Source organism: Labeo rohita, chromosome 11 (genome assembly GCF_022985175.1).
Source record: "Labeo rohita strain BAU-BD-2019 chromosome 11, IGBB_LRoh.1.0, whole genome shotgun sequence".
Lineage (NCBI taxonomy): Eukaryota > Metazoa > Chordata > Actinopteri > Cypriniformes > Cyprinidae > Labeo > Labeo rohita.
The window spans coordinates 23176457-23438810 of record NC_066879.1 but is presented as its reverse complement, the minus strand read 5'-3'; the positions used below and the strand labels follow the sequence as shown (position 1 = coordinate 23438810).

General features: G+C 36.4%; 1 protein-coding gene and 1 long non-coding RNA gene across 2 annotated transcripts; both read left to right on the top strand.

Moving 5' to 3' along the window:
• Positions 1-42588: 42588 nt before the first annotated feature.
• ephb2b (eph receptor B2b) lies at positions 42589-226650 on the top strand. The gene is given in 17 exon segments (XM_051122263.1): positions 42589-42765; positions 111083-111168; positions 122835-123519; positions 171541-171696; positions 174516-174851; positions 194423-194547; positions 197019-197181; positions 200299-200407; positions 200659-200723; positions 205054-205176; positions 205271-205518; positions 210920-211090; positions 211092-211136; positions 211230-211379; positions 214177-214370; positions 218082-218237; positions 219967-226650. Coding segments are annotated over 17 exon segments (2979 nt in total). The 5' UTR covers positions 42589-42707; the 3' UTR covers positions 220076-226650.
• A 3975-nt stretch (positions 226651-230625) lies between these two features.
• Positions 230626-239905, top strand: LOC127172842 (uncharacterized). The gene is made up of 3 exons (XR_007828686.1): positions 230626-230980; positions 233726-233808; positions 239712-239905. It is a non-coding gene; the product is annotated as an uncharacterized LOC127172842 (long non-coding RNA).
• Positions 239906-262354: the final 22449 nt, after the last annotated feature.

Sequence of the window (262354 nt, the reverse complement as noted above, 5' to 3'; positions counted from 1 at the left end):
GCGTTTGTGGTTGGCCAAACTAAACCAGGATTTCCAGAGCAAGAATCTTGACAACATTCACGTTTGTTCTATTAATTTCCGGTCAGGTAGGTGAAATATTAGGCTAATATCGTAATTAATACTGCTCGTACATATCTTACCACCTATTAACTTTAGTTTGTCAAAATATTTTGCCCTTTCCTGCTTACTAAGTCATTCTTAATATTATTTAGCAGCTTCCACATGTTTTAATCAATGGTTTAGACAGCATAAATTAGCAGAAAAACATATTCAGTAGTACATTAACCATGCAATCCATGCTGTTGTTTACATCCAAGTATCGCCAATATGGCCATGCATCCGGGTAACTGAGCAAACCATGACGTAAATGCAAACCCTTTATTGCTTGCATAGATAATACTGTACACTAAAAGAATAGTTCACCCAAAAATGACAATTCTGTCATGATTTACTCACCTCCATGTTGTTCCAAACCTGTAGGACTTTCTTTCTTTAGCAGAACTCATAATAAGATATACAGCATTTGTGCAGTATACTGTAAAAAGGAAAGCAGAATAAAACACTAAAATGTGGGAGAAAATATTTCTTTGCTAAATATACTTATTGTACTACAATCTTCCACCAGGGAATCTTACTTAGGACCAGAGAAATTAAAAAGGTGGTGACATTTTTAACGATTTAGAAGTGATTGTTTCAGAACCCTACGGGTGACAATTACTCAGACAAAACAAGATCTTGTGTGTGTGTAGAAGTCCAGTTGAAGTTTTGACGAATGTACCTGTTTGTGGTGAGTCATGCTGATTACAGCCCACAAAGGTTGTACACTGATGTCTGGAGATGAACTAATATTATTCAGACCCACGAGTGTAATTCGCCTGGTTACAATGAAGCTGAAAGCAAGTGACAGCACAAAACTCCAATTCATTCTGTAACCACTTTTCAAGCGTGCTTTCTTTGGTAGGAGAGCAGTTATTGAAAAATCTTTTACTATTTGCAATAAGCACTCTGCATCTATATGAAACCCCATAATGAATTCTTCTGTTGACTGTCCAGTGTTCTTCTTCTCAATTTGTGTGCACTACATGAAATGAATGCTTTCTTGTCTTTGTAAACAGAAAATAGTTTGGAGAAGGAAAATAATTACTTCCGAGAACTTGAAGGTGCATCCCAGCTTGCTATGATGAATTTTTTTTTTATATCACAAGAGAGCTTTTAACCACCCTCTTTCTACACACTTGAACTATAAGAAATCATTTAACAAGACATTCAAGTTCACCCAAGGATTTTCAAGAGCCACGCAATCACTTAAACCTGCTGTTATATTGACAGAGAGATCACCTAAACAGAGGCTTTGATGCATAGCATGATTCGAAGGCAATGTGGAATATAGAATGGAAAATGTATTTCCACATTAAATTGGGAAAAGCTATGTGTCATCAGCTATCAAGACAATAACCATGTGCTTTATCCAAGGGGTGTCATGTAGTTCTCCTGTATCCCACATGTCGTGACTGTTCAATTTAATCATGATTTTTATCCGCAAGTCACGTGGACGGTTTTACGCATTCCCATGATTGTCCTCATTGATTTAATCATCTTGCCAGGGGTGCATTGCTGAAAATAAATAAGAGAGTCCTGGTGAATGATTTGACCGCTCTGCTCTGGGCTTTATTTTCCTCTCCAGACTCATTTTATAGGTGGAAAAGAGGAAAACAGATTATAATGCATTCTGCATGTTTTGTGTGAGAACGGCAATCAATCTTTAAACACAATTACACAATGGCCAGCTGCAACGCATCATTTGCAACCAAATACATCCATTTGCAATTAACAGAAATAAATGATGTACCGATTGCATAGTTTTGTTAAAAGCAGGAAGACACATCCACATGGGCTTTAGTATTTTTGCACGCCTATTTGTGAGAGACGTATACTTTTCAAAGCAAATAATGAAATTTCCATATTTGCAGGTAATTGAGAGATGCAATTAAAGTATAAGCACAAGTTCATAGGCTTATCAATTCTGGAAAGCTCAGGAGATTGATGAAAAGCCTTTATACCGCAGTGTAAAGTAAAAGAACATGGTTGTTAACGACTGGAACTAAAGAGGCAACTGGGGGGACTGTCAGATTTAGAGCAGCAGTGAAGGAAAAGAAAAGGAAACAAACAAAAGCTTCTTTATAAATGAGAACAACAATGCAATATTTAAATCTCCCGTGAAATATAAAGGTATAAAATGAAGTACAGTTTGCATGTGCTTTGAAACATACTGAGGTTTATGAAACACATGGCTAAACACATAATGCGGTCAGGCGGAAGATTCAGGTTATCTCAAGTGAAGTTCAAAAACATTTTTAAAGGATAATATGTTATTGATGGACATTTTTCAGTCTCTCGAGTTTATATAAAGACTCGGCCTCAGACAGCACATTCGACGACCACCTACAGTCATTTCAATGACCACCTGATTCTGGCACAAAAACGGCTCTCCAAGCTGAATCTGGTTCATTGCAAGGTTTTTCTGTCCCCTAGCTCTTTAATGTCTTTTTCGTTTCCTTGTTACCAAGTTTTTTCTTTGGCACAGCCAGCCTTGGCTGGCACAATGGGAGCTTTAAGGTTTAAATAAGACATTAATGTATGATTTTCAGTAAAGCTGCTTTGAAATGACATGGATTGTGAAAAGCACTATACAAATATTGACTTAAACTGTCTTAGCTTGTTCTTTTTTTTGGCTTGCATACTGTTTACTGATTACCTGCTAATGTCATGAAAGTGAATTGACAGGTTGTTTCTGCAACAGGCTTTGAAAGTCTTTTCCAGCAGGTTTGTTTATTACAAGATGTGGTTTGTCATAAATGGCAGACAATTCTGCATACTGAAAATGAAACAAACTTTAAAACATTTGTAATATATATATACTACAAATGTCTTCTCAACAAATGTGTAAATTGGACTGCCATTTTAACAGATTTTAAGTTAAGTTTTAGCGGTTAAATAATTCTGATCAACCGACTCAACCCTGGTGGAAAAACCAGCATATGCTGGTAGCTATGTTTTGATGGTGGGATGCTGGTTAGGTATGTTTTGATGCTGGTTTAAGCTGGTCTTTAGCTGGTTTATGCTGGTCCTTTGCTGGTTTATGCTGGTCATGTTGCTGGTCAAGGACCAGCATAAACCAGCAAAGGACCAGCATAAACCAGCTAAGGACCAGCATAGACCAGCAAAGGACCAGCTTAAACCAGCATCAAAACATACCTAACCAGCACCCAGCATCAAAACATAGCTACCAGCATATGCTGGTTTTTTCACCAGGGTTGACGTACCTGGATGAGTGTCTTGCGATACTCAAAAGCTTTGTTTTAGGTACGTACCACGTAAAAAACATATTTATTTATTTAAATACAGGTCTGTATATATACTGTCTACAACTGATGCATATTACAGTTATACAGAGTTACAAAGAATAAGACATAACACAATTGGAGATCAGCACAAAAGAGTTTGGACCAGGATTATTAACCACTGGTTTAGGTCACATAAAAATGAACAAGAAGCAGTACATTTGTGCCAGGCCTTTTGCAAAAAGTTGTGATGAAATGTATCACCAGCAGATGGCGTACGAATATAGATATTGTATTGCAAAATGGGCTCTGAATGGAAAACCTGGTTGTGTGCTGCCCTCTAGAGGGAACATTCTGGATGATCCCTCAGTTGTACACAAGATGACATTTCCCATAGCCTTTTGAGCTTGCTTTGACACACCCCATTTTTTTCTGTAATGTAGCCCTTTTTTTCCAATTTTCACAAAATTGCTTTACTTAATGGGACTGCACCTGTGTGCAGTTGTGGTTTTATGTGATCCTAAAGAAAATACGCCTGCGTGTGGGAGTATCCCTATTTAATGTGTGCAAATCCAAGGAAACACAATAGTATAAAAGTGACAGAAAATAGGTTGCTGAAAGGAAAAGGCAAGGTTGTTGAAAAATATAGGTCAAGGTAAAGATTATTAGACAGCTCAAAGTAAAAGTAAGAATATATGGAATGAGTCCTAAAACTGGCTTTTCTCCAAAACAGGTTTGAAGAAACATACTAAAGGAGGCCAACACAAGCCTATGGGAACCCTAAAGGAACTGCAGTCCATAGAGGTGGGAAGGAAATGGACATGAACTTTTTTAAAATCTTCTTTTTTTATTTTTTTTGACTGATGACTTTAGATGCAATGTTACACTGTTTTCATAACTGTTTTTTTGTCAGTTGTTTGCATTATTTTATGATAGTTTTTTTTTCCCTCTCCATATACATTTTTTAAAAATATTTTTAATATATTTTTACCCCACGTTTTATCCTGCTTTTTGGACAGGTACCAAAAAACGTTACCCGTAACCTTGTGTACCTTTTTTCATTTTGCAGTATTTTACCCTGTCTTTTGTGCATTTCTATTGCATATGCACTACTTTTCAAAAGTTTGGGGTCAGCTGTTTAAAGTAATAATAATAATACTTTTATTCAGCAAGGATGCATTAAATTGATCAAAAACGAATGATAATAAAAAAAACTATAAAATATTTCTATTCATCAAAGAATTCCAAATCACAGTTTCCACAAAAACATTAAGCAGCATAACTGTTTTCAACATTGATGATTTAATAATAAATAAAGCAGCAAATCAGCATGTTAGAATGATTTCTGAAGGATCATGTGACACTGAAAACACGAGAAATAACACAAGAATAAATTCCATTTTCAAATATATTAAAATATAAAGTATTGTAAATAATAATAGTATTTAACAGTATTATTGTTTTTATTTAATATTTCTCTTTTGAATGGTGTACCTAAATTGTAAATCAGAGAAAAGAGTTGTAGGTTCAAGCTGTGTTATGGACAAGAATGAAGCATGATTGTGTTTTTAATGGTTTCTGAACTATAATATTTTCTCGATATTGAATACTGCACTTTAATCCGCAGTATAAAGCAGATGTCATGTGATGTTGATTAGATTACCTACTGTAATTAACAAATAGTCATTGTGTAAGCAGTCAGACAAAGACAAGGGTTAGAGACTGACTAAGACAGTTCATGCCCTGAAGTGACCAGGCAAGTCTAGACGTTAATCTAGTGTGGCATGTTTGATTTAAGAAGTCACCCAAAACGATTTTGTTGCAGTAAATACAAAAAAACAAAAAACAAAAAAAAAACCCAAACAAAAACAAAAAACTAATTGATGCCATATGTGATTTTTTTCTTTGAAATTGAGATTTATACATCATTTGAAAGCTGAATAAATAAGCTTCCATCTGAAATAAGCTTTCTATTTATGTATGGTTTGTTAGGATAGGACAATATTTGGCCGAGATATAAGCTATTTGAAAATCTGAAGTCTGAGGATGCAAAAAAATCAAAATATTGAGAAAATTGCCTTTAAATTTGTTTTTAGCAATGCATGTTACTAATCAGAAATTAAGTTTTGATATATTTACGGTAGGATAATTTTGACCCGTACATTGTATTGTTGGCTTTTGCTACAAATATACCCGTGCTACTTATGACTGGTTTTGTGGTCCAGGGTCACATATTATAATTCAAAAGTTGTGCAGTATATTTCAAGATTCTTATGTGATACTGTATGTTGCACCTATAGAGCACCTAATTGCAAATAAATGTATTTTGTTGTTTCAAATAATAAGCATTTCTGAAACGTTTTTGAGCATTTCTGGAGAGCAGTCTGGGTCGATGTGCCTTTTGACATCGCTGAGGGTGACCTATCCACCAGAGAATGCATGCAGAGTCAGCCTCTTCTCAAATGAGTGCTGTGTGGTTTTTCACCAATGTCACTGCTCCAGTCAACAAAATGCATGCCTGACATTTTCCCCTTTGGTCCAGAAGAACTTGGCGTTCGGATGAAAACAGAGCTGGCTGATTTGCAGTGCCTTACAGCCATGTTCCAAATGTTTTAGTTGGCATTTATGCGGCAAGACGTGGCCACAGTTGTCATCTGCTGTGAAGCACAAAAAATGTTCCATCTCTGATCAAATATTCACAATCAAGATGAATCCTTTGGGTGAGGATGAGCAAATAAAATATTGATGTTTTGTGATACTCAGAAAGTATTATCAAAACTATAACTGAACTATTGTTTTTATTGCATTTTTGAAAATGCACACTTGCTCACCAATTGGGTCCTCTGCAGTGAATGGGTAAAAAACATCACAATAATCCACAAGACTTTTTTGTGAAACAAAAAGCTAAAAACAAATCCAATATTAAGACTTTCTGATAAAGGTGTTCTCTGTTACACTTTAATCCTCTAACTGCCTTTAAACAGTGCTTGATTTGTGCATATTTCTCTCCTGATTCAGACAAGACATTGAGGAAGGCAATATTATGTATAGAGTAGAGCTTAGAACTATCCCTTTTGATGTTGTTGTTGTTATTATTATTATTATTACTATTATTAATTGTTTTTTTGAAAAAATGATACTCTGAATAAGAAACTATATCTGCCAGCATGTGGCGGTAAATGTCTTTATGAGTCATTCATTCATTGATTCGTTCAAATGGCTGATTCATTCAGGAATGGCTCACTTTATAAATGGGCTATTGACTCATTGATTCAAACGGTTCATTCAAAACGCGGATTCATTCAGAAACTAAACACAGCTGTGTTGGTTGGAGACACGCAACAATTCTGCTGTGGCTTCAAAGGTAATACGTTCTCTGCATAATTGAGCAAAAACACATAATATTGTGTTTAAGGTCACAATATCAACTTCTTATTTACTGAACTGTTGTATAAAATCACATTTAGGCTTGTGGTAGATTGGGAGAAAATCAGCACTCGTGTCATACACTCTACGTGTCACACAAAACACAGAAGGGGCTTTTTTTTCCACCAATATCTTGAATTTTGGAGCATAACTGCATTTATGGAGTTGTTGCCCTGCATCATATTTGTCAACAGTCACCTGTACGAAATATAAGATGATGTGCAGGTCTGGGGGCGGGCCAGCGCTTTAACTGCGTTAAAATATTTAAATCGCGTTGTTTTTTCATAACTAATTAATTAAGTTAATGTGTTAGACTGACAGCCCTACTATAGAGGACTTATATTTTAGCCGCATACATTATTTCAATGCTTTTATCAGCTGTTCGGACTCTCATTCTGACGGCACCCATTCACTACACAGGATCCGTTGGTGAACAAGTAATGCTGCATTTCTTCAAATCTGTTCCAATGAAGTAACAAACTCATCTAAATTTTGAAAGGCCTGAGGGTGAGTGAATTTCCAGCCAATTTTTATTTTTGCGAGAACTGTTCCTTTAATCATTCAAACTTGTTGTAGTTTCATGTGAGTGTTGTAGTGTTGTGCGAAAATGCCTAAATATTCAGCGTAGTTCTTTTTAGAACTACTGAAGCAGAAGAAAACACTCAAAACACCATTGCCACTTGTCTCTCAATAGTACACAATGTTTTCACCCATGTTGGCCCCCCGCCTCATGCCTCAGTAGGTTGCTGTGAATGCCGGGTTTGTCGCCCGCAGTGTCTGCTGTCTGCTGCCACAGACTCTGAAATAATGAGAGGGCCTCTGCCTCTCGCTTCTCCTTCTTGGGGCAAACAGAACAGACCACCTTTGCTTTTGAGTGTTCCTCATGCTGATTGCCCGCACCTCCTGTTTTCATCCAGTCGCCTTGACCTTCAACCCGTTTTCAGCTCTCCGTCAGGAGTGTGGCATTTTGACACAACGTGCCCTGTAGGAACCCACAAAGCAGCATGACCTGATATGTCTAGGTCAGATGACGGCCACCGAGTCTGCCCTGAATATGTATGTGTGTGTGTGTTTGGGAGCAAGAGAGAAGCAGCAGAGAACAGGGCCTGTGCGTGTGTTTTTGTGTAACTTCCATCCTACGTTTTGTATGCCATACAATGGAGTGGAAATTCCATCTGTTGTGAGTGCCTCTTCAGGCTTCATGCCTATTTCACTGCTGATGGTTGTGCAGATCCTTTTACTGATTTCATCCAGAGTGTCCTCCAGCTCTTTCATACACACTGTGTAGCGCACTGAAGCAAAGCAGGATTGGGGAAAACTGACCTACTGACAATTGACACTTTGGGAATTTCATGGGCATTGTTCTCATTTCACTGTAAGAGTAAATATGATGGTGGTTGGGAAGAGACTTTTTTATATTCTTCTTCTTCTTCTTCTTCTTCTTATTATTACTATTTATATATAGTTATACAGTCATGCGTTTTTCAACACTAAGTTTTTTTTTATGTTTTTAAAGAAGTCTCTTCTGCTGCTCACCAAGCCTGTATTTATTTGATTCAAAATGCAACAAAAGCAGTAATATTGTGAAATATTTTTACTTTTTAAAATAAGTGCTTTCTATTTGAATATATTTTAAAATGTAATTTATTTCTGTGATCAAAGCTAAAATTTCAGCATCATTACTCCAGTCTTCAGTGTCACATGATCCTTCAGAAATCATTCTAATATGCTGATTTGCTGTTCAAGAAACATTTTATTATTGATATTATTATTATTACTATTATTAATCAATATTTAAAAAAGTTGGGCACTTTTTTTCAGGATTCTATGAAGATCATTATATCATTATGATCAATATAATAATTTATGTAAAATAAAAAGGCTTTTGTAACATCATACACTATACCATTCAAAAGCTTGGAGTCAGTTTATTTTTTTTTCTTTAGAAAGGATGCTTTAAATTGATCAAAAGTGATAATAAAGACATTTATAATGTTATTAAGAAAATTATATTTCAGATAAATGAAATTTATATTAATCAAAGAAACCTGAAAAATTCTACTCAGCTGTTTTCAACATAATAATAATTATAATAATAATAATAAATGTTTTTTGAGCAGCAAAACAGTATATTAGAATGATTTCTGAAGAATCATGTGACTGGAATAATGATGCTAAAAATGCAGCTTGAAATGACAAGAATACATTACATTTTAAAATATACTGAAACAGAAAACCATTTATTATAAATAGTAAAAAATATTTCAAAATGTTAATGTTTTTGCTGTACTTTAAATAAATGAGCAAAAGAGACTTCTTTAAAAAAAAAAATCAAAAACTTTTGACTGGTAGTGTATTTGCAAATGCTTGAGTCATTATTAGATGTGGTTTTCTGTATGATATTTTTTATTTTCAGATTAAAAAAAGCATTTCATTTTTCATCTTTTCAAGAGAAGTACCTGTTGGGGTTTTGTCTACTGTAGTGACGTATGCCCGGGTCTTGTCTACCGTCCCCGAAGTGTCTACTGGCAACGCATATAAATTTATACTGTAGCACATCTATTGTCCATGTTTGCCAAGCCGGATAACTTCTCGCCCCTTTTTAACACTATCACTTGGGATTAAGATCTTTAATGTTTTGCTAACCTGCTGTGCAGCAGTAACAGACAGACTCCAGGCAATGCCCTTTAATCATGGCCAAGAGGACCTCATTCTAATCACAGAGATTCGCCACAATAAAAACAATACAAGAGTTTATATAGCATAGGTGTTATGGCAAAGGCGACATGAATCATTGCAACATTTTTCTTTAATATAATTGGTTCTCGTGCAGTTCAGCAAACCACCCCTCTGTTACTGGTAAAACAAATTTTGGTTTTTGATTACTTCATCTCGTTACTCAGGACATGGGTTGTTATGGTTATTTTTATATTCAGACAGACGTCTTGTTGTCTTGTCCATCTGCAGTGCTGGTACATTTTGTTCCCAAAAGCATGCAAATGTTAGGCCTGCAAGGAAAAGACAAATGTTAAGCCTGCAAGGAAGAGGAGTGTTAGTTATGATTAATTTAAAATCATTAATTTTAAAACATTCCTTCACTGTGCTTACTAATTTAAGGAAATGCTTTCGTGAAAAATCTTTAGCTTTGGCACTTAATGTATTCAATTATAATATAATTATTAATATCAGACGTGTGTGCAATTTTAGGATATTTGTTTGAAATACCTAGTTAGAGAAATTATGAAACCTGAAATATTTCTTCATGAATTGTTTTGTTTTTACAGGTTAATGCACATTTCCAGGAGACTTGGACAAAATCCATTAGTAGTATAAAATGTTTTATAATATTTTATTATATAAAATTAGTATGGACCCCTGTTTCTGCAACTAAATAAAAAAAAATGGTTATTGTAACTTTTTATCTTACAATTCTGACTTTTTTTCTCAGAATTGTAAGATATAAACTTGCAATTGCAAGTTATAAAGTCAGAATTGTAAGATAAAAACTCTTCTGACATAATTTCTTGTCACAATTCTGACTATTTTTTTTTACAATTCTGACTTTTTTCTCTGAACTGTGTGATATAAACGTGCATTTTCGAGAAATAAAATCAGAATTGAGTTTTTTTTCTCACAATTTCACTATTCTGCGTGATATAAATTCACTATTGCGAGAAATAAAGTCAAAATTGCGAGATAAAAACTCAATTCTGTTTTTTTTTTAAATTGCAAGTTTATATTTCACAGTTCTGACTTTTTTCTCAGAATTGCATGATATAAACTCACAATTGTGAGAAATAAAAATTAGAATTACGAGAGATAAACTCAATTCTGACTTTATTTCTCAAAAATGCAAGTTTATATCTCGCAATTCTGACTTTTTTTCTCACAGTTCTGACTTTTTTTCAGAATTGCGTGATATAAACTCATAATTGTGAGAAATAAAAGTCCGAATTACGAGATACAAACTCAGTTCTGACTTTATTTCTCAAATGCAAGATTATATCTCGCAATTCTGACTTTTTTTTCTAATAATTCTGACTTTTTTTCAGAGTTGCATGATATAAACTCACTCGTCTTGCAAGCTTGAGTTTATCTTGCAATTTTTTTGAGATATAAACTTGTAGTTGTAAGTTCTAAAGTCCAATTTTGATGGGAAAAATATGTTCATTGGCAGTTTATTTCTCTGAATTGCGAGTTTATGTCTTGCAATTCTGGGAAAAAAAGTCAGAATTGTGAGTTTATATAGCTATTCTGACTTTATTTCTGAGAATTGTGAGTTTATTCTCAGAGTTTATGTTTTGCAATTCTCACTTTACAACTCGCACTTGTAAGTTTATATATCACAATTCTGAGAAATAAGTCAAAATTGCAAGATAAAAAGCAATTACCTCTTCTTTTCTTTGTTCTTTTTTCTTTTTCTTCTTTTTTTTTTTTACATTTTTTATTCAGTGGCTGAAATGGCTTCCATAATTTAGACATTTTTGATTGAGTTGACTGAGAAAAAAGGACTGCACAGTAGGAATGACTTCTTGAATACATAAAACTTAAAACGCCTGAAAAATAATACACCTAAGGAATTAATAGTACTTTTGAAAAAATTGTTTAAAATGACACTCACATGAAATGAAGAGCCAGTGGTGTGGAAAATCTGTTTTATTCTACGCAATGCAGGCCGCTCAACCCGAGATGCAGCATTCTCCACTTAGCCTTTTCAGACAGTGTAACCGGCCAGAGAAGTTAGAAGGAGTAAGAGAATCGACAGGGGCCAACCAATATCTCAGAGTTCATAAGGTCAGCTTTCACCAATCAGTGACCCTTGAATCACACCCGTTATCCAGTCTGGCATTGGGCCAGCGGGAGGGCATCATCCAAACGGCCTCCTCTTTTACACAGAACAATGCCTACAGCAAATATTACAGTTACATACATGCACTCACGTACAGGCGTCGTGCAAGCATGCACAGTGTAGCGGAAGCATGGATATTCCCTAATGCATAGCTGCACTTTTCCCAAGCAGATTTGCATCAGTACACACAGTCATGGAATCATACACTGCAAAAAAAGGCTAAATTAGAATTTAGAAATCAATCTAGAATTATAGTTTAGCATCTTAATTTAAGAATTTATAGATATTTTGATTAAAAACAAGACAAAAATACTAAGATACGCCTGTTTTTGCAGTGTATATTTACACACATTTTGATTGAACACACGTGGCTCATCCTTTTCTCAGCAGTGGTCAGCATGCCTAATCGAGGTGGATGGAAAAATATATACACATTAAAAATTTCAATACATATTCTGAGAACTTTTCAAAGCTAAGTGAGTGTGAATCAAAACATGGTCGGGGTGAATTGGTTCATATCTGTTTCTTATTTAAAAAACTCTTTGAAATGCCAGATCTCACTATCATAGGGTTTTCAAACATTTTCTAAACCAAGGACCCCTGTCATAACCCCCATTAAGAAATTTTCAATATTTTTTTAAAATGCCGGTGCTTTAGCAGCATGCTTTCCATTAGATTTAGAAATACTTCAGGGAAAATATCTGTTAGTGGGATTTAATAGAAACTATTAATTGTTGTTAATCTTTTTATCACTAGACATGCAAAAACTCACCTCCGTCTCAAAGAGTGACTAGCCGTGGGTGTGTTCCATTTGTACAGACTTGTGATCAGTTTGGCAAAAGCTATTAGTGTGATTAAAGAGAGTTTAAGGATAGGGCTTTGATCAGCGTTCAGAATAAAAAGGGCAACGGCTGCTACCAGGGACGGAGGATTGACCAATTGTGCGTCCAGGAAAGCCATGTTGTGCTGACCTGTGCGTTTGCCCACAGGGCAATGGAGGCAATAGACTGAACAACAAAGTTAAGATAAGGTTCACTTCCCTTGCTTGAAAACAGCTTCAGCAGAAGATAAAATAAAATACATGTGTATAAGTATATTTATATGATGAAGGCTGTACACTCTTAAAAATAAAGGTGCTTTAAAAGGTTCTTCACAGCGATGCCATAGAAGAACCATTTTTGGTTCCACAAAGAACTATTCAGTCAAAGGTTCTTTAAAGAACCATCTCTTTCTTATATTTTTATAATCTAAAGAACCTTCTTTCACCACAAAGAACCTTTCCTGCATCAATAACTGAACACAATAAAGCTATTCCAGAAACCACTGAAGGGTTAGTTCACCCAAAAATAAAAATTCTGTCATTAATTACTCACCCTCATGTCGTTCCAGACCTTTGTTCATCTTTGAAACACAAGTTAAGATATTTCTGATGAAATCTGAGAGCTTTCTGACCCTTCAAAGACAGCAAAGCAACTTCACTTTCAGAACAAAAATTTACAGATCATTTACTCATTCCATTGTCATCCAAGATTTTATGTCTTCAGTCATAAAGAAATTTTTTGAAAAATGTTTTTTGAGGAAAACATTTTAGGATTTCTCTCCATATAGTGGACTTCTATGGTGCCTGCAAGTTTGAACTTCCAAAATTTTCTAGACAAATTGACAAATTATGTACTTTTTAACCTCAAATGCTCGTCTAGCTCTGCTTGTACTCTGTGTATTCCGGTTCAATACAGTTAGAGTAGGTCGAAAAACTCCAATCTCATTTTCTTCTTCAACTTCAAAATCATCCTACATCGCTGTTTTACCTTTTTTTGTAAAAGGCGTTTGATGTTCTTTGCATGTTCACTTTGTAAACACTGGGTCGGTACTTCTGCAGTGATGTAGGATGATTTTGAAGTTGGAGGAGAAAATGAGATGGGAGTTTTTCGACATACCCTAACTGTCTTGAAACGGAATACACAGAGTACAAGCAGAGCTAGACAAGACGAGCATTTGAAGTTAAAAAGTATATAAATTGTATTTTGTATTTTTAGAAAATAACTCATCGTTTTGCTAGATAAGACCCTTCTTCCTTGGCTGGGATCGTTTAGAGTCCTTTGAAGCTGCATTTAAACTGCATTTTGGAAGTTCAAACTCCGAAAGAAGTCCACTATATGGAGAGAAATCGTGAAATGTTTTCCTAAAAAAATATCATTTCTTTATGACTGAAGAAAGAAAGACATGAACATCTTGGATGACAAGGGGGTGAGTAAGTTACCTGTAATTTTTTGTTCTAGAAGTGAACTTCTTTAAGGCCCAGAAAGGTAGGACATTGTTAAAATAATCCATGTGACATCAGTGGTTCAACCTTAATTTTATGAAGCTACGAGAATACTTTTTGTGCGGAAGGAAAACAAAAATATTCTTGCTGTGCTACTATGCCTTATACTTTTACATTTTGCTTAATACATGCTCTGTGTTCTTACAAGCACTAACATCATTTCCACTGAGTGTGCTAGCTGTGTTTTCCTAAGGATTTCTCAAACATTCATGAGCTTTCATAACAGATTTTGCATGTCAGAGTTGCCCTTTTTCCCTCTCATTGTTCATTTTTTAAAATCCATCTTGGATTTTAAGGGTTTTTGTGAATAATTCACTTATTTAACACCACCACAAGGGATATTTGCCTGTTAGAGAACTCTTGACTCCAATTAGAGACATTACACAGGGATAAAGATAAATAACGCCATCCTCAAAGTCATGTATTCACTGGCCGCACTGAGAATAATTACAGATAATTTAGTGATGTGTAGCCATGCTTTGAATTTAGATCAGTACTGCGGTTGACCTTCAGCAAGTGTTGCTAATTTGCATGTTGTCCTTGGTTTTCCTCCTGATGATATACTGATGCATTACGCTTGGGGAAACTGTTGTTGTCTCATTCGGTTTCCTAGTTCGTGATGATGTGAATCCGTATATTTTCAACATGGATTTGGGTATTGGCAAAAGCCTTGATCCACTAAACTTAGAATACTGATGACTCAATTACATGAGATGCAATTATGTAGAATGTAAAAAGTAGGTGCTACTGCAGTTGTTACTGTAGAGAGCCGTTTCTACCTGATTTCCTTCTTAAATCTAGTTTTGCTGGTATAACCTACAGTAATGTATTTCGGTTGGTTCAGTGAGAGTTTCAATTTAATACAAATTTAGGTGATAACACTTTACAGTAAGGTTCATTAGTTAATATTAGTTAACTAGTTAACATGAACTAATGAATGAACAATGCTTCTACAGCATTTATTAATCTTAATGTTAATTTCAGCATTTACTAATGTATTATTAAAATCACACGTTGTTTGTTAACATTAATTAATGCACTGTGAACTAACATGAATTTGATAATTGCAGTAAAAACAGGAATTGTTAAATATAATTGAACATAATTTTCTTAATAAAATAAAAAATGTAATTTATTTCCCGTGTCACCAGTGACAAAAGAAACAACAACAACAAAACAAAACAAAACAAAACATCAGTTGTGCTGTTTATTGTTATTTTTATTTATTTGTACATTTTTTTTGTGGATATAGTGATACTGTTTTTTCTAATTATATAAGTATATAAATAATAAAAATATAAATAATAAAAAAAGATAAAAACATATTTTTCCATCTTTAATAGAGATTTTATTTCTGTTTAAAACAATTAAAACATTAAAACAGAAAATGTATTCCTGTGATGCAAAGCTGAATTTTCAGCAGCCGTTACTCCTGTATTTAGTGTCACATGATCCTTCAGATATCATTTTAATATGCTGATGTGATTAAAAACTCTAAAAAAATTCTTGAGAGCACTAATGACAATACAAAATACAGCTGCTTATTTTTTTATTTTTCTATTTGTGGAACTAGTGATACTTTTTTGTCAGGATTCTTAGAACACCATTTATGAACTGGAAATAAAGGCTTATTTTTCTGTGTCTAATGGAGATTTTATTTCTATTTAAAACAATTAAACCAAACAAACAAATAATTATTCCTGTGATGCAAAGCTGAATTTTTTAGCAGCTATTACTCCTGTATTTAGTGTCACATGATCCTTCAGATGTCATTTTAACATGCTAATGTAATAAAAATATTTCTTGAGCACCAATGACAATATAAAATACAGCTGTGCTGCTTATTTATTTGTTTATTTATTTATTTATTCATTCATTTATTTATTTATTTTGTGGAAATAGTGATACTTTTTTATCAGGATTCTTAGAACAGCATTTATTTGAAATTAATGCAGAGCAGGCTTTTTTCAAATTAAAGGTATACATTTTTGGAAAAATAATGTATTGATGAACTGGAAATGAAGGGTTATTTTTCAGTCTCTAAAACAAACAAATAAAAAATTATTCCTGTGATGCAAAGCTGAATTTTCAGCAGCCATTACTCTTGTCTTTAGTGTCACATGATCCTTCAGATGTCATTTTAGCATGCTGATGTATTCAAAAAATATTTCTTAAGCACTATCATGATGATACAAAATACATCTGTGCTGCTTATTTATTTGTTTATTTATTTATTTTTGTGGAAATAGTGATACTTTTTTGTCAGGATTCTTAGAACAGCATTTATTTGAAATAAATACATGTGGAGCAGGCTTTTTCTAATTAAAAGTATACATTTTTGAAAAAAAAAAATGCATTAATGAACTGAAAATAAAGGCATATTTTTCAGTCTCTAATAAAGATTTTATTTCTGTTTAAAACAAATAAAACAAACAAACAAAAAACAATTCCTGTGATGCAAAGCTGAATTTTCAGCAGCCATTACTCCTGTATCATGATGATACAAAATACAGCTGTGCTGCTTATTTATTTATTTATTTATTTATTTATTTATTTATTTATTTATTTATTTGTGGAAATAGTGATACTTTTTTGTCAGGATTCTTAGAACAGCATTTATTTGAAACAAATATATGCGGAGCAGGATTTTTTTCTGATTAAAAGTATACTTTTTTACTTTTTTTTTTTTTTTTTAAATAATGCATTAATGTACTGGAAACAAAGACTTTTTTTTTTTGTCTCTAATAGAGATTCTATTTCTATTTAAAACAATTAAAACAAACAAAAAAATTATTCCTGTGATGCAAAGCTGAATTTTCAGCAGCCATTAATCCTGTCTTTAAAATAAATGCAGAGCAGGCTTTTTTTAAAATTAAAAGTATACATTTTAGAAAAATAAATGCATCAATGAACTGGAAATAAAGGGTTATTTTTCAGTCTCTAATAGAGATTTTATTTCTATTTAAAACAATTAAAACATCTTTTGTTTTGTGTGTAAATGCCGTTATTTATTTAAATCGCAGCATTGCTTTCCTTTTATGCGTGTGTAGAAAGAGAGCTAGTTAGAAACAAAATCTCTATTAAAGACTGAAAAATAAATCTTTTCATACATTTGTAGGGAGTGAACAAATTATTTAAACTATAGAGACAATCCTGCAATATGTTCTCGCTAGGAGGTGCAGTTTATTACTGAACTAGAGAGCTGATTAAGACACACCCTGTGGCAGCTGTGGAGCTGCTTGTCATTTTAGAGACCCAACTTCAATAAAAATACCCTTAGAAAATGTCTCGCTGTCTCTTGTTTACCCATGAACGACAGCATGCGACGTTTACCCTGCAATTCATTCTGTTCAGCCGTACAATCAAGGTAGAGCAGACACGACTCCACGAATCCGAAAAACAAAACACTAGAGCCGCAGTTTTATTTTAATGGCTACTCATTACACTTCATCGGTCTCTGAGGTTACTGAGGGAGGACCCTGCAGGATGACAAGGCAAAACTCCCGCTGATAGGTTGCGTGCGTCTGCCGTTGGCCCCGCCGTAAGCAGGCACGCCGTTCAAGGCGCATTAGGCCAAGACAGATTGAGTCCAGGCAATGACCCAGAGCAGGAGGGTAGCATAGTATAGCGGGTGTTCTCAACCCTTAACTGGCCCTTAGAAACGTACATGCACATAGTTCTTGCCCCTCCCTCCTATGCCAGTCTCCATCGCGTTTCCTCCCGCCCAACGAGATCGCTGGCTGTCTGTGTCCTCTCGCAAATGATACGGGGGAAACGTTCATGTTCCAGATATTAAATTACTCATGAAATATTTGCTTGTGCTTCAGGCTTTCGCTGCTGCCTGCTCTGAACTCTCCACTTAGCCCCTTCCCAGCTTCCCCGAGTGCTGGCGTGTGGCACCTCTCGTCGGAAAGTCAATTTTTCCCATTTGGAGCAGTGACATTAGAGAAGCGTTTCGGCTCGCATTAGCATCAAACTTCAAAATCTTGCCACCTCGTCCTCTACACCCTCATTTTTTTTTCCTGTTCTCAACTTCTAATCACCACCACCTTCACACTTCAGATAAGATGCTTTCCTAAAACAAGACACTGGGGAGGTGGCCTCCGCGTGATTCCGAAATGAAATCCTTCATGCTCCCGTGCACATGACAGCGCCAGAGAGTTCCAGCTCTGCTCGGTGAACCTGAACAATTCTTTAAAGACCCAGCGCATGAGAGCTGTGAGAGGGAACACATTCGGTTTCTAGCGCCTTAATTTCATTAGTGCCCTCAAACCCAAACTCTGCGTTTCTGTCACATTGCGTATGCACGGGTGGTGAAGAGCCGAGTGGTGCTGTAAGCATTCAATGTTTTGTTGAGTAATTTGTGGAGATAGTAAATAAGTCTAAAGTTTTCTGATTTACATGAATGTCTTTTTGGCTGTAATGTTCTCTGACAGTCATGATACAGAATGGAATTTCTTTAGGAAGTTTAATTAAGGAACGTATCTTGTTAAAATGAACACTGTCAAAAACAGTTTGTCAGATATGTGCTTTATGTGGTAACATTCAAATTAAGTGGTTTTATTAAAGTAATTTAACATAACTGAATCAACTTGACTACATTAGATTACACCAACCTAGCTAACATGGTTAAATATTAATATAATTTGTTTATTATTATTATTGGGTAAACATACACCTCCAGGTCTGTAAGATTTTTTAAAATGTTTTTGGGAAGATTTTATACATTATATAAATGGGACATTCTACAGAACTGGTCCAAAGTCAGAGTTGGAAACGTCTAGAAAAAAAATGTTTTTCCACAAATTTTGTATGTAAGCGAATTTTATAATATCCAAGGTACACATTTCTAGTAATTGTGCAGTTAATTCTCATATTGTATTTTCAGAAAGTTTTGGAATATTTGTCTTCTCCCCAAATTTGTCACTACCGAAAGTAATGTATAATTTAATAAGAAGGGTTACATTGACCTATTAAGATTTTGCTTGCATCTTCCTTGTAAATATATTTTTTTCCTATTTTATTAAAAGGTTTTAGAGGTAAGTCAATAATAATTACAACTGTAACAATATTTCAAATATGATTTATAAGATTTGTTGTTGTGACGCGGTCAATGACGAATCTTGAGTCGTAGGATCCATATGCAACGATTTATTGAAATCGGACAAATCAAACAGGCAAGGGTCAACAACAACAGACTGGGGCAACGAAGGCAAATACAGACGGGTAGTCAGAGTCCATGCAAAGGGTCGGGGCCGGCAGCGATCAAGAGCAATAGTCCGTGGGGGTAGCAAGGGTCGACAAAAGGCAGGCAGCAGAGGTTCACTAAGAGAGGTAACAGTCCGGTTGACAACGGTAAAGGCAGTCCGATAAATAACGCTCAGGATTGAGGGCATGACCAACAAAACTTCGCGATGGACGCGCCGGCGAGGCACGCTGAAATGGCCGCCAGAGCGGATGTGAACCGAGAGACCCGGAACCGGAAGAGAGCGGCCCCAGGCACGGGATTGTGGGAAATGTAGTCAGTATTCAGGAGAGGGTTCCCGCTGGCGTGGGACGGGAGGAGCCACAGAGACCGCACTTGTGACAGAGCCCCCCCCCTGCGAGTGCCTCCTGGCACGAGGAGGCAACCGACGCCGGGGTCTACCCCTGGGTCGGGGCCCTGGCCGATCCGGGTGGGCAGTGTGGAAGTCCACGGTGAGGGAGGGATCCAGGATGTCTTCGGCGGGCACCCAGGACCGCTCCTCGGGGCCGTAGCCCTCCCAGTCGACCAGGTACTGTAGGCGACCGCTCCGGCGTCGGGAGTCCAGTATGGTGTTGACTCGGTAGGCCTCCTCGCCATCGATGAGCAGGGGGGCTGGTCTCTGTGAAGCGGTCTCGTCTAGGATCCCCCCCCCATCCGGGGGGCCAGCGGGCTTTAACAGGGAAACATGAAAGGTTGGTGAGATGCGGTACTCGGGTGGTAAAGCAAGTCTAAATGATACAGGAGTGATTTGACGTACAATCTTAAATGGACCCACGTACCTGGGGCTTAGTTTCTTGCAAGGTAGATGGAGGCGCAGGTCCCGGGTCGAGAGCCAGACCCATTGGCCAGGTTCGTAGGTCGGGTTGGGTCGACGTCGACGATCCGCCTGGGCCTGGGTTCTGCGGACCGCTCTTTGCAAGTGCACATGGGCTCGGTTCCAGGTCTGCTCGCTCCGTCGGAACCAGGAGTTGACCGCGGGTAAGTCAGATGGCTCTCCTGACCAGGGAAATAAAGGAGGTTGGAACCCTAGGACACACTGAAAAGGTGTTAAGTTAGTGGATGCTTTACGGATAGAGTTCTGGGCGTATTCGGCCCAGAGGAGGTAACGGCTCCAATCCTCCTGGTGGTCGTGGCAGTATGAGCGTAGAAACCGGGTCAACTCCTGGTTCAGCCTCTCAACCTGGCCGTTGGCCTCCGGATGGTATCCTGACGTCAGACTTACGTTTACTCCCAGGAGACGGAGGAAGTTTGACCAGAGGCGGGAGGTGAACTGAGGGCCGCGATCAGACACGATATCTTCTGGGAGGCCGTAATAGCGGAACACTGCATTGCAGAGGGCCTCAGCAGTTTCCATGGCAGTAGGTAACTTCGGGAGAGGGATGAAGCGGCAGCCTTTTGAGAACCTATCGACCACAGACAGAACAGTGGTGTGACCCTGAGATGGAGGGAGGTCTGTGACGAAGTCCACTGCTATGTGGGACCAGGGGCGCTTGGGAACAGGTAAGGGTTGCAACAGACCTGCGGGTAGTTGACGTGGGGTCTTGGTGGTACAGCAGGTGACACAGTTCTTGACATAGTTTGTGGTGTCATGGCGCATTGTGGGCCACCAGAAACGATTGTGTAGGAGATCGAGCGTGGCCTCGATACCTGGATGCCCTGAGCTGGGTGCGGTGTGGACCTCGGAGAGGATGCGTGAGCGAAGCACTGCGGGTACGTAAGTGAGGTTGTCAGGACATTCTGCTGGAGGAGGGTCTTGGGCCTGGGCTTCCGTGATTTCTGTCATGACGTCCCAGGTGACTGGTGCGACAATTAAGGACGCTGGAAGGATGGACTCTGGTGGATGGATGGCCTGGTTGGGTTCGTGTATACGTGATAGAGCGTCAGCTTTGAGATTTTGGGACCCAGGACGGTAATTTATGGTGAAATCAAAGCGCGTAAAGAAGAGTGCCCACCTAGCTTGTCGATGGTTCAGGACCTTGGCCGATCGGAGGTACTCCAGGTTCTTATGATCAGTCAAGATGACAAAAGGATTACAGGCCCCCTCCAACCAGTGCCTCCACTCTTCTAGTGCGAGCTTGATAGCGAGGAGCTCACGGTTACCCACATCGTAGTTCTTTTCGGCTGGGCTGAGCTTGTGGGAGAAAAAGGCGCAGGGGAAGGTCTTTGGAGGCTCTCCCTGTTTCTGTGAAAGCACAGCCCCCACGCCCGTGCTTGAGGCATCGACCTCTACGAGGAAGGGTAGCTGAGGATCTGGGTGACGGAGGACGGGAGCTGTGGTGAACCTCCGCCGAAGTTCATGGAAGGCACTCAGGGCGTCAGGTGACCAGGTGAGACGGGTTTCGCCCTTCTTGACCATAGCTGTGAGTGGGGCGGCAACCGAGCTGAAATTGCGTATGAATCTTCGGTAGAAGTTGGAGAATCCTAGAAATCGTTGCAGCTCTTTGAGGGTTCTGGGCTGGGGCCAGTTCTGTACGGCCCTGACCTTAGTTTCGTCCATAGCCACACCTTCCGGGCTGATGATGTACCCCAAAAAGGCAATACTCTGCTGATGAAATTGACATTTCTCCTCCTTGGCATACAATTTATGTTGGACAAGGCGTTGGAGGACTGACCTGACGTGCTGGACATGTTCGGCATAGGAGTTGGAGTAGACCAGAATATCGTCCATGTAGACAATGACCCAACGGTTCAGCATATCTCTGAAAACATCGTTAACAAAAGCTTGAAAATAAGACGGACTATTGACCAGGCCGAAGGGCATCACCCGGTATTCGTAGTGACCTGAGGTGGTGGAGAAAGCCGTCTTCCATTCGTCGCCTTTTCGGATGCGGATCAGGTTATAAGCTGAGCGAAGATCTAGCTTTGTGTAGTACCTTGCAGACCGTAGCTGTTCCAGAGCTGGCGGGACAAGGGGTAGAGGGTACCGGTACTTAATGGTTACTTCGTTAAGGGAACGGTAATCGATGCAAGGCCGCAAACCTCCATCTTTCTTCTTCACGAAGAAGAAACCAGCTGAGAATGGTGAGGTTGAGGGACGAATGAACCCCTTTGCTAGTTCCTCCTTGATGTATTTCTCCATAGCCAGAGACTCTGGTTGAGATAGTGGAAAAACACGACCTCAGATGGTGACGCCCCAGGTGTTAAGTCAATAGCACAGTCCCCTGGCCTGTGAGGTGGTAATTCAGATGCCTTGACTGTGCTGAATGCCTCGAGCAGGTCCTGATATTCCACGGGGATGGAGCTGCAAGGAGGAGGCGTGGCTGGCTTGGGTGGTGTTTGAGGAGTTGGGTGGATGCAGTGTTCCAGGCAGTGCGACGACCAGTGGGTGATGACTCCTCTGGCCCAGGAGATGGTGGGTTCGTGACGGTTAAGCCATGGGTAGCCTAAGATGAGGGGTGACTGTGGTGAGGTTATCACAAAGAACCGGATAGTTTCCTGATGACCAGGTTCAACACGGAGGGTGAGGTCCTTGGTGACGTGACTGACGCGGCCCGTCCCTAATGGTCTCCCGTCGAGGGCGGCCACTGCCACGGGGTGAGCACAAGACAGGACAGGCAGACGATTAGCATGCACAAAGTCTTTGTCAATAAAGTTACCGGCAGCGCCGGAATCAATAAGAGCCCTGGTCGGGACTGATATGCCGTCTGAATTAAGCATTACCGGTATCTCACAATGATTCAAACAGGTTTTAGAAGCACTCACCGAGGTGGGAGGTCGTGGAGGACGAGTCGGGCAGGTGGCGCGGATGTGACCCGCCTGTCCGCAGTAGAGACAGAGGTTGTTACGCAGTCGACGCTCCCTCTCCTCGATGGTGAGTCTTGTCGTTCCCAGCTGCATGGGCTCAGGGTTAGTGGAAGCCGACGGCTGTGGCAGAAACGTGGCAGGGAGACTCCGGCTGGGCTTGCGAGACCGCATTACCTTGTCGATCCTGATGGAGAGGTCGATGTATTGATTCAGTGAAAGTCCTTCATCACGACAGGCAAGCTCCACCTGCAGATCCGTGTTGAGTCCCTTGCGGTAATGCAACTTGAGAGGACCGTCATTCCATCCACTTTGTGCTGCCAGTGTTCTAAAATCCAGAGCATACTCGGCGGCCGTGCGGCGTCCCTGCCGCAACGCCATGATCTGCTCCCCCGCCTCGCTTCCTTCGGGAGCCGGTTGGAAAACCTCCTTAAAGCTTACGAGGAAATTAGCAAACGTGGGGTAGGTGGATTGCCCGAGGTCCCACACCGCGGTGGCCCACTCGAGAGCCTTTCCAGTCAGAAGCGAGCAAACAAACGCTATCTTGCTCTCGTCTGTAGTGTAAAGGTTGGGTTGTTGATTAACAAACAGAGTACATTGTAGTAAGAATCCCTTACATTTGTCTGCTGTTCCATCAAATTTTTCTGGGAAGGCAAGACGAGGGCTGGCGGCAACAGGCTGAACCGCTGGGGTTTGTGCAGGTGGTGGTGGAGAAGTAGCGACGGGAGGTGCAGCTACCTGTAATCCTTGAACTGCCCGCACCAGCTGTTCCGTCAGGGCGGTGAGCCGTTCTAGCTGTTGCTGGTGCTGGGTTAACATGGTAGCTTGAGCAGACATATCCGACGCGAATTGTGAAACCGTCGCTGGATCCGAAGGTGGCGAAGTTTTCTGTGACGCGGTCAATGACGAATCTTGAGTCGTAGGATCCATATGCAACGATTTATTGAAATCGGACAAATCAAACAGGCAAGGGTCAACAACAACAGACTGGGGCAACGAAGGCAAATACAGAGGGGTAGTCAGAGTCCATGCAAAGGGTCGGGGCCGGCAGCGATCAAGAGCAATAGTCCGTGGGGGTAGCAAGGGTCGACAAAAGGCAGGCAGCAGAGGTTCACTAAGAGAGGTAACAGTCCGGTTGACAACGGTAAAGGCAGTCCGATAAATAACGCTCAGGATTGAGGGCATGACCAACAAAACTTCGCGATGGACGCGCCGGCGAGGCACGCTGAAATGGCCGCCAGAGCGGATGTGAACCGAGAGACCCGGAACCGGAAGAGAGCGGCCCCAGGCACGGGATTGTGGGAAATGTAGTCAGTATTCAGGAGAGGGTTCCCGCTGGCGTGGGACGGGAGGAGCCACAGAGACCGCACTTGTGACAGTTGTATTGTAATCCAGTTTTTCTTTGTAAAAGGCAAAAAGTTGATCTTACTGATTTTAAACTTAAGGATTCATTAGCTTAAATATACAATGAACCAAACACTACTATAACGTTTTAGTTGATAATTCGGTAGAAATTATTTTTGACAAAACATGCCATGTTTTTGGTAGTGACAGTAATGTTTTGGCATCTACCACATACTGACCCAAAAAAACACTACTAAAACATACTAAATTACAAAAAATTTGCATAATTTGTTTATTTCTACCAAATAAAGAATTAGATTTTATCTTTTGTCACTACCGAAACAATGATGACATGTTCCGGTCGTTACGGTAATGACAATTTTATGGGATAACACCCAAAAAAACAAAGACATCAGTACCGAAACTTAACCTAGTGATTAGCTAGCACACTTCTGAACAGTTGTACATATAGAAAAACTACATTTTATGAAATAACTCCCAAAAATGTGCGTTTAATTGTAGAAAAATGGTATTTGGTAGTGGCGGTCTTTGAAGTTTACCTTCAGATTTACCTCAAAATGATGAGGCCTATCTACTCACACCATGTAGCTATGAGAGAGAGGGACGCATTCATTTTTTCTGATCATAAACGTTTTCGGTAGTAACAGTAATGTTTTGGTAGCAACCATATCACATTACAGAATTTTAACCCACATATTAAAACACTACTAAAATACTGTACATTAAATATATGCTATACTATACTAAAAATTGTTTATTTGCCTCAAATAAAGGATTATATGTTACCTTTTGTCACTACCAAAATAATGACATGTTTCGGTCGTGACTGTTACAGTAGTGACAATTTTATGGGATAACACCCAAAAAACTAGTAGTGACAATTTTATATACTTTTGAACCTAACTCAAAGATGCTAATCAGGACATGTTCTAGCATAGCTAGCACAGTTCTGAACAGCTGTACAAATATAAAAACTAAATGTTATAAAATAACTCCCAAAAATGTTTAATTGTAGAAAAATGTGCTTCATAATTAAAAAAAGTTTCATAATTAAAAAAATTGAACACAACAATAGAATAACATGCAAAAATTATTTCAATATAATTTTCATAAGCTGAAATTTAGGGGTTAGGGTTTGGGACAGCCACGTCCCAATTGCAAGTACCCACTATGATTTTATATATATTAAACTTACTGATATTTTAAATATTAATTTGGGTTTCAATAGATAATAGAATGATCTTAGTAAACATTTAAGATTTGAATACTTAAATGCTTTTTAAATGTGTTTTCACCAATTCTGTAGAATGGCCCATATACATATATATATATATATATATATATACTTTTTTATTATTATCATTATTGGGTAAACATACAGTACACTACCAGTTATTTATTTATTTATTTTTTTTTTTTTTGAGAAAAAATTCCTCATTTTTTTCCCCAAAAATACAGTAAAACCAACAATACTGTCACAATTTAAAATAACTGTCATTATTATATTCCTGTGAAGGCAACGCTGAATTTTCAGCATCATTACTCCAGTCTTCAGTGTCCCACGATCCTTTGGAAATCATTCTCATATGCTGATTTGATGCTCAAGAAATATTTTCCATGATCAATGCAGAAAACATTAACATTAAGCGCTTCCTAATACTTTTGTGGGCAATATAATACATTTTCAGGGTTCTTTGAATATAAAGTTCCAAAGTGCAGCATTAATTTGAAATATAGTAATCTTTTGTAAATATGTAAATGCTCTTGACAAACTGTTAATTTCTTAAAAAAAAAAATGTTACTAACCCTAAACTTATGAACAGTATGTATCAGTCAATATGGTAAATTTAATTGCGTATTTTAATTTTAGATTACCTTTACCTTGCTGTCATCTATCAATGACTTAGTAATCTTTAAAATGCTAATAATTTAAATGTAAATCATTTTGAGCAAATCTCAAAATGAATAATAATTTTTATAGTGTACATTATGTTGTGGTGCCTAATTTCACTTTGATTCATTTTAGTTGTTTTCATATTTAATCAATGTAATCTTGATACAAAGTCACAGAATGAAGTTTTTCCTTTAATTTTAATTGTTATTAGTGTTGAAAACATATCTGAACTGTTGCCTCAATGAAAGTGCTCCTGTATTTTGACTTGACATGGTGCTTACGACAAGGTTGTGAGTTCATTTCCCAAGAAAAACATTTTTATTAAAATACACTTTGAGTGCAGTGTAAGTTACTTTGGCAGACACTTTTCCAGATGCACAAATGAAATGTAATTAGATCCAAACACAGTCAAATGAGAAGAAAACTGTGTCAAAGTAGCACTATATATTACTTGTGGAATGCATACAAGAAATAATACTCTATTACTCGAACAAAAATTACAAAATTGTAGGAAAATACATTGAAACGATGTCCTTGGCCAGAAAATGTTCAAATGGACCCTAAGTGTAATATAAACAGCTGTTTAACAGATTTCTAAGACATACTTAAAGGAAAAAAAACTAATTTGGTCAGATGGGATGTCAAATGTTAAATGACATCTTTCTAAATCTTGCCAAACAATACGACGTGATTGATGGTCTCCGGAGGTGGCTACTTTGATCCTGTGTGAAAAATCAAATTACTGCTAATGACAAAATCAGATTAGTTTAGTTCTGCAGCTGCAGGCTTTTACCTCCCATCTGAAAAATATGAGTTGTCCCACGTCTGGTTTTGGAATATTATTTCTGATTGCTTCCTCCCTGTCAGCACGGCAGAGAGGCTAAATGGGGTCTCGGTGCTCAACGTTCTCTGCAGACCTCGTCCGCTCACGCTTGCCAACCGCCAAGTCTTGTCGAGACATTCACATCTGTCCATTAAAAACTGCTGTGTGGCTGCCCTTTCTTTCAGTTTCTATATTTCCTTTTGGCTCACGTTGACTGGAAAAGGTGACAATCCATTCACCCGTGATTATTACCAGTTCATTCATGAAATCTCCAACCAAAGGGCAGAGACACGAGGCGTAGCTGGACTTTTCTTGAAGCTGGCATTTTGAGCTCAGTCTGCCCTCTTTAGCTGAACTTCGAGTGCGAGGCGAGTGAACCCGACAGATGTGGAAATGGAAAGCATAGCTTCTTAACATGAACCCGAGTCCTAATCGTTGATCTTTGCAGCTTACATGTGTGGCGCTTTAATTTGCTTTGAATTTTTAACATCTGCTCATTTCTAAGAGCTTCGTTTCTGGATCTTTTTGCTTTTAGATTAGTGGATGCATCTTTATGTAACCGTTTAAGTAGATGTGTTGAGTGTCTGTGTGTGTGTGTGCATTGTGTGGTGATAACTAAGTGTTTCCACAAGTGTGTTTGACCCACTTGGAAAAATAATATTCTTTTTATAAACAAATCACAGACATTCTTAGATGCAGGCCGTAGACCATAAACTATGAGCTAATGTTTCAACATATATAAAAAACAGAGTACATTAAACTTCATCCTTAAATTTCTCTACCATCTTCAAATAATAGGCCCTCCGGTGGTTGTATCTACTCTGTTGTTCTGTTCCAAAAACATGACTAATAAATCATACTTATCTGTTCCCCTGCTGGTCTGGTCGTCCTCTGTGACTCTAAGAGCAGTCAACCAGTAACCAGAAAAACTAAGAAGCCTTTAATAAAAACAAATTATGGTATAGGAAATCTATACAGGGTCTCTTTGGTATGCAGAGTATATAATGTACTCTGGATTTTTTTTTATTTTTTTTTTTAGTTAGATTCCAGAAATAAAATGGAAAGCCCATAAAGCCCAGAAATCCAATGGAAGCCCATTTCCACCACTGAATAAAGATTTTTTTTTCAGAAAAAAATCAGAACAAACTGAAAAATTCTGTGATACAAACTCACAAGAAGTTATAAATTCAGAGCTGTGAAACATAAACTCACAGTTTTGAGAGATGAAGTCAGAATTGTGAGATATAAAGACTTTTCAATTCTTTTTTTTTTTCCCTTAGTAAACTTGAAAATGCAAGTTATGAAGTCCAATTTTTAGGGGGGACTAACTGCAAGTTTATACTTTTACAGTTCTGACTTAATAACTTGCAATTATGTGTTTTTTACATAGAAAAAGTTAGGACACCCTATTGAATTCCATGGTTTTCTGTATCAGGACATCATTAAAAAAAACTGGTATTTGGCTGGTATTAAAATTTCGAAAATAAAACCTCAGATGAACAACAACACATGACAAATTGCGCCGTGTCATTGTTTACTGAACAAAAATAAAGCCTAAATGGAAAAAGCAGTGTGTGACAAAGTTAAGACACCCTTACTGTTAACATTGGAATTAAGAGGGTAAATAACAGTCAAGCACTGCTAATCAAATATCTTTGATTAACTGATCATCGGCAAGTCTGAGCACCTCTATAAAAGCATAAGATTTAGGAGTTTTGCTGGTCTGGAGTCTTCAGGTGTGTGTTAACACAATCCCAAGGAGGTAAGACATCAGCAATCATCTTAGAGAAGCAATTGTTGCTGCCATCAATCTGAGAAGAGTAATACGGCCATTTCCAAACAATCTGAAGTTTATTCACTTCAGTGGAACAGACACCTGTCCTTCCAGGAGTGGACGTCCCGGAAAATTCACCCCAAGATCAGACAGTGTAAAGCTCAGAGAAATAGCAGACAACCCAAGAACTACACCTCAGACTCTGCCGGCCTCAGTTAACATGTTAAAGTTCATGACAATACCATTCGAAAAATATGGGACAAAAATGTCATGTTTGGAAGGCTTGGCAGAAGAAAGCCTCTTTTATCTAATAAAAAAAAACATTGCAGCACAGTTTGGGTCTGCAAAGTTGCATCTGAACAAAACACAAGTCTTCTAGAATAATGTCCTTTGAACAGACAAGACCGAAATGGAGATGTTTGGCCATAATGCACAGTGCCAAGTTTGGTGAAAACCTAAAGAGCATATCAGCACAAACACCTCATACCAAAAGACAAACATGCTAGAGGAGGGCTGATCATTTTGGGCTTGTTTTGTAGGCACAGGACCTGGGCACCTCACAGTCACTGAGTTGGCCATGAACTCCTCTGTATATCAAAGTATTCTAGAGTCAAATGCGAGGGCATCTGTCCAGTATCTAAAGTTGGGCCAAAATTGGGTCATGCAACAGGACAATGATCCCAAGCACACCAGCAAATCTACAACAGAATGGCTGAAATCAAGGTGCTGTGGTGAGAGCTGTGCATAAGCGAATGCCCACAAACCTCAATAAACTGGAGCAATGTTGAAAAGAAGAGTGGTCCAAATTCCCCCAGAACGATGTGAGAGACTGATAAAGTCACACAGAAAATGAATGCTTCAAGTTATTGCTTAAAAGTGGATCTACAGGCAGTTGAATTATAGGGTGTCCTAACTTTGTCACACATGGCTTTTCCATCTTGGCTTTATTTTTGTTAAATAAATAATGACACAATGTGATATGTCATGTGATGATGTTTATCTGAGGATTTATTTTCCAAATTTTAAGACCAAGAGACAGATAATTTTTTATTATGTCCTGATACAGAAAACCATGGAATTGTGTCAACTTTTTTACATGACTGTATATTTAAGTAAAGAAATCAGTATCTATCTCTATGGAAGCCCATTTCCTTCACTGAACAAATTTGAGACTTTTATCTCAGTTCTGAATTTTTTTCAGAAAACTCGCAATTGCAAGTTATAAAGTCAGAATTGCGAAACATAAACTCACAATTTTGATAAATGAAGTCAGAATTGTGAGATATAAATTCACTGTTGCAAGTTATAAAGTCTGAATTTCGAGATATAAACTGTCATAAATTTGAGATATAAATTCTGACATTTTTTTCTCACAATTGTATGATATAAGCTCATAATTGTAAGAAATAAAGGCAGAATTCTGCCCCTTTTTTTTTTTTTTTTTTTTTTTTTTTTTTTGCAATTTTGACTTTTTTCTCAATAAACTTGAAAATGCAAGTTATGAAGTACAATTTTGAGGGGGGAAAAGACTATTTGCAAGTTTATACTTTCACAATTCTGACTTAATAACTTGCAATTATGTGTTTTTTAGATTTTATTTTTTGATAAGATTCCACAAATGCAAAGAAGTGTTATTGGTCAAAAAATAAATAAATAAATAAATAAATAAATAAATATATATATATATATATATATGTATGACTTAATAACTTGCAATTGCATGTTATAATGTCAGAATTGTGAGATATAAACTGAACAGAACAGAAATGGGCTTCCATACTCTCTTGTTTTCCACCAAATGTATTTATTTCTTAAACATAAGCAAAAATACTTACATTTAAATAACCAAATTTTCTTTTTAATCTCAGAAAAGTGTTTTCATTTTTCATTACATTTGTCTTATTCATTTTAGTATCATACATAAAGTAAATTTATCTAGATGTTTTGATATTTATTTATTTATTTTGTGTGTGTGTGTGTGTGTGTGTGTGTGTGTCTGTTCAGGGAATCTATTAACTACTACTAAAACTGATTTTCTGTACACTCATTAAAAATGTTTTTGAAAAAGTATTTATTTATTTATTTATTTGCTCAACAAGTCTGCATTTATTTGATCAAAGTTTCAGTAAAACAGGAGTATTGTGAAATGTGATTACAATTTAAAATAACTGTTTTCTATTTTGATATTTTTAAAAAGTAGCTTATTTCTGTGATGTCAAAGTTGAATTTTCAGCATCATTACTTCAGTCTTCAGTGTCACATGATCCTTCAGAAATCATTCTAATATGCTGATTTGCTGCTCAAGAAACATTTATTATTATCAGTGCTGCTTAATATTTTAGTCTAAACTGTAAGAATTTTCTGAATAGAAAGTTCAAAAGAGGTTGTATATTCAATTACAATTTTTTTTTAGCTTTATAAATGTCTTTTACTTTAGTTTAATGCATTCTTGCTAAAAAAACGGCCCACAACCAATCGCCAAAAGAAAAAAACTCTTACTGCCCTCTGTCAGTTGATCTGTCTGTTTGTGTCAGACGAGGGAAACAAAGGATTTTGCCATACGGAACATCTCTATCATTAAAAATGAGCGCCTGGCAAATGCTGTGAAGCACAGAATATGGCTGCCCATCTGTCAGCAATCACTGTGATATTGGTTTGTGCCAGTTTCCTGCACACTGAACATCTTATTTTACTCTAGACATGAACCTCTTCTTCAGCAGTTTGTCTTCACCGCCGCAGAATATTATAAATAATGCAGTGAAGTACAAGCAGAGGGCTGCAGATGGGCCAAACTGAGAAATTAGAGTCCAAAAGATTCCCTTTCGGTCTGCATATGTTTGCTTGAGTACCAGTCACTGACAGAGCATTGGGTTTGCAAATATTTAAACACACAAAGAAAGATTAACGGCCTCTCTTGTGGTTCCACAGTTGGAATGCCAACGAATTATGATTGATTGATTGATTGATTGATTGATTGACTGATTGATTGATTGTGCCACGTGCCACGTGGTACAAGCTGATTCAGTATTCAGCATGTTATTGATCATTTAGCTTTGGTCAGTTCTCTACCATTGATTTATCGTTTTTGAATATGTATGTTTTTTTCCCATGGGATATATGATTTAGAGAGAGAGAAAGAAAGACAGGCAGGCAGGCAGAAAAGCATCATGCTAACAAGTGTTTACTCCAATACTAAATTCCTTTGTGCATTGTTTTCATAAACTCATATTAATGTGGCCCTGACCTGTCCAGTGAGATAAGCCTGGGTAGAAGCCAGCTTTGCAGTGTAATTTATGACCCTGAGTCAAGCCAGATTAGTCCTGATTGGATCGTCTGTGCCATATGTGACCTACAATCTGTACTCTGCTTGTATTGGCAGGCTGAAGGGGTCAGCAAACTCCCTGGGCAAAGGTTGTCATGGGAACGACCCCTGGATCCTTCAGTCTGCTATTTCGCTGCCCCCGCTCATCTTGAGGCAGAATGATCCAGATTCTTGTATGTCACTCTTATATTCTTCTGCTCCATTTCCCAACTCTGCTGCTCTGCACAAAGTAATACACACACAGTCGCTTATGTATACACACATACACAAAACCATATTTGTAAAGCGTATGTACATATTCAAGGAAAGAAAAAATTATATTGTTAGTTATTTGGCAGTTTATTAAGTTCTGTTTGTGTGAAGCTCTTATAGCCTGACAGTCATTGTCAGTTTTTCATCTATAAAAAATGCTGATCCATTTGTATTATGAAGCAAAAGATGGAGAAAGTGCACATATATATATATATATATGTGTATATGTGTGTGTGTATAACATGTATATGTAATATGTATATATATATATATAATAATTGCTATATATATATAACCGTTCACATATAACATTCTTCTTAAATATATAAAAGCATGTTTGTATTTTTATATAAATAATAAATATACACGGTACACACAAACTTATTTGGGTGTGATATAAGTGTGTGTGTGTGTATATAATACTGATTACTTTGAAAAATTTTTATTTTTAATACATAAAATCACACACACACACACACACACACATATATATATATATAATGTGTGGCAGCTTTTTCACCCCAAATTGTTAAATATGTTGTTATTAATTCTGAATTTTCTGTTATTTAAACACAAACTAAATGTTCAAAAAAAAAAAACACCCCAAACCAAACCAAACCAAACCAAACCAAAATAAAAACATAAAATAATAAAATATTGTTGGTAATTTAATTTAAAATAGCTTTTATACCCAGAAGTATCAAATATGTTGCAATTAATGGTGAATTTGCTATTATCTAAACACAAACTTAATGTTTAAAATTTAAAAACAAAACAAAACAAACAAACAAAAAAAACTTTTATACACAACGCATTTATACACAAACATTGCAATTTTTAGAAATCATGTTATGAATTTAAAGCGTAATATAAACATAAAATAATAATATATTGTTGGCAATTTAACATTTAATACTTTTATACCCAGAAGTATCAAATATGTTATAATAATTGTGCATTTTCTATTATTTAAACACAAACTAAATGTTCAAAATAAAAAAAACAAAAAACAAAACAAACAAAAAAGCTTGTCAGATTTGTTTTTACGCATTTAAACACAAACACTGCAATTTTTAGAAATCATGTTATGAATTTAAAACATAATATAAACATAAACTAATAATATGTTGTTGGTAATTTAATTTAAAAATACTTTTATACCCAGAAGTATCAAATATGTTGTAATAATTGAGAATTTTCTAATATTTAAACACAAACTAAATGTTCAAAACTTTAAAACAAAGCAAAAAACTCATCACATTTTTTTCAACAATTAATCTAAATTGTGTTCTAAAACAAAGAGTAAGTGTAATAATAAAACAATTATAAATTAATTTGAGGTATGACAGCTGAACAGGAGAAAATCTGGATAGTAGTTCACGTCTAGGCACCACCTAAACACCTTGAAATTATTCTGAAAAAGCAATTGCTGAGGTTTTAAAGGGGCCGATCTCTGCCTCGGCCGTAACACTGTCATCCCCATCCATTAATAAAACATCCGCTGAGAGCTCCCTAGCACAACGCTGTATTTCTTTACAGTCAATGTGGTACAGAGGAGCCCAGTAAGAAATGGGTGCACCCAGCCGCCCTCAGACCACGAAACAGTGATTAAAAATGAGAGTGTTCCACAGGCCTGATGGTAAATCGGGAAAATATCTTCCAGATGTAGCGCAGTAATAATCTCCTGAAGAAGAACAACACAGAATGAATAGTTACCGAATTTGCAGACTTAGTATACTGAGAGTTAGGAATCTGTTTGAAAGCGGTGAGCTCTTTGCATTAGCAAATTACTCTAACAAGACTGCCAGATTACCGATCAGCCAAAATGTGTGTCTGCTAAATGTAATAGTTAAGGATTAAACACATTTTTATTTAACGCTATAGGCAGATGTTAAGGGTTCCACGTCATGGGCTGTTAGTGTCGGTCATGCTAAGTTTATGGAAGTGTGCTAGAAGTGAATAGTTTGACTGACACTTGAAGAGTTTAATCTTTTAGTTCACTGGGCTGCTGTATAGTACTTGATGTGAATAGAGGATTTTCGCTTTGCGGGGTGGACAGAGTCTCGGAAATTATGTCAGGAATGGTAAATGCTGTTGGGTAGGGTGGGATACTGTATCCAAATATGTGTATGTGTGTGTGTATATATAGATAGATAGATAGATAGATAGATTTAAATGTACTTCATTGGCACCAAAGGACAGGAGGAAGATACAAGAAAAAAAGGACATCTATATGTTTTTTTTTTTTAATGAAAAATTACATTTATTTAAAAAATAAAATCAATTAAATACTAAAAGAGGAATTTTCTAAGTATACTTTTTAGAAATTACATATGCAATTAAACTTACTAATTTACACAAAAAACATTTTTAGAATCATGTTCTGAATTTAAATAATATAATGATAAATTATATAATAATATAATGTGTGGTCATTTGTAAGTAAGTTACTCACACAGAATAATATAGGGAAAAAAAGTAGAAAATTATAGCTAAAAATCTCAGCCTATTAAGTTTAAAGCCGAAATATTGTATTAATCTATATATAAAATTGAAATTTAAAAGTACTTAATTGGCACAATTGACAATACTAGCAAAGCATCAGTACATCAAAGAACAGGAGAAAAATATGAGAAAAAAGGGAATTCTATATGCAATTTTATGTATACAAAAATTACATTATTTAAAAAAATAAAATCGGTTATATACAGAAAAAAAGGAATTTTGTAAGTATACTTTTTTTTGGAAATTACATATGCGATTTTATTATTAAACTTACTCATTTACACAAAACAGCTGTGATTATTAGAAATCATACTATGAATTTAAAACAAGTTACTCACACAGAATACTAAGTTTGATGCTGAAAAATTGTATTAATGATTTATATATAAAATTGAAAATTAAAATACTTTATTGGCACAATTAAAAAAACTGGCACAGCATTAGTACATCAAAGGACAGGAGAAAAATATGAGAGAATAAAGGAAATTCTTTATGCAATTTTATGTATTAAAAATTAAATTTATTTAAAAAAATAAAATCAGTTAAATACAGAAAGAGGAATTTTCTTTAGTACAATTCCATAAGCATACTTTTTTTTGGAAATTACATATGCGATTTTTATTACTAAAGTTACTCATTTACAAAACAAAAAAACATGTACAAAAACAAAAATAAAATTGTATAGCTATAAATCTCAGCCTATTATATAACTGAATTTTAAAAGTACCTTATTGGCAAAATTAACAATACTGGCATAGAATCAGTACATCAAATGACAGGAAAAAAAAAGGAAATTCTATATGTAATTTTATGTATGAAAATGTACATTTATTTTAAAAATAAAATCAGTGAAATATAGAAAGAGGAATTTTGTAAGTGTACTTTTTTGGAAATTCCATATGTGATTTTTATTAATGAAGTTAAATTGAAATTATATTATCAATTTAAAACAATAATATAATGTGTGGTATTTTGTTAATTTAAAGTTACTCACACAGAATAATATAGGTGGGAAAAGTAAAGTTTTATAGCTAAAAATCTTAGCCTACTAATTTTGAAGCCAAAAAAATTGTATTTACTATTTATTGCAGTCACACAGCAATTATATAATGATAGTAATATTAAATCCATCTTTTATTTATTACTTTTTACCTTTCTTTATTATTACTTTTGACAATTTATTATTATTTTATTTTATTTTATTTTATTTTATCTGTCCTGCCTGTTTCCTGCAAAAACATTTTAGAGCATTATAAGCAGTGTGTGTATATTTTCTCTAAATTTTCTGCACTTTTTGTCCTACACCTTATCCAAATTAGGTTAGATGTGCCCACTTTTTTCATAACAACATGTAACAAGGCCACTTAGACTCCAATTTAACATAAGACTTAAAATTCTGCAATCTTTAAAGAACAGTGTTATAAACATGTATTGAGTTTTTTTGTCAGATCGTGCATAATTGTTGAGAACGAGGGTTAATGGGAATTATCTGTGTAATTTTTCCAATCCTTCTCGGCTTTTAACAAAACAATCTGCTTCGAATGAAAATATAGGGAGTTCGAAGCATCCTCCGCAAAATCAACATATGCTTTGGCTTTTCACAGAAACAAACGCACATGTTTTGTCTAGAGTTACATATGGCGTTTGACATGCGCACACAGGTGCACACGAGAAAATCCCCTCCTTGGGATTACATTTTTTCCCTACAAGAAATCTGACAGGATGCACAGGAGCTTTGCAAGGGAATTCTGGCTAATCTGCATTTGGAAAGTGAACAAAGCTGTGGACGGGGAGCTTGTGTTTCATGTCGCTAATGAAAGCCACTCTTCTTTAGGGCTGCATGCGTCCACCTGAGGAACATTACAGGAGGTCTGGCTCTAAAGTCACCCCAACCACCCCTCCGAAGTACTTCGGCATGGCTGCCGGAGCAATCATCGCTTTATACGAAGAACGCTGTATCAATTAGAATAAGGTCTGTGAGGGGCCCTATGTACACATGATTGACGACAAACGTCGCCTTTTGCCTTTCTTTGACCGTCATTTGAGTCATTTTAGCACAGGCTGTGTTTTTCCGTAACAGACGTGGATTTATTTTGGTGATAAAACCCATGTCCTGGATTGCAGTGGCTGATTTGTGAGGTTTGGGTCTCGTGGAGTGTTTAACACAGGCCTTTCTTTCTCATAAACGGATAAAGATGCAATGCTACACGGTGACACACTGACTGAGCGCTTCAACAAAGCATTCTTGCGACGAAACAACCCAAAAATGAGGTAATGCGGTATGAGAAATGGCTAAAACTACTTTATAAGGATGACTTTCCTCCAAATTAGAGCTCTGATCTCACAAGAATAGATTTACTGCTTTTTTCCCCCTACGTCTTTTATAGGAACTCCGATCACATAAGTTGCACTTCGCATGGTAATAATCCCCCACGAGTTAATTAAAAAAGGACAGGACTTTTGGCCTTATGATTAAATCTGCACAGCTTAATTGAGGTTAAATTCACATTTTGGCAGTGAGTCACTGAAACACTAATAGGATGACTTAAGTGAATAGGATAAGCAGTAACTAAACCTGACCACAGGGGAAGTACAGAGAACTGGCGTTGTATATCAATGGGTTTGATTATTGCGCTCGCTCGAAGAAAAGAATTCATTAACTTTCAAATTCACACATTAAATTCGAGCCTTATCGCCGGAAAGGCTCATTTATCACCTTAAAATAGAAAAAAGATGTAACCGCTGGAGAAACCCCGAGTGGAATACGCCTCGACTCAAGCCCAAGTTTAATTTTAAGCCTTGAATGTGAAGTACCGGTATAAAAGCCTTATCTTTTCTCTCTGACCTGTGAGGCGGTGTCCCTCGAGGGTTAATCCACATCTGAAGAGTCTTCTCAGATTATAGAGCAGCCAGGATCTGACACAAAGGTCAGAGATCAAGCACACATACTTAACAGATAGCAGAGCACTTTAAAGCCTACCTTCATTAAGTTTTGCAGACAGCCATGCCAATAACAAAATGCAGATAAGGGTGACTTGGACGTTGTCTAAAAGGTTGTTTAGTGGCTGTGCTTTTGAATGGATACAAGGAGAATTGAGGGGATTTTGTGTATGTACACTACCAGTCAAAAGTTTTTGAACAGTAAGATTTTTTATGTTTTTAAAGAAGTCTCTTTTGCTCACCAAGCCTGCATTTATTTGATCCTAAGTACAGCAAAATCAGTAAAATTTTAAAATATTTGTACTATTTAAAATAGCTGTTTTCTATTTGGATATATTTTAAAATGTAATTTATTCCTGTGATCAAAGCTAAATTTTCAGCATCATTACTCCAGTCTTCTTATCAATATTTAAACTAGTATTTTTTTCAGGATTCTTTGATGAATATAAAGATCCATAGATCAGCATTTATCTGAAATAAAAAGCTTTTGTAACTTTATACACTATATCAGTCATATAATCTGTTTTTTTTTTTTTTTGAGAAATGATAGAAATTAACCTTTTTTATTTATCAAGGATGTTTTAATTTGATCAAAAGTGATTATAAAGACATTTATAATGTTACAAAAGATTTATATTTCAGATAAATGCTGTTTCTCTGAACTTTTTATTCATCATAGAAATGTGAAAAAAAATCTACTCAGCTACCTAATAAATCAACCTAATAATAATAATAAATGCTTTTTGAGCAGCAGATCAGAATATTAGAATGATTTCTGAAGGATCATGTGACTGGAGTAATGATGCTAAAATTTCAGCCTTGAATTAATTACAGGAACAAATTACATTTTAAAATAGATTCAAACAGTTATTTTAAATAGTAAAAATATTTCAAAACTTTACTGTTTTTGCTGTACTTTGGATTAAATAAATGCAGGCTTGGTGAGCAGAAGAGACTTCTTTAAAAAAAAAATAAAAATCTTACTGTTCAGAAACTTTTGACTGGTAGTGTATGTCATAACTGAAAATAATTAATTTACAGGTAATTTACATTTTTTTTTCAAATCCAACTTTATTAAGTACTAATAATTTCTCAAAGTTAAACTATTTATTAAACATATTTATTGAAGAAAACTACATCTGACAAAAATCTAGAAATCCAAGAATGATGAAAATGAAGCGAGAGGTGTAACTTCTCACCCCTAGGTGGCACTGTTGAAGCAATTTGCATCTTTATTTTTTTTCAGTGGCGTCAAAGTCACACACATCACGTTTTTTATTAGATACCATTTATTTGTGTGATGTGTTGAACATTTGAGCCTTACTTTTATCATTACCTTTTATTTATTAATTCTATTGATCTTTAATTAGGCAAAGCTGAACTTGAATTTAATTTGAAAACCTCTAAGTTTTGCTTTGCATTGTTGCTTTAATTTTAATGATATATTGTTTATATATGATGCTTCTGTATTGACCATGTTTTGCAGTTTACATTTTCACAGTATAATGTACATGACTAATCAAGTTTCTCATTTTGCAAAGCAAAACTTAAATTTAAATATTACTGTTGTGCTAAATTTTTGGTGCTTTGTTGTTATTATTATTTTTTATTTACTAATTTATTCCTTTTTTATATGGTTTTGCAGAGCCAGCAGAAAAACCTGTTTGGTGCTGTTAACACTGAAGTTAAACAGAGGTTTATGCATGAGACAGTCCAAAAACTTAAAGCTTAAAGTATATGAATAAATTAGTTAATTTCTTTTTTTTTAATATAAAATCAATCCTCAATTGGATTTTAATGTTCAAATGCATTTTTAATGTAATAATGTGAAGGTTGGGGTTTAAAAAATGAGCAGGCTAAACGACTCCTCCAGAAATCGTTCACACACACACACACACACACAGTAGTTTTCCCTTTGATGTACTGTGATATTAGAGAATGGTATCAATTCACAATACACATTCTTTTCCATACGGGAAATGATAAAAATAATTTAAAACATTTCTTACTTGATATTCCAGCAGACATAAGTCAAAGTATTAAAGTCCAGTCTCCCATGGTTAGTGTAGTTTTATATCCTTTGATATTTCTCCTCAGACGGACTGGTATTTTCAAGTAAAATACTGCCAGTTCTTTATATTACAATAACAGCTTTGTTCCATGAGAGCATAGACTAACAAAACGCAGATTCCAAATTCAATAACAGGGAATAGAATAACTTAATCCCGCCATTGCCCACAAGTCTCAGGTTATTTAGACAGACACCTTATAGGTCTATATCTACGTTTTGATATATTGTGATCCTCTAAGTCGGCCGTGATTTACTCGGTCAAATTCTGTGACCTCGCAAGGAATGGTAAAAGCAGTCTCAGCTGCCATTAATCTGAGATTCGTGCCCCATATCCTGCTACTGTCGCTTATAACAACTCATTTCATTCCATCTGTGTAGAAAATCAGCTCGTGGGCTTCTCTCAAATTTACCTTCTGCCTGTGTCCACCTCCAGTGCCTCAGTTTTTGCTTATTATCCTTAACATTATTTGGATTACACTACCAGCTGCTGAGACAGGAAATCAGTTGTACTGTATATTGCTTTAAGGAACATATTTTAAAATTCTGATTGTGCTTGGCACACAACGGCACATAAATTCAACTGTCGCCCCCTACAAACTACAAGCGACAGGTCAAAAAGCTTATCCATTAACAATCTGTTTCAGGGATTTTATTCTGTCCTTATTTCCCCAGCGTTTTTAAAAACCGTGCCAGCGACTGTCATTTCTTAACATGCTGATAAAACTGCTTGAAGGGGACTTGCTTTAAAGTGAGTGGAGGTGATTAATCAAAGCTTGTTTTCAGGCCACAATACACTCGTGAAATAGATTTAACAACAAAGCAAAACATTTTACATTATTAATTTTCCTAAAAATGATCGATTTACTGAAACACCAGGGAGCTAGGGATTTTACCGTCATCTTCTAACCCACAGAAACCATTGTTTTAATTATTTATCTGAAAACTAACATTTGAGGGAAATACAACATATAGTTTGAGAAAAAACAAGTATTTGCTTGAGTACATACATAAATGGCTTTTTATCTTTCAAGATCGTTTCCTTAATTTACATGCCAATAGTACATAATCAATACAGCCTGCATTGTACCAAGTGACTTTTTTAAAACTGTATTTAACACACTCCACAAACTATTTAGTAAAGCGGGGCGTTCTGTTTAGTGGTTTAAAGATGTGTAACAGCACACAGCTATGTGTAGTACAACAGCTGGGATCAGGTAACTCTATGTCCAGACTTTTCAGAGATTTTCAAGAGTCAACTGAGCTGTAGGGAAGAATAAAAAAAAGTCTTACATACCAGCAAGCACAGGTCTTTCCTTTCTTTCTTTCTTTCTTTCTTTCTTTCAACAAATAAAGTCTGCTACTTTATTTTATGTTATTAAATTGCAAATGAGTTTAATTTATAAGCAAGGTAGCGGGTAGAAAAGTGTGAACAGGTGTCTAACACATACACCATGATTCTGTTATATTCACATAACAAATATAACCTCCATCTCTTGCCAGGACACTGTTTTCACTGGAATAAGTGAATAGAAAATAACATGATTCATCCATCACAAGATTTCAAGGTTTGTTATTTTTTTATCACCCGGGAGCTGAAGGGAAACCATGTGAATTGTGGTGACAATTTAAATTCATGTAAAATGTCTTCTTTGAACAAAAATGCAAGGCCGCTACAGTGTCTTTAAAAAATCGGTTTGTTTTATCCTCATCTGAGGGACAAGTTTATTTACCTTTTGTTAGATTGTAGGTCTATAAACTAGCTTACGAAAGATAATTTTTTTTAATAAAATAAAAAAGATATTTTGCTTTTCTGTTGTACTTTTATCAGCTTATTCCGACCTTTTACACTGCACTACACATACCTATTGAAAATATTGTTGGACACACACACTGTTAAAATTGCAAATGAGGCCTAGTGAGTCAGCTGCCAGACACATTGCATCTCACTCTGCTGTCATTGATTTAGCTTCATTGTGTACACACAAAACATCTGTGTCTTTAAAACTAAGTTACAAATGCCTATAATACCAGACATATTTTTATACATTAAAACAAGCTTCTATATATATATTTTTTTTACTTATTTGTATTTTTTTTTACATGTATTATTAAGCAACGTAATAGTAAATACGTTAGAAACAATTAATACAATAAGCAAATGTATATTCATACGCTTTCTGGTGTTTATTTATACCCATCGTTTCACAGTAATTTTGAAAGGCATCTTACCTTTTACTTTTTTTTGTGAAGAATGTGGTACACAGAACAAAACGAAGACGACAGACTATTCCGTTACTAACAAAACAATTACAACAAACATCTTTTTCGATTAATCTTTATAAGTCATCTAAGAGCCTGGCTAAATTCACACCTCACTGTATTCCCAATTGCTACAATTTTTCTAGCGAGCATCCGCTGATAAGGCTGAATAGTTACGCTCTTGCATTGATTGACAGGTGGGACAGAATAAATTTCCGCTTTCGGGTTGGTTGGCTTCGCGCTTTTATAGTCTATCCGAAGGTAATCGACTCAGGTCGAATCTTATCAATGAAATAACGTATAAAATGACTGTTTTCTTTCTTATAAATCGACGTTTCGTATGCACACTCATCCTCTAGCCGGTCTCATGCTGTGCTGGCGAGCACCGTCCCCCTCGTCTGACTCATTTGGTCTCGTCCATACTCGCTTAGGATTTTAGTTGTGTGTTTATGGCATCGTATTCATTCAACGGAAGGTGAAAGTCTGCCGGTCTGCGCCAGCGTCTGATATCAATGGCTTTCAGGGCTCATTTTATTTGAATGTCTGGACTTTATATAATTTCAACCCTAAGAAACCAATGATGGATATCCTATGGATTTTATGGACTCTAGTACCCTCGGTCCTGGCTATTGAAGGTAAGCTGTTTCTCCCCGTGTTCTGCGAGTCCAGCATCTTGCCGACAAACTGAGAGTTTACGGTCACGGCACGTTAGTTTTGAATGCCATCCAAGAAATAAGATACGAAACCATTTTTCGCTAATTAACCAATGTGAAATGATATTCGGAAATATGTGACATTTTTTTAACGGTTACGTTGTCCCTGACAGGAACGTATTCATTTGATAGGGCTTGTTCTGTCAGGCAAACTATATGGTAAAATCATCACAGGTGGCTTATAAACGCATTTGTTTGGCCAAGACACTTTTCGAGTTGGTTAAATAATATATTTACAATCTTTTAATATGCAGTAGAAGCATTAAAACGGTTATTTTTATCCCGCGGATACGTGTGCGTGCGCGAGCCTTGCACGAGATTCGCGCCCCTTATTTGTACAGTCATTTCAGAGGTATAATATTTAACCCAAACCTCTTCTATAGGTATGCTAATCTTATTTCTCTCTATTAATATTTCTTCTTTAACACATTCACACATTGTGTTGTGCGGCGGGTATTCAGTGCTGAAATGGTGATGCTGGACTCAGCATGTTGGACAATGAAACAGGTTTCCACTGAGCATACAATTACAAAACAACCAAATACAGTCCTTTATTCTCACTTACTGACCACACTTTCAGTCCCTGGCAGTTTGAAGTGTCTGTGTCCAGTGAATTATGCTCAATGAATTTTAAGTAGGCATTGCTGGTATTACAGGAACCTCTTGTGGATTTAGTTCTCAAGTTTAATGATACTTGAGTGTATTGTCATGTAATGGATTAATATAGGCGGACACAAATTTGTACATTTAGCCTGGAGATTTTAAGAGGTAATTTTATTTATTTATTTATGTTTAGATTAAGGTTTATATCCGGTATTTAGTATGCTCAAAACACAGTTAGGCTAACAACAGTGGTGTAGTTAAAAATAATTAAAAATGCACAATACAATTAACATTTGTACTCAAGCACAACTGTATTTTAATTAAATAAGAACTCATTCAACAGCACTGAACGGCGGCTTTTTCTTTTGCTAATAAATCTTTCTTAAAAAAAAAAAACTTAATGAAGCAGTGTAAAGCAGAACTACTTTAACATTATTAAAATTTTCTACATTTATGTTTTTACGGACATTTCAATTTCAGATATTAATTTTACGAGTCATGTCACTTGAATAAAGGGGTTATTATTTTTTCCATGGACTGCCTAAAATGTTGAAATATTTCCAGAGCCAAATTTAATTTAAATTGAAATGTGCACATGCTTTTAATAATGAGTAATACGTACAGTAATTGTAATTAAAAAATATATAGAAAAAGCCAGAGCTTTCAATGAAAGAATTAAAGGAATTTAAATCATTTTTCCGATTGAGTTCTTATGGCCCTGAAAGGTTGTTTGACATTTTTGTAATGTAAATGTTGCTTTTAGCATTATCTTCACTCTACAGAATGTATAAATGCTGATGCCCAACATTTTTTTCCTAATGGAAATAAGTTTCTTATTTTACCAGAACTAACTATGGTGTGTGTATACAGCATGTGTGTATACATTTGTGCATGTGTGTGCATATATGCACAAGCTATATGTATGTGATAATATTAGTCTTAATGCTTTTTTCCCTCCAAAACAAGATTATTTATTTTTCCTTACAGATCGCTTAATCACGATCTCTAGAGTGATTGGTTGATACGCATTCTTCCTCTGACTATCACCCTAGATTTTCAGCCAATGGTGTTAAAGCGTTGCGCTTACACATAAAAAATTAGAGAGTTGAAAAAGAGGTCACCGCTGCCTCGACCTTAAAAACAAAGTGATGGCAGGCAGTAGCCGAGATGGGTTGGTGAGATTTGACGTCATCTGAAAGCCTTATACAACACTATTTATCCTCCTCGCTAAGTGTGTAAAATCTCAAGTAATTTTAGCTGTTTTATTTCAGCTGTGATGTGGTAACTCAAATGCGTTTTGGAAGTTCTCTCGTGTTTAATTTATATGTGCTTGTCTGTGTGAAATAGCATCGTATAATTAAAATCAGTTGTATGACCATCGAAGTGATACTTAAGATATAAGATTCTGTTTCTCTCAAGTCTGAGACTCTTTCAGTGTAAGAATAAAGTGCGTCAAGTGCTTTTTTTTATTTACGTTTGTAAATTTAGACAGATATTTTTTCCTATAGGCGACTATTAAATATATTTCAGCTCTTCATTGTGTTTTTACATCAGATGATGCTAGAAATAAGAAACTTTGACGTTTTCCTCAGTGGATAGTTTTTGTATATGTCAGCTTGCGTTATGCAGTGGTTTGAAGTTACAGTGTAATTTAGTATTTGTTCTTGCGCCTGTGGCTCTTCAGTGATTAGTCAAAAATGTGTTTGTGTCATTTCTCTTTTTCATAGTTCATAGTTTCATAGTCTGATTTATTGTTTTTTTCTCTTTTAGCGGTTCCGCTTTGACTCTCAGTTGGTTCAGTTTAATCACACAATGTGATGTATAATGTATGTAATTTTAAACCAATACATTTAGATAATTCATTTTTATTATATCCGCTGGATTTGCATTGTGTAATTTACATATCACAATGAAATGTACGATGGTTTTAAAATGCTATTAAGTAGGTTATCTATAAGGCCGCGACTGAGCTGCATTTTGTTTGCGACGTCACAGTTGGCGTCTATTGTAAGTAGGACACCAGTCGTACAAAAGATTCCTCGCTATTTCAATATTCCCAGCATGCATTCCATTTTGCTGTCATAATGTCATGATACAATGTGACTTCTCTCTCATCTTGAGACGTCCCATATGCAGCTGCATCTGTTCCCATACTGTATACAAATATCTGAATGTTGATTACATGTTGATGTGCTCTCCAAAATGATGGAAATGTTTAGACGTGTGTTACTAGTAAGTTGGCGCATAGATCTGCAACCTTGTGCTGTTCAATGGTAAAAATAGCTTGTACAGCTGGTTTTAATAAAGGCCTTGATGATTTGTATATATAAATATTTCTGTGTTTCTGAGTTTCTGCTTTTTGTAATGTATTGATCAGTATTTATTGGTCCGTTTATCATTGTAAAACTGAACAGAATTGTTCTGGAATGTGTTTATTTTTTGCTCAGCATTTTGTACAAGTGCAAAGTTTGTTTCAGCTAAGCTATTCACGTAACACTCTAAACAACGGATAGAGGGATAATTAAAGCTATTGTTTGTTAACATAGCCATTTTAGCCCTCATATCAACACTTCCACTTTGAAATGCCTGCCAAGTTTGAATAATCTGCTTTCAAATGTAAATGCACCCCTTCGTTTCCAGCTATACGCCGAGTGTGGGCCACTGCTGCGTAAGCCGACACATAGCATTACAGTTTTTCTGACGGGTAACAAAAGGCAGAGCGTGGGGTGGAGAGGTGGTGATAGAGGTTGAGAAACAGGATTAGATAAAGGTAAAGCGAGCGGCTGCTCCCAATCCTGTGTTTTCTCAGTCCGCTGAATGAGCAGATGCAGGGAGCTCGTCTGCACGCCAGCCTCCACAGTGGCGTTCACAAAGAATCCGCCTCCATTCAGCGTCTAATCCATGCTGCCCAGGGCCCGGCTATTGTCACTTTGCATGCAAAATTTCAATTAGTGCTGGTACCAGTTGTTTCTCTAGTGAGACGGGTGTCACGTTTCGAGGGAACGGCCGAGAGCTACCTTGACCATGCAGAAAGTCTGGAGTAGCAGAGAGACTCATGGGAAATGGGCTTTTTTTTTGCAGAAGTCCAGCAGCTTTCGACCCAGCATGCTATCTTTGACAGTGTTGGACTTGGAGGTTTTTGTTTCATGAGTGTGTCCTGCACTTGCTGTGTATTTTAAGCAAGTTCTTGTGTTTGGCGAGTGCCTATGCACTCAGCAATTCAAGGAATTCAAATCTGTTGACAATCACCCCATCAAGGGAGTTAGTTCATTTTTATTTAAGACGAGTCAGTCTTTTAATAAAACATGCCGGCTAGAGTTAAACTCGTCTTGCTGTGTAATTATGACTGGCAATTTAGCAGAAATTGAAAAATAATTTTAGTAATGACTGCCAAACTTATTAGGCTCATTACTCCCCTCTTCAGCACTTGACTATGTCGGTGTGAGCCACATGCGCTGAATCTCACACTGTCTGTAATTATTTGCCTATAATATAGGGTCAGGTCCAGGCAGTTTTCTGCAAGTGCTTTGAGAGTGACTCTGATGCTTACGGGGAAACTCCCTTTATACTCCTTTCAGAAGCGGATCAGAGGCACTCTCTACCACATTCCTCCCTTCTGGAGCGGTCCGAAGAGTGATGTCACTCCATCCAAAAAGAGGCTCACACACCCCCAGTGGAACAGAAATCTAGCTTCCTTTAAAACTCAGACTGGGACTTGCGTCATAGTCTGCATATACAATAAAATGTTATTATCCAAATTTTTGGTATACTATACAAACAAGTTTTTCCCCTTGACTTTAATATTCCACCAGTAGAGTAAATAGGCTGAAACATAATTATTGAAGACTACTGCCAAAGGTCCTTTTTTTTTTTTTTTTTTTCAGGCCACCCTGATTCACACACAGAAGTTCACATTTATTCTTTATTTTCTAAACTAGCAAGACATTTCACACCAGATCTAACTTGTTTGTCATGCTACAATATCAAAAAACTCTCATATGTGACCCTGGACAACAAAACCAGTCATAAGGGTCAGTTTTTTGAAATTGAGATTTCTACATCATTTGAAAGCTGAGGTGCTGATGCTGAGGTCACATATGTGACACTGGACCACAAAACCAGTCTTAAGTAGCACAGGTATATTTGTAGCCTTATATCCTTATGTCCTTATAATATTAAATAAAGATGATGTTACATGAAGATATTTTGTAAATTTCCTACTGTAAATATATCAAAACTTAATTTTTGATTAGTAATATGCATTTCTAAGAACTTTAAAGGCTCTAAATTTTCTCAATATTTTATGTCTTTGCACCCTCAGATTCCAGATTTTCAAATGGTTGTATCTCAGCCAAATATTGTCCTAACAAACCATACATCAGTGAAAAGCTTTTTTTGTTCAAAAAATTATGACCCTTATGACTGGTTTTGTGGTCCAGGGTCACAGATGTAATATAATGAGTACATATATGAGTATTTAAACTTAAGTTTAATGGCCAGGTATCAGATATTTTACATTTAAAACCACGTTTAATTTTTTTTGTTTACATACATGTACGGTAACCAGTATGTGCCAGATATCATAAGTAAATTTGAATTGGTTGATAGTGTGTTTTACTTTTTGCTGTTAATATTCATGATTTGAATGGTTCAGGCTTCTGTGAAGTATTACAGCATGACTCAAGATTTGTTTAAAAACCTTAGGAGATTATGTTTAATGACTTAATTTCAACATAGGCTCATTGAAAATACTTGCCTATGTTCTATATTTTTGCTGATATATAGAGAAGAAAACGCAGTTTCCAGTTGAAATAAACACTAGATGCAATGAAACTGACAACTTTTATTCCTTTTCACACAAAGTTTGATTTGCAGGTACAGAGTTTTCATTAGTAAAGCCTAATTTTTACACAATTACTTGCAGAATATTGTTATGACTTTAACTTTATCCTGTGTGATTTGAAAAACGATACTTTTGAACATTGTCATCACAAATACAGCTTCATATGCAGAAGTTTTCTAATTCAGTAGGTTTGCTTGGTAGCTCACTCGGTACTGCGTAGCACTTGAGTGATAAAGAGCTTCGCTGTGCACCCCGTGAAACTTTTGTCGTGGTTCGACAAAACAAGGAAGTTAAAATAGCACGGCTGCATTAACAAATACATTTTCATATCACTTTTGTATTTGTTAACACTGTCGGGTAGGTTTAGGGTTGGGTTTGATGTAGCAGAAACATATAGAGGCACGTATTTTCATGAAATGAGTTGTTTAATTTGACTTTGGTGCTCTCTGTGCTTGTTGGTTTTTATATTATATCTGGCTACTATTGTTGTGATTTAGAAAAATGGTTTTACAGTTTTGCAAATTGCAAATATGCTAAGTTAACATATTTTCTCTAAACAAACTTTACAATTGTAAGGTGCACAAAAACATGAAAGCAGCTGTTGACAATCAGTTCAAATCACTTATATCTTTATTTCACATTATTTTCTGTACATAGACTTTGCTGTTTCTGTGCTTATTTACACAGCGTCTCAAAGGTGAAGGACCGTATCCTTTACTCATAACAATAACATGGCAGTTTGACCATTACCTGAGCTTGGCTGACTCTAGTGCTAGTGTAGAGAGAGGACAAATGAGGGTCTGTATGCTACAGAATACTGTACTGCTTACAGAGGATCGGTTGAGTGTGTGGTTGAAGGTCGTGTGGGATTTTCTAAAACAGCTAAATGATAGCTGTGTTTTTCTACCTTGAGGTGATAATTGTTTCAATCTGCAGTACAAGACACAAGGCTCAGGCCGTGGTTCAGGACAGAGCTAGAGAGACTGTACATAGCACATATTTAAATCACAGCATGATTAGATCATTTAATCTATGTTCGTGCATAGATTAATGCATCCTAATCAATCTATTTAATCACGTCTAAGTGCTTACTGGTAGATCAGAATGTCTCTCTCATTCCCATTGGCCTAGTTTGGGAGAACGTTTATCTTTACCGTAACCAGATGCAGAGCAAACTGTCTCCTGCAATTTACTAAGTATTCTGCAAAACACATTCAAAATGAAATATGCAGGCTGTTCTTTACTCCTTAGAGCTGTGAGCAATGCGATTACTCATGCATATGTGAGCTCCCATTGTTCATTCTGTGTTTGTGTAGCCATAATAATACGCCCAGTTAAAAGGTGGTCTTAGGGGATGAACATCCGTCTTGCACGTCACACCGCAAGTGATCCTAGACCTCAAACGTGTTGTAACATCACCAGTGTGTGTTGGACGTCAAATTTATGATGTTGGAGTATTGATTTTTGCTCAATTCCTATAGACCCCTGAATGGAATTTTTACTGTACATTGAGCTTATGGCACTGGGAGCAGTTTAGCTAATTAAGTTTCACTTGGCTGGTTGTCTTAAGGGGCTAATTAAAGGAGCCTAATTGCATAAAACCAGACCTCATCTCGTGCAAGCAAGGCCACTTTAACCACTGTTACAGGACCGTTGGTGTTATCAGGAATCACAAAGCTTTTTGACAAATTTAGTATCTACATTATCCACTTTTTGTGATAGCTGCAATTATATGCACTTGATACAGTTGATGCTGGAATATTGAATCAGTATCACATGCATGCAAGTAGCCAATTATAAAATTAGGCTAGAGAAAAAATCAAAACAAAAACAAATGAATCATCCTTCCTGCACCAATCATTTACTTAACCTCATGTTGTTTTAAACCTGTGTGACGTTCTTCCCATACAGTAAAAGTCAATTCTTTTTGGATGTCATTGTGTGCACAATAGCAGTTCCTTGAAATATAGGTTTGAAATGACATGAGGGTGAATTTTTATTTTTGAGTGAACTATCCCTTCAAGAACAGTCTTCCTGAGCTGAAGTTAGTGACAGTTGTGTGTTCTTGCAGGAGGTCAGACCTTGTTCGCACACACTATTAAACATCTGCCTTCCATCAAGGCGTTCGACAAACACAATTCCTCTGAACTGGCGCGGCGCTGCTCTGTGTCTTCCAGAGTACAGTCTGTCTTCAGAGATAAAGGCAGGCTGATTGCATCCTCATCTGCATCACAAAAGGAAGCCGCATTCACCTGAACTGCTGTTACCCTGCACACACTTGACGTCTCCTGGCATTTCCGCCGCTGCGTGATGTCTGCCAGGCTTTGACTGCATACATCCTCTCTCTCTCAGGCTGGGGGGCTGACGGCTGACTTATACCAGCTCCTTGGGGATGTGACCCGCAGTCCTGTTATAACTCAGCCTGATGTTATTGCTTTCATCCCTGTCAATGGCAAACGCAGCAACGGTCTCGGACCACTCTGATGCAGGGCTGGGTCACAACATGCTTTCGCACACGGAAAGCTTCCTCTTCCCAGAAAGGAGTGCAAGGGTCTCTGTTAGCCACAGGATGCCTTTTTGTTGTTTCATCGCGCTTAGGCTCCCGAATGCTGTAATGGATGCCTCGCAGTCTTTGTCCCTCCGAGGACTGTACTTGTTGAGAGGTGAATTCCTGCTATTTTTGTAATTAAACAAACTGTGAATTCTCTGCATTCCAGTCAATCGAACTGTAGGCAGGGGAATAAGCTGCCAAGTTGGGTTAATTTGCTTAAGTATAAACATTCATTGATTGCTACCTCAGTATTTTTGCCTTGATGCCTTTTCCTTCCACACCAGGGCTGAATTACATTTCTCACTTGTTTTTTTTCTGCAAGAATCAGACTGGTTTGGCAGTGCAATGTGAGCTGGAACAAACGCAGTTTTGGGCTATGTGTCAGCCTCCTCCTTACAGGATTAACACCCGGACTCCATTCCCAGGCCACCTGTGACTTTTTCATGGCTAATCTAAGTTTGCATGCTACGGTCCCTCTGGTGACAGAATTGTGTTGAAATAATATGTAGGGGGTCCAATTGCCACTTTCCTGTTTCGCTTAATAAAGCACGATTTGAAATTAAATACAGCTATTTGACTTCCCTCGGCTCGTGTTTGGAAATTCTGCACTAGCGGATGCCCAGGCTGTTTTTGACAGGCCGAGCTAATCAAAATTACCTGTCGCTGAAAGGCGAAGTGCGCCACAGAGAAAGAGTGTTACCATGGAGCTATTTGTTTGCATATAATTGCATTAGCTTGGCACCGAGGGAATTAGCAGAGATAATTGAGCGATTTGGCCCATAGCTGTGACTTGACTGCACTCGGAAAGGGCGGGCGGGGTAATCCTCTGTTGTATTCCTATTAATTCATAAGTAATATGAACCCTTCAGAAAGTCTGTGATCCTTTGTTGTTCTGACTTGAAGTCGAGATCACAGCATCGTAATAGATGGCATAATTAAATGTTTATGAATTGTTGCAGATTCAATTAATTGTTTATAATTGTATGTTTTCCTACAGCACGCACTTTAAGCCGCACATCGGCCACTAGACAAGAACAGAACGCAATGCGTTCCAGGCTGGAATTTATTGGGAAAAGGGATAAAGAAGTTTTAAGGCAGGGCTCACAGTAACAGAAGGGTAATGTTATGTCGTATTAAGGGTTAAGCAGCTGCAGTCCAATTAGTTGGGCCTGACCCATGGTAGACTGCCTCACCCGTTCTCTGAATTATCTCTGATAAGCGACGTGGTTGGGTTGAGTTGAGCATAGCAAGGGGCAGCAGGTGGGTGTGATGGTCAGTACAATTAGTGAGGCTTTAAGACTTCGTTTTTTTCTTAATAAATATGTCTAGACTTTGAAACTCGTATTTGGAAGACTCCCAAATATTGTCTAGGGTTTTACTAGGGTCCAAATCTTTAGCAAATAAAAATTGTAAATAAAACTTGTCAGTTGGCTACTAACCTTATTAGGATTTCATACTTTTTAGAATATATGGCCCATTCTACAGAATTGGATCAAAGTTGGAAATGTCTTGGGAAATGTCTTTTTTCACAAATTTTGTATGTATGCAAATTGTATAATATCAAAGGTACACGTCTCTAGTAATTGTGCTGTTAATTCTCATATTGTATTTTCAGAAAGTTTTGGAATATTTGAAGGCTTTATTTGCAAAAACGTTTTTTTTTTTTAGTTTTTAAAAACCATGTTTTTAATATGTTTTATTGTGTTAGTTAGCTGTATTTTTTGTTGTTTTTACTTGTTTTACAAAGTAACCTGATTGCAGTTTGATTGAGATTAATTGTGCACACTGAAAAAAAAAACATGATTTTTAAGTTGTCTGTTTTTGCAAATGAAATCTTCATTTGTCCTCTCCCCAGATTTGTCACTACCGAAACACAGTAATATATAATTTAATAAGAAGGCTTATATTGACATATTAAGATTTTGCTTACATCTTCCTTGTAAATATATTTTTTTCTATTTTATAAAAAAAAATTTAGAGGTAAATCAATAACAATTTACAATTTTAATAACATTTCAAGTGTGATTTATGAGATTTGTTGTATTTTGAATCCATTTTTTCGTTGTAAAAGGCAATACTGATTTCAAACTTAAGGATTCATTAGTTTAAATATAGATTGAACCATACACTATCATAACATCTTAGTTGATAATTCAGTAAACTTTATTTTTGACAAAACATCCCATGTTTTGGTTGTGACTGCACATTTTTGGTAGTGACCACATTACAATACAGAATTTTACCCCGCACAGTAAAACACTACTAAAATGTACTAAAAATGCAAAAAGGTTTTTTTTTTCTCCCCAAAAAATATTATTTGTCACCACCAAAACAATGATGACATGTTTCAGTTGTGACTGTTTCGGTAGTAACAATTTTATGGGATAACACCCAAAAAACACTACCAGAACTTCACCAAATGTTTTGGTCATGACCATTTCGGTAGTGACAATTTTAGATACTTTTGAACCTAGCTCAAAGATGCTAATCAGCGCATGGTTAGCTAGCACAGTTCTGAACAGTTGGACACATTTTTGAACACATTTACCTCAAAATGATGGGGTCTGTCTACCTTGTAGCTGTGAGAGAGAGTGACACATAAATATTTCCTAAACATAAATGTAGTTAAAACCTCTCTAGATCTCAGCCAGTAGACTAAAACGTAGACATGAAAAGTGCGGGACACTTTTTTTTTTTTTTTTTTTTACATACTTTTTGTAATTTACAAAGAAAATCTAAAATATATCTATTTTTTGAATGGCAGTTTGCACCAATTCTGTAGTATGACCCATATATGAAATAGTATGCCTAATATTTTTCTCCTCCAAAACTTGTGTCACATATTCTAAATATTCCTTGCATTAAACCAAGCGGAAATATGAAAACAGAGCTTTCATAAGCCTTCACACAGAGAGTGGCTCATCTTTTTCTTATAATTCTGTAAGTGACATCTTGATCTGTGTTGTTGTGAATTGATGCTAAATGCAGTTTCATGGCCTACTTAAAAAAATATTTATGGCCGTGCTTTTTCTCAGCTCACTCATTTGGGGTGGCAGAAAAAGTTAATTTTAGATACTCATCAGCATTCATATATTCAGAGACGTTCATTTGACATTTAAAGTAAATATGGATAAAAGATGTCTTTAGAATGATAAGCAACTCATTATTTGAGCTTCAACCCATCAATTAGAGTGCAGCAGCAATAATTGGTGGAAATATAAACCTTTGATAAGGAGGTCATTTTGTTTCTATTTTCAAATGCAGACACATTTAATCAGAAAAATAGCAATTGGAATCAACTGTTTAGAGCTTAAAGGAAAGGACAAACTAAACACATTGCCTTTTATTATTACTTGAAGTGTGTCCGTCCAATGTAGATTTTTCTTTTTAGTCAAGTTACTAAGATATGCGTCCGCTGGGGTAGTCTGGAACCACTGTAGCCATGAAGTAACACTGCTCGCTGAAACAGGAGCGCAATATATGTATAGCAAAGAGTGATGACTATTTTCCATATCTTCCACCAGCTCTACCTTTCAGATAATAATCACCATGGATCATCCAGGCAGGCAGCTGGAAAATCTATACAGCCTCCCGAGGGAATAAATGTGAAGAGGAGGATGTGACTGAGGTGGTTTTATGAAAATAAATAAGTCATGTGATGGAGTTAATGTGCAGAATGTTATTTTTCACACTGCATATGTTGAATGCCGTTTTTATCTGACACTAACGCGAGATGTCGTGTGCATGGGTTTAGCTAGGCTGTCAGTTCCAAGCATTACCCACAATCCATCAGCATCACGCTCAACCACAGTGGCTGTGTGAGTACAATACAAGGGCGATGACTTTTACGTTCAGGTCGTGTAGAATAATCAGTAAATTGGATCGATTTAGTTGGATTTTATCAGTGTTTTCATTGTAGACATCTCTGCCACCTGCGCTGTTCATCACAAGTCAAGTGTGCCTAATCAGTCTAGGGAAATAAACAATACCACCCAGCCAATTTCCCCTGTTTATGATACCCCGTCCCCATAGGAGTGGCCCGGCATATCAATTACAACATTCAGCGACCTGATTTCTCCTTTGTTCGAAAGGCTTCAGAGTCACGCTTTGAGAAAACACAGCTCTGCGTTTGATGAACGAGACTTATGCTGGCTTGCCTGTCATATGTTTAGATCTTTTAAGCCTTGGCTCTCATTGTTAAGATTATTCTCACCCTTTAAAACTCCTTCCTTTGATTTCTCGCCATGTGCCGTTTTACTGGTCCAAGCAAGTCATTTATATGAAACAGAGCTTTTCTTTGTGCTCCCTTTTGGCAAAGCGGCTGTGCATTATATCAATCAGTCTGGGGGTATTTTTTATTATTAGCTAAATTAAACAGTAGCCGGTGATTAAGCGAGAACATAAATCTGTATTTGATGTTTCTGGTGGGCTTAGAGTGAGTTATTAAGAGCCGCCCCCAGAACTCAACACAATGTGTAGAGTTGGTGACATGAAGGCGTCTTCCCATTGAAGGCCTGCCTCTCGATACATTCGCTCTCTCTCTCTCTGCGGCCTGCGGTGATATGTGGCAGACACATTGCATGCATGCGGTAACCGTACGAGTCCCTCGATGGGCTCTCTCTCGTCAGAGGGGCCCGCCTCATAGAGTGATTGGAAAAACATGTTCTTGATTACACAGTTTGGGCACAGAACATGTCAGGGTTTTTACCTAAATGTCCTTCTCCTCTACATGTTGCTGGAGTCTTTTGAGTGATGGGGCTGGAAGGGCCACTTATTCCAAAAATCCCCCCCTTGTCGGGGATGAAGAATGAGCCCACGCTTCTTCTGAAACATACTGTGTGAGGCCGCTCTTTGTGGGGACCATATGGCTCAGGCTGTTGCGTGGTGATATATGGCTGTCGGAGCACCTGCAGGATCGGGCTGGGAGACCACGTCTCGCCTGAGCGCATTGAAACGAGAGGCCTGAAGTTGGATTAGTGCGAGAGGTGTGAACACCGGGTCAAGGGCACGGCTAGTCTTTGAACTACATGGCCACACCTCGACTGTATCTGACATACAGTCAGGTGACTCAAATTATTGTATTATTCTTCCCTGTATATGACTGATGTGGTTGCCCTTTAATTGGTGAACCAGAGATGTCATTATTGACATTGCTTTTACATTTTGATATCGTTTGACACCTTTAAACTTTTTGGATTTGTATCCTCAGCCCTTTGCCAAAATGGCTGGCACACTGATAGCCTCCGTGCTTTTCAAAAGCTTTTAAAATGGTAGCAAACAGATTGTGCATCTGTCGTTTTCTACCGTGGTCTGCCAATTTGTTACTGCCTCGTACAGACTGCTCATTTGATACAGTGGTCTAAACCTTTTGCTTTACAAATCAATCTGAAAGCCTCAGCTCAGGATTTGTTCAATGAAGTAAAAAGCCTGTGATGGAAAGGGAAAAGACAAAAGGAGGCTTTCTTTTTGGTTGCAGATATGGTTTATTTTTAGTGTACAGACACAGATTTCGCTTGCACTTTATATGTTACGAATAACAAACCATTATTAATATCTAAAGCATATCTTTTGGAGTCTGCAGACAAAATTATATTGCCCTAACGAATGACACTTAAATAATAAGCATTCATCACACTTAAGGTCTCCACTGGTCTCTTAAAGGGATAGTTCACAGGGCGACCATTTCAGTCGCGTTTGAATCAAAAAAGCTTAAAATATAATTTTTTTAAAATGTGAAATAAAAGATGACATACTTTTAATAAAGTTAGAAAAATGCCATTACAAAGGTAAAAAAAAACAAAACTAAATACCCCTGTAAATCACTTTAAGGAGTCAAATATCACCTCGTAATGGGTAGGATAATTTTTGATCAGATTTTTTGATTATTGATTAGAAGGTGCTCCTGAAATTTTGTCTGTGCTTCTAAAACGAAAAGTAAGCATAGAGCCCTGGTTCACCCAAAAATGACAATTGTGTCATTAATTACTTACCTTCATGTTCCTAACCCGTAAACACAAGGACTATTTTAACAATGTCCTTACTACCTTTCTGGGCTTTGAATGTTGTAGTCCCGTTGTTGTCTTAGCAGGGTCAGAAAGCTCTTGGATTTCATCAAAAATATCTTAATTTGTGTTTCACAATGAACAAAGGTCTTACGGCGTTGGAATGACATGAGGGTGAGTAATTAATGACAAAATGTTCATTTTTTGGGGTAAACTATGCCTTCATCATTGTTCACCTTGAAAGATGGTGACTAAAATGTATGAAATGTAGTTTGAAATTGCCCTAGGCAAAATATTGTTTTGGACAATATCAGCATGAATTTGTGTAATTTCTTGGTGTAAATACATTAAGTAGCTGGCAGCTATTGTTTGAAGTTCAGCAATGATGATTTGCTTTTTAATTACATATAATAGCAAACAAAATAACATTTTGGCAGCTGTCATGCTTCATTACTAAATTAAACTTGGCCCAGGTATGTTTAAATACAGTTTATTTGTGCATTTTCATAATTTGTGTTGTCCATTAACAGTTGTGCAAAGTGCAGGGTGAGCATAAAATAAAGATTTAAGCTAATGCTGCTGGAACATGTTCAGTCAGTAAAAACAAATGGCAACAATTTTAAAAGGAAAGGAAGGGAAGGAACACTGGTCCAACAAAAAGTCAAAACCACTGGAGATGTTTATTGTGCAGCTTATAACGGCATCTTCAGACTTTTTCCCTTGAGAAAGCACTACATTTTTAGACCACATTTGCTTATTTATTAATCATTGTTGAAGCAATGCTGGAAATGAGAACGCAATGCAACACTTACATAAGTATAGGTCTGCAAATAATTCTAACAATAGTGCTATTCTTCTACGCTCACCATTAGATGAATCTAAAAATTTACTGACGCTGACAGGCAGACATGCATGCAACAATCGCCATATGGTAGCCGTCCGTCATTTTTAATTAAGCATTTAAATATCACTCTTCATGTAGCATTTGCAGCCCTCTAGACACATGTCCCTTCAGTCAGATACTATTTTGCATGTGCTCAACATGCGTCAAACACTGCTGCCCAAAATCATTAGAAGCCAATGAGCCCTTCTCATTCACATTTTAAAAGCAAACATGTGCTTCACAGCACAAATGTACTCTGTTTGTGTACTCAAGACTGTTTCCAAGATGCAATACTCTATAAAAAGCCTCTTTAGAAGGAAAGTCACTTATTGGGTCATTTTCGATTGTTATCAGCCACTTGTTACTTGCCAACAGTAAATTGCATTTCGGTTGTTCCATCCAAGTCAACAGTCGAGACTATTAACTAAAGACGTTTTCAGATCAGACAAATGTTTGTTCACAATGCTCTCTGTACAGATCAAAGCGATTGATTTCACATTGTGTTGATTGGCTGAAAAACAGCAGTTAATGTTTGAATCACAATTCCAGTTTTTGCTGCTTAACGATTCTATTAGAAAATGAGTCACATATTCCAGAATGATGTGATCATTATAGACACATTAAGGAAAAAGCCATTTAATACATGCAAAAAGTTCTTCATCTTGAGTCACATTGTGTGAAAGTTACATGACACACATATACACATCTGCTATTGTTTTATTGATTTGTTTAACTAATCATGATTACAGTAGAGTAAACCTAGCCTTAAACACAATCTGGCATATTTAGAAGTAAATAAAGATGTTATTTATTTACCTAATGAGGACATTAGATGCACATTAGTTTGTTTTCCAGTACAGCTTCCGAAGGCATTTCTCAGGAACTTTGTCCCTAAAGCACAGCTTTGTGCGTGTACACGCATACACAAAATACAAATTGATTTTCTTTAAACTCCTGCAGCATCACGTGGTTCAGATCAACCACTGGTTGTTACAGAGCTTGATGATAAGCACATGTCGTTGGCATAGATCTGCTGCATGTCATAAATAATGTGTGCTTTCAGAAGGCCATGTTTTTTGAATAATGGAGAGAGACCTTGGTTGGCAGCACCTCTGCTTCTCTTAATGGATCCACGTTTAACCTTTTTATCCTTTGGCAAGTTCAAAACACTTTAGCAGAACATTCCGATGGGAAGCTGGCAGCGCAGGGAAACTAGCGTACGGTTGGTCTTTTCTAAATTCAGAGAGCGAACTATTGTTTAATGGTCTGGTTTACACTTCACTCGAGAGGTGAAAACCGCTTCAGGTGTGAACACAAAGAATCTACTCATAAGATTTTTTTCGGGACTATTTTGGTTTTTCTGCTGGCACCCTCTAGACGGCATCTTCAAATCCTTGAAACCACGAGAAGAGAGGAGTCTTAAGCTGCCTCACTTGAGTTGTGTAGCTGGAGGGCAATGCTCAGTGACCTCTTAGACAACACAATCCACTACACTCCAAGATGGGCACTCAGCTGCCACCTCAATCTCCATTGTTGGGTCTCTATCCACTCTCTGTTCTTTGGAAATCGAGCTCTCTTCCGCCCTCTCTTTCTGTTTCTTTCGCATACAATCTTCTGGGGAGGAGAAACAGGAGACAGATCTAAGCGAAACGGCTTCGTTGCTTCTGGTTTTTTGTTCTCGTTCTGCTTAGGTAAAGAGTGAAATATTAACAAGACTAGGCTGATCAATGTGGAGGAAATATTACTTGTCACTCTGCTTTGTATTAAGACCTCATCAGTGCCAAAAGATTTAAGAGCTTTGGCTGAAGACGTCGGTTAGACACGATTTCGCCCAGGGTCATCGAGGAACATGTGTTCTATTTGAGGGACCGAGGCCAGATGTGGGAGTCTTTGCGCTTCGGGTTTCCTCTCACCTTCCATGTGTCAAAGCTGCCAGACAAGCGAAGGAACCAGAAAGGCAATCGCACAAAACAAAGGAGAGAGAGCGAGAGGGGAAAAAAAGAGGAGGAGACTAAAAGAAAGAAAGAAAGGATAAAAGCCAGGCCCTGTCCGTCCTATGGGGTTGCCTCATTCCCAGTCGTGGCTGTAGAGAATTGTGTTTGCGCGTGTGTCGGGAAGGATTACAGGTGGAGAATGACAATCATCCAGGCTTCGCGGCAAACCTGTGTGCATGTGTGTGTGTGTGTGTCAGGGAAAACAGCGGAGGGCCTCCCTGCCGAGAAAGGTTTAGACGCAGGGTTGAAATCCTCCTCTAGGGAAGGGTGGTAAGAACACGCACTGTTCGATCAAAGCACCCCGTGAATTAATTAACTCGCCATGCATTATTCAACACGTTTTCAACCGCTATACTCATAATAGTGTTTCTCCACTCCTCTGGGGAACAAAAGAACCCACATTATGTCAGATAATGCAGAGGCATCCGTGGTCTCCGGAGGAAACTGCCCAAAGGATTTTCTGCCTGTGAAGTGCAGTCCTCCTGTTTATGAGGAGTTGGAGGGCTCTGGCACTTTATAACCCAATTACATATTTTCACTTCTTTTTTTTTCAGATGTTTTCATTACGTTATGCTGAATGGGAAAGATGAAAATTTACAATTACCTCAAAAAAAAGTCATTAGTCTGGGCAGAGAGGGCTATTTGTCTTTTTGTGTGTTATATTGAGTCTTCCATCAGAGGTAAATCACTGATATTGCATTATTTTCAGTAATTTATACATGCATAGTTATTGAATCATATTTTTTCTTCAGCTTATTTATATGTGGTTGTTGGTGTTCATGGTGGTTGCATTTTAATTTTTTTACTCAGTATTAGTGATTAGTATCAGTATTTTTCGACTCGGTTTTAATGAGTAAATTAAAAAAATATTAATCAAAGCATGTCTAATTAATTGAAATCATAAAACTTACACAATTAAACAGCACTTTATTAAAAGTTTAGCAGAATATATAGTTTAAAGGAAATACGTTTTTTTTTTCCTCAAATTTAGTTTAATTTTTTATTAATTGTCTGGATTCCATTTTGAAGGTTTCATCAAATTTTAATAATTAAAAGCATCTCTAATTAATCAATTTTATAAAAAAAATCTTTCTTTTCTTTTTTTAGAAATAATAAATTAGAATGTTGTATATTTATGTATATAAATTCTGGTAAACATTTTTTCTGCTAAGTATTTTGTTTATATAAAATAATGTTTTAATAATAATTTTATTAGCAGTAGTAGTGCTATCATTACATTAGGTATATTTCTGTCACAGTTTTTTCAAGTTAAAGCGAACTTTTATTTTTCTCATAAGAAATGGTAAAATGTTAATACAGTTCTAAAGATTTTGTTCATGTACTTTGTTAATATTAAGACGACAGAGGCAGAAAACACAGTGAGGTGCGTGTTTTAGTATGTAAACGAACCACGCGTTTGCGCCCTTCATGTACACAGAGACACGCAGATCAGTTAAATAGTGTTTTTGTAGCTTAATATTCACAGACACCAGTTTGGCAAATTCCATGACATTCCACGTTATACAGTTAATTTTCTTTTTGACTAGATTCCGCAATTACATCTGTGTTTTCTGCACTGCGGAAATCATAGGGCCCTAAGTGGGTCAAACCCCAAAAAATAAAATAAAATAAATAAAATATTCTATAATAATTCTATGTTTTTAGACAAAAAAAAAAAAAAGAATCAGAATATTTTCATATATAAAATATTTACCTTTCTTAGCCATGGTGATTTTATCACATTATATCCACAGAAAGCAGTCTAGGTTTTGTCAGTTTGTCTGTAATGGGCAAACAGATAGCGTCTGGTTCCTGTTTCAGACTGGCTGCCTTTGACACGAAAGAGGAAAAGAACATAAAACAGAATCAACAGGTTCTTCTCTCACCCTCAACTCCCTTTTGCCCTGCTGTCCATTGAAAATGAGACTCAGACATTACCCTGTCCATGTCCAGATAGCAATAGATTTATCAGCCAAGGGAATCTTTTGTAAAGGATATGAATACTGCATGAGAGCCCCAAACTCATTCATACAGCTCAGCACAGAAAGGATATTGGCATCTCGATTCATTTCTTAGAACACAATGCTCACAGCTTTTTGGGTCTTGTCCAGAAAAAACACCTCCCTTTGTAAAGAGTAATTGAGAGCCTTCTCCATGTGTGGCGGTGGTTTTCATTTGTTAGATGCATGCTAAAAGCTTTTCGGTATTTTTCAATGAGACAGTAAGCATTTTAAAACTCACAATTAATGCGTTTTGGCAAAAGAGTAAAGTTTGCCTATTTGTTTCACCTTTCTGAGGGGTTAAAATTTGTCCTTGTCACACATCATCCACTTCTTTAAAAAAAAAAAAAAAGCTTTTGAAGCCTTTGAAAATATTTACGAATGAATTCCTCACATGTTTAAATTAAGACCTTGATGACAGCATTTTGTTAACGTGACAAGTTTAAGTACATTGTTACTTTTGTGTCGCAAAGAAAATTTGGTTTTGCTCAGGCAGCTTGAGCAGTTGTTCAGGTGTGTGTGCTAACATGATGTGGTATGTCCTCATATTTCACATTATTGAAGGACAAAACTATGTGTTTTGTGCTTTGTTTTTTGCATTGCACAATTTGTACAATAAGTGCAATTCAAAATGTTTTTATTATTATTTTTTTTAAGTCAGCATATCCTCATGCATATTATTTAGCAATGCACCAAAAATAAAAAATCCTGGCAGCAAAGTCTTCTATTTCAAATTCTCTAAAAAATAAATACTTTACTATTTTTTTTTACTATAGTAAAACCATGGTTAATTTTCTAAAGGGATATTGTATTTGTGTATGCTTTCTTTTTTCCTTGTTTTGTTTTTATAACTTTACTGCCTTAATGATTTGAAATTTTCTTTCCGGACTTTCCAAAGTTCCGATCTGCAGCAAAAGATTCACGAACCAATCTAAATCAAATGATTCACAATCCACGCTCTGAAGTCCTGATCTGAATAATGATTCATGAACCATCATTTCAGATAAGGACTTGTGGATCGCGAATCATTTGACTTAGATCGGAACTTTCTTTTTTGCTTATTTCAGTTAATGTCAGAAAACAATTGAGCTAAGCAAGTAGTAGTAAAACATGGCTGAAGACACAAAAAGAGAAACAGATGAACCAAATCAACTGATTCATTTACGCTGGAACCGCTCCGAATGATTCAAACTCGTGACTTCGTTCATTCCTTTAAAGCGATACAACATCAAAAATCAGATCAAATTAAAAGAGCCGATCATTTTCAAATTGCGACATCACTTGTAATGATTTTAAAAAGCATGTAGTGATGGCTGAAATAGAGGTTTTTGAAACTCTGGATCAGTTGAACCACTGCGTCACAAAATGAATCACTGTTTCGATCAGGACTTCAAATTGCATATCACAAATCATTTGATTTGAATCATTCAATTCGGAAAATGATTCACAAACCCGTTCCGATCTGAATCAAATGATTTGCAATATGCGATCTGATAGGAGGGCTTCAAAACAGTGAATCAGTGGATTAAAGTCACAAGTTTGAATCAATCAGAACAATTCCAGCGTAAATGACTCAATTGATTTGGTTCATCTGTTCGATCTTTAGTCATGTTTACATGGCACTGTCAGTACTACTACAAGCTTAACTCGATTGTTTTCTGACATTAATTGAAGGTATGTTATTTTTTGAATTGTGTGAATTTTGCATGTGCTTATTGACAAAATTAAACATTGATTTCATAGATACATTTGTCTTTGAATAATTCAAGCACCTTTTAAGTATCTCTTCGGGAATATTGCTATTTTCAAGGGTTTTCCAGACCTTAAAAAAATCTAATTCAAGTACTTCATGCACTTTAAGCACCTTGTAAGAACCTTTTCTGCTTTTGAAAGGTACCATGGATGTTCAAGATTCTTCATGAAACCATAGATGGCAATAAAGAACCTTTATTTTTAAAAGTGTAATCTCCTTCAACAACTGTCTTTTCAATGACATATAGGCACTAGTTGTTTTGTGCATTTGAAGAAAAATAATCAGAGCAAAATGTGGTTTTGCATGTGTCAATGTTGATCAATGTATTATTGACTTTAAATAAACAGAGATCAGCACACTGTTACGCTGTGCAGAAAAACAGAACGCTATAAACATATATTATACAAGAGACATTTCAGCTGCTCGGTCTCCCAGTCTGTGACGGGTTCACCTCGACCTCTGCCTTTCTCATTTTGTGGTCTCGGAGGCAGCTGTTCGAATCGAGATAGATTGTATATGCAGGGCTCAGGTCTGGGAAATCGGGGGGACTCTCTGCAAACAATAATCAAATATTTTTGTTGGAAAGCAATGAGTTCTACACAAGCGTACAAAACTGCTTTCTCTGTCAGCAGTGCATTTAATATGCTCATTACTCAGGTCCGTCTTGGCATACCGGAGCAGGGCAATGCATTACACTGATCGAATGTGTTCGGAGCATTAGCTGTGTGCAGGAAAATCATTTCTACTCTTCTAATTAAGACTGGAGTTGGAATGCATCTGATACTCTCTGAACCTCTCCCTGCGGTGCCTGATGACGGATGACAAAAGCTGAGATGGACTCTTCGTAGCTGTAGCCAACCTTATATTACCTTCACATTAGGTAAGCCAAGACAACTGGAACCAGATGTGTTGTTTTTTAATTCCCAAAGGACCATCCTATTTGAATTAACTAACTACTTCTCACTCATAGGTGTTCGTAGGGCGCTCGTTCACACTTTCCAATCTCCTGGATGAGCTTTAATCTGATATGAAGGAATGCGATGGCCATTGTTTTTGAAGTTTTGTGATTTTTAGACCTCTCGTTGGCACTCAACACGTAAGCTGGCACAAAAAGTTGTGTAGTGGAATAAATACCAAGAAGTGAGTTCACTCAGTATGGAGAGTTGTACTTACTTGACTCATCGCCTAAGGCGCTGGTAATGTTTCTGCTGGATCTAATCCAGCACTAGCGCTCTATGGCATACTAGCCTACAAGGATTATATGTGTCAGCCTTGTTGTTGCAATGATCTGTTTTCCCATTGATTGAGAGGAGAGAGCGAGAGCTTAGGGTGCTATTCATAGTAAGTGTTTGAAGTATCGGAAAAAATAGATGTAAAAACCCAAGGCAGGGATTCTTCTTTTGTCTGTCTTGACAGATTATTTACTCAGAGTGTTTTTTAAAGTCATGATTAAGGTGAACGATGGCCTCATTTTTAAAAAATTCAACATCCTAAACTGATTGGCTGGGGAGCTGCTGGATCCTTTCAGCCCTGTTTTGCGTACAAACTTGAATAAGACACACTCTGGAAAGAAAATGAGATTTTTAATCTGCTCTTTTCAAATCATTATAGCCGTTTTGGACACTGATGGCTCCATGCGCTAAATGGATTGGATGTTGTTGGGCAGTATAAGTCAGGCTACAGCTGGATTTCTGCCTGCTTGGGAGATTGGACTCTCTGCTTGACTAGCTTCCTCTCTGATGTCTTGCCGTGGCTCATCTGCACCCTGACAGTGTGGTCCATCTGCCCTGGACTGGCCTCAGAGGCTGTCAGTGCTGTCAGGCTGCTAGAAGCTGTAGATGGTTGTCTGGAAGATGCAACCCTCTCTCACCATCCCCAGATTGTCCTCAGTATGGTTTATGATGCACGGCAGTGATTAATGAAGATGCAACATCATGTCTGAACCTTGGCTGAGGGGTTAACACACATGCTCCAAACTTGTCGGAGTGCTCAGTTGGGTGAGACGGTTCAAATTTGTCTTGTATGAAACAGACTCTTTAAGTCTAGAGGCTACATTAGTATGATTGTTTGATCTTTTTTTAAATCATATCTTCAAATGTTTTTTCTTTTAGATGTCAGGTTGGCTCTTGGTATTGGAAGTATATTTGAAATATTTTTTTTTATTTTGCACTTCAAAGGTACAAGAACCTCAAAGGCCATTTTAAATTCAGCACACCTCAAATAATCCCAGTCTTGATTAACCCCGTCCCCATCATTCACTCTCGGTGATTGTACCTCCATTCGCCTCCAAATCACGCCTGGAACGGTCTGTTTTCACAGAAAGCTAGACACAAATTTTGTCAAGGACTTCTCGTGATAAGTGAAACCTTATGTTCACACATCAAACGAACGCCTAATCATCAGTGATTTGGAGACAGATACATAATACTCACACTCAGTCAAAGCCAATTACATATTCTGTCCCAACAGAATTACATTCAAAGCTGTGACATAAACACCCGCCGATGAGGAATGGGAGGGGAAGTGACACCTTGACCTCACTTTAGCGCTGATTGGCCTAGCTCGCCTGAGGAATGCCTCCTGCTCTTAGTTTTGATAGAAAAAGTAACAGGTTTTCCAGAGTAGCTGGAAAGAGTTTAGACTTTGCCGCATTAGTTTCTTCCATTAAGCATGGTCTTGCTTCATGCTGATTGCAAACAGATCTTGGATGTCTTGGGCAGGTAGTGAAAATTAAATCAAGAGTGGGTGTGATTGTCATTTATTTATTTTTTGCCCTGCTGTGCTATTGGATTGTCGTTTAGGGAGTAGCTAACTAAAAGTAGTGATGCTATTAACTTAGCTGTAAAAAAAAAGTTATGTTATGTTGTTTTTTTTTTCCAACTAAATGAACCATTAAAAAAAAATTATTCATTTAGCAAATCGATTCATCTTGGTAAATCAATTAATATTAATGAATCCGTTTGTTCAGATGGTTCATTTAATTAAACTGGTTTAAACAGGGTTTGTACAAGGTGCTTTGTGCTTGAATATGTTTAATTTTAAGGCCTGCAAAACCCTTGAAAATAGCAATATTCCTGAAGAGATGCTTAAAAAGTGCTTGAGTTATTGAAAGACAATGTATCTATGTAATCAATGCTAAATTTTGTCAATAAGCACATATCTTTTCACACAAAATTCACGCAATTTAAAAAACATCATACCTTTTTTTGCTTATTTCAGTTAATGTCAGAAAACAATCAAGCTAAGCGAGTCATTTACGCTGGAATTGCTCTGATTGATTTAAACTCGTAACTTCGATCATTCATTTTAAGCGATTCACTAGCAAAAACCAGATCAAATGAAAGAGCCATTCATTTTGACAAATTTCGATGTTGCTTGTAGCAGTTTAAAAAAGCATGTAGTGCTTTTCGAAACTTGCGTTGCAAAATGATTCACTGTTTTGAAGCGCTCCAATCGGATCGCATATAGCAAATGATTTTATTTAGATTGGAACACTGCGTACTGCAAATCATTTGGTTCAGATCGGGACTTCAAATCACGTATTGTGAATCATTTGATTTAGATCGGAACGGGTTCATGAATCATTTCGCGATCAAATCAAATGATTTGCAATGTGTGATTTGAAGTCCTGATCAAAACAGTGAATCATTTTGTGACGCAGTGGTTCAACTGATTTGGAGTTTCGAAAAGTTCCATTTCAGCCATCACTACTTGCTTAAAATCATTACCAGCAATGTCGAAATTTGAAACATTAATGGCTCTTTTAGTTTTGTTTTTTTGTTAGCGAATCGCTTGAAATGATCAAAGTCACGAGTTTGAATCAATTGGAGCGGTCCGGTGTAAAATTGATTGGGTTCATCTATTTCTCTTTTTCACGTCTTTAAGTTTACACGACATTGTCAGTACTACTACTTGCTAAGCTTGATTGTTTTCTGACATTAACTGAAATAAGTAAAAAAGGAAGTTTAAATCTAAGTCAAATGTTTGCACACACTGCACTCCGAGTCCTTATCTGAAATAATGGTTTGCAAATCATTTTTCAGATGGGAATTTCAGAGACGTGAATCGCGAAATATTTGATTCAGATCAGAACTTCGGGTTCACGAGTCTTTTGCTTTAGATCGGAACTTTGAAAAGTCCAGAAATGTGCTTCTCATGTGCTTCACTTTATTTTCTCATGTGCTTCACTTCTCATGCACTTCACTTTATTGTTAACATTTTTTATTAGTATATTTTTATCTGTTTCTCTTTTTTAGAATTTGAAATAGAAGACATTGTTCAGTAAGTGAGATCTTGGATTGAAGTCCTTGAAATCCAAAAAAGTAGTGCTTGAAAAGTCTTTGAAAGTCCTGGAATTTCATTTTACACTATCTGTGTGAACCCTATTCAAACTTTGAGTGTGTCCACAACAGTTTTCTTATTTGTAGACAAATTAATTTGGTGCTGTCACCCATAATGAGACCCGTATTGATATTTGTAAAAGATAAATACCGTTCTCATTATTATTATTAGTTCATCTTTAGTGTTTGAAAATATCCCCTCAATTAACTTAAGTGTGTAGTTAGCTGCTTTTTGTTAGTCTTTCTGATTTTGCTGATGTCACTTACTGTAAGTCATGCAGAGTTCTGTTGACTAATAGCCAAATAGCTATTCAGATATTGTTCTAGCAAACTCATTAGCTGTAGTGTTCTGTGTAACACCCACTTTTCCTGATCCAATTAATTCTTGATGAATAAAATTTAAGTCTACATTTTTCTTACTCAGTGTCCTATTTCTCCAAGAATTATATCAAATTATGGAAGCATAATGGGTTGCAAATGGTCATTCGGATAGACTGTAAAAAAAGCTTTTTATAGCTTTGGAAGGACGGATGTCCGTTTTATGACACAAACCCCATTCTGGTCACAATGGGACATAATCTATACGTGATTCGTTCAAATGAAGTGAACAGCAGCTGCAGGAGGATTACTCTGTAATTTGTAGGATTATTGACATGGCACTGGGCTGCATTCTAAAGCGAGGCAAGCCAACACTCATCGATTTTTGGTCAGTGCTGATGCTAAATGTGTTATCTAAGAGAAGTGACCTACAGTAATTTGTGTGCCACAGAAAGACACAGTTGCACTTATCGACAAAGAGTGACTCTATTCAGTCTGAGCAGAAAATATCTTCCATTAAGTCAAACCTCATTGCTCCTTTGTGATTTTTACACCTCTCAAAGTGATCTGAGAAAGCTGTGATCTGCTCTTCAAAGGTCCATCCATGATCTTGCTCTTTCTTTTTTTTTTTTTTTTGAAGCATACTTGTTACCAGTAAAGGTGGAAGAGATTTTTACATTGCCTAAATAAAAAAGTCTTTGATATCTTGACCCCTACATATGGCTAATGTAAGTCTATGGAAACATTTGTGACTGTTTCATTCTTCACCAGGTGAAAATCATATGTGTTGGATGGCTTTGAAAAGTAGAAGCACACTTCTCATGTCGTGTTAAATGCCGAAACTTAATATTTAGGGTTAGAGATGTGCTCAAATCTAAGAATGTGCGATAATATTAATGATGCTTGCCTTAAAAAGTAGCGCTAATTAACTGCAAAGATCAGACATAATATCTGAAAGGTTTTTGGGGTGGTGGATCTAATGCCAACACGAGTGGAATGTCTCATTCTCTGGGATTCATTTCTCTGGCAGTAATTGTACTATCGGGGGATTCGCCAGGTCAAGCCCTATGTTGGCTCTAAAGCCATCTTTCACACTGCTAGAGATGTGGCAGGGCTGCCATACAATAACTGTAGTCTAAAAATATCCTTGATGGTCAAAGCAAGAGAGAGCAGTGTGCTAGGTGCCAATGAGAGCACAGCAGGATTGCAATGTGCTCTTCTATTTACTTGCATTTGTTGCGATAGAGTTTAAAGGGACAGTTCACCCACAAATGAAAATGACTCTATGATTTACTCATCCTCAAGCCTTCCTAGGTGTATATGTTTTTCTACTTTTTTTACGAATACAATCTGAGTTATATTAAAAAATGTCCTTGGTCTTCCAAGCTTTACAATGGCAGTGAATGGGGTTTTGAAGATTTTGATGTCCAGTGAAAGTGCGTCAATCCATCATAAGAAGTACTCCACATGGCTCCAGGGGATTAATAAAAGCCATCTGAAGCAAATCGATGCATTTTTGTAAGACAAATATCTATATTTAAAACTTTATAAACCGTAATCTCTAGCTGACGTTCCATGGCATAGGACGTTGACAGCGTAAGCCAGTCTCACGAGAGCCAAGTTTTGTTTACAACAGAGGAAAACCAGTCTCCTCTTGGCTTATGTTGAAATGAGGGGTCGACCGATATGTGTTTCTCAGGGCCGATGCTGATACTGATTCTTACAGATCAAGTAGACAGATTTTGAATTGATACGTCTGGTGTAAAAATGAAAATTAATATCAAAATTAAGAATAACAAGGGCTCTGACAAAAACTTTCTTTAAATTTTTAGAAATTATTTTATCTGCAAATCTGTTTTGAAAATGACTGATAACCATAAAAATGCTTAATATTTGCTATATGTGTATGTGTTTCTGGTGTAAAAGTGAAAATTATTGTCAAAATTAAGAATAACAAGGGTTCTGACAATTTTTTATTTTTATTTTTTTACATTTTTAAAGATTGTACTTTGTTCTCTCCACTGCGCATCTGCATTCGTTTTGTTTTGCTCTCTTAAATGTGCTTCCATGTTTATCACCACGTTAGCATAAGTCCTGTGTCATCCGCTGGAAAGCTAATAGCGCCTTAGAAAATGACAGACACAGATAACCATAAAAATGCCTAATATCGATGCCGATAATCAGCGTTTTGTACTTCTAATTTGTGACTTGTGTTTTGTTTTGCTTTTTCCACTGCACTTCCACATTCGCCACCACATTAGCCTACGACCTATGTCATCCGCTGAAACGACACTAGTGCCTTTAAAAACACACTGTTGTCTGCAGACTGAACTGCAGACTGTCTGTTAGCACACACTTTAATATGTTGAGCTGTGATGCTTATACGGGTACTGCCCGGTCTTTTTCTGGTCAGTGTGAAATGTAGTGGCCCTCAGTGACGTCCACAAACCTGAGCGATGAGCTGTGTGCCATAGTTTTTTTTCCCACTCCATTCCATGTCACCTAAGCTTGATATATCACCGCTGAGGCAGTTATGAACTGGACAAGATACTGATGCAGTCTATTATATCCCCTTTTTGTTGCCAGTTTACAGCATAATGTGCCACGTCAACAAACGTGCACACAAAATAGAAGAATTTTTACATGCCAACAGCTGAATTTATTCATACTAGAGAACGCAAAGGTGTCTTCGTTCTCTGTCTCCCGGTTTTATGCGAGTGGAGCGTTGGCGCCATTCCAGCCTGGATTCAGGCGAAAATGGTGTTCAGCTGAGTGTGATAAATAGGGTTCACCCTGCCGGCTACACCGCTTCAGCTCAAAAAGCTTTCCTCACCCTCCCTTCCTCCTGGCGCTGATCACTCCCAGATTAAGTCGAACTTCTATATTCACCTGGACAAGCGTGCTTTTCAGTCTAGCACAATGTAATCTGACATGCGGTCTGCCTATGCTCAGCAGGCCAAACAAGTCCCGGCTGATTTACCCCTCAGTTTGCATAAATGCATCTATCACCTCAGCAGGGAACATATCACCACACTCTCTCATCTCTCATTCACATCTCTCTCTCTTGCTCTTTTCCTCTCTCCTTCCCTCTTAATGCACATCCTTCACGCTAAAGAGCAGCAATGCCTCTCAACCATCAGGTCCGGCATTTGTGGAAGTTCGCTGAGAGCTTTCGACTGATTAATCCACGTAAAACTGAACATTGAAGAGGGGGACTTCTCGTCATGCTGTGCCTATTGTCACCTTCTCAATGGCTGCGCTTACGTTTTAAAGAGGATGCCAGACTGTAGAGAGTACCAGAGAAGAGGGTGAGATTTGCGTATTTCGCGCCAAAGATGACAGCTTGTGTCTGAGAGGCACTGAGATGCTTGACATTTTACTGTGGGTAAAATATAATGTATATGAAATGCAGTCTGTTATCAGAATGATCTTGCTCAGCTCAAGCCATAGACGTCACTACTGTGGACTGTAAAGTATTATTCCAAAAGTGAATTTATTATTATTCATTTCTAGACGATAGGTGTCTCTGGACATCTTGATGGATTAAAACTAGGGTCCGTTGGTAAAATTTAGGTGTGAAGATTTTTATTTTTTGTTTTTTTGATGAACCCATTTACAAATCAAGTATGGTTCTGAAAGAGCTACTGCATAAACCTCTTACGAAATATATTGGCAAGCATAAATTTATATTACGTGTGTGCTGTTCCTCCATCATAAGGAATATTTCATACAAAAAAGTCATTGTTTCATTCTTTATTCACCCTCTGAAAAGAAATATAGTTAAATATCAAGTCATTATTGTTAAAATGTTGGAAATAATGACTTTAATTTTCAGTTAAAGGAAAAGACCACTTCCAGAACAACAATTTACAGACAATGTACTCACCCCCGTGTCATGCTTATGTCTGCCTTTCTTCAGTTGTAAAGAAATTATGCTTTTTTAAGAAAACATTTCAGCGTTTTTCTCCATATAATGGACTGATATGGTGCCCCGAGTTTGAACTTCCAAAATGCAGTTTAAATGCGGCTTCAAACGATCCCAAATGTGTTTGTAAATGATCCCAGCCAAGGAAGAAGAGTCTTATCTAGTGAAATGATCGGTTATTTTCATAAAAATAATACAATTTACATACTTTTTAATGTGAAACGCTCGTCTTGTCTTGCTCTTGTATTATATTGAAAATAACTGATCGTTTTGCTAGATATGACCCTTATTTCTCGGCTGGGATCGTCTACAACCACATTTAAACTGCATTTTGGACGTTCAAACTTGGGGCACCATACCAGTCCATTAGATGGAGAAAAATCCTGAAATGTTTTCCCCAAAAAACACAATTTCTTTACGACTGAAGAAAGAAGGACATGAACATCTTGGATGACAAGGCGTTGAGTACATATCTGTAAATTGTAGTTCTGGACGTGGACTTCCCTTTAATTTCTCAGAAAGAAAACAATATATTATGCAAATCATATGGACCAAGTTTATAAGTGCTTTGTGTTATTTTTTGGGAGCTGGTTACTGCTTTTACTATATGGAAATTAGTGGCATGAACACTAGTCAAAACATCTTCTTTTGTGTTCTGCAGAAGAATGTCAGTCATACAAATTTAAAAATGCATGACCGTATCCACCTTATTCTTCAACGCGGAAGTTAGCTTCTGGGTGAGACTCTTGGTTCATTAGCTGCTACACGGAAGTGAGAAGAATAACGTACAAAAAACGGTAAAACTGTTTGCACTACAAACCAGTGTGCTCATAATTAAGATAATACATTAAAATAATATACTAAGACATGCTTATTTGCAAGATCAAGCAACAAAACAAGCTGTTTTGTACAGCTAAAATAGCTGGACGCGGATGAGACCGGAAGCTAGACCGATAAAAATTACAAATGGCCGCACACGCTCTTACAGGAAAAATAGGGTGAATATAATGACAGAAATGAATTTTTCAGTAAACTGTCCCTTTAAATTGCATTTCCTGTTATGTAATCAGTGATCACTGCTGCACACCAAGGGCAAACGACATTGTCTCTGAGCCCACTATGCCATCAGCAGATTGTGTTCATTACAGTGAAAGGCTTCAGATTTTCAGTGCTTGCATGTCAAGGTTTTCCTGCCTGCCTTCTGTGCTGCGTTCATCCCTCTATTGCTCACTGCAGCCCTGATCACAGCCTGAGGCACCGTGACACAGACACGCACACGCTGCTGCTTACTGACCTACGACCTTGTCAGTTGAGAACCAATCTAGAAATAAGAAACAGAGAGAAAAAGAGAAGAGAGTGGGAAAAAAAAGAGATGCCTGTTGGACAGGGTTTGAAAAGGCTTTTTTTTTAAAGATGTCATTCTTGAGACATCTTTCAGAATTGATGCACGGGAACATTGGTTTTGTTTATGTTGCACTGTATGGAGTGAATCAAAGCATATCACAGAGTGTTTTCTCTCTGCCTTCCTCGCAGAATAAACAGCGCTGTTGCATAACGCAACAAAATGTAAGTAGGACAAACGCCTGAAGTCTCAGAAACAGACCCCCGTGAAATCTAAATTTGAGTTTGCTTTTAGGCTTTTAGTCTTTGTGTGTAAGCTTAAGGTAGAGCCCTATGAAATCTGTTTTATTTTTTTCAAAATTCTGTTTTTTCGGTTAATTTTTTTTTTTCGATTCAGTTTTTCAGTTTTAATTATAATATTTTAATTTTAAATAAAAGCATGTCTAATTAATCAAAATCATGAAACTTACACAAATGAACACCAATTTTAACACCAATTTTAGCAAGTTTAACTAAATAACATTTTTAAGGTCCTATGAAATGCATTTTTTTTTTGTCAAATTCAGTTTTATTTTTATCAGGTTTTGTTTTCCATTAATTTCTGGGTTCTATTTAATGATTTTATTACATTTTATTAACCAAAAGCATCTCTAATTAATTGATTTTATATGTAATTACTTTTGCCAGAAATACTGTGTTGTATATTTACCTTTTTCTGGTAAATAAATTCTGGTAAATAATCTTTCTGCTAAATATCTCCTGAAAAATGTTTTAATAATAATGTTTTTTTCCAAATTCTGTTTTTTTTCTGCTTTAATTTTTCTTTATTCGGTTTTTTTAGTTTTAATTTTTCTTAACTCTGTTGAGAAAACTCTGTTTCTTTAATTGCTAAACTAAAATATATATATATATATATATATATATTAATAAAAAAGCATGTAACTTACATAATTTAACAGCAATTTTAGCAAGTTTAACAAACTTTTTAAGGTCCTATGAAATGCATAATTCTTTCCTCAAATTCTTTCCTCAAATTATATTGATTTCCGTTTTATTTTTTACCAAATTCTGTGTTTTCCATTAATTTCTATTTAATGGTTTTATTACATTTTCTTAACCAAAAGCGTCTTTAATTAATTGATTTTATATTTATTTAGTTTTGCCAGAAATACTGTCATGTATATTTACATTTTTCTGGTAAATAAATTCTGATAAATATTTCCTGAAAAATAATGTTTTAATAATAATGTTTTTCCGTACTCTGTTTTTTTTCCCATTTTAATTTTTCTCTATTCAGTTTTTTTCTGTGTAAATTTTTCTAGACTCTGTTTTAATGGTTAAATAAAAAATATTAATAAAAAAGCATGTCTAATTAACCAAAATCATGAAACTTACACAATTTAACAGCAATTTTAGCATGTTTGACAAAATAAAATTTTTACTTTTTTTTTTCACATTCATTTTTATATTTACCAAATTCTGTGTTTTCCATTAATTTCTGGATTCTTTTTAATAATTTTATTACATTTTATTAACCAAAAGCATCTTTAATTAATTGAAAATTACCAGAAATACTGTGTTGTATATTTACATTTTTCTGGTAAATAAATTCTGCTAAATAATTTTACAGGTAAACATTCCTTAAAACATAATGTTTTAATAATAATTTTATTAGTAGTAATAGTACTATCATTACATTAAGTAATATATTCCTGTCACATTTTCTTCATGTTAAACCAAACTTTTATTTTGACGGGCTGATGTGAAGACCAGTGAGTTTCTATTTGTATATGATATGACGATTCTCAAAAGAAACAGTAAAATGCTCATAAAATGAGCAGGTTAAGCGATTGTTTATGTGTTCATTTACTCACAGTTTGAGGCGAGCTGAAAACATAGCGAGCATCACACATGCTTCAGTATGTGTGTAATTAATGAAACCGCATGTCTACGCCATTCATTCACACAGACACACAGAACATGCAGTATTCTAATTTAAATAGTATTTTTTCTGCTCAATATGTATAGACACTAGTTCATATCACATTTTGATTAAAGTGTACGGATCAACTTTGAATTTATTCATCCAAAATTCAGCTAATTCCATGACATTCTGTGTTAATTCCATTTTGATTTGATTTCCGCACCATAGCTTTTAGGTGATCCATATGCTAGTATAGTCCTAAATGTTTTCGCGTTTAGCTGATATTTAAAAGTCAGAAATAAAAAAGTAAAAATATTGATGACTCATCTTGCTCTATGCAAGTTTTTGTCCAAAAGCTAGCAAAAAACCAAACAATTTTGGTAATATGGAAATTCCTAGGGGGTTTTAGGTGGAAACCTATAAATTCGGGATTTTCTGAATTTGTGCGTGATTAAGAGTGTGTTCTAGAGTGTTAAGTTGTTTTCATTATTCATCACTGCTGCCACAGCCACCATTGTCGTGAGCTTTAACGGTTTCTGCGTCAGGCGGAAAGGGAACCTTGCATTTTGTGACTCGGGTGGACAAACAGGAGAGTAGTTATTATTCAGTCCTTCCCATTTTTTGTTGTTTAGACTTTTTGAAAAGAGTTAGCAATTTGAGGGGAGTCTATAGAGTGTGTTGAGCAGCTCATTTGCCTAATCTTGGGAACTAGAGTGGAAGCGGGCAGTATAATGAGGAGCATGGCTCGTCTAGGGGTGGGGGGCTGGAGCTCAGGCTAAAGTGGGCAAAGGGGGAAGGGGACACTCTGAAAGACATGAAGGTATTAATCAGACAAAAGGGGCAAGTCTGAACAGAAGAAGAACGCTAGTGGAATGGTCAAGCATTTTGCATTTTCATAGCTTTTGTCCAGACGGATAGAGAGCGAGTTTGATGGAGAAAGCGAGCGAGTGAGAGAGTGAGGTGCTGAAGAAAGAGGTGTCATTCTCTGCAGGCTTAGCGGCTCGTCACACAGCAAACATTTGTCCACTTTTTGGAGTGCCGGGGACAGGGCTGGAATGCGCGCCATGTGCCGCATCTCATCGGGAGCGAATTGCCCAAAGCGCGGTTCTGCGTCAGTGAGCGTTAAAGGGCAAACAATTGAACTCCCAATAATGGAACACCAACCCAGTTGCTCTAAAAATGCATCAGGGAGCCTACGCTTCACTAAAAAAATTTAACTACGCCTTTTGTGCACGCAAACTGCGAGATGGCCCACTCGCAGGTAGGTAACCAGATAGGCTTTTTGGCCCGCCGTGAATTAACTGAACCGCATCAGGGCAAACGAGTCAGGAAAACACGCTGAAGTGCGTCCGCTCTTTGACGGCACATGCCAGGCTATGGATTAAGGAGACGTTATTGTATTTGATTGGATTTTCATGTTCCGTTTCACAGTAGACCACCTGCCCATGTATTTACATCTGATTGTTTAATTAACCCCCATTTCCCCTTCACTCACAGTCCCCAGGGCCAAAACAAGCCATTCACACTCACGCACACATACACACCTCCCCACCGAACGCATGAACACACTAAACACCAAAGCATCTGTATCTCAAACCTCAAATGGCAGTAATGTCGTAATGACATGGGCATTATCTGGCGTAATCTAGCAGCAAATTCATCATAATTAATTAGGAACAACAATTCTCCATTTCCTTCATCCTTCTCCCTCAAGAGCCGAGCACAGCGCGTTTGGCTGCTTATTCTAGTCTACAGCCCTGAGCCCAGAGCTTTGGCAGGACGGCAGACATAAATACCCTCCCTTCCATTCATTCCACATGTAAATGAGTTTGCTGTAAATGTCATTGGTTCTTTTCACAATCTTTAAAGATATGTTAGTGATGCTTGCCCATGCGAAATCATCAACACAATACTAGGGCGATTGCCAGTTTGTTTCTGTGCAGTTAAGATAGTCTGAGTGATTTGCAAGGGTGTTTTGAGTTCTAGGGCGTTGCTAGTAGTAAATGAAGTAGTTATAATGCATTTTATGTGGGTTTGGTTTGTACTGGGTGGTTAACAGGGCATTGCAGGAAGTGATTTTTAGTACTTTCTGAGTTGCTCAGGTGTTCTGTACTAAGGTGGTCTGAATAGTTTTAGTGCATTCTCTGGTTTCAAGAGTGTTTTTGGTTGATGGTTTTAGAGTTTTCTGGGTTGCTAGTGTGATCTGGGCACTTGCTTACACTCTCAAAAATAAAGGTGTACTAAATCATTCTTCACAGCGATGCCATAGAAGAACAATTTTTGGTTCCACAAAGAACCATTCGAAGGTTCTTTATCTCTTTCATACCTTTTTATAATCTGAAGAACGTTTTTTCGCAACAAAGAAACTTTTGTGAAACAAAAAGCTTCTTCAGATGTTAAAGGAACCATTTAAACAAAAAAAAGGTTCTTCTATGGCATCGTGAAGCACCTTTATTTTTAAGAGTGTACTGGCCCAATTCAAGACTAGCCTGTTGCCAGTCTCCTCCATTTTATCATCTTCCAGGTGAAAATCATAAGTTGGACCGTTTTAAAAAGTAATATCACATCTCCCTCCAACAAACTACACTATAATAGCTATCATTCACCAGAACAAGGGCAAGTTTTAATATTTAGGTTTAGGGGTTTGTCTAATCACTGAACCTTTAAAGGATTAGTTCATGTCTTTCGTCAGTCGAAAAGAAATGAAGGTTTTTGAGGAAAACGTTCCAGGATTTCTCTCCATATAGTGGACTTCAGTGGGAGCCAGCGTTTCAGTGCAGCTTCAGAGGGCTCCACCCAATCCCAGCCAAGGATTAATTGTCTTATCTAGCAAAACAGTAGGTCATTTTCTAAAAAAAATAAAAATGTATACTTTTCAACCACAAATGCTCATCTTGCACCAGCCTAACCTCTCGCATTACGAAGTCATTTTTGAAAAGTCACAAAGCAAACATTCAAAGAAAGTCAAATGCCCTTTACAAAACAATGATGTTGACATTTCCAACGTGATTATGTAATGCGTCAAGTCGCACATGCATATCACAAAGCTAGTGGAAGATGAGCATTTATGGTTAAAAAGCGAATACATATATATATATATTTTTTTTTTTTAAGAAAATGACCAGTTGTTTCACTATATAAGATCCTTATTCCTTGACTGGGATCGTGTGGAGCCCTTTGAAGCTGCATTGAAGGTCCAAATTGAAGTTGCAATTTTAACCAATCCTGGAATGTTTTCCTCAAAAACCTTAATTTCTTTTTGACTGAAGAAAGAAAAACATGAACATCTGTTTACACCTTGTCACTTCGTGCATTTTCTCTCATCTGATTTGTTAAAACGTTTCCATTTTTGCTCTTGGCCACAAAAGTCTGTCTTCACAAAACAAATAAATCCATTCTTCAATTGCTATGCAAATTTAGCGTCAATGAAACCAACAGATATGCGCAGCATTTTATTCATTATCAACTAATTTTAAGATCAAAGAGTGCAACAGGAGAGAGCGTGGCATTAACATTGGAAATATAGGTTAGTCTCACTACTTTTAATAAAGGTGATTGTTGAGCATCTGCAATTTACTTTCAGTTTCATTTGTGGCAGTTTGCATGTCGGCTTGCTGAAGAGATACTCTTCTTATCAGCGGGGATGCACGTTGCATTTGCACTGTCATATCTGACTAAAACATGCCATATAGCCTATAAAAAGCTCTCAGACGTTTATTATTTTAATATTTTAGAGTAAAATTTGCATATGTGGTTTCAATAACCAGATGCATTTACACTAGTCCAGTGCATCTGGAATGCGGCCTAGACTGCCTCCAGAAGTGGTTTGAGCGATCAGATTTAAATATGTCCCGAAAGCGTTTCGGAGGGCGTTTACACCTAGTCGTTTCATGAACGGATAGCTCCAATCAGAGAAAACACATGAAGTGACCAGGTGTAAACATGCCCTAAATGTGACCCTCGACCAAAAAACGAGCTGTTAAGTAGCACGGGTCTATTTGTAGCAATAGCCACTTTGTATGGGTCTAAATTATCGATTTTTCTATGCCAAAAATCATTAGGATATTACGTAAATATGTTCCATGATGATTTCTTACCGTAAATATATCTGAACTTAATTTTTGGGACGTTTTTCTTAATATTTAGATTTTTTTTGCATCCTCAGATTTCAGATTTTCAAATAGTTGTATCTCAGCCAAATATTGTCCTATCCTAAACAAACCATACACCAATGGAAACCTTATATACTCAGCTTTTGGGTGATCTATAAATCTCAGTTTTTAAAAAACTGACCCCTATGACTGGTTTTGTGGTCCAGGGTCACAAATTATCAGGGCATTTTAATTCTGGAAGTGAACTAATCCAGTACTAAAAATGGTTGCTTTAGAAAGCATTTGTAAATGTTTTGTAGCATGAATACTTATTTGACTATGAACAGGCCCTTGCCAACTGTAAGCAAAACATTTCAACGTTTCAAACTGCAGAAAGCTCAGGTGAACGAGTCTCGCCCAAGCAGCAGGGATCCGATTTCGCCGTACGTTTTGGCACAACATTTGATTAGAGTAAACTTTTCAGTCACACTTGTCACAAGTGAATGATTAATTCGAAATTGATGACATGCAACTATAGCCTTGTTAAACAAACCCGCCCCACTCTGAATAGCTAATCTGGTTAACAGGTGTTAATGATAAATGCCGCCTGAAGCGCTCACATCGAGTTACAAAGATTTCAAGTTAATCTAGTGTGAGAACGAACCACTCATGTTACTCGAAAGAGAAACTTTTGCACGTCTGGCCAGAAATTCCGTTTCTGTCTTTGACTAGTTCACCGTTCACTCGTCCGCAGTCTTTTAGATTGTCAAAGTGAGAGAAATGAGGTCAGCGTCACAATGAGGGAAATCTGAGCAGATTCCTGTTTGTTTTCTCTGGTTTCTGTTTCTCTAGCAAAGACCTCCTGCATTAAACACCGCCAAGATCTTCTCCCTGTACCGGGGAAGAAAAAAACAGAAGGAATCAGTTGTAAAAGTGCATGCCAATTAATGAATAAATAAATGAAATAAAGAGTTTGGGGGCGAACGCACGCAGTTTTGGATACAAGGTTATAATGAGCGTGCTGGCAAATGCGCACATCTTATGCAGGCACACATCCCTCTGAAGGGAACGCACTGGAAAATTGATGCACGCACACACTCCCAGCGATAAGCCCGGTGAATTCGTTGCCAAGGGAATACGGTCATCCGTATCATAAAAGAATACACACACGCAGGCGAGCCGGTCGCAGGACAGATTTTTTTCCATTTTGTCACCTCGACTTTTAAATTAAAGTCAGCTGCAGAACGCATAACTTATTCAGCCATGAGACACATTTGTCATTCCTCTCTTTATATTCATCGGGGAAAGATAATGATAGGAGTGTATGTGCTTGGAAGACACGAAATTGAATTTGCACTGGTACTTTAGCTTTGAAAACTTAAACAGGTGCCTTTGGAAACAAAGAAAAACGCTGAGCGTTTCTCTGTCTAGCATTCGTTCTGTTATTTCTGACAAGACACAGAAGCCGCTTAGAGAAATGTTGACAAGACGCGGACAGGAGAAGACTAACGTGAAACGTGAAACGTGAAACATAAAACATTCGCTCTGGAAATCGCATTGTTAGGCGGGAAGGCCTTTTTGATGAGTCTTCTATGATCTGTGTGCCTTTGGAGATTTTCACTGAAGTAAAGTTTGAGCTGCCAGAGAACGTTCCAGTGGAAAGTTTCAGCGGCTGCCTTCTCAGTCAGGTTATGGTGAGGTTGCTGCTGGCCCTCCAGCAGAAAAGATACAGCCGTCACTACCTCTTAAACCTCCTGCATTTTACTGTCTCACGCTGTTTGCATTCACCTTCACAGATCTGAGAAATATTTTCACGCTCTAGCTTCTTCCTGTCTCCCAGCTCAAAGATTGTACTTGAAGTTTTAGCTAATCATGCCATTCTCTTTTATTCCTTTAAAAGACTTGCTTGTGTTGTGGTTGGCACATCGTGTGAGGCACGCACATCCGAAATAAAGCAAGTAAAGGTTTTGATTCAAATTACAATAATAAAACAGAACAAAGGCAGCACGCGAGGATGCTTTAATTAGCCTAGAGTTTTCACCTTCTCTATCACTAATGATAAGCTAAAACTTTTTATGCAAAGCCGTTTTTATTCCAGTGGCAAACTTGAATCTAATTGAATAAACTGCCATAACTGTGCACTTTAATTTCCAGTCACATATAGGGATTCAAATGAAGGGAATAATTTAAAATCTCATTTCAAATCTGCAATGAATAGGTGATGTCAACATGAGAGTTGAGGCCTATGAAATCTGTTTTAATTTTTCTCAAATTACGTTTTAATTTTTTCTAAATTCTGTTTTTCCAATTTTATTTTTTTCAGGATAAAATTTTTCCTGTTTTAATTTTTGTAGGTTAAATGGTTAAATTAAAAAAACACAATTTAAAGGTTTTACAAAAATTACATTTTTAAGGCCCTATGAAATGTTTTATTTTTTGTCAAATTCAGATATTTATATATAATATTTTTAGATATAATATAGAGCTGTCAAATGATTAATCGCAATTAATCACATTCCAAAATAAACGTTTTTGTTTACTATTTGTGTACTGTATATATTTATTATGTATATATAAATACACACATACAATATATATTTTCAGAATATTTCCATGTATTTCCATGTATATATTTATATTCATATGGTTTGTATTATATATACATATATTTAACATATGAAGACAACATTTTTTTCTTAAATATATACATTCATATTTATATAAACATAAATATACGCAGCAGTACACACGGATATTATGTAAACAAAAACTCACATTTTAATGATTTATTTACATTTTAATAATCAAAAGTATCTCTTGATTTCATAAAAAAATGTATTGTTATTTTATTTCTTTTTATTCTATATATTTTTATTCTTTTCAGAAATACTGTGTGTATTAATCAAATTCATGAAACTTACACAATTTAACAGCATTTATTATTATTATTTTTTAATTAGAGATAGCTTTTAGAGTTTTAGTTTTTGTGTATATGCTTTTAGGTAGGGCCCTATGAAATCAGTTTTTTCATTTATTTTTCCCAAATTCTGTTTTTCCAAATTTCATTTTTTTTCCGTTTTAATTTTTCCTGATTAAATTTTTTTTTCTGTTTTAATTTTTATAGACTCTGTTTTAATGGTTAAATGTAATATATATTAATCAAAAAGCATGTCTAATTAATTGAAATCATAAAAGTTACACAGTTTAAAAGCAATTTATTAAAAGTTAAACAAAAAAGTATATTTTGAAGGTGCTATGAAATATGTTTTATATTTTCTCATCTTTATAAATTCTGTGCTTTCCATTCATTTTCTGGATTCAGTTTTAATGGTTTCATTAAATAATAATATTTAAAAAATTGATATATATAATATATATATATATATATATATATATAATACTGTGTTGTATATTAACATTTTTCTGATTAATTCAGGTAAACATTTTTTCTGTCTTTGTGTATAATTATTTTAGGTAGGGACCTATAAAATCATTTTGTTTTATTTTTTTTCCAAATTTCATTTTTTGCTGTTTTAATTTAATTTAAGTTTTAATGGTTACATTTAAAGGAAAAAAGCTTGTCTAATTAATTGAAATCATGAAAACAATTTGAATGCAGGACTCATATTTAAATAGTATTTTATAATATTTAATATAACATTTAAATAATACTACATTCACATATAATATTCCATATCGCAATTTGATTGAAGTGTACTGACCTACTTTTGATTTATTCATCCAAAATTTGGCAAATTCTGTGAAATTATACGTTATACAGTAAATTCCATTTGTTATGACTGGATTCTGCAATTCTGCCCGTCTTTTCTGCATTGCAGAAATCATAGGACCCTACATGAGAGTCCAAACAGCTGAAAGTTAATGAAAGCAAATTAATTGTAGTTAATTAAATGTGCCTTTCAGCCTGTCTCGATATAGCACATGTGAACAGGAGCATCATTAAAAAGTGTCTCCTTTTAAATTACATAAACGATAAAAGAATATGTTTTGGTAAATCCATATTTGCAGCTCCTCTGCAGAACTGCAGTTAATTACTGTGCTTTGGCCGATTTGTAAAAATGAGTCTGACAGTAACCTTGCTGCATTAATCACAGTAAATTACACAGAGGAAGGCGCAGCACAGAGACTCAATTAACCTCTCAGCCTTCATCTCAATCCTGGGCTTGTCAGTGGTTATTCAGCACAGACACCTTCTCTGGTCACCGGGGAGAAGGGCCCAGCACATGGTGTGATGGCAAATGCTTCATGAAACCAAACCAACCGTCCCTCTCACATGCTCTGGTCCTAACTAACCCCATGCTGATTTTCTGGTTCACTGGGCTTTTATGATGGGGTGTTACTTGATTGTCAGGAGCCCAGAATGATGTAGTCAAGTTAATTTTTGAAGGAGGAAGACGTGCAAGAATGCAGATTTTCTTGTTGTTTGTGTGTCGGTTTGAAATACTAGGATGTTTTTTTAGCATGCGTGAGGGTCAGGATTTACACTAGAGTTTGTTCCACTGCATCATCATAACAAGAATGCACACAGTGAAAATAAACAGGACAGCAGTTTTTCCGTCTCAATGGTGACAGTGTCTAGACACATATGTCATACAGGAGCTGTGGTTTGTTTCATCATATCCTACATTTGTTTATTTGTTTTCATATGCAGACATGTACAAACATTCACAATATTAATCAACCAATTATAGGGCCCTATGATTTCTGTGGAAAACACAGATTTGCCCATTTTGGATGGATAAATCAAAAGTAGGTCAGTACAGTTTAATCAAAACACGATATGGATTAGTGTCTTTGATTATTAAGTTACAAAAATACTATTTAAATGTGAATCCTGCATGTTCTGCGTGTCTCAGTGTGAATGAATGGTTTCGTTCACTACACACAAACTGAAGCGCAAGTGATGCTTGTGGCGTTTTCAGCCTCTGCCGCCTCAATATATGAGTATGTAAACACATAAACATAATCTCTGCTGTGAGAGTCACTTCTTTATCATTTACAGTTTCTTTTGAGAAACACTATCATCATATCTTAAACAAATACAAATACAGCAACCCGTCAAAATAAAAGTTTGGTTTAACTTCAAGAAACAGTGACAGAAATGTATTACGTAATGTAGTGGTAGTACTACTACTATTAATAAAATTATTAAAACTTTATTTCATGAGTAATATTTACCAAATTATTTACCAGAAATTATTTAGCCGAAAAATGTAAATACACAACACAGTATTTCTGGAAAAAAAAAAAAAAAAAAAAATATATATATATATATATATATAAATATATAAAAATATATAAAAATATATAAAATATATAAAATCAGTTAACTAGAGATTGGAGAATTAGAATTTAATGAAACAATTAAAAAGGAATTAAGAAAATTATTGGAAAATACAGAATTTGGTAAAAAGCTACAAAAAAAAAAAAACTATTTAAATTAAATTTGAGTGAAAAATTAAAAAAAAAATCACAAGGCCTTACAAATTAAATGTTTGTTAAATTGTGTTTTTTGTTACATTTTGTTACATTTTTTTCATGATTTCAATTAATTAGACATGTTTTTTTTTTGTTTAACCATTAAAACAGAGTCTATAAAACATTTAATGAAAAAAATGGAATGCAGAAAAATTAAAACGGAAAACCTGAATTTGTGAAAAAATAAAACGGATTTCATAGGGCCCTACAAGTAATAAACACTGGCAACAATACATTGTATGGGTCAAAATTATCGATTTTTTTTTATGCCAAAAATCATTAGGATATTAATCGAAGATCATGTTCCGTGAAGACATTTTGTAAATTTCCTACCATAAATATATCAAAACTTATGTTTGATTAGTAATATGCATTGCTGAGAACTTCATTTAGACAACTTTAAAGGCGATTTTCTCAATATTTAGATTTTTTTGCACCCTCAGATTCCAGATTTTCAAATAATTGTATCTCGACCAAATGTTGCCTTATCCTAACAACCCATGCATCAATGAAAAGCTTCTTTATCCAGATTTCAGATGACGTCTAAATCTCAATTTCAAAAAATGGACCCTTATGAATAATTTCTGGTCCAAGGTATATATTATATTTATTTATGCATGCATACATACAGTTGACTTAATGCTAGGGTTATATTAATGTTGTCTATTATAATGACTTTTATAAATATGGTTTGTCTTGTATTGTTGTGCTTAAATTTGTAAGGTGTCCTTGAGTGTTTTGAAAGGCGCTTATTAAAAATGATTTTTTATTTATCTTCTGTGCTCCTTTTTATTTAATTGGACATTCATCATACCATCACAGCGGGCAAGACATGCATATGTGGTGATGACCATACCAATATATCTCTCTAACACTTAATTGCTTTATTTGCATTCTGCAGTTTCCAGCTTTTTTCAATAGTTGCTTATTGATTTAGGCAGTCAGTCATTCGTACTGTTCCGTCGAGACTGGAATGCGTGGCTTCTTCTTCGGCGGCCCCTGGAGAACCTCTTCCCTGTCAGTTTCCTTACGGTTCAGATTCTCGACTTGTTATCCTGTCTCTTTAAGTATCTCATCCTGAAGTTGGCACCAAAATCCTCATCTTGTATTCCAGCCATGTGCACCCTGTCACGAAAGGAATGTGAGGGACTGGGCGACGGACCAAGGATGCTTGTTATAGGGGATATCAAATTAGTGTGTCTAAGCCTGGCAGTCCCATTTCAAGTTTTATGTAGCAGTTTTGTATTGTTATTTTGGATTTACAGCATACTTTATGGACTGTGGTCTAGTTAGCAGCACAGTAGAGACTGTAAATCGTCAAGCGTTTGATTGTAAACGCAGTAAAACAACACGGAAGACCTTGATGGAGATTTTCTGAAATTGAATAAACATTTTCCCTTTTCATTGCGCCTTTAATGTGGACGTGAACTTCAGATGCCCACGTTTCCTTCCTGGCCGCACAAGGATGTTGTATAGTGCTTTATTATAGCCATTCCCTCACTTTTTCACATTCACCCATAAGAAAGAAGCAAGCAAACAGCAGTGCTTTAAAAAAAAAAAAAAAAAAAAGAGTTTCCTGTGTTTTAGCTTTCATCTATGAGAAACAAATCACAAAACTAAAGAATAAAAGCAAACCTGTAAATTAGCAATAAAAAATACACTACCGGTCAAAAGTTTTAGCACAGTAAGATTTTTAATGTTTTTTAAAGAAGTCTCTTCCGCTCACCAAGCCTGCATTTATTTGATCCAAAGTACAGCAAAAACAGTAAATGTTTTTACTTTTAATCGATTTAAAGCTATTACTAAATAAAAGTATTAATTACGATAATTTCTTTCCATGACTCCAAGCTTTTGGATGGAATAGTATATAATGTTACAAAAGCTTTTTTATTTCAGATAAATGCTGATCTTTGGATTTTTCTGTTCATCAAAGAATCCTGAAATAAATGAATAATAAATATAGCTGCAAGCAGCGATTACCAGGGTTCAAGCACGGTAAGGCATTTACGCACATATGAAAAAAGACACTATGTAGCAAGAAGGTAATTTACCATAGAAATATGACTGTTATAGTGCCAGCTGTGGTCCAATCTCCTTAAAACTTTGCGTGCTTGTTTAGAATCACCTGTCGCATGTGTTCACCAGGTTTTGTGAAGTTTTGTGTTTTCATTTAGTCTTTATGGGCTTTTGGGCATATTTGGACAGGCCACTTATCTAAATGACCCTGCTATACCTTCCCAAACGGAACAAATTCAACCTTTTTTTTTATTAACTACTGACCTACAGAGTTGCACTGCAGTGTTTTTTTCTAGATTAAGCGAACAACCTAGGATTAGTTCACAAAAGTAGTGTTTCGTCAACCACTTCTCAATCATTTAACAAACAGTTTGATTGACAGTAGTGGTTCTAAAGGCAAAGTTGTCTGGAATGAGGAGTTCTGTCATAGGATATGAATATCGCATGAGCAATAAAACGTTCTCACAAACCTTTAGGGCCATGAGTGAACAAGATCTTTCCAGCGTTTCAACAACATAAGACACTTGAGGCTGCGACTGACGGTTTAGGAGTTATGAGTGATTTTGTACCTTTGTTCGCTGTAGCGCCCCCATTAGGCCAATTAGGACGAGCCTTGGTGACGTTGTCAGCGGTGTGAGTACTACCATCCCTCCAAGTTTCAAGTCGCTACGACTTACGTTTTGGTCTGCATGATCAGTTTTACATGGAGATCACTCATCTGTGACCATTCTAACCATTACAATAGGGTTTCTAATAAATGCTGTTCTTTTAAACTTTCTGTTCAAATCAGCATGTCATGTGACATTGAAGACTGGAGTAATGCAACTTTATGAATGAAAGTATATGCAGTTGCATATGAATAATCACATGCACAAGCAGGATCCATTCAAACTTTAAACTTCCTGTGGGCAAGCTGTATCCCCAGCACCCCCTTCCCCCCTGGCCGGGAACATTCGCTGCCCCCCCCCACCCCACCAGTCCCAGCACACATAGGCATTCCTCTCGGATCACTGCTTTTGCCCTCTTTATTCCCATTCTGTCGCTGCTCCGACACCTGTTCCGCCGCTCTCCCCCAGCTCCTCATTAACAGCGTGTGATATTAATGGGAGGTGAACGCTGGTCCTCCTAAAAGTCCCGCTCAGCTCCTCGCGTCCACATGCAGACCTGATTTGCATGCCAATCCACACTTTTTTTTCCCCCCATAGCTTTTCCCAGGCCACTGCCTAGCCAAGCCAGTGAATTAAACCCTCTGTCTCTATCTCTCCCTGCTTTCTCTTTCTTTCCCTCTCTGTCTGTCCAGCTGACCGTGTGCACCTGGGCGTGATATGTGTGCGCAGAATCGCTCAGTCATACTGCCCACTTTCTGCTCTGTGCCTGTTTTCTTTTTTGAGCTTCATTATAGTCAGTGAAGGGGCATAAATCACTCATCAGCTTTGTTTAGAGTCATACACGGAGCTGGTGCTCTGGCATTTTCTTTGCATGCATGCATGCACATGTGTTGAAATAGGCAGATAAAAACAACCTCATCTGTCTGTGTTTTTAAGGCACCTGTTGATTGTCATATTATTTAGAGACGGGCAGAAATAAAAGGAAAACATGGAAGAAGATTGCACATTTTAAATTAGAGTGATCTTTACACTTCAGTGCTCTGTCTGTCTCACACACACGCATACACACGCACACAAATTGAAGTCCTTTTTTTTCTCGCTTGCTTCCTGTCTCTGTCTCTTTCAATGAATGTTGGCATTGAAGACTTTCTTAAGGAATGACTATGTCTTTAAAAGGCTGCAGAGCCATACCCCTGTGTCCTTTAGGAACAGAGACAATGCTCCTCCACTTGTGTGGTATTGTCTGATGCTCTGTGGATATAGGAATGTGCCACAATATAGAACAATAGTCTTTTCTACTAGAATTTGCCTCACAGGTGGAGCTTGATGCACCAAGTGTTGAAAAGCCAGAGGAAAAATCGCTCCTTTTGGTTGCCTACCATTTACTTGATTCATGTAATTTAATTTAATTGTATTTAATTTTATAACTTATATTGTTGCTTCTGGTCTGTGCGTTGTAAATCACAGGAAGTCTACAAAATATGCTGTCTGTAACGCGCATGTATTTCCCAAATATAAAATATAAAACACGTTCATAGACGGATACTTTTCTGATGTCTGGACTCTATTTTCAGGGGTTTAGAAAAATATTATTTAAAATGTTATTTTATTTTATTGTTTAATATGAGTATACAGTCACTGGATCAGCCTTAAATATATATTTATTGAATATGAATAAATATTAAAATATTTTTATATTATTTTATTTTATTATTATTATTTTTTATTTAGTTTAGTTTAATGTAGTTTAGTGTAGTTTAATACGAGTATACATTCACTGAATCAACCTTAAATATTTTATTTTATTAGTTTAGTTTAGTTTAGTTTGAGTATATATTCACTGGATCAGCCTTAAATATGTATTTATTAAATAAGAATAAATATTAAAATATTATATTTGGTACGTTTAATTTTATTTAAATTTTGTATTTTATTTTATTTATTTTAGTTTAGTTTAATTTTATATGAGCATACATTCGCTGGATCAGCCTTAAAGAAATGTATTTAACATGAAAAAATATTAAAATATTAAATTTGGTTTTACAGTGAGCTGTCACAATTAGTTTTTGCATTTGAATTAAATTGAAATGCTTGGGAAATAAATAAATTTGTGTTGGCAGTAAGTAAGTGTTCACTTATAAATCTATTATACGATCATCTTTTTCTAGTTGCCTAGCATGTACTTAAGTTGTTTTATTTTATTTTTATTTTTTATATTTTATTTTATTTAGTTTAGTTTAGTTTAGTTTAATATGAGTATACATTCACTGGATCAGCCTTAAATATATATTCATTAAATATAAATAAATATTAAATATTAAATTGGGTACATTTTATTTCATGTTTTTTATTTTATTTTATTTTATTTTATTTCATTTAGTTTAATATGAGTATACATTCACTGGATCAGCCTTAAATATATATTTATTAAATGTGAAAAATATTGTTTTCATTTAATTCAAATTAAACTGAAATGCTCAGGAAATAAATATAATTGTGAATTTGTAAATTTGCGTTGGCAGTAAAGTGGTTACCTATAAATTTACTATGCTATCACCTCTTTCTAGTTACCTAGCATGTGCTTAAGTTGTTTTATTTTATTTTATGTTAGTTTAGTTTAGTTTAGTTTAGTTTAACATGAGTATACATTAACTGAATCTGTCTTAAATATATATTCATTAAATATGAAAATATTAAATTTGGTACATTTTATTTTATTGCTTTTTTTAATATTTTATTTTATTTAGTTTAGTTTATTGTAGTTTAATATGACAGTTTTAGTTTATTGTAGTTTAATATGACAAAGTATAACAGTCACCTGTTCAGACTTTTAATATGTATTTATCAAATATAAATAAATATTAAAATAATAAATTTGGTTTTACAGTGAGCTGTCACAATTATTTTTTAAATTTAATTTGAATTCATTTGAAATGCTCAGGACTCTATTCATATGTTGGCAGAAATATCTAACTGTCATAAACGTTAACCATAAATTTGTGTTGGCAGTGAAGTGGTTACCTATAAATCTACTATACGATCACCTTGGTTTTAAAGCCACACTTTATTCAATATGAGCCAACTGCAGCACATTTGATTGTGACTGTGATAAACGCTCATTCATTTGGAGCAGTACAATAAAATTCTGGGTTGTAGGAGAAAATCATAAAACTAAATTACGTATCACCATTGTGAATATGCTGTTGTGGTTAGATTTGTTTTGAATGTACAAAACTTTCTTTTTACTTTGTTTTTCCCTTAATGGCCGTATTGTTTGCGGAATGTAGTTAAACGGGTTTGAAAACGGTATCTCTTTCTTCAACTTGGCAATTGTAGCAGACTGTGTACCCAGATAGCCTGGGCTGTGTCTCTGATAAAGCACCTTATTCGACGGTGCTGCTTTGCTTTGCCAAAACAATGCTGAATGACTCTGCTAGCCATTTTTTATTGCCAGACTTTACTGGCACTTTTATTACAGCCCATCTTTCATTAGCAGAAGAGGGTGTAAAAAAGAAACACGCTGCCCAATAAATATGCACGCTGTTCCATTGCTTAATCAATGTTTTTTGGCAGCTTTTTATCATTTCCATGATAGTCTTTGAAGTTAGTACCAAATTTAATAGTTAGAAATTAGACTACTTGTTTTATCTATACAGTGTTCAAGTGCTTAAAGCACTGAAATTATGCACCTTCAGGTTTCTTTTTCGGCTAGATAAGCAAACCAAACCTCTAAATCACCTTAAGTGACTGTAATGGACCGCGAGCAAACATTGAGGAATGTGAACGAGAGGCCGTTGGACATGCAAGCGTCAGAACAAAAAGAACATAGACTCCAGACTTTAAACAAGCCATCTGTCTGCACATTACACAGGTCTTAAGCAAACGTTTATGTGTGTTTTAAAGTCGAAGACTTTAAGTCTGTCCTGTGCTAACTCCTTTATTGGATAATTTCAGGTGACAGAGTGACTCGACGGACAGGCTTGTGCCTGTTTCTGCTCAGGGGAAACTTCTTACCCTTGCCCTTCCTGGCGATCAATTACCCCAGTATTTTGAGCCCCTGTTTTGTTTGCATGGCTCTCTGTCAGCTTGCAATATTATACCACTTTCAAGGTTGCCTAAGCTCACGTCTGCCCTCTGAATGAGCTGTTGAGCCATACTCCTCCAGGAGCAGAGGGAGTGAGCTCCGTCCTGAAAGCCTCCGTCAACCTGATCGCTTAGAAGCGCCGAAATCTAGTGCACTTGACTGACCCCTTCATCGCAGTCGTCCAGCGTGGATCCTGAATTATGTGCGAGATCTGTTTGAGGGCTTAACTCTTGATTCAAACCATAAGATAAGAAATTAGGCCCATCAGTCGTACGACTGATTAGATTCACTGATGTCTGATGGTCTTTTAACTGTCTGGGATTTGAAGATCAAGCGGCGTTTTCTTCATCTGCAATTTTTTTCCGTTCTCATTTCATTACATCGCAAGTCCAAAGTAATTAAAGAAACACAAGCGTGGTTTGTGTTGGATGGTGCTTGCAACATTTTTGTGAAGTTCGAATTTCACATGGGCTCGTGCACCTCAGCTGTTAGTAATTTCGTCTGAGGGAGTTTACGGACCGAGACTCATCAGTTAAGGGCTTCCAAGGAAAGTTCCTGATGAATTTGCTGCCCTATATATTGAGCTTCCCTCTCCGCAGCTGCAATGAGATCCATCCCAGATATCTTGCACACTCACGGGCCTCTTTCGTCACTTCTGTTCCACAAGAACTGAATTAGTGCTAGAGCCCTCAATGGGTTTAAACTCTCTGTAGTTTTGAAGTAAAACTAAAGCTGGTTTCCATCCAGAATGGCATCACCAACATAGGCTCATTGGAAATGCATGCCTCTATATACATTTCTGCATGTACAAATCACTGCGGATCTTATTATAATTTTCATTATAATACAGTATATAATAATGCAGTGCCTTTATCACTGCTTAGAATACTATGAATGCATGCCTTATTCTGTGTAAAAAGCCACATCATCTCAAGGAAGGATTTCCTTGGAGAACACTCGACTGACATTATGAAGTGAGTTTGGAGTAAAAACATGTTATTAAATGTGGTATTTTCACATTTTTAGATGTAGCAGCATTTCTACACAGAGCCGTAGTTCACTGAGAAGTTACACAAGCAGCTGTCATTATCATGAATGATTTCTTTCGATTTCATAATCAAATTCATAATGATTGCGATATAGCGTAGCTTTTTCAGTGAACTACGGCTCTGTGTACTAAATGCTGCTCCATCTGAAAGCACCTGCTGCAGATTTACTACTAAAACACAACCGGCTTCACTGAAAAGATGCACGTGACAATCGGCTTTGATTAATCGTGCAGCCCTAGTTAACACTATCAGTTAGGTTTAGGCTTGGGTTTGATGTAGGGGATATTTCCAACACGATATAGCATTAAACTTTAGCGACACTACCTGGATATTTGAATTCTGAACAGCCGCATTACGTACCTCAAGCAGCGTATTAAAAAATCAGCAATACGTGCCTGTACCAACGTAATAAAAACGTGCCACGGCCACATATTGAATGTGTGTTTCAGCGCCACTCTCTGGACATTTCACTTTGAAACTGCCTCGAAACATAATTACGATTCTGCAGAAATGTATAGAGACGTATTTCCAGTAAGCCTGTGTTGGGCATAACAGGTCGATCTAATGACCTGGAACACTTTTTTCCGAATTGTGTTTGGGTTTGGCTTGTGATGTCTGGGTGGTGCAGCAGGCTAGCAGACGCATAATGGTCCAGCGTATGCGGCCCGCAGTGGAGGCTGCCCCAGAGGCCCTTGTTTATAGTTCCCAGAGGACCACAGGGAGCCATAACTCATCCTGGGATGACGAGCAAACTCACAGGCCTGGAATCTGCAGCGAGACGGCACTTTTTCTTTCCATTCGCTCTCAGTTTTCCCTTTAACGTGCAACCTCTTGGTGAGGGGGTCACGGGTGTGAAGAGTAACGCTGCTTTTCTACTCGGGTCAGGAAACATGATGGAGCCGCAACTGATACGGTCCACCCATAAAAAGTCCAGAAGAGATAAAAACATCAGTCTGTGGTCTGGATAACAGCTTAAAGACACTGCTTCTGTCAGCCCTCAAGAATAATCACTCCAGGCTATCGTAGGGCTTTATGAATTCCGTTCCGTTTCAATTTTTCGTTTTTTTTCAAATTTTTCTAGACTCTGTTTTAAGGGCTAAAGGCCCTAATTTGTATGATTTTGTGATTAAAATATCCCAAAATTTTGCTGTACTTACATTATCTCAAATGTTTTGAAGAATGTTTAAATCCTGAGAAATAAGCAATTTTAACTAGTGTAACGGACCGTGTCATTGGTCGCCTACCAATGACGTCATACACTCTCGATTTTTTTGGTTTTATGTAGTAAAAAACATTGAAACCCCAAAGACGCTGTAATATGTTATGCATCTTATTAGACAGGTGAAGAATGCACAGAGTAGCATTATAACAACACTTTAACGCACTCAAATGTATGTAGTATGATAAAACAGAGTTGCTTTGACCAGAAGAAGCGGAAGCGGTCGACTGTGGCATAATAAAAGCTCTGCTGCGTTCGAGCCGGGTATCACGCTCGTCTCTCATTAGCAATCGCTCCAGCGTCTTCGTTTCGCTTCTACAACTTTCAGCTCCAGCCTGCTTCATACTACGGTAACCTTAATAAGTCTTTAATACATTAGCTCATCAATGAACATGATATTTTCCTGTCAGATTGCATCGGCTGTGAGGATGAAGACAACAACTCCCATGATTCCACACTCAATCATGGCATCATCAAACTATACCTTTGTTTCTTGTTTGTTTTGAATCTGCGCCCTCTAGCACCGAAAACGTACATATTGTGGCTTTAAATTAAAAAATGTTAAAAAAAAAAACATGTGAAACTTACACAATTTAACAGCAATTTATTAAAAGTTTAACAAAAATAAATTTTTAAGGCCCTATAAAATACACCCTTCCCCCCTCAAATTCAGTTTTATTTTTACCAAATTCTGTTTTCCATTAATTTTCTGGATTCCATTTTAATATATAATAATAAAGATATATTTAATTCTATATATATATATATATATATATAAATTTTATTTTTTTCCTTTTTTCAGAAATACTGTTTTTACATTTTTCTAGTAAATAAATTCTGGTAAATATTTCTTAAAATAATGTTTCATTATTATAAGTTTATTATTAGTGGTACTAGCATTACATTAAGCAATATTTTCTCTGTCACCCTTTCTTCAAGTTAAACCAAACATTTATTTTGACAGGTTGCTCTGAAGACCTTTAAGTTTTTGTTTGTATATGATATTATGAAAATAAATAATAAAAATGCTCATGAAGTAGCTCTCAGAGCAGTTCATGTACTCATATAATGAGGCGGCAAGGGCTGAAAATGCCTAAATTTGGCAAAATCTGTAACATCCGTGTTGTACAGTAAATTCCATTTTTTGAGTGGATTCTGCGATTCCGTCCATTTTCCACCTCACGGAAATCATAGGGCCCTGCTATCATTTTTGCCACCTCATCACACTTATAATGCTCGTATTTTCTTTATAATGTCCATTTATGTTTTAATGGAGACTGCTCCGGATAGTAAGGAGAAGCTTTGCATTGATTATACATTGAAACCCTGGCCTACATGCTGACAAATATCAATGAAGTGTGTTTTTGGCAGACAGCTCTCCATCGACTGGCAGAAGATCATCTCGTCGCGTCAGACTCCTTAAAACCCACTTCCAATGCCACTGTGCGCATCCCTCCTCAAAGTATCGACAAGAAAATCTACCCTCGTGTCGAAAGAAACCATTACCTATTATCAAAGCCGAGAATCGACATTAACGCGGAAAAGTTCATAATCGCCGCTGCAGGTAATAAAGAGAGGCTTTTGTAATGAGGCCACAGCATTATGAACATATTGGGTGTCAGCAGCACACTCTGTACTGTAGCAGATTGAATAATTTGCACTCGGGAGATGGTTATGGATTACTCAGGGGGGTAATTTGAGGGTGTGATCCAGCCCAGCAGGTCACTACTTTTAATTTTTCTTTACCGGGTGTAAAAGCTGTTGCTCTAAATGGCTTCTCATCACGCCTTCGCCGACTCGCAATGCTGATTAGCATTCGGCAATTATGCTAGGTGTTAATGTTAACCGCGGCGTCTCTGTAAACCGAACATATGCTCACAGGATGTTTTCCCTGATTCGTATTTTTAGACTCAAGCCTTTTTGTTTGTTTGATGTTTGGCTTTGGTTCTTTTTACTCCAAGGTTAGTAATGATAACCCTTTTTAAATGAAAACAGACGCCACTGACTCCATCCAAGCATGCACTGAATGTTTAAAATAATCAGTGCATGACTTTACTTTATGTAATTTTTTTGCCACGCCAACGTTATATGAATTATGCAGTATTTTCAACAACTGAATGTCATTGGACTTGGTTAAACCGGATTCATTTTTTAGGTTGCTTTGTAGATTCTATTCAATAGTTGAGTTTAGTTTGTGGCCTTGAAAAATTTGGTAGTACTTTGCATCCTTAATAATTAACATTGTGATTTCAGATTGTTTAAAAGAATACTTTCAGTCAACCATCAGTGATTTTCTGTTTAAAGCAAAACATGAGTGTATTCCATAAGTAAGTAATGCAAAATACAATCTGACTCGCATTAGTTCCATTTTGCGTGTTCTTTTGGAACGATTATATTTCAAAACTCTTTGGAGCGTCATGTGTTCATGTTAAAAAACATTGTGTACAATTCACTGGTTTTAATGTGAACAAGAGGGAAAGGTAATGAAGTGTCCCCTCCACACACAAGGTTTCTCACGCACATGGCCGCTAAAAAGAAAGCCCGCAAGATATTGACTTATCTCAGAAATCGAGTAAGCTAAGCATTTTGTATTAGATCAAATAACATGCGGTAGAGAGTGGTCAAGCATGCTCAGTGTACAACCAATTTGATTACATGATGCGACTTTCACTGAAGGCGCTCGGATACGTGAGAGTACTGCATATGAAGAAATTAGTTATTTATTTGGCATTCATTAAACATTTACAGCTCCATATTTCTCGCCTCATCAGGACAGAGCTGAGACCATGTTCTTACAGCCTTTAAAATGAACACTAATTGCCCTAAAATTTAAATCCTGTTCTGAATTTCCATCTGTTAAGGATTTTTGGTGGATTGTGAGTCAGAGTATTAATTATTCGCATTGCATAATTATTCATAAAGAGATTAATTTCATATTTTTCTTTGTTTACTTTTTTAATAAAAATCATGTTTTAATGTGAAAGGTCATTGCATATTTAGCATTTTTATTTATGAGGTGCTTGCTAGCATGCGGTAGATTATCTATGCCTCCACCATCTGTATCCAGCCCTAGGCCGCTGTGACGTCATGACCACTCAAACCGCAAACCTCCAGGTTTGAATGGTGCTGTTTTCCCTCTCTGTCAGAGTGGAGTGTCTTCTGAGGTGTTAGATGGCCACAGACCCCGTTCTGCATGACGTATTAGTGTTTAGTGACACAGCTAAAAATGCAGCGTCAATATTTGACCTTTACCCTCTTTATATTAATACCAACCTGCCTATGTCTGCCTTTTGTTGTTATGGATCCCAGACTAATCATTTTTCATTTGAAATAATAATGTACTCTAAAATCTGTTTTATATACAGTTAAAGTCAAATGTTTACGTACACCTTGCAGAATCTGCAAAATGTTAATTGTTTTACCGAAATAAGAGGGATCATACAAAATGCATGTTTTTTTTATTTAGTACAGACCTGAAAAGATATTTCACATAAAAGAGAAACACTTGATTCTTAATACTGTGTTGTTACCTGAATGATCCACAGCTGTGTTTTTTTTTTTTTTTGTTTAGTGATAGTTGTTCATGAGTCCCTTGTTTGTCCTGAACAGTTCAACTGCCTGCTGTTCTTCCGAAAAATCCTTCAGGTCCCTTAAATTTATTGGTTTTTCAGCATTGTTGTGTATTTGAACCCTTTCCAACAATGGCTGTATGATTCTGAGATCCATTTTTTTACACTGAGGACAACTGAGGGACTCATATGCAACTACTACAGAAGGTTCAAACGCTCACTGATGCTTCAATAGGCAACATGACGCGTTAAGACCCGGGGGCGTAAATTTTTGAACAAAATGAAGATGTGTACGTTTTGCCTAAATATCATATATATATTTTATTAATTTAGCACTGCCCTTCAGAAGCTACAGAAGATACTTGTTTCCCAAAAGACTAAATAAGTTAAATTTACCCTGGTCTTCAAATTCAAAAAGTTTTTACCCCCCTTCCCCTGGCTCTTAATGCATCGTGTTTCCTTCTGAATCATCAGTGAGCATTTGAAAGGGCTAAAATAAACAAAAATGCAGAAAAACCAAAGAATTTGTGGGACCTAAATGATTTTTCTGAAAAACAGTAGGCGTTTAACTGTTCAGGACAAACAAGTGACTCATGAACAACTATCACTAAACAAAAAACAGCTGTGGATCATTTAGGTAAGAACACAGTATTAAGAATCAAGTGTATATAAACGTTTGAACAGGGTCAGTTTTATAAATTCAACTATTATTTTCTCTTGTGGACTATATGTAAACATCTTTTATGTGAAATATCTTATTCAGGTCAGTACTAAATAAAAAAACAACATGCATTTTGTATGATCCCTCTTATTTTGATAAATTAATTAACATTTTGCAGATTCTGCAAGGTATGTAAACTTTTGACTTCAGCTGTATATAGAACAAGAACAGTTCATATACCATATTTTTTTCAATGTCAAGTCTTCTACAATCATCAACATTCAATAAAGGCTTTAGAACGTGGCGGGAGCAGCAAGAGCAGCCAATGGGAATCTGTTAGAAGAAAACAGCTATCAGGAAGCTGTTCCGGTTCATTAAGTAACTTATATTCATGAAAGTTACATCAAAAACAGCTTTACCTCGTGCCATCTTGTCAATAGCTCTCCTGTTGTAGTCAGTGAAGTGCAAGGGTAACTTTGTTACATATATCAGCGATATATCACGTTGTGTTTCGGCCCTGGTCGCGCATTCCTTTGGCGGGAGGTAAAACTTTCACAGTGGCACCAGCGCGTTGTTTGGCTTTGTAGATCCAGTGAATGCTGCGTTTGTAAAAGGCTAGCGCTCCAAGCAGACGTAAGCTGCGACTTACTTTTAAACAAAAATAGGAAAAATGTAAGACTGCAGATGGTTTTCTATGTATTAAGTGATCATTTGAGAGGAATAAAATGTAATACAAACCTTAATTTCATTGAGGAAGTTTCCCATCAGTCAGGTTTCTGACAAATGTAACCAGTTTTAACCATTAGGCACGGACTACCCAACAATGGGTTACACTGACCCAGTGCTGCGTAGGTGTGTGAGGGGTTCATCATTTGTAATGACAGTAAAAATGACCCAGCAGCTGAGTTACAGAAAAACTACACAGTACCCGGGTAAAAAAATATTAACCCAATACAAAGAACAACAATCTGAACCAAGCATTTGGTTAAAAAAATTACCCAGCATTTTTTTTAGAATGCAGAAAAACTAAAATAAAAATAACTCAATAAAATGAGCCAACAGGCTGACCCAAATAACCCAGCATTAAAGTGTAGTTTACTATGCTAAGTAATTGAAAAATTGGTATTGTTATATAGCAATAATTTAGCATGATCCCAAATGACAGTTGACATGCCATTGCAGCCTCAATAACTGTTCAGCTGGTAGAACATGGCGCTAGCAACACCAAGGTCAGGGGTTTGATTTCCTGGTAAAAGGTTTTAAATGTGCTGAGAGTCACTTTGGATAAAAGCATCTGCCAAATGCATTAATGTAAATGCATAGCACTGTACCTCTTGTCCAAAGCCAGCAGAAGGAGATCAAACCTGTTTGAGGTTAACCCCGGAAAGTCTAGAGTCCCTTATGGCCAGATTTAAATATTCAAAAGGATATCAGGGAGAGGAAACCTGTAGCCACACGTCTTCTTCGCTCTTATGAATATTTATCCGTCTGCAGTTGGTTCTGGAACATAACAGGGTGTTGTAGATCAGCGTCTGTTTCTGACAGTCTGCGAGCGGCCCATCTGTGGCTTCCTCTTTCAGGAAAGCATTTTGGCTTGCGTGACTTGGGAATCCCATATCAATGAGAAGATCCCAGCACAGAATTACACTGATTTACTGATTTTTAAAAGCTCTTTCAACTCATAAAATGGGCAATAAACTATTTTTTTGCGAGGTTGATGACCCAGCAGAATTAAGTGGTTAATATAATCACACAGGCAAAGAGAGGGTTTATTTGGTAATGGTTATTTGGACAACAATAAAAGGGGTCATGTTTGGTTTTCATTGCTGAGGGAAGAAGCTCTTGGGTGTATTATCTTTATGTGCTCCCTGTTGGGGTTATTTAAAGTGCGTGCAACTCGCAACACAAGATAAAGCTGAACAGATAGAGATCCAACTGGAATACATTACTTTGCTCATAGGTCAACTTGAAGAAATCTCCCCATGTGTAACACTCTCCCAGAATCCATAGTACAATATCTCTATTCTGCAGTCGCAATGTAGATTAAGTCAGAAAACAATGCATCTCCGGTCATTAGTCACTGAGACTGGAGCACGCATACCTTGTTCAGAGCGCCTACGCTGTATAAGGAGCCCAGGAGAGGCATATCCCTACCACGCTCAGCCAGAAAAAAGGCATCAGCATGTATTGCAAACCTCTAAACCACACAGCCATGTCAAATTGGATTCCTCTGTGTTCATGCATGCACAATGCTCAATTTTTTTAATCATCATCGCTTTGGTCCATGGCCTGTGGGTAAGGAGTAGGATGCGTGCAATTATCTTTTTTATCAGCTCGGTGCGTGATGATGTTTCTAAACCTGTCAGCTTGATGCAGAGAGTTTTTATGCTTCCTTTCCATGTTATTTACCTCACAGGTATTTTACTGATGCAATACTGTCAGAAAGTATTGATCTTGCAAATGAGGATGCTGTCTATTCCTGGAAATCTAAGATTTCAGTTAGATATACAGCTGCAAGATTTGGAACAAAAATCTAAATAGTGTGATTATGATTTGAACTACACTACGAGTCAAAAGTTTTTGAACAGTAGTCTCTTCTGCTCACCAAACCTGTATTTATTTAATCAAAAGTACAGCAAAAACAGTCAATTTAAAAAATATTTTTACTATTTAAAATAACTCTTTTCTATTTTAATATATTTTAAAATGTAATTTATTCCTGTGATCAAAGCTACATTTTCAGTATCATTACTCCAGTCTTCAGTGTCACGATCCTTCATACATCATTCTAATATGCTGTTCAAGAAACATTTTTATTATTAATATCAGTATTTAAAATACATTTTTTCAGTACTCTTTGATGAATAGAAAGATCCAAAGATCAGCATTTATCTAAAATAAAAAGCTTTTGTAACATTATGCACTATACCATTCAAAAGCTTGGAGTCAGTATAATTTTTTATTTATTCATTTATTTTTGGGAAACAAATAATAGAAACAATACTTTTATTTAGCAAGGATTGATCAAAAGTGATGATTAAGACATTCATAATGTTACAAAAGATTTCTATTTTAAATAAATGCTGTTCTGAATGCTGAACCTGAAAAAATTCTACTCAGCAGTTTTTAACATAATAATAAATGTTTTTGAGCAGCAAATCAGATCACATGACTGGAGTAATTATGCTAAAAATTCAGCTTTAAAATCACAGGAATAAATTACGTTTTAAAATATATTGAAATAGAAGACAGTTATTTTAAATAGTAAAAATATTTCAAAATTGTACTGTTTTTGCTGTATTTCAGATCAAATAAATGCAGGCTTGGTGAGCAGAAGAACAAAATACATTAAAAATCTTACTGTTCAAAAACTTTTGACTGGTAGGGTATGATAAGACAAACATTTCACATCCCATGTTTGCTGCTGACGAACATAATATATTTGTTGTACAATGCAATACAATACAATTTTTGTGTATAGTTGGAAAAACTACCTGGCACATTCAGATTCTTTTCACTGTTAATGTAAAAATCATAGCCTTTTGCGGTTTAATAATCACAATTTAAAATTTTTTTTTCAATTCCTTGTACAGTCATTCTAAATCAAAGTCTTCCTGCTCACATTAGTATATTTATATAACCAAACTGTAGAATGATTCATTTATGACACTTGATTTACATTGCAGGAGCTGTAATGGTTTTCAACTACGGTGTTCTTTGAAAACCAAAACACATTATCCCTTAGCATCTCGCAAGTTGGCGACACACCATCTAGCCTTCTTAACGGCAAAAACATATTTCGATACATGGAAAGACCACAGCACTTAAATGGTTGGCAGGAAGAACAGGATTTAGTAATCCAACATGATGTAAGGTCCAGCATTTGTACTCTGATCTGCTTTGGAATAGACAGGCAGTTTGTCTGTCAGCTCTCTCCGTCGTGTCATCAGACACAGCCAATCATCTGAAGCCGGATCCTAACACAGGCGAAAAGGGGTTTGAAGAAGGGTAAGAGCGAGCGTGAGCGCAGCTTGCAATTACCATTTCGTGGTCCCCTTGTGAGGCACATTCAAAGTAAATAATTAAGCTTTTCACCGAAGAAACATCAACCCATTTAAACAAGCTGCTAAAGAGGCGCTGGGATTGATTTGAGGGACTGGCCTTGAGACAAACACAAATTAGAGAGTAGCCAAGGACATCCTGCTTGTTTAGAGAATGTGTGTGTGTGCCGTCTGTGTGAGGGGGGAGATAAAAAATGTGTAGTGTTTTCCTGACTCTCTATATTGCTATAACTCTTTTTCAACCCTTAGCGTCTTGAATGATGTGTTAGTCGGCTATGTAAGGAGGGAGAATTACTGTAGCCGTCCTATGTTGAACCCTGGGAATTCAGAGCTACATCATTGTGTCAAGCAGTCAGGAACGCTCCACCGACTGTGTGGTAGCATATTTCACAAGGAACCACGCGCTGCCAAAATCAACCGCTCGCTTCCTCTTCCTCTGAAACACACTGATACTCTGTTGGCTGAGTGCACTTTTATTTCTGCCTGCCCTGCCACATCACTCCACACTTCTCTACATCATCTTCATCATCATCATCTGACCCCTAAATTCAGCATTTAGTAGCCTGAAGGTAATCCCAGAGCGTTCATAAATCTCCTCGAGAGAGCTAGAGCATCTGAAGTGCTGCAGATTCTGTTTTGGTCTTCTCGAGCCCCTGAAGTAACGCTGGTGGGGTTTGGGTATCTGCCACCTTCCTGGATTAAAGCCTCGCTCTCATGCACGTTCTGGGTGCCGTATGCTCTGGCATACGGACTCAATTACCATACAAAGCCATTCTGTAATGCGGCGGTTATGTGCGCTCCACCTAATTGACCCTAGTTGTGCTGAAAGATTTCTGGACGGCTAGGGGCACGTCAGAGCTGCGGAGCGAAGCTCACTCATCATTCCGACCGCACGGGCCTCTGCCCTTCAACGTGACATATGAACGTCATTATCACGTACACATGCCACTCGGATAAACTGGTTTCTCAGGACCCCTTCGCTAAATTGCTGCCGGATCCTAGTGTTACCTCGATCCTGCTTTAATTACCTCTTCTGTGGTTTCTTGTCGTATATGTAAAAGTATTTGCTTGTGCTAAAGTGCGGCAACAGAAATGTGGTTATCGGTCTCATGCCCTAAATACTCGTTTCAATTCTAATGTGTTCCTGACCCAACTAGCTTTCATTTTTCAGGTGAGAACAGCACGAGGTTACATGCCCGTGAGGAACAAATGACTGTGTTGGAGCATGTGCCTGAAGTTACAGGCCTGTTTTTGTGCCTAGGAAGACATAGTGTTGCTGCTGCTAATGAGGAAACAGTTTGATATCAAAGGATTTGCAGATCTGTGTTTCACTTTATCAAGACAAACTGACAAAGAGAACTGTTTTTCTTAATTTTCTTGATTTTAATGGTGCGGTGGACTAATCTTTAGCCATTATTTTGTGTCAGAATAATGAGGCACATTGGGAATGAGTGTGGTATTAGTGCTTTGTAACACTTTGTAACATTTTGTAACACCACTTTGCTTCCTCCAACTGCTGCCCAATTGAAATAAAGATATGAAACGCCAAAAATAAGTCTTAAAAAAACAAACAAACTATATATTCATTTAATTAATTTCTACACATTTTTTAAATGCCATTTTTAATTTATTATTATTTTTTTATATGTTAGAATATATTTAAATACTCTCATTCAAAAGTTATTTGTTGGTAATAATCTTATGCTCACAAAGGTTGCTAAATTTTCAGTCTCATTACTCCAGTCTTCAGTCTCACATGATCCTTTAGAAGTCATTCTAATATTCTGATTTGCAGCTTAAGAAATATTTCCTTTGATTATCAATGTTGAAAATAGTTGTGCTGCATAATATTTTAGTAGAAACAAAGAACAGCATTTATTTCAAATAGAAATGTCTTTAAAGTCTTTAAATTCGTTGTGATATACTGTCTAAATTACATTCACACTGGTGTTTTAGGAAGCCAAACAAATTAGAATATAGTAATAATAATAACAACATTGACCGTAAAAGCCATATACTGTAAAACAACTGCACTGCAAAATAAATGAAAATGAATATTTCATAGGGATTTTATTTTACACTACAGTGTAAATTTTCTAATTTCTACACTGAAAGAGATATTTTGAATTTGGACTGCAATAACGCTACCCATTTAAACTGCTAGCTGTCAGCAATTCATACTGCACTTTTAATCTTTTATTTTGACAGAAACGGCAGTAGAACTTTTTTTTACGAAAAAATTCCAGCTTCAATGAAAACAGGCTTACAAAAACGTGTCTCACTGGTGGCCGTTGCATTTCCAAACGCACGCTAAACTCACAGTACATGCAATAAACGAGTTCACTGCATTCATTCACTGTGAACGAAGTTGTTCTGAGCTGATCACCTTAACAATGTGTGCGCTTCGCTTTGAAACCCCAGTGAAAACAGATTTGATGAAGGGATTAAGCCAATTTGTGCTTTCGGTTTTAGTTTGTTGACAGATACTGTGCCAAAGCATAATAACCCAAAACACAACTTTAACAATCTTTTATGTTAGAATAAGAAGTTTAAAGGAGAAATCCACTTCCAAAACAAAATTTGCATATAATGTACTTACTCCCTTGTCGTCCAAGGTGTTCATGTCTTTCTTTCTTCAGTCGTGAAGAAATTGTTTTTTGAGGAAAACATTTCAGCATTTTTCTCCACATAATGGACTGATATGGTGCTCTGAATTCGAACTTCTAAAATGCAGTTTAAATGCGGCTTCAAATGCGGTTGTAAATGACCCCAGCCGAGGAAGAAGGGTCTTATCTAGCAAAACGGTCGGTTATTTTTATTAAAAAAATACAATTGAAATACATTTTAATCTCAAATGCTAGTCTTGCCTTGCTCTCCCTGAACTCTGTGTATTCTGGCTCAAGACAGTTAGGGTATGTTGAAAAACTTTTTTCTCCCTCAACTTCAAAAATCATTTTAAAATCATCCTACATCACTGCAGTAGTACCGACCCAGTCTTTGCAAAGTGAACATGCAAAAAAGATCAAACACCCGTAACAAAAAAGGTAAAATAGCGATATAGGACGATTTCGAAGGGAGAACATGAGATGGGAGTTTTTCGACATACCCTAACTGTCATAAACCGGAAAAAACAATCCAGGCAGAGTAAGACGAGACAAGCGTCTTAACATTAAAAAGTATATAAATTGTATTATTTTTATGAAAATATTATTATATATATAAATATAATTTCTTTACGACTGAAGAAAGAAAGACATGAACATCTTGGATGACAAGGGGGTGAGTACATTCTTTGTGAATCTTTGTTTTGGAAGTGGACTTCTCCTTTAAGTATATTTTAATAACTACACATTTTGCCTGGAAGACCTATCATTTCACATCGTCATGTGACCACGATAATGTCAAGACTGTTTTGCTATTGCGATACCATGATATTGATAATATTGTTTCATCCCTGTTGTACAGTGCTACCAGTGTAGGTGCTGGTTGTGAGTCACTGTTGTGAATGTGGCCTATTTGGAGTCCTCGCTTGTTTGAAGCACTGCCATGTGCTTTCCAAGGGCGATGGGAGGTTTGTTAGGCATTCGCTGCCAAAATATTTCAGTCAGTTTCGCGTATCCACCTCTGCAAGTTTTAGAATAACGATACCTTAGTCTTGTGTCATAACTATTCCACCCACCACCCACGTAATTGAGTTAGAGTCAGCTCAGCTGGTTTCTCCGGAAGCATCCTCCAGAGAGTGTATAAAATCAGCTGCAGACATATATAGTTATTAGAGATATCAGGGATTTTTAAGCAATAGAATTACCATCCAAAGCTATTTATCATTCAAAGTCAACATTTCTTGATGTAGATCTGGAAACGGGCCCAGATTCAAGGTCACCGAATGTATAGTCCAGTGCCGGGGCAACAAGAGAGTGTGTGTGGCATTCTGCGGTCCACAGCTCAAACTCTAATCACCTCCCCAAATAAACAGACCCTCCTGTTAATGATCCATGTAGGCATTTTACACAACAGCGTTCCCCAAATAACTTTCTGTGGCCTTTTTAAAAGCAGCAGTTTTAACAGGTGCCACTTTTTCTGGCTCAGGAGCATAGCTGCTGACCAATCAATTTCCCCGACTGTAATCCCTGGTCTGAAAGGATCCTGTTTCCTATCAATTAACGTGGACTGGTGTTCAGAGGCTCCTTTTGTTTACAGCCTTGCAGTGAACAGCTGGCCTAACTAACCTTCAGATGAAATGCCATGGCGCTCTAAAATCTAGGAAAAACAAGGGCTCGGTTATCAATACATCTTGATCTCAATTCTTTTGTGGTGCACGTCATTTTTTTATATTCTTATTATATTCAATTTAGACCCAAAAAGAGACTAATATGAACTAAAAGCATGAGCAAAAGGTTTTGAACTCCTTCATACTATGAGAAGATCTCTCACTAAACTGTCAGAAAGCTCCTCCTTCCATTACATGATCACGCTGGGGAAATGGACGGCTCCAAAAAAATCAGTCCTGTTGAAAAGCTTAAACTCATGTGTCCTCCTGAGTCTTACAATGACTGAGATATGAGTGTGTAATGACTCAAACTTATTCATGGGCCCGGGTCGGAATGTGTTGTCACCTCCAGACATGATGTGAGTGTAAACACATTCAGTTCTCATGGTGCCACATCCACCACTCTCTTCAAAAAGTCCACAGGAGAATCCCGTGGAGCCGACAGACCCCTCCGGTTTACCTCGTCACAGAAGATGAAGAGCTGGAAGCAAGACGTAGCGGTGAAGTACGGCTGTAACTGCAGGGAGTCGTAAATCTCTAGCTTTGCTCTGCGTAAGCAGAGGCCTCTGGTTGGGAGGGTTATCCATCGCACGGTAGAGGACAGGCAGTGCATCACTCTTCCAGACTGCGAAGAGCAGGAGCTTATTAAGTGCGGCAGCTTATGAAATGGAAAAGAATGTTTACCTCACTGCTAGTCAGTGCACTTATGATGCTTTATAAACGACCCTACCTGATCTCATAACAAAAATGTACCTGTGGGAACTTTTTCGCAATACGCGAAATACATACCAAGAAGTACATCTCAACTGCAGTTTCCAACAGAAATTAACACTAGAGGCGGTTAAACAGCGAGCACTTGTAATTGTTTTCGTACGCAGTTATGATTACAGCTTCATATGTTTCGCTTTCCTAACATAAAATGCTTGCTCAGAAGCTCAGCCGGCACGGAATTTGACTTAGGATGCGGAATCCTTGGGTACGAATCTTGTGAAAAACAGGCTGAAAGATGAGAGATCGAAAAACAAGCTAAAACAGCATGCTTGCGATCGTGTTTTTACATCACATTCCCTTTTGTTCATACTATCGGGTAGGTTTAGGTGTAGTACGTTATTTTAAAACATCACGGAGCATTAGAGTTACAGCGCCACTCGATGGAGATTTCAAATCAGAACTGTGTTGACACATACAAAACCAATGGAAAAAAAGAACACTCTTTTAGCGCCACTCAGTGGACATTTCACATGGAAACATACATGGCGGGACGTATTTTGTGAAATATCTTGCGAAAAAGCTCTCACAGGTATGTTTTCGTCATGAGATCAGGTTGGAAGGACCACATGCCCACAAATACGGTTAGAAAATTAATTTTGCCACTTTTTAAATTCCTATGTTTATAACCTATAATTGCATCGTCTATGTATCAACTGAAACTGATCGCTAAGTTTCATGAGTCTGTGTGTAAATTTTAGGCTTAGCAATGATTAAATGTAATCTGTGTGCCTTAGAGATCGAACACGTCCTTTTGAAATAAATTAGACCCACGTGTTGTGTAGTTTGTTCACTGAATGCTTTGGTTTTCCTGGAATATAATTCAGAGCAAATCTGAGGTATAGAGAGCTGCATTCCTCCGCACAGTCCCAAACAGTACGCTTACTGTTTTCCTTTAAAATCGCTGTCGTTTTCAAGGCCCGTCTTAATTGCAACCAGCATTCGAAAGCACATTTAAAATGATCAAATAGCCTAATGCAAGATTAATGAAAATTCGGTAAATGAATAAGTATTTCCAATAGCTAAGACTAGTAATTATGTTGGCCTCAAGCTGAGCCTCTGAAAGACGTTTTGTACTCCGATGCTTGTAAAAGGAAGTCAGAACAGCTGCATTAGCCTGTGATAAAACCCAAACTTCCTCTGTTTCTATCAAGCTCCTTTATCTAATTCCTTTCAAAAGTTCAACAACTTAGTCTTACTCTAATTACTAGAGGAAATTAATTAAGCCATCAATGAGATAACATGAATTATTCACATGGGATGACTGACGGCCAATCTGAACTGAGAACTATCAGCCCCGTGCCTCTGAGGACCCCAGACGGCAAAACGTGTTCTCTTTGACCCCAATTACTTGATGTTCTTTAACACCAACTAATCAGTAGAAGTAGAGTAACTGGCCTCCAGTAACTATATTTTTTCCCCAACCTAGCAGTCTCAGCACAAGAAATAGTGATTGAAGGCTGGCTAATCTTGTTACTTCAGTGTCTGACCTGACGTTGAACAGCTGGAATAATTGAAGTAATTGTTATTGGACTTGTTTCTGCTAAACTAGTCATCTTTCATCAGATTATAATTTTTGCATTTTCAGTGCCACTTAAAGGGATAGTTGACCCAAGAATTACAATTTTGTCATTAATTACTCACCCTCATGTTGTTCCACACCCGTAAGACCTTTGTTGATCTTCAGAACACAAATTAACTAGTCACATGGACTATTTTAACAATGTCCTTACTACTTTTCTGGGCGTTGAATGTGGTAGTTGCGTTGCTGTCTATGCAGGGTCAGAAAACTCTCGGATTTCATCAGAAATATATTAATTTTTCTTACAAAGATGAACAAAGGTCTTACAGGTTTGGAACGACATGAGGGTGAGTAATTAATGACAAAATTTTCATTTTTGGTTAAACTAACCCTTTAAATCTGCAGTTTCTTTACTATTCAGGCATGCATAAAAAGCATGTCTATATTTCTACAAACTGTAGAATATTAATGTTTTATCTAGGTGAGAAGAGTGTATGAATTTTTTATGTGCATAGAGGGCTATTTATGGAGCTCTGTGAGTGATAACTGATTTAAAAGCCATTATATCCATGCTGAATATTGAATAAGAGACAACGCTGCACATTTGATGACTTCATAACTCCTTTTTTCACAATATTAGATTTATGTTTAAAATGTGTGGATTTAGCATCAGCGACAAATATGCTTCACACAGTTTTTTTTTTTCTCCAAAAAAAATATTAGAAGGCAGCAGAATTACAGTTGAGGTCAAAAGTTTACACCCCCCCTTGCAGAATCTGCAAAATGTTAATTATTTTACCAAAATAAGAGGCAAAATGCGTGTTATTGTTTATTTAGTGCTGACCTGAATAAGATATTTCACATAAAATATGTTTACATCTAGTCCACAAGAGAAAATAATAGTTGAATTTATAAAAATGACCCTGTTCGAAAGTTCACATACACGTAAGTCTTAATACTCCCATGTAAAAGAGTGCTGTGTTTGTCCTGAACACCGGTCCCACAATTTCTTTGATTTTCCAGAATTTTTGTGTATTTGAACCCTTTCCAACAATGACTATATGTTTTTAAGATCCATCTTTTTCACAGTGAGGACAACTGAGGGACTCACATGCAACTATTACAGAAGGTTCAAATGCTCACTGATGCTTCAGTAGGAAAAACCATGCATTAAGAGCTGGGGGGTGAAAACTTCTGGTTTTAAAGATCAGGGTAAATTTAACTGATTTTGTCTTTTAGGAAACATGTAACTATCTTCTGTAGTCTCTGAAGGGCAGTACTAAATGAAAAAATATGACATTTAGGCAAAATAAGAAAATGTACACATCTTCATTCTGTTCAAAAGTTTTCACCCCCCAGCTCTTAAAGCTCTTTTCTTTCTGGAGCATCAGTAAACATTTGCATTTAGCATGAACCCTCTTATTTTGGTAAAATAATCAATATTTTGCAGATTCTGAAAGGGGAACTTAACTAGAACATGTTTTAAATCAGCTTTCAAATTAGCTTGCAATACAAGCAAACAAAATAAAAATTCACTTGCCTGGTTCTGCACAAAAATACTGGCTTTTAAAGTGTTTTCACATTCTGTACGCCCATAAATGCTGACCCAAACTGTGTACTGTGATAAGAAAAGTCAGTCTGAACACAGATTTATCTTCTCCCATGGCTTGAACGAAGCAATATGCATATTTGTGGATACCCCTGCACATTCGCCAGCTGTACCATATGAAAGTCTGTGAAAGATTAGCTTTTCCCAATATCAACATGCTGCCATATCGTTATTGAAAGTGTCTCTAGTGGTTATCTCATCGTTGTCCAATTGCTAACCTATATCCTGTAACCTCTGCAGCAGTGGAGCCAGATAGTGGGCTGTTGTCTCTAAGACATCTTAGCTGAATCGCACAGCAGAGAAGCAGAACCCGCTATTTCCTGCTCCCTTCTGGATTTTAAAGCATTTTTCATCTTTTACTACTGGAGACGGCTGTAATATCGAAACAGATTTAAGGCTGATTCGTGTCAAATGTGTTGATAGTGTTTTATGGAGCAGTTGGTTAAGTGGTATCGCAAGCCTCTATAAATGTCTGGATAAAGAATGATGTTAATGCATGAAAATGTATGAAATATTCATAGCGTATTATACTTCCCCAGCATTTCCTTAGGCAAAGACTAAGGATAAAAAGCTTTGTATTTGCTTTTAGTCTGTTTATTTGTAATTTAGGAACCTCTTGGAAATGCTAAAGACGACAGAAGCAGTGGCTGATATCTGAGCATGAACACTGAAAACAGTACGAAGCATGTCCTGGACATCCTGTTTAACCTTTTTATGTTTCCTCCTGCTTCCACAGAAATGTTGATGGACTCCACCACAGCAACCGCAGAGCTTGGCTGGACAGTATATCCAGTGTCGGCAACAGGTGACAGCAGTATAAGTGTAAGTTATTCTTTATATTAACAGATCATGCATGAAACTGTCCATTAATGCTGCTTCTCTGGTGATTGTGACAGACTACAGAATGCAGACTACGTTTCATTCATCTAGGCTTACGCCTGCTCAGCACCCTCTGGTCAGGGAGTAATTAATCGCCTCCTCCACAACTCCAGGATCTATGTTCTATCTATGTGGAAGACAAATATATTCCTAATTTGCTGGTGTATTTCTGAAAAAACCACTCCCTATTTTATTCAATTATTTATGCTTCTGTGTCTGTTTTTGAGGGGTGGTTTAAATTATACCATTCTGTGTGTCTGGAAGCAGTAAAATAAAAATGGAAGACTAAGAGAGAGAGAGACTAAAAAAGTAGAGCAAGAAAAGCGGATAGAAGGCTGACAGTGTGGTTGAACAACTTCAAAGTTCTTCAGATATAATTTTGCTCACCATCTTCTCTTCGAACCTTAGGGCATGGAGCTTTTTTCCTGTACTGATTGGAGCAATCAATATAAAAGAACAAAGAGGTCCGGTGTCTCCGGGTCTGAGGCTCTGGATTCAATCTGCACCGAATAAGATTCACCTCTCCTTTTCCTTTATAACAAAAGAAACGGAATTACACATGCTTTGCGTCACCACATCTTTTTCGTCTTTACAACTCCAGGTTTAACAAAACAACTGCGGACATCAAATTATTTCAATACCACAGCTAATACATAGCTACGCACTTCAGATGGAATGTCTTAATATGAACTGTGAAATTAAATATCACAAGGTTCAGATGCAAAACGTATTCTCTGTTTTGACACTTGATGTCTAAAATGGCCACAGCAACTCAGAGGAAATGGATTCTTCAGTAAGGAATGCTAGCGATCGGTCCAACTTTCCCTCAGAGTTATTCTGCTGTCCGACACCACATATTTTCGAAGCGCATATACATTTTCTTAATCGAAATGAGATACAGTCATAGGAAGACATACTGTACATACATCCACTTCCAGAACAACAATTTACAGATAATGTACTCGCCCCCTTGTCATCCAAGATGTTCATGTCTTTCTTTCTTCAGTCGTAAAGAAATTATGTTTTTTGAGGGAAACATTTCAGCATTTTCCCCATATAATGGACCGCTATGGTGCCCCAATTTCGAACTTCCAAAATGCAGTTTAAATGCGGGTACAAACAATCCTAAATGCGGTTGTAAACGATCCCAGCCAAGGAAGAAGGGTCTTATCTAGCGAAACAATAAAAATAAAATATTTAAAAAAAAAAAAAACATTTTAAATACTTTTTATTCTCAAACGCTCATCTTGCCTTGCAGTCCTTGAACTCTGTGTATTCTGGCTCAAGACAGTTAGGGTATGTCGAAAAACTCTGACCGTATTTTCTCCCTCAACTTCAAAAATCATTTCAAAATCCTAAATCGCTGCAGAAGTTCCGACCCAGTCTTTGCAAAGTGAACATGCAAAAAAGATCAAACACCCTTAACAAAAAAGGTAAAAAAGCGATATAGGGCGATTTTGAACGTGAGGGAGAACATGAGATGGGAGTTTTTTGACATACCTGTCATGAACAGGAACAAAAACAGTCCAGGCAGAGTAAGACAAGACAAGCGTTTGGCATTAAAAAGTATATAAATTGTATTATTTTTATTAAAATAACCGATCGTTTCGCTAGATAAGACCCTTCTTCCTCGGCTGGGATCGTTTACAACCGCATTTGGGATCGTTTGAACCCGCATTTAAACTGCATTGTGGAAGTTCAAAATCGGGGCACCATATCAGTCCATTATATGGGGAAAAAGGTTGAAATGTTTTCCCTATAAAACATAATTTCTTTACGGCTGAAGAACGAAAGACATTAACATCGTAGGTGACAAGGGGGTGAGTAAATTATTTGTAAATTGTTGTTCTGGAAGTGGACTTCTCCTTGAACTCTGTCGGGGAATGGCGGTAGCACTAAACAGGTGGGATTCTGTAAACCTTACAGAGAGAAAGGCCTTAAGTTATTGTCTTACACCCCTGCAGAGCCTTGTGGGCTTAGCTAAAGTATCAGTGTCAGTCAAAATATAGAGCACTCCATCAACAGTTGGCTTTCATGCCACCGAATAGCTTTGCAAAACAAACCCCCGTTGCCGAACTGTCAAGCAGAAAAAATCCAGATGTGGTTCACCCGTTCATTCCTTCATTCCTTCATTCGTTCACATTTGTATCCTGAGTTGATTCTAAACCCCTTGATGTTTCACACAGGTGAAACATCCTGCATAGAACGTTGTAATTATAGAAGTTAAGTTAACACACCTACATTAAAGAAATATTTATGGCAACCCGTTATTGCAGCCAGGTGTGAGGAGCACATGTTTCATGTGCTTTCTGCTGTTATTATGTTTGACTGTAGCGATTACTCCATAGAGACTTGTTTGGACGTGCACATCATTGCAGCTTTTTAAATTCGTATGTTGTTATTTTAGATACTGTTTAATAATTTAAAGACTCAAAGCCCTTCTTTATAATCGTAAAGCGCATTCAATACTTAATTTGATCAGCTACATAGAATCAGACACTTTCTTCGTGTTTACTTTAAAAACAAAAAGAAAATAAGTGGTAGAGAAAATGTTAAGTTGGAGAGCACTTTCAGAAAGCAGTGTTATGTGAACCTCTTAACCTCACTGTTTAAATCAACAAAAACCTTAAAGTATTTTTATTTTCCTCAAGGGCACTTCATAAATGGTTATTTTATCACGTATAGAAACTAGGGCTGTCAAACGATTAATCACGATTAATCGCATACAAAATAAACGTTTGAGTTTGCCTAATATATATGTGTGTGTACTGTGTGTAATTATGATGTATATATAAATACAAACACATTCATGTATCTATTTAGGAGAAATATGTTATTTATGTACAAAATATTTGTATTTATATATAATATAAACTATACAAAAATTATAATAAATACATATACTTGTAAATATTTTTTAAATATAAACATTTTGTATTATATTTGTAAAATATTTGTATTAACATATACTTAATAATTACACACAGTACATACACATATATTAGGAAAACTTTTATTTTGTATGCGGTTAATCATGATTTATCATTTGACAGCCCTAATAGAAACACAATTTTCACTTGTTTTACAGCACTGGGAGCATTTTATTTAAGACAGATAGGATGTATAGTTGAAGTCAAAAGTTTACATACACTTTGCAGAATTTGCAAAATGTTAATTATTTTACCAAAATAAAATTGGTCATACAAAATGCATGTTATTTTTTATTTATTACTGTCCTGAGTAAGATATTTCACGTAAAAGACGTTTACATATAGTCAACATGAGAAAATATTACTTGAAATGAAAGTAAAAATTTCCCTGTTCAAAAGTTTACATACACTTGATTCTTAATACTGTGTTGTTACCTGAATGATCTACAGTTGTGTTGGTTTTTCAGCATTTTTGTGTTTTTAAACCCTTTCCAACAATGACTATGATTTTGAGATTTATCTACTCACACTGAGGACAACTGAGGGACTCATATGCAACTATTACAGAAGGTTCAAATGCTCACTGATGCTCAAGAAGGAAACACGACGCATTAAGAGGTGGGGGGTGAAAATTTTTTACATTTGAAGATCAGGGTAACTTATTTTGTCTCCTGGGGAATATGTATCTTTTGTAGCTTCTGAAGGGCAGTACTAAATGACTAATCAACAACCAAAAAAAAGGCAAAATAGGAAAAATGTACACATCTTTATTCTGTTCAAAAGTTTACACCCTCGCCTCTTAATGCATTGTGTTTCCTTCTGAAGCATAGGTTTGCATTTGAACCTTCTGTAATAGTTGCATATGAGTCCCTCAGTTGTCCTTAGTGTGAAAAAATAGGATCTAAATATCATTTAGTCATTGTTGGAAAGGGTTCAAATACACAAATATGCTGAAAAAAGCTGTGGATCATTGAGGTAACAACACAGTATTAAGAATCAAGTAAACTTGTATGAACAGGGTCATTTTTATAAATTCAACTATTATTTTCTCTTGTGGACTATATGTAAATACTGTTTATGTGAAATATCTTATTCAGGTCAGTACTAAATAAAAAATAACATGCATTTTGTACGATCCCTCTTATTTTGATAATTAACATGTAGCAGATTCTCCAAGGTATATGTAATTTTTTGACTTCAACTGTAAATATTTTATTTAGAATTACTTGTTTTTGATTATAACTGCTGTGATGTGTGCAGTCCGTGAACACATCCTCACGAGGCTGTAAATTAAGTCATTAGCGGCTTGGTTAGAGAACAGCGTCGCAGGAGACATTACAAATGTGTGGAAATGCCACCATGTTCAGACTCCCTTTTGGTCATGCATCTAGACTTGTTGCTTACTGATGCAGAACATGAAAATAAGCCAGTACATTTGTGTAACGAATCAGTGTGATAGTGTGGCCCTCACTAGACTGCCTCGAGGTCCAGATCAAAACTCTCTCATTAATCATCTGTGACTCTATTTGCATGCTTATAAACAGCTACTGTCTGTTTTGCAAGGAACAATGAACAATGAAATGAAATTCAATACCGTAAAATGGAACAAGATGAGAAGTGCTTTCTGTTAAAGGGATAGTTCATCCCAAAAATGGAAATGGGTTGTTATTTACTCACCCTCATGCCAATTCAGCCCTGTATGATTTCGTCTTTTGTGGAAAATGTTGAGTTCCTTCTCCATTCAGTGAAAACCAATGGGGTTCAAAATAACACAGAGACATTTTTCAGAATATCTCATTACATATGTGACCCAGGACCACAAAACCAGTCATAAGGGTCAGTTTTTTTGAAATTGAGATTTAGACGTCATCTGAAATCTGGATAAATAAGCTTTTCATTTATGCATGGGTTGTTAGGATAAGGCAATATTTGGTTGAAGTACAACTATTTGAAAATCTGGAATCTGAGGGTGCCAAAAAATCGAAATATTGAGAAAATCGCCTCCAAATAAAGTTCTTAGCAATGCATATTAATAATCAGAAATTAAGTTTTGATATGTTTACAAAAGAAATTTACAAAATATCTTCATGGAACATGATTTTTACTTAAAATCCTAATGATTTTTGACATAAAAGAACAATGCATAATTTTTGGCTATTGCTACAAAAATTCCCCTGCTACTTGCGACTGGTTTTGTGATCCAGGGTCACATATAAAAACAGAAAACAGCCGTACAGTTTTGGAATGACATCAGGATGGGTAAACTAATCCCTTTAACTTCTTATTTAAAATCATGTAATTTCAGTATTGCAAACGACCACAAATCAGAGCTGCTTTAGAAAATCATTTGGTTCAAGAAATGCCCTGAAATCAGTTTCACTGTGGATTGATCTATAAAGCACTATTTTACCATTATCGTTTGGGCTCCCCTCATCACGAATCAAATCTTTATGTGGTCACATGTCAAAATTGAAACAAGCAGTCTTTGGCAGCATGAGGCTTTTGTCATGTCCTTGATTGTTATGAGATATGTAAACATGATCCACATGGATATAGATAGACACAAGGGTTAAAGGAGCAATAGGAAGCTTGTTTGTCTTTCTTCACATGTTGTGCATTACCAGTGGATAGAGGTAATTGAAGCTGACTGCCAAAGACAGCTCAGTTTGTAGGTCGCCTCTCATTTTTTGACTTGTCTCAATAACTTTCTCTCCCTCTGTCAATCTTTCTAATGGTGGGGAGTTCAGTATCTTGCTTAGGGTTGTAATCCCACTGCACTTTAGCTGAAATATCCGGTTGTCATTTGTCCCACACGTCCCCCCAGGACAAATGTCTCAATGCGAGTCGTATCTGTCAGATTTCCCACAACTGCAAATTGGGAAACTTACCCTCAGGAGCTGTCATACATGCTCCCTTTCGCCTCTCTGTGTGAATTATTTATTTATGCAGATTTACAATGTATTTCTTTAAGTCCAAGGAGTGCTTTTCCATGAGATGTGGAGTCAGCATATTTCACAGGAGGACTCATCAGCACCGCTCGACTAGTTACAAATGCTCAAATACAAATGACAGCTCTGGGAGAGCTTTAATTGCTGGCTTCATGTAAACTTCATAAGGTTCTGACAGTTTATTTGTAAAAGATGCTGAAGTCCAAATAAAAGTTCAGAGTCATGTCATAGCGGCGCAATTAATATAACACAAAAGCTTGATCGCCGCCAATTTCTGCGTCCCCCGGAGCGAGCCTTTTTCATAATTCAGCACAAGTTTGCGCCTCCGCTCTAGCCGGGAGAGCCTCTGTCTGGGAGGCTTATACATCACGGCTCGGTTGTGAACTTTCTTTCGTCTTGGGTGGCGGGGGAGTTATCATGTCTAAACTTCTGTCCACAAGAGCATTGTGTCATTTATCACAGGGCTCCTTTTCCCAGGAAAAGTTACAAGCTTAATTCAGTTCAGTTGTGATCCCGAAGACACTGTTTACATGAGATTAGTCATACAGCTAAAACATTCTGTTTGCCAAAGTGATATCATCATTATTAAAATGATAGTTTACCCAAAAATAAAAATTCTGGCATTAATTCACCCTCACCCTTAAGTCGTTCCAAACCCGTAGGACCTTCGTTCATCTTTGGAACACAAATTAAGATATTTTTGATACACCCAGAAACGTAGTAAGGACACTATTAAAATAGTCCATGTGACATCAGTGGTTAAACCACAATTTTCCAAAGCTATTTTAACTATTTTAATGATGTTCTTACTACGTTTCTGGGTCTGGGAACATTTCAGTTACACTGATGTCCATTCAGGGTCAGAAAGCTCTCAGACTTCATCAAAAACATCTTCGTTTGTGTTCCAAAGGTCTTACAAGTTTGGAACGACATGAGGGTGAGTAATTAATGACCGAATTTTTGGGTGAACTATCCTTATAGGACGTTCACAGAGAACATATTCATGCATTCAAAAACAATGAGACACAGGGACAGTGTCTCCACAATTTGAACTGTTTTTAACTTGATACATACCATTAATGTAGGTTTTAAATAGGATGTTGTGTGTGTTGTGTGTTTAGCACAAATGGTATGGTATGATTTATATGCCACATTTCAGTATTTAGCAGGTTGTGCACCATTCAGAATTGAGAATGCATTTTTTTCATTCAGATTTAAATCATGAGTTTAAAATTTCAGTGTGATAAAGTGGCAGTAAAATAAATTCATAGAAAGTCTGTGTAACTGTTGTTATCTAGAAAAGTTTGTGAATATTACATTTTAAGGTTGTATGATATACTGTTTTGAACCAGTGCTTGTTCAGACCTTAACTATGAAATATAATACTGATGCTTGGCTTAATTTAAAGGAGAAGTTCAGTTCCAGAACAAAAAATGACAGATTATTTTATTCACCTCCTTGTCATCCAAGATGTTCGTGTCTTTCTCTTTTCAGCCGTAAAGAAATTGTTTTTTGAGGAAAACATTTCAGAATTTCTCTCCATATAGTGGACTTCTATGGTGCCCACGAGTTTGAACTTCCAAAATGCAGTTTAAATGCAGCTTCAAAGGGCTCTAAATGATCCCAGCCGAGGAAGAAGGGTCTTATCTAGAGAAAACGATCTGTTATTTTATTTAACAAATGGACAATTTATATACTTTTTAACCTCAAATGCTTGTCTAGCTCTCTGTGAACTCTGTGTTTTCTGGTTCATGACAGTTAGGGTATGTCGAAAAACTCCCATTTCATTTTCTTCTCCAACTTTAAAATCTTCCTACATCGCTGTTTTACCTATTTTTTGTACAGGGCGTTTGATCTTCTTTTCATGTTCACTTTATAGACACTGTGTCGGTACTTCTGCAGCAATTTAGGATGATTTTGAAGTTGGAGGAGAAAATGAAAGTTTTTCAACATACCCTAACTGTACTGAACCAGAATACACAGAGTTCACGCAAAGCTAGACAAGATGAGCATTTGAGGTTAAAAAGTATATAAATTGTCAATTTTTTTTTTTTAAGAAAAAAAAACAATCGTTTCGCTAGATAAAACCCTTCTTCCTTGGCTAAGATCGTTTAGAGCCCTTTGAAGCCGCATTTAAACTGCAATTTGGCAGTTCAAAGTCGGGGGCACCATAGACGTCCACTATGTGGAGAAAAATCCTGAAACGTTTTCCTCAAAAAACATAATTTCTTTATGACTGATGAAAGAAAGACATGTACATCTTGGAGTTTTGTTCTGGAAGTGAACTTGTCATTTAAAGGGTAAATCCACTCAAAAAATAAATTCTGTCATTATTTACGTCAGATGTGTTGTGGTACATGAGAACACAGCAAAGACTGACACAAAAGAGAAGAAATTGTGGAATTGTAAGTGTTGTTATTTTTGTTTTATTTGTTTTTATTTGCGCACAGAGGGTATTCTCGTAGCTTCATAAAATTAAGGTTGAACCACTGATGTCACATGGACTATTTTAACAATGTCTTTACTACCTTTCTGGGTCCTGAACGTGTCAGTTGCATTGCTGTTTATGCAGGATCAGAAAGCTCTCGGATTTCATCAAAAGTATCTTAATTTGTCTTCCGAAGATAAACAAAAAGGTCTTACGGGTTTGGAACGACGTGAGGGTGAGTAAATAATGACAGAATATCTTGTTGAACTATCACAGGACAGTAGAAGAGTAAAAGAGTAAAGTTATTATTGAAAACTGCAGATCAGGACCACGTGGGGCCCATAAGTCCCAGGTTGTGTTCTCATTCAATGGACCGAAGCTCTGGGTTCTGCACTAGCAGTCTCTGTGATGGTTCTCCTTATATTTGCTTGTGAGCCTCAAAGCATAGCTCGAGCCTTTAGACCTAATGGCGCCATAATATTGTTGGTGCTTTTTGTATTTGAGTGCCGGTAAATAGAGACACAAACCAGTGGTGCACCAGTGCTGAAGGGCCCCCCTGTGTAAGGCTCTGAACTCTTAGCGTAGGCTTCAAAAGATGGCAGCCAACCTATTCTTTTGGGTCTTAACACACTTTTGATAAATGCCTTTACACACTTAATCATGGTTTGTGTCTCTCTCTGTTAAATCCTTAAGTACCTTTAAATTGTCTTTATGTTTCAGCTCTTATAAATACTGAAGTCTAATAAATAAATCAGTAAAACATGCTTGATTTTAATTACTGAATTAATTAATTAAAATAAATACATTAATTAAAACATTCATTTTGTTCTTCCATTTATCATTTATGTATTGAACTAATTAAAGTTAAATAATAAGCTATTTTCTTAGAATGTATTTATTCATTTCAAGTGCTGACCTTCCATATTACAAAATTTGACCCTGGACCACAAAATCAGTCATAAGAGTCAGTTTTTTTAAATTAATATTTATACATCTATTAAAGCTGAATAAATAAGCTTTCCATTGGTGTATGGTTTGTTAGAATAGGACAATATTTGGCCCAGATACAACTATTTGAAAATCTGGAATCTGAGGGTGCAAAAAAATCTAAATACTGAGAAAATTGCCTTTAAAGTTGTCCAAATTAGGTTCTTAACAATGCATATTACTAATCAAATATTAAGTTTTGATATATTTACAGTAGTAAATTTACAAAATATCTTCATGGAACATGATCTTTACTTAATATCCTAATGATTTTTGGCATAAAAGAAAAATCGATAATTTTGACCCATACAAAGTATTTTTGCCTATTGCTACAAATATACCCGTGCTACTTAAGAGCATGCTACGGTCCAGGGTCACAAATATTTTCTGAGCTCCCCGTTTAATGCTGAATCCCTCTTTTACATCTTAAACCACATGGTCACCCTTTAGCCACACTCCCACTGAATGTCCAGGAGAAAACCTATGGAAATGAAGACGTTTCTTTTAATTTCACACTCTGCGCTTGATCGCTTGGCTCTTATTATGTCTCATTTGGTTCTCCCCTTTGCCTCTGATGAAAGAGTGGCAGAGAAGCCGAGACAGCACAAAGGGAGGCCTTCCATTTAAAGGCCGTTTGTTTGGAGCGTCTTTAACCCACTCCTTTCCATCACGCAGTACACTCGCTTCTTCAGTCTGTCATTGGCGACATTGCCTTTTTATTATTTCTTTCTAATTTGATTAGTCAGACTACAAACAAGAAAATGCTACACCCTGTCTTCTCATTTAACTACCCTTCATTCTCACCCCTCTTTCTGGTTCATGAAAGAATGTGTCATCCTTAAGAAAGGTGGCAAGGTCAATGGCTGCCAGTGACCCGAGACACATCTGGCTGCTTGAAAGGACTGATGGAAAAGTTCGTTTTACACACATACACACACACACACAAAACACAGTGCAAGTGTTAATGACCACAGTCCTATCCAGAATCAGTTCATCTCAGCCGAATAACAGGGACATGGGAATAAAGAACAAAAGCTGCGAGGAAAGAAAGCTGTTTTAATTAGTCCAAGATCGTCTGATAGAATGGAGGTCTTGGACAGGCTTGACTTTCTCCCCCAGCCCGTCAAAACTCTGTCAAAATCCTTGTTAAGCAGCAACTAATTTGGGAAATTATGTCAGCTGTTAAGTGAAGAGTAAGACACTCAAGGGGAGGGTGATTTGGGGAGGGATCATACGCTTGCTGGGCTTTGAGGCCGTGGTGCGAAACGTTTTTAAGGTGAAGAAAAGGGCTTTCCCTGTTGGACGAGGTCAAGACTTCTGCGACTGGTATTTGAGTTGTTTAGTGCTGAAAGCCTGTGGCTTGATCATAGGCGAGTTGGCTGAAAACCACAATGGAGTCATCTGGAGTCACTTTAGGCCGAGCAGTGAAGTCCCTGGTGCGTGTACCCTTCATGCTTTAGCGTGCGCAATATATACTTGTAAATTTTACAAGAAGTCTCTTTCACTCTATCAACCGGCTCACCGTATAATTTGATTATCTTAGATTTGTTCAACGGGATGGAGTTTTTTAGTGTTACACTAATGATCATTAGGTCAACTGAAGGTAAATTCTGTTCTGGTCTCTTTGTCTGTACAATATAATTAAGTGCTCACTAAAACTGTTTGGTCAACATTTGAGCATTCCTCAAAACATCTGGTTTAAAATGACGTGAGGGTAAGAACTTTTGGGTAAACTATTGCTTTAATGCATTTTTTCCCCCTCTAGTATTACTGTTGAATCAGCATATTTGTTTAATTTCGCCAAACTATGCAAGGGAAAGGATTTAATTATGCTAATGCTGGTTTCATTTTTAAGCTGCCTGAAGATAGAAAAGAAGCAGCACAGCAAAAAATAAATGGTTGCCTAAACATCAAAGTGTATCACCTTTTCTTTTTCTCCATTTGAGCTTTATTAATAGTATGTATTTTGTATACAGTGCAAGGATGCGAGTAAGAGAGATAAAAATAAATTGAAACCAGAATCGCTCGGCACTGTCATGTGGGGGTCTACAGAAAACCCAAGCCAAAGCCAACCCTCTGTATGCCGAGTGCCAGGGCTTGTTGGCAGACTAGCAGGAGAATTTTGCTCTCTTTCCCACCTCATTCCTCCTGTGCTCGGTAATCTGGCTTGTGCATATGGGGGAAGCTGCTGAAAATGGCTCAGGTGCTCATAAAGCCCTCCAGATATCTGTTCCAGAGATACAAATGTGTCTACAACATGATATTTTCTTCTGTCAGGTCATTTTAAAGACCTTTTCTCATTTTCTCTACTTACAGTGGGAAGAAGTAAGTGGCTACGATGAGAACATGAACACCATTCGTACCTATCAGGTGTGTAACGTCTTCCGCCCCAACCAAAATAACTGGGTGCGCACCAAGTACATCCAAAGAAGAGGGGCTCAACGCATTCACGTTGAGATGAAGTTCTCAGTGCGAGACTGCAGCAGCATCCCAGGAGTCCCTGGTTCGTGCAAGGAAACATTCAACCTCTTTTACTATGAATCAGAGAGCGACAAGGCCACTAAAGACTTTCCTCCATGGATGGAAAACCCTTGGATCAAGGTGGATACCATTGCGGCCGACGAGAGTTTCTCGCAAGTAGATCTGGGCGGACGCGTGATGAAGATCAACACAGAAGTTCGCAGTTTCGGCCCAATCTCCCATAAAGGTTTCTATCTAGCCTTCCAGGACTACGGAGGGTGCATGTCGCTAATCGCCGTGCGAGTGTTCTACCGAAAGTGCCCTCGCACTATTCGGAACGGAGCCTTATTTCAGGAGACTCATTCGGGAGCAGAGAGCACCTCACTGGTGTTGGCGAGGGGCGAGTGCATCCCTAATGCAGAGGAGGTCGACGTTCCCATTAAACTGTACTGTAATGGAGATGGAGAGTGGATGGTCCCTATTGGCCGCTGTATGTGTAAAGCGGGTCACGAGGCAGTGGAGAATGGAACTGTTTGCAGAGGTAAGCACGCTCCTCTGCTAATGTGTAGTAGGCTTGTCATGTTGCACAAAACTCTTTTCATTTTTAGGTCACAGCTGCTCCTGACCCTGAGTACTGAGAAGCAGAAAAGTCTTTGTTCGCTTGTCTGTGTCTTTTGGTTATCTGTTGTATCTTCAGTGCATTGTGCTCATACTCTCAAATGCTGTAATATTTTTTTAGTAAGTATTTTAGTAAATATAGGGTTACACTTTATTTTGATTGTCCACTTTAGACATTCTACTAACTGTAAGTAACTTTGCAACTACATGTCAACGAATTCTCATTCATTTGCAACTACATGTCTATTAACTCTCATAGCAGACTGTTAGGTTAGGTTTAGGGTTAGTAGAATAAGTTGACATATACTTGAAAAGTTTAGAAGAGTGTTAGAAGATATTAAGCAGACAGTCTACTAATACTCTAATGACTAGTTGACATGCAATTGCAGAGTTACTTACTGTTAGTAGAATGTCTAAAGTAGACTATCAAAATAAAGTGTTACCCAATAAACAATGCGATTTCATTGACGATAAAAGACAAGACTAAAATGTGTTTTAAAAAATGCAAACTATGCCAAAATCTCTCTTTTTCTTCGAAAAAAAAGGAGTCAAAATATTATTGTGGACTGCTGTACACGCCTCTACTATGTCAGCTTTCATGTGTGCGGTTGCCAGATATCAAGGGTCAGATTTACTAACAACTGCAAATAAGCGTTAGTGCGCAATTCCATAAAATCGCCAATGTGAGGGGAATATTCTGCATGTGATTTACTGGCAATGCGCATATTAAAGAACACAGACACAGCCAGATAATTTCCATAATGACCACTGCAATCTACCAAGAGCGGCGCAAATTACCGCCTGCTCCAAAACATGCTTTTTTGGGTGTTAAATAATGGTGCAAATACCAGTAATTTGATGTGCGCAAATGTTAGTAATTCAATTCACGTTGCGTGATTCATTTTAAAACTTTCCTCCCATAAATTTTGCGTCTGAAAGGGAAACTCCTACAAATGCATATTCAGTAAGGTCAGGTGCAAAAATAACTTTTTACATGTCTTTTCAGTGCTAATTCTTCTCTGTGCTTCTTTAGTAAATCCTGACAGTACTATTTTAACGCCAAAAGACAGTTTGTGCTGGTGCAAGCTGTTAGTAAATCTGGCCCCAAGAGCTTCTCTGTTAAAAGGGATACATTTTCTGCCCAGTGTTTTGCTTAATATTTGCAATCTGGCAACCATTCGCACAAGCTCGCTTGCCGTTACCGAAGCGCCAACAATGATCTGAAAATACCGACAAACAAGGAAGCTGAAGTTTAGCGATCTCCATGTGAGATATCCTGTACGAAAATAGGACTTTTGTTTGACTAAATATGATAGTAACTAAAAAGTACTACATTTTTGTATGCGTTTTTTCGTATTCGTCAAAATTCGAAGAAGAACTGGATCAGAATTTTTAAGAACACCTTTTAAAATGCTTGCTACAAATGCGAAAAACAGAAAATTGAAAGTTTTTTTTTTATGACGGGACGAAAGTTTCGGAGGCAGTGTGTAAAGGTGACTGACAGAATATGATCATATGTGGTCATATTTTTTTTTTTTAAAGTGCAAAAATTTCGGACTAAGACTAATTTAAAAGACTAAGGCTAAATTAAAAATGCCACTACTAATTGTCTCAATGCATTTTTTAAAGCATAACGGCATGTGCTATTAACGCTCGTTTTCAGAGAATATATTTCATTTTTTGTTTGTTTTGTTTTAAGCGTAAATGTAAGAAATATTGACTATTCATGTTATTGCGAGTGTTATGAAATTTTTTTTTTATTAAATTATTAAACATAATTATTTTAATAATTCTAAATAATTATTAGAATAATTTAGCAATTATTAGAATATTAAAAATATTATGATTCGTTAAGATATATTGTGAAAAAGCAACTGTTTACACATTTTTAGATGCTGTTTTGTTTTGTTTTTTATTACATTTTCAAAACACCAAATAAAACACAACAAAACATACATGCAAGGCACAAATAGTGTCAGCATTGCTTATAAATATTGCAAATATCCATGTGACATACTAATACCAAGTAGAAATTGAGCACAAAGCACTTTACAGTTTTATGGAAAGACATCTTATCGCCCAGTGAGGATTTTTAGATGTTTGTATCGTAAAAAAGGCAACTTTGTATTTTGAAAAGGACCTACAAGCTACATTATGTATTTTCTGCTGAAGTTCTAGAAATGGCCTGCTGTTGATGTTGTGGTTTCACTGTGATATCCCAGGCAACTCAAACATGTTGATGTGGGTAGTACGGCTGTTTTTCCCCCCCTTTCACAGTATCCCAGTGCAGCATCAATGTAAGCTGGCCCTTTCACAGCGTGTGAGCATATTGATCGTTTCTTATCCAAACCCCAGTGCTCCTCTCCTTCAGCCTGCTTCACCTGTAATTCAACTCGCTCTACAGCAGGAGCTCTCGTTTCGCCCGACGGCGGGTCCTGTTCCCACGGCAACGACAGCCCGCAGACAGGCTCCACGCTGACACAGACGACACAATAAAACGCCCACCTGTGTTTCAGACTCCCCCTCCTCTTCTGCACCCACTCACGCAGACAGACGCGCACACACACACTCTCGCAGCCTCTTCGTAAGCCTGGCTGTAATTACCACACCGGCTCCCCGTCTAGGCCGGGATGAGCTGTGATAATAGCCGCTCATTGCAGGCACTAACAGGGCGGCGCTCTGCCGATACGCATTCAATGCCAGTTAATGAGTACGGTCACAATCCTTCCTCGGGAGCACCTGCCGATAAATCGTTGAGCGGTCTACTCTAAATTAAAGAGCCTGTGTAATTATACACATTTGGTTGTTTTTGACATACGTGTAATTTACTGCATGCTATGGATTTTAATATCCCAAGAGTCTGCTTGGTCTTGAGGTATCTCTGTAAACACCTGGGTTTAAAAACAATATAATTGTGAGCGACTAATGGAGAGGCTCCTAGTCAAATCAAACAAGCTATAAAAAGGTGCTTGTTAAAGTCTTCCACATCACACAGTCAGTGTTTTGCTGAAAGATTCTTACTCCTAACAGTGAGAATAATGATCCTAATCACTGAGCATTTAGCTCATGAGTATTGAATATTAATGCATTGAGGGATATTTCATAATATTTTATGACAGCGGGACCTGATTGCAAATCTGGGTGATAGAGTGCTAATGTAATATCATTTCTCCAATCTTATATTGCCATTTATGATCCCATGAGCTAAATAATGTTAATGAGGCTAGTACTGACCTTGGATCAGGGCTAGAGAAAACTATGACAGAGCATATGATGATTAGCACTGCATTGATGTGTTTTGAGGATGAGGTTGGATATGTTTGAAATTAAGCAGAAATTCACCAAATTATTGTCTGAAAGCTCAACCATCTCAGATTCGGGTCACTTGGATGGATGGATAGATGGATGCTTGGATAGACAAATGCCAGGAACCAACAAACTGAAGTGGATCAAGACCTTTCATCAAAGCTGTCCTAAAACCAAAACAATACCACGTCCAGATGTGTCTGAATTTATGTTATGTTGTAATTTAAACAGATTAAAATGGAAATGTTCTGGAAAAAGTAATTGGATATTCTGCTAGAAGTTTTCACATGATGGAAAAATGACAGACTGAATATTCATGTACAATAATAATGATACAATAGTGGAAAAATTAAGTGTCCATGACCTATGTTCTCATCCTCTGCAACATTTTTAAGGGCCATTTACACAAACAATTTTTTTTTAATAAATCTTGATTTTAAATGTAGCACGGCTGGTAGAAGCTTCAAAATAGCTACCAGCTAGGCAGATATCTTTATATTGTTCCAGTTAAAAGTTAAAAATTGTCTTGTCAGACCATGTACCCGACAAATTGATTATCGTTACCGAAACGGGTAGTTTTCCACATTTAGAAAAATATTACATTTACAATTTTTTTATGAAAATATACTTCATAAATGTTTGGTCCGTTCTCATCTTTGGACAACTTTTTTGATCCACTTCGAATGTTGACTACTATATTTATGTATATCCTCAATATTATATGTTAATGTTAATTTAAGCCTCTTGAAATTTTAAAATGTTTTAGTCCATATAAAATTTAACATTAATAAATTTTGTATTTTAGTTAGGGTATGTCGAAAAACCCAGTTAGGGTATGTTGAAAAACTCTGACCGTATTTTCTCCCTCAACTTTAAAAATAATTTCTAAATCATCCTGCAGAGGTTCTGACCCAGTCTTTGCAAAGTGAACATGCAAAGAATATCAAACACCCTTAACAAAAAAGGTAAAACAGCAATAAAGGAAGATTTTGAAGTTGAGGGAGAAAATATGGTCAGAGTTTTTTGACATACCCTAACTGTCTTGAGCTAGAATACACAGATTTCAGGGAGAGTAAGACAAGACGAGCTCTTGACATTAAAAAGCATATAAATTATATTGTTTTTATGAAAATAACTGATCGTTTCGATAGATAAGACCCTTCTCCCTAGGCTGGGATCGTTTACAATCACATTTGGGATCGTTTGAAGCCGCATTTAAACTGCATTTTGGAAGTTCAAACTCGGGCACCATATCAGTCCATTATAATGAGAAAAATCCTGAAATGTTTTCCTCAAAAAAACATAATTTCTTTACGACTGAAGAAAAAAAGACATGAACATCTTGGACGACAAGGGGGTGAGTACATTATCTGTAAATTGTTGTTCTGGAAGTGGACTTCTCCTTTAATTGCAATGGAGCCAGTTCTTCACTTTAGAATTTGGCCCCAACCTTATGCAGTTCAAAATATTGAATCACTTTATGAGGACTTTGAATAGTTATGAGACCCAAGGCTATATTTGGAAAAAACGTTAGAAGAAAACAATATAAAATCATTTAAGATGAAAGGTTATTGATGGTGGTTTGTCTATATTATACATAAGCGGTTTTGATCGAGGTCTGCCTTCAATTCATTCAGCCATTTATCTCTCTGGCAAGGGGAAAGCTGATACCGCTGCGTGAGACAATGTCAGGACTGTGGTCAGTGGTCGGGGGATGGGTTGATGCAAGAAAGAGGGGCTTTTTAACTGCTGAGAGTCGGGCGTAATGAATTGATTTTTGAAAGATGTTTTCACCGGGATGCCAAGGTATCCGCTTACATTCTGGGTTGCAGGAGGTCACAAGATCCGCAGATGAAAGATCTGTCTCTCAGCTACTTTCACAACTCCACTAACACTTTATGCAGACACCTCGCTACGAACGAGCGCTTAATTACGCATGTTTCAATTAAGTCAGCGCTTTCAACAAATAACGATTCTTCGATGTGACGTCTGTCAAAATATTGACAACATACCAATTTATTTCTGCTTGTGATGGCATTGGCTTCTTGTCAGAGATTTGAGATCATTTTACTAACAATATTAAATTTCCTCCCAGGGAGACGCTGTAAGTAAAACGAAGCAAGCCAGGTTCCTTTAGCAGAAATGCCCTTTATAAAGCCAGATCTGATTTCGTTTAGAGCTGCATGAGACGGGGACCCTCTGGAGACACACAGCGTCTTGTTCGCAGGACGTGTTCATTTGAAATGGTAGCAGAATACTTAGAAAGACATAACAGGAGATGTGCTCATGGTTAGGAGCTCTAGCTCTTCAAACAATACACTTTTTTTCCCAAATTGTAATCTGACCACACAATCTATAGAATATGGGTTTAGAAGTGTAAACGTACTAACCGTAGCAAAAATGTTGAATGCACACTGCAAAATCATGACTGTTTTCCTTTTGAAATGATCTTAAACAATAAATTCACTTGAATATGAAAATACACTTGATTTTCAAAGAATATGTCTTTAATATAAATGTGTTTTTGTCTTCCTCCACTGACTCCACTTTTTTTTATTAGTTAAGAAATGTACCTGGAAAACGGGAAGTTGAGACAAAAATATGATGCATAACCATAAGCATGAACATCAAATGAAAACACAAACAAACAAATGCAACGGCACTAGGGGACTTTTTAGTGAAGGTATTTTAAGCTACATAGCATTGTCGATGAAAGACAAAGTGCTTGCTTTGGCAAAGCTGATTAAGTGCAGACCCTCCACCTGTTGAGAAGCTCTCATGAACTTGAGTTTGATGAAAGAGAGCGAGCAGGTTTTACAGTGGTAAACATTACTCATACGTTCTTCAGGAATGTGGCTGTGTGATCCACAACAGTTTATTTATGGCTCTGCAATGCTACAGCAGTTTCCCTTAGGATGAAATATGTGTCTTTCTACATGAGTGTTTCATTTACGGCATCCAAATTTTCGACATTATAAACGGGAAATCCTTCATAGCTGGTGATACTAAAATGCTACAGCAGATGACACTTGAGAAGGACCAAACGTAAATAACAATGCTGTCGCAACCTAACTTTTGCTTCCAACCACAGCTTTGGGTTTGAATTAGTAGGAGACAGTGGAGTGATGGCACATTCATAGGCTGAAGATTAAGCCTGGGGTTTGATGTAATCTTACAGTAATTCTCAATACCGAAAAGACAGCCATGTCACAATGATATAGAGGTTGAGGAAAGGAGTAAAGGACAGTGGGTCCTCTCTGGATTCCTGGTCCTGGCTCCCGTCCACATAGACGAGGCTTTAGCAAAGAAATGATCATGATGCACAGACACTGCTGTGGCTGCCTTTATTTCCCATGGCACATCTGCTTTTAATGATAGCTCTAATTGGCTAACAGCAAACGTGGGGCACTGCTATGCTTATGGTCAGCCTGAAATCCCAGGGGCTCATAAAACAAAACAAACAATTGTCCCATCACAGTCTTTCAGCCTGGTTAAATAAAGGGCATTGCAGAGACCCTTTCCTCAGACAACAAAATTAAACGTTTTTTCCCCTGTGTTTTTGACATTCATTTTGTAGCTAACATTATATTATTGTCAGCATGATAACTTAATGTTAACTTTTAATTTTAATGTAAGTGGAATGAGATCTCATATACCAACAAATGAACATTTTTACAAATTAATAAATATATTATTAATCTAATATACTTTTTAAATATGTATATATAGTGTTGTGGCCCTATGATTTCCGCAATGCAGAAAACGTGGATGTATAATTGTGGAATCCACTCATAAAAATGGAATTTACTGTGTAACGCAAAATGTCATTCATCTAAAACACGTTTTTGGATGAATAATCAAAAGTAGATCAGTACACTTAAATCAAAACGGCTGTCTTTGAATATTTAACCTTAAAAAATACTAAGTATGAAACCTGCAGGTTTTGTTTACTACACACATACTACGCCTCAAAATATGAGTACATGAACACATAATCGCTAAAACTGCTTTGACAGTCACTTCATGAGCATTTTACCATTTCTTTTGAAAAAAAAAAAACTATCGTCATATCATACACAAACAGAAATGTGAAGGTTTTCACATCAACCTGTCAAAATAAAAGTTTGGTTTAACTTGAAGAAATTGTGACAGAAACATATAGTAAAACCGAAAATGATTCAGATACCTGATATAATTTTTTATATTTTTTTACTAGTTTTTACTAGTTCATTTATGTAAGTGAGGATAGCAAAATAAAGTAAACTGTGACATATTATACCCAAAAATTCTTCATACAGTGGACTGCCAGTATAATTGATTTTGACCTGACTATGTTTTGCTTAATTGTTTTTTTCTTTAATTGCTAATGTAAACTTTTTACACCACAGACTGAACAAAATTAAACATTGCTTGGTAATTGGATGACCTAAATTGGTATTATCTAATTGTGTACTTAAATTTAACTGCTGACTTCCGTCAGCTATTCGACCTAATTCATTACATACTTTTCTGTCAATGTTATCTGACATTATCAAGATGAATTTAGTCTGAATCAGTTTAACTCTAAGTTCTTGTCATATTTTATTACCGTTTTTTTTAAACTAGTGAATAAACTGTGATAATGCGAGAACTGTTGAAGGTTTTGGAATAAAATTATAAGAATTTTTTTTTTTTTATAAAATCAATGAATTAGAGAGGCTTTTATTAAAATTGAATGAAACCATTAAAACAGACTCAAGAAAATGAATAGAATTATTAAGAGAATTTGGTCAAAATAAAACTTTTTTTTTATTTAACGATTACAGGTCTAGAAAATTTTAAATGGGGAAAAATTAAATTGAGAAAAATTTAAATGGAAAAAACGGAATTTGGAGAGGAATAAAACAGATTTCATTGGGTCCTATAGTGAAATATATAACTTATACCACTTAAAGTGTTAACATGTATTAGTACATTTTAGTTAGAAAAGAACACTAACCAGGATTAGTAAGAGTGTTGCGAGCAAAGAACATAATTGTAAAATGTAACTGATTTATGTTTTTTCATGGAGATTGTTGATTATCCGTATATGGCTCAGGAGTTTGAGTATTTGCATTTTTGTTGTGCTTTTTAACAGTTTACAAAGCCTTGATATCAACGTTATGCTGCAATCGTGTTTGTTTAAGCCATTGGGTCTAGCTTTTTAGAACTTATATTTGAAATCCAAACCAAATTACAGTTAATGTGCTGAAGGTTTGAACAATAGATGTTAGATGTTAGATGTTAGACCCAGCTCTAGTGCTCAATCTGTCCCAATAAAGTATTCAGTCATGAGCATTCATGCAATCCCATGTCCATGAATTGTAGTGCTGTTCCACTGAAGTGGCCTCTTACCACATCTCCCCTTCAACACTTGTTCAAGCAATTTTCTGCATTATCTCATGCTGACGGACGCATACGCACATTTCAGAATAGCATGGCCGCGATGTAATACAAACCTCTCGACTTTCTTTTCGCCCTTATCCCTCACCTAGTGAGTGCGTACAATACGGCCTTTTTAGCAGCCATTTTCAGACAGCTTCAATCCACATGTGACCCATGGCACGCTTTTATGGCTGAGCTCCTAACTACTCTGCTCTTGCCAACCCTCCAGTCTGGGCTCTAATTGGGAAAGTAAAGAACATTAAGCAGTGAAATTAAACCCTCTCATAGTGAATTGTTCACTCTAGAGCCCGACACCGGGAGTGGGAGTGTGACAAAGAGCTCAAAGTGCTCTTGGTGACAGCAGACACACGGTAAAGCCAACAAGTCGAGTCCTCAGACTCGTCGCTCGCAGCCCCCATGGCCAGAAAATAAAGATTCCTCTGCGCTAGCCAAGGATTAGGATCACAAGTACCATAGGAGCTGTCTACCCACCTACCGAGACCCAGGGGAGTAGTGATACACTTTTATTTCGTGTTGCCTAGCCGTAATGGAGATTTCAGCTTGTCCAGGTGTTTTTTTCCCTCCCAGATCATTTTTTGCATCCCTTCAGAAGCAGAATAGATGTAACATTTTTGAAAACTAAAGATATCCCCCCACTCACTCACCCACACTTGCTCCATTGAGAAGCACTCGTCATTTTTCTCTCAGCACATTCATCACTCCCTTGAAAGTGATAACGCCAGACTGAAACGACTGGGAACGGCCCAGAGCTCAGCGAGCATGATGTGTTAACTTGTTCCACATGCGTCTCCGCGCAGCCAGTCATTAGCTTACATCTCCACTGGGATTCTCCTTGTTGGAGTCCCATGATCCTCAGAGGCTGTAATGACTATTCTATGGCATCGCTGATCTTGTGAGGGATCGCTCACGCCTGTCTTTCTTTCAGGACACCTTGCAAGTTCTCAGAGTCGAAAACCGTAAGGTTAAGAGGTGTAGATGATGGAGCTGTGGTGGAAAAGAGGTTAGGGGCTAGATCTTCTTTAGAAGCCAGAATACAGATGTTTTTTTTTTTTTTCAATCAAACATGGGACCTCTCGCAAATACGCCGAAGATCTCTTTCATCTGTTTTGATTCATGCTCTGACCACTGAAAGGCCTAGACAGGATGCAGTATCAGTTCGTCACGGGTCGAATGAAAAGAAACGGGGCATGTGTCTTCTGAAGAGCTACAAGTCTGCGCTAACCGCTGGCAAATAACGAACAAGGGGTTACAGAAAGCGGGGCATGTTTTGTCACAAATACCATACGATTCTGGGGAAGAAATCAGGATCAAATAGCAGTACAGCTGTTGCACCGCTACGACAGCAACTGGTGATGGATGAATTAAATTGACATGCAAGCCAATATAAATTGCAATTCTTTAACCTTGAGTGACACTTGAGGTTAGTGCAGGGTTAGGAATTTGTTACACTTCAAGCCTTTTTTGGTAGGTTTTGATCGATGGCTCTCATGCCGATGCGAGGTTAGGGCAGATATCCGTGTCACGCTGTGACCGTCTTTGCTGCAGGATTCCAGTTGTTCGCACTCTGTTGACCCCCAGCTATGCAACGAAGGATATAGGCTACAAAGTGTGTCGTTTGCTGATCCGTCATATGACCTCACAAAGATCACTTAGATGATCTTGTTACACTGTATGTTAAGATTCTCAAAAGGTTTTACTACTGGGTGATGCGCTCCACATGTGGCTCGAGAGAACTTTCGAAAGGCTTCATTCTTTTATTCCGAAAGCAAAAATAATAAATTAGCTACACTAGTCTGAGTGGAATATCTTGTATATTAAAAAAAACAGAGACAAAGATGTGTAGTTGCTACTTGGTAAAGGGAATCTCTGAAAGACTCATTTTTAAACCTCAAAATCCAAAGGTAAAAAAGATGATTTTGCATGAATCCTATTTTTAGCACTGTTAAAATTCTAGTGTATTGTAATATTAAGGGTTAGTTCATCTAAAAATTACAATTCTGTCATTAATTACTCACCCTCACTGACATGGAAGAAAAGAATTTGTTGAATAAAGTCGTTTTTGTTTTCTTTCAAGAAGTATTCTTGTGGCTTCATAAAATTAAGGTTGAACCACTGATGTCACATGGACTATTTTAACGATGTCCTTACTACCTTTCTGGGCCTTGAATGTGGTAGTGATCTCATGACGAAAACGTATCTGTGGGAATGTTTCGCAAGATACGTACCAATAAGTACATATCGCTGCAGTTTCCAACAGAAATGTCCAACAGCAAGCACTTGTAATTGTTTTCATACACAGTTATGATTACAGCTCCATACAAGGCTCTACAGTGTGACCATTTCAGTCGCATTTGCTATGAAAAAATATTTAGGAGCATCATGTGCAACTGACCCAATCGGCATATTTGGGTTTGCGCTGAGGGGAGCTTCAAAGGTTTCTACGTGTTTTTGCGACTTTGAGTAATGTATCAGACATATCTCATGAATCCTTTCATAGACAAAGTGTAGAGACAGTGTAAATAAGAGATTCATTGTGCAGTGGGGAGAGCTTCGTTGATTATAATGGAACTTTGTGAGATCGTGATGAACTAAGATGAGTGACCACTTTTAATGATTTTTAAGGGAGTTTGTAAATGAGATATTGAATAAATACAACAGTTAAATGTGACCCTGGACTACAAAACCAGTCATAAGAGTCAATTTTTCGAAATTGAGCTTTATACATCATCTGAAAGCTGAATAAATAAGCTTTCCATTGATGTATGGTTTGTTAGGATAGAACAATATTTGGCCGAGATACAACTATTTCAGTATATGGAATCTGAGGGTGCAAAAACATCAAAATATTGAGAAAATCACCTTTAAAGTTGTCCAAATTAAGTTCTTAGCAATGCATATTACTAATCAAAAATTAAGTTTTGATATATTTACAGTAGGAAATTTACAAAATATCTTCATGGAACATGATCTTTACTTAATTTCCTAATGATTTTTAGCATAAAAGAAAAATCTATAATTTTGACCCATACAATGTATTTTTGGCTATTGCTACAAATATACCCCAGCGACTTAAGACTGGTTTTGTGGTCCAGGGTCACAAATAAACAAGAAGTTAATATTAAGTGACATACATTGTCTGACTATAACACTATTGCCTGATTTTGCTCTATTTTGTTGTCAAAAATAGTCTGAAACAAGTCACAGCTGAGCCGCTGCGCATCTCCATTCAAACACAGCGGTGTTTCGTTTATGAACGAACGTGTTTTTAAATGAATCTAGTGAGTCAATGATTCAATTTCCTATTCATAAAGTCAGCCACTTGCTTTATTCCTGAATGAATCAGTCGTTCGAACGAATCAAACAAATGATATGATTCAGTAAGTAAATCAGTGACTTGCCGCCACCTACTGGCAGATTTAGTTTAAGTTTTAAACTTTATTTTCTTTTCAGTTATTTAAATCATTAAATTTTCTGTATTTAAAATTTAATATTTAAAACATTAATCTCAACATGAATTTATGAATTTGATTGCACTCATGCCACCTCTGAGCTTTATTAAACATGAAAATACACCTACAAGCCACCTTTGTGTTCTCCTATGCCACCTCTGTAGTACAAATTAATTTTGCTAATACTGATTTCATTTGATTGGTAACTTATTCTTATGCTACTTGTTCTTATTATGTTGTTGTAATTAGAAATTTTAAAAAGCTTAAAAAAATATAATAAAAAAATGACAAAAGGTAACATACTTTTAGTAAAGTTAGAAAAATACCATTACAAAGGTAAAAACAAAATTCCCCTGTAAATCACTTTAATACCACCTCGTAATGGGAAGGCTAATTTTTGATCAGATTTTTTGATTATTGATTAGAAGGTGCTTTTAAAATTTTACACAAGTGCTCCTAAAAAGAAAAGTAAGCATAGAGCCCTGCCATACGTTTCGCTTTCCGGACATAACAAGCTTGCTCGGTAGCTCAGCCGGCACGGAATTGGACTTAGGCTGTGGAATCCTTGGGTACAAATCCTGTCACAAAACATTACTTGCGATGAAAAAACGGAAAGATGAGAGATCAAAAACAAACTAAACCGACATGTTTGTGATTGTGCTTTTACGCCACATTCGCTTTTGTTCATACTATCGAGTAGGTTTCGGTGTAGTGCACATGGTACGTTATTTTAAAACGTCACGGAGCATTAGAAGTCAGAACTGCAGTGACACGTACAAAACCTACATGTACATGTACATACCATATGTTCCAGGATAAAACAGACACTGTTTTAGCACCACTCAGTGGACATTGCACATAGAATATGTCATGAAACGTACATGGCAGTGTGTATTTTGCATCTTTTCGTCATGAGATCAGGTTGGATATATTTTTGTTGAATTCGTTATTGAGTGCCTCTCACAATAGTGTTTGATACTTACAGTTGTGCATAAAGCCACATGTCTCTTTCACTCCAGGAGTGTCTCTTTCCTTCATGGGGATGGATTTGTGAAGTAGTAATGGATTCTAAAATAAGAAACCGTTGCTGACAAAAGGTCTCCCTACATGATGTCTCCGGTCCTCTCTCTCATGGTGATTAAAGATTAAACAAGAAAGTGGGTGAAGGGTAGAAGATAAGAGCATGTGTTCACCCCTTGACTGGATCATCGGTAATGGACGCCTCACAGCTGGGGTGACGTACTGTGCTAATATCAGCTGTCAGCTCTTCAGACAATGTAGATCTTTCCTCTTGTATAGTGGTCTCCAAAGAGCTATTTTCTTGAACGTACAATATTTTGTTGCTTAAAGTGCAGTGTAAAAGCTTGGGAAGCAAGGGACTAAAATATAAAAGGCCAGAATTTGAAAAATAAACACAAGCCGTGGAACAGTGTTAGTTGACTTTTCAGAGTTGAATAGAGCTCGACTGTTTTTTTCTCACTTGCTGCCAAACAGCATGAATGATACTAGAGAAACAAATGTTTGCCATTAGTAGGATTTATTGGTGGGGTTGTTTGTTTGGTGGGCCAACACATCTACAGAGCTTTGTTTGATAACACTGCATAATTCATCCAAGCAATCAAAATTTAGACAGGCTAGGTTTTTGGATTTGTCTGTGCCAAATTTCTGGGTTTATTATGACTTTTCAGTTTGAAAATGAGCAGATTCATCTAAAATCCTTCTCAGAAAAGTTTAGTGTCAAAAGTATGGAAGGATTACTGTCAGATTATTTTCTGATCAATAGCATGTACCTTACACAATCACTTCCTTCTGAAATGCACCACAGGTAGAGAGGACTTTTTTGTCGGTAGTTTTAGACTTACACTACCAGTCAAAAGTTTTTGAACAGTAAGATTTTTAATGTTTTTTAAGAAGTCTCTTCTGCTCACCAAGCCTGCATTTATTTGATCCAAAGTACAGCAAAAACAGTGCAATTTTGAAATTTGAAAATATTTTAAAATGGAATTTATTCCTGTGATCAAAGCTAAATTTTCAACATCATTACTCCAGTCTTCAGTGTCACATGATCCTTCAGAAATTATTCTAATATGCTAATTTGCTGTTCAAGAAATTTTTATTATTGTTATTATTATTATTATTATTATCAATATTTAAAACAGTTGGGGGGGGTATTAATTAAAATTATAGAAATTAAAAATTAATTTTATTCAGCAAGGATGCTTTAAATTGATTAAAAGTGATGATAAAGACATTTATAATGTTACTAAATATTTCTGTTTCAGATAAACGCTGTTCTTCTGAACTTTATATTCATCAAAGAAACCTGAAAACATTCTACTCAGCTGTTTTCAGCATAATAATAACTGGGTCAAAGACGAAAAAAAGGTTTAAGCATAAAACAATAAGTGTAATACTGCTTTAAATTTTTGTTTTTCTAAAAATAAAAAAATACAAGTTTTCTGTTCAATGTAATTGCATTTTTGTTTTCATTTTTTCTGAGGAAAAAATACATTTCATACATTTTTCCCTAATTTACAGAAGACATAGTTTATTTACAGAAGGCGTATTTACAACAAAAAATAAATTAATGAAATTACTTTCACCCCAAATACTAATTAGTTGTAATTCTGCATTTTTTTTACATTTGCCACAATCCTAGGTTTTGCCCATTTGTCAGTAAGAAGTTTTAACTTATTTAAAACACAATAAAATTGAATATTCTCCCTTATTCGTTTATATATTTTAATATGTACAAGTCAGAACAAGCATGTTGTTTGAATTTTTACATAAATATTGTGTTACAAAATTTCGACATTTTAGTCTCCAAAAACTTATTTGAAACCTTAAAAGTAGACAGTTTACTTACATTTAATGTGCTTTGTATGGACATAAAATCACCTTTGTAAATTTCTTTTGATGTGGACATATTAACATCTTTGACCGAGTTATAATAATAAGAAGTAGAAGTGTTTTTTGAGTAGCAAATCAGAATATTAGAATGATTTCTGAAGGTCCATGTGATTGGAGTAATGATGCTAAAAATTCAGATTTGAAATCAAGAATAAATTACATTTTAAAATATATTCAAATAGAAAATTGTTATTTTAAATAGTGAAAATATTTTACTGTTTTTGCCATACTTTGGATCAAATAAACACAGGCTTGGTGAGCAGAAGAGACTTCTTAAAAAACAAAACAAAACAAAAAACATTAAAAATCATTTGACTGGTAGTGCAAATCTTCACAGTTGAGAATGTTTGATGGGAAAACATGTTGATTCTCACTGTAATCAGAAATGTTTAATAGCCTAGAATGACCATTATCTAAAGCCTTTTCACAGCAGTTATGAAAATGTTATTTAAATAAGCAAAATAGCAAATGAGCTTGTCAGTCAGTAATCAGCATCCATTTTAGTTGCTTTGATTCTGATAACTCAGAATAATTTTGTATATTTTTAACCACATTTTATAACTAAGCACAACGATAGTTTTATAAATGGAGCTTGAAATAGAGAATAATTAAAAACCAGCTTATTGCTGGTCAAATTCCAGTCAAATTCTTTAGTTACGTAATGTAAAATGTTAGTTGCCACAAGCACTGCAGTGCAAATTATGCAATCTAATAAGCTATTGTTAGAGTCTGTGCACATCTAGATCCCCACGTTGTGAGATAGATATCTTCTCACCACCTCTTTTGTTTAGGAAAAGGAGTTCATCTAGAGGATACCGACTCATACTCACCTGCTGTTTGCTTGAAGGTGTATAAATCTAAATATGAAGTGAGTCTCCTTTGGACTCCATTTTAGAAGGGCTAAAGCAAATATACAGCAACTAATACAAGTCATAGCCTGAGCGGATTCATGCCAAGTTCAACATTCTGCGGACACTAAATTCATCCCGTCCTACGCTACGATTTGTTTCTCACTCGTCTGTGGTTTTAGTTGGCACACTCAGACAGTGTCCACTCGAAAAGCACTTGTTTAATCACAGAAACTGTCTGTCGCCTTCGTAGACGTCGAGCTTTGCCTCACGCTGTGTTGTTTCTGCTGTTTTCAAGCCTTTTTCAAGTGGTGTACTGTAGTTTAAAACATTGTTTTAGTCATATACTTTCAAGCAGGCTGATTGAGACTCTAATAGGCTGATGTTTGAGCCAAAAAAGAATACATGTACGGACCAAAAGAAATGCAGAGCTGTGTGGTCCATGCAGCGTGTCTCTGGAGTGCATTCTTCTGCTGCAGCGTACATAATGAATAGCCTTGTGTGCCTAGTAAACTAGCATTAAATGGGTAATCCCTCTTTCAGTTGCCTTCCAGAGTAATGCTAAACAAATACATTGTGCGTAAATAAATTGCAGTAAATCATTTATATTTTTCTCTTTTTCTTTGCTTTTTTGTGTTTGGGTTTTCAGTCTTTCAGCAGATTTTGGGCACATACTGAATTGAATTTATTGGCTCGCTTGCAGACTCACTACAGTTGGCAATTCAAAGCATACGTGCCGGACATCATGGAGAAAACAGATGACTCGATTCGCTGGCTTTTGTTCAGCATTAGAATCTTTAATATTTCAACCAGACCAAGCCCTGTTTGAATACACAGTATCTCTCTTTGCATGTGGGACAGAGGATGGTTAACTCTGTTCTCATGAAAAGGAGCATTCCAAGACTAATACGATAATACCCGGTTTCTAATGATGGAATAGAATGTGGGGTGGTAAGTGAGGCCTGGACGATCTCCAATTGTGAACAGTGGCCTTGTGGATTGTGAGGTGCTCGGAGAGCTGCGGAATATGGGACAGGAATCCTATAAGGAGGCCACGTGATGGTGATGCCGCCTTGAAAACGTCCAACAGGTACCAAGTCCACTGCGGAAGACCATAATTCTGTTGATGCAATATGGTACATGTGTTTTGAGTTAAACCTAGATTCATGCAAGGGAAAATACATTCATGTTTTCTAAAATAAATGCGGACTGTGGCGAGAAGGTTGAACGCATTATGTGCGTTCACCAATATGGAAACATTTTGGATGCTGAACGTTATTGTTTTTTAAAGGAACACTCCACTTTTTTGAAAATAGGCTTATTTTCAAACTCCCATAGAGTTAAACAGTTGAGTTTTACCGTTTTCGAATCCATTCAGGTGATCTCCGGGTCTGGCGGTAGCACTTTTAGCATAGCTTAGCATAGATCATTGAATCCAATTAGACTGTTAGCATCTTGCTCATAAATGACCAAAGAGTTTTGATATTTTTCCTATTTAAAACTTGACTCTTCTGTAGTTACATTGTGTACAAAGACAGACAAAAAATGAAAAGTTGCGATTTTCTAGGTTGATATGGCTAGGAACTATACTCTCATTTCAGCGTAATAATCAAGGAAACTTTGCTGCCGTACCGTGGGTGCAGCAGGCGCAATCATAATCTGCATCTACACAAATTTAGTGCCGGTCACTTTCAGGCACTGTGTAATATCATTGCACCTGCTGCACCCGTGGTACGGTAGCAAAGTTCCTTGATTATTACGCCAAAATGAGAGTGTAGTTCCTAGCCATATCGACCTAGAAAATCACAACTTTTCATTTTCCGTCAGTCTTAGTACACGATGTAGCTAACGAAGAGTCAAGTTTTAAATAGGAAAAATATTGTCATTTTATATGGTCATTTTTGAGCGAGATGCTATCAGTCTATGATCTACCCTAAGCTACGTTTAAAGTGCTACCGCCAGACCCGGCAGTTGGGTGAATGGATTCGAAAACGGTAAAACTCAACTGTGTAACTCTAGGGGAGTTGGACAATGAGACTATTTTTTAAAAAGTAGAGTGCTCCTTTAATACTCCAATTCACTTTATTTTTCACAGGAAGATGTAAGATGCTGCTATATATCCATATATGTGTGTGACTGTATATGTATGCATGGTCTTTTTTAGTCTAGTGTTGTCGACTCAAGGCTACTGGCACTGTAGTGGTATGTGGGGAGGTTTGGGCAGGGCGAGGAGGCGCCTGTACGTACTAGTTGTCAAGGCGGCTCGCTTTTCTCAAGCTAGTGCCAGCAGACTGTGTGGTGGCACCACAGTGGCTCACCAAACTGGCAGCCTGCTTCAGACATGCAGGCCGGCTTTAGAACGGGAAGACCGGCAGGAATGGATTAGAGCCTGTTATTAATGACTCTCTTTGTCCCTCTGGCATTTTGCAAGCGAAGTATGAAAATAAGGCTGTCGTAAAGGCTTTTTGGCGAAACCAAAGGGAAAGCAAGAAGAAAAAGGGAAAAAACTCATAGCTTTGGTCGAGACTAACCAACAATGATAAATATGCCTGTAAGACCACATTGCTTTTTTCACAGTCCTGAGAAGTAGGCCTTGCTGCACGCTAACACTTTCTCAGACTGCTACTGACAGTATTTCTTTCTTAACTTCCTCTTAGTCTATCTATCCGTCCATCTGCTGGAGACTTCGGAAAAAGAAGAATTAAAATGTCCTGATAATTTACTCACCCCCATGTCATTCAAGATGTTTATTTCTTTCTTTCTTCAGTTGAAAAGAAATGAAGGTTTTTGAGGAAAACATTCCAGGATTTTTCTCCATTTAGTGGACTTCAATGGGGATCAACGAGTTGAACTTTCAGTGCAGCTTCAAAGAGCTCTACACGATCCCAGATGAGGAATAATAGTGTGTTTACACCAAGCACGAAGCAAATATATGCATTGCGTCAATCGCTCTAGATTACTCGCGGGATGTTTTTCACATCACTTTCATGAATAACAACAAGGCACGATCATCCATGATGGAGATAACTATGATCTCTGCTTTGTACCTGTTGTGGAATCCCCAATACGCTGGAAAGCCAAACACCACCGTGTCTTCACAGCACCATCCGGTTGAGTATTAATCCTACATTAACGTGTTATTTTTTTTCATTGATAGCAACATCTCTGTAGCCATGCTAATAAAATACATCTACCACCAGGGTTGCCAGGTTTTCACAACAAAACCCACCCAACTGCTACTCCATTTCAAGGGGGGTCGCTGTTAAAAATTGCATTCTGGGGGATAAAGTACATGTTTTTTTTCTGGGGGTTCCCCTGGTAAGTTAGTATTTCAGGGGCTAAATATGACATTATTGGGGTTGCTTCAACCCGTGGACATCAAAAACAACCCACGACAACAGGGTTAAAGTAGCCCAATTCCGCGGGAAAACCACAAACTTAGTTTTAATTGTTTTTTTATGCTCCAGATACCTATATCATAAATTTCGGGCTACAATAATGCCCTTGGCTGATTGGCTAGCGCGAGAACGTGTCGTGGATTTTCCGCTTGAGTTGAAATGTTTCAACTTGTGCGGACGACACGATTGAGGCGGATTTGCGGGGAACACATTTTGCATTTCACATTCGCCTCTATTCACATCTTTGCATTGGCTTTGTCTGTAACCTACTCTTCGTGTTTGGTGTGAACACACCATAAGGGTCTTATCTAGCGAAACGAATGGTAATTTTCTCAACTTTACTCATCACGTAGTCTCGTTGGAAAGCTCATGCATGACAAGTACCGACCCAGTGTTTACAAAGCGAACGTGCAAAGAAAGTCAAACACCCTTTACAAAAAAAGGGTAAAACAACTATGTCGAATGATTTCGAAGTTGGAGGAGAAAATGAGATTACACTACTTTTTTGAAGCGAAGTACACAGACAAAGAACTAACCACATGTGACCTTTCCAACGTGATTTTGTAATTGTGAAGTCATAGATGCGCATTGGAGAGCTAGTGCAAGATTTGTGTTGAAATAAATAATAGTCTAAATTATAGTATAAATTATAGTAAATTATAGTATAAATTTTTATTTGTTTTAGAAAATGACTGATCGTTTCGCTAGACAGAACCCTTATTCCTTGGCTGGGACGTGTAGAGCCCTTTGAAGCTGCATTGAAAATGCAAATTGGACCTTCAACTTGCTGATTCCCATTGAAGTCCACTATATTGAGAAAAGCCTTGGAATGCTTTCCTCAAAAACTTTTCTTTTCGACTTGAGAAAGAAAGACATGAACACATTGGATGACATGGGGTGGGTAAATGATCAGGAGACCGAATAAAAGTGTTAATTTCTTTATTTTGTATTTATACGTACACAATCAGTCATTTGTTTATATTTACATTTTCTCTTTATATGCTTACTGGAACAGCCCTGTCGCCGGGGTAAACTGTGCTTTGTATTTCTGTCCTGTCTAATAGGCCCATTTGATGAATGGCTTTGCTGGGTCCAGAACAACACATTAGCATTATTGACCAGCTCCTGGTGATCAAAGAGCCATGCTGTGTGCCCTCCATTCAGGTCTTGTTTAAACTGGCTGGTGTGTTGTAGTCTCTTTTACAACTTTGAATAAGCTTGCGGTGAGGAAGTGTATATTATACTTCTCAGATTTTTCTCTCTCTCAATCCACCGTGACTATCAATAGCAAAGAATTAGATGTGATTAGTAAATGACAGTGAGCGTAATAAATCACAGGCTTGAACGACACAGGACACGGTTGACTTTGACACTCGAGTGGAATTTGGCACGATCAAAAGCGACGGGAGATTTTCACTCTCAGTGGAAACAAGTCTTGAGACTTTTGGAAGTGATATGCAACTAAAATAAGCGCCAAGTGACTCTAAAACTCGTAATGCCCTGATGATGTCACTCCCTCCCAATACAGCTATGGCAGCTCCTCCTCGTGACCCTTTTACCATAAATAGAACGTCACGTATTGATTTGGGGACAGGGTTCCTTCTTGACATGTTTTCACACATTGGCCTATTTTACCGACAAATCACTTTGACTCAATCACAAAGCCCGCCAAAAGCGATGATCTCCAGCGGGGCAGTGGATTTGCAGCTGTAGTATTGGTTGATTATGCACAACTGATCCCACTAATGAATATACCCGTGTTGCACTGTTCACTGTTCCCAGGTCCTTCCAGCTCCATGTTGTTGTGAAAGATCCAAGTTCAACTTTTGAATGGCCTCCACTCACAGGAGCATATCGGATGACATCCAAGCAGCGAAAGAGATTCTTGTGCTTAAATGTGTGCTCTAGACGAGTGTAAAGATTGAAAAGAACACTTATGATATGCTAAGATACATGTGCAGAGATTTATTGAATGGTTGACAAAGAAATTCTGTCATTATTTACTCAACCTGGCTGTCTTCGGCAAATGCAAAATAAGATATTTTAAAGAATTTCAGTGTTTTTTGTCCAGTTTCAATGATTTTTGATAGTGGAGGTCATTAAGATTGTATTGGGATCATATTTAGTTTCATTTTATGGGCAAAAACAGTTTAAACATTCATGATAAATTTAAATTCCTGTAAAAAATGTTTGATTGTTCAGTGCACTTTTCTTCTACTAAAATGTTATTTTTGTAAAATACATTTAAACGTCAAATAAGCAGTAATGTTAACTAAAATTAACGCATATGACATGATAATGCATCAACAAATTTTAAAGATTTTTTTCTATAACAGAGGGTTTTATTTTGTGTCTAGCTTTAATTTCAACCAAACTGATACATACACATAGACATTATAACTCAAATATGACCAAGCAAATCAAACCAAATGAATCTTTTCATGAAATCGAACTGAGAACTTGAACTGAATGAATTTAAAAGCTTGTGAATCAAAAGCAAATGAACACTCTTCATAAATCAACTGACTTCATATGCATTTGTTCAATACAGCAGGAGAAAAATTGTGCTGATAATCTGTGTTCCAAGCGTAACTGCCTTTTATAGCAAATTGTAACGGAAAATATATCTAGAAATATATTATCTACTCGATCCATTTATGTTCACATACAGCCCAAACGTTCGCATGTTTTGATTTCTCACTCTCATCGTCTCAGCAGTGCGACATTCTCTCCACTCACTCTCTCCATCACTCATCGAAATGGTTCATTTGCCAGAAACAGCAAAGACTGCTGATGCTGCACTGCGTGAGTCATTTGCATAAGGTAAACACTGACCCACTGACTAGTTAAAATGAGTAGTTGGGCAAGCATGTCTGAGGCCTTTCAACAAGACCTCAAACGTACTTGCCAACATTATGTTTTGTTTTAGATGCTTTAGCCAGAGAAATGAAGGGAAATGAAACAAGTCGTCGAGAATGCATCAAAGCGCAAGCCCAGACACTTCAGCTTGGCCTGTAAACTTTGGTTTTTGACACTGCACACAGAGATGTTGGCACAGTGGATGTCCTTGATATGAAGCAACATTTATTTTGAATACAGTAAATGACGCAGAGTAATGTCTTAGCCTGATTTAAACTAGTCTTTTTACAACCTCAATTCCAGAAAAGTTAGGACATTTTGTGAAATGCTATAAAATCAAGAATATGGAATATCTGTTCGTTCTATTTAAAATTAATTCTATTTTATTTTGTAAGTATAACCATTTTCATGGCTGCAACACACTCCAAAAAAAACTTGGGACAGAGGCATGTTTAACACTGTGCCATGGCAACTTTCCTTTTAATTACAATGTTTAATTGTTTGGGTATTGAGGATACTAATACTTCAAGTTTTGCAAACCAAATTGTTGTCCAGTCTGGTTTGATAACTTCAGATGCTCAGCAGTCTGTGATCGTCATTGTCTGATTCTCCTTTTCATGACTGGTCGTACATTTTTAAAAGGAGATAGATCTGGACTGCGATAGGCCAATCTAGCACATTCAGTCTGTGTCTACGAAACCACACTGTTGTAGCACATGCAGAATGAGACCTGGCATTGTCTCGATCTAATAATCACAAACTTCCCATGAAAGACATCATCTTGATGGCAGTGTCTGTACAATCCCAATACATGCATCCATTTCAATGGTACCTTTGCACATATTCCAGTCACCAGTGCTGTTTGCTCTGCCGCGCTCTTATACAATGACAGTCGTTTGTATTTGCATCTTGCTGATGAAAGTCTGGATGGTCCCTTTGGTCTTTGGTACTGAGAACTCTACTGAGTGTCTATTTTTCCCAGAAACAAGCTGAAATGTGGACTCGTCTGACCACAGCAAACATTTCTGTATCTTTTTGACTATCTGAGATGAGCTCTGGCTCAGAGAACCCCATGGCATCACTGCATAGAATTAATGTATAGCTTTCTTCTAGAGTAACAGAAATTCAAGTTGCATTTATTGATGCAGCTGCAGAATGTGTTAAGTGACAGCAGTTTTCAAAGTACTCCTGAGCCTATTTGGCTATATTTAACACTGCAGTAAGACAGTTTTTATATGCAGTGCCATCTGAGGGCTCAAAGGTCATGCACATTCACCTGAGGTGTCTTTCCTTGTCCTACACAGACTGACAATTCTCTGGATTCCCTAAATCTTTTCACAAAATGATGTGTGGTGGTTGGTCAAAGACATAAAATTCTTTGTAATTTTCTATTAAGAAATGTATTTTTGATTTGTTTGACACTTTTGTCATGAAAATTGGCACAAAGTGATGAGACGTGATTCAACTTTGCTTGCAAAGATTGAAATGCTCCTTTTATACCCAAACATGATATCCTCACCTATTTCCATTTTACCTGCCTACTGTGAACTGTTTCAAAACAGTTTAATTTAGATGTTCTATAACCTTTTCATTTTTATTTTGCCTCTCTCCCAACTTTTTTTAAGTGTGTTGCAGCCATGAAAATCAAACTTTGGTTATATAAACACTGGAAATTTTTTCTTTGTACTTTAGTCAATTAAATAAAGAGAATGAACAGACAACATATTCTTGATTTTATGGCATTTCACAAAATGTCCCAACTTTTCTGGAATGGTGGTTGTAAAATTATTTCATAGCAGATATCCTTCATGCTTGGCATGTTCAGATGAGGGTTGCGTTTAGTGAAATAATTTTATTTTCTACCCAGTATAATCCATTTGATACACATGCTTGAAGATGGTATACAATATCAGCAACCAAGTGTGTCACATCCAGACAAAGTACTCTTCCAATACACTACCAGTCAAAAGTTTTTGAACAGTAAGATATTTAATATTTTTTAAAGCAGTCTCTTCTGCTCACCAAGCCTGCATTTATTTGATCCAAAGTACAGCACAAACAGTAAAGATTTGAAATGTTTTACTATTTAAAATAAGTTTTCTATTTGAATATATTTTAAAATGTAATTTATTTCTGTGATTTCAAAGCTGAATTTTAGCATCATTACTCCAGTCACATGATCCTTCAGAAATAATAGTCTGATTTGCTGCTCAAAAAACATTTATTATTATTATGTTGAAAACAGCTAAGTACAATTTTTTCAGGTTTCTCTGATAAATAGAAAGTTCAGAAGAGCAGCATTTATCTAAAAAAAGAAATCTTTTGTAACATTATAAATGTCTTTATCATCACCTTTGATCAATTTAAAGTATCCTTGCTAAATAAAAGTATTAATCTGTATAATTTCTTATTTATTTCTTTTTATTTCAGATAAAACCAATGCTAAAAAAATATCTTTGATTGCAGGAATAAATTACATTTTAAATATATTCAAATAGAAATCAATTATTTTACATAGTAAAAATATTTTAAAATCATTAAAAATCTTACTGTTCAAAACTTTTGACTGGCAGTGTAACTCCAATCCATCTTTCACCCAGTCTCCCACTTTAGCCTTTCAGCACAGGCCTCAATCAGGCTATTGTAGGGTTCTGCTTGTCAGTTGACGCCCTGGTTCTGTTGATATGGAGCGTGTGCGCTGAAAGCAGCGGCCTCCCCATACAAAGCTGAAGTGCTGGTTAATTGAGCCTGTCTGGGCATGACCTGTAAGTTGTGCTGATAAGCAGGTATTTGACCCTTTGGGAGGCCCAGGTTGCTTCAAGCTCTCTAGAAATAGACTCAATTAGCATGTTCAAGTTCAAACACCATGTGCTTCCAGCAGCAGGCGCCTTCTTAATTGTTGTGGTTCAGCTCAGTGTCACTGGACCTTAAATAGCAGGAAGAGCTTGGATGTCGTCACAGATTGTAAAGCACGATTGGAGGCCTCTGTGTTTATACACAGGCCGGAGCCACACTTGGACACGGATCATTCATCCGGACTCCATAGCTGGGATGAAACGATCCACCCCGAATTTAAATTCCGTCACATTCGGTAAGATTCGCTGATGCAATCTACTGAAAGCCATTAAGTGTTTCTTGAATTCTGGTATTCGTGCTTTGTGTATTTTTCTTCTTGTATTTGGCAAGAAGGCTTGTGAGTGGTATGTCCTGCATCTAACTATCACATCTTTCTCCAAGGAGAAAGATCTTTGTTGCAAAAAGTGTCTGTCTAGCCCTGTCAGACCCTGTGGGTTAATCCTGCTAGCTCCAGAAACCTTAAACTAATCCTGCAAGTTTCTCACTCACAGTGGGTCTCCAGCCTGAACCTCCAGGGGTCCCATTACGCTTCGTTTAGATTAACTGACCTTTTGCGGTCACAATACGGGATTTTAAACTCACGTCGATGCCAGCAAGTGTGCATTTTCGCCTATGTGAATGTATATGTTTTACTTGGCATTTACCCAGTATTTGCTCAACTGCTCTTCCTTATGCTATGCTAAATTCTCAAGCCGAGCAATGAAGTGCAAAAAAAAATATATGTATTTAGTCCATATATAAACACTCTTTTCTCACAGAGAGTATATAAGTGACCTTCTGGCAAACAAACCACTGTGAGCTCATATTACCATAATGAGCTGTCACAGGCCTGGCGTTGAGTCCTGCACCGGCCTCTGTGAATATGACAGGTACGTGTTTTCAGGATGTCGAGTTCAACATTTGTTTGATGAATTTGCAGCTTTATGATGATTGACAGCTGGACATGTCGTAATTGGCCCATCCTAATCAGCCTCGGCTGAATTCTGAGACGTCATGGGCCTCCATTCCCATAGTACCACTTTCATCATGCACAAATCCAGAATCGTGTTGATTTTGGAGTTTGGTGTAGGTTGAAAGTTATAGTGATAATTGCGTTATGCGATATGTGCACTTGTGTTTAAAGCAGCAGTGATATACAAGTGAATTTATCCGGAAACAATTCCCGTTGTGGTCTAATAAATGATGATTGTTGTTTTCAGGTGGGATTTTAGGAACACAATGGAGTGTGTGCTCAAATGCTACAGCGCTCTTGTCATGAGATATGGTCTCCTGACAACAGTAAACCAAACACACATTATCTTTTGTGGGAAAAAATGTCCTGTATTTCATTCCAGCGTGAACTGATTTTCAGAGGTCAGTTTGTGCTCTCAGTGTGTGTGGTCCAAAAAGAATAAAAACACACGTAATTGTTCTTTCGGGAGCCATTGATTTGGCCTAGAAAAGAACTTAATCATGGTTATATTGTTTTTTTCATTACCTGGATCGACTCATTATACTGACTCGTACAACACAGGGGTTTTGAAGCTGCGGAAATGTGTTTATTTTGTAATTAATTTTTTATTATATTGCGTATAGTGGTTTTGCTTTTCTAAGGAATTAATTAATATTAGGAATATTAAAATTATGATTTTTTTTATTGCCAGTTAAGCCAAAATCTGTTTATTTGTATTTGATCTAACAGTAGTTTGACAAATATACACTGTTAACAGGAAAATGTTGTCATTTACTCAACACACACACAACCAGTCAAAAGTTTTTGAATAGTAAGATTTTTAATGTTTTTTAATCTCTTTTGCTCACCATGCCTGCATTTATTTGTTCCAAAGTACAGCAAATACAGTAAAAAATGTGAAATATTTTTACTATTTAAAATAACTATTTTCTATTTCAGTATTTTTTAAAATGTAATTTATTCCTTTGATCAAAGCTAAATTTTCAGCATCATTACTCCAGTCTTCAGTGTCACACGATCCTTCAGAAATCATTTTTATATGCTGATTTGCTGTTCAAGAAACATTTTTTTTATTATTAGTAATATTTAGAACAGTTGAGTACAATTTTATTCAGGTTTCTTAATAAATAGAAGGATCCAAAGATCAGCGTTTATCTGAAATAAAAAGCTTTTGCAATATTGAACGTTGCTGTTTTCTTCTGAACTTTTTATTCATCAAAAAACAAATTCTACTCAGATGTTTTCAACAAAATTTAATGCTGTTTTTGAGCATCAAATCAGAATATTAGAGTGATTTATGAAGGATCATGTGACTGGGGTAATCATGCTAAAAATTCAGCTTTGAAATAAATTAAATTTTAAAATATATTCAAATAGAAAACAGTTAATTTAAATAGTAAAAATGTTTTAGAGTTTTACTGTTTTTCCTATACTTTAGATCAAATAAATGCAGGCTTGGTGAGCAGAAGAGACTTTTTTAAAAAAACATTAAAAATCTTACTGTTCAAAAACTTTTGACTGGTGGTGTATATGTATGTATTTATTTTATGGTCAATACAATTCTTTTTTGTTTATATAAATGGCAGAATTTTCATTTTTGGGTGAACTGTCTATTTAAGTACAGTAAATGTTTTCAATTATCTTACACGTTAATTGTAATGACATTTTAAAAGCTTATTTTATTTAGTAAAACATGCCATCTTCATAGTATCACACTTATACTGTATGTGTGTTTATGCATAATGATATATAGCTTTATTTTCGTAAGAAAGTTCAATCATATTTGGGGGACCTGTGCATCAAAAAGTTTGAAAACCTCCTCCTCATCTTTTTTTTTAAATATATAAATCCCATTTTTTTTAACATGCTTCCACCCGGCATTTATATAATAGCTTTCCCCATGCCATGGAGATGCCATTGTTCTCAAAGGGCCAGTCGTCCAATACGGAGAAGACTGCGAATACTAGTTTGGCACCCCATCACCATAGCAACAGAGGAGCATTGCTCATCCCCCCCGCGCACACCTCGTACTGGTCTGGCCCCTTCTCCACACAAGCAGAGCCGCTTAATTTCCCTGACCCCCAGGGTCTGCTTTTAACAGGCTCCATTGATTGGTACAAATGCAGGAGTACAGAGCTGGCCCCAGAGTCTCTGTAACAGGGTTAAGCAGACAGCGGTGAGGGGAAGACATTTTGGGGGAGCGTACAACACCGGCAAGTGTTTTTTTTCTCTCTCTCACTAAAACACATCATTTATAGGGTAATTAATTGATGCGATGCACATAAAGCATATGCGCTTAAGGAGGGCAACCTCTCGTCGCCTTGATGATCGACACTTATAATGTATTCCGCCCCTAAATGGCCACCATTAAATTCTTCAAATGAATCGCCAACGAACAATTCCTGCCCTGGAAAATGCAGGTGTAGACGCCTTAGGGAAGCAGACAATGAACTCTGAATATCGACGCGGTTTGACACGGGTTTCAGCTTGAAGCCAAGCAACATCTTGTTTTCATGTCTATCTATCTATCTATCTATCTATCTATCTATCGTTCTTTCTATTGTTCTACCGTTCTATCTACCGTTCTATCATTCTGTCGTTCTATCTATTGTTCTGTCTATCATTCTATCATCTATCTATCGAATTACATGTTTTCACCTATCTATCTATCTATCTATCTATCTATATATCTATCTATCGTTCTGTCGTTCTGTCTATTGTTCTGTCCATCTATCAAATTACATTTTCATCTATTTATCTGTCTATCTATCTATCTATCTATCTATCTATCTATCTATCTATCTATCTATCGTTCTATCGTTCTATCATTCTATCATTCTATCTACCGTTCTATCTGTTGTTCTATCTACCGTTCTGTCGTTCTGTCTATTGTTCTATCCATCTATCTATCAAATTACATTTTCATCTATTTGTCTATCTGTCTATCTATTGTTCTATCGTTCTATCTATCGTTCTATCTATCATTTTATCTATCATTCTCTCGTTTGTTCTATAGTTCTATCTATAGTTCTATCGTTCGTTCTATCGCTCGTTCGTAATATCATTCTATATCTATGGTTCTGTCATTCGTTTTATCGTTAAATCAGTCGTTCTATCGTTCATTCTATTGTTCTATCTATCTTTCTGTCGTTCGTTCTATCATTCTAGCATCTATCTATGTATCTATGTATCTACCTATCTATCATTCTATCTATCTATCGTTCTATCCTGTCTATCTGTCGTTCTATCCATCGTTCTGTCGTTCTATCTGTCGTTCTATCCATCTATCTATCGAATTACGTGTTTTCATCTATCTATCATCGTTCTATCTATCGTTCTGTCTATCATTTTATCTATAATTCTCTCGCTTGTTCTATTGTTCTATCTATCGTTGTATTGTTCGTTCTATCGCTCGTTCGTAATATCTTTCTATTTATCTATGGTTCTGTCGTTCATTTTATCGTTAAATCAGTTGTTCTATCGTTCGTTCTATCGTTCTAGCATCTATCTATCTATCTATCTATCTATCCATCTATCATGTCTATCTATCTATCTGTCGTTCTGTCTGTTGTTCTGTCTATCTATCATTCTATCATCGTTCTATCGTTCTATCATTAGGTCTGTTGTTCTATCCATCGTTCTGTCGTTCTATCCATCTATCAAATTACGTGTTTTCATCTATCTATGTATCTATCTATCTATCTGTTGTTCTATCTATCATTCTATCGATCTATCTTTCTATCGTTCTATCGTTCTGTTGTTCTGTCTATCATTGTATCATTCCATACCATCTATTGCTCAATCATTCTATCATTCTATTGTTTTTATTCTTTCCTTTGTTCTATTATTCTTACCAACTCTGTTTTTTCTGTGCAGATCTACTCACAACCATACCAAACTAATGGAACTAGAATAATAAACTTTGCCTCTAATTGATTTTGCTGTAGATGATATTGATGTATAAAAACAATTGCACAGTACGTATGTTATGCAAAGGGTTCTGTGTCTGGAGGCATTATGCAGCTGTTGTTTTTGCAGATTGAACAGATAATAGGTCAGACTCCCCGAAGGCTCATTAAACTTTTGGTCCGAACTGATATAATCTTACATAAATACCCTTGTGGGATTTGCAAAAGAAACAAGACGGGAATCGAATGAACGCTGCTAGACTCATTCCGATTTCATTTGCCAGCGTGGGTACGTCTGCGCGCATCCGCCGTTTGTGTCTGTAGGAAGGGATCGCAACAGGATTGGACACCAGCTGCTGTCCCTAGATCCTCTGGCCCACAGCCGTCCCCTCCTTTTCCTCTCCTGCTGTCCGCTCTGACAGGGAACACACAGCTCCTTTATGCCGCTTGCCCATCATTTCGCACCCCACCTTGAGGCCGCCACTGTCACTGGACGCTGCACAGACAGTCTCTGTCAATTAGACACTGCATCTGCCGGGCAACAATAGAGCCCTCTCGTTTCCTGTCTGTCTCAGTGCCTGTCGCTCTCTCTTTGACTCTCTCAATTTCCTTAACTCTCTCTCTTTCATTTCTGCTTCTCGTCAAGTGCCGACTCCCCACTTTGCAGCTATTATTTGCCCAAGGAACAAACTGCCGTCCTTTTAGCGGAAGACTTATTTGTGTTTGTATTGATTTTTATATGTGTGGCCGAGTTTAAAGCATTAAGGTGAAAAGCATTGCAATGGCATAATTTCACAAACACCTCCCATTCTTTGAGAGAAAAACCGTCTTGCGTCTTTAGGAAAACTAGGCCCATTTCCATCTGCCTGACTGATTCTCTTTGTTTGGCCTCGCACCGCTTCCTCTTTTTTTAAAAACTGCACCTCTTTTTTTCCTCCAGTCTTATTTTGATTCTGTTGTGAAGACACCTTGGTTTCCAGCGTGGAGAGCCCTCCCCCTTCTCCTTCCGCCCCTCCTGAAAGAGGCATCTCACGCCTTTGACCAGAACATGGGATGCATGCACAACCAGGGAGGGCCCTGCATGGCAACGGCTGTGGTTGCCCTGGCAACTTCCTCGTCCTTGAGGAAAGGGCACGTTTGGAGTTTTGGGGCCAAGGTTCTGACAGGCGCAGTCAAAACTCATAAAGCGTCCTGACGCGTCGATCCAGCTATTATGAACATTCAGACCCAAAATAGCGTGATTCATCTGCTTGTTTATCATCCTAATAAGGGGCTTGGCCTTTGTGCCTACGGCTATGGCAGCTACTTCGTCATTATGTTAAATGGCTAGTTGTATTTTTAGGAGTTGGACACAAATAAGCCGTGTCGTCTTGCAGCAGTGGGCGTGGCCTGTCGTAACCTGTTACCAAGGGCATGGGGTGGGGGCATAGACCCACAAAGGTGGACAAAGATCTTGAAAAATGAGACCACTTTAGTCATCACGTCTTTCATTTTCCCTCCCGAGAGGAAAGGAAAAGACAGGCGAAGACAGAACCCACTCCAGTTACAAATTGTTGTAACATCGCCGACACAATAGCAGCATCCGTTGTCCAGATCAGTGTATTAGGTGAAGTACTGTGCTTAAAGGATTAGTTCACTTCCAGAATAAAAATTTTCTGATTTACTTGCCCCATGTCATCCAAGATGTTCATGTCTTTCTGTCTTCAGTCAAAACAGAAATGACGTTTTTTAAGGAAAACATTCCAGGATTTTTCTCTGTATATAGTGGACTTCAGTGGGAGCCAGCAGGTTGAAGTTCCAAATTGCAGTTTCAATACTGTTTCAAAGGATACTTTTTTAACCCCAAATGCTTGTCTTGCACTAGCTTGACTTCACGCATTACATAATCACGTCGGTAGTACTGACCTAGTGTTTACAAAGTGAATATGCAAAGAAAGTCAAACAGCCTTTACAAAAAAAGGTAAAACAACATCAGACAATTTTGAAGTTGGAGGAGAAAATGAGGTGGAGTTTTTCACCCTAAACTACCTTTTTGATCTGAACTACACAAATGAAGAATAGGGAAGCACGACATTGGATTTTTGCCGATATGCCGATATTTATCAACTAATTTTTGCCAATAGAAGATGCCGATATATTTCCTTTTGTTTGGAAACAACACCAAGTCTCTCTCGTGCAGAATATATGAGCAAATTATGTTTAGTTTTTAACAAGAACAACAAGAAATTGTGCCACCTCAAGCTGAATTAATGAATTAAAAAGATGTTGATTTTTTTTTAATGTTATAATTTTTTATTATTTATTATTTATTATGCCTTTGATATAAACTTGCATACATAACTGCTATACTATATAAATAAATCAATAAATTGATGTGTAATATAAATTATATTTAAGTTCAAGGTCAAAATTGTGAGATATAAACTCACAATTGCGAGTTATAGTAGACTGAAGCTTTGAAAATAAGTATAAACTAATTATTAATTGCTGCATTTTTTTTCTCTTTTTTTTTCTCTTCTCTTAACATTTTATTTTAAGATTTAACATTTGTAGATGGTCTAAAACAAAAGTGTTGTAAAACTTCTAAAAATCTTTTAGAGCTCGTAATTTGTTTAATTTTTTATTTACATTTAAAGCCATTATTGGCCGATTCTGATATCAGACCTAGTGCAAGATGAGCATTTGTGGTTAAAAGTATATACATTTGTATTTTTTTCAGAAAATGATCTATCATTTTGCTAGATAAGACCCTTATTCCTCGTCTGGGATCGTGTAGTGCCCTTTGAAGCTGCATTTAAAATGCAATTTGAATCTTCAACCCATTGCCTCCTTCTATTGAAGTCCAATATAAGGAGGAAAATCCTGGAAATACCTTAATTTCTTTTCTGGAAGTGAACTTATCCTTTAAGAGGATTTGATGGGTTTGATGTTGAGGCTGCTGTATATGTGATAGCCAAGTTCTTTTTTATGTTAAAAAGAACTGAGTGTACTACATTTGCAGCAGCTGAAAACATAATTAAATTAGCCAAGGGTCTGGTTGATGTTGAGAACTTGTGAATGACCGGAGTTCAGTATTTTCCAGAGCTCTGCATGTGTGTGTGCATGTCTGTTAGGCTTCCTTTTGTGACCCACTCTGTGAGTCACCCAAGATTTCCTCCAGGACATCTTTACTGATCTGTATCTCACTGGACAGCTTGCTGTGATTGACAATCCATCTTTAATGGAGATAAATGTGACTGCTGAGCTTTGCCCCTCCCCAACCATCTGCAACAGACTCCAGAGAAGGCGGCAGTAGAAAATGGGTGTGCGTGTGTGGCGGTGTAGGGATTTTTTTGTCTACCTTTTTTTCATGACACCTTTCCTCTGACCTCTGTCGAGCAATCCGCCTGCATGAAATGATCCTTGTCTGTCTGTTTCTTAGCAGCCTTTTCAGATTCCTGTAATTCAGACTCTTGAGGATGGGGAGGAAATTGTGCTAGAGATATAGCTTTAGAAATCCATTTCTTTCACTCAGTGTTTTTTTTTTCTTTTTCCAACGTATGGATGTTTGTGATCTGATGATTGCCAGAATCCATCTTCCTCTCTAAAATACTAATTTGCCCATTGCCATTTTTTCAAATTATGGGCAACAAACAAAGGAGCTAAGAGAGTGGGCCATTATCAGATGTCCTGTTTCTCTCTGTCATTACGGTAAAGGCTTATAATGCAGCTGAGGCAGCGTTTCTGCTGTGTCCTCCTGCCCTCTTTGTCCTTTTACCTACTAAACAGACCTTTCTGTGGCCAACCTATTAAATGAATCTATGTTTAGAATGTCATTCTGTAAACTGGTATCTTTTACAGTCTGAGAAAGTGAATAGTAAAATATATTTTTGACCGTTTTCAGTTCCCAATTAATGAATTAAAAAGATGTCATTGAGTTTTTTTTTTGTTACAATTTTTATTATTTATTATGCCTTTGATATAAACTTGCATACATAAGTACTATACTATATAAATTCTTATAAATGTATGTGTAATATAAATTATATGCAAGTCATAAAGTCAAAATTGCGATTACTCACAATTGCAAGTTTGACTTTTTATCTCGCAATTCTTTTTTCTCAAATTTGTATCTTGAGTTTGTCTCTCGCAATTATTTTTGTTTGTTGCAAATGCGATTTTTTATCTCACAATTCTGACTTTTTCTCAAAAATGCGAGTTTGTATATTGCAATTCTGGTTCTCGAATAGTAAAATTCAAGTAGTAAAATGGCAAAAATAGTAAAAATTCAAACAGTTTTCAGTTAATGAATAAAAAGAAAGTCATTGAGTTTTTTATTTTTGCAATTTTTATTATTTATTGTTTATTATGCCTTTGATATAATATTGCATACATAAGTACTATACTATATAAATATATAAACATACTTATACATTTATGTGTAATATAAATTATATGTGAGTCATAAAGTTACAATTTTGAGATATAAACTTTTTTCTTGCAATTGCATGATATAAACTCGCAATTCTGACTTTTTTTCATGCAATTCTGACTTTTTCTCAAAAATGCAAATTTGTATCTCACAATTCTGACTTTTTCTTGAGTTTGTATCTCATGTTTATATCACAATTCGGATTTTTTCTAGCAAATGCAAGTTTGTATCTCGCAACTCTGAATTTATGTCGCAAATACGAGTTTGTATCTCGCAATTTCGGCTTTTCTTGAGTTAGTATTTTGTGTTTGTATCTTGCTATTCAAATTTTTCTCGAGTTAGTATTTTGAGTTTGTATCTTGTAACTGACTTTTTTCACGCAATTCTGACATTTCTCGAGTTAGTGTTTTGAGTTTGTATCTCACAATTCTGACTTTTTTCTCACAATTCTGAGTTTTTTCTCACAGTTGTGAGTTTATGTCTCGCAATTCTGACTATTTCCAAGAATTGTGAGATATAAACTCGTAATTGTGATATGAAGTTGAATTTTGGGGGGTGGGGGGTTTAGAGACTGATATGTTCTCATAATTGAGGTTATTTCTCACAATTCTGAGAAAAAAAGTCAGAATTGCGAGATGTAAACATCCAATTGCGAGAACAAAAGTCAGAATTGTGAGATAAAAAGTCGCAGTTACCTTTTTTATTTTTCATTCAGTGGCTGAAACTGGCTTCCATATAAAGTTGAATACAGCTTTTTTATTTATTTTTTTTCACATATGTGTGTGTGGGCATCCGTTCCGGAGACTGACTGAAAAACAGACAAACCCACACACAGTACAGTAGGTCATCAATTCAGATCTATTCTAATTACAACACACATCTTTGCACTTCAGCCATCTGAAAATCTTGGGGGATGACTTTCTTTTTGAGCTGGAATAGATTTTGCATTTTTTCCCTCTTCCCTCTCTGGACATGTTTATTGACTGCAACATGTGGGGACCATGCATTGATCTAAAATGTGAGGCATGCATGTTAGACGAATGCATACATACGCCCGCACACACATACGCACGCTCATATGCACATTCCAGCTGTTGCCGGCGCTCCACAGAGCCCTTTTCCCAGGTGCCACACACATTTCCCTGTAATCTCTCTCCACACACACTCCACCGGTGCTCTTAATTTGTGGCGGCGGCGCCTGCTGGGCGGATTTGAGCTACAGATCCTGTCTGAAGACAGCTCTAACAACTGCAGAGAGGCTGAGATGGACACACACACTGGGACGTATCCCCTAATTTCTGATGAGAGGTTTGCACGTGCATGTCAGAATTTCACGCAAATTAGAACTTCTGAAAATCTCACGAAGCTATGAGCTTTGGTTTATGAGTCACAGGCATGTGTTCATACATCCAGACGCATCCTGAAGTTACCTCAGCTCCTGTGGTCTCATGGGATAGCAAAGTATCCATTGGTTGCACACTTCATTCCTTTATTGTTTGCCTACTGTTTCAGTAAAATCTAGTACATCCTACTTATTGGATCTACTTGCAGGAAGCAGGAAAATATGCATATTCAAATGCAAATCTGACACATTGTGACAGACTTTTCATTTCTGTAGCTAACACAACTTGATTCAAGAAATTCTGCAGCACTCTTTGAGTCAGAATAGATAAGCAATGCAATTGGATGTAAAAGAAAATCTGGTTGTGATGGATAGAAGTAGCAGTCTTTTCAACATGTCTTTAAGCCATAGGTCATATCTAATATTCATAACCCATATTTATTCCATTTTTATCCACTTTAAATTGAAAAGACTTAAAAGTTTCATACTGAATGGGCTGTACCCGATTTTGTTCACGTCAAATTAAATATAGCGTTTATTCTGTCGTTACTGTGGTAAGACAGCCTAGCATATGGCACTGCTTAACCTATGTCTAGCTCAACCCTTTTTGTGTTACCAGTTACTATGACTGATGGAGCTGACAGACTCAGAGTTGACATTGAGAGACCTTGAGAAGGTCATTGATGCTCTCCTTTATTCCCAGGATCACGGCCTGGTCCCTCACTAACAGGCCGGGCAAACATGTTTCTGGCATGTTAATTGCATCAGACAAGAAGACCTAGAGAGAGGAATAAATTTGTAATTTATGCCCGTGTGGCGGGGTGAGCCGAATGCCAGTTGTCTAATTGCTTTCACACAGTCTTGATTGAATTAGCTGGTCAGGCTTGAGCCTTAATTGAATTCTAAAACCCACTGATGCTTTTCCAAACTGAGCTCGTTCTCTAACTCTCTATCTCTCGCACTCTAGATAGCGAATACTGAACTTTTTATTACCTTTTAGTGTGTAGATCATCACTAGGCCTGTGCGGCCACGTAATTACAGTACTTACTTAAAGGGATAGTTCACCTGAAAATGAAAATTCAGTCATTAATTACTCACCTTCACGTCGTTCCAAACACATAAGACCTTCGTTCATCTTCGGAAAGCAAAGTGAGATATTTTTGATGAAATCCGAGAGCTTTTTGACCCTGCATAGACAGCAGTGCAACTGAAATTTAAAAGTACTATAAATAAAGTACTAAAATACTATCAAAAGTTCACTTCCAGAACAAAAATGTACACATAATTTACTTACCCCCTTGTCATCCAAGATGTTTGTGTCTTTCTTTCTTCAGTCTTAAAGAATTATGTTTCTTGAGGAAAACATTCCAGAATTTTTTTCCATATAGTGGACTTCTATGGTGCCTGCAAGTTTGAAATTCCAAACTGTATTTTAAATGCAGCTTCAAAAGGCTCTAAACAATCCCAGCCGAGGAAAAAGGGTCTTATCTAGACAATTTGTTGAGTCAACTTAAAATAATTTGTTACCTGGCTGCCTTAAAATTTCAAGTTCAGTCAACTTATTTAACTTGAAATGTTGAATTACGCTAAGTGACAGCTTAGATATTTGAGTTGATTCAGCTTAAAATTGTAAGGCAGCTGGGTTACTTACCCAGTTTTTAAGTTTAACAAACACAAATGTGACCCTGGACCACAAAACCAGTCTTAAGTCGCTGGGGTATATTTGTAGCAATAGCCAAAAATACATTGTATGGGTCAAAATTATTGATTTTTATTTTATGCCAAAAATCATTAGGAAATTAAGTAAAGATCATGTTCCATGAAGATATTTTGTAAATTTCCTACTGTAAATATATCAAAACTTAATTTTTGATTAGTAATAGGCATTGTTATGAATGGCATTGTTATATTTGCACCCTCAGATTCCAGATATTCAAATAGTTGTATCTCGGCCGAATATTTTCCTATCATAACAAACCATACATTAATGGAAAGCTTATTTATTCAGCTTTCAGATGATGTATTAATCTCAGTTTTGAAAAATTGACCCTTATGACTGGTTTTGTGGTCCAGGGTCACAAATATCTAAGTTGTTACTTAGTGCAACTTAACATTTCAAGTTGACTAAACTTATTTGAGTTGACTGAACTTAAAATTTTAAGGCAGCAAGGTAACAAATTATTTTAGCTGACACAACAAATTGTGTTTTTTGTTTTTTACAGTGTTATTTCTTTCTTTTTCTCTACTTTCTTGTTATTATTTTTCTTTATTGTTATTATTTTCTTTCTTTCTTTGTTGTTGTTGTTATTTTTTGAAAAGTGTTAATTATGAGAAAACATTGGAATAAAATATTAACAGATTAATAGCAGAAGTGACTTATTATTTATTGACAGTTTAACTAAAGAATTCATCAACTGATAAAAAAAAATAATAAATGGATACACTGTAAAAAAATAAAAAACACAATTTGTTGAGTCAGCTTAAAATAATCTGTTACCCTGCTGCCTTAAAATTTTAAATTCAGTTAACTAAAATAACAACTTGAAATGTTACGTTGTAGTAAGTAACAACTTAGATATTTGTGTTTGCTAAACTTAACAGATGGGTAAGTAACCCAGCTTCCTTAAAATTTTAAGTTAATTCAACTCAAATATCTAAGTTGTCACTTAGTATAATTTAACATTTCAAGTTGAATACTTTTTTTGAGTTGACTGAACTTAAAATTTTAAGGCAGCCAGGTTACAAATTATTTTAAGTTGACTCAACAAATTGTTTTTTACAGTGGAGATTAGTCGACTAATTGAAAAAATAATCAATAGATTAGTCGACAATAAAAATAATTGTTAGCTGCAGCTCTAGTCTTATCTAGCGAAACGATCAATTATTTTAAAAAAAATACAATTTATATACTTTTTAACCTCAAATGCTCATCTTGTCTATTCTCTGCAATGCGCATGCAAACTCTGTGTAATCCAGGTCAATAAAGTTAGGGTATGTCAAAAAACTCCCATATCATTTTCTCCTCCAACTTCAAAATTGTCCAACATCGCTGCAGAAGTACCGACCCAGTGTTTACAAAGTAAATGTGCAAAGAAGATCAAATGCTCTTTACAAAAAAGGATTAAAAAATTGAGATGAGAAAGTATATAAATTGAACATTTTTTGGAAAATAACAGATTGTTCACCCTTCTTTCTTGGCTGGGATCGTTTAGAGCTCTTGAAGCTGCATATAAACTGCATTTTGGAAGTTCAAACTCGCAGGCACCATAGAAGTCCACTATATGGAGAAAAATTCTGGAATGTTTTCCTCAAGAAACATAATTTCTTTATGACTGAAGAAAGAAAGAAAGCCTTCTCCTTTAAAAATATATACACTATCAAACACATATTCCTTGTAATGTGGGAAAATACATTGAGCGGAGCAAGTTTCTCAGCACCACCAGTGCTTTTTGAAATGCTTTTCAAGGTTTGATTGTATATAAAGCTGTTCTAAAGCACAGTTAGATGAAGTGTAACAAACACACAACCCATCTGTTTCACACACTGCTCCCCTTGGTCACAATAGGACTTCCCCCATCCATACAGAGAACCTCTCAGACTCTGCCCCATTTCCATGCTTTCAGCACATTTTTTGCTGCGCAAACAAAACCAAGCATCCCTAGGTTCTTCACTTTTCTGTTTTTCTTTTCCAAGGATCTCTCTTCACATACACACACATTCACACACACCTCTGTCCCAGGTCTGTCTTTAATGTTGCTTTCATTAAATCTATTACTTTCGAGCCAGCTATTGAGTGGCTGAATAGACAGGCGGCGTAAAAAAAAGGGAGGGGAGTTTGTCACTACTACAGTCACCCCAGACAAAGAGGCCTTTTTGTTCTGGTGGGGAATTAAGGACATGTGACTCTCTGTATAGGTTGGGGTACACATGTTCATCGCATATGCACATGAGTGAGCAGGTTGTGTGTTTTTTTAAATGTCTGTGACTGGATTATGCAGCCAGCAGCGTCTGTAGAGAATCCCTGCGTAATGACCAGTCGGCCATGATGGAAATGTCAGCCCGAGAGGCTTTGCTGTCGTTCGCACTACAGGCTCCTGAAGTGGACGCAGCTGGAGGAGCCATATCCGCCGGTACACACACATTCCTGCCCCGCTACCAACCGGCTCCAGCTCTCATGCGGCCTCTTGCTTTAGCACCTAAGTAAATCAGGCTGGATGAAAACGTTCTGGCAATCTTTGAAATCACCAGCGAATTACCTGTAATAAAACATGACTAGCGTTCTGGCACCGGAGCACACGTTCACAACGGGATTTCACTCACACAGCCCACTAAGCCTGCCATTATGCCACTGCTACCTTTTCCTCGGTCTGCATCGGTTATTAGAGGCAATAAACACAAGCAAGTCGATGTTTGAAAGAGCGCCAGACGGTTTGCGTTCTCTGCTTCCCGCCGTAGTCACTGAAATGCGACAACTAAGTTCTCGACGGCTGGTCTTGGAGCTCTTTGATGGGATCTGGATTAGATCGACAGTTTATGGGTGTTTCTTTAACTGTGGGGACTTTTGAACTTTGTGGATTTTATAAAATAAACTTCAACTTGCTAGTTTATTTAATTTGTTAGCTAACATTGTCCAACAGAGGACATACATGCATCAAAGGAGAATTTACACTACTGTTTCAATGTTTGGGCTCAGTAAGATTTTATTTATTTATTTTATGAATTCTTTTATTCACCAGTTATTATTAAACTGATTTCAAAAGTTTGCTGAAGACTTTCTTTTGAACTTTCTATTCAAAGAATCCTGAAAAAATGCATCACAGTTTCTATAAAAAATATTAGGCAACACTGCTGTTTTTAACATTGGTAATATTAATACATATTAGAATATTAGTAGAATTTGAATAGTTAAGACTGGAATAATGGCTGCTTCAGCTTTATCACAGCAATAATTTACATTTTAAAAGACTCTTTTAAATTCTAATAATATTTTACAATATTGCTGTTTATCCTCTATTTTTGATCAAATAAATGTAACCTTGGTGAGATTAAAGATTATTTTAAGAAACCAAAATCTTGCAAAGCCTATCATTTTGAATATTAGTTTAATTCCAGCACATCTTATTGTGTGATGGAAATGATGGTGGTTGAAATCTAATTTTTAACATATTTGAAAAAACAGGCAACTTACACTACCAGTCAAAAGTTTTTGAACAGTAAGATTTTTAATGTTTTTTTAAAGAAGTCTCTTCTGATCAGCAAGTTTACATTTATTTGATCCAAATTACAGCAAAAACAGTACAAATTTGAAATATTTTTACTATTTAAAATTACTTTTCTATTTAAATATATTTTAAAATATAACTTATTTCTGTGATTTCAAAGCTGAATTTTTACTCCCATCACATGATCATTCAGAAATCATTCTAATATTCTGATTTGCTGCTTAAAACATTATTATTATTAATATAATGTTGAAAAAAGCTGAGTAGAAATTTTCAGTTTCTTTGATGAATAGAACATTCAGAAGAACAGCGTTGATCTAAAATAGAATTCTTTAATTTCAATATAATTCATCACTTTTGATCAATTTAAAGCATCCTTGCTACATAAAAGTGTTAATTTCTATAATTTCTTTCCCCCCAAAAAGTGTATGATGTTACAAAAACTTTTTATTTCAGAAAAATGCTGATCTTTGGATCCTTCTGTTCATCAAAGAATCCTGAAAAAATGTACTCACCTGTTTTAAATATTAATTATAATAATAAATGAATAAAATTTAAATAAATGAATCAAAATTAATTTCTTAAACAGCAAATCAGCATATTAGAATGATTTCTGAGGGATCATATGACACTGAAGACTGGTGTAATGATGTTGAAAATTAAGCTTTGATCACAAGAATAAATTACATTTTAAAATAGATTGAAATAGAAAACAGTTATTTTAAATAGGAAAATTTCAAAATTTGTTTTTGTCATACTTTGGATCAAATAAATGCAGGCTTGGTGAGCAGAAGAGACTTCTTCAAAAAACATTAAAAATCTTACTGTTCATAAACTTTTGACTGGTAGTGTATTTGTGTTGATAAAGCTAAATTGTAATATTTAATATTTTTCAACATAATATTAGTTTTAATGAAATGAATTCAATTTCATTCGAAATGACACACAATAAAAATATTCTGCTCACAAGTTGATCACATTTCAAATCTCCATGTGCTTGTTCTTCACTGTCGTCTCCTTGGAAAACAACTATTAAGGGCAAAATTGTTTGGTGTGGTGGAAACTACATAAAAGTGCCCAAATTTGAAGAAACACCCGTATTTGGTCACAAGCATAGGTTGCTAAAATGCTGGTGTCACCACTAGTCTTAATTTCGAAAATGACTTCATTTCTTCCTCATTACAGAACCAGATTAATCACTCCTGTCAAAAAGAGACCAAAGGTCCAGTGTCTTTCCAAAGTGTCCTTATGTGTTACTTTCTGTACAAACAGATTCGAATTTGGCAGAAAAAAACAAAGCAGCAGTATTTCTTTTTATTCCATGCAGAGCTTGCAAGAGAAACACTGTGATCAAACAATGCGACAGTTTCTAATCTGGATGTGAGCTGTATCAAAGCACTGTTGTGCTCTTTAATCAGGCTTTCTATTGTCCCAGGGGCTACAGCTGACACTGTTTTTCTCTTCATCCTCAAATTGCATTCCTCCGCACAGGCTAGGTTTGCGAACTGAGTCGTAGGCTTCAACAGCCATGTTTAGCACAGTCCCCACGTTTTAGCACGGCTGACATTATTTCCATTGCTTGGATGGAACCATCTGGAAGCAAGTATGGAGACATGCAAGGTCATGCCCAGACGGCAAGTGGTAGAGTCAGGCGCAGACACTCGGTTCCTTCATCAGTGTGGCATAGGCTAACACTCTCTAGGATACTGGCAGAGTTTGTGGAGAGAGGCTTGGGCCCTCTCAGTTTTCTGTTTTTGCAGGGAAGGTGTGCAATTTTCCTTTCAACACTAGTTAGAGTACATCAACCTATAAGAGCAGGTGTTAAAACAACTGTTAGTGGGTCAACGACGAAAAAAAAAAAAAAACTTTTAAAATGCATCTACAAATTTCTTAGAAATGTATGCTTTGTAATTGTTTAATGTATTTAATTATTGGTTCATATATTTTCAAAAAAGGTCTCAAGTATTTTCCCCCCAAGTTTCTGTATTTTAACAAATATCATGTATTTTATTTTTTAGTTTATGGGGAGTTTGTGGAGAGTCACCTTGTGCGTAGTCCTCTTTATGCTATTTTTTTTATATTTTGATTTTTTTCTGCAAGTTGGACCATTTTTTATTATTATTATCATGCTTACTAACTTTTTTTTTTTTTTTTCATTTGAGGGTTTAAATGATGAAAGTTTGATTTTAATATCAGGACAGTATTATCCTGACATTTTTATTACCTTATGCTTCCTAGAAATATATTACAATGAATTAATTCAGAAATCGAAAACATTCTCATTATATACAAGATGTATTCAAGTCTTTATTATTTATTTATTTATTTATTATTTATGCATTAACATTTTTGTTTCATTTGAGGGTTTAAATAAGAATTTCAAGAAATTGATTTTAATATTTACCTTATGTCCCTTATGTTATGTTTAGATTTTAATATCAGAACAATATCACTTTGACATTTTTAGTATTTGGATTTTTTTTTTTCCTGCAAGTTGGTTAGACCATTTTTTTTTATTATTATGCATTCACTTTTTTTTCATGTGAGGGTTTAAATGATAACCTTTTTTTTTTTTTATTAAGAATTTGATTTTTATATCAGGACAGTGCTTCCCAGAAATATATTACAATTAATTAATTCAGAAATTGAAAACGTTCTCATCATAGACAATATGTATTCAAGTCATAATTCAAGTCATAATGTATTTTGATGTTTTTTTTTCTTTCTGCAAGTTGGTTGGACCATTTATTATTATTATTATTATTATTATTATTATTATTATTATTATAGTTATTATGCATTTGTTTAATAGGGTTTAAATAATAATAACATTTTCTTTTCAAGAATTTGAGTGTAATATCTTGATAGCATCACCCTGTCATTTTTGACCTTATGTCCCGCAGAAATATCTTAAAATGAATTAATTCTAATTAAGTCTTTATTATGTATTTAGATTTTTTTCTTTCTGCAAGTTGGTTGGACCGTTGAAATGAATAATGCAGAAATTGAAAACAGTCTTATCATAGAAGAGATGTATTCAAGTCATTATTATTGCATTCTGAATAAATTAATAAGACAAAAGCTGATTTATTTAAAGCGCTCATGCTACAGTTTTCCCTCTCTTCCTGTTTTCTCTCTCTTTGATCTCGGTCCATTTGGGTCCGGCCTGTTTTCCATTGCTGTTTTTGATTACCTTTCTATCCGAGTTTCATCCTAAATCCTGAAGCTTTGCAGTTGCGCTTGTCTCTGTGACTCCAATGACACTTTCTGAGAACACACGAGCTTCATATTTCACTTTACCCATGGCTAGTTTTTGCCATAAATCATTTGAAAAGAAAAACATGTCAAATCTAATATTAAACCGAGGTGCTCTATCGCTTTCACATTGTGCATTTTTTCCACCGGTCCATTTCTAAACGTTTATTATGCTCTTGTTCACTTGGGATTCTGAGATATTTAGCCATGATTTTATACTTTGTGTGTGTGTGTTGGGGAACCGGGCTGTCGGTTTCCTGGTGAAGGCTTATAGAAACCTGTCAGCTGGATTTGGGGAAAGACTAAGTTTGCTTAAACTCTTAAGAGGGAGAAAGTGTGTGGGTGTTTTTGGAATCAGAAAATAAGTGCGGATGTGTTGAGTGCAAAGAGGGAATGTAAAACGTGTATTTGTGTGTCCATGTATGGCAGTCTAAAGTGTTCCTGGATGCTGAGCCCGGTCCTGTGGTTTGCCAGGGTGTTGAAATGGGATCGAGAGAGACGGTCTGGGGCGAGCAGGTGAGAGGAAATGGGGAATAGCACCCTGAAACATTTCACTAGAATAACAGACCCCCTTTAATGACCACTGGGCACTAGTTAACCTCTGCCCTCTGTAATTGAGCTGTAAGAATGTGATCTCACCGCCTCAGCGGATGTACAGTCCGGCTTATTTGTGCGTGTTTAAGAGCACGACTGAACCCTGACTGGAGTTGCTTTCTCCAAATAAATCCGTCGACAGACATTTTCCTTGGCCGGTCCGCTGCGCAAATCCTTGCGGTGATTGCCAGCTTAGACTATGGAGGCCGAAGCGTCTGCGCTTTATTGCTTTTTAGCTCTCTTAAAACAGTTCAGATATTGAAGGTGTGTTGAAATCGTTTGCCATGGAAGCAAGGTCGTCCATTAGGACTGGGGTGACGGGGGTTTTCAAACTTGGCGAGCCGAGACGGCCTCCCTTCCAGATGTGTGTGGATGTGGGACGTCGCTGGCTGAGGTCTTTTTCTCTTGCGCTCAGGGTTGGGTTAGTGTAGAGGGACGTACTCCACAGCAATGTGCTGTTCGTCCCGGCCAAGTGCTTGTCAGTTTTCCCACTCGTTGGGAAGTGCTTTGTTTGTTTGGTACGGAGAAGTACAACATGAAAACTCGCCAGGTCTGTAAGGTCTCCAAGGGATTCTGGCATGTGGACATGAAAATACACTCCTGCTTTCTTGTGGAGCGACTGCAGTTAAAGCAATAAACATCAAAATAGTCAACGTGGAATTAAAAATGCCCTGTTTATCTTCTTAATACACATTCCTGGTCTTAAAGGGATAGTTCACCTGAAAACTCAGCTGTTTTGGTGTTCCAAACCCATATCTGACTGACTTTCTTCTTCTGAATATAAGAGATACAGTGCCTTGCAAAAGTATTCATACCCCTTCATTTTTTTTCACGTTTTATGTTCTAGCCTTATGTTAAACTGATTTAAATTACTTTTTTTTTCCACATCAATCTACACTTCATACTCCATAATGACAAAGCACAAAACAGATTTGTAACAACTTTGCAAATTAACTAGAACTAAAAAACTGAAATTATTTCATTGCATAAGTATTCATACCCTTTTCTGTGACACTTGAAATTTAACTCAGGAGCATTCATATCACTTGTAGATGTTATTACACTTCAAGTGGAGTTAAACTCTGGCAAATTCATTTGAATTAGTATGATTTGGAAAGGCAAACATCTCAATAAAATGTCTAACAGATGAAAATGCATATCAGAGCAAAAACTGGGGTAAAAACTGCCTGTAGAGGTCAGAAACAGGCTTGCGTCAAGCTGCAGGACTGGGGAAGAGTTCAGAAATAAATTCTGCTGCATTGACGGTTCACAGAAGCATGTAGCCTCCATTATCCATAATGGAAAAAGTTTGGAACAGCTAGGACTCTTCCTAGAGCTGGCCAAACTGAGCAATTGATGGAGAAAGGGCTTGGCTACACTGGTCACCAAGAAGCTGATTGATACTCTAGTTAAGCTCCATGATCATGTATGCAGATGGAAGAAACTTACAGAAGCACAAACATCACTGCAGCCAGCACTCCACCAATCTCGGCTTTATGGTGGTGTGGCAAGACTCAGTGCTCTTCTCAATGAAGACACATGAAAACCCACTTGGAATTTGCAAAAAAAAGCACCCTAAGGACCTTCAGACTGTGAGAGACAAGATTCTCTGGTCTGATGTACCTCAATTCCAAGCATCATGTTTGAAGGAAACCAGGCACTGCTCATCACCTGCAGAGTACCATCGCAAAAGTAAAGTGTGCTGGTAGCAGCCTCATGCTGTGGGGCTATTTTTTAGCGGCAGGGACTGAGGGACTCGTCAGAGTAGAAGAAAATCTCAGTGCACCAAAATATTGAGATAGCTTTAATGAAAACCCAGTCCAGAGCATTCAGAACCTCAGACTGGGCAAAAGGTTCATCCTCCAACAGGACAATGACCCCAAGCACACAGCAAGAGTGGCTTATAGACAACTCTGTGAATGTCCTTGAGTGGCCCAGCCAGAGCCTTGGTTTGAACGCAGTCAAATATTTTTTGGAGAAACCTGAAAATGTCTGCCAGACCCCATCCAAGCTGACAGAGCTTGAGAAGTAAAGAGGTGAGGTGAAGAATGGCAGATGTGCGAAGCTTGTTGCATCATACCCAAAAAGACTTGAGGCTAGTAGTAACTAAAGAAGGGTGTGAATACTTATGCAATGTACTTTTTTCAGTGTTTTATTTTGAATAAATTTGCAGAGTTGTCACAAATCAGTTTGCTTTGTCATTATGGTTTATGGAGCGTAAACTGATGTGGGAATAGTAGTTTAAAGCAGTTTAACATAAGGCTGCAACATAACAAAACGTGAAAAAAAAATGAGCGAGTATGAATACTTTCGGAAGGCATTGTAATTATATGAATATCCAGTTGGGTGAATTCAATACAAGGACATTCATGATTCGCTTTAACACTTTGATAGATTAACAGCACAGTTAATAGCAGAAAATAAAGATAGATTTGAAAAGAAACATTACCATTATGTTGAGATCCTCTCAAGGGTGAACTTGACCTCCACAGTCCGAAAGCTTTCTAAGTTCTCTGCTTGCAATCAGTTCTGGCTTCATTTTGGATTTGGAGGCCTGCTTTTCACAATCCAATCAATTCCCTATGGATAAAATCAAATCCTGCCCTACATGTTCTTATTTCGCTCAAAATGTATAGTTGTAAATGCCATTTCATGTTGAAATAGAAAGTGTTGGTGTGTGTTAGCTGGAGGGAACTCTCTTACACAGCTATTCCAGCCAGAACAGATTAAAAAACAGCACTTGACACTCTGCAGGTGCATTAAATTCTGGGAGGGATTCCAGCACCAACAGAAACGGAGGGTGTCACAGGTGAAAAGTACAAGATTCAGCAAATAGAAAAAAGAATGGATGAGTCACAGACATGAAACATACACCCATCTGCATATTTGAATATGTTTCTGGCCCTTTCTACTTGCTGTCTATATGGTATACTTATTAACTGTAAAAGCGTGGACATCCGTGAACAGATGACAGAAAGTGGAATGCTCTTAGCGCCATCTTAGGTTTGAATTATTCAGACTTATATACTGAACATGTTATGTTTACCTGACTATGCTGCTTGTCTTTACACGCTTTAAGTGTGTTTCAGCTTGACTCCGGTGGCCCATCATTGCCTTGGTGTGCTCCAGCCTTTGGCAATCATGTATTATTGAAAAGTTGACTGTCTTCTCTATGTCTTTTCTCATCACTTTCTCTATCTTTGTTTCAGCATGCCCTTCAGGTTTCTTCAAGACTGCACAAGGTGACGAGAAATGCCTGCAGTGTCCAATCAACAGCCGCACGACCAACAACGGAGCCACCAACTGCGTCTGCCGAAATGGATATTACCGCACAGACTCGGACCCCTTAGAGATGCCCTGTACAAGTGCGTTCTTTCTGCTTTGTCTCAATCTACATGAAAAACCAACTTTCAAACTGTATTTTCCAGTGTGACTCATACCTGTAATATTTACCATTAATAAGTAGGAATCATTTTATTTGTATGAAAAAAAATGGAATAGAAAGTATTTTTCATTTTTGAGTATGTATATTGAAAAAAATTTGTTAAAATGTCTTTCTCGCTGTTTTTTTTTTTCCATAGTTTTTTCTAGCAAAATCTTGTTTTTTAAACGAATCCCAAATAAAGTAGATTTAAATAATATTAAATAATTAATCATTATTATATAAGAATATCTTAAATTCTAAATTAATTTGACAAAATATATAAACTTACCACATTTTCTGAATATAAAAAACAAATTACTAAAAATATTTTTCTATAAACAATTTGAAAACATGATGATAGACTGCCAATTTTAACAAATAACTTCTAAAAAATTGTGAAAAAAAGTATTGTGAATCTTTATGCACTAATCAACTGAAAATTCAGTATAAAACGAAGTGTGTATTATTAATATTGATATATTAAATTATAAATAAATGTTATAAAATCATCAAATTTAATAAATATATAAAAAATCAATTACAAAACTACATTTCTATGAAAAAACAAGTTGTAAACATGATGATGGACTGTAGCATTTAACTAAATATTTTGCTACCAAAAAAAAATACGATTGTGAATCTTTTTGCACATGAATCCACTGAAAATTACGTATAAAATGAGCAGTATATTATCATTATTAATATCTTAAATTACAAAATTAGCAAATTTACTAAATATATATATATATATTTTTTTTTTACAAAACTACATTTCTATAAACGTGTTGAAAACATGATGATGGACTGCAGTATTTGGAAATTCTGTATAAAATTAATAATAATATATTGAATTATAAATAAATATAAATATATAAAATCACCAAATATACTAAATATGGAAAATACAAAACAAAATTTCTAGTAACAAGTTGAAAACGTGATGATGGACTGCAGCATTTAACTAAATATTTTGCTTCAAAAAAGTTTTGTGAATCTTTTTGCATATTATGAAGATTAATATATAGAATTATATAAAAAAGTTACTAAATATATAAAATGACCAGATTTGCTAAATATAAAAAATAAATTACAAAACTAAATTTCTGTAAACGAGTTGAAAACGTGATGAAGGACTGCAGCATTTAACTAAATATTTTGCTTCAAATAAAAGTACTGTAAATCTTTTTGCACATGAATCCACTGAAAATTCTGTATAAAATGAAGTGTATATTATGAAGATTAATATATTAAATTATAAATCAATTTTACAAAATACGTAAAATTACAAAATTTACTAAATATACAAAATAAACTACAAAACTAAATTTCTATAAACGAGTTGAAAACATAATGTTGGACTGCACGATTTTAAAGGATTTTTTAAAGTATTGTGAATCTCTTTGCACATGAATACACTGAATATTCCATACAAAATGATTCACTAAAATGGAAAATACATAACAATGCCTCATATGAGAGAAAGTTCGGAAAGTTTGATTATTGCCTAACCTCTCTGGCTCGTTTTCATTGTCATTATCCCTACAGCATAGTCAACAACACACCTCTTTTCAAGCAAACAGCAGCCTTTTCTGTTTATTCTTACTGACTTTAGATCAGGCAGAGGAAACAGACCTGTAGCCCCATTATTGAAACAGATGAGACCGTGAAGACGAAGAGAGAGAGGCAGACAGCTCCTTATGCTGTTGTGAGCGGCATGTTTTTGTCTCCCCCTGAAAGAGGCGAGGTGGGGGCAGAGAAGAAGGAGAAAGAAAAGGAAGAACGAGACAGCTTTTTTACAAAAGCCATTTGCAAAAGCTTGGCCCTGGGAGGAGAGCAGCTGTTGTGAATAAGAGAGAAGCATCGTGTCGCAGAGTTGAAGCTCAGTGGGCCTTGGCTTGATTAAAGAGAGGAAACGGCAGTCTTTACCGCCCACTAACCTGGGAATGGGATGTTTAGAAACAATTTTGCGTGCGACAAAGCTGTAGTTCTAAGACAGAGATGCCTCTTAATGGCTCACGATTGTAAAAAAGTAATCAATTGGAGCCTTCCATTTTGGGGGCTTTTTAAAAAGGGCAAAAGCCAGTGGGTTGCTTCTTGATTACCTCACATGCCCACGAGGAGCACCCAGAGTAATTGGGAGCACATGCCGGCTGCAGATAAACACAGGGTATTGTTAGCTTTAGTTAGACTGTCAGTCAGAAGAAGATCTTGGAGGTGCGTTTGTTTGGTGTGCTCTTACTCTCCTTCAAACGCGCTGTGCGTGTGCATGAGCAAACGCAAATGATGTTTACAAACACAGAAACAGCACAGAAATGGTTTCACTAGATCCAAATAAGCCTGTGATTTGTGCGATGTTATTGTAGTTTCAATTAGCTTGATGGAAATGCATAAGAAAATACACATGGAAATCCACACAACGCTCACAGTTTCATTGTATTATTCAGTCCCCTCCAGTTGTTTTTTTAAAGGGATAGTTCACCTAAAAAGGAAAAATTCTGTCATTAATTACTCACCCTCATGTTGTTCCAAACACATGACCTACGTTCATCTTTGGAACACAAATTACGTTTTTCTGATGAAATCCGAGAGATTTCTGACCCTGAATAGACAGCAACGCAACTGACACGTTCAAAGCCTAGAAAGGTAGTAAGGACATTGTTAAAATAGTCCATGTGACATCAGTGCTTCATTTCTGAGTAAACTATCCCTTTAAGTTTAACAAAAAAAGATTGATTTGTATATCTTGTGTGTTTTTTCCAGCTGTGCCGTCGGCTCCTCAAAACGTCATCTCCAGTGTGAACGAGACGTCGCTGATGCTGGAGTGGAATCCTCCGCGGGAGACCGGCGGTCGCGATGACGTGGTCTACAACATCATCTGCAAGAGCTGCGGAGGTGGCAGAGGGGGCTGCACACGTTGTGGGGACAACGTGCAGTTCGTTCCACGGCAGCTGGGACTCACAGATACCCGGGTCTTCATAAGTGACCTGCTGGCCCACACCCAGTACACTTTTGAAGTCCAGGCTGTCAATGGAGTATCAGACCAGAGCCCTTATTCGCCCCAATATGCATCAGTAAACATCACTACTAACCAGGCTGGTAAGTCCAGACCTTCAGTTGTTTAATTATTTCACTTTTTTTGGTCCCAGCTGGATGCTTTGGTGCAATGCCTTGTTGGATGTTCATTTAACTCAAATTCAAATTGTGAACCTGTTTGAACACTTAAAGAGATGAAATGAAAAAATGAAAATTCTGTCTTTATTTACTCACTCTCATGTCGTTCCAAACCCGTAAGACCTTTGTTTATCCTCAGAACGCAAATTAGAGTGCACAGACGTCCTACGTCATCCGCCCGGAATGGCTTCTGTGTACATCTGTTAGCGCAAGCTAGAAAAAAGTGATTATTATGTTTTAAATATGGACATTGTTCTTCGAAACCGCATCGATTCACTACAGGAGGCCTTTAATCACCCCCTGGAGTCGTGTGAGGCACTTTTTATTATGGATGGATGCACTTTATTGGACTTGTTTTGGACTGATGAAGAAAAACACCTAACCACTGCTATTATAAAGCTTGGAGGACCCAGAACAATCTTTAATGTAGCTCCGATTGCATTCGTCTGAAAGAAGGATGGCCTAGGATGGCCTTGAGGGTGAGTAAATAATGGGCTAATTTTCAGTTTTGGGTGAACTAACCCTTTAAGATGTTTTTGATGAAATCTGAGAGTTTTCTGACCCTGCATAGACAGCAATGCAACTGACACATTCAAGGCCCACAAAAGTAGTAAGGACATCATTAAAATAGTCCATGAGACATCAGTAGTTCAACCTCAAAGGGTTAGTACACCCAAAAATTAAAATTGGCCCATTATTTACTCACCCACAAGGCATCCAAGGCGTATATAACGTCCTTCTTTCAATCGAATGCAATCTGAGTTATATTAAAAATTGTTCTGGCTCCCCCAAGCTTTATTTTGGCAGTGGGCGGGTGTTTCTCTTCAACAGTCCAAAACAAGTCCAATGAAGTGCATCCATCCATAATGAAAAGTGCCTCACACGACTCCATGGGGTGAATAAAGGCCTTCTGTTATTGTCAGAAAAATATTCATATTTAAAACATAATAATCTTTAATCTATTTTACGCTGACAGTTGTGGAAGTCATTATTTTTGCGTTCTGTATGCACAGAAAATATTCTCGTAGCTTCATAAAATGCTCTTACGACCTTTCTGGGCCTTGAACGTGGTAGTTGCTTTTCTGTCTATACAGGGTCAGAAAGTTCTCGGATTTCATCAAAAATATCTTAATTTGTGTTCCGAAGATGAACGAACGTAGGTCTGAGAAATTAATGACAGGCTTTTCATTTTTGGGCAAACTAACCCTTTAATAAGGATGAATCACAATGTTCTAGAAGTTTCCAACTTTAAGTTTTTTTTTTTTTTTTTGTTAAGAAACCTGTGTCATCAGAATAGGATAAATCTGAAGTCATCCTAGTTTCATTGTTTATTTACATTCACATTATAAGACGACCAGCTAGTCTAAACTCGCTATTTGTAATACAGAGTTAAACAGATTATTGTTTAACTCTCTTTGTTACCTCCAGATTACATCCTGATTACACTCTTGGGCTTACATCCCACCATGTCACCATGAGATTAGACGTAATTCCCAAAAAACTCAACATGATGCACGTTGAATCGGACCCAAACCATAGTGGGACAGATTATCCGGAGCCTAGGATCTCTCCAGCCAATGATGACTTTTAATGAAAAACAGCTTCTTGCTACTGATTAGACAAACCTTTTTTTCCTTCTCCTGAGGCAGCGGCCATGACTGGGAGACATTATACAATCAGCCGCTGCCATAGCAAAGGCAACAGAAGTCTGCTTTTTTCCACTTATGCTATTGTGGTTTAGATTACTGTGTTCCAATTATTTCAGAGGGGCTGCAGCATTGATTTGTACTTTAAGTATCTGTATGAAATGTGCGCTTGATCGTGCCAGAATGGTACTGGGAGCTCTTAGGGGCTCAAACAGAGACAGCCATTATTTTATGTTCCTCATCCCTGCTGGCTACAGACAGATCATCAAACCCATCCCCGCTTTATCCTAGGAAAGCTCCTTGTTTTAGTGTTTGACAGTATTTTAATTGGTTGTGACACATCGCTAACTTCAAAATTTTGCATTTGCATCACTCAGGGGAGGTTTTAGCCAAGCTGTTGTGCCCAAAAAAAAAAAAAAAAAAAAAAAAAAAGCATGCTGGAAGTGATGTCTTTTACATCCTGGGAACCATTGACCCAAGGCATGCTGAGAAAGGGAATTGAGTAGATTTGCATTTGTTGTGTTCTCATCATCACACATAACTTATATAACCAACTGGTGCCAGTGCACACATGACCTACTCAAATTATTTACTCCCTCCTAACTGAGTTCACTCACATTCATGCAGTCAGCTGGGGAAATCCAATTAACACAGAAATGTGAGAGCAGAGACAATGTGCTAAAAATTGTCACCGAAACTCGAGTTAGAAAACATACATGTGCATAGCAGGTCTTAAAGTTGAAGGGCGGATTCAAGCTCGCGCTCATAAACTGACAGGGGGATCCTGTTAAAACTTCAACTTTTTACATTCAGTCTCTCAACAGTTACAGTAAGTGCACTTGAGACATTTAGGGGACTTGTGAACGTATGTGAAACTGCCATGAGAGCTGAATGATGAGGCTTTCAATGCTTCTTTGGACAAGAAATGTCTGAAAACAGAAGGATTGTTAGATTCGCTTCAACTGAGTCAGCTGAACAGCATCTTTGAAACGAAAGCCAATTTTTTTCCACCCAAGCTTTATGGGTCCACATATTCTTCTTGGAGAACCGCCGAGAATTTGTGCCATTTTACCCAAACCTTACATTTATGTTACATTGCTGCTTATAAAAGCATACTGGGGCTGCAATTAAAACTTAAAAGTCTTTGTTAAATAATTTCGGTATTTGTAATTTCATTTTTCATTTAATTCAACCCCATTATTTTCTACTTTTTATTTCAGTCATTTTTTGTTGTTATTTTATATTTTTTCCCTCCAGAGATACACTTATAATGTTACTAAGTTGTATTTTGTTTGTTTTTAAAAGAGTTTTTTGGGGGTTATTTTTGGGAGTTATTTTAGTTTTCATTCGGTGCTTATGTACAAGGCAGACTAGGTTTCTGATTTCTGATTTTAAATACTGTATTTGTAATGATGAGGAAGATTTTACTTGTGAAAATTGCAATATATTTTCAGTATTTCTTATTATATCATCAATTTGGGGCCATGTTTTCACTGTTTTCAGTCTATTTTAGTTTTTTTTTTACCAAAAACAGTTGGTTAGCATTATGATTTTCCTCCCTCTCTCTAAACTTAGAATTAAACATGCAGTTTTTTGCTAGTCTAATCAAGCATAGCATAATTAGTTATTAGTCTTCTGGATAAAATTATGGTATAAACTGAAATCATAGCTATGGAGCTAAGTATATAAGAGTTAATAGAACATAAAAGTATGTACAGTACAAATATATATTTAAACAAGTGAAATATTTTATATAGTATGCAGAAAGTTGTTTTGGAATTCAGTTTTTAAAGACGATCAAGGTTGGTCATGTTGCTGAATGTATGGACTTATATGTGACCCTTACGTAGCACGGGTATATTTGTAACAAAAGCCAACAATACATTGCATGGGTCAAAATTATACATTTTTCTTTTATGCCAAAAACCATTAGGATATTAAGTAAAGATAATGTTCCATGAAGATATTTCATAAATTTCCTAACGTAAATATATCAAAACTTCATTTTTGATTAGTAATATGCATTTGGACAAATGTAAAGGCCATTTTCTCAGTATTTTGATTTTCTTGCACCCTCAGATTCCAGATTTTCAAATAGTTGTATATTGCCCAAATATTGTCCTATCATAACAAACCAATACATTAATGGATAACTTATTTATTCAGCTTTCATATGATTTATAAATCTTAATTTCCCAAAAATTGACCCTTATGGTTTTGTGGTGAAGGGTCACATGAATGTGAACTTGCATGCATTAATGTGAATGCATGCAATGAAATGTTAGTTATATAGTTATTATATTGTTTTTAAATTAAATCAAAAATAATGTTGAAACAGTTAAGCTGTCCCATTATAATGTTTCAGTGAGTAGCCTCCTTAGTACACCAAATTATTTCAAAAGAGCAAGGAAAATCCAATTTTCCATGATATGGCTCCTTGAATACCTTTTACATAATGAATTGCTTTTGCTTTTATATAAATTTTTATAGAAAGATTGTTCTCCATATGTTTTCACTCGGCAGTGCCCTGCTTTAACCCGTGCTTTCTTCGTTCTGGGGTCCCTCCCTGCTGTTGGGACGTTCTACCCCCGCTCCGCCTGTCACTTTGGATTAGCAGCCCCGGACCTCCATCAGGGGGAGCTGTGAAAGTACTCACTCCAGCTCCCTGTTAGCGGACCGGGCCCCCTGGGACAGGGCGCTAGGACTGAGAGGCCTGGGTCAGGCTGTCCGGGCCTTTAATTTCGTCTGGATTGGAGGGCTTTGGGGTTACATAAACATCTTGTCACCCCTCATTAGCAAAGGCGGCTTCGAGCTTCCCCCTCCTCGTTTTGTGCCCGCAGTAGTTTGTGTGCACGGTTTTGTCCGTATCCATGTGCAAGCATTAATTAGACACGTTTTTAAGCCTGGCTGCTGAAGAGGACAGCCGTGTCCTGCAAGAGAAACAAACAAATAAGAAAATTCGAAGTGATTGCCGTAAAAAGTAGATTTGTGGTAGATGTTCTCTCAGCATTCTCGGACATTGTTTGCAGGAAGTTTCCCCACAGCTGCTGCTATCATCCTCTCCCAGGCCTTTTCACACCGTCCGTCACAATCTCTCACACAATACGTTTGAAGCTCGACTCAAATAGCTGAAAGAACAGCAAACAAAGGGAGCAAAACTCTGTATGTTTATATGCTGGACGGACTTTAGAGTGCGAGTTATACTTATGCGTGATACATCATGGGCTTAAACTGTCCTCGTGCACACTTATTAAGGGATGAACAATTCATAAACACTGCTATTATGGGGAGAGTGTTATGATCTTGGCCTTGGAGAGTTCTTTTCCAGATCTTGATGAGTTATGACCCAACTGCCCACTAAGTATCAGGTTGGTGGTGTTCTCTGCATCGACCCAGAATGTAGTAGTGAGAAAAGCTGCAAAAAGCTGCTATGGTTCACTTTCTTCAGCCATTTTTCACTGCTGAGGAATTTGTTATTTTTTACGACGCATTTTATTATCGAGGCCAATGGTTCTCAGTCGGTGGGTCGCAACCCAAAAAGAGGGTGTGATAGGGTTGTGAACATCAAAAAATAATAAATGACTAAGCATATTATTTGGGTGTAAGTTAAATATGCTTATCGGCTTTTACACTAAATGCTGTCTGTTTGCACTCAGTATACATAAACCGTGACAATAAAAAAAGTGTTTAAGACGTTTACGTTAAACAATTTTAGTACTGTTAATTCACCGCTTCACGTCTAGTATGTGTGTCATGGAGAAATCCACTGATCCTGGAATTTAAAAAAATGTAGACGATTTCAACTTTGTTCTGTAAAAAAAAAAGGGAGCAAAGAACCTATAAAAACATATTATATAACTGGCATTATGGACAGACTTAACTTGGTCATTGTAAAAAACTGTGTTAAGGGTCCTTTAACCTTTTAAAGACCCTCAAACTTTTTTTTGGAACATTGGAAATAGCAGAAAATCTGCCAACCTCTTATTTCAAGGGGTTTAAGTTTAATAGATAAAATTAACATTCAGTTTGAAGTAGCTTGAATGAGTCCTACTGACTAAATGGAGCCCTGAAAAAATAAATAGGATGTACTTTAAGAGCTCTGGCCACATTTAATTTCTGCATACCTTTTGTCTTATTTTTAAACAGTATATCTTGTTTTATCATTTATAAACCCAGCCGGCACAGGATAAATTACTAATAAATTACTAACCATATAATTGATTAACGTCAGTGGACTGTGGTGTGTTGTTGTCTTTCCGTGGTTGAGACAACATAACTCTAATGTTCATGCTATAACTAGTAGTAAAGAGGAAGAGAAGATCTGTTTATGCGCTGCTTTAACTGAGGTGATTGTGTTCTCACGCCACACATCATCACTCAGTGAAAAATACATTGCAGAGGAAAGAGGACAATGACAGCATGCCAACAGACAAGACAGAGCGGGTTACTTTTGGTATTAAACTAAGTCTCAGCTTTTAAATTTTAAAAGAAATTCAAACAATAAATATCATTTTTTAAGCTCGAAGTAAATCGATTTCTTCCTGTTAGTTATAGCATGAAATACACATGGACAGAATGAAACTGCTCATTGTAAAACTGTGCCAAGGGTCCTTTAACCTTTTAAGACCCTCAAACTTTTTTGAGTATGAAATAGCAGAAAATCTGCCAACCTCTTATTTCAAGGGGTTTAAGTTTAATGGATAAAATTAAATTCAGTTTGAAGTAGCTTGAATGAGTCTTACTTACAAAATGGAGCTCTGAAAAAATAAATAGGATGTACTTAAACCCTGCTCTTGAAAATTATGGCCATATTTCATTTCTGCATACATTTTGTCTTATTTTTGAACAGCATATCTTGTTTTACCATTTACAAACTAACCCAAAAGGCACTGGAGATCATTATAATGTAAGGTTGACGTTGGACCTCAATGTCGGACAGAAATTGCATTTTGGTTGAGAATGGAAATCGAGTTGACGTCAGTACTTGATGTCAATTTGACGTAGACTTTACATTGGATTTTGGTTACACAATCTAAAAAACAACAAAGTATCAGCGTCAGCTGACGTCGGTATCGGACATCAATGTAACGCTAACATTATACATTGAATTTACATGGAATTTTAGTCACCTGATGACGTTGTGTGCCTGGTGGGAACTTGTTTTATTTATCTTTTAGCTAGACATGTTGTGTTTAATTCCTTTAAAATAATTACAGCGTGGTTTGTTAATTTGTTGCAATGCAGTGATTTGCTTACATTAAGTGACGATGATAATCAAGAACAACAGCATAAGCAGCAATCTGGATCAGTGTCCCTTAGAGGTCTAAACAAAAACAGCATGCTTTGCCTTTATTACTTCAGTGATTTGTCTTAATTATGGCACACCAGAAAGCTTAACAAAGCCATATTGAAGAAAGGCACAATGTTTTATTGAGGCAATTTTTACAGAGGAATGGAATGAAGGCCTTGAGCTCTGGGCAGCTACAGTAATAGTGCAAGTCTGTGTCAGGCAGCTGGAGACACAAAGACAGCTTTTACCTTTCCCTTCTGCTTGGCTTTCCTCCCTTGTCCCCTGCAGCTCTGCATCAACAGGGCAAGGAAGGTTAATCAGTCATCAAGTAAAGCCAAACTGACTCCAGGCCCTTCACTTTACTCTAACGCACACATCTGAGACCGGCATTTATCAGGGCAAGGATAGAAAACGTCCGCCTGGGTGTCCCTCTCTCTGGAAGTTTTATTAGAGCAGTGTGTGACAGATCACCTGCAATTTGTGATTTGCCTACATTCGGGAAGCACTTGGGAAGTGCCACTCAAGGGGTCATTTAACTTACCTCTCCCCATGAATGTAGAGAAACAGAGCTACATGGCTCAGTCAGCTTCGCTCTGTACATATTTCTGTTCTTCTGCGTGCAGAGATGGATGAATGGAAACTGAAAAATCAACAATTCTGTCAACGGTATTCGCTAAAAACCATGTGGTCGAGCTTTACATGATTTGTCCTTAATTCATTGCAGCAGTGCATTTTGCAACAGAGAAATACTTATTAAATTGTTTAATAATGGTTTTATGAATCCGCCAAATTTGGTATAATAGTTATAGAACAAATTACCCACATTACATATTATTTTTCTTAATTAAAAGAAAATAAATATGTTCAACAGTTAGAGAGAATCATTACACTTATCAGCATTTATTAATCTTGGTTGACGTTAATTGTTATTATTCCTAAATGTTAGTCAACTAATTTTAAAAAGTTACAATTCTATTTTAAACATTTACATTTAATTTCTCTTATAGGACAAATTGATAAATATATATAAATTCGGCATGAAACAAAAGTTGTGCTAGTCTTTTCTTCTCGATTATGATGTATATCAGAGTAAAACAACTTCTGGAATGTAGGCGGGATTTCAACTTTCTCTGAGTTTGATTGACAGGCAGTCTGACCAGTCATAATGCCAAATTCACCATTTTGTCTGACAAACAACCTAAACAGGAGAGTTAGATTATAGACCAGTTTGGAGTAGACGTCACAGTTACACCACTTGCAGCTGCGTGAGCAGAAAAACACTGGTAACAAGTGGAGGTAAATGGGTAAAATCCATGGAATAAGAGGAAAAAAAACATTTTTGTGCCTTTTATTTGCAAAATCAGAATGCAAATAAAGACACATTTGAAGCTAAACGCATACGTGTAATCGTACATACTATGGAGGAAAGCTGCTATGATTTAGCATAAATTTGATTTAAACAATAGGTCTATGCAATATTCACATATGCTGTTTATAGGGGACGTATTGTATTAGCCCTACAGTTACAGCATGAAATATTATTTAAACCTATTACTATTAACATTTTTACATAACATTTATTCATTTTATCTCACATTTCTGACTTTTTTCTCACAAATGCAAGGCTATATCTCCTAATTCAGGTTTATAACTTAATTTAACTCAAAAATAGTGAGTTTGTCAATTCTGAGTGGAAAAAAAACAAATGTGTTTTAAACTCCTATTCTGAGCCGAGGGGAAAAGAGAGAATAATGAGTTGTTTTTCCTTATTAGAATTTTGAGATATAATCTCAGAATTGCAAGAATGAAGTCAGAATTTTGAAATATAAAATCAAATTTACCTTTTATTTGTTTGTTTATTCCATGGCTCTACAGACTGCCACTTGAAACTGTCAATTTCTGTCACCAGATAGGCTCCGCCCACAAAAAACAGATCTGTAAGACTTCCACTATCTAACGTCAGTTTCGTTGAATAACAGTGCTTATCGCTGGGTGACAAGCTCTTGCGGAGATGTGGAGAACATTTTGAAAATTACATCTAATTAATATAATCTATAATCTTTTAAGATGTAACTATTTTGTACCATATCCGAGTAATTCTCTAGCTGTAAAGGCTGTTTACAAACCTATAATTGGTCTATTGTCAGTTGACTATGGTGTGTTGTCGTCTTTCTGCGGTTGAGACAACATAACTAATGTTCATGCTATAACTAGTAGTAAAGAGGAAAAAATGCTGTTCACGTGCCGCCACACATCATCACTCAGTGAAAAATACATCCTAGAACAAAGAGGACGCTGACAATGCGCCGACAGACAAGACAAAGCAGGTTGCTTTTGGTATTAAACAAAGTCTTAGCTTTCAAATTTTGCATTTTTTAAAGAAATTCAAACAATAAGTATCATTTCTGTGGCTTTTTAATGTGACAGATCGCTGTATCGCCTCAGTTCTAACGGTTCAAATCTTTCTCTTCCTGCTAGTAGCATGAAATACACATGAATAAACATCAAATGATATGTTGTCTCAACCACAGAAAGATGTCAGTACACCATTTTCATGTTCGATTGATGTTAATCTATAAACTTTCCTGTCTGGTTTGTTTGTTGAACAAAATGGCAGATTCTGCGTTATGATGGGTCAGATCACCTGTCCTGGCAAAGGGTACTAAAAACCTGGTCACTGGACAGTCAGCATAGTCCAACCAGTTTTTCAAGTCTTATGTCATGAAGAGATGTCGTTGAGAAGGGAAATTAATTTTGCAAATGAATTTTAAAACAATAACGATGTGCACAGATAAATAATTTATGATAAATACTTTAACACTGTGTAAAAAACAAAAACAGTTGTTTAATTCTTTAATATTCATTTCTAAAACTTTTTTTTTTTTTTTGATTATTACAGATGGTCAGATTTTTATTTCCATTTTGCTTAGCATGTTTCCAGTCTAACGCACTGTTTGAGCATAACAGTTGTTGTCCATCACGGAAAACTCCTGGCAACGTTAGCTCTCAGCCATTAGCTTTCTGCGTGAGAGTCTGGCACACCCAGATAAACGGCCAACCCATATGCTGTTTCCTTCTGCCAGCTCACTCCGTACTCTATTGCGTCATTCGGCATTATACACTCCAGATACTGTTTGTTTATCCATTTCATTAGCCCAAGGTGAGCAGTACCACATGTGTCAGGCTTTGCTTAATACCTGAGGAAATGAATTGGTTCCTTATCAGATGGGGGGGAATCATTGTATGACTGAATTACATTATGCAGAGTTGGGTCTGGTAATCTGGCTCAGGCGCTGTCGGGTGCTGGTGGAAGATTTATGACTTAATTATCTTCAGAATTGCTTTGGCGAACTCCTGTCGGGCCACCAGAGACAGTCATGCCACCGGCAGCCTCCGGAGGAAGTGGCGATACGGAGCTAGATGATTCTATTGCCATGTAATTGAGAAGTGCACTCTCGTATTTTACTGTCTTGACCTTATTGCTGAGCGAGACGTCCATTTCGGTATTCAATATGTGCTCACCTCAATGAGGCTTTCAGATGGATGTAGATTGCCACCTGTAAAGCCGAAGAGCTGGCCCATGCTGTTTTTTTTTTCAGCCTTGGACATGGATCTTTCCCCGAGAAGGCTGCCCTTTTCACGCCGTGCATCACAAATATAAAGCGGGTGGCCGATGTGGGAGCACTGTGACAGAAGGTGGCAGAGAGGGCACATATGGAAGGTGCCAGGTGGGGTCAGGGGGCAGCCGGGCAGGAGACTGCACCGGACACCTGGAGCACTGGCAAAGTCCAAAATCACAGCTCCCGTCCCGTCACATGCTGTTGCATACTAATCACATCAGGTGTCATTGGAGGAAAGTAAGGGCTGTTTCATTTGCATTAGCCAGGGAAAAGGCCTTCATAAGTATGCAGGCCAGGCTGCAGGAGCTGTTGACTATGCAGTGACCAGTGCATAAAATATCCATTTCATTACTGAAAAAAGATAATATAAGTGCATTATTGTTGTCAGTTTGAAATCTTAACATTTCACGCACGCAACAGTAAATGTAACACAATCAGGATTCAGTTAAATCACTGTCATTTAATCAAGGCCAATAATGTTCACAAAGAACAGTGGATTTTGCTGTAATCATCCTGGATTAGCAAAGTACCGCAATGACAGGTGCAAAGGCTCAATTAGACATGTTGATATATTGCTGGAAGTGGAGAAGTTAATCGTGTTGTTCTGAAATGTTTAAAAAGCATAAACAAATGTCTAGTGTAATTTGTATGAAACCACAGTTTGATATGACCCTGACATTCATTGAGGCTTTAAAATATACAATAAACAACCTCTGCTTCATTTTAGTTATTCTACTCCCTGCACATAGATTGCAAGGTCAAAACATCACACTGCTATCTGTGTTATAGTCCAGTGAAAACTGCAGAGCTTTCTGTTCATATTTAATTTGTTCTGAAAGCTCATTATAATGCTGGACGTTCATGGCATTATATAGTAGACAATATGCAAATGAAAATTATAGATTTACGTGGGATTTCAACCCTCTACACACACCTTGGCAATAGAATCGCCATCGCTAGTAAAAGTACATATAGTCCACAAGAGAAAATAATAATTGAATTTATAAAAACGACCCAGTTCAAAAGTTTACATACGTTTGATTCTTAACACTGTGTTGTTACCTGAATAATCCACAGCTGTGCTTTTTTGGTTTAGTGATAGTTATTCATGAGTCCCTTGTTTGTCCTGAACAGTTAAAAATCCTTCAGGTCCCACAAATTCTTTGTTTTTGTTTTTTCAGTATTTTTATGTATTTGAACCCTTTCCAACAACAACTGTATGATATTAAGATCCATCTTTTCACACTGAGGACAACTGAGGGAGTCATATGCAATTATTACAGAAGGTTCAAATGCTTACTGATGCTCCAGAAGCAAAAAAAAAAAAAAAGGAATAAAGAGCCAGGGGTGTAAACTTTTGAACAGAATGAAGATGTGTACATTTTTCTTATTTTGCCTAAATATCATATTTTTTTAATTTAGTACGACCCTTTAAAAGCTCACAGAAGATACTTACATGTTTTCCAGAAGACAAAATAAGTTAAATGTACCCTGATCTTCAAATTAAAAAATTTTCACCCCCTGGCTCTTACTGCATTGTGCTTCCTCTTGAAGCATCAGTGAGCATTTGAACCTTCTATAATAGTTGCATATGAGTCTCTCAGTGTGAAAAGATTTTGCAGATTCTGCAAAGTGTATGTAAACTTTTGACTTTTGACTGTATATAAAAAGCTTATGTTTGTAAAATGGCATAGCTTTTTAAATTTCTGAACGTACACTCTTAACATCAGTGAGTCAAGCATTATAATATGGTATTATGATAATCTAGCATTATTCAATGCTTGAACTTTAGTAATTCTAATTAAAACTTGGAAACCATGTATAAATTCATATTTGTAATTTTAGCTGAGCTTATGACTGGTGGTGGAGATATTGTTGGTCATTCAGTGTTTCTGTGAAAAAAAGGGCAAAAACTAACAATTCTAATAAAATAATACCACTACAAATTCTACTACTAATAACAATATAAAACACTCTAAGGATGAATGAGCTGCTGGGCTCATGAATATTAATCGCATTGTCTGCATTCGCTCAAACTGATTTGCTAAAAAATCAAAACAGGGATGATAATAGGCGAGCGCCAGCTAATAAGATTGCGATTGCGCATTAGACCCACCCTCTACCGGAGAAACCGGCAGTATCTTTTTTGTTGCTCTCAGTAGCAAAAGAATTCAAAATGAACTGCATTATTTTGACAGGAAAATACAACAAAGAATATCATTTACATGTAGCGCGTAAGACTCCTACCAAAGCGATGGCAAGTCGTGCGTCTTCACACTAAAGTACAAATACAGGTATGCTGTGCATACATTAAGATGAAATGAAAAATAGCACAGATCGCTTGACGGAGAGTGAAAATATATCTGTGCTAAACTTATACTTAGCCTCCAACTCTCACACTGGCATGTGAAAACTAAGAATTTATTAGCCAGTGGCTAATGTTAGACATCATTTAGTCGAAGATTTAGTCGCATATGCGAGTATTCTGTAGTTTGGTAAATAAAATTAGCATTTTAGGAGGCAATAGTTCCCTAGGTAATTTTTCAGAGCAATATCCTTGGCTAAAATTATGTACAGGCTTGGGCTCACATGATTAGCTCACTGTGCTTAGTCTTGACCTAAATAAGTCATGGCAGGATAACAAAATCATAAGAGTTGATATAATTTGTCCTCCTCTCTGTTAACAGAAAGAACAGGTTCCTTTGTTTAGATGTGACGTGCCAACAGACCTCTGCTTGTCTGTGAAGATCATGAGATCTGTCAGATGGCAGTCGATATACATCATACCCATTGACTATGCATCTATGCATAAAAGAAGGAATGCTAATGCACGTCATTGGACAGCTGCCATTTGCAGACTTACCCGGGTTTTTCTCTCTAAACACCAGAGTTCCTAGAGCGGCGAAACTGTGCAAAGGGTTTCAGATTAGACTCAAACTCTCTGTAAGTGTCTGCAATCTTCTTAAGACGCTGAAGTGCCTATTTTTGAATTAGCTTATGGTGTGTGTACGAGTACATTAATGCTTCAATCTTTTCCAGTGCAGATGGTTTAAAGCTTGATGAACTGAAAAGGGGGTGCGCTGCTTTACGGCACTGGAAACTCTGCGGAGACATAAAACCCTCAATCCAATACAGATGGGATATAGGGACGCCTGCCAGACGCACTGTTTCTTCTTTTTTTAAGGAATCTAAAAGTTACATGCAAATGTAGCTGGTTCTTCCCCTCCTTTCAGGCTCTCTCTGGACGTGAGTCTCGTAAATAGGGGATACTCGCAGTGTACGCTCCCGCGAGGTAAAAGAACAGCAGCTGCTGTCGGATTGTGCTGGGAAAAACTTGCCATAGGGAAGTTTTACCGTAAAAGGGGCTAGGGGAGTCGACGGGGGTGGATGAAATTTATAAGCACTGACCTGTAAGGGCTACTTCTACCAACCTTACCAAATCACTATGTTGCTCTTCCACACCACAACTCGGCTCCAAATGAGATCCACATGCCTTCAAAACCTATTATATAGACCCGTAGTGAAGAGCCAATGGGATTGAGAGAACATTCTACATCAGCCAGAACCTTTTATATAATGATTAATCCAAGCTTTTGGTTGCACATTCTTTACTCACTGTTCACCCTGTCCCTAATTATCACTCTTTTTGCACCTACTATAAAAAACACATTCTCAGGTGACACTAACTTGGACTTAATAAATGTATGTGTATGTTTTTAGTATTTGCATATATGGGTCATTCTACAGAATCGGTGCAAACTGCTGTCCCACGCTTAAAAAACACATTTAAAAAGCATTTAAGTACTCGAATCTTAGATGTTTACTAAGATCCTACTATTATCTATTGAAACCCACAATAATATATAAGATATCAGTAAGCTTAACATATATAAAATCATCATTTATTTGGTACTTTCAATTGGGAGGTGGCTGTCTCGAACCCGAACTCCTATGTTTCGACTTTTAAGAATGATACTGAACTCATTTTTGCATTTTATTCCATTGTTTTTGAGTAGTCCATAACATTTAGTATTTATATAATATGTACAACTGTTCAAAACTCTGCTAGCTAACCATGTTCTGATTAGTATCCTTGAGCTATGTTCAAAAGTATCTTAAATTGTCACTACCGAAACAATCATGACCAAAACATTTGGTGAAGTTTCGGTAGTGACAAAAAGGAACACATAATTCTTTATTTGGGGGCAATAAACAAAATTTTTGTACATTTATGCAAATTTACATACATATTTTTGTATGTTTTAGTAGTGTTTTAGTATGTGAGCATGTGCAGTCACAAACATGTGATGAAACATGGGATGTTTTGTCAAAAATAAAAATGTTATGATAGTTTTTGGTTCAATGTATATTTAAACTAATGAATCCTTAAGTTTAAAATCAATATGATCAACCTTTTGCCTTGAACAAAGATTCAAATAATTAAAAATACAACAAATCTCGTAAATCACACTTTAAATATTGCTAAAATTGTAACTGGTAATTGGTAAAATTGGTATTGATTTACCTCAAAAAACATTTTAATAAAATAGCAAATAAAAATAGCCTTCTTATTAAATAATATATTACTGTGTTTTGGTAGTGACAAATTTGGGGAAAGAATATTCCAAAACTTTCGATATGAGAAAATACAATATGATAATTAACTGCTCAATTACTAGAAATGTGTATCTCGAATATTATATTGTATAATACATACAAAATTTGTGGAAAAAGACATATTTTTTTCAAGATGCTTCCAAATTTGCACCAATTCTGTAGAATGGCCTGTATATGCCCTGCCGTTCCATTTTTTTAAATATTACAATTCAAAACAACTGTTTTCTATATAAATATACTTAAATGAATATTATTCTTATGTCAGCACTGAATTTTCAGCTATTACTCCAGTCTTCAGTGTCACATGATCCTTCTAAAATCATTCTAATATGCTGATTTGGAAAGAGAAAAGAAAAACTCTTCATTTGGCACAATATTAATGTTAGTTAACATTAAAAAATGTTTCACAATCTATGCACTTTATTGCTTGGAATTTTGGGCGTAGTATTTCTTGGGATTCTAAGAAAGTATCCAGCTTGACATGGCTGGCTGTAGTTATAATAGCTTCGAGGCGCTTATTTACCAGCTTCGATTGGATCAGATCTCAAGAAATGTTTTTTGTGCATGCAAGACCATGCCCCATTAAAAACCAATAAACTTATATGAGTGGAATTAATGCGGTAAACCCAGTATATTATTTATGACAGATCTTATAGACGTTGAAGTAAAGATATACTGGCATGAAGGCAAGAATATGGCTTTAGAAACTATTGCATGCTGTAATTGTCATATAAAGGGTGCAAAATACCCAGTGTCTGTCATATTAGATCCAGAAGAACAGCTCATATAAATGTTGATGCCCAGCACTGTGATGAATAAATAACCAATGAACTGTTTGGATACGTTTGTATCTATAAGCTCATCATTATTCCATCCAACTTTTAAACATGACTGTTCCATCCCATCTGGTTGTTTTCCTTAGCGCCCATATGCAAATGTTATCTATTCCTCATGCTTATGTTTTCTGCACGTCACGCACAGAGGCCGCGTGCGGCGTGGAGTGTGATCGTTCCAATGTGTCCGAACACTCCGTCTGCCAGGAAAAAGTTAAGCACCTAGGCTTGCAGATAAATAGTCCTCATCAGCTGTACCATAGAGAGTAATTGTGGGGAAACACTGGAATTCTGCAAAAGTAGAATAGACACTAGCTGTTATAATTATAACTGTGAATGCACTTTCTTCACCTGTGATACTGTTACTTCATTTGTTCTGTGATGGAAGGCTGTCATTCCGCCATGAGGAAAACATCCTCCGGTAACCGGAAAACCGCTACATTCTGCCTTCTCAGCTCTCTCAAATCAGCATATGTTCACCCCTGTGAGCTGTTGTACATGCTCTGACTCTGTTTGCGTTAGTCCAGATTGGATTACCAGAGACAGGCTGGGCGCAATGTAAATGCAGCACACAAAGCGCATATGTCAGCCTTTAATATATATATTCGTGTTTAATGAGATGCACATACGCTTCCCCATTGAGGAAGCCTGACTGCTTGCCTTATTAGTCCTCTGTTGATATGCCGCACCAGCATTAAGGTTGACAAGATGCTGCCGGTCGCTTGCCTTTTATTGCGCAGCGCTGGGTTGGACTGAGCACGACGGTGCATACTGACAGAGGATTCACAAGCCCTCCCGTAGTGCTTGGAGTCATGGGAAGCCATTCATTACCCTCTGGCATATATTTATTAACTGGCAGGGACAACAAGACTACAGTTTGTTCAGCATTATGGTCTGTGTTTTCCAATAAGTATATTTGGAGAAATGAACGCCTGCTGGTCATAGGCCACAGGGCAGACTAGGCCTGTAGCAATTTTTACATAATTGTCTGATCGCAATTATTTGAGATTAAACACTGTAGATAATATATTGCAAACACAGAAATGGCAATTATTATATTTTTATGTTATTTTTGTAATAAACAAGGGAACTCTACTTCGTACAGAAGTCAGGTTGGACAAGTTAGATTTTATTTCATTTAGTCACAATGAATTTATTTTATCTTATTTTATTTTATTAATAAATGGGAAAATATTGTACAGAAGTCAGATTGGACAAATTAAATTGTATTTTTATGTACTATTTTATTTTATTTTATTTTATTTTAGTTTAGTTTAGTTTAGTTTAGTTTAGTTTATTCAAAAATCATTCAGATACGCTGATTTGTTGGCCAAGAAACATTGTTTTTTTTTTTTTTTTTTTTTACAGCTGAAAACGGTTGTGGTTTTCTAATAGTTTTGTGTAAACCATGGTACTTTTTTCACAATTTTTTGATCAATAGTATTAATTTCTTTTAAAAAAAATATTTTGGCACAATGTTAATGTTAATCAACATTAAAATGTGTGTGTATATATATATATATATATATATATATATATATATATGTAACAATGTAAAAGGCTTTTTTTATTGTAATGCGGCCTTGCTGAAAAAAAAAGATTATTAAAAAATTATTACAAATGTTAGATTTTATTTCATTTAGACATACTGAATTAATTTTAATTTTAAATATTTTATCTTTTATTTTATTTGATTAATAAATGGGAGAGTATTGTACAGAAATCAGGCTGGACAAATTTTATTTTTTCATTTTATTTTATTTTATGTATTTATTTATTTAACTAATTATATTATATTATAGATTTAAAAATCACTCTGATATGCTGATTTGCAGCCCAAGAAACAGTGTATATCATCACAGCTGAAAACGGTTGTGCTTTTCTACTAGTATTGTGGAAAGCATAATTTTTTTCATGATTTTTTGATCAATAGAAAGTTCAAAAGAACCTAATTTATTTAATTTTTTGTTGTAACAATGTAAAAGTCTTTACTGTCACTTTTTATTTTAATGTGGCCTTGCTGAATAAGTATTCATTTCTTAAAAAAAAAAAAAAGCTTTTGGCACAATGTTAATGAACATTAAAAAGTGTTTCACAATTTATGCATTTTGTTGTTTGGAAATTTTGTGCATCGTATTTCTTGGGAGATTTACATTTAATGTATTATTATTTTATTTAACTCTACTTTGTACAGAAGTCAGGTTGGACAAGTTTTTTGTTTCATTCAGTCACATTAAATTAATTTACTTTTTTATTTTTTATTTTTTTTTTTAATTTTATTAATAAATGGGAGACTATTGTACAGAAGTCAGGTTGGACAAATTAGATTTTATTTTTCATTTTTTATTTAATTAAATTTTTAGTTTAGTTTAGCCTGGCAATAAAGAGGGTGTTATATTTTATTTTATTTTATTTTATTTTATTTTATTTGCTTACATTTTATTATTTATATTAAGGAGTATGTATATTAACCCTATGCTGTAAGTAACATGAACATAACAGACAATTAAATCATTAATCACAGATAATTCTAAGCCAAAATGTTGCTACCCTTAGGGAGAAAAACTGCTGAAAATGAACAGTACTCTTCTAAGCACTGGACTAAAGACCTCCTCTATCACCTGTGCATTTGAGACAGATTTACAACTCATTCTGGGATCTCGAGAGCGGGAAATAAGCACACGAATAAGCCACTTAAGCTCTCCTTCAACCCTGGAGATCGTAAGCTCAAGCTGATAGCAGCCACGGGCTTTCCCACAGAGTGGCTTTTTCATAGAGAAGTGCGTGCCGGAGGAGAGGCCCGTGTCTTAAAGGGCCTGAGCCTTGGAAACGGCAAGGGCCATAAATCCCGGCCTCTCCAAACCCCACACTGTTCCTGAGCATCTCCATTGAGTTTTTCTGAACTGGTATGCCACGGTCTAATGCTTAATAGCTATTAGGAACACCCTAGACTTTTATTTCGCTAATAAATGGGGGGAACTTTCTTTTGTATGGCAGTCAGGTTGAACAAGTCCGACACAACACAGCCACTAATATAGGGTTTGACACTCTTTCCTCCGTAATTACCAAGCACGCTGATAAAAAAATAAACTCTATAATTCGCAAATTCAAAGACACAAAACACCAGTTGTGCTCACCAGACTTGTGGTTTTCATGAGCAGAAATTGCACCTGGTTTTATTTGTTTTCAGCACACCACAAAATTAGTCCACCTTCCTTTTGAGGAGACTATAACAAGAGATTTCAGGCTAGATTAAATCACGTCGAGGAACCGTGACCAATGATTGAGACAGAGACCGAGTCTGGCCTGGAAATTCCCGTTGCCACCTTGTTTATGTGGTTCAGCGCAGTGTAATTTACATCTGTTTAATCACACACCAGGATATGTGCTTTAATGCCTCTGTCACTATACATATAGCATGTGTAAGTTGATCCGCAACTTGATTTACATCATTCTGTGTCTAATATGCCTCTGTCCTTTTTTTTTTCAGCTCCTTCTACGGTGTCTATCATGCATCAGGTCAGTCGCACCATTGACAGCATCACTCTCTCTTGGTCCCAGCCAGACCAGCCCAATGGGGTCATATTGGACTATGAGCTGCAGTATTATGAGAAGGTATCACATAAACACACTTGATTAAAGTCTAATGCATGTTACACACTTTTAATGCAGAATGCATGCAGTGTCATTTAACATTATCATAAGCGTGCATTAATAATTCTCGGTTTTGTCAGGGTGACAGGGTGACTAAATTGCTGTTGTTGTTAAAAGAAACCCTGGGTATTAAGACTGTATGGATAAATATAACATAAATGATATCTCTTACTGAAATATGTAGTAGGAAACCCATGAAATACTTACGTTATTTTAAAAAATCTGCATCGTTTTATACACATTTTGGATTTTGGCGCTACCTGATGCTGTTTTTACTGCAAAACAACTTAAAATACACAACTCGGAAAATAAAATACTGATAAAATACAGAAAAGAATGTAAAGATGTCTGTGGACGAATACAACTTCCTAAAGACCTGCGTCTTTGTTCTCTCCACTTTAGCCCTGATACCTTTGAGACTTTAAGCAGACCACAGCTACTAAAAGAGCTTACAAATGGCAGAGACAAGAAATGCTAGATGCCATCCTGGCAGAATGTAAACATGTTGACACTTATCATGACGCTGCGGCCACTGAAGGAGTTTCTCAGTGTGGATTTCACACTTTTTTAATTCTGAGTTGTGTTGCAGTAAAAATAGCAACAGGTAGTGCCAATAGCTCACAGAATTTCGACTTTATTCTCAAAATATTTCGACTTTATTCTCGTAATTTAGACTTTGTTGAAATATTTCAACTTGATTCTCGTAATTTTGACTTTATTCTCGAAACATTTTGACTTTATTCTCGAAGTATTTCAACTTTATTCTCGTAATTTTGACTTTATTCTCGAAACATTTTGACTTTATTCTTGAAATTTCTACTTTGTTCTCGAAACATTTAGACTATTCTCGTAATTCTGACTTTATTGTCAAAATATTTAGACTTTATTCTTGTATTTTTGACTTTATTCTCAAAACATTTAGACTTTATTGTTGAAATATTTTTACTTTATTCTTAAAATGTTTTGACTTTATTCTCATAATTTTGACTTTATTTTTGAAATAATTAGACTTTATTTTTATAATTCTTACTTTATTGTTGAAATATTTCGACTTTATTCTTAAAATATTTGGACTTTATTCTCGTATTTTTGACTTTATTCTCAAAACATTTTGACTTTATTCCTAAATTATTTTGACTTTATTCTCATAATTTTTCACTATATTGTTGAAATAATTACACTTTATTTTTGTAATTCTTACTTTATTGTTGAAATATTTCGACTTTATTCTTAAAATATTTTGACTTTATTCTCGTAATTTCAACTTTATTCTCCAAATATTTCGACTTTATTCTCTTATTTTCAATTTTATTCTCTAAATATTTCTACTATTCTTGAATCTTGTAATTTGAAGTTTTGTATTTTTAACATGGCATTAAAACGCCATCGTAATATTTAGATTACCTTTTTTTTTTTTTTTTTTTACATTTTTAATATATTATTGCTATTATTATTATTATTAATGTTGATGTATTGAAGTTCCTAGTGAAAATGATTGTTCATTTACAGTTGCTGTTTAATTGAGGCTTTTGGCAGCTGTTGGATATAAATAGCCAACTCTTGTTCTGTCAAGCGTTATTACAAACGCAGTCACTCTGCAAAAGACTGTTGTGGTTCGATCCGGAGACCAGTGGCTAAAATAACAGAGATATTTCACTGCAGTAAAAGAAAAAAAAATATTTCACTTACAGATTCCTCTCTGTCAGCGCGGGCCGCAAAAAACACACACACGCTAACTTATGCTTGAGAAACACTCACGGCCACATAGTATGCCGATATTCTTTCAGCCTCGCTTTGTTTCGCTGGTTGACACACATAAGGCAGCCACACCCTTAAATACAACACGCATAGTTTGACAGATACTTTCTGTCTTTTCTTTCTTTGCTTGTGATACACATACACAAGCTGACGGTCCCCAGGGCTCTGCTCCTGTTCTAACTCTTTCCTCAGTATAATTCCTTTCTCAGACAGTGCTGAGGACCGCCTGTCAAAACACTCTTCTCCGACTGCAGCAAAGCTCACATCACAGAGCTCAGAAATAGAGCTGACAGGAAAAAAGCGGAGCACTCAAGAAGTACATGTATACACACACACACACAGAGTCCTACATTCTCTGCTTCTCCTTCGCGATCACTCTTTCTCTTCTTCGGTTACACAAACAGACACTCAAGCGGCGCGACAATGGCCACAGCTTTCAGCCCAGACTAATGAATCGTGGCTGGCCTGAAAGTGTCATCCACCGTTCCTCTGCCCAGCACCCTCAGTCGAGCTCTCCTGATGGGGTTTGATGAGATAGATAGCCCTGTTAGAGAGCCATATGTACACCTCTGAGTCTCTTGTGATGTCCTCTGGTGTGAAAAACTGTGACCAAAACGCCACTGGATTTGTAAAATTGATGTCTTTATCCTTTTTTGGTAATTTCTCTGTTTCAGGACCAGACGGAGCATAACTCTTCCATAATAAAGAGTCAAACCAACACTGCAGTCATCCGTGGCCTCAAACCCGGAGGCATCTACGTCTTCCAGGTCCGAGCACGTACGGTGGCAGGGTTCGGACGGTACAGTGGCAAGATGTACTTCCAGACCATGACTGAGGGTGAATATCTAATAAAAAATAATTACAAAATGATGGTTGTTTCATCCAAAAATCGACATCATCTCTTCAGATTTGGTCTTTATGAGAATAAATTATACGCATATGATTCAGCCTATCATTCTTACATCTCCCACTTCTTATCATAAGAGCAAACCAGTGTGTAATTGACTTGCTGCGGCAGATAGTTCATCTACTAATCTAATTCTCTAATCACGATCCAGATGATCTGCCCTCTCTCTGCTTCATGCTTCTGATAAGATCTGAGGAACATATAAAGAATGTGAAGAAAAATTGTAGTTTTTGTATTATTTTTAAACTGCCTTTCAAAAGTGTGGGGTCAGTAAGAAACATTTTTATTTAACAAGGGTGCAATAAATTGATAAAAAGTGACAGTAAATGCATATATAATGTTTCAAATAATTAAGTAAATGTGGTTATTTTGAACTTAAACTTATTTTTATCAAATAATCCTGAAAAAGAAAAAAACGTATTACAGTTTCCACAAAAATACTAAGCAGCATAACTGTTTTGATAATATTGATAATATAAGAAAATGTTTCTTAAGAATTTTTTTTGTTTTTCTTTTCACAGTTATACTGTATTTTGATCAAACAAATCCAAATATAAATGATGTCTTGGGCCAAAATTTTAAAATTTGATCAGATTTATATGACAACTTGCAGTTAAATGTAAAGAACATATTTTGTAAATTATAAAAACAATATGTCTTATATTATATGTTGTGTATTTGTAGCAATAGCTACAAAAAATAATTTATATTTTATGCCAAAAATCATTAGGATATTAATTAAAGATCATGTTCCATGAAGATATTTTGTACATTTCCTACCAGAAATATATCAAACTTAATTTTTGATTAGTAATATACATTGCTAAGTACTTTATTTGGACAACTTTAAAGGCGATTTTCTCAATATTTAGATTTTTTTGCACCCTCAGGACCCTATGGATCCTAACAAACCATACATCAAAGAAAAACTTACTTATTCAGCTTTCAGATGCTGTATAAATCTCAGTTTTGAAAAATTTACACTTATTACTGGTTTGGTGGTCCAGGGTCACATATTAAAACTGGGCCACGTACACACTGCAGCTAAATTCGTTTGTCAATTCACCTTTTACTCCTTAATCTTGTTCTGTACACACATCATTCACTAAAATACGGGAGTGACATCCGTATTTGACAACCGCATTAACTTCCTAAAAATATTTTTTAAAGTATTTAAACGCATTTTGTCTGTTTGTGAGATGCAAGAAAGTAACAGTGAAAAAGTCTTAATCTTAGCACATTTTGACACAGGGCTAGTTGCACTCATGAGCCCTGCGGTAAAGTGTCAGTGTTGCCGGATCTTCATAGAAAAAACTACAAACAAGGACAAGCACAAAAGACACTAAAACACCCAAATGCTTTATGTTTTATAGCACCAACAAAAAATCATATATCTCATATTAACTCCATAAAGTGCCTAGCTTTGTAAGTGCTTGTAAATATGAGGACATGGCAACACTGCAAGACAGCGCTCTCTATAGCAGCCTCCAGAGCATAAAGAAAACACAGCACATCTATCAGTGGTAGTTTAGTTAAAATCAACGGACAAAAAGAGTCTTTAGTCAAACAATGGCAGATATCAAACGGCTAAATTCTTATTCAAGTTCGAGTCCCGACCCCTATCCCGTTCCCAACTCTCCACCCCATGTTTTCCTGTCAATCTCTACTGTCCTGTCCATTAAAAAGCATGAAAAAGGCCAATAAAAATAAAAAAACAAAGTAATTAATTGCAATTTTTTTTTCTGAAATTAATTGCTATTTATTCCACGTAACATTAAAGTTTTAGATATACTTTTATATTGCAATAATTTCACATTCAATCTTCAAATTAATGTAGAAAAAAACATATAGTCAGTATATTTTTAATATTTGTTAAATATTTTTAATTACTCAATCACCTGGCGCTGAAGTGAAGTTGGAGTACGCGTCTGAAAAGTCCCATTTGATGTGGTCGTAAAAACGTTCAGTGACTAAATAAATGCACCTCTTGTCAAGAATAAAAAGAGGCAAAAGCAGCACTTATGAGTATTTTTAACGCCGATTAAACTGGAAAAATTAATCGCTTGCGTTAACATGCTAATTTTGACAGCACCAATTAAAAAGCAACAGCAACATTCAAATTAGTTACAAAAAAATAAAGTAGTTTTGCTTATTGTAGAGACAGTTGTTTGGATTCTGTCTCGTTTCCAAAACACTAAAGAGGAAGAATGGTAGCTGAAACATGTCATTGGATGGCCGCCCATCGTTTTGCCCTTCCCAGATCACCTCATTCAGAGGCAGCTGCCTCACTCATGCCTGCTCGCTCTCTAAGCCGCTTATTATGAGCAGAGAGTCAGAATTAGTCTGATCTATCCTCCCGAGCTTTCTGCTGGCATGATGAGAGACAGCAACTCAGCCAGGTGATCCAAACACGGATGTGTCATGCCAGCAGGCTGTGCTCACTTTGACTGATTTAAACCAAGAGTTTTAAAACCGATTAAACAGGAAGTTACAGTGCAGTTGAATTCACACGGGAGCCAGCAAAGTTCAGGTTTTTGTTTACTTACTACCTCAGCTTTTGGGAGGAAGTGTTTAAATGTGGTAAAATCTGGTAGCACGCTAACACATACTTAGCCTCTAGGGTTGCAGAGTGAGCCCAGGGGTTTGTCTGCATTGTGAACGGATAGTCTGTAATTATAAACGAACAGAGAAAGCTAGGCAGGAGAGGAAGGGAAAAGAAAGTTCCCCAGGCCTTCCCAACATCCCAATCCGTCTGTCTTGCACCAATACACACCACCCAGCACATTTCCTCCATCGCCTGCCCATATGCTGCTGGAGCTAAGCAGTCCAAGTCTACGGCCTCAAGGTATCTCACACAGGGCTTCCTGTCCCAGATTCCCCACCGTGAAAGTGGGGAAGTGAGGGTCTCTCACCTGTGTAGGCATACACTGCAGTGCCTCAATAGAGTCTGAACTTGCTTCAGGCTGAATCAGATATAGAGACACTCTGCTGGGGTTTGTCAGGAAGTGCTAACTTTTAGATATGTGTGTGTGTGTGTGTGCCCACAGAGGAGTACAACACTAGCATTCAAGAGAAGCTGCCTCTCATCATCGGCTCGGCGGCTGCTGGTCTGGTCTTCCTCATTGCGGTGGTAGTCATCATCATCGTTTGCAACCGGTGAGTTTCTAAACTTGTAAACCATTAGCATAGCTTCCTCCAATTATACCAGCAACGTGTCAACATCCCGTGCTTTTGTCCTGATTTGCTTCATTAGCGGACATTTACAGAGCAGCAAAGCTTGTAAAAACTCACTTAATGATGAGGTTGTGTTAACAAGATGATGGTGGGCAGTAGCGAGTGTTGTTTTCATGGCTTTAGCACCTTCTTAAACAGTACAAGTAGAGCTGTTTGCCTTTGTTCGCCTGCAGACGTGGATTCGAAAGAGCAGATTCAGAATACACAGACAAGCTGCAGCACTACACCAGCGGCCACAGTGAGTACTTTGGACTTGACTACTATACACACACTATGAATATATTGTATATATTTGAAACCATAAACATTTTACATACATCCACTTCAATGCACTTTCTTTCCCCCACTTACCCACCTCACACACCTCTGTTGGAATTGTTTCTTCTCTTCCAAAATGAATCACTTTTTGAAGGCCTAAACATGCTTGAAAACTCATGAAACGTTGCACACACGCCAGAAGTGGTGAAATGTACATCTGATATGGGTTTCAGAAGTGGGTGTGGCAAAATGGCTCAATAGCACCACCTATAAAATTTCAACGAAATGCCCCTCGAGCTATGTTTCACATACATGAATGAAATTTGGTAGACACTTGTAACAAACAAATACCTACAAAAAGTCCCTCAACCCAAGTGCCGTTTTTGCCATTTTCAGACATTGTATTTAACAAAATCCTTCTAGAGATTTAAACAGATCAATACCAAATTTGGGCAGTGTAATCTTTGGTGTAATCTTCAAATATTCAGTTATAGACATAGCATCACCAGCTGGCAGTATGAAGTTTTGCACATTTTGATTTTAAAGGGGTCATCGGATGCAAAGTTCACTTTTACATGTTGTGTGAACATTAATGTGCGTTGGCAGTGTATGTACACATGTACCCTATAATGATAAAAATTCATGCAGTGGTTTTTAATTAATCTGTAAAAATAACATCCCCGTTTTCAAATCGAGCCATTCTCAGATGCCTGTTGTTGTGGCGTCACACCGACAGAGGCCCCTCCCACGATAGTTGATTGACATGAGCGTCTTACCTCAGACCCTGATTGAGGTGTTCTGTTCCTGGATGTAATAATGAACATAGTGGTCGTCATTTACTCCCGACATCTGAGCCGCTGAAGATGCAGTGGATTACGTTGTTTGTAAAGGGAATGTGCCTCCCGATCTACATAATTCCGGCTGTTTGCGCAAATCATTCGTGATCCAGCTTCACCTACAGCAGAAGTGAATATATATATATATATATATATATATATTTATGAATCTTTGTAATCACCTTTCCTAACAGTGTGCTAGTTAGCAAGTTTCGCGGCTAAACACACTAAATGCGGCTAAAGTAAACAATCTCTCAGAGCACAGCTGCCTTTTCAGTAAGACCCTAAAGAATCATATCAACGTGGAAAATGGGCATCCGATGACCCCTTTAACTTTGACATATTCCTCCTATATTTACCTCTTTAAATGCATATTGCTTACCTTTTGCTTTTTTCCTAAAGCCACCGGGTGACGGTGAGCCCAGGTCCGAGGGCCCTTTAATTAGGGCTCAAGCACTGGTGGTGCAAGGACCCTGTTGAAATTGCTAAATTTCTTCTTCTTCTTCTTCTCCAAAATGAATCACATTTTTGAGAGCCTAAAAATGCTGGAAAACTCATGAAACTTTGCACACACACCAGAAGTGGTAAAAATTTACATCTGATATGGGTTTTAGAACTGGGTGTGGCAAAATGGCTCGATAGCGCCACCTATAAAATTTAAACGAAGTGCTCCTTGAGCTATGTTTCACATACATGTATGAAATTTGGTAAACACATGTAACACACCAATGCCTACAAAAAACGTCCCTCAGCATGAAGTCCGAAACCCAACAGAAAGTCTATTATTTTGAATCTTCTCTGCAAGTTTTGTGCCATTTTTGCCATTTTCAAACGTCGTATTTTAACTAACTCCTCCTAGAGATTTAAACAGTTCAACATCAGATTTAGTCAGTGTAATCTAAAGCCTTTTGTGACGTTAATTTGCAAAGATCTTGAGTTTTCGTTAAAGGGCGTGTCCGTGGCGGCCTGACAAATTTCAGTGCTTCGCCATGAAAAGAAAGTTGTTATAATCCACACAATGTCCGATCTGCACCAAAATTCAGATGTTGATAAGACTCCTGACCTAAACACATGCCCATATTCAGTTATAGTCATAGCGCCACCTGCTGACAACAGGAAGTGGCATGTTTTATGCTCTAACAAACTCCTCATAGAGATTTAATGACATCAACATTATATTTGGTCAGTCTACTCTTAAGGCCTTTGCAATGTTAAATCACAAAGATCTGGAGTTTTCGTTAAAGGGCGTGTCCATGGTGGACACAAAGTTTGATGTTTCACCATGTAAAAGGAAGTATAACTCAATGTTCATACATTAACTCAATGCTTCACCCACTCGATAAGCGTCCTTGCCTGAAGACATCTAAAGGACAATATTATGTTATAATCATAGCGCCACCTGTTGGCAACGGGAATTTTGGCACATATAAATGACTTTGACATATTCCTTCTATATTTACCATTTTAAACGCATATTGCACACCATTCACTGTTTTCCTAAAGCCACTGGCAGTGGTGAGCCCGGGTGCAAGGGCCCCCCTTTAATTACAGTATCTCTTTCACCATCAAACCTTTATCTCAAAGTTAGACCTCAGTTTCTCAAGATTAATCTGTGAAATATTAATCCCACAGCTTTCCTCGAAACCCCATCAGAGAGTGCGTTAGCCACTTCCCCTAGAAGCGATTTCATTGTTCATCTTTGTTCTTTTGCTTGGTTCTTTTCCACCACCTGTTTATTTTCCCATCAAAGCAGTACACAAAGCTAATGCAAAAAAGCTCAGTGCCAGGTGTTTCAAAGTTAGTAAGATCCATTAAAGATTAGTCATAAAATGAGCAATACTTCAGTAAATACCATCTTAGCCTCAGAGTGCTGTTCCATTTATAGAAATAAATCTTTAAGATTCTCTCGAGGCAATAATTTAAAGCTAAGCTCGCTCGTTCGCTTGCTCATACTCGCTCTCTCTCTCTCTCTGAGGGCTTATAGTTTATCTCTCTCTTGCTCAGTCTGCTGAATGAAAACGCTCTGGCACTTTTCCTCAAGTTTTATTTTTCTTTGCCCTTCCTTATCAATTTAAACAGCTTTTATGCTGTGTAATCAGTGGTAAAGGACTGCTGTAAATGCTGTATTTATTGAAATAATTTCTGAGAGAGTGTGGGGCCAGTAAAACCTGGAAAATCAAGGTCAGAATTCATCCATTAGTGCTCAAGAGCAGAAAGCGCTCGCATTTTCTCACTCTTCTTACATGTGTCTTGTTCATTCTTTTTTTAACATTCTTATTTAATCTTAAAAGAAAAAATTGTCACCATTTGCTTACCCTCATATCATTTCTACCCAGTATGTGTCCATTTCATGGAAATATTCACGTTCATTGTCTGGAAAAGAGCAGCATGAACATCCTATTAAACGCTTCCTTCTGTGCTCCACAGAGCACAACGTGAGGGAGAGTAAATGATGACAGATTTTCATTTTTGGGTGAACCATCCCTTAAAAAAAGTGAGCTCTGCTCAGAAGCACATTCTCCAACGTAGCACATACACTACAACCTCATGAATTTGTTATAGATTGACGTTCGCAAATCCTTTGATGGTGGATGCCATTCGCTTCTCTCACTCTATTTATCTTCTTCTTGTCTGCTGCGAGAGCACATTTATCAAATCCAAATGGGTCTGCGCAGCCAGATCACAAATAGAAAACCTCTCCAGCTGCATGAAAACACAATGTCTATTAAAATGCATTTGGATAGATTAGGAGCCAAGAGGCTGAATAATCCGATTTAAGGCAGGAATGACTTAAGTCCTCACACACTTAAGTTCACCTTAAGCCAATTTACCTGCATTCAAAAGCTATTTGATTGGCAGCAATGGAAATTGCTGATATATGGTCTCTACCAGGGACTATGATACCCCCAGAGGTGATACATACATTAAAATGCCTTATCTTTCTTTTGGCAAACTCTGTTACACATCACTGACTGTATAGTCATGAGCTGTTCCAATGTCATGCTCAGAATCCAAAGCGATTCCCAGAGGCCCACATCACTAATATTTTCTCACATATGTGACCCTGGACCCACGGGTATATTTGTAGCAATAGCCAACAATACATTGTATGGGTCAAAAATCATTAGGATATAACGTAAAGATCATGTTCCATGAAGATATTTTGTAAATTTTAAATATATCAAAACTTAATTTTTGAGAAATATGCATGGCTAAGAACTTCAGTTGGACAACTTTAAAGGCGATTTTCACAATATTTAGATTTTTTTTGCACCCTCAGATTCCAGATTTTCAAATAGTTGTATCTCAGCCAAATATTATCCTATTTATTCAGCTTTGAGATGATGTATATATCTCAATTTCCAAAAAATTGACCCTTATGATGTTTTGTGGTCCAGGGTCGTATTTACACATTCTGATGTACAATGTCTTATGGAGCATTTAAATATTATAGCTGTGTTTTATTTTTTCAAGTGTCACCAGGAATGAAGATCTACATTGATCCGTTTACATACGAAGACCCCAATGAAGCAGTAAGGGAGTTTGCTAAGGAGATCGACATTTCGTGTGTGAAAATCGAGCAAGTCATTGGAGCGGGTAATCAAATCGCCAAACATCCAACAGTGTTCTACCGTGAAGTTTTTTTCTTGTGCCTTGATCTAAAAAACAATGCATTTGTGTCTATCCATAGGAGAGTTTGGAGAGGTGTGCAGTGGTAACCTAAAGCTCCCAGGAAAGAGGGAGATGTTTGTGGCCATTAAAACACTGAAGTCTGGTTACACAGAAAAGCAGAGACGGGACTTCCTGAGCGAAGCAAGCATCATGGGGCAGTTTGATCACCCCAATGTGATCCATTTGGAGGGAGTGGTGACCAAGAGCAGCCCTGTCATGATCATCACAGAGTTTATGGAGAACGGCTCATTGGACTCCTTCCTCAGGGTGAGCATTTTTGCCGAGTCTTCAGTGTTTTTAAGCACTTTACATTTATTCCAAAATAATAACTCAAGGCAGTATCAATTTAAACAATGTATTTCATTTATGAACTCACAGCGGGTAAAATAAATGTTGAACACGTCACAATTTTTCTCAGTAAATATATTTCTAAAGGTGCTGTTGACTTGAAATTTTCACCAGATGTTGGTAACAACCCAAGTAATCCATACATACAAAGAAAACAAAACAAATAAGTTCAGAAATTAAGTTATGTATAATAAAATGGAATGACACATGCAGAAAGGGAGGTGCAAAAAGGAAAGCCAAGACACCATCTGAAATCTGTCAGTAATTAGAAAGCAATCCTGCCCACTTGTCAGTTAAAATTAATAATAGTTGGTTCAGTCCCAACACCTACAGTACCAGGATGATGAAGATGAAACAAGGGTGGACATTTTAGACAATGATCCCAAACACAGCCAAGGAAACTCTCAATTGGTTTCAGAAAAAGAAAATAAAGCTGCTAGAATAGCCCGGCCAATTACCTGACTTGAATCCAATAGAACATAAGAACTAAAGATCAGAGTTCATAGAAGAGGCCCACAGAACCTTCAAGATTTGAAGATTCTGTGGAAGAATGGGCCAAAATCACACCTGAGCAAATAGAGGTCTTGAAGCTGTCATTACCAAAAAAGGCTTTTATACAAAGTATTAAATAAATTTCAGTAGTTCAAAACTTTTCCTGTGTCATTCCATTTTATTACACATAACTGTTTTATTTGTACGTATGGATTGCTTGGGTTGTTATTGACATCTGGTGAAAATTTCATGTCAACAGCACCTTTAGAAATATATTTACTGGGAAAAACGATGACGTGTTCAATACTTAAATACCTGCTGTATGTTCAGCTATTCTTTTTAATAGTTAACTTTTAATTAACTCAATAAATATTGGTCACAGACAGAGATTTACTTTAAATTTCACCAGCCTGAATACTCAGTAAAAACTCTCACGGATCATGTTTTCAGGCCATTTCACGTCTTATTTTTGAGTGGTTATATCTGAATGTGTGAGTTTTTACTTACTTTTTTTAATTAGTCTTCTCATTAACACCATTATATCGTTCATTCAGACTGATTCGCAAATTTGGAATGCGCACAAACACAAAAGGCGGGATTTATGCACACATGAACCAATCGCATCCAATCATAACCAGTCATATCCAATCAATTGCCTCCTCTCACAAGACTTTCCCCCATTCATTCTCAGTTACCCCCCACCAATCTCACCGCAGGCTTTAGGTGGTCTGTTAAAACTCAGTGGGCTCAGGGGAGGCGAGAGAGACACGGACTCTCGCTGTAACTTTACCTACTGGTGTCGCTGTTGGACAATTTTTTCTTAGAGAATTGAGTGATTTATACACTTTTTAATGTTATATTTTGGAATATTTGTTGTTTTATTTTTGTACTATGAATTTTTCTTTTTATCTTCAACATTTTAAGGAGGCACTACCTCCCTTGCTTCCTCATAGGAAATGCCTCTGATATCATTTAGTGTTTTATGTTTTATTTATTTAGACAAAATTTTGTATTGGCTAGGATTTTAATATCAGTGCAACCCTAGTACTTTAATGAAAAAATCCAAAATGCACAGGGTGTGAACATCTCTGGCACTGACTCACAAATAAAGAATTATTTGTTCAACTACTTCTAAACCTTCTGAATGAACTGATTCAGTATAATAATGCAGATTTCCCCACACTTACGCAAGCTCAGTAACGTAAACATGACTCAATTTCCGGTTCAATCTCTCATCAGCAGGTTTGTATGCACATCAGCATGCTCAACATCATACAAATATTCCCTCCTAATTTCTCATGCTGTCCATCAGGTAATTCTCCACAGGGTCTCTCTGTAATACCCAGCTACCCCCCTGTAGCAAACATCTACTTTCAGTATTGATTCCAGCTGTAGGACTGTTGTAATAAGCTCAGTTCTCTTCCATTCATCTCTACGGGTTGCCACGCTAACATTTGCTTTAAAGCGGTCTCTTTAAAGAAGTAGTTGAATCGTTGCTCTGTGGTTAGTCATGCCCTCATTTTGCATTGGTCACACTCTCACGACCACGTTCTCTGCATTACAAGCGTCAGATGAGCAGTGTCTCATATACGGAGCCACCATGTTGCTTCCGACCTATAACACACATAATGATCAGAAAATTGCACTTGGAGTTTTATTCTAAAAACTCTCAGAATCATCCAAATCCCTGCATACAGAAAAAGCGTGTGAGAAGAATGAGAAGAAATCACCACTGTCAGTTGATGACTGGCATGCGTCAGTTTGATTTTGAGCGCAGAGCTGATGTGGATAAAATAGGTGTCCGGATGCCTTGATCGCTGCTAATTGGGCTCTCTGTGTGTTGCGTTAAAAAAATGCCTTTGATTTATGTAAATATGTAATCTTTGGGGAAGGCATGATTTATTTTGCTCATTAGCAAGGCTTTGCCTCTGATCTATCATGAGAGAAAACTTATTTTATCCTTGACACGTAGCTTTTCGGGGTGTTAGGCTCAGGAAGTGTAATTATCTGAAACAAGAAACCTTCATGATCATGGCGTTTAAATGAAGGCGAGTAAACAGGAACCAAACGACCCACCATTTGTTAGACATTTGAACTGAATTTATTTCTTCTCACCACAATCGGCTCCAGCTCTCGCTAACCTCTGTAATTGTGAGGTTCTGATGTTATTTTAGCTGTTTGGCCAGCCAGTTGTTTCGCTCATGTTTATACTTGCACAGCCCACCCTATGACAGAACGCACATGCAATATCGTTCCATTGCGTGAAGAGATGACTGATGCCTGGTAATGTAAGTAGAAGTAAGGGTAAAAATGACAATAAACACCTTAGAGGTTTACTCTAAGACCAGCTAATGTTTTTTTTTCCTCTCATAATGTCAGCTTGAAGGTATGCGAGAGCTTTGAAACTCCTCAGATCTTTGTGTAGCTGCACAATTGTGTTGTTTCTGCAAGACTGTCATCCATTTCTGACAGAACACTGACTTCTCAGAAAACAACACGCCTCTGTTATGGCACCTCACTATGACAGCGGTTGACAACAGTGTGTGTTAGTGCTGAAGCGCTAGAATATGAGTCTGATGGAGCTCTCGTAAGACAGGACTGAGAGACTCAACGCTAACCTGTCGTTCTTGTGCTGATCCAACTTCCAGTATTGTTTTGTGGCGGATTAGAGAGCAAAAGGGAGAGAAATTCAAAAAGGTACGCTGCTGAAACTTTCAGACAGATTTGTGAAGCATCAAGCTGAAAAGTTAAGCACAGCCAAACAGAACCGACAGCAAAGAATTCACATATAATCAGAAAAGAAAGAATGTTTGCTTCGCTCAGACTGCAGATCCAAATAACTTTGGGGTGAAGAATCCCTCCAATTAAACTATAGGCAAACACTGCAAGCAGATTAGAGCACCAGGCTGTATTTGCGAAGGATTTCAGCTTTATGAATAATGGATGCTGCTTAATTGCTGCGGAGGGTGAGGAGAAGTTCGATCAAGTCGGCTTAATGTGGGGGAAGGGTTTGAGAGTGGCACATGCTGCTCAGATGAGGACGAGTTTGTGTGCGACACAGAATGAAGACATCTCCTAGCTCTTTCGTCCGCTGCTTTCCACTTGACGCGTGCGTGTCTGTCCGCACTGCGCCTGCTGCGCTCGTCTCCTCTGATCAGAAGCTGAATGCTGCTGGCCTCATGGCTGTCTGCGGAGGGTCTACAGATGGAAGCAGCTGCAAGCACAGCTGGGTCAGAAACTGCTGGACCTCCTCATGAGCAAAGGGCTTTCTGACCACCATGGTCAACAGCTGCGAGATTTGCCACGGCCCGCATTGATCATCGAATGTCTGATCTAGCATTGCGTAGCATAAACTCTACCAATCCACACCAGAGCGTTTGCACAGCCAACCCAATCCAGGCTTGACACAATGCAGTGCGTTCAGTCTCTACTCTTATCCGACTGGGCATACTAGACATTAACTGTGATTTCCTCAGCTTTATACTAGCCTTATTGCTGTTGTTTGGGATTTATAGGTTGCCCAGAAGAGGTAACTGTAGCATAGTTATTTAGTTGGTATTAGGAATATGGAAAATATTGTTTTTTTTTAATGCATACACACTTCACCTTTACAAAAAGCTTTTATAAGTAGGGCTGTGAATGGATTTTTATCTACACCTTTAAAAATAAAGGTTCTTTATTGACATCAGTGGTTCTGTGAATAGTTCTGTGAAGTTTCTTTATAGTTGAAAAACGTTCTTTAGATTTTTAAAATGTTCTTCAAAATTGTTCTTTTAGGAGCTGTTTGCTGAAAGGTTCTTTTGGGAACCAAAAATCGTTCTTCTATGGCATCATTGCATAAAAACACTTTTGGAACTTTTATTTTTAAGAGACAAACTTGTAATCATAAATATATTTACACACTGAATCCTCAAATTAATGTAGAAGCAACTTAAAAGAAGAATATTTTAAATAGCAAAAGGCAGATTTTTAACATTAAGTTCAGTATTATCAGTAAAAATACAAACCTCTTGATATTAAAAATAAATAAATAAATAAACCATACCTAAACTGCAAATTTTCATTTATTAAATAATCAACTTATTAAAACCTCATTACACGAAATCATTTGCTTTTATTTCGTTTGAAATAACTTTGTCATTGAAAAATATGAGTGCTTTCTATCTGTTTTAGCATTAATTTTCATGATAAATGAACAATAAAACCCCTACTTAAAGGCGACATCGGATGTCCAGTTTCCACAAGTTGGTATGATTCCTTAGTGTCTTCATGAAATGTCTGCAAAACACTTTGGGTAAATTTCCTCAATGGCCGTGTAAAACAACACCCTTTTTACCTTGTCAAAACAGCTCTGTTCAAAGTGAGCTGTCTCTTTAAATAATAATGAGCTACTGCTCACTTCGTTTTTTGTGTATTTGGTAGCACGTTAGTCTCAGCCTCAGACATCACGCCCACAAAACGTTGGCTAAACAGCTGATGCATATGGCATACTTCAGGAGTTTCAAAGTCGTCATCGGATTGGTTAAATTATACAGGATATATTACGAGACAGTCTGTCAGCGGTCGTGGGCGGAGTCTGTGCAGTATGACATCATACTGCTCAGAAAATAAAAACGGCTTAATAATTGAATCTAGTTTAGTTTTTTTTTTTTTGATTAAAAAAAGGAGTGAATGGATTTTTAGCATTTGCATTGTATGGTGGTTGTGTACACACACTAAGCTAATATATGCAAACCCCATTTAAAAGTGAATTTTGCATCCAGAATCCCTTTTAAAACGTATTTTTATGTCTTGACTTTATGTATTTCTGTTCTATACTTGTTTACAGCAAAACGACGGCCAGTTTACTGTGATTCAGCTGGTGGGCATGTTACGAGGGATCGCCTCTGGGATGAAGTACCTCGCAGACATGAATTACGTGCACCGGGACCTGGCCGCCCGCAACATCTTAGTTAACAGTAACCTTGTGTGCAAGGTGTCCGATTTTGGACTCTCGCGCTTTTTTGGAGGACGACACATCTGATCCCACCTATACCAGTGCCCTGGTGAGATGTTTTGTAATATTTGATTAGAAACTTTTATGCAAACATGTGCTTTGATTTGAGATGAACTGATGTTTATGATTTGGGTTGATACAGGGTGGGAAGATCCCTATTCGATGGACAGCCCCAGAGGCCATCCAGTATAGGAAGTTTACCTCCGCCAGCGACGTATGGAGCTACGGGATTGTCATGTGGGAAGTAATGTCGTACGGAGAGCGGCCATATTGGGACATGACCAATCAGGACGTACGTACCTCACCGCTTACAATACATTATCGGTCAAAAGTTTGGGGTCAGTACGATTTTTAAAACGTTTTAGAAAGAAGTCATGTGATTTATGCTCACTAAGGCTGCAATTCCTATTATGCTCTTTTACAAAGTCTTGATTTTGTTTTGGGGGTGTACTAGAACATGCACTCATGCTTGGTGGTTCAAAAAATGCATTATTTTTCACCAAATTTACATTATTACAATACTTTTCTCCCCAGTCTGGCACAAATGGCTCGATTAGTTCCGCGTTTTGCATCGCTAAAGTTAGGCTAATCCCCCATCTCGTCCCTACCCCTCCCCAACCATTTGAATTTCCGTAGACAGGATTTATTTTAATGATATCCTAATGGGCCGATTGCAACATCATAACATCCAGGAAACAAACGCTGTAGTCCAAAGGAGCCGTTCATTGTGGTTCTTGAAAAGGTATTTTTTAAAAACAAAATATCTCCCTTTTGGAGTAGACTTTGAGATTTGTAACTATGTAGATATTTTTTATGCCCAAAAATACACACCACACACTGACTAAAGTTCAAAAAATAAAAAAGCATAATAGGACACTTTTTAAAAATACAAGAAAACTGGAATATTGTGAAATATCATTACAATTTAAAACACCTGTTTTCTATTTTAATATATTTTAAAATGTAATTTATTTCAGTGATGACAAAGTTAAATTTTGTGCATCATTACTCCAGTCTTCAATGTCATATGATTCTTCAGAAATCATTTTAATATTGCTCAAGAAACATTACTATCAATGTTGAAAAGAGTTGTGAATTTAAAATTCCTATTTGCTTTAATACAACTCTTTTACTTTAGTAATTTATTCAGTTCTTCCAGTTTTTTGCTTCAACCTCATAACCTTTTTTAAGCTGCACGTCCTCCATCTTTATAAAGTAAAACCGCCAATTTCTTCTAAAACAATTTTCCAATAGAAGCACTGTCAAATGATCATGCCAGAGGCTGTTGGTCGGTTGGCGTATGTTAACGCATGATAGATGAACGCTGTGCAGCAATGTTGAATCAGAGACTAAGGTAAACAGCAGAGAGAGCACGTCGTAAATCTGCCCATGTGCTGCTCTGCTGTATGCGAGGCCAAACCTCAGACCCCAAACACTGCATGAGTGCAATCAGTCTTTGCAGAAACAGCCGCACCGATCATCACATCACACTGGCCTCAGAATGCAGAAGAAGACATAAGGATTTGCATTGAGAGATGACATTTTGGGGGTTTAAATAAGAGGTTTGGACTGTATTTGTTTGTTTTGGAGAACGTATGCTCTTGGTGGCTACATCATGTGACTTTCAAGCTGTGTCAAAAGGGATCATTTTTTCTCTCACAAAGGCTGCTGCAAAAATTCACCTGTGCTTCACACTCACTTCCTGGTGAACAAAAAAATGATTTCACATGCAAAGCACAGTGCCACGTTAAACAGTCCCCCTGCCCTTGAAGAAAGCTCCCATTTCTAGCATCCCTCTGGGTGGCTGGGAAAAGGCAAATTATGGGTCCAGATAATGAAAATAGTTTCAAATTGAAAGTGTGAACGCTAATGCGCTAAGAGGGAGCGCAGATCTCACCAGTTATCTTATTAGCAGCTCCAGATAGCGTCGTCGTCCTCCCATCGGGCTGGCCGTTTGAGGCGCCTGAATGAGATTAATCAGGCCTTGAATGGAGCACCGTAATGGCTACGATAATGAGCTGGGGAACGACGGGTCTCACTCGGGTCCTGCTCACACTTTCCACTTCATGGCCGTGCCTCTCTTTTGAAGCGGCCTGTTTCATTCAGATGTGACGGTACATCCAGTTCGGATAAACGTTCGGTGTCTGTTTTTCGCATTTAGAGATGCCACATAGTTAATTTGCTGGAGATGTATTTAAGCTTAATTTAAGTGACGTTCTTCATTTCCTGTTACAACTTGCAGCACATTTTCCAACTGTACAGTTCATTCGGCGTGTATATTACAGGCCGCGTGTTAATCATGTTTAATCTGACAGATGTTGCATGATTGGAAATGAGTAGGACGGATGGGAGCCAGACTCGTTCTGAACGCTGCCAAAAAACTTGGTAACACTAAGACTGCTCTTTTTTTTAACATTTGATCAGAGAGGAAATGCTTGTACTGCCAAATTGCTGTTATCAGCACCTTTGTAATCAAGATCTATTAGCTGATTTAGGAGGTATTTAGATAGCAGCTGACTGCAACCACTTGTTTATAGTCTGTGTGTGTGGTTTTGTAAGTGTGAAGGGTGAGCGTGATCATGTGTGTGTTTGTGGCCAATGACAAATGGCTTCCTTGTGTCCCCCTAAGACCCAGATAATGATCACAGTGCATTTATGAAGACTGCAGATCAATCCTCTGTCTCCTGCAGTGTTACAACCCTCCCGCCCAGGCGCTGGCTCATATCTACTGCCACCTGCCTCGCGCCATGCCGACAGCTCCTATCAAAACAACGTTTTATGGCAATTTATTACATTTATTGAAATGTAATGCACTACAATTCTGAGAATTAATCTTCTAATACTGATTAAACATTAGATAATCTGAAAATGTATGTCAAATAGTTTAAAAAGTGAGGCCGGCATGTAATATTCTGCTACGTAGGCAGGAGACCCAAGTTAAAATCTGGCATGTGTCATTTCCCGAAGCCTTCTTTCCCGCTTTCGTTTGTCACCTGTCACTGAAATTTTGAATACAACAAGCGTATCTTTCTCCGCCCCTTTTCAATAACCAGCTAGAGACCCTCACAGATCTGTGTCTCCCTCTGCAGGTCATCAACGCCATTGAGCAAGACTACCGGCTGCCCCCTCCCATGGACTGCCCCAGTGCCCTCCATCAGCTCATGCTGGACTGCTGGCAGAAAGACCGCAACAACCGGCCCAAGTTCAGCCAGATTGTCAACAACCTAGACAAGATGATCCGTAACCCCAACAGCCTGAAGGCCATGACTCCACTGTCATCAGGGTGAGTTGGGAAAACAGAGTGCAGTTCGCTTGGATGATCAGAAGCAGATGAGTCAGTCGTTGTAAAACCTAAAAGACAGCATTTTATGAAGGGTGTTGCAACAGCTAATCAATAGCAAGCGATGTAATCGGCAACAAATTTGATTAGCGATTACTCATGTTTGTGCACTATGCACAGAAAATATCTGTTAGAAATGTCACTTTACAGTAGTGAATAATGCATTTCGGTGGACATGTGGAAACAGCAGAGTGCACAGAGTGAGCTAATTTGGAAAAAATACATGACTAAAGCTGACCCAAATGTGATGTGTCATTAAAGTATTAGTTCACTTCCAGGATAAAAATTCCCTGATAATTTACTCACCCCCATGTCATCCAAGATGTTCATGTTTTTCTGTCTTCACTCTTCGGTTGAAAAGAAATTAAGGTTTTTGAGGATATAGTGGATTTCAATGGGAGCCAATGCGTTGAAGGTCCAAACTGCAGTTTCAGTACAGCTTTAAAGGGCTCTGCACGATCCCAGCCGAGGAATAAGGGTCTTATCTAGCAAAACGATTGGTCATTCTCTAAAAAAATACAAATTGATATACTTTTTAACCACAAATGCTCATCTTGCACTAACTCTGTGATGCATTACATAATCACGTTGGAAGATCACGCATGGTTAGTTCTTTGTCTGTGTACTCCACCTCAAAAACTTCATCTCATTTTCTCCTCCAACTCCAAAATTATTCAACATTGTTGTTTTACCTTTTTTGTAAAGGGCGTTTTGCATGTTCGCTTTGTAAACACTGGGTCGGTACCTCCGCCTATGTCACGAATTACCTTTTCAACGTGACTACATAATGCTTGAAGTCGAGCTGGTGCTAGACGAGCATTTGTGGTTAAAAACTATATACATTTTTATTTTTTATTTTTTAAAAATGGCTGATTGTTTCACTAGATTAGACCCTTATCATGTATAGCCCTGTTGAAACTGCAATATGGACCTTCAATCTGTTGGCTTCCACTGAAATCCACTATATGGAGAAAAATCCTGGAATGTTTTCCTCAAAAACCCCTTATTTCTTTTCGACTGAAGAAAGAAAGACATGAACATCTTGGATGGCACGAGGGTGAGTAAATTATCAGGAAATTTTTATTCTGGAAGTAAACTAATCCTTTAAGTGTATCAAACTAAAGCATATAGTTTAATTCGCCTTTTCCTGTTATGTGCTTAGATGGATACGTCTGCGGATTTTTCTCATGCACAGTTGTATCCTTATTTGTAAATGTTGGAAAATCATGCAAATATTTCCATTTCATGCTGACAGCTAGCTGGTCTGTGTTAAACTTCACAGAGTTCACTGAACAAGCACCAGTGCGTGTATGTGCATCAAACAGACACCGTACAATAAAATAGGAGAGTAATATTTCTTGTTAGATATTAAATATAATTTAAAATTGTACGTAATTGTATTTTTATGAGAGCAGTACTGGTAAAGAAACTATTGTAATGGAGTCTAAACGTAATGTTCAGATGAGTAAATGAGGACAACTGAGGGACTCATATGCAACTATTACAGAAGGTTCAAACACTCACTGATGCTCCAAATGGAAACAATGCAGAAAGAACCAGGGGTGAAAACTTTTTTAATTTGAAGATCAGGGTAAATGTAACATATTTTATCTTCTGTGAAACATGTATCTTCTGAATGGCAGTACTAAATGAAAAAAATATGATATTTTGGCAAAATAAAAAAACTTTTCAAAAGTTTACACCCCCGACTCTTAATGCATTGTTTTTCCTTCTGAGCATTTGAACCTTCTGTAAGAGTCCCTCGTTTGTCTTCAGCGTGAAAAGATGGATCATAAAATCTTCCAGTCATTGTTGGAAAGGGTTCAAATACACAAAAATGCTGAAAAACCAAAGAATTTGTGGGACCTAAAGGATTTTTGTGAAGAACACGGGACTCATGAACAACTATCACTAAACAAAAAAACACAGCTGTCGATCATTCAGGTAACAACACAGTATTAAGAATAAACTTTTGAACGGGGTCATTTTTATAAATTCAACTATTATTTTCTCTTGTGGACTATATGTAAAGGTCTTTCATGTCTTATTCAGGTCAGTACTAAATAAAAAATAACACACATTTTGTATGATCCCTCTTATTTTGGTAAATAATTAATATTTTGCAGATTCTGCAAGATGTATGTAAACTTTTGACCTCAACTGTATGTTGGTTAATTACAATTCTATTGCAATCAATTGTGAACAGTTTCTCTTGTATGTGATGTGTAGAGCGTTCCAAATCACTCACTTGCAAGGTTTCATTTTACTTAGGCTTCTACCTAGAAGGCTCTAGACAGCGACGCTGCTTACTGAGCTCTGGAACAGGGCGTACATTTAACACTTTGACTCATCTGACATAATTTAACTCATGCAGAGTAGTGCGCAATAGTCGTTACAATAAATCATATTTATGTAGAAAGTCAAGGAGATGTTTAAACAAGTTCCTACAGTATTTAGTTTATGGAGACACATTGCCTTTTTGGAAAGCAGTATAGACACAGACGTGAAACTTTACACTATGGTATGCCGTGGCAGCATCAAGGGATCGTAATGACGTTTTCAGTCTAACTGTTGCACGTACATAATACTGTATTGTTTGGAGAGAATTGCAGATCCATCCATGTTACATGATATACGTGTGGCTACAAAAACGATTTTATGGCTTGCTTTGAAGTTTCTTTTTTAAGGTATTTAGTACTTGGATTAGTCCGACAGCCTTGTCGTTACACTGAAGCGTACTGTATGTCTGATTGCATGTGTCTTTTTGCGTGAGTGTTTCATATAGTGGAGGGAATTTTCTGCATCTGACCTTTCGCCAGACCTGACTCACTTGCAGCCTTCAAGGCATATTTACAAACCCAAATGGAATATGACCTTAATAGAAATATTTTCAAACAGCCTTCTTCTAAATTATACCTCTTCTGTTTTCAATCTTTGGTCAATGCTTTGGTTTTACGTCTGATACCTGTGGTGGACTTTATTGATGCTGTGAAGTTTGTGAGTTATTTCTTTTGGCACTGAATTGCTGCATAAATAAAATCAACTGTGTTTGATAGATCAAATCATTATTAAAGGCTTTAGGCAATTGTAAATCGGGGAGACAAAGTAACAGTGGGCAAAACTCTAGTCAGTTTCTTGTGGACAACTGTAAAGTGGCCCAGTTTCTTCTGTCACCACGCTGATGGTGAGAGGCTTGGGTTTTGCACGCTTCTCACCAGCTCTTTTTGCCTGGAGGCTTATGCGCTACAGTAATGTTGCTAGAAAGTGCAGTCATCGGGGGACATTAATTGCATTTTTTGAAGAATTAAGCAGGGCAGAGGATATTTTGCACTTAAATTTTCCCCTAACATCCTTTTTTTTCCTCTCCAGAGATTGAATTATATTGACCCAAGAAATAATATAGCTCAGTTTCCCCAAGTGTGTCACAATTGCCAAAAATATGCATAAGATTTAGTTTTTAGTTTTAGGCTTTTTTTCTTTTGCATTGATGATAATATGCCAAATAAATGTGAACCACATGTACTTTAGGAATGTACCATGCATACTATGGGGGGATTGTAGTGTGTACTTGGTGGTTAAAGGCTATTTTTATTGCAAACGTTCACAACAGTGTGACTCATCTGTCTCTCTGTCTTTTTCTCATTACCCCTCCAGTGTGCATCTGCCCTTGCTTGACCGCAGTGTGCCCGACTTCTCTACTTTTAACACTGTGGATGATTGGCTGGACGCTATTAAGATGGGCCAGTACAAAGACAACTTCGCCAATGGCAACTTCACCAGCTTCGACCTCGTTTCCCAGATGACCATGGAGTAAGTGCTATACCTACAAGAGAGAGCAGTTTGGAAAACAGCCACATTTTGATCACTTTGAGTCAGCAGAACCTATAGGGGATCTATGACTCTAATAGCGCTGACTGTCAATACCTAGTTTTATTTTATTTAATTTTATTTTGAAAAAAAAAAAGAATACTTTTATTCCACAAGGATGAATGAATTTAATCAAAAATTAAAGAAAAAAAATCCTAAAATGTGTTACAGATTTTACAAAAATATTAAGCAGCACAGCTGTTTTCAACATTAATAATACAAACTGTTTCTTAAGCAACAAATCAGCATATTAGAATGATTTCTGATTGTTCAAGTGACATTTAAGACTTAAGAAGGAGTAATGGCTGCTAAAAATTCAGTTTTGCCATCACAGGAATGCATGACATTTTAAAATCTATTAAAATAAAAAAAGTTTAATAAAGCTGTTAAATGTACACAACCAGTCAAAGGTTTTGAACAGTAAGATTTTAATGTTTTTTTTTTAAGCCTGCATTTATTTGATCCAGAGTACAGCAAAAACAGTTACATTTTGAAACATTTTTACTATTTAAAATAATGTTTTTCTATTTGAATATATTTTAAAATGTAATTTATTTCTGTGATCAAAGCTAAATTTTCAGCATCATTACTCCAGTCTTCAGTGTCACATGATCCTTCAGAAATCATTCTAATATGCTGATTTGCTGTTCAAGAAATATTTATTTTTATTATAATCAATATTTTAAACAGTTGAGCACATTTTTTTTTTAGGATTCTTTGATGAATAGAAAGATCAAACAATCAGCATTTATCTGAAATAAAATGCTTTTGTAACATTATGCACTATACCAACAGCTTGGAGTCTGTATAATTTTTAATAGTTTAATAGTCTTTTATTTAGCGAGGATGCTTTAAATTCATCAGAACTGATGATAAAGACATTTATAATGTTACAAAAGGTTTCTATTTCAGATAAATATTGTTCTATCGATTCATCAAAGAAATTTGAAAAAATTCTACTCGGCTGTTTTCAACATATAATAAAAAAAAAAAAAGATTTCTGAAGGATCATATGACTGAAGTAATGATGCTAAAAATTCAGCTTTGAAATCACAGGAATAAATTACATTTTAAAATATATTCACATAGAAAACAGTTATTTTAAATAGTAAAAACATTTTAAAATGTTACTTTGAGTCAAATAAATGCAGGCTTGGTGAGCAGAAGAGACTTCTTTAAAAACATTAAAAATCATACTGTTCAAAAACTTTTGACTGGTAGTGTATTTCATAAAATAAATAAATAGAAATAAAGTCACAAGGCCAAAATGAATTCTAAATTGCAGACTGAAATTATTCAAAAATAAATATAGATATATTTTCTCGTCTTTGTTCCTGATTGTCAGTCACAGTGGAAATGGGAGCCACAGAAATGCGTGCTTAGATTCTTCTCCTCTCCTCACCTCAGCTGTTACCTGTGACCAAACCAGACACGCCATGAAAACAAAGAAGGTGTTGTTGTTTCATAGACGCTCGGATTGTGCAACAAACAGAGGATGATAGGGATAAAGGAATTTACCGGTTACTCAATCTTGAACTAACATGCTCAGTTTACTTTGGAATCATACGTTGAAGCCAGTGAATAAAAATGTGTTACTACAACATTATGGTATCTGCTTCAGAGCACTCATGTTTAATCTTGCCTCTTTCTGTCTGTGTTTGTGTGTACATAGGGACATTCTCAGGGTCGGAGTGACACTAGCGGGTCATCAGAAGAAGATCCTCAACAGCGTTCAGATGATGAGGGCCCAGATGAACCAGATCCAATCGGTAGAGGTTTGACCACGTGCCCCGATTAGACTGGGAGGGAGGACAAGAGGAGGAGGCGGAGGGCCAACGTGAAGGGATGGGGCGACCACCGCAGACCCTAAGCCTGATTTTCCTTCTGGACCACCTAGGATATCCACCTGCCCCCTCCTCCGAAACACTCTCGTTCTCCATCTGTGTCATCTGAATCCCCCATTAACCCCCAGACACCCTAACGGGCTCGACTCGGGAAAGCCACGTCTGGAAAATATGGTCACAACACCTGATCGTTTAGCTTTAGCCTCCACCAATCACAGGATGACCCTTCAGTCTGCCAGCAATAGGCTCCGCCCCTTATTTTCCTTTTACTTTCTTTCCAGTTTTATTATTTTTTGTTTTTAGTCTTCTTTTTTAAAGAGTTTTTGTAAAGAATTTTTAAAGCTATGAAAACACAAGGAATCTATATGAAATATATAGATCGGTGTGACGTTGCAGACTAAATACGGTGGACTGAATCGAAAGGCTACCCTTTAAAAGGGCAATGAAGAAACAGGAGGTGTAAAAAAAAAAAAAAAAAAAAAAAAAAAAAAAACTCGCCCCACAATACATGCTTCAGAGATTTTCTTTCGAATACTTTAGGAAAATCTCAAATAGAAATAATGACTCTCAGTGGATACACACGGGACACCCTACGGGACCTTAATCCCTCTCCCCTCGCTGACAGCCGAGGGAAAAGTATGTGAACACCATAAAATGGGACTTCCTTTTGGCAGCCGATACTGCCTTGAAGAAAATACAAGACTTTTTTTTTGCAGTTTTAACTACATCAACACACAGAGAAAAAAACAAAACAAAATAGTTATCAGTGTTGAATTTGTGGTGCAGACTTCTCATTGCTTGGGGGGAGAAAAAAGAAATATTTTACAGATGTCATAAAAGCCTGCCAAATAGAGCATCATCCCTTTGTACCTCGTCCTGTACATATCAGATGCGCTTGACGTTGTGAGGTCATCAGTACAAGCCTGATGTAGTCCAACATTTAGTTTCAGTTTCAGTATTAGATGGATCTACATTGACATTTGATGGATTTTCTTTCGTGTGCGTGTGCGTATATGACTTGAGGGGGTCATCTTTTATATTCTTCCTCCTTTTTGTCATGGGCTAAGATGATTTAGCGAAAGACGGCGTAAGATATTCTCCCCCGCAGTTGTGTAGTCGCGTTCTTTTCGTGAACTGCTTTCAGAGAAGGACCCCGAGTGCACGTATGGTGTGGTCTTCACATCATCTACGCTCTTCTTTTATGTTTGGATCCCTGCCGTGTGCGTGTGTGTGTGTGTGCGTATGGAGCCCATCGAGCGGCGCAAACCTATGAGTTCACAGAAAGCTTGGATTTGATACACTTTGCAGATCACTGTGTTGATATGCTTATATTTTTGCCACCATTTCTTTAAAACAAAAAAAGATGTTTTATAATAAGGTGTTTAGGGGTTTTAATATCTGATAAAGTATGCAGTTAGAGGACATTTTCATAACAGGGAAGTGATTGTTCATTGTGAAGCATAGTTTTATATGAGGATATTGTTATTGTATGACATTTTTGAACTGGTTGCATTCACCAATTGGGGCCAAGCTTAAATTTGAAGTTTCACGGGACAATATCAGCTGTAAATTAGTGTGTGTGTATAGGTTTTATTTTATTTTTTACAAAAAAAAAAAAAACATCCGTAATTCCTACCGTTATTCATGGTATGGTACTTCCACAATGCTCTCTGAGATCTTTCACCTCCATGACATAGGCTAAGAACAAAAAACTCTGTATATAATATTCTAAAGCAGAAACGTCCCCCTCAGAGAGAGGTTTTCTCAAAACTGTGTTGGATTTTAGTGTACATATACATTTTTGTTATGAATGTTGTTGAAAAAGGAGAGTCGCTATTGTCAATGTTTATTTTGGGCCTTTTTGTACTAGGATGGGAAGCAGCCGTAGAGGTGAACAGGCCGGAGGCATCTTCATCCATGCTGGAGCGTCTGTGTGCGTGAATGAGCGCTTGTGTGTTTGCACGTGCAGGTACGTCCGTGTACCAGCGTTACGGTCACTGTGGATAACAATATACTCCTCGCTCAGCCGTCGAGGGGCTCGCTTTACTTCATAACCTCAGGGTTGACATGCATCTGTGTTAAAAGAAACATGCAGTACTGTGAGGTCAGTTTATTGTAGGTAAGATCCATTGGCTGAATCTCAGACTGCTGATGAAGTTCTAATCAGATGGTGTTGACCGTTCTCTGTTCTTCCCATTACATAATGCTTCCATCAGAATGAAGATTCTGTCGTTCAGTGTTCGGGCATGAAACACGACGTCCCAGCAGACAGGCCATCCCAGGTGTGAGCTCTTGAGAGACGTAGCGATGAATTCGAAAGGCTTGAGAGACGACAGTGTCTACTTTTTGCTCTGTTTCCAGAAAGACGGTAGGATTTTGCTTTCCTTAGAGCTTGATATAGTAAATGGCCCTTTAGTTTTAGCTCTCAGCTTTTCAGTCGTTCTTGGGAACTTTTTTTATCACCAGCAGGAGGATACAGGGAGAAAGGAAATGAATCTGGGCTTAACACCTTGTCCTAACCAGCAACTTGTAATTTGTCCGTCGACACTGGAAGCAAAAATTCAGTCCAGCGCAGTCGTAGCCCATTTTTTTAATATGCAGTCACTACCGTGCAAAAGTTTGGGGTCCTTAAGTGTCTCATGCTCACCAAGGCTACATTTGGTCAAACAGACAGCAGTATTGTAAAGCATTACTACAATTCTACATTTATTTTTGTTATGGCAAAGCTGAATTTTCAGCAGCCATTGCTTAATTAACGACCAAGGTGTCACATAAGGTATATATACACTACCAGTCAAAAGTTTTTGAACAGTACGATTTTAAATGTTTTTAAAGAAGTCTTTTCTGCTCACCAAGCCTGCATTTATTTGATCCAAAATACAGCAAAAACAGTATTGTTATGAAATGTATATATAATTGTTTTCTATTTTAAAATGTGATTTATTCTTGTGATTTCAAAGCTGAATTTTTAGCATCATTACTCGTTTTTAGTGCCACATAATTCTTCAGAAATCAGTCTAAATGCGTTTTTTTTTTACAATTCTTTGATAAACAGTTCAAAAGAACAACATTTACAGTAGCCTTTATAGTCTCTTCTGTCACTTTTTATTAATTTAATGTCTGCTTGCTGAATAAAAGTAATAATCAAATTTAAAAGAAACAAACAATGACAACAAAAAATGTTGCCAGAGGGTATTTACACAAACTCTGCCTACAAAGTGGTTAGGCTAGTCAACATTACAAAAATGGCTGTTAAACAACAGCTCCAGTGTGTTAGTAGTAACTTTTTGATGCGATCGACCCGAGTTCGAATCCGCTTTTTGACAAATTCGTTCTATCACATATCAGATCGGAAAAGCATGTATTTTCTCTAAAATTAAGGAAATAATTGAAAAGTGTAAAATAAAGTGCATCGCAGGTGTTTATCAGTTAGAGTAGAGAGAGCTTATTGTCCCAACAAGGCTGCATCCATTTAACAATTTTAATAAAAATGATCATTTACACTCAATACAGTATGTTATTACTGCATACTGTTTTATAATGTACTACAATAGTGAGGTGCAAATATCTGCCACTTGCACCAAGTAGTATAAATAGCATCTAACTAATATTACTGCAAAGAAAATACAGCTATTTTTACAGTGTAAATAGAATCTATCGCTTTTTGCACTTAGTGCAAATAGCCGCTGCCAAAAAAAATCTTAATGACCCCAAACTTTAGAATTATAATGTATGTGGACCAATGAGATTTCTCTGTGGGCAGTGCTATCAGGCTGCTTCTATTATTTCTATTTTGCGATTGATTAAAATAAAGTCCTTCATGACAAAAAAAAAGAAATCATTAAAAAATTACATTTAAGCAATACATTTTAATATTCAGAAATCTTTGTAAACACCCATTTTCATGGTACACTACCAGTCAGAAGTTTTTTAACTGTAAGATTTTTAATGTTTTTTTTTTTTCTGTTCAACAAGCTTGCATTTATTTGATCCAAAGTACAGGAAAAACAGAAATATTTTTACTATTTAAAATAACTGTCTTCTATTTAAATATATTTTAAAATGTTATTTATGTAAATCCTGTGATTTCAAAGCTGAATTTTAGCATCATTACTCCAGCCACGCGATCCTTTAGAAATCATTCTAATATTCTGATTTGCTGCACAAAAACATTTATTATTATTATTACATTGAAAACAGTGAATTTGTTCAGGTTTCTTTGATAAATAGAAAGTTCAGAAGAACAGCATTTATCTAAAATAGGAATATTTTATAACATATAAATGTCTTTATCATCACTTTTGATCAATCTATAGCATCTTTGCTAAATAAAAGTATTTGTTTCTATAATTTCGTTTTCCAAAAAAAAAAAAAATAAATAAATAAATAATTATGCTGACTCCAAGCTTTTGAATGGTGTAGTGTATAATGTTACAAAAGCTTTTTATTTCAGATAAATGCTGATCGTTGGATCTTTCTATTCATCAAAGAATCCTGAAATGTACTCAACTAAATTTGATAATAATAATAAATGTTTCTTGAACTGCAAATCAGCATATTAGACTTCTGAAGGATCATGTGAAACTGGAGTAATGATGCTAAAAATTTAGCTTTGATCACAGGAATGAATTACATTTTGAAAATATTTAAAAGCAGTTGTAACATATTTCACAATATTACTGCTTTTGCTATATACTGGATCAAATAATTGCAGGCTTGGTGAGCAAAATTCTTTAAAAAAACATCAAAAATCTTACTGTTCAAAAACTTTTGACACCTTGGTCACTTTCAGCAGCTGGTTGAGACAAGGAGTGAGTCAGGGAGGTGAGAGACAGATTGAGAGTGAAGAATGTTCTCACATCATAAAACTTCACCAGTGATGGTGCCAGCAGCCGCCTTTACCTGTCTGTCCAGCGCATCCTCTCAATATTTAATGGCTTCTCAGTGTCACTGCTGCACTGTGAAACTACGGTTCTGAATGCCTCGTCTTCCTCAGAATAACACTGCTTCTGCTTCGCCCTCCTAGGACAATCACTGTCACTCAATACCAGGAACCACACACACACACACACACACACATTGCTGCTGTACGTCTAGAAAACCTACAGAAATGCAGAAGTTTAGACTCTCATGGCAGTAGCTCAGCAATATTTAGAGGTGCCGCCCGCAAGTTCCAGCGTGTTTTAAATCAGCCGAACAGCACCGGATTAACAGAGCTTTGAATGAAATCCAGTGCTGAAGGGATATCCTGTGTTCCTGATCCTCATCTTCTTTTCCTTCCAATGAAATGTGTCATTTCATAAGTACAGTTTCACGGGTCTGCGCTATTTGCAAGAAGACGTTTTTCTTGCAGCTTGGCGCTGATGATCACACGAGTTTCTGGCACTTTAAATCGAGAGATCCGAAGGAACATTAACAGCCAATGAGCCTTTCTGTTTTAAGATATTGATACGTTGAAAGATTCTGACATTTGCTACGCATTTTCTTCAGCAAACCTGTATTTACATAGAAATATTTCATCACGGCGGTCTTATGTAATTCTGTTTTTCCACTGCATCGAGTTTGTTTCTCAGTAGGGGACTAATTACTTCATACGTCTCCCTCTCTCATTTGTCGTTTAACAGAACACTACGTAAACCACAGACAAATGAGACGTGGCGTCGAGAGTGTGAAAGAATGTCACGCTGAGTGATTTAAGCACTTCTTTTTGTTTCTTTCACATGGATTATCACCTTAAACGAGTAGGTTTCTACCACAACACAGTTCTTTTTTATCCAAAGTGGTGGGAAAGATGGCACACAGGCGTTTTTTGATACTCAGAGTCCTTTTTGTTCAGACGGCTTGTGAAAATAGCCAGTAAGCTGCCATTATGTGGACATGCGAACTGCAAATGTTCCTTCTGGCAGGCAAAAATGTGATCAGCACAGAAGCGTGCACCGTTTAAAGCTTTTTGTTGAAAGCTGGGTGACAGCAAGCTGTGAACAGCATATGCTCGCAGCTACCGCCGAAGCATAATACCAATGCAAAACCGTTATTATGATGATTATGTGCGACTGTGAACGTAAATACAAGCTGGCTCTGGCTCGCTCTCATTGGTCCATATTTCTGCCTGCATCCTCCAAATATGGTGGGAAGTTCTCGGATAGAAAATGGCTCCCCGAATTGTGCTGTAGAGTGCGTGTAGGGCCGCAGCACCCTCTGGTGTTAGGAAGGCAGTAGTGCGTTCTTCCCCATGTCTTTCTCAGCCCTGCTTTTCATTACAGGGCAGCAGACCTCTCTCTCTCTCTCTTTCCCTCTCTCGCTCTCGCTAGCCCGAATAGAGCACTGCCCACCTGGACCACTGTGACGGAGATGGGAGGTCCTGTTTTGCTGTATAAAATGTACATTTGACTGTAACCCTGTGAATGATGTAACAATTTCATTATTTGTAATATTGTTATTGGTTTATTTTCTAAAAATTGAAAAAAGCCCAACTTGACTCTCCTCATTAAAACATGAAATGAGATCTGTTATACAGCGTTCTGTGTTGTTTAGTGTGTATGTGTGTGTGTGTTAGTGTCAGTGTTTGTTTTCTGATAGCACATTGTGCCAGCGCTGCCAAAGTCATGGGAAGAATTCCCAGGGAATGCATAATACTAAAAATGTATAAACTGAATACACTAAGATAAAGGTGGGTGCAAAATATGTCAATTAATATTCCAATTTTAGTTCTTGTTTGCTCAGTCAGCAACATTTGTGGCCTAATGTTAATTACCACTTTTGATTAAAAAAAAAAGAAGTTAAAAATGACTATTTAATGTAAAAAAAAAAAAAAAAAAGTAAAATAACTAAAGTAAAATAACCAAAATAAATTATCATTTATTATCGTTTAAGCTATCATGGACCAAGAACATTAGTTACGCGGTTGTCAAAATGTCCAATCAACAGCATTTGTGGTATAACAGTGATTACCATGAAAAATACATTACTAATGTGTACCTCAGTTTATTAAACAATTATATATATATATATATATATATATATATATATATATATATATATATATATATATATATATATAAAAGGAGGAATGCGTGGTATTGCATTTTAATTTTATATATATTTAAAAATAATTTTAAAATGACAGTTCACTTTTTTTAGTTTTTCTTCACTAACTAAAAATAAAATACAAAAGATCAAATTTTGTTGGACTTCTCTGTATTAAAAAAGAGGTTTCATTGAAGCACTTACAATTAAAGTGAATAGTGCCATTACCATAAACATTAAAATACTCATTGTTTTAATAGAATAGCAACAAAATGTAAAGTAATATGTGATCCTGGACCACAAAACTAGACTTTTGTATATACATTGTATGGGTCAAAATGATCAATTGTTCTTTTGGGCCAAAAATCATTAGGATATTAAGTAAAGATCATGTTCCATGAAGATATTTTGTAAATTTTCTACCATAAATATAACTTAATTTTTGATTAGTAATATGCATTGCTTAGAACTTCATTTGAACAACTTTAAAGCCGATTTTCTCAATATTTAGATTTTTTTGCACCCTCAGATTCCAGATTTTCAAATAGCTGTATCTCGGATAAATATTGTCCTATCCTAACAAACTTTTTTTAATTTTTTAATTTTATTTGACCCTTTATTTGACTGGTTCTGTGGTCCATGATCACATATGTGGCATTAACAAGGTTTAAGTTAAGAAAATTATGCTTAGTAAAAAAATAAAAAATAAAAATGACCTGTCACTATGATGATTCAATAAACCCAACAAATTATGATTTGAACGGCTCAAGTAATGTTTAATAGTTGTAAGTGATTTAATAAAATAATCTGCCAAAGAATAGCCTCATTCACTTCTGTTGTAAGTGCCTCAATGTCACCTTTAGTCTCGCCTTTAGTCTTTTCTTAGAAACAAGCCAAACTTATTTTTGTGGTAATCAACATATGGTAAAAAATGATTTTTCAAATAAAACAGATTTTTGTAGTACATTTTACAAGAAAATTCTATTTCTGTTTTCAATTAAAAAAAAAAAAAAAAAAACAGGTTTAATTCAGTGTAATTGTTTGTGAAATCACTAGTAATTTCTGAGCAAATACCGAACCTGGAATGTTGCTTTAAATGTTTAAAGATCCTGTTGTTTTATTTTCCCTCTCGTCACGGTCTCGCCAACTTGCCTAAACTAAGGTAAAAATTACCCTGAAGACAGGAGTAAATTGAAATATCTTTGTAGAAAGTTCACATTGAAGGCATTTATACGCCCCAAATCACTCCTCACAGGACCGGCCTTTATGCTGCAGCCTTTGTGCTGATGTTCCTGTGGGGTGTTTGGGTTTGCACAAAGTGCACTAGTCTGCACTCCCCCTCCTGCTGCTCCCTCCGACCGGATCCCAGTGTCTACTCACAGCTCGCACCGCTTCGCAGGCCTCGTTAACGGGCCAATGTGTGAAAGCCCCACGACCTCTCACTGACCTCACCGAAACTGGCATGCGAAAAAAACGCAGCCCCTGCGAGTAGAAGTGGGAGTTCAGGAGTTCAGTGCACAACCCGCTGACAATCCAACAGTTCTTCTCGTCTAATCCCGACCGCCTTTGCTTCCCCCTCCTTTACGCCCTGTTAACCACTGCCACCACGGGCTCAGCAGGAACATCACCAGCGCCAGACCCTCAACAGAACGCGACCGAAAACCCGACGATCATCTTTCACTGGAAACGCACTTGAAAGTGACCAGACTCGACGTGAAATATCTAGATTGATGAACGCCCTTTGCTTTTTCATTCACGGTCGTGACGGTGATGGTGCTTGCTAACCGGAATAGTTTGCGCTCACACATCATTACTTCAGTCTTGCATTTTCAAAAGATCACGCTGTGGTCATGCGAAGGAAATAGGGAAACTACAAATCTGTGTATATATTTGAACAGCCGCTAATGTTCATTGCTGCACATACGGGACCTGCAGATATTTAAAAGAGTATTAGGTCAATCAAAGTGCAATCAGAGGGCTTGCTAACTGAAACGTTTGACTGATTTTGATGGTCACCTCATACTGTGAATGTCCATCTATCACAAGTGGAAGAGGATGGTTTGTTCTGGCTTTGCTCTGGTCGTGTATATTTTGGTTGAATCATCCCATGCTGGGAAGACTTACTTCCACATCCCTAACATTTCTTATATTTGCACTCTGTCAGTACAAATATTATACAGTCAAATATTAGAAACGCCATTCAAATGAACCATTACGGCGTGAGCAGTTCAAAAAGACCACCTGAGCTCACGATGACAGCTTTTCACATCAGGAAAATATTATTCGTGTTAAATCGTGTTGTGTGAAAAAATAAACAGGAGTACGATAGCCTTGATAGGAAAGTATTACACCCGTGATGAGACTTGAGTTTTCATTTAATGGCGTAAAAGTAATAGTTCACGAAAATATTGATATTTCTATTGTAAAAATACTACTAAAAATAACTAGAAATCACCTTTAAATCTGATAGAGATTTGATGAAATATATACAGAGAGAATGTTGATTTAAAAATGTGTTTATTTTCTTGCATATTTGTTGTTAAATTATCTACATGTTCTTAAAATCTTTATCTCATTTAAATTTGCATCACAGTTAATGTTAAATGCATCTTTGTTTCAAAGATTAATATTATAAAATTAAATATTAAAAAAATAATATTTCATAACTCCATTTCATATTTTGTAATCATTTCTGAAAATTCTGTTCACTTTTTTTTAACATTGCTAAAAGCAAAAATATAAAAAATACAAAAACAGTATGTGAAGATATAATGTAATTATTTTTAGAATTAGATTAATAATAATAATAATAATAATAATAATAATAATAATAATAATAATAATAATTAAAAAAAACCTTGTATACAAGCATGCATGTAAATATTGATATTTCTATTGTAAAAATACTACTAAAAATAACATGGGGGAAATCACCTTTAAATCTGACAGAGATTTGATGAAATATATACGGAGAGAATGTTGATTTAAAAATGTGTTTATTTTCTTGCATATTTGTTGTGTTAAATTATCTACACGTTCTTAAAATCTTTATCTCATTTAAATTCGCATCTCAGTTAATGTTAAATGCATCTTTGTTTGTGATTAATATTATAAAATTAAATATTAAAAAATAATATTTCATAACTCCATTTCGTATTTTGTAATTATTTATGAAAATTCCGTCCATTTTCTTTTTTTTTTCTGAACGCAAAAGTCTCGTCCGCCTCATAACGGAAAGGTGCTTTATTTCCGTTGTCTGTGGTGTCTCTGGTGTTTATAGTCAAATTAACGCGCAGCTTAGTCCTTCACACGTTTGTATATTTAGTTATATGTTAAAAACTTTCAGTTTAATTAATACAGTCGATCTTTTTAACTCATTTTAACATGTATTTTTATGGAGACCGGAACAGGAACGCACCCAAACGGAAGTTTAGTGGAAGAATCTGTCATGGCGACGCTTATCGGTTACTCAGGAAAAAAAAGGTAGATGTTTACTGTATAAAATAAATATTCCTGCTCACATTTCAACATCGTAATTGTGTTTGGGAATTGTTAGACTTATGAGCCTTTTAAAACAAACTTGCTTTCACGGAGTTTTTCATCGTTAGGTCAGTTATGACATGAAAACTGGTCAGGTGTGGAAGCTTTTTGCCAGACTGCTGTCAAAGTGTTGATTCAGACTGCAGGAGACGGTGAGTGAGAGCAGCTGCTTACATATGGAGACCTGAGCCCAAATTCATCACTACTCTGAATGTTCGCTTGGACTGTGCATTTGGATTTTTCTGAGGACATTTGGCTGAAATTTAAGTAAATAAGGTAAATTCAGGAGGTATGGTTATGGTCATTTTTTATGCAACACGTATATAATTTTTAAAATCACTGACAGTTTGTTCTAGTACAGCTTCTCAAAAAAAAAAGTTCTCTGTCTCTCTTTTCTTTATAGATTTAGTAGTAATAGTAGTTGTTGTTGCAGTTGTGTGTAAAGTGACTTTTGGAAAGCCACTATATAAATGAATAAAGATGATGATTGTTATCATTTTTTTTTTTTTTTAAAAAGGAGTATCTATGTTATTTTAACATTGCTTAAAATATAAATGTAAAAAAAAAAAAAAAAAAAAAAAAAAAAAACAGAAATACAAAAACAGTATGCGAATATATATATATATATATATATATATATATATATATTTTTTTTTTTTTACATATTTTTAGAATTAAAAACTATACATATGCATGCATGCAAAGGTGGAAAAATAGGAATGCTTTACCAGGGTTGTGAAATATTGCAATGCTTGCATTAAAATTTTTAGTGGTGTACAGAAAAAAAAAAAAAGAATATTTGAAATAGTTATCTGAGCTAGTTTAACATTGCTTAAAATATATATATATATATAATATATATATATATATAAACAGTATGTGTAGATATAATTTCAATATTTTTAGAATTAGATTTTTCAAAAAAGCTTTGTATACATGCATGTGAATGTGGAAAAATAAGAATTTTTTTTACCAGGGTTGTAAAATATCGCAATGCTTGCATTAACAATTTCAGTGTTGTACAGGAAGAAATATATATATTTGAAAGAGTTAGCTGTGCTATTTTAACATTGCTAAAAGTAAAAATATAAAAAATACAAAAACAGTGTGTGAAGATATAATGTAATTATTTTTAGAATTAGATTAATAATAATAATAATAATAATAATAATAGAACCTTGTATACATGCATGCGAATGTGGAAAAATGAGAATTTTTTACCAGGGTTGTAAAATATTGCAGTGCTTCCATTAAAAAAAATAAAATAAAATTCAGTTGCGTACAGAAAAAAAAAATAATATTTGAAAGAGTTTGTTGTGGTATTTTAACATTGCTTAAAATATAAATAAAAAAAAATACAAAAACAGTATGTGAAGATATAATTTAAATATTTTTAGAATGAGATTTTCCCAAAAAAAAAAAAAAAACTTTGTATACATGTATGTGAATGTGGAAAAATAAGAATGTTTTTACCAGGGTTGTAAAATATTACAATGCTTGCATTAACAATTTCAGTGGTGTACAGGAAGAAATATATATATTTGAAAGAGTTAACTGTGCTATTTTAACATTGCTAAAAATATAAATAAAAAATACAAAAACAGTGTGTGAAGATATAATGTAAATATTTTTAGAATTAAATTAAAAAAAAAACAAAACATTGTATACATGCACGTGACAGTGGAAAAATAAGAATGTTTTTACGAGGGTTGTAAAATAGTGCAATGCTTCCATTAAAAAAAAATAAAAATATATATATATATATATATATATATTTGAAAGAGTTCGTTGTGGTATTTTAACAGTGCTTATAATATGAATTAAAAAAATACAAAAACAGTATGTGAAGGTATAATTTCAATATTTTTTAAATATATTTTTTTGAAAAATCTATTTCTAAAATTATTTAAATTATTTTGTATACATGCACTTTGTATACATGTATGCGAATATGGAAAAAGAAGAATGTTTTTACCAGGGTTGTAGAATATTGCAATGCTTCCATTTGAAAATTTCAGTGGTGTACAGAAAAAAAAAGAATATTTGAAAGAGTTATCTGTGCTGTTTTAACATTGCTTAAAATATAAAAAAACAGTATGTGAATATATAATTTATATCTTTTTAGAATTAGATATTTAAAAAAACTTTGTAGACATGCATGCGAAAGTGGAAAAATAAGAATGTCATTAAATATTGCAATGCTTGCATTAAAAATTTCAGCGGTGTACAAGAATTTTCCAGGCCCGCCTTCTGCCATGAGCAGAAAGAGAATAGCTTTGCAAAAAGGTTTTCCAGTCATAATATAATTCAATGTAATAAGCATGCATGTACTGTAATAATACACTACTGTATAGTAGAACATAGTCATTATTTTTGTATTATAGCATTCAAAGCATAAATTATTCACAATATGTTCATTACTGAATAGTCCGGTTAAGTGAATTATTGAGCAGTTGGATGCATTTCCATAATTGTTTTAGGCAAAAACTAATTCCAACCGACGACCGGATCTGTAAATGGTCAATTCTCATTTCGTTAGCAGCAGTCGTTAACAGAAGCAGTAAATGTTCTTCAGGCTTCATGTGGAACAGAACCACAGGGAATGTATTTGTTTCCATTTTACTGTACATCATAGAGAGAATTAAGATACACACGGGCATAAATGAAGACGTATCTAAAGAGGTCTGCCGTTTGCTGTTTCAAAGCGCATTCCTTTTGGGAGCCACCATTTTTAAACACTTAAATCCTGAAAGATCTTTGATGGTGCTCTGAGATAGATGAGCTGGAGCTCTTCCACCCCACAATTACCAGAGATCATCTGCACATCTCTCTAACTTTAACCAAAGACCTGAGCCTTTTGAAGGTCTGTGGAGGAACTTAATGCAAAACAGAGGTCTGAATGCTTCGCAAATTTGTCCCAGACACACACAATTTGCCAGCGGAGAGAAAAAGGGAGGCAGAGAGATACAGTACCGTGATGATGTTCATAATAACTGAATTATCGTTTTTTTTTTTGCTTAGACAGAAATGGAGAGGAATGGAAACTATACTATGAGAATGAAAATATGCCAGTGTTCAGCACATGTGAAACATTAAAAACTGAGGTAAGGTGTTATTTAAGTGCTTTTAAAAAGATGGAAATACGTCTCTTGGTATTAAGCGAAATAGAAGGAGACTTGCTGTGTGATTTGCGTTTTATTGATAAAGATCCGTATCATATTTATATATAATCTAAGGATGATTTCAAATGCAAATTATAGGTGAGTGACTGTACAATTACAGCCAACAACATCAAATTTGGTGCTTGAAATGAAGCCGCAAGGAAGTGCTAGGATTTAGAGGAAAAATGAAAAAAAAAACATTTAAAACAATTTTTAAAGAAATATAAATATTTATATATAAACATAATAATACATATGTAAAATATGATGACATTAAATTAAATGTTTAGTTTTATTTAAGTAAAAATATTATTAAAACTAAATACAACAGTCCAGTTATTTTAATGAGAATGGAAATGTACTAATGTAACATAATATAAATATTTTTCAAATTATATTTTACACATTAATAATATTAATTATTATTAAAAGTATAAAATGGGTCTTTACATATAAAATGAGGGGCTACACGGGAGTGCTCCGTGAAAATGTTTAGAGAAAAAAATACATGTATTTATAAATTAAATAAGCTAAATAAAATATTTTAATAAACTAAATATTCATTATAAATAACTACATCTAAAAGTGCAGGGGCTGCAAGGGAGTGCGATAGGGTCAATAGAGAAGTAAAAAAAAAATACATTTAAAATAATTTTAACATTTAAAAATAATAAACAATTAAAAAAAATAGTATTTATAAATATTGGATATTTCTATTAAATGTGGATTTTTATTTATAAATTAAATAATTAAATAAAAATAGCTAAATATGTTTTATAAATAAATACACATTGCAGTACTTTACAGAGTAGGGAAAAACAGTAATTTAAAATAATACAAACAATTTTTTTCAAAAATAATATTTTACACATTCATACTAATTTTTACAATACATAAAATGAGGTGCTGCGAGGGAGTGTGTGGGGGTCCGTGAGAAGTTAAGGTAAAATACATTTAAAACTATTTTAAAAATAATAATAATTGTGTTTGTAAATATATAAATATGTTAAATATTGGATTTTTATTTATAAGCTAAATAAACAAATAAAAAATATATATTCATAATATTAGTTTTACAAAATAAATAGGGTCTCGATACATAAAATGAGGGGCTCCAAGGGCATGTGAGGGGGTTCATAGAGAAGTTAAGAAAAAATACATTTAAAACAATTATGAAAATTCTATTATTTTTATTTATAAATATGTATATATTTTCAATATTGGATTTTTATGTTAAATGTGGATTTTTATTTAGAAAATTAAATAAATAAATCATTACAGATATATGTATTATAAATAAATACATCTAACATAACAGCCCTTTTGTGAGTAGGGACAAAAACATAATAATGTAACATAATACAAACACATTTTTAAAATAATATTTTACACATTCATAATATACATTTTTACTATATAGATTGGGTCTTTGTACATAAAATGCGGGGTTGCAAGAGTGTTAGGGGGTCCATGAAAAGTTTCAAACATTTTTTTTAATTAAATATTTTCTTATATTCTTATATATTATTATTCTTATATAAAATATGTCTTATATATAAGAATAAACAACAACAACAACAACAAAAAAAATAAAGCATTTATTATAAACACATACGTCTAATAGAAAAACCAAACACATTTGTACATTTGTAATATTCATTTTTACAGTATCAATTAGGTCTTCATACATGAAAATATATAGGGATGATCATATTTGGGGTTTGTGGCATCTAAGAGCTTTAAAACCTCTAACACCAATTTTCATTATAGCCGCCTACTGCGGTATAAAAATAACTTTACATTAATATTTACAGAGCACACGTATACTTACACACTTCAGAGAACAAATTCGTCCACGGTCGACATGGTTGTGTGTGACCTGCTGCGACTGACCTATTTAACACTGTGAACTGTGGAGTGTGAGGTACAGACTCATGATAGAGCGTTCCTCTAGAGGCGACAGCGTCACGTCTGACCTGCTGAGTTTGACCTACTTAACACTATGAACTCTGGGTCGTTGGGTAACCCAGGCTGAGAACATGCACACATTCACTGTGAGACTGCAAAGGAAGAAAAATGTGACACATTACTACAGTCTTTAATGCCCTTCAGATGTATTCACAGTGCACATGCCCTGCAGCTTCGTTAAAGACTTCTCTGCCACTAAATTGTTTTCATTATGCCATCTGCCACCCTAAAAGAAAAATAAATAGGTGGTGGAAGGAGAAAAGTACTCTGTTGCCATCTAGTGACGATTTGTAGGTAGTATATCATGGTAGAGAAGAAGAGTGAAAAGGGTCTTTTTATTTATTTAGCATTCTGTAGTTGAAAATGTTTGCTGCTCATTATTATTATGTTGAAAACAGCTGAGTAGATTTTTTTTTAGGTTTCTTTAATGAATAGAAAGTTCACAAAAACAGCATTTATTTGAAATAGAAATATTTTTCAACATTACAAATGTTTTGGTTGTCACCTTTGATCAATGCTAAATCCTTGTTCAATAAAAGGATACATTTCTAAAATTAAAAAAAAAGTAAAATTATACTGACTCCAAGCTTTTACATATTGATAATGATCACAAATGTTTCTTAAACCGCAAATCAGCATATTAAAATGATTTCTGAAGGATCATGTGACACTGGAGTAATGATGCTAAAAATGTATTTTTCATCACAGGAATAAATTACATTTTTAAATATATTAAAATAGAAAGCAGTTTTTTTTAAGTAGTAAAAATATTTCAAAATTGTACTGTTTTTGCTGTACTTTGGATCAAATAAATGCAGGTTTGGTGAGCAGAAGAGAATTCTTAAAAAAAAACAAAAACATTAAAAATCTTACTGTTCAAAAACTTTTGACTGGTAGTGTTATTAATGTTATTAACTAACCGAACAAGATGAATAACACATCTTGAAACTAAGCTGCTTCAGTTACTGCTTTGTGTGGTATTGCTTTAAAATAAACTGAATGATTGATATCTGCTTGATAACTGCTTACCCTACTAACACCCCCTGAGAGGGGGTAAAAAATGCTTTAAAAAAAAAATTGAAATTTCAAGTCAAGCTTTATTGTCATTCCACTACATGTGTGGACATACAGTGGCACGAAATGTCGTGTCTCGCAGGACCATGGTGCTACCTAAATAATCATGAATATGAACATACATACACTAGACGTAGAAACATTTTTTTAAACCTATACATCTAACTATACATATACTATATATAATTGACTATACATACACATAACTGAAGGATCCTTAGATCCTTCCATGCAAATTATTGTGTTGTGTTTAAATTTTATGGTTGTTTTTAAATTTCATTTATAATCATTTATTTACATAATTATTCATAATCATTTTACAATCATTAGTAATTCACATAATTCATATTTAATTATTTATTTGATTATTTAAGTATTTATCATTTATTCATATATATTATTCATTTATGTGTTTTTATATTTTATATTTCTTATTATTTTCCTTGCTTATGCATTTTCATTATTGTTCAGTTCCATGATTGTGGGGTTTCATGAATTGTTTGGTCTAAGAAATAGATAACGGGGATGTTTATGGAAATTCAAGGTTTATGGGATGTTGAATCCGTTTGATATATCATTGTTCTTTGAGCTGTACTCCCCAGACGAAGTCTGAACATTGAGACATACGCAACTAAAACTGTTCAATAAATTCTGTTATACCTTTTTTTTACCATCATCACTTCGTCTCCTGCTTCTGCTCTTTTCTGGCTTCCATCGGGCAACTTCATAACTGACAGAAACCTGCTGTTAGTGGGGTTGGGGTAACTACAGCTTGCTGACTAGTTGTTCTGTTACCGAAAGACTGATATTTTCTGACGGGATCTGGTGTCCGGGGCTGGATCCTAATTGTCTGGCGTGGGGACCTGATCTAACATAACCTAAGACAGACTATACAAGTACTTTACCTAATAACTGTGCATGATAATGTGCAGAAGAGGTATTTAAGAAGCAAACAGTGCAAGTTTGTAGATTATATTTTTGTTTAAATGTAATATGTAATTTACTTTTGTAAATAAATCTAAATGTAGGATATATAGAATCTATAGAAATATAAAGTACACTACCAGTCAATTAATTCAGTTAATTTTTTAAAAATGTTTTCGAAAAGTCTCTTATGCTCGCCAAGGCTGCATTTAATTGATACAGTAAAACAGTAATATTGTGAAGTATTATTATAATTTAAAATAAAATGTTTCAATAATAATATAATTTAAAATGTAATTAATAAAAAGATAAAAGTTAAAAATGCCTGGGCAGATTGATCTATAACAGTAAATTCTATTCCTGACCCTATTTGATCTACTACTCAGTGGAGTGAATTTGAATTACTCTCTTTACCAACATGTAAAGAAATCACAATTAAAATGTTTGACACAATTGGACCTGATTTCATGAATATTATAAACAACTGCCTACTGACAGGGACTGTTCCGGATTGGTTTAAACTAGCTTCAGTGTCACCGATCCCTTAGTAGCCATCACCTGATTCTGAAGTCTATTCAAATTTCAGATCTCCAACCTGACATTTTCATCTAAAATTTGAGAAAAAATAGTGTTTATGCAGCTGCAAAACTATTTGAATAATAACGGTATTTCTGATGTTCGGTCCAGTTTCTGTCTGGTTTTAAAACTTTACACAGGAGAAGTTCGCTTACAGAACAAAAATGTACAGATCATTTACTCACTCCCTTGTCATCCAAGATGTTCATGTCTTTCTTCAGTTGTAAAGAAATTATGTTTTTTGAGGCAAACATTTAAGGATTTTTGTCCATATGGTGCCCACGAGTTTGAATTTAATTACATTTTAAAAAATATTCAAATAGACAACAGTTATTTTAAATACTACAAATATTTCACAATTTTACTGTTTTTCTGTACTTTGGATCAAATAAATGCAGGCTTGGTGAGTAGAAGAGACTTCTTTAAAAAAAAAAAAAAAAAAAAAAAACATTAACAATCTTACTGTTCAAAAACGTTTGACTGGTAGTGGTAGTTTGACTGTGAATAGAGATGCATCTTCTGATTAATTTGACCAGCAGATGGCAGCATTGTTCACTTAAAAAGCACACTTTTTGTGCTTGTGCTTCTTTTCTTGGGCCTTGACTGATACACAAAACTAATATACTATATTTTTCTTTCTTTATTTTTTAATCTGTTTTGAGGTGCAGTTCTCATCTTTAACTAATAATTTTTCAATGTACACTGCATATCCGAATTTCTGATTCAACAAATCCTCATGCACTCAAGGTCTCAGTTAATCCACCTCATCAGCTTTCAGTAAGACCCGTCCTTTAAATTTTCAAGTGAATCGAATCCACAGAAGAAGAATAGATGTTCTCTGAAGCATGGCAGACGCATCAATCACACACAGTTTATGTTAAAGCTATACCACATGAAGCAAAAGTCTGCTTTTACTGCATTTTCATTTTATACTTAAAATATCAGTTACAATTTAATATTAATTTCTAGTGCACTTAATACTTTTAGTTCTTTCATTTTTTTTAATGCTGTGTTTTAGTTACTTTGCTGATTGGGCACAAAATCGAGGCTTTGTGCGAACACGATACCCTGAGCTATAGCTGAATTGATTCCAGAAGGGTGGACTGTGTTGAAATGAGGTCTGGACGTCTTCCTCTTCTCTTCTTTTACTCGCCTCAGTCACAATCCACCCCTCATCCATCAATCCCAAAAGCTTCCATAACAGATGGAATCACTCATATACTAATCAGTTTTATGTTGATGAAAGGCAAATCCATCTGCACTCCTCTTTAAATCATTTTTTCTACATCCCTGTTGTTTACTAGTTTGACTGATGGCCGAGCAGCTTCCGTGGAGGAATGGCCCCTGTTGGAGCCGTTATCTGTGGCATTATTCTGGCAGAGCGATGGACTGGACCCTGGAAGGGACAGCTGAGTCATTTGGCAGAGACCGGCGAGCCAATTGGTCAGGGAAGTTATGAGGACAACACTAGATTTGTGACCACCTTACAGCACTGTCTCCCCCCCAGAAAGCATAGCCAGCGGGTCAGGAATGACTTTCAGCACAAAAATCATTACCAGCTAATAACCTTTATCTAATGTATAGCACTCAGTGTTGTTTTATAGCTAAAATAAATCACAATAAATTGACATGACGATGTTTTCTTGTTGATTTGTAACTGTTTGGATTGAAACATAATGTTTGTGGTTTGAGGGCGAACAAAAACATGTTTTTGTAGCTCAAAGCCTCTTATTTTCTCAGGCTCAACTAATCAAGCAAGCATTGACAAGATTATGGATTTGAGTTCCAGGTAATGTATTTTAAGTCACTGAAAAGCCATATTCAGAACAGCACTGGGACTGGATTTTTGAATCACTCTATTTGTCAGCATCTGTGTGTTGTAGAATATTTAGTGACTCTTTCTGTAGATTATATTGTTTCACCAGTAGGTGGTGACAAGTGAGTCATTGAATCAAAACCAGATTTTTACCTTAAGTGTGAGCGTGGTAATTTGTAAATTTTATGAGTCAGGCTTCCAGTCTCATCCACATCCTGCTACTTTTAGCTGTACTAAACAGCTTGTTTCGCTTCTTCATATTGCAAACTGGTGTGATATATTTGTAGCAAAAAACCAAAAATACATTGTGTGGGTCAAAATTATCGATTTTTCTTTTATGCCAAAAATCAGTAGGATATTAAGTAAAGATCATGTTCCATGAAGATATTTTGTACATTTTCTGTCGGAAATATAAAAAAAAAACCTTTTTGATTAGTAATATGCATTTTGATTAGTAATATGCATTGCTAAGAATGTAATTTAAACAACTTAAAGGTGATTTTCTCAATATTTTGATTTTTTTGCACCCTCAGATTCCAGATTTTCAAATAGTTGTATCTTGCCCAAATATTGCCCTATCCTAACATCCATACATCAATGGAAACATTTGTTTAATCAGCTTTTAAATGATGTAAAATTTTGAAAAATTGACACATATGACTGGTTTTGTGGTCCAGGGTCACATATGTAAAAAAAAAAAAAAAAAAAAAAAAAAAAAAAACACTTATTGACTGACTTACAATTATTAATAATACATACAACAGGTAAACTTAAAAAAAAACAAAAACAACAACAACAAAAAAAAAACATATTTATGAATGAAAGTGGCTTTCTCCTGTGGATTACGCATTGTTTATTCAACTAACTTGTTTATTTTGGATCCAGACAAATGATTGAATAAAAACAATGATTCATTCAGGAACACCATTAATGTAATTTAATTGGAGATATTTTGTTGATGGAACAAAAATTGACAAAGAAACTGTCAATATTATGTCTAAAATGTAAGTAACTCAATATTAACTTGTTTATTGAACTCTTAAATAAAGGTGTTATATCACTCGCTTGTTTGGGATGATTGGACATGTGACACTGCTTAAAGGAGCAGTCCACTTCCAGAACAACAATTTACAGATAATGTACTCACCCCCTTGTAATCCAAGATGTTCATGTCTTTCTTTCTTTAGTCGTAAAGAAATTGTTTTTTGAGGAAAACTTTTCAGGATTTTTGGACTGATATGGTGCCCTGAGTTTGAACTTTCAAAATGCAGTTTAAATGCGGCTTCAAACGATCCCAGCTGTTTTATCAGTGGCGTAACTTTGTTTTAAAAAGTGGGTGGGACAGGAGTGTGTGTTGGGTGGGGTTTGTGTGTATTGACATTAAATTCATTTTTAATGTCATAGTTTTATTCTTACATGTGCTATAATAATATGTATTATTAGCCCCGAGATAATTCATGTCACTGAATAAATACATCGATAAGAATCAATTATTTGTTGTCCCAAATAGTCTAGTGGTAGAATTTTCATCAGTTTTGGGTTCTAATCCACCATCACATGATTTTTTTGCCTCTTATTTAAAAAATCAAATATGTTTATCAGTGATCCTGTTTTAAGAGCAGGGACACGTTTGTATATTTTGTTTTGTTTTTTTAACCGGAATGAATACATGTTGTCTCCGCAACATACAGTCGTTAGCGATAGATTGAATCGCTTGTGTGTGAACACTGAGCACAAGCCGCATTGAGGAAGTTCCGTCACTAATTAATGTCGCAAAGAACATTAAGCATGATTTCAGAAACAACAGATTCCAGCACCAGCCGCCAGAATCTTATGTATCTATATATGTATCTGTATTTAACAGAAAGGTATGTTTTATCAGCATTAAGTACGTCTGTGCCGTGAGATGTTCAAAAAAAAGTGATGGGGACAGTATCGAGCCTGGCAAAAAGTGGTGTAAATTACACCTATGCAATTTATATGCTTTTTAATGTCAAACGTTCGTCTTGTCTTGCTCTCCCTGAACTCTGTGTATTCTGGCTCAAGACAGTAAGGGTATGTCAAAAAACTCAGATTGTATTTTCTCCCTCAACTTCAAAATCGTCCTATATCACTGTTTTTCCTTTTTTGTTAAGGGTATTTGATCTTCTTTGCATGTTCACTTTGCAAAGACTGCAAAGGAACTTCTGCAGTGATGTAGGATGATTTTAAAATGATTTTTGAAGTTGAGGGAGAAAATATGTTTTTCCACAAGTTTTTCGACATACCCTAACTGTCCTGAGTCAGAATACACAGTTCAGGGAGAACAAGACAAGATGAGTGTTTGAGATTAAAAAGTATTTAAATTGTATTTTTTTTTTTAATGAAAATTACCAATCTTTTCGCTAGATAAGACCCTTCTTCCTCAGCTGGGATCGTTTACAACCGCATTTGGGATCGTTTGAAGCCACATTTAAACTGCATTTTGGAAGTTCAAACTCGGGGCACCATATCAGTCCATTATATGGAGGAAAATCCTGAAATATTTTCCTCAAAAAACATAATTTCTTTACGACTGAAGAAAGAAAGACATGAACATCTTGGATGACAAGGGCGTGAGTACATTATCTGTAAATTGTTGTTCTGGAAGTGGACTTCTCCTTTAAGTGCAACATCCTAATTTACTAAATTAATAATATTATAATTCCTGTGCAAAACTTATCCAAGTTATTTTTCCCGTAAGAGAAGACACGGCCATTTGTAAATTTAGCGTTTCCACAGTGTCATTCGCTTCCAGCTATTTTTAGCTGCACAAAACAGCTTGTTTTGTTTCTTGATATTGCAGACTGGTGTGTCTTACCATATTATTTTAATCTATTATCTTAATTATGAACACACTGGTTTGTACTGTAAATAGTTTTACCATTTACTGCACTTTTGTTATTCTAATAAACCGGAAGTCTTGCACATTCACAGAAAAAAATTACTTGCACGTTGGAAAATAAGGTGAATAGTGAATTTACGTTAAGGGAAAAGGCATGTACAAAAAGAGGCTATTTCCAGCATGTTTTGGCTGATATAGATGTTCAGATACAAAGCTGTTTGATTTAAAATGAAATCTGGAGATGCAGTTCTCCTAATCTGATATCAGCATTAACATACAGAATCCCACACGACAACCTACTCTTGTCATCGCTGTTTCAGTGGACTTATCTGAGCGCACACAGACACAGCTGTGCTCTTCGCTTCAACAGTAAAATGGCTGTCACATATCAGTGAGTTCTCGCCCTCACAGGCTGTTTCTGTGTCTCGCACTATCAGGGCCTGTTCCTACAGCTGCTGCTGCCTGAATCCACACAAACAGATCACCGGAGAGACAATATGTTTGAAGGTACAGAGGCAGATCTGCATTAATGGCTGATGTTTTTTTTCCTGCAATATAGTGCCATTTATGACGTCTGTAAAGGGTTCAGTTATATAGGAGTTTTCTCTGAGAAGCTAAATGTGGCTTTCACATTGCTTGTGTTCACACAGTCATGCTCATGATATTAGGTTACACATACATAATCTAACATGGTATTTCAATATTTATTTAATGAAAAAGCTCTTGTGTTACCTGTGTATGTATGTATGTATGTATGTATGTATCTATCTATCTATCTATCTGTCGTTCTGTAGCTTCTAAATCATATAGAGAAGGATTTAGTAAGCAGGAAAGGGCGCAATATTTTGACAAACTAACGTTAATAGGTGGTAAAGATACGTATGAGCAGTATTAAGGTATTAGCCTAATATTTCACCTACCTGACTGGAAATGATAAGAACAAGAACAAACACAAATGATGTCAAGATACTTGCCCTGGAAATCCTGATTCAGTGTGGCCAACCACAAATGTCTTTTGTTCCTCAGACAGTTTTTTTCACTCTTCTCCTTGATTTGTTATAACTTTTGACAGTCTGTAGTACTCCAAATGTTTTTCTTGGTCTGACTGATAAGTACAGCCCAAAACATGACAATAATTGACTCTTTTCAGCAGCAACAATTAGCAAAATATGCGAGTTTTGTTTGGTTCAGTGGCCGATTGATGACGAGTCGTAAAAAGGAGGTATTTAAATGTAGTGGAGGTATTTAAATGTAATTAAATGTATTAATAATGCATTACTTTACTGGTTACTTGAAAAAATGGAATCTGATTACATAATTCAAGTTACTTGTAACTTGTTCCTTGGAAATGCATATATTAGGGATGCTCATTTTAACCGGTTAACCGACAGAAAGAATTTTGACCGGTTAATACAATCAGTTAAATGGTTAAATTTTTTTTTTTTTTTCAGTAATTTATCTACATATTTTAAAACGTTTGCTGGATGATTAAAATAAAATTGCTTTTTTGAGAGAAAATCGTGTAGGCCTATAACGTTAAAGAAGTCCACTTCCAGAACAAAAATTTACAGATAATGTAAATCCCACCCCCTTGTTGTCACGCCGTGGTGTGCGGGGAATGAGGAGTACTGACGAGGAGGTCCAGAACATGCACATTTATTAGACAATCCCCAAAAGGAACAGGAACGAACAGGTACAGCAGGGAATCCACACGCACGCAAAAGACAATACTGACATTGAATGCCAAAACAAAATGACTTCAGAAAGCGCTAGAGTGACTTACGAGAACCGACAACCAAACGGTGAACGCAACCAAACTTATATACACAGAATAATCAGACGAAGACAGGTGTAATAAACAGTGATGTAATAATTAAAGATGGAACAGGAAAGACCAAATAAGGGCATGCATGGAGAAAAAAACACAAAACAGTCCACTGGGTGTGACATTTGTCACCCAAGATGTTCATGTCTTTCTTTCTTCAGTCGTAAAGAAATTATGTTTTTTGAAGAAATATATCACTCCATATAATGGACTGATATGGTGCCCCGATTTTGAATTTCCAAACTGCAATTTAAATACGGCTTCAAACGATTCCAAATGTGGTTGTAAACAATCCCAGCCGAGGAAGAAGGGTCTAGCGAAACAATCGGTTATTTTTATTTTTTTAAAAAAATACAATTTAAATACTTTTTGATCTCACGCTCATCTTATCATGCTCTGCCTGAACTCTGTGTATTCTGGCTCAAGACAGTTAGGGTATGTTGAAAAACTCCAGTCGTATTTTCTCCCTCAACTTCAAAAATCATTTCAAAATCATCCTACATCACTACCGAAGTACCGATCCAGTCTTTGCAAAGTGAACATGCAAAGAAGATCAAACACCCTTAACAAAAAAAGTAAAACAGCAATATAAAGTTGAGGGAGAACATGATTTTTTCGTTTGTCATGAACCGGAAAAAAACAGAGTTCAGGCAGAGTAACACAAGACGAGGTTTGACATTAAAAAGTATATTGTATTGTTTTTATGAAAATAACCGGTAGTTTCGCTAGGTAAGACCCTTCTTCCTCGGCTGTGATCGTATACAACCACATTTGGGATTGTTGGAAGCCGCCTTTAAACTGCATTTTGGAAACTCTTAGAAGTCCACTATATGGAGAAAAAAAATGTTTTCCTCAAAAACAAAGAAAGAAAGACATGAACATTTTGGAGGACAAGGGCGTGAGTTCATTATCTGTAAATTGTTGTTCTGGAAGTGGACTTCTCTTTTAAGTGCAACATCATAATTAATAATATTATAATGTTATATTTTGTTTGTGTACATTCACAATAAAAACAAATCTTTGTGCTTTTGTAAAAGAAAGAAAAATAGGATGCTGCTTTCAACGTCTTCCTTTCGCGCAGCACAAAAATGAACCAAAACTCTGCGTACTAGCTACTTGTTGCACAGTTTTTCTTTCGTTTTGTTAATTAAGTAAAAATACTTATCGTATAGGCCTGTTCATTAAAAAAAAAAAAAAAAAAATATATATATATAGCCTAGCTTTATTATGTTTTTCTCCATTCAGGTGCGTTGACCAGCGTTGCAGGTGCGTGATGTGATGTGTCCATGAGAATCATCATGTTCTGTTGTTTTGCAGCTTTTTGCACATGTAAAATAAACCCTGGGAAACCAATTTTGGTATTTTCAATGGGTCACAGACACTTATTCTTTCTAAAATAATTCAATTCTAATTTATAATAATCTTGTCGGTTAACGGTTAATAATTGGTTAATGAGCATCGGCTGTCAGTTAGGAAAAATAAGGCCTATATATCTATATATATAGCATAAATAAGCCTAACATAGGCCTATATATCTACTTAATTAAGCATTTATTGAAAGAATCTTGTGGAACACTTGAATACTAGTAATAATTAAGAAAAAAAAAAGATAGAAATACAAATAATAGCTCATACCTAGTTCCTTGTGGTAGTCAAACTATCAATAATATTCTTGTTTTCCTGCACTGAGGCTTTTTCTCTATACCAGGTCAGTGTGTTCTTTTTTTTTTTTATTAAATGATAATATCTGAAAATATACTGAGAGCCACCCAAGACTATAGTTAGTAATCATGCAAAAATGGCTTTCTGCAGAACGGTAACACTGCTACTGTCACTGGGCGGTCAAGATGTACCGAACACCACTTAAATGTCACATTTTTCATCAAGCGTACCACAGATTAGTCACCATGACTGACAGCCCATCCTTTCAGCCGCCGCCTATCTGCTAGCTGAATGGACATCTCTGGTGTCACTCTCCCAGAGGATGTCTTTGATATAACGTGGATAAAAGTCTGTGCGTGTCCTTTCTGAAAGAGAGCGGCTGACTTGATGTGCGTGTCACGTGGCCTCTCTTCCCACAGAGGGATTCTTTACTACCATGTAAGGAGGGAGCAGAATACTAAATCGCAGCGCTCTACGTCACATCTTGCACACGGGGGACTTATCTCCGTGGTAACCGACATGCCAGGGTGTCCTAGCGCTGATCCCAAACCAGCTGAATTTAATGGAATTATTTAATGGAAGCGTAATTCACATTTGCCCTTTCTAGTTGCAAGGAGTTCCGAAATCATGACTTGGTTAGTCTTGAGGAATTAAAGTCCATGCGAATGCTGTGTCACCAAGGTCATTCATGATAGAGTGGTATTCGGAGGTTACGTCTCTTTGCTGTAGATTTGCTTTAAATCAGTAAAGTCGCTCTGGCATAGAGGAAAAGGGTCGAGAGGGATGATAGAGAGGAGAAAAGAGCAGGAGATTTCCATTTCTGGTTTATTTCTGGTCCATACCCCGCAGCTCCCACCCTGCCTGCCCTCTGCCTGCTTGGCTGGTGGCGGCATGTTAATGATGTCATTCTTTCATGCCATCTCTTCAGCTGACCTTTTGACCCTGTCAACAGCATGGAAGCAGCATCAGGGAGATTTTTTAAAATATGAAAAGCATGGAGGCACTGCTTTAGGAGGCGGTTTCCACGAATATGGGAATAGTTCCCGTGAAAAAGTGTTTTCGCGAGTCAAAGAAGATGCATTACTGAGAATGTTAGTCATAAGTCTTAAGAGGTCAACTAAATACTGCATGAATTGTAATTTGGTTCTATTCGTTTTTTTTTTCAGTCTAATGTTGAAATGCAGTTTTATATGGAAGCCTGTTTCCGCCACTGAATAAAAAATTGCGACTTTTTTCTCGCAATTGCGAGTTTACATCTTGCAATTCTCACTTTTTTTCTCAGAATTGCTTGATATAAACTCAATTGTGAGACAAACTTGCAATTCTGAGAAATAAAGTCGCAATTATAAGAAATAAAGCGAGAATTGCGAAATAAACTCACAATTCTGACTTTTTTTTTCTCATAATTGAGTTTATATCTCACAATTCTGACTTTATAACATGAAATTTTTTCCCTTTATAACATGAAATTTTTTCCCTTAAAATTTTAACTGCAATTTTGAGTTTATATCTCACAATTCTTACTTTTTTATAAGTTTATATAAGTTTATATAAGATTATATAAACTTGCTATTGCAAAATAAAAGTTTGGAATTGTAAGATACAAACTCACATATGCAAGAAAATTCGCAATTCTGACTTTGTTTCTCGCAAATATGAGTCTCACACAATTCTGAGAAAATTTTTTTTTGAATTGTGACTTTATATCCCGCAACTGACTTTTATTACTTGCAACTGCAAGTTTATATCACGCAATTCTGAGAAAAATCAACAAAATTGTGACTTATATCCTGCAGTTTTAACTTTATAACTCGCAATTGTGAGTTTATATCACAATTCTGAGATAAAAAGTTAGAATTGTGAGATAAAGTTTTTTTATTTTTTTATTTTTTATTCAGTGGTGAAAACAGGCTTTCATACTTTTGTATGTGTTTAAATTAAATACAAATTGTAAAGATATAATATTGCTTTATATTTATAATATAGAACACTTTATCGCTATTTTTACTTTATACGTGAAATATATAATAGTTTATACTATTTAAATTATTTTAATATATTTTACTTATATAATTTTATTGCTAATATATTAATACAATTATTTATTCTTGTAAAGGCACAGCTAAATTTTCAGCAGTCATTACTCCAGTCTTCCAGTCTCACATTATCCTTTTTAAAATTATTTTGTTTATAATTAAATTGTCTAATGTGCAAATTTTTCATGTTATCAATGTTAAAAGCAGTTGTTCTGTTCTTTTGTTTGTTTGTTTGTTTGTTTGCATTTTCTTTTTGTTTTCAGAATTCTTTTGATAAATGTACACTATATATAAATATATATTTTTCATTGTGTGTGTGTGTGTTTGGTCCATTCTACAGAATCGGTCCATAGTTGGAAACGTCTTGGAAAAAAAATGTCTTTTTCCAAAAACAATTGTATGTTTGCAAATTGTATCCAAGGTACACATTTCTAGTAATTGTGCAGTTAATTCTCATATTGTAGTTTCAGAGAGTTTTGGAGTATTTGTCCTCTTTCCAAATTTGTCACTACCGAAACACAGTAATATATAATTTAATCAGAAGAGTTATGTTGGCCTATTAAGATTTGGCTTAAATCTAGATTGTAAATATATTTTTTTGCTATTTTATTATATTTTTTTACATAAAGTTTCAGGATTTACAAAGAAATTATAAAATAAATATATATATTTTTAAACTTCACTTTTTAAAAGAATCAAAAAGATAAAATGGAAAAAAATGGAATGAAAAAAAATACAAAAATAATTTTTAGACGTTGAAATTTAGGGGTTAGGGTTCAGGACAGCCACCTCCCAATTGCAAGTACTGAATAAATGATGATTGTATATGTATTAAACTTACTGATATTTTAAATATAATTGAGTTTCAATAGATAATAGAAGGATCTTGGTAAACTTATAAGATTTGAATACTTGCATGCTTTTTAAATGTGTTTTTTGGTTGTGGGACAGCAGTTTGCACCAATTCTCTACAATGGCCCATACACATACACAACCCCAACCCCATATACATCCCCTAAATATTACGAATTTTGTAATTTAAAAAATCGTTTCACTACAGTGAATTACATCTCAATTAAAAACTTACGAAAGTGTACCTTTCACTGAAGTACCATTTGTTAATCATAAATAATAGACCACTATTAATTCAAGTTAAAGTGAGAACAGCCTTTCACCATATGAAGTTAATAAACTGCATAAGCCATTCAGATGCTCAGATGATAAACACTTACTAGGAACAGATCCTGTGTATCCTTAAAGGGTACAAACAGCAACATCACTGATCGTGTGATGTGAGATGCCCTGTACGGCAGAGCTGAAAGCCTCTCTGTCCTGCATTAGGAGAGCAGTGTGTCTGTATGAAGGATATGCTGGCACTGCTAGGAGACAGAGTGCCAGATCCCTCGCAGGCAGAGCCGAGCCACCGAAATCACATGCCAGGATCACTGTGAGACCGTCCAGCTTCTCTGAAGTTATATTGGGCCCGAAATGCACGCTGCAATTGCCAAATCTGACTATTCATAGGAACTCATTATAGCTTATTAGGCTTTAGATCATAAAAGTTTATCATAAACACATACGTGCTGTGTTTGTACCCACTTTCGCAATCCAGACAGATGCTGACCCCGTGGTCCCGTCTGTGGCTTGCAATGTGCTACCTAGTATGCCCTTTTGTTTTTTTTTTACTGTCTACTGAGACCCAGTGCTAGGGTGACCAGACGTCCTCATTTTGCTGGATATCTCTTTGGAAACATTTTGTACTGTGCATTCAAAACAGCTCGTAAAGTAAAACAATGCTAAGTGTGGCAATAAAGCCTGAGCAGCAGCGCTTGCAGGATATTGCCTCAGTCGTGTGCTGTTTGTTTTGACCAGTAGAAGGAGCTTCTCACTATAGCAGCTTCCCAAGTAGCCAGATGCACTAGTTTTGCTATTGAAAACTAGATCATTCTGAAGTTAAATGCGGCTTTTATCTGTGTGTTGAGCTGCTTTGCATACTGGTGCATAATAAGGACAGAGCATTCTATTTATATTTGTGAAAGAGGTCCTACAGTTGTTACTTACCAGTTTTGCTTAGTTTTTTGGTTTCTGCATAAAGGTCCCACTGTAAGATGCTGTAAAATTTCAGAAAGCAGTAGTGTAAAAATATATTATAATTGATTAAATATTTGTAAAAATATTAAGTAGTATTTGTAACAATATTACAATATATACAGTATATACACAGAAAATTATTTTATTCATGTATGATGTAAATTTGTCAAGTGACTAACAATATTTACAATAATAAATATAAATTTTAAATTAATGTATTACGTTTTTTAAATATGTTTATGTATATGTGTGTGTGTATATAATATATATATATATATATATATATATATATATATATATGTATAATTATATAAAATTGTATAAAATACAATTAATTAAATATTAGTAAAAATATTAAATGGTATTATATAAGTTTGTGTGTTTATAAAATTCTAGAATTAATTTCTATGAAATATTAATTAATTTAAATATTTGTAAAATAATTGTATGTGCATTCAAGTTTGTTGTAATTTTATCAAGTGACAGTAATATTTACAATAATAACTATAAAATAAATACAAAATGTAAGTATTTTGTATTTTATAGAAATATATGTGTGTGTTTGTGTGTGTATAATAGAAATTATTTATATAAAATATAATTAATTTAATTTAATATTTGTTAATTAAATATTTTAATAATTATTTTATCATTAAGGATGTGTTACATTGATCAAGTGACAGTAACAATATGCTGAATAGATGCTTTGGCATCAGAAATAAATTGCATTTTAAAATATATTAAAATAAAATAAAATAAAAAACACTTATTTAAACTGTAATAGTATTTCACAATATTACTATTAATATTAATAGTAATAATTAATTAATTAATATTACTGTTTGTATTTTAAACAAATAAATCTGGTTAAGCTTTCTTTCTAAACACAAACAAAAATCTTAATGACTCTTAATTAAATTTTTGAATTGCAGTCTGTGTATAAATTAATAAACATATTTTGGGGGCCTGTGGCATTCAAAGTTTTAAAATGTGGATGTGGATGAAATATGTTTTATCAGTAGCAAAATTCACTATAATAACTGACAGCACTCACACTTAGTTTTAAACGTGCATTGCTATCATCATAAGTCAGTGAGCATTAAAGGAAAATAAGGCTGTCACGTGTCTTCAAGTGTGCCATCAAAGTACTGCATTTACCCACAGCAACTAGAAATATTTTCTCAAGCAGTTTGTTTCAGTGTTCTTACGTTCCTGCAAGGCTGACAGAAAAGGATGTGGTGTCAAGATGTCCAGGTGTGTCTTACAGCCCCATGTGGAATGACAACACAGGTGGACAGATAAAAACAGAGTGGGTGAGTGCATTTCTAATGGAGCATATACAGACCTAAAGGCTTTCAACATGTAGCTGGTTAGCATCTATCTGCTATGTAATCTTACTCTTCAGGAAGTAGGACGCAGTTTGCCGGTGCTAATTACATGCCTGTTTGCTAACATCTAATCCAGAGAGACAGCAAGGGAGAACGAAATGGAGAGACGGAGGGAGAGAGAGAGAGAGAGAGTTTGGGGTGGTGGAGTGAGAGCAGCTAAACGTAAAAGAACTAAAAGTGAATAATGACATGTCATGGGGTACTCACACCGCTCATGGGCAAAAAACCTCAAATCCCAGAACTAAAAAGGACTGCAACAGAGACAAATTCGATTAGCCAAGTGAAGCGGAGCAGCCATGGGAGTGGATGTGTGTGTGGGTGCATGTGTGTAGGTCAGGTTGTGTGTCAGGTCATGTGGCGGCGTAGTGTGACGGTGCGGTGAGGTGCATTAGCCGTCATTGTCAGCAGTTGTAGCGCTCGGCGTGTTATTATGTGTTCAACGTGGTGTGATCCACTGTTTTGACATTGCCAGCTCAGCTTAATTACTATAATTATTTAGAACTAGACTTTTACATTTCCTGAAGAAAATGCGAGTGATGTTTGCCTGAGCAGAACTCACGACCACGGTGCTGGAGTGTTGTGGGTGGCTGCCAGAATAGTTAAGAGTGGTTTCTGGTGTGTTGCTATGTGGTTGCATACTGGCCCAAATTAAAAGAGCAACACCAGCCTCTGCTGAAATTCAGCCTAAGCTAGTTTGCAGGTATTAGCTAGGGTGGGGTGTGTTTCCCAAAAGCGGCGATGATCGTGAGTTCTGTTGTTAACAATAGAGCTTGCTTGGCTAGACTGGAAGACCAACGTAAGCCAGTTATGAGTAGCAAACTACATAATAGAATGAAAAATGAAAATTCTGTCATTAATTACTTACCCTCATGTCGTTCCAAACCCGTAAGACCTTTGTTCATCATCTGACCCTGCATACATGTAGACAGCTAAGCAACTGACACGTTCAAGGCCCAGAAAGGTAGTAAGGACATTGTTAGATATATATATATACATATATTTAGTTACAAATGCATAAATAATACTGATGAACTGTTGCATAAAATCAGTATTGCATTTGTAATCATGCTGAGGCACTCTTCGTTTGATATTCACTAACGTTCTAACTTTCTGTGTGTCACAGAGAGAGAAATGAGACAATCAACATAAATGGCACTTAGTCTTTCACAAAACATAGCTAACTTAGGGACATCATAACTAACCACCATTAATTTACGGTCTTAAATATGTCCAGAGTTTGTCGGTTTGTGCGTCAGTAATAATGGTCCGTGGGGAAACGCAGTGTTCCATGTGTAGTTACAGTAAATGGACTAAATGAAGCCTCGAGGCAAATAATTTCAGGAAACGAGGAATTGTTTCAGCCCTATGTGTAGTATGACAGCGGTATTGTTTGTCGGACATAGCAACAGTAACTAAGGAGGGCGGGTTTGCAAAGGGTTAATTGTGCCTAGTAATGCTTCCTGCAGCAAAACTTCCACAATGCTAGGTTGGTTTGTTTGCTAGGGTTGCTGTGCAGTTTCTACAGTGTTCTAGGTGGTTGCTAGGATGCTCTGGGCAATTGCTAAGATGTTACGGTTGCTAGTTTGGTGCTAGGATGTTCTGGGTGGCTGCTGGGGTTTTCTGGCTAGGTGTTGCATTAGTAATAAACGTCTCTTTTCAGGCACATCCAAGTATTGACTTGAAAACTTGTTAAACATACCACAGTTCTTTAACCTTATGTCACACATAATGTCCTTCTCAGCAAAACAGCCATCGCTAGCATTTAGAGCCGGCACGTCCATCAGCGGCTACCTCAGTTACCGCCTCAAGGGACACGGTGCTGACGAGGTTAAGCCCCACACCAGTGTGGGCTTACAGCAGAGATTCATGGGAAACCTGCATTCGTGATGATAGCCGTCACATGCTCTTGTCACTCTCACCACTGGCTCCTTTGTTGCGTCGCATTAGGGTGGCCATCACTTGTTAACTCGAAGGCTTTCCATACCTTAAACGAGCGTCTCGAAAATCCTCTGAATCCAAAGGTGTCTGTTTCCCCATTTCACGCTCTGTCGCTTCAGCTTTTAGCCGCACGGCTATTAACAGGAACAAGCCTGTATTTCATGACCTTTTATCTTTGACTTTATGAAATAAAACTGCTGAAATTACTGCTATCATAATGAACTATAATATACTATTTATCCTCTGTGGCTGACATTTAATAGAGGGGAGGAGCAGCTTCATGACCTTTGGCCTTGATGGAAAATGAGCTGCTCTGAATCTATCACCTTCTGCTGGCAAGGCTAATGGCGGACTAATTGGGCTCTATAGGTAGAGAAGGAGATTTTGCTGGTCATGACAGGCTGCAAGGAAGCTATCACAGCTCAGCAGTGAGCTGAAGATGTGCTTGTGATGGTAGGGCATCTTGACAGTCAGATGTTGTATGAATTTCAGAGACATGATGCCCTTCAGACACTTCTCAGCAGACAAATACATTAACTTCATTGGGAATGACTTGTCACAAAGATGTGGAAGAAAAATGTACGGGGCTTGTTAAATGTGATGCTCAGTTGTGCGACCGAAGGTCTTAATTTTTGCTGTAGCACACTTGGCATAGGCATCCATTGAGTACTTCAGTTAGAAATGTTGCCTTGGTAAAATTGCTAAATTTATACAATTACTAATACTGAAACTGGATAGATAGGTAAATAAAAATTATAACTAAAAATAATAAAATGAATAACAAAAAGATAGTTTAAAACATTGATAAATACTAAAATAATGCACAAATAATACTAAATTAACTCTGATTCACTGAATGCAATTCAAAAAAATCTTATGCATTTTATCCATCAAACACTTTATCAAAGCTTTATCTGTTGTACAAAAATATTTTTAAGATACAGTCATTATTAATTTAGTATACCATTCTGACCACAAAATAATATTTCAGAATATTATTATAATACATATATATATATATATATATATATATATGTATTACAAATACAACAATTTTATTATATAAATATTACTATAATATAAATAATATATTTGTTTTATAAAAATACTAAAACTGAAAATATAAATGATAGATCGAAAGAAAGAATTCATTAAAAAAATCAAAAAACTAATAAAATGACAAAGGCACAAGTAACAAAATTACTAAAATTAAAATGAAAACTGAAAATAATAATAATAATAAAAGAATAAACAATAAGAAGCTAATTCCAAATATTGATGAATACTAAAATACTATACAAATAATACTAAAATAACACTGATTCACAAATGCAATTTGCAAAAAAATCTTGTTTTTTATCCATCAAACACTTCAAAGATTTCTCTGTTGTACAAAAATATTTTTAAGATAAAGTAATTATTAGATATTAATTTAGTACACCATTCTTATCACAAAATATTTTTTTCTAAATATTATTACAATATATTACAATAAAATACAAAATATAATATAATAATATTAATATGCAAATATAATAATAATAATAATAAATAATAATAATATGTGACCCTAGACCACAAAACCAGTTATAAGGGTCACTTGTTTTTTTTAAATTGAGATTTATACATCATCTGAAAGCTAAATAAATAAGCTTTCCATGGATGTATGGTTTAGGATAGGACAATATTTGGCAGAGATGCAACTATTTGAAAATCTGGAATCTGAGGGTGCAAAAAAAATCAAAATATTGAGAAAATCACCTTTAAAGTTTTCAAAGTTTTGATATATTTATGGTAGGAAATTTACAAAATATCTTCATAGAACATGATCTTTACTTAATATCTTGATTTTTGATTTTTTTGATCAATGATTTTTGGCATAAAAGAAAAATAATATAAATATAATTTTGACCCATACAATGTATTGTTGGCTATTGCTACAAATATACCCATGCTGCTTACGACTGGTTTTGTGATTCAGGGTCACATATAATAAACATTAGTTTATTAATATTTCACAGACACAATGATAAAACATTTCCAGCTCTGTCCACTAGAGGTCTGGTGCCAGTCATAACACCATCCAAATTACACTAATGCCTATTAACATTCTCAAACAGGTTGGGGTTTAAACAATCAAAGATGTGTGTTTTCACACAATGATGTCATCTTAAAATACTGACAGTGGCATAAAATAAGCGTGGCCTTAAGATCTCTCTTTACGAAGCAAAATACAGTGGCACCGAAGAACTTGACATCTGCTGAAGCCGAGAAAAACACAGAGCTCACTTTGATAGCCCCGTCATCATTTGGCTGTCACGCTCACATAAACGCCTCCTGTAATAGCACGGGTGTAAAGGATGCTGAGATGCGGCTCGAGCAATACAACGCTAATGCTGTCGACTAGCAAACCAAAGCCAGACAGAGAGATGAGGACGCTCTGGGGACGGGCGACGGGGCAGGTGGCAAACAACGTGATGAGGGAATGAGAAACTAAATGGATGTCACCTCTAGCTTGCCCTGTTTGTTTTATCTTTTTTTACTTTTTCTCTCAAGGAGGATTGTGTCATTCTCGCCTCACGGTGTTCTCGTGGTGGAGGGAGGCGACTGATTCGCACCCCTTTCCCCTGCTGAGACGTGACACAGTTAAAGAGAGTGAGAGAGTGTGTGCCCACCGCGAGCGGATCGATGTGATACCCTAACAATCTATACTTTCAATTTCCTCTCACTATACGACACCAGACTTAACTTTGCATTGCCACAGACTGTCTGCTTGATGCTGCTGAAGAAGCAATTGTAAACAAGACTCACAATCAACAAATGCATGCATTGGCTTTAGACATAACCAATTAGGAAGTCAATCTTAAAGGGATAGCTCACCCAAAAATAAAAGTTCTGTCAGCGTTTACTCACCCTCATGTCATTCCAAACCTATATGACTTGTTTTTCTGTGGAATGTAAATTGAGAAATTATTACGAATTTTGCTGGTAATGTGGACTGAAATGTGCATAAAGGTTCTCTGGAGAGTAAATATCAATAATTATCAAAAAGAAAGGAAAAAAAAAAAAAAAATAAACTTTCCACTCACCATCGGAAAGGGATGCCAAAACATTTGAAAGGGGCAGGGCCACTTTTAGGAAAATGCCTATAACTCCTGAATGGAATGAGATATATCCACCAAACTCAGAACACTTATGTAAGATCTCGATCTGAGGTCGCAGGGAAAAAATAGCAGACCTTGGCGACTTGGTGGCGCTATAAGAGGAAAAAAAAAACACAAAAATGCTATAACTACACAATTATCTGTCACATCAACATGAAAATTGGTGTGAACGGTCTTGGTCTGAAGTGCCACAAGCGTCTACAAGGACATTTGCGCACCTGTTAGACAAGGTTAACGGAGGCCAATCGGAACAAACTCGGTAGGTCTGCTCCACCCCCAAAGGTCTGAGAGAAATTTTAAAGAAATCAGCCACTGGAGGCGTAAATGATTGTACATCACATGATTTTTCGCACATACACACAATATTTGTATCATACGATAGAACTCCTCATTCAGGACAACTTTGCCTCTAGAACCACTGCTGTCATTCAAATCGTTTGTTAAATGTTTGAGAAAATGCGAACTAGTCCTAGGTTTTTCGCTTAATCTGGAAAAAACACTGCAGTACAATTATCTGGACTCTCTAGGCCAATAATTATCAAAAAATGTTGACATTTACCCTTTGGCAAGCTATAACGGGGTCGTTTAGAAAAGAGGCCTGTCTAAATTTACCCAAAATCCTATAAAGCCTAAAGGAAAGCTCAAAACTTCACAAAACCTGCTGAGCACATGCAACAGCTGATATTAAACAAGCATGCAAAGTTTTAAGGGCACTGGACCACAGCTGGCGCTATAAGAATCATAAACTTTAAAAATCAACATATTGCTATGATAGGGTGACCAGACATGCCACTTCCAGTGCAAACACCTGGTTATTTCAGGCAATTTAGAAATCCTGTGCTCAACGTGAAAGTGGCATGTCTGGTCACCCTATTATATGGTAAATTTCTTAGATTTGCCAAAAATGTTTTTTTTTAAATCATTGATTTAGGTCGGTTACAGCCTATAGCTAAATATAATATGTGTTGTCTTTTTCCATATATGCTTAAATGTCTTAATCGCTTGCAGCTATATTTTTTTATTGATTTTGTTGTGTCATGTAGCCATGCCACAACAAACTTCTTGTTGCCAGAATCTGGTTAGGAACAGTTGTGGTTAGAAGGGATACAGCTACGGCCGGAAGTGATGCAAAATATTTCTGTTTTATTAATATCTACACCTACCCCAACCCAAATGACAAATTACACAATATTGATGTGAACATGCCCAGTAAACAAACGAACAGTACATCTTTCCTTTTGTGCACGAATGAATAAATAAAGCCAAACTGATTTGGAACAGCATGAGGGTGAGAAATGATGACGGAACTGTCATTTTTGTGTGCACTATTCTTTTAAGAAGGCGGCTTGCTGACAATACTACTGAAACTCACTGCAAAAACATCTGTCCTGAAGCATTTTATCAGAAATTGTTCTGTTTCTTTGTTGCATCTGCTTCTGTCTGTGCTCATTTGCTCAATGCACAGCTGACCTTGAGACACAGCGCTTCTACAGCGTTCAAGAACAACGCCCCAGTAAATCTGCTAAGTATATTACTCTTGATGTGACATTGGTATACCATCTTTAGGTCATTAGGTTATTGCTGTTATGTATTCACAGTGAGTACAAGGAGAACGTTAATGGATTAGGAGAGATTGTATTTATGTAGCCTTATGCATTAATCTCAGTACGTGACGGTACGATACAAAAATGTCAATTATTTTTAGAAGCTCTCGCTTTTGCTGGGTAATATATCTCTTGTTTATAGTGTGTATCTGAGTTATGTAACATACGCATTAAAGGAACACTCCACTTTTTTTGAAAATAGGCTCATTTTCTAACTCCCCTAGAGTTAAACAGTTGAGTTTTACCGTTTTCGAATCCTTTCAGCCGATCTCTGGGTCTGGCGGTAGCCCTTTTAGCATAGCTTAGCATAGATCATTGAATCCGATTAGACCGTTAGCATCTTGCTCATAAATGACCAAAGAGTTTCGATATTTTTCCTATTTAAAACTTGGCTCTTCTGTTGTTACATTGCGTATAAAGACGGACGAAAAATGAAAAAGTTGCGATTTTCTAGGTCGATATGGCTAGGAACTATACTCTCATTTCGGCGTAATAATCTAGGAACTTTGCTGCCGTATCATGGGTGCAGCAGGCGCAATGATATTATGCAGCCGTCAGAGTTAACTCTGCATCTACACAAACTTAGTGCTGGGCACTTTCAGGCGCTGCGTAATATCAATGCGCCTGTTGATTATTACACCAGAATGAGAGTATAGTTCCTAGCCAAATCAGCCTAGAAAATCGCAACTCCGTCAGTCTTAGTACACAAAGTAACTACAGAAGTGTCAAGTTTTAAATTGGAAAAATATTGTCATTATATATGGCCATTTTTGAGTGAGATGCTAACGGGCTAATCAGATTCAATGATCTATGCTAAGCTATGCTAAAAGTGCTACCGCCAGACCCGGAGATCGGCTGAACGGGTTCAAAAATGGTAAAACTCAACTGTTTAACTCTAGTGGAGTTGAAAAATGAGCCTATTTTCAAAAAAAAAGTGGAGTGTGTCTTTAAGGAGGCACACGTGTGAATCAACATTATCATGGCTCAGGATCAAATGTGTTCGCTTCCGTCACCTGCTCTTCTCCGCGATAACACATTCATCCCTGTTATCTAAGCGCGATCCCGACTTGGCGCAAACTCGGCATCGTTTCTCTCTGTCCACAGCTTTAGTCTCGACAGCTGCCCGAGCGTTTTGAATGTCCACCACATTGCGAGATCGGCTCAAAGGGAGGTGACATTTCAAGTATTTCCAAAGCCTGTCTTTCCCTCCTCTGGGAAAACCTTGCCCTTTTGCTCTGTTCCAGGACCAGCCAGCTCTGTCCAGATGCTTATCGTTAACAGTTGTGAGATAACCCTTAAAGCTGCTCTTGCAACAGAATAAAAGGGCAACATCCGCCAACACCTGTTGTTTCTATGTTACCCCCCACCCTTCGGCCCATCCTGTACTGGACATCTGCCTCCACGGGCCACCAGCACCCTGCTGAGCCAAACAACATGCTGCACTTGACATTCATTACTTATTGATGCGCAGGGCTTTAATTGCATCTGGGGAGCTTTCAGCCTGTTTCCTCCCAGTAGCTGGCTCTCCCACACAGACCCAAACCAGCTCATTCATTGTCTCATGCTGGGCAGTGCTGGTTGTCTTGCCCTTTAGCAATGCATAAACAATACAAAGGGTCTGCTGAGTTAGTGGTTTATTTGCTACGATTATGATGATGACTGGTGACGTTAAAGGAGAAGTTCACTTCCAGAATAAACATTTCTTGATAATTTACATTGAAGTGGACTTCAGTGGTGGCCAATGGGTTGAAGGTCCAAACTGCAGTTTCAAAGGGCTTTACACAATCTTTACACAAGTGTCTTATCTAGTAATCTTATCTAGGTTAAAAATATATATATATATATATATTTTTTTTTGTTTGTTGTTTTGAACGCTCGTTTTGCTAGACAAGACCCTTATTACTCGGCTGGGATCGTGTAGAGCCCTTTGAAGCTGCATTGAAACTGCAATTTGGACCTTCAACCTGTTGATTCCCATTGAAGTCCACTATATGGAAAAATCCTGGAATGTTTTTCTCAAATACTTAATTTCTTTGCGACTGAAGGCGGAAAGAGCATTTTGCATCACATGGAGGTGAGTAAATTATCAGGAAATTTTTATTCTGGAAATGAACTAATCCTTTAATCTAGCATATTTTTAACATTCCTATGAACTTTTTAAACAGCTGACTGCATTAACAGTCATGATATTCAGTTTCATTAGCAGCGTCTGGCGCTAAATCCACCCACAATGCGTAGCACCTCAGCTCCAGAGCCAAAAACATATAGGAGGTGGGAAACACACGTTGTAGGCTGCAGGTAATATTTCATAAAGTGCCGTTCCCTTTTGAGAAGAGAGCCATGGAAGAAAGAACAAACCAAGAAATTTACCTTTCTTTAGTTTTGTTTTTTTCAACAGTTACAAAAAACAAAAAGATTAAACAGTATAGAAAAGTGAACATGCCTAATTTGTATGATGGACAGACTGTCAAGCTCAATCTATCTGAGAGGTCAGGGCTGGTTTTATAATTCTCAGAGGCCACATATACAGCTGTCTGCACATCTGAGCAGATTTTTAAAAAGGAGCAAACAGTGTCAACCAAAAAAAAAAAAAATTTCTTTTGCAGTATTGACCTTAAAGGATGAAAGAAAAATATACATTTGTTTTCCTGGTATAGTCTTTTCTTATATATATATATATATATATATATTATTTTATTTTTTTTTTAAAGTTTCATTGTCATGTTGCCCCACACTTTTGTTTTTAGTATGTACAGTTGAAGTCAAAAGTTTGCATGCACCTTGCAGAATCTGCAAAATGTTAATTATTTTACCAAAATAAGAGTTTAAATAAAACTAAATTTAAAACTAAAAACTAATTTAATTAAATTAGACTTGTTTAGCTTATGCGGTAAAAATACCAATTGCAACAGAAATCAATAATGAGAAAAGAAAGTTTATATTTTGACGTGGTCCTAATATAAACGGTATCGCTCTAGCTAAAGGCTATTCTTAATATGGCCTCTCTTGAAAAAGAGTTTGTTTGTCCCATATAAAGTATGGTATTTATTACCAGGGAATGGAAAGCCATGATTGCAATCCCCTGTCACAGACACACATGCTCCCTACATATTTTCCATGTGCATCTCATTAATTGTGCAGTTTTATGGTAATATGGCCTCATTCCAAAGATGATTTGAGAGATCCTTCAAAGGCTTTCATGCTTGGACTGGGTCTGAGGTCTGTGGGGATGGACAGGGAGGAGACTTAATTTTCACATGCAAAGTTAACTATGGAACTTCAATAGAGACCTTTACCGTTGGGAGTGTGCACCATTATGAAGACATGACCTATGTTCTAGATACTTCTTTGCTTTCCTTGCATTGCATTGATTATTAAATCAAATCTGTATTTCCAGCATGGCACAGGAGAGGTTTTATAGCTTAAAAAAAAAAAAAGCTGCTGAATGCTTCAGTATATACTTTTTTATTTTATTTTTCAGAGGCTTTTATCCAAAGCAAAGCCTTTAAAATGGAAGTTGTGTACAGTAGTAAATGTCTCACAAATTTACTGTGAAAAAG